The sequence below is a fragment of the Pinus tabuliformis genome, chromosome 6 (genome assembly GCF_031772625.1).
Source record: "Pinus tabuliformis cultivar Carrire ecotype Pingquan chromosome 6, CPIR1, whole genome shotgun sequence".
Taxonomy (NCBI): Eukaryota; Viridiplantae; Streptophyta; class Pinopsida; order Pinales; family Pinaceae; genus Pinus; species Pinus tabuliformis.
This window is the reverse complement of record NC_142292.1, coordinates 1,479,995,606-1,480,283,963: the sequence shown is the minus strand read 5'-3', so window position 1 is coordinate 1,480,283,963 and position 288,358 is coordinate 1,479,995,606. Positions and strand designations below refer to the sequence as shown.

The 288,358-nt window shown below is 38.9% G+C and overlaps 1 protein-coding gene across 2 annotated transcripts; it reads left to right on the top strand.

The window, feature by feature from the left end:
- Positions 1 to 76,311: 76,311 nt before the first annotated feature.
- On the top strand, positions 76,312 to 255,882 carry LOC149264223 (putative serine/threonine-protein kinase At1g54610). 2 transcript variants are annotated; one of them, XM_089427766.1, is made up of 8 exons: positions 76,312 to 76,877; positions 91,414 to 91,698; positions 92,006 to 92,323; positions 190,612 to 190,815; positions 251,698 to 251,798; positions 253,379 to 253,493; positions 253,855 to 254,475; positions 254,578 to 255,882. In XM_089427766.1, exons 1-8 carry the CDS (start codon positions 76,470 to 76,472, stop codon positions 254,893 to 254,895), a joined length of 2,370 nt encoding a protein of 789 aa, XP_089283892.1. In that variant the 5' UTR covers positions 76,312 to 76,469; the 3' UTR covers positions 254,896 to 255,882. The 2 variants fall into 2 exon arrangements, with proteins under 2 accessions (XP_089283892.1, XP_089283891.1); XM_089427765.1 differs by having other exon boundaries at positions 76,314 to 76,877; positions 190,612 to 190,839.
- The last annotated feature ends 32,476 nt before the right edge of the window (positions 255,883 to 288,358 follow it).

Below are 288,358 nucleotides of genomic sequence, written 5' to 3'. Positions count from 1 at the left end.
TCTATTGTCGTAGCTGTCAACAAATAGGTCATCTTCATAGTGCATGCCCACAAGCTAAAAAAGACCCCAAAAGAAATAAGAATCAATCCCAAAAGCCAAAAGGATGACAACGTACTGAGATCAGAGGAGAAACAGCGGATGAAGAAGAGACAACTAAAAACATTACAGACAATAATGCACAGATAGTACAGAACAATCCATTGAAGGACAAGATAGATCATAGCTCGACATTAACACAGAGGCCCAACAACTCTTCACAGCAGTATGAGTAGCACACATCAGGGAAAGAAATAAGTGGCAGTAAACGAATTCATGGACCTGAGGGATCTGATTCTAGCAAATAATGTAAAACTAAAACCAATTAGAATCAAATGTCTATTGTAATATCCACTCCCAACACTGGTGGTTGGCGAAAAGTGGAAAAGAAGAAAGGTAGGAAAGAATAGATAGTCTTTTATGGATTCTAAGAAATCAGAACCTGCTATTATTGCATATTCTCATTAGCATCTACAATATGTTCTAAGAAATCAAAACCTGCTATTATTGCATATGCTCATTAGCATCTACAACATGTAATTTTGATCATTTTTAATGAATAAAATTACGACTTTTCCAAGGGGAAAAAACGAGGTAAAGAAAACCAAACAATAATACAACATCACAAAGAAAGTGGCATGGCCATGCACCAGTCACAGTCAAAACTGTAAATCAAGCACAAACAAATCAAAAACACCAAAAGCATAAAACTTTCAACATACACCATGGCTCAACCCCCATGGTCTCCTAGTGCTTCCAAGGGTTCATGAGTGAAATCTTATCCCTAGCCTTCCTAAATATATATGGAAAACTCTTTTTCCATGCAATTCCCTGCATCATACTACCATAAACACACAAATGTCAATACATTAATAAATATAACAATATACCAGCTACCTTGCCCTGTTGTACCCAACACGTTGCATTGCATGATCCAGATTGGATCATTATATTGTTTTTCATCCATCTCGATGCATTCAGAGTGGAAAAAGTGGAGGAATCATCTCACGGGATCACTTTTACCGGTAGGACCTAGTTTTGTGAAACGAGGTCTAAAACCTTTTGGGAGAATTTTGAGGCATCAAATGACATTTTTTGGGGTAAAAAATCATTTCTTTAGTGCTGCACCTTTTCATGATATTCTACACACAGAGATCTTTCCAACAACGCAAGAATCGTGTCATTCGGAGTCTGTATGCAAAAGTTATGACACTCAAAAGTTTACCTTCCTATTTTCACCACCACGGTTTGAGAGGATGCTACATCACCCCCACTTATTCACGGAAAAGGGGCTAGCCACGTGATTGTGATGTAAAGTACTCTAGAAGAGTCTATATTGTAACTCTAGTTAATATCTGATGTAGTCAAACTTAACTACTAGTAGGCTATCAGGTTGTGTTATAACTGGGCCACTAAGAGGAAGAGGCATTCCATTCTTTCGAGAGCATTTTGTTCCATAGATGAGAAAAGATAGCCAAGATGGATAGGAGGTAGAGCACATAGAGAGGGTTTTTTCATTATAGTAGCACATGGGCCACAGGCCTTACTTATTTGTACCTACAGCCATATTTCCAGACAGAGAAAGAGACCGAAGCGACCTCACCTTCTAGCTGGGTTTTCTCCCGAAAGGGTTTCCCAGAGCATATTTTGTGTCTTAGAGATTATTTTGTCATTCTCTATTTTTCTGCATAATTTCCATTCGCATGCATGCACTGATTACAGTTAAATATACAGATCTTAAAGTTTAATAAAATTGTAATAATGTAGAATTTTCAAAGTTTTAATATAATATTATCATATTTGTTGCGATGAATTGTCCAGTGGAATATTCACGACAGTTTATGGATGACTGCAACTGAACACCTACACATATCATCTCTCAAGGGATTCCAATCCCCTTAACGAATTAAGTTATAACTGGAAACCAACTATCATGCCTGCATCTGATCAACCATCTTCCGTGTAACTTCCTCAGCCCGAAAGTGGTTTGATGCACTTTAACTTGCTCTATTACTCGGTCCCAAAGCATGAGCTTATTCTATTGCGAGATACATTGAGGCCCTTCATGGAACTCTCTCTCTTTGATTTCCATCTCGATGATGGATGCCTGATGATCTACTTGCTTATTATCCACTGCTGCATAGATCCATGAAATGCTCTCACCTACATCCTCATCTCTCTGCGCCTTCTAAGCACTACATATATGAGGCCTATCATGTTTCCACTACGAAAATTTGATTAAAAAGGAAATATTTCATGTGATGATCTCCACCATAGGTTCAACACTGCAATGGTTCTTTTCCATTGCATTTATTCTACTACTCCACAGGATGAGATGCATGTCCTTTCTCATTTGCATTAGGATTCTCATGAGGGGTTTCATTTCCTTCTCCCCCACATCCTGATATATTCCTTGCTTCTTAGGCCATTTTCCTTTAGTCTTCTCATTACCCTTCTAGTCACGCTTAAACTCAAGCTTTCATTTTGACAATTCATAATAATGCTTCAACTTCCTCTAATGACTGAGGCTCATCAAACTCAATCCGATCTTTGAATGATAATGGCAGCTCGTTGATGAACCTTTGGATCTTTGCTTTCTCATCCTGAGCTCATAGAATTCCTTGGCCTTTCCATCATGATATCTCTCATGCACTTCTTCCTGAAGAGTCTTTCAAACCCATCCCATGCATCCATGCTTCTGCATCTTCTGACTTAGTCAAGTCGCCATCAAAATTAGGATGTTTGGCTTTCTTGAACTCTTCTGGAAAATACTCACTCATCCTATGATGTTGATAGTGACAACAATGATGTCTCCCGTAAGTAGAACTAGAATAAAACCCATGAGTGCTAGCCCTCCTCTCAAGTGTATCCAAGAGTCTTACACTCTTCACTGTATCATAACTATCCATCCTATACCTTTTCTAAGACCTACTTCCATCTACACCATTATTCCATTCTTCCCCGTGGCTGATTCCCAGTTGTCCCTACTTCTGCAAATCTGAAAGGCTATGAAGAATAATTGCATTAACCTCAGTTTCTTCTCTTGAGCTTTCAAAAGCCTTTCCTATTCTTCAATCAACCTTTCATTGTTTTTATTACAACTTACGACCTCTGCCTTCAAGCTTCTCAATGTACCTTCTAGATAGGAGATTCTCCTTCTCCCTACTACTCAACTAATCTCTCACATCCCACTAATGTCTCTTCCAGCATGTATGAAGATTCATATGAATTTTACTCAACTATTATACTCTTCATCCTTTGTCTTCTTTTGTCTTGTAAGCATACCATGTTAGATAAACCAAATAGAAGACATGATCAAAATCACACCTAAATGTATCTTAGGGGAGGTTATTACATTTGCACAAGTCAATCTAGATTAGCACAATACATAATAATATCAAGATATCAAAATTCATGCAAGTAACAAAAATGACAATAATTATCATGCATATGACCATAATGCATATAAAAACAAATTAACTAGAATGCATGAATAATTGATGCACGTGCATATGACCACACTAATTAACTAGCATCTACCATGCATGTAAACACAACAATAATTAAATTACTGGCATACATATGAATGCAATGCATTTAACAACAATTAACCTTCATGCATGCCATACCTACAAACCTACATGTCAATCCGCATTTACCCTGAGGTCCAGTGCTACAACCTCTCTTTAATACCACTCTATAACACCCCCACCCCACATTTACCTATTTTCATAAGCTCTTCAGGGTAAACATGAGTTGAGTGTTACTATGACATAACCCAACATCCAAGTTCTAGTTATGGAAGTGGGGTCTACAAACTGGAAACATATTGTAACCTCCCAAGAGCACCACATCACCCAGATGCCAAACAACATTTGTTGATGATCTTGCCCTGGGATGGAATTATCTTTTTCTTAACCCTACATCCTAGTTGCACGCATGCCAATTTTTGCATGCAGTTGGAAAGCTCCAATCGCATGCACATGCCTTCCTCCATGCAGTTGCAGCCAAAATCCTTCAATTTAGAGGGTGCAACTAGCAACCCAGTTTCATATTTTTGGGCTAGTCTTCAAGCCAACTACCCAAATCTACCCAAAACCTTCCAGAACTCTGTCAAAAAGGTTTGTGCGTCTATAAACTTAATTCCAGGTCCTAATCCTACTCCCAACTTGAGAAATAGTTGATAATAATTTAAACAAACGTATTGTAAACATAATACCTATAGGCCATGAATGCACATTTTTCTCATTATTTCCTTAGTTCATCAAATGATCATCAAGAAGTCTCACTGCCCTCTCATATTAGTTGTAACAACACTTTCTATCCCATGCATTCATATACAATTCAATAACTTATCCAACCATTAGTAATATCCATAAAAAGAGCACAGTATACAACAAAATGTATCATGCCTATATTTAACATTTAACCAGAATAAATTCATGACAAACCAGTCATGAAATCAACATAATAACCCATACAAGTGCTCATAGATCTCAATAAGAAATAACACATAATATCATATGAATAAAGACAACCAAGTTAGGGACTTACACGTACCACTCGACCATGGATTGGGCTGAACCAAAACTTTCTTTCAACCAATCACCCACATGCCATATTCCAAGCATGAATGTGGGATCACATGGGATAAACAAAAGCATAACCAACCATGGCTTCCAAAGGCCAAACCACCTCAATCCTCAACCACAGTGATTTCACCTAAACCAGTCCAGAAATCACCAAAACCAAACAAACTTTGATGCCTCAAAATTTCTTCACCATACCTAGAGGAATTTTCTTATCTCCACCCATCCATCAAGAGCTCCAGGAGAAAGTCCATCTCCACTCGGGAATTTTCCTGAGACCACCTCACCAGGATGTGAAATCTACCATCTATCCAAATATTAAACCAAAACAAGGAACCCAATACATCATGGCTATCTAGGAAATGGAAAGGCAAGGCTAAAATCATTGTCAATCCAGGAAAATACCATTACAATGACAACAAACATAAATAATAAAGCAATGCATACACTATCCATTCGAACCACAACATGCTAAATCACACATGCACATTGTTACCTACAAATCCACAACTATTTTCTTCCCTTACTTGTTATTGTCCAAACTTCCTCTTGAGCTCCCTTTCTTTCTTTTGCTTGTTTGCTCCCTTGCTTGTTCTCTATCTCTATCTCTTTCTTGGAGTATGGTTTCCGAAAATTGACCAAAATCTTATCAAAAACTATCAATTTTCTCTTAAGTGCCTTTTTATCATTGATGTATGACGTGTCTACCTTTCTCTTCCCTCTTTTCGTCCATTTTCCTTTATTTTCTCTCTAATTTCCCTTGCATGCATATTCTTGTCTCTTCATCTTCCTTTTCTCCTATTTTCCTTCATTTCTTATATCAAATTGACGATTATTTCCTTTTTGTCTTTTCCAATGCCAATGCCAATTTCCATAGCCATTAATTAACCACAAGTGACCCCCAATGCAATGTTTTTCCCTTCCATTCAAATTGGAATATGTGTCCTACGACCTTGGTTGATTTTTTTCCTTTTTACATGGAAATATAACCTGAGGTTGTTACAATGCATATTGGACAATAAGGTTCAACCGCTTAGGCATCACTTGGTGGACCAAGTTAAGGTCTAATGGGACAAATATAGTGCAATATCTGCTACTTGGGAGGATGCAAAGACTTTACGTCAAGACTACCCCTCACTTTTTGACCACTTGTGATGCCGCATTTTGACCAAGACAACTTCTTATATTGAGGCCCTATTTGTATTTTCATGGTGTACTACTAATGAACATTGTGTAATGTAGTTGCATTTCAAATTGTACAGATGGAGTTATTTATATAAAACACTCTATGAACTATTTTTTGCTAAAAAATAATATTTGATGCGTGATTTACTTCCAGTATGTTGATGTTAATTGAGAAAATTTCGCACATGGATACCAAGCCTAATACATGATGATTAGGATCACATGTCTATAGATATGATTTTGTTGTATGCTTGGATGAGAACTAACCTGCATGCTAGAAGGTGTCTATGCAATAACTAGAGATCCATTATAGAAATTGGTTGATGTTAGGACATCAAGTGAGGAATATTATGATGTACATCATTTTATCATAGTTTATATTCATTTATATTTGTGGGTAAGGCGCAGATTATAGGTAACATGACTGCTTGATTGAATAATTTGATGACAATAATCCAAAACCAACGCCGTAGTGTGGTCCATGTTAGAGTCTTGACCCTCATTCTTTGAGGAGGGTGGAGGCATTTTTCACCTTATAAGATTCAAACCTGGATTTGGGTGTGGTCTATGATGGACATGCTCACCTAGACATGTGATGAAAATTACCAATTTCCTACTACAGAAGTTAGGTCGATATAGTTGATGCTTTCAGTATTTTGGTTTTAACAATGCTTAGATCAGTATGGTCAATGCCATAGTATATTGCAACAAAGGACATATAGGATGGGAGGGGAAGTATGTTATATTGAATTTCTAATGCACTAGAGAATTTAGGTTTGCATCCTACAATCTATGACACAACTGACACCCTCAACAATACTACTTTGCACAACAAAATAAACATATTAGTAAATCAACTACTGCACAATAAACAACTTTGTACAATTTTTCAACCCAAGTTCATTATATTAACAAACTTTAATCCAAATTTCTAGGGCTTCTGTACCACAGATCATGGCCCTCATATAATCAATGGTACAATAATACAACTAGGGCTTGGTGTCACTCCTTTGACAACCAATCTACCTTGAACAAGACAAAACTTGACCTACTTGTTGATGTGGCACTCTGCAACCTTTTCAGTCCACATGTCCTGAACATATTTTCTGGTCTTTTGGCTCCCAATATGCTTCTAACAAGGATCACATGTCCTTCAAGACACTGAAAACGACTCCAAATACTTCTGACCTCTAGTTTCTCCTTAGTCCATCAAGAATGCAACACATAGGGTCTTCTATTAGTTGTTTTTTTTTTTGTGAACAACTCTTTGGCTGCCAACTTCTGCCTTTCTTTGTTGTAATGATGAAGACAAGTCAAGGGCATGGAGGTTGCCCACTTTCATTACAGAATGTCCTTCTTCAATAATAGGCTTGGGCTTATTCACAATCCCCTCTAGCTTCCCTTCTTCGCTTCAAGGATCAACTCCTTTGGCTCAACACATCTTCCCTTCTAGTAGCCTTTGTAGTCCTTCACAAGATGCTTCACTTAGGGCCTCTAATTTTACCCCTCCTACCAAATTTGAATTCCTTCACAAATATGGAGTTAAGGCACATTTTGACTCCTAGTAGTATCTCTCCTTACTGCACTTAATATGCTAAACAAACATTGTCCAACGTGTACCATCTCCCTGCAAAATTCATCAACATCGAATGACATACATACGTCTTGAATACTCCTTCTTGTTGTCTAAAACCCTTAGCTTGTTCTCCTTTCTCTAAAGTCCCAGCCCACTAGTTAGGGCACACATATAACCCACATCATCCCTTCTATTTGGTCCAAAACTCCCTCATGCACCTATGGTTATTCTCCTTCTACAAGCCTTCCATATGCGCCAGTCTTTAAGACTATTATGTCACATGTTTAGGCCTTTTAGCCCCTCCAAACCAGGGGCTACAAGGCTTGGAAATCCTTCCAGAACACATAAAAAAATATTGACCTGTGTTATTGAGAAATCCTCCATAAAACAACTCAGAGATTTTCCCTCTACACTACCTACAATTTTCTCTTAACTTGGCCCTGTCTAGTCATTCAAAATAGACACTTCTTGCTCCTTTTCTCCACCTAAACTAGTTGCTTAAGTGCTTGCATCTACCTCAGACTATATGCCTCTTCACTATTGCAAATCAGCTCTTGGTGATGTGCCAAAATGAGGTCTCACTCAGCTTTATTTATATGATCTTTGGCTGGAAATGTCTAGCCCTCTCTTGGGCCTTCTTAAGGTGAAGTCGACCGTATCTTTTTATCACTTTTCCCATACACATATAAATAAAATTATTTTCCTCCTATTGGCAAGGATTCTCTTGGTTTTCTTTGTAGCCCCTTGATCCACTAAGGGTGGCACACATTCTCCAAGGGTCAAATCAACAAAATTCATCTTGGTTTCGTGCCCATTCCTTTGGGTACAAAACCCCATGTTTGAGTACTTAGCCCACAAATGACTTTTGTGGTGCAAATTCCTCCACAACCTATACCTTAGGGTTTGGAGTACCTCCCAAGCTACCAATTTCAACACTCCCTCTTAGCGACGGAGGTACTTCCAACACTAGGAAGTAACTCATCAGAACCTGAAGATATCAAACTTCCATAAGGTTGCTCCCTCTGATGTTGGACTCCCTCTAAGTCTACATGATCTGCGCTAGCTCAACCTACTAATGATCTTGTGTCCTATAAGGTCAGGTAGAGTTGCGGTCAAACACCAGCCATCATTGCCACAACTCAATCCTACAAGCACTCATACTCCTAGGCCAAACACAACTCATGCACATGGCTCTGTTCTCAGATGTACAACATCACTACCTAAACAAGAAACTAGCTTACCAACATCTTGTCCATCACATCAGGCAATCTCGATAATAGAAATCTCGTCCATGCCAAGGAAATCCTTGATTTGTTCCAACAATCTATGACAAGTCGTGGGAAGTCCATGATCAAAAAACCACCACACAACAAATTGTTTCTCACCAAGTTCTCCACCAATCCACTAGAACTCCCAACCCATCTCACCGTGTAGCCTATCGGTACCACATATCCATGTCCTCAGCTGAACCATTTTCTCAATGATCTAGACAAACTCAACTCCCTCTTAGTTGCTTCACTATGCACACTTTGATTCATTGGCCCTTCAAAGTAGTTCTGATACTAGGTTGAATTTTCACCGTACTAGAGAATATAGTTTGGGGTCTTACAATCTCTGACACAACCAACTTAGGTTCCAAAACAAGACTACTTTGCACAATGGAATAAACACAACAGTGAATCAACTAGTGCACAATAGACAACGTTTTACAATTTTTCAACCCAACTTTGCTATATTAACAAACTTTAATACAATTACCTATGGATTTCATACTAAGGATCATGGCCTTCATACAATCACTTATACAGGAATACAAATAGGGCTTGGTGTCACTCCTTTGACAACCAATCTACCCTGAGCAAGACAACACTTGAACTGCAACCCTTTTAGTCCACGTGTCCTGGACACATTTCTCAGTCCTTTGGCTCCCAATATATAGCAACACAAATCTACCTTTATCAATTATCACACGTCCTCTAGGTCACTGAACACAGTTCAAAATACATATGCCCCCTAGTTGCTCCTTAGTCCATCAAGAATGCAACACATAGGGTCTTTTCTTAGTTGTTCACAACTCCATTTGTGAACAGCTCTTTGGTTGTTCGCTTCTACATTCCTTTGTTGCTATGATGAAGACAATTCAAGGGCACAAAGGCTACCTACTTTCACTATAGAATGTCCTTCTTCAACTGTAGACTGAGGCTTGTTCATTAGCCCTTCTTGCTGCCTTTTTTCCCTATAAGGATCAACTCCTTTGTCTCAACACATCTGCCCTTCTAGTAGCCTTTGTAGTCCTTCACAAGATGCTTCACTCAAGGCTTTTAATTTTGCATCTCCTACCATACTTGAAGTCCTACACAAATATGGACTTAAGGCTCCTTTTGACACCTACTAGAAACCCTCCTTAGTGCATTTAAGATGCCAAACAAACACTATCCAACATGGATCATCACGCTGCAAAATTTATCAACATAGAATGGCATGCATACCTCTTAAAGAATCATTCTTCCTATTGTATGAAACCCTCATCCTGTGCTCCTTTCTCTAAAGTTTTGGTCCACTGGTTATGGCACACAAACAATCCACATCATCCTTTCTATTTGGTCCAAAAATCCCTCAGGAACCTGTGGTCATTCTCCTTCTACAAGCCTTCCATATGCGCTAGTATTTAGGACTATTATGTCACATGTTTAAGCCTTTCATCCCCTCCAAACTAGAGGCTAGAGGGCTTGGCCCTCCTTCAACACACTGAAAAGTCTCAGCCTATGTTATTGTGAAATCCTCCACAAAGCAATGCATAGATTTGTCCTCTACACTGCCTGCAATATGCCCTTAACTCGACCCTGTCTAGACTTCAAAAGAGACACTTCTTGCTCCTTTGATCACCTGAACTAGCTCCTTAAGTGCTTGTGGCTACCTCAGGCCATATGCCTATCCACTGTGACGAATTAGCTCTTGGTGATGTGCCAAATGAGGTTTCTCTCATATTTATTATACGATCTCTGGGTGGAAACATTTAGCTCTCTCTTGGGCCTTCTTAAGGTGAGTTGACCATATCTTTTTTCCACTTTTCCCATACAGATATAAATAAAATTATTTTCCTCATTTTTATAAGGCTTCTCTTGGTTCTCTTTGTAGCCCCTTGCTCCACCAAGAGTGCCACACATTATTCAAGGATCAAATCAACAACTTCATCTTGGTTTCCTGCCCATTCCTTTGCGTACAAAACCCCATGTTTGGGTACTTAGCCCACAAATGACTTTTATGGGGGGAATTCCTCCACAAACCTATACCCTAGGGTTTGGAGTACCTCCCAAGCTACCAATCTCAACATGTTAAAGAGAATGGGAGGATATAGGTTAGTTTGAACTTTGGATGGGAGGTGATCTCTTCTTATGCTTTTACTTAGTTATGATTACTACACCTTCCTAATTTTTCAATTATATCTAATCGTCATTTTACTCCTTTGTTGTTGTATCCTCTTAACTCTAACTTTGGGATGAAGTTTTCTAAATGATGGGTGTATGTAATTCTCACTTCCTTATCTTATTGTGTTATGATAGGTTGTTAACCTACTTAATGTGAGAATTATTTATGTGTTAGACCCTGTTAGTCTTATTAGTATACATATGAGGTATGCATATGCTAGCTACATACCCACACTTCACATGAATACACTAATATTCTATAGCTTATTATGCTAGATGATTAATTAATGGTTAAACTTGATTAATGAAGAGCCCATGATTAACCTTAAGCATGATTAATGATCAAGCTTATGATTATCCTTAATCTTGGTTAATGGTTAAGCATGCCATAGTGATTAATTAATCAATTAACCCTTAATCCTGAGATTTTTTAATTTTTTTTGGGGTTTCATGGAGAAGTGGGGGAGGGAAAGCAGAGGAAACTTGGATGGTGGAATGGAATTTGGAGCTGGAAAGGTGTTGGATTGAGAATTCGAACATATTACGACTATGATTTGGACTTGGGTTCGGAGGGCTAGGGGACCTGTGGAGGTTTTCTAGGCTAGGATGCCCCATAGATTATTCCTAGTTAGCGGATTAGCATACTCGGTCAGGTAGTCCCAAGAGAAGCACCGCAACCGAGCCAACATAACTAGTTATTTTTCTTGTTACTTGTCAAATTATTGAAATTACCCATGAAACAAATTTTACACGTTTTAAATATGATGTTAAATATGTTGTGGAATGAATAGGGAAAGATTAATTAGATAGATATACCAAACATTTATAATTTATACTAAGAAACTTTGTTACAATGTTTAGTACCCCAAGAATGTGGCCTCATAATACCCCCAACACTATATTCACCACTAAACCTTATATTTCAATACCATACTCGAGATTTGAAGAGGGGATTTGTGTTCTGGAGACAAAATTTGTGAGTTGGAGAGGAAATTTGTAAATGGAATTTTTTAGTTTGCTTTACTATTTTTTTATGTGAACATTTTGTTAGGTAAACTTTGACTCAATGAAAGAGTCAACTTGGTTAGGTCAATAGTGGTGGTTTCTGATACTTGGTATTGGTGGCTTGTGGTATTACATATAGTTAAAGCCTTTAAAAGGCTTGGGAATTCTCCATTGTAATGTGTTAGAGATGAGTGGAAGGCTCACTTGGCCAAGAGCTAGGGTGTTGGCTAGCTTGGATGTGTTTAAGTCAAGGATATTGATTGCTTTTAAAGCATATAAGATGATAGCAAATCTATTATGGGTTTTTTGTGTTTTCCATCCATAAATCAAGCAAGCAATTAACTAAAAACACAAATATCTAAAAGCGCAAAAAGCTTCCACATCAATACATTAACCAAAATTTAATTAAATATTTTGTATTTAATATTAATTTAAATTTCTTTTAATTCATTATTAAAATTAAATTTTTTTTCTTTTTAAATTCAAAGTTCATATGCCCAAAACATTTTAAACCTAAAACTTAATTATTTTAAATACCAAAGAGATGAAATATAGCCTACTCTACACCTCTCTCTTATTAGTCCCTGGCGCAGGCACAACAGGGACTATAGTAATCGAAATGCCACTAATTCGCATTAGTTTAGCGCTTGGCTATCACAAACAGTCAAGAATAAGCAAAGTTTCTCTTTTGAATAAGCAACATTTCTCTTTCGCTATCATATTTGGCCTCTTCCCGAGACGGGGAGGCAAAACCATATATTAAATTTATCCATTTGCTTGGCATTTTGAAACTGTTGAAATTAATGTTAGGATTACTCGAAATCAATAAATGCTAATAGCCAGTGAGGTAAATGTTTTCATTTCTTAATAAAACTTGTACTTTATTTCAAAAGTCACCTCGGTGTGCCATGCCACCTATTTGAAAAGTCACCTCAGCGTGCCACCTATATATCCATGCATAAAGCCACGTAAATGTTGGTTATGCAGCCTGCTCTCCTTTGCCTTCTCTTGAGGTAAGATCCTCTACAGTATAATCTGTCAATATGAATCCATGAGATCCCCTCCCGGAGTCACCAACACCTCTCTAACTACTCTAACGTTAGCAGAATTTGTTAGTGTACTCCCCTACATATAGAAATATCAACACGGAGTTCTTGTTCATAAGGAAATGGAGCATCATACAATATCTATTGCAAAAGCATGCATTACAATTGTTCCCAATTCTTGTACCTTTCTGCTTTGATACAAGTTCATTTACGATGCATCTCCAGGCAACACAAGACAATATTGATTTGCAGACAACAATTCTCTCTCGATTTGATGTGATTTTCATTGTAACCATCATATTATCAAACTCCATGAAAATGCAAGCGCCGTGTCTAAAGATTCAGATGCTAGAGATAGAGAAATTGGCTTAAAAGGTGAACACAACATGGTTGTGAAGCTTTCATTTTTATGATCTAATCATATTCTTTCAAGTACTTACATATTACATATAGAAATTTAGAAGTCATATTCTGGTTAAAAAAATAAACCAAACATGTTTTATACTGCTAAAATGTTACAATGTTACAAAATAACTATGTTAGGATTAGACAGGCAATCTCTCTGGGTTTTTTTCCCTAGATAGGAAATAATTTTTTTCCCAAAAAGAATTACTTTTTATCAGTTTTTTATTTTGGAATCATTGGTGTTATGTCTGGAATTTTCAGCAAATGCGCCAACAAGCCCATGAAAGTGGAGATTCTCCTAAGAAACTATAACAGGGAGGCAATTGAAAGCTATAACAGGGAGGAAATTAGAAGCTATTATTCTATTAAAGGAGTCCATTGCAAAGATGCAATTGTGAGTAGCCCCAACATTGTTTTGTAACTTTCAGTGTATGCATTATTTTTAATCAAAGTCATTCAATTTCCTTTGTCAAATTGCATCTGAAAATTTGAAAATATTGTATTTAATGCAGGTTGTCTATAACAACATAGTAACATGTCACAGAATAAGAATATGGCAACTATCTTTGCAACACTACCAAATCTACCAACTGAATAAACTTACCACATAAACAACAAGCAAAACAACCTCAACAAGTTATTATCAAATTATATGGTAAATTTTCTTGTGTGAAGTTGGTGTATGTATCTCACAATTATCCACTCTACAAAGGTGTAGGGGAGGGGAAAGCTTACTCTTATGACTGACGAGCAAAACCTATTCAATTCAGTGAAGCTGTCGTATGAGGCTTTCGATGTTAACCCAGCATAGATACGGCAGATTCTCCTATCTTCCAGCATATGAGATGGGAGATTATACTTTTGCATGGGCTCCATTAGTATTGAAATCAATGATCAAACAAGTGGTGAGTATTCGGTTAATGATCAAACAAGTGGGTTGCATGCACATAAACAAAATTTTAGCTATGCTTTTTACTCTTATTTCTAAGTTTAATCTTATTGTTTTTTAATTTATCACAAATTCATATAAAATATATAGTAATTATAATAATAGAAATATAAGAAGTGCAAGTTGTGAACACAACCTCCTGCATGGAGCCCACATGTCTCGGTCTGTTAAGAAGTGGACTGTGGCATTGGCATTTGAATTCTCGTTCAAATCCATGCATTTGAATTCTCCTTCAAATCCATATCCGTCGAGGTGGTCTCTCCTCTTCAGCAGTCTCACCCATCTACAATTTGTAGATGATACCCTCACATGCTTATGGTGGTCACTCTAAGTATGGCCACATTTGTCTTGTGTTGACTTGATGTCCCAATGGGCCACAAACTGGCCTTTTCTGTAACAGGACTTGAAGTCCCAATGGGCCACAAACCGACCTTTTATGTAACATGATAGGTTGCACCGTTGTAGAAATAATTTAGGGCAACGACATCATAGTGAAGTAGTAATTTCAAGATCACAATACTCCAATGGTGGGCTCCAATTCTTTGAACGATGTATTTGGTTGTTAAAAGGCTTAGTTTTATGAGGTCGCTTTTTTAATAAAGTGTAGGTATAGTGAATTTCAAAAATTTTACCATGATGAGAACCTTTATGGGATGAAACTGAAGAGTATTTCAAAACAAAATTATGGAAGAACACCTTGGATTCAAATAGAATTCTTACCATTTTTACAATAACTAACATAGTAGCAACCTAGTAAAATTTAATCCTTTAAACCCACCAGGACAAATTCAAAAAAATGATTCAAAATACGGCTGAACACTGTAATAGAGAAAGTGCAGCATCTTAATTACAATAAAGGCCATGGAATATAATTCTACCACAACCTACTTGTAATAGTTTGATTGGTTAATGTACACCAATCAGGCAGAGTGCTCCTGCAATTTGCTCAAGAAGACAAGACATGGAGCTTGTTTCAGAATCTACAACTCCATATTTAGCGCTTTCGTAAAACTCATTAATCTTCATTTTCTCGGTCACCATGACTAAACAAACTCAAATCTTCAAGACAATTACTATTCTTTATTGGCAGGGACTACCTGGAGGGTGGCTCCAGGTTGAGGGCTTGAAACAATGCTAAAAAGGGCCATACATGTCTAGGGTCTTCAACTGGATTTGGAACATTGCACCTGTCAATGTGTACGAATATTCATGATGCAAGAATGAGCTTAAGTCAAACATGTGAGAAACAATTAAGTCAAAGAGAAAAAACAGGTGCACAACAAATGGGTTGGAGGGGGAGCATTCCTCTCTTTTCTTGGAATTTCATGGATTGTGAATTTTGTGAGGCATGCCATGCATTCAAAAGTTACTACAAAATAAGAAAAATGAATTACGATACTTAACTACACGTCCCTGTCCTATCCAATATAGAAAATCCCCTAAGTGTTGTCATTTTTTCTTGCATGGATTAGTGTTCAGTAAGCCCCTCCTCTTTTCCTGAGATGATGCCTTCTTGCGTTGATATCTTTCTTAGCTGAAGAGAGAAGATCAGCGATTGTTCAGTAAGCCCCTCCTCTTTTCCTGAGATGATGCCTTCATGTGTTGATATCTTTCTTAGTAGAAGAGAGCAAATCAGCGTACAGGTACCAGCTTGTGGGTTGTCTTTTTCCATCTTTCAATACTAGCATTCAATTCTACTTAAAGCAGTTCAAGGAAAGGAGACGATGGAAAGAGACAATTGGGAGGCCGTGTTTGAAAAAACAGCAAAAATAAATAAATAAATAAATTAGTTGACGACACCCTGTAAAATGTCCTTAAATTACGCTAATGGGCTAGTTTAGGTGAAGGAGTTTACATGTGCAGCATATCCCTTGAAGCAAACATATCCCTTAAAGGATTTTCTTCAGCCTTAGATTCTCTCTCTTCTAATTCTCGGAAAGAAATTGATTTCCGGAATGAATCCATTCTATATGAGCTTTAAGATTTAGAAAACCGACCTTTTAAACCTTGTTTTGGCTCTACTACCAATTTTAAGCAAGGGCTTCTGTCACAAGCTTGCTACTTGTTGCGTCTCTTCGTTTATCCTTGATAACCAACTCCTAGTGAACCAATGGTGAACTCAGCATGAACCTACTCAGAAATTTCACGCTCTTGCAGCCTCAACAACAGCTTCCTCACCTAACAACGGCCTTAGCGTCCCTTTGTTCCTTTGGCGAACCTCTGATGAACTTCCTGTGAACTTCAAATGAAAGCTCAAAGATAACTACTACCATAGTAGACAATATAAATGCTTAAGAGGTATTCAAATATGGAATGGTGTACTCATATCATTTCAGAATGGATTTGAGAACATTTACAGAGAGATTCTTTATCAGAGATTGACTATCTTCGCATTTATCGGACTTTATGTTGTTCGCAAGGAACAAGCAATACCGAAGGCTACCTGGCGAAAGATAGGCTCTGCCTCAAAATATGACTGGACTCAGACTCGAAGACTTATAAATTGATTCGGCCACTTTAGGTTCTCACCAGTGCCGAGCACACTGATGCGCAGGCTCCCAAATCACCTAAAGGCTTGAGTTCTTCTCGTGATGCAAGCAGATCAGACAGAACGTCCGCAATTGCAGAGCAGGAGATGCTCTCGACACAATGACTCTCTAAGACACTCTAAGACTTGAATGCCTCAAAAATGAGCCTTACCCTCATTATATAGGAAATGAGAGGGGACAAGCATTACTGTACGCCATTAGTGGACTGACCGAAAGGTGGATGGAATCATTGCTTTCGAGTAATGCCAAAGCGACATCCGCACAAAGATTCCAGTCCTGGAAAAGTAAAATCCCACGGAAAGAGATTCCAACAGAACAAAGTAGATACTTTTTATCAAAGCCCACGAAAAATCCTGACAAAACAAAGTGGATGCTTATCAAATCCCACGAGAATTATAATGCTTGAACTATTTACACAGTGGAGGCTTTCGTACAGCAAAGCCCATGGGAAATCTGATCACAATTAAGTCCTTGTGACTGGACATCATGAATACACGATGGATGCTTTTTAAGGAAAGCCCATGTGAACCATCAGAATATTTTCAGATTAGGGAATCTATTTCTTTTATACAACATTTCATCCGAGGCTTTTGTGTATATCCTGCGGACAATCATAAGTTTCCCCGAAACAATCTGATATTTTACTTTGGTTAATACTAGCCACTCTAAATGTTCTCTCATGTATTCTTCGAGTGAATAGTTTACATTATGAGATGGTGACCATTCTTTTTCTGTCATTTCCTTGACAGTTTTGTAGGTAGGGTGAAAGCATTCCTCAAGAGCTTGTTCAATACAAATCACAATGGTTTTTGCAATATTGTTCGTGCCATACTGGGTCCATTGCAGTTCTGCTAACACCATAATCACTCCACCAATCTCTGAGCCATTTGCATTGTTGATATCCTTGGTAGTGGCCAACTGTGTTGAATTTCAGCTTTGTATAATGAGTTCCTACTTTGTCATCTACGTTGAGGAAATCCCACCAAAGCTGTTTATATCCTGCAAAATCATACACAGTGTTAGGAAAAATAATCTTTGGGTCATTTCTTGGCCAACGAGCAGTAGGCTGGACTGGCCAATGTCCTTGTTCATTCTAGAGATCTCTTGTCTTATATATATAGATGTATCTCTCGTGTATGCCATTACTAGGTCTGCTATGGTACCATATGGTGGAAATATCGTAAAAATTCTGTTCCAGGGCTTGTTGTGCAATCCCGGCATCTCTTCTCGCTTTTTCATAAACCATATCATGAATCCACTTGCTTCCTTTAGAGTACACCTTCCTTTCTGGTACAAAGTGTTGAATGTCAGTGTGAGGTTGCAAGTTGGCATCCAATACTTTCGTATTTCTGAGCTGCCAAGTGGGTTTCCAATTTCTTTTGTATTCTTCCCAGTCTTGGTTATTTGGGATAGTCCTTAAGACCTCTTTTTTTTTTTTTTATTCTGGTCCCACTCAGTGACTATCATCATGACATGTTCTCGTTCTTCAATATATTCCCCGCTGAGAAAATCAGGGATATTGTTTTCTTCTCCTTTAATATGTTCAACTTGGAAGTCAAAGTTGGCAAAAAGTGCTTGCCACCTGGCAAACTTTGCTTCTCCAGCTTTCTTGATATCCTTTGTCAATACTTTCTGCAAGGCTGATGCATCAGTTCTTAGTAAAATTGGTTTATTGATAAGATATACCTCAAACTTCCTAATACAATTCCAAGTTGCTTTGACCTCTTTTTCTATCGTGGAGTAATTCTGCTCAGCTGGATTCCATACTCCAAATGCAAACTGAACAATTTTTTCATCATCTCCAACTTTCTGCTTTAAAATACCTCCCCATCCAACATTGCTTGCATCTGATTCCACAATCTTAAATGCAAGATCATCAGCAACATATAAAATATGCAAATTTTTTACCTTAGCTTTAATGTTCTGTACTACCTTTGTATGGACATCTGTCCAATCTGGAGGATTTTTCTTCAATCTTTTATTTAGTAACCTTATGTCGCTTGCACAATCTTGATAGAAGTTACTGACATAATTTAGACAGCCTAAGAACCTTTGCAGCTGATTCTTATCTGTTATTGTTGAAAAGTGTGCAACAAGAAATGCTTGTTGAGAATGCAACAAGATGATGGAGCTTAGTGAAAAGAGTCGCCTTCACTAAGTGGGCCCGCAGGCAAATTATGGCGCAAGTTCTATTTTTGATCACAATGTGGGTGATCACAGTGTGGGTGATCACAGTGTGGGTGACCATAGTGTGAGTGATCACAGTGTGAGTGATCAAAGTCTATTTTTAGACTGGCTGTCAAAAATAGAAAAGTCACATATTATTGTCTCATAATAATATTTGGACTATAAACTTGATCTTTTTCTCTTGGAGCACTTCAGGATGAGCTACGGATGTGGTACATGCAGATCCTAGAGGGAAATACGTGGTTACCTATGGGATGACTAATATTTGCATGTAGGACTTCAGTTAGAACTCAAGTGAGTTGAGTTTAGTGGACTGGAGGTGCAGTTGATGGAGTTGTGTTCAGTTTAGCCTTGTTAAATTGGTTGTATTTAGTCTAACTGATCAATAGACTAGAGATGAGTTGGGTGAATTAGTTATTAATTAATTCACAAGTTATTAACTCATAATGCAACTATGGAATACATCAGTTAAATCAGTTGCATGTCAGTGCATGTTCAGTTCAGCAGGGACAAGTGTTAAAGGATCAAATTGCTATCAGTTGTGACTATAGTTGTGCATGATGATTTGCACAATCAGAGGGATTGAGTATGCCAATGAATTGGCCAATATCAAGAATTGTAGCCTGTGCTCACGTCCAACAGAGTGTGAGTGATTATTTGCAGATCAAATACGATTTTGGTAAGCCATTCTCATCAATTCTTGAGCAGGTATTGAGCTGTGGAGGCAGGCAAGCAGCAAGGGAGATTTGGAGATCAGATCTGAGCTGTATTGTGTGTAGCATGTGGAGATAGTACTGAGTACTTGTGAGGAGTATTGTACTATGTATTGTTACATGATTCAATCAATATAATATACAGATAGTTGGGGTTTTTAGCGAGATGCTTTCCCCGGGAAAACACTGTGTTGATATGTGTGATTGATGCTTCTATGTGCTCCAGTGAATGTTTATGCTTCTGTAAATTGATGATCAACGTAGAGGAGGTTATGTATTATGCATGTTCCGCTTATAATTGTATGATCAGGATAATCTCTGTGAATATGTGTTAAATTATTCAAAATTTCTACATGGTATCGGAGCTGCTTGATTTGTAGAAGAGATTTTTACAGGATATCAAGCGAGGATTGATCATCAGATCTACTATTCAGGAAGTGTTTACATTCTATTTCTTCAGGAAGAGTCTGTAATCGGGCCAGGTAGCCTCTAGATTCATCCTTCTTTTGGAAGGTGAAATATCCGGTGAATGCCCATACAGTTGATCTCTGTACAAGAAATACTTTGTTCTCACGAATTCTAGATCAGAAGCGGTTGAGTTTTGTGCCGGTGGAATTCGAATTTAATTCCAAAGCAAGAGATAAAACTCAGAATCATTCAATGTGAGAATGGAAGCAATATGCCCAAGTATCTCACGAAGTTCACTCAGTGTCGAGATGAGCTGGGAAGTGTGGGGGTTACTGTCGATGATGAGGACTTGGTGAGCTTGGCTCTCCTTGGTCTTCCGAAGAGTTGGCATTCCTATCAGGAATCTATCAATGGTCGGGAGAAATTGCCAGGATGGGAAAGACTATGGTCAGATCTTGTGCAAGAGGAGATCAGGCGGAGCACCAGAGACGGTTCTTCATCCATGCAGGATGAGGAGAACTATGCCTTAGCGAGTAAGGCGAAGAAGGGAAAGGGGAAGGTTTCTCTTTCCGAATCCAATTCTTCCAATGATGGGAAGAAGGTTGACAAGGTGAAGGTGAGATGCTTTCGTTGTCATGATTTGGGTCATTATGCTACTAATTGCCCAAAGAAGAAGTCCAAGAAGGGATCCAGGGAAGGATCTGAAGGTGAGGCACTTGCTTCACAGTTTGAGTTGGATTTCACACTCTTCGCATGCATGGTTTCATCCATGATGGGAAGTGGTTGGTTTCTTGACAGTGGAGCTTCTTTCCACATGACCGGTGACAAAAGTTTGTTCAGTACTTTGGAGGAGAAAGATCTCCAGATACTCATAGGGATGGGTAATGATGAAAAGTATAGTGTCTCAGGTGTAGGCACAGTTATTTTTCAGAGGGAGAATGGAGCTTGCCTTACCTTGACCGATGTCAAGTATGTACCAGGACTGAAGAGAAACTTGGTGTCGATCGCGATGTTGGAAGACAGAGGCTATGATGTGGTCTTCAGTAAGGGAAAGGTTTTCCTTAGACACATCATCACCAGACAGGTGAAGCAGATTGGTTCACGGGTCAAGAACCTGTATGCTCTTGAGGTTCAAGATGCATGCAAAGCCTTGAGCAGCAAGGCAACTGATGGAGACTTGGTGGTTGAGAGGGAGCGTATATTACCTCTCAACATGCAGAGTCAAAAGAAGTCTCAGACGATTGTGGAGGAGCCACAATAGGGGAAGCTGAGAGGAGATCGAGTAGAGACATCTACTCATCTAGAGACCTCCAGTAGGGAGAAACTTCGAGCCAGGTGGGTTGAGGGATCGCATGCAGCCATACCTCCAGGTAGGAGGTGGGGTGATGTGGATTGATCGTCCCAAGGAGGAGGGACAAGATCCTTAAGGTACCCAACCTCTTGGATGAGACATTGCTATGGGAGCCCCAGATGTGTAGTAGCAGGAACTGATTGATTGGGTAGAGACAGATGCGGATGGAGCGGCAGAGAGAGTGATAGTGCAGGGAATCCCAGGACAGCGCATAGCTAGCAGGCTGCAGCAATGCGAGAGGCACAAGTGTTTTGCACAGTGCTAGGTGGCACAGAGAGGTGTGCAATGGTGTGAGATGCATGGAGATGTTGCAGTAGCGCAGATGTCAGAGAGGGAGCACTTGTCAGCAGCAGGTAGAGCTTCAGCATTAGAGGGTGTTTCTAGCCCAACAGGGAGGTCAGTTGGGAGGTGAAGTGCGGATGCAATGCTGGGAGATAGAACCAGGAGCAGCACGGATGCAGTCAGAGATCAAAGTGACAGAGGCTAGAGCAGTTAGATACTGAAGAGCACAGAGATGCAGAGTTTCAGTCGACAGAGGCAATAGCAGTCAGAGACTTTGATGACAGAGCAAGTGGACCGGCCAGATGTGTTGCATGGAGAACATTCCAGAGTTTCAGGATCGGGTTTGAGAGGAAGCCTTTCTTGTTGAGAGGGAGTGTTGAAAAGTGTGCAACAAGAAATGCTTGTTGAGAATGCAACAAGATGATGGAGCTTAGTGAAAAGAGTTGCCTTCACTAAGTGGTCCCGCAAGCAAATTATGGCGCAAGTTCTATTTTTGATCACAGTGTGGGTGATCACAGTGTGGGTGACCACAGTGTGAGTGATCACAGTGTGAGTGATCAAAGTCTATTTTTAGACTGGCTGTCAAAAATAGAAAAGTCAAATATTATTGTCTCATAATAATATTTGGACTATAAACTTGATCTTATTCTCTTGGAGCACTTCAGGATGAGCTACGGATGTGGTACATGCAGATCCCAGAGGGAAATATGTGGTTACCTATGGGATGACTAATATTTGCATGCAGGACTTCAGTTAGAACTCAAGTGAGTTGAGTTTAGTGGACTGGAGGTGCAGTTGATGGAGTTGTGTTCAGTTTAGCCTTGTTAAACTGGTTGTATTTAGTCTAACTGATCAATAGACTAGAGATGAGTTGGGTGAATTAGTTATTAATTAATTCACAAGTTATTAACTCATAATGCAACTATAGAATACATCAGTTAACTCAGTTGCATGTCAGTGCATGTTCAGTTCAGCAGGGACAGGTGTTAGAGGATCAGATTGCTATCAGTTGTGACTATAGTTGTGCATGATGATTTGCACAATCAGAGGGATTGAGTATGCCAATGAATTGGCCAATATCAAGAATTGTAGCCTGTGCTCACGTCCAACAGAGTGTGAGTGATTATTTGCAGGTCAAATACGAGTTTGGTAAGCCATTATCATCAATTCTTGAGTAGGTATTGAGCTGTGGAGGCAGGCAAGCAGCGGGGGAGATTTGGAGATCATATCTGAGCTGTATTATGTGTAGCATGTGGAGATAGTATTGAGTACTTGTGAGGAGTATTGTACTATGTATTGTTACATGATTCAATCAATATAATATACAGATAGTTGGGGTTTTTAGTGAGATTCTTTCCCTGTGAAAACACTGTGTTGATATGTGTGATTGATGCTTCTATGTGCTCCTGTGAATGTTTCTGCTTCTGTAAATTGATGATCAACGTAGAGGAGGTTATGTATTATGCATGTTCCGCTTATAATTGTATGATTAGGATAATCTCTGTGAATATGTGTTAAATTATTCAAAATTTCTACAGTTATGACATCAGGAAACTTATCTGCAAACTCCAATGCATGTTTCTACAGTGAGATTTGTCCATTGGAGATGGTGTGTCCCAAAAATTTTATGGTGGTCTAAAAAACTTCAATCTTTTTCTTGTTAAGCACTAGACCATTATGCTTAACTAAATTCTTAAAGATATTTACATGCTTGAGATGATCCTGAGTGTTCTTCGAAAATATCAAAACATCATCTATATATACAATAAGCCAGTCAAAATATGGCTTAAAAATATTGTCCATTACCTTTTGGAATTTTGATGGCGCATTCTTCAATCCAAAAGGCATCACATTCCACTCATAGTGGCCTGCTGGTATGCTGAAAGCAGTCTTGAACTTATCTTTCTCTGTGATGGCAACTTGCCAAAATCCTGCCTTCAAATCAAACTTAGAAAAAATCTTAGCTCTTGCTGTCCTTCTAATCAAATCTCCTTTATGGGGTATGGGATAGGTGTCATCTGCTAAGACTAAATTCAAAGGCTTGTAATTAATTACTAACCTTGGGATACCTCTGATCTGTTCAGCTCTCTTGTTTACGTAGAACCCATAACAGTTCCAAGGACTGTCTGATTCTCTAATCAATTTTCTGTTAAGGAGCTGTTGGATCTCTTTTTCACAGAGATCTTTGTATTCATTATTCATTGGGATTGCTTGGCTCTTACAGGGCTTACCAACATAGCCTTCTTTGTAAGGGAACTCCACTGTATGTTGCTTCCTGTGCTAAAAGGCATTGGGCTCTTCAGAGCAGCATTCTTCTGCAATTTGCTTTTTCAACCCTTTAATCTTGCTTTTCATCTGGGGAAGTTTGAGATGTTCTTCTATTCTGAGAGTAGATTTCAGATCCTTCAAATCTGAAAGTCTTGCTTCGGCCCTGTCCAAATTTTTCACAGTTTGACCATCGTGAGATTCTTGGATTTGAAATATATGGTAGCTCAATCTTCTTTCTTGTCCATTTAGATGTTGGGACTGATATAAAATATCCAGCTTTTCCACCCTTTAACCTTGCTAAACCATGAGGTTCTACAGCTGCTAAAAATACATTTCCAAGGATGCAATCGACTGGAATGTCTGCTACTGCAAATTTTAGATTAATGCAGTTTTGTTCAAAGCACATGGATGCTTTGGATACTTCATAATTAAGCTTTTTATTGCCTAACCCCACAACTCTCCTTTCTGCAGCAACCCAATATTTTGTTGGAATAGTCTTTATATTGAGAATATTAATATCTGCTCCTAAATCAAGAGGAGCAATCATTTCAAACATCTCTCCTCTTATGCAGATATTAACTCTGACATGGTGCTACTGGTAAGAAATAGTCAGTAGTCTCATTTCTCTGAACCCAAAATTTGGATCCTTAATTCCTTCAGCAACTTCAACTGCTTGATTACTTTTGTATTGAGCAATATCCCATGGCTGGTCTTCTTCTGCTTCTTCTTTCTCTCTGTTGGCTATCTGTTTTCCTTTCTTCAATTCTGCAATCTGGGATTTTATTGCAGAAATTTTTGTCTTAATGTTGTGAATCTCGTGACTCACTTCTCCTAAGGTGAGTGATCTTACCCTATCAGGCTTCTGTTGTTGCTTTTGAAAATTTTAGTGTTTCTTTCAAATGATGCATCGATAAATAGAGACTTTTTACCTGAGTTTTTTCAAGCATTGAATTTGAGCTGATCCATTAATGCTTCATTCAGGCGACTCTTCATTTCTCCATCCTCCATGGCTCGTATCTGGGATAGGATCTTCAATTCATCTTCTTCGTTTGCAGCCATGAGAATTTTTTCTTTCTGGGGTTTGAGTTTTTCCCGTTCTTCGCTAGAATCACTATAGAATTCTGAATCAGAATCATAGTGAACTTGACAGACACATTCTTCAGATTCAGAACATAAACACTTTGAAGAATCAGAATCTGAATATTGTTGTATATGAGCTTGTAGTTCTTCTGCAGAAGAAGAACTGAAAGAGTCATAAGACGGTTCTTCAATCTGGTGCTGCTAAGCTAACTCTCTGATTGTTACATTGGGGCAACGTTTGTCTTGTGTGTATGAGAACCACATTTCATGCACTACATTGGTCTTCTGCCTTCTTGCTTAACTTGTTTCCCTTTCTAAACAAAGGCTTCAAATTTCTTGCCTCTGTTTTTCTTTCAGTCTTCACCTTTTGGACACCTGGAGGAAGTATGTCCATTTTTTCCACATAGCCAACAAGTAAGCTTATTCCATTTCTCCTGCTTGGATGTGTGCAGGTGAATATCAGAGGGATTAAAGTAGTGTGTTCTAGGAACAAACCTATAATACCCTTTCTTTTCTCTAAAGATTTGGCCCCGAGCTGGTTTGGAATATTTTCTTTTGCCCTTTGGATACTTTCTTCAATTTTTGTAGAAGATTTCTTTGAATTATCTTTTTGCTTTCTTCTTCGCCTTTCTTCTTTTTACCAAAGAATCATCTGCTGTAAGTCCATATTTGCTGCAAATGGACTTTTTATCTGGTAGTCTGGAAAGTTTTTCCAGAGATTTATTGACTTTTGAGCTGGTACAAAGACTTATCAGTGTCTTTGTAATATGGGCATAGATTTCTCCCCATGTATAGGACTCAATAGGTAATTGGAAGACTTCTTGTAATCTAATGTAATCTACAAACCTGGATGGTAAGGCTGCAAGATAAACTCATTTCCTTTCAAATGATGCATCGATAAATAGAGACTTTTTACCTGAGTTTTTTGAAGCATTGAATTTGAGCTGATCCATGAATGCTTCAGTCAGGCGACTCTTCATTTCTCCATCCTCCATGGCTCGTATCTAGGATAGGATCTTCAATTCATCTTCTTCGGTTGCAACCATGAGAAATTTTTCTTTCTAGGGTTTGAGTTTTTTCCCTTCTTCGCTGGAATCACTATAGAATTCTGAATCAGAATCATAGTGAACTTGACAGGCACATTCTTCAGATTCAGAACATAAACACTCAGGAAGTTCATCAGAGGTTCGCCAAAGAAATGAAGGGATGCCAAGGCCGTTGTTAGGCGAGGAAGTCGTTGTTGAGTCCGCGAGAGCATGAAAGTTCTGAGTAGGTTCACGTTGAGTCACCATTGGTTCACCAAGAGTTGGTTATCAAGGATAAACAAAGAGACGCAGCAAGTAGCAAGCTTGTGACAGAAGCCCCTGTTTAAAATTGGTATCAGAGCCAAAACAAGGTTCAAAAGGTCAGTATTCTAAATCTTAAAGCTCATATAGAATGGTTTCATTCGGGAAATCAATTTCTTTCCGAGAATTAGAAGAGAGAGAATCTAAGGCTGAAGAAAATCCTTTAAGGGATATGTTTGCTTCAAGTTCCAGTTGTGTCTTAAATAGTGCTGAACTTGAGTATGAAGAACTCCAGCCTTCTGCCCGTTGGGAACTACCTGCTATAGCTCCCTCAGAAGTATATAATGATATTTTTGTATTTCATTTAAAAGTTTCCACTAGGATTAGTATCAAACAGTCTGTGAGTCAAATCCAAGAAAACTCTGATAATATCCAGACCATTTCTTTGTTAAATCCAAAAGAGTTACAGGCAGAGGCCAAAAGACTAAAAACAAACTATCTGCATTTAGGATGCATAAGAGTAGGAGTCAACCCTTTGACACATCAAGGGTTAAATACTTATGTGTTAGCCACTATTCGAGATCTGACACACAATAAGTATATTGATTCCTTAATTGGTGGAATTGTTGCTCCATTGTCTCATGGCCCAGTCTATTTTGACTATTTTCCAAATTTCTCTATCTACACATTTGATGAAACCATTGACCAGATCCTACAGCTCCAAATCCAGACCACTGGTTTCGATATGCATAAGAAGAGAAATAACATAGCCATTCAAACCAAAGGTTGTTTTCACCATACTAATACTTTATGGCCAGCCATCTGCCATACACCCTGTCGTGACTCAAAATCAAGTGTTGTTGTTCTGACTGATCCCAAAAATCAGAAGATTGAACATCAAACAATCAGAAAAGGAAAGTTTGACATTCCCTGAACACTGGGTAATAAATAATCCTAAGCCTCTCATGCCAAAGAAAATCACCTCAGCTGATATTACTGAAAATCTATCTTCTGCAATTATATCCTTTGCCAAAAGATCTACTATTGACCGCCAAGGTATTAAAATCGCCTGTAAAAAGTCTAAATATTATAGAGATCCCTCTACTGTAGATACAGCTTGTTCCAGTTCATCTTCGTCTTGTAAACATATTTCCTTATTTGAGTTTGCACAGATTGTTAATTTTGCCTCTTTAGAAGTTAAATGTCCAGAGTGCCATAATAATGTCAATCTGCTTACGCTTGCCAAAACTACAATCCATGCCAACCATAATCCCAGATCTGGCATAGCTCCTCCTTCAACCTCTATTAATCCATGCCCCAATCCCAAGTGCTCAGACATTCCTTTCCCCCATAAACAGGAGTCTGGCCATGTACTTATGATGCATGAGATTGTTACATTAGAAGGAGAAGACCCAAGGCTAACTGAAATGATGTGTCTTATGAGACCTACTAAGCCTAAATATGGTCTAGGATTCCTTGAGCAAGCAAATGGCCTCATACCACCATGTAGATTTGGTCCAGTCCCTGATGACTGCAAAAAGCCTGTTGTAATGGAGATGCACAAATTCTTTTCTCTTATGGATGGATGCCTGAAGTCTGAAATTAGTGCAAAATGGATGAAAGCAATGCTTAATTGGGATTTGTTCACCAATCCCCAGGCAGAAGAATTTGACAGAAATTATACTCCCCAAGAGAAAAAGGAATTAGCTGAAGACTGGAAACATTTTATGGAAGTAAATAATACATGGATATCTTTTTATTCTTGGAAAGATAATGTTTCTCCAGTAAATGTTTTGACTGGTTCATCATCAGCCACTTCAACCAATAAACATGCTTGGACTGCATTAGATGGAAGTAAAGTTGAAACTCCATCAACATTTCCTCCATTCAAAGGAATTGTTATAGGAGAAAACCAGAATGCAGCTAAAGCCATTCCACTTGTGCAGAAAGATGACAATGCTTTAGGCATTGATGGTAGAATACAGAAGGCCAGTGAACAATTGAATTGGACAAATACTGCAATTAAAGGCCTAGAAATAAATACAGCCAAATCAGCAGAAGTCAGAGAACAGATTGATACTGTTCAAGTATCAATTAATGATGTAAATAGATGTTTGAATAATGTACAGTATGATTCTTCAGTTATTCGTTCATATGCTAAAGAATCTTTATCAAAAATAGAAGGAGTAGAAGATAAATTAGTTGATCATCTGGATACAACTAAAAGTCTTATTTCTGGTCTAGCAAGTAAAGTTGAGAAAATGAATATTTCAAAAACAGAAAGACCAGTTCCTAACTCCTTTCTTGTCAAAAGAAATATAAAGATTCAAGATCCTGTGAAGCCCATAAACAGGTTCCCAACATTATTCCCCAAGGAAGTAGCCACATCTTCAGAATTTGAGGCTACAGAAAAAGTAACCATTGCATCCTTATTTAAGGATGATGAAGAAGAAAAGAAAGAGCAGAAAGATCCTGATACACAAATATTTCCTATATATGAACCTCTTGAGCATAGGTTCAATAAGTATCCAACACCTGATATTGAAGGCAATGGTAAGCTTCCTGAAGCACATACCTTTTCTCCAGAATCTCACAAAGAGTGGAACATTGACAGCATGAGTGTTGGTCAAATCAGACAACTTATTGATATGATGTATACTAAATATAAGCTCATGTGTCTGAGAGGAAAAAGTGAGATTGATGCTTGTAGGATGATCATTCAATGTTTTACTGGAACACTGCTCAGGTGGTGGGAGACAAAGTCATCTCCTAAGATTATTGCAAAAATGGAAGAAGAAGTATTGAAGGATGAAAATGGAAATGTCATACACAATCTAGATGGCACCACTATCAGCAATATGATAGGAGCATTGACATCAATGATTCTTGAACATTGGTGTGGTAGTGAAACAGAGATTGCAAATAAAAATGAAGTTATTCTTATGAATTTGAAGTGCCATAAGATGTCACAGTTTGAAGACTTCCATAGATATTGGATGCAGCAGATATATGAAGTCAAAGACTCCAAGAAATTGTTGTGGAAACAAGTTTATCTTGCAACCCTATCATCCAGGTTTGTAGATTACATTAGATTACAAGAAGTCTTCCAATTACCTTTTGAGTCCTATACATGGGGAGAAATCTATGCCCATATTACAAAGACACTGGTAAGTGTTTGTACCAGCTCAAAAGTCAATAAATCTCTGGAAAAACTTTCCAAACTACCAGATAAAAAGTCCATTTGTAGCAAATATGGACTTACAGTAGATGATCCTTTGGTAAAAAGAAGAAAGGCGAAGAAGAAAGCAAAAAGAGAATTCAAAGAAATCTTCTACAAAAATCGAAGAAAGTATCCAAAGGGAAAAGAAAATATTCCAAACTAGCTCGGGGCCAAACCTCTAGAACAAAGAAAGGGTATTATAGGTTTGTTCCTAGAACAAACTACTATAATCTCTCTGATATTCACCTGCACACATCCAAGCAGGAGAAATGGAATAAGCTTACTTGTTGGCTATGTGGAAAAAATGGACTTACTTCCTCCAAGTGTCCAGAAGGTGAAGACTCAAAGAAAAAAAGAGGCAAGAAATCTGAAGCCTTTGTTCAGAAAGGGAAACAAGTTAAGCAAGAAGGTAGAGGACCAATGCAGTGCATGAAATGTGGTTCTCATACACACAAGATAGAATGCTGCCCCAATGTAACAATCAGAGAGTTAGCTCAGCAGCACCAGATTAAAGAATTGTCTTATGACTCTTTCAGTTCTTCTTCTGTAGAAGAACTACAAGCTCATATACAGCAATATTTAGATTCTAATTCTTTAGAGTGTTTATGTTCTGAATCTGAAGAATGTGCCTGTCAAGTTCACTATGATTCTGATTCATAATTCTATAGTGATTCCAGCGAAGAAGGGGAAAAACTCAAACCCCAGAAAGAAAAAGTTCTCATGGCTACAATCGAAGAATATGAATTGAAGATCTTATCCCAGATACGAGCCATGGAGGATGGAGAAATGAAGAGCCGCCTGATTGAAGCATTCATGGATCAGCTCAAATTCAATGCTTCAAAAAACTTAGGTAAAAAGTCTCTGTTTATTGATGCATCATTTGAAAGAAACACTAAATCTTTTCAAAAGTATCAACAGAAACCTGATAGGGTGAGATCACTCACCTTAGGAGAAGTGAGTCGTGAGATTCACAACATTAAGACATAAATTTCTGCAATAAAATCGCAGATTGCAGAATTGAAGAAAGGAAAACAGATAGCCAACAGAGAGAAAGAAGAAGCAGAAGAAGACCAGCCATGGGATACTGCTCAATACAGCAATAATCAAGCAATTGAAGTTGCTGAAGGAATTAAGGATCCAAATTTTGGGTTCAGAGAAATGAAACTACTGACTATTTCTTACCAACAACACCATGTCAGAGTTAATATCTGCATAAGAGGAGAGATGTTTGAAATGATTGCTCTTCTTGATTCAGGAGCAGATATTAATATTCTCAATATAAAGACTATTCCAGCAAAATATTGGGTTACTGCAGAAAGGAAAGTTGTGGGGTTAGGCAATAAAAAGCTTAATTATGAAGTATCCAAAGCATCCATGTGCTTTGAACAAAACTGCATTAATCTAAAATTTGCAGTAGCAGACATTCCAGTCAATTGAATCCTTGGAAATGTAATTCTAGTAGCTGTAGAACCTCATGGTTCAGCAAGGTTAAAGGGTGGAAAAGCTAGATATTTTATATCAATCCCAACATCTAAAGGGACAAGAAAGAAGATTGAGCTACCATATATTTCAAATCCAAGAATCTCCACGATGGTCCAAACTGTGAAAAACTTGGACAGAGCCGAAGCAAGACTTTCAGATTTGAAGGATCTGAAATCTACTCTCAGAATAGAAGAACGGTTCAAACTTCCCCAAATGAAAAGCAAGATTGAAGGGTTGAAAAAGAAAATTGAATAAGAATGCTGCTCTGAAGAGCCCAATGCCTTTTGGAACAGGAAGCAGCATACAGTGGAGCTCCCTTACAAAGAATGCTATGCTAGTAAGCCCTGTAAGAGTCGAGCAATCCCAATGAATAAAGAATACAGAGATCTCTGTGAAAAAGAGATCCAGCAGCTCCTTAACAGAAAATTGATTAGAGAATCAAACAGTCCTTGGAACTGTTATGGGTTCTACGTGAACAAGAGAGTTGAACAGATCAGAGGTATCCCAAGGTTAGTAATTAATTACAAGCCTCTGAATTCAGTCTTAGCAGATGATACCTATCCCATACCCCATAAAGGAGATTTGATTAGAAGGATAGCAGGAGCTAAGATTTTTTCTAAGTTTGATCTGAAGGCAGGATTTTGGCAAGTTGCCATCACAGAGAAAGATAAGTTCAAGACTGCTTTCAGCATACCAGCAGGCCACTATGAGTGGAATGTGATGCCTTTTGGATTGAAGAATGCACCATCAAAATTCCAAAAGGTAATGGATAATATTTTTAAGCCATATTTTGACTAGCTTATTGTATATATAGATGATGTGTTGATATTTTCCAAGAACATTCAGGATCATCTCAAGCATGTAAATATCTTTAAGAATTTAGTTAAGCATAATGGTCTAGTGCTTAGCAAGAAAAAGATTGAATTTTTTTAGACCACCATAAAAATTTTGGGACACAACATCTCCAATGGACAAATCTCACTACAGAAACATGCATTGGAGTTTGCAGATAAGTTTCCTAATGTCATAATAGATAAGAATCAACTGCAAAGGTTCTTAGGCTGTCTAAATTATGTCAGTAACTTCTATCAAAATTGTGCAAGCGATAGAAGGTTACTGAATAAAAGATTGAAGAAAAATCCTCCAGATTGGACAGATGTCCATACAAAGGCAGTGCAGAACATTAAAGCTAGGGTAAAAACTTTGCCTATTTTATATGTTGCTGATGATCTTGCATTTAAGATTGTGGAATCAGATGCAAGCAATGTTGGATGGGGAGGAATTTTAAAGCAGAAAATTGGAGATGATGAACAAATTGTTCAGTTTGCATCCGGAGTATGGAATCCAGCTAAGCAAAATTACTCCACGATAGAAAAAGAGGTCAAAGCAGCTTGGAATTGTTAGAGAGATTTTTTTCGGCGAAAATCACAAGGAATATCATTTGTCGACGCGTTTCGAACCAACTAGTGTGGTTCATTGTCAGGACAAGTTGAAGAAACAGATCCAGCAAAGCAAGTTAAATAATCTGAGCAGAGCACCCAACAGCTAACTTGACCAACGGCTAGTTTGACTCTAGGACCGGGGTCAAAATTATTTTATTAGTTAAATAAGAAAGAATTAGGACCAAAAAGTATAAAACAAATTTTTGAAGGTTATTTAGTTAAAAAATATTATTAAAAATTAAAAGCTAATTATAATATAGAAGGAAATTTAGTTAAATAAGGGACCTTAAAATATAATCATATTTAAAAATCATAAATTAATTAATAATTAAAAGCAAAGGTAGATACAAAAAAGACCTAATAAAGAAAATCAAAAGGAGGTTAGGTTCCATAGAAGATTAGCTAAAAAGTCAAAGTTAAAATAAATAAAAAAGTAATAATAAACCCATAAATAAATAAAAAGTCAATAAACAATTAAATAAATCAATAAATTAAATTAAATAAATTGGTTAAAATAAATTAGTTAATAATATAAATGAATTAAATGAATGAATAAAATAAATAAAATTAACAATAAAGAAAATTAACTAAGTAAATAAATAAATAAATAACCTTAAAATCTACAATTAAAGGCTTAAGAAATATATAAAATAATATTATTAAAACTTATAAAATAATTAATAATTAAAAGGAAAGAAAGTAACATAAAAGACCTAATCATAAAGAATGTCAAAAGGATGTTAGGTTAGTTGGAAAATTAGTTAAAAAGTCTAAGCTAAAAAAGAACAAAAGTACTAAAAAAATAAAATTAACATCAAATAAATAAATAAAAAGTAAATAAACGGCTAAAATAAATTATTTATTAATAAATAAATAAAATAATAATAACACTTAAAATAATAAATAGAATAAAATTAACACACAAATATATATATATATATAATATCAAATAAATAAATAAAAAGTAAATAAATAAATATAAAACAGCGAAAATAAATTAGTTATTAATAAATAAATAAAAATAATAACACCTAAAATAATAAATAGAATAAAACTAACAATAAAAAATATACTAAAAACCCCAAAGAGGAGGGCGGAAAAACAACTAGGAAGAGAGTGCTGGGACCCAACGCCTACTGATTTTCCAGCCATCCTCCCTATTGAGATTGCTTGGCCTTTTTTCAATCTCAAGCGCTTCCCTAAATTTACGATGATGGAAATGCGAAACCTTAGCAATAACACTGGCCTCCTCAGATCTCCTATCTCCTCTTCCGCAGATCTCAGATCTCTTCCGCAGATCGGGCTTTCTCAGATCTCTTTCACAAATCTCCTCTTATATATATATCTGCGATTTATTGGAAAACATATAAACCAACTAGCACGCAGATCTTGCTAGGCTTTCGCTACGTTCTACGAGCAAGTAAAATATGGCTCTGAGCTTCGCAAAAATAACTGGTGGCTCATCCGCCTCTGAAGGGCAATCTCCTGCCCATATCGTGAGTGAAGCCCCAGCTCCCACTATCCAAGTGGTCCAGGACTCACTCGATGAAGCTTTGAAGTTCTCCGAAAGTGCCCTAATTTGCCGGTTCAATGGTTTTTGGCCGCGGCTGATAGCACTCCACAACTGGATCTTGGAGGTATGGAAGCCTATCATTTCTGATGAAATTAATATCTACCCCTGTGCTAGAGGTTTCTTTATAGTAGATTTTGAAAATCCTGAAAGCAGACAATGTATTCTAGATTCCGGCCCTTGGTTTTGGGAAAAATCAGGCCTATTCATGAAGCCATGGAACCCATCATTCGATCCCTCTACAGCAGTGATAACCTCAGCACCAGTTTGGGTGAGATTGCCAAGCCTACCTTTGCATCTCTGGAATCTCTCCTCGCTAAAAGCCATTGGAAATGCAATTGGGAAATTTTACTGCAGGTGCCCAGAAACAGAGGAATATGCCAGAACCACCTATGCTCGCATCTGTGTGGAAATGGATTTCAGCGCCGGATTCCCCGCTGAAATAAACCTAACAAGTAAAGACTATGTGTGGAACCAGAAGCTTGATTATGAAAGTGTCCTCTTCAGATGTCGATCGTGCTTTGAGACGGGGCATCTAGCCAAAAATTGCCCAAAAGCCTCTGAGAAAAATTTTGCTAGAAAAAACCACCACAGATCTACATGGTGGGAAGGAGCACAAAAAGAACACTACACTGTCATCAAAGAAGAAGAATATTCTAGAGAAAATGAGTCACAAGAAATCAAGGAAGAAGGAAACAACTCTCAAAACAAGCAAGGAGAAAGCCCGCCCCAACAAATCAACAGTTATGAGGATTTGAATACCGCAGAAAATAAATCTTCATTTAACAGCAAAGCAGATCTCCTAAACCAAACTTCTTCTCCAACTATTTTCAAAAGAACAAACACAATAGATCGCGAAACTAAGACACCAATGTCCCAAGAACCAGAAGAAATGAAGGAGATGCAAGACAAAGGAAGTTGGAAGACCGTAGAGAAAAGAAAGAACGCTACAACACCAATCTCGCCAAGAAAGACGAGGAGCCAGACAAGTAAAAATTAAGAAAATTGTAGGTCCGATAGACCAATTTGGTCTGAGTGGACGTTAACCATCATCATCATCATCACAAACATGATGATTGGTTTTCTCAGCATGTTCAGCTAAAGCGGAAGGACATTCTTTATGATTAGGTCTTTTATGTTACTTTCTTTCCTTTTAATTATTAATTATTTTATAAGTTTTAATAATATTATTTTATATATTTCTTAAGCCTTTAATTGTAGATTTTAAGGTTATTTATTTATTTATTTACTTAGTTAATTTTATTTATTTTATTCATTCATTTAATTCATTTATATTATTAACTAATTTATTTTAACCAATTTATTTAATTTTATTTATTGATTTATTTAATTGTTTATTGACTTTATATTTATTTATGGGTTTATTATTACTTTTTTATTTATTTTAACTTTGACTTTTTAGCTAATCTTCTATCGAACCTAACCTCCTTTTGATTTTCTTTATTAAGTTTTTTTGTATCTACCTTGCTTTTAATTATTAATTAATTTATGATTTTTAATAATATTTTTAAATATGATTATATTTTACGGTCTCTTATTTAACTAAATTTCCTTCTATATTATGATTAGATTTTAATTTTTAATAATATTTTTTAACTAAATAACCTTCAAAAATTTGTTTTATACTTTTTGGTCCTAATTCTTTCTTATTTAACTAATAAAATAATTTTGACCCCGGTCCTAGAGTCAAACTAGCCGTTGGTCAAGTTAGCTGTTGGGTGCTCTGCTCAGATTATTTAACTTGCTTTGCTGGATCTGTTTCTTCAACTTGTCCTGACAATGAACCACACTAGTTGGTTCGAAACGCGTCGACAAATGATATTCCTTGTGATTTTCGTCGAAAAAAATCTCTCTAACTTGATATGGATCACAGAAGCCTGAACTCTAAGCTTGGAATTGTATCAGTAAGTTTGAGGTATATCTTATCAATAAACCATTTTTACTAAGAACTGATGCATCAGCCTTGCAAAAAGTATTAACAAAGGATATCAAGAAAGCTGGAGAAGCAAAGTTTTCCAGGTGGCAAGAACTTTTTGCCAACTTTGACTTCCAAGTTGAACATATTAAAGGAGAAGAAAACAGTCTCCCTAATTTTCTCAATAGGGAATATATTGAAGAACGAGAACATGTCATGATGATAGTCACTAAGTGGGACCAAAATAAAAAACAAGAGGTCTTAAGGACGATCCCAAATAACCAAGACTGGGAAGAATACAAAAGAAATTGGAAACCCAGTTGGCAGCTTAGAAATACGAAAGTATTGGATGCCAACTTGCAACCTCACACTAACATCCAACACTTCGTACCAGAAAGGAAGGTGTACCCTAAAGGAAGCAAGTGGATTCATGATATGGTTTATGAAAAAGCGAGAAGAGATGCCAGGATTGCACAACAAGCCCTGGAACAGAATTTTCATGATATTGCCACCATATGGTACCATGGCAGACCCAGTACTGGCATACATGAGAGATACATCTGTATCTACAGAACAAGAGATCTCTGGAATGAACAAGGACATTGGCCAGTCCAACCTGCTGCTCGTTGGCCAAGAAATGACCCAAAGATTATTTTTCCTGACACTGTGTATGATTTTGCAGGATATAAACAGCTTTGGTGGGATTTCCTCAACGTAGATGACAAAGTAGGAACTCATTATACAAAGCTGAAATTCAGCACAGTTGGCCACTACCAAGGATATCAGCAATGCAAATGGCTCAGAGATTGGTGGAGTGATTATGGTGTTAGCAGAACTGCAATGGACCCAGTATGGCACGAACAATATTGCAAAAACCATTGTGATTTATGTATTGAACAAGCTCTTGAGGAATTCTTTCACCCTACCTACAAAACTGTCAAGGAAATGACAGAAAAAGAATGGTCACCATCTCATAATGTAAACTATTCACTCGAAGAATACATGAGAGAACATTTAGAGTGGCTAGTATTAACCAAAGTAAAATATCAGATTGTTTTGGGGAAACCTATGATTGTCCGCAGGATATACACAAAAGCCTGGGATGAAATGTTGTATAAAAGAAATAGATTCCCTAATCTGACAATATTCTGACGGTTCACATGGGCTTTCCGTAAAAAGCATCCATTGTGTATTCATGATGTCCAATCACAAGGACTTAATTGTGATCATATTTCCCATTGGCTTTGTTGTACTAAAGCCTCCACTATGTAAATAGTTCAAGCATTATAATTCTCGTGGGATTTGATAAGCATCCACTTTGTTTTGTCGGGATTTTTCGTGGGCTTTGATAAAAAGTATCCACTTTGTTCTGTTGGAATCTCTTTCCGTAGGATTTTACTTTTCCAGGACTGGAATCTTTGTGCGGATGTCGCTTTGGCATTACCCGAAAGCAATGATTCCATCCACCTTTCGGTCAGTCCACTAATGGCCTACAGTAATGCTTGTCCCCTCTCATTTCCTATATAATGAGGGTAAGGCTCATTGTTGAGGCATTCGGAGTGAGATCGAGTCTTAGATGTCTTAGAGAGTCATTGTGTCGAGAGCCTCTCCTACTCTGCAACTGCAGACATTCAGTCTGATCTGCTTGCATCACGAGAAGAACTCAAGTCTTTAGGTGATTTGGGAGCCTGCGCATCAATGTGCTCGGCACTGGTGAGAACCTAAAGTGGCCGAATCAGTTTAGAAGTCTTCGAGTTTGAGTCCAATCATATTCTAAGGCAGAGCCTATCTTTCGCCAGGTAGCCTTCGGTATTGCTTGTTCCTTGCGAACAACATAAAGTCCGATAAATGCGAAGATAGTCAATATCTGATAAAGAATCTCTCTGTAAATGTTCTGAAATCCATTTTGAAATAATATGAGTACACCATTCCGTATTTGAATACCTCTTAAGCATTTATATTGTCTGTTGTGGTAGTAGTTATCTTTGAACTTTCATCTGAAGTTCACAGGAAGTTCATCAGAGGTTCGCTAAAGGAACGAAGGGACGCCAAGGCCGTTGTTGAGGCCGCGAGAGCGTGAAAGTTCTGAGTTGGTTCGCGCTGAGTTCACCACTGGTTCACCAGGAGTTAGTTATCAAGGATAAACGAAGAGACACAGCAAGTAGCAAGCTTGTGACAGAAGTCCCGAGTGACTATGACGACCCACTATTGGCAATTACTCCTGAGAATAACATGTCTTTGGTGGCAGGGACTTGCTGCCTCCGCAACCTTCCTTGTTTCCTTAAGTCTCTTCCTAAATGCCTAAAGAGGTACTAATATATTATTTCATCTCAACCAACTCTTAAATAAAATTAAAGGTATGTTTACTTGCTTGTTGTGGTCCGTGATATATTATAAATGAATAAAAGCCAATTAGAAAATACCTCCACTGCGACACTAATAAAATACGAAGGCTATTGAATTTATCGAGAATTATTTTCAAGGAATATCAACTTTCTCATTTGATTTTGATTGGTTTACGTAAATTAAATAATTTTTTAGAGTAAGTTTAAATTTTCTATGTTTTGTGTTTTTAATCCTAATTTATTTATTTATTTTTAAATAGATTACAATTTTTATTATTTAATTTATATATATATATATATATATATATATATATATATATATATATATATATATATATATATATATATATATATATTTATTTATTTATATATTTATTGTAAATCAACATATTTTATTAATTCATAAAAAGTTTACATTGTGAGGATCATAGCTTCAAAACACTCTTAGTTTCATTCCTATCAAACTTTTTGGTCAAATGGTAATGACAAAAAGGTATTGATATTAACACATCAAAACTTAGAGACCATATACAGATTGCCCAAAGAAACCAAAACTGCCCAAGGATCAAAATACAACCCACTGACATCATTAACTAGCAAGATTACCCGGAATCGGGTCATCCAGACCATTGCCACGTGGCTGACGAAAGACTTCATGAACATAAGCCTCCATATGTGCCATCCTTCCTTCGAAGTTATCAAGCCTCTCTTGGAGTCGCTTATGTCCTCGTTGAAGGGAGACCAACCAATCCATCATGTGCCACTGATTGTGTTGGAGGTAATTCATAAATGCAATGACCCCGTTGCGGTCGTTATGCCAGTCACGTACCAGCTACTCCACCGCTACTAACACCTTGCGCAGTTGTGATTCTAAAACATCATTTTGATGAACTTGCATGTTGCTACTCAATCTCCTCCCCCTCATCCTGTTGCTCCACTTAGTGAACAACCCCTTGACCACATGGAACAACACCTCGTTGAGCTTGTCCTTGTTGCCGCTACATGGTGTCCCAGTTGGCTACTTGGCGCAACCCACACGAAGGATTTAAATCAATGGCAATGTTGCTAAGATGGATAGCTTGCTAAAACCCCCAACACACCTAAAACACCACTCCAACAGAACCATCAACTCCCCACACAAGCAACCAGGTGACAGAACGTTCGCTCACATCCCTACAACCACCATTTGACGTCCAATATGCATTAACCCTACAACCCATTTTTGCATGACCATCCCACCAACAAATACTCCACCAACCCAAACTTTTACAAGCCCTCCATCTCAAGACGGGACGACCCCACCCCACCTGAGAGAATGGAATTCCACAAGCTTCCAACCTGCCTCCACATCCTCCCTCAAAAGAAAAATGGCTAGAGACAAAAAATGCAGGAGACACACTAAATTTCCCACTCCCCATAATGACTGCCCTGGCACAACCCCATGACTCTCTAAACACCACTACACAGACCCTACAAATCAGAGGCCGAATTACAATGGAATATAAACATAAACTTGTTACTTGCATCAATGGGAGAAGGGAATTATCCATGGTTAAATCGAGTGTCACCTTGTTGCTTGTGTGCCCCTCTCGCTCCACTACCTAAAATTTCCCCATAACCAACACCTCCATAAGTGAACTAGGATCCCACATGCTTATGCCCTGGACCACCTTACTAACAAAATTACCACCGTTTGTCCCTGAATCCCTGTTCAACTTCCAACGCACAAAATGGAAGCAAAGGGAGTGTTCAAGCAACTTTAATTAGAGCAAGGACTAATAGGACGGGGCTCCCCACCACCCAACCCATCACACACCATAATGCAAAGGATAGTTAATGACAATTGGCCTTCCAAGGAGGGTGACAGAGGCTCTTGATTATATCATTGTTGTGAGATCGGCTACGTGGGTTGAAGCCTTTGCAATGTTCTTCCTCATTGTCAACATGGTTGTTTTTCTCATACTCCTTCGTCATATTCTCATGTTGCTTCCTTCACTGACCATGAACTTCGAATGTAGCGTATTGGCTTAGGTGTGGGGGTCCTCTCTACCTCCTTTGGCTTTCCCTCTATCTTTGGTGGTTTTTTTCGAAGACGAGGGACTTATCTATAATTCTCTAGATGTGCAACCCTCATACCATGATTTATTGGTTACTTTCCTTCATCAATGCTCTTGTAACTCCCATCCCCACTTCAGTTAGGTATTAGCTTTGTCTTGTTGCCTCCTGCTGCAATGACGTGCCAATGTGCACGTTGTCATAGAGGTGGAGGGGGACAAGGAATGGTGGGTGGCTCCAAAGAAAGGTTTTGGGTAGAGTCTCCGGCTCATAGTTTTCAAGAGCACACCCCTCCCAACATTTAGGAGGAAATTCGGCTGATGGAGGAGGAAATTTGCTTTGAAATGCGGGAAGTTTTAGACTCTAATGTAATGGTAGGCATCACTCATTGGGTACCCAACACAGGCCATTCACATGGAAGGCAAAATCACTACCTCCATACAATGGACCTCTACTGGCATGCCAAGTTGTTGTTAGGCAAGGTTTTGGTTGACATAAGGTAGACTCAGGTGAATCTCATGCACATATTGGACGTGGAAGGGAAGTTGGCAAAGCTGGAGATGGGGTCACGTCCCAGCTCTCCAATTCCTCCACCATGCAAGGTAGAGGAATAACCTGTCAATCTAGACACTTCCCTGTCCTCTTGAAGCTTAGTTTCCCTGTAAATCGTGCTTTTTAATTTTATGGATTTCTATGTTGGTTTCTTGGAGTGTCGTTGTTTCTCTCTTTAAATTTTGTTGTTGGTTTTCCCAACTATGGAGCAACAAATTCCAAGTAAACTCTCAAATCAAATTTTTTAATTTTCAATTTAGTTATATTATTTTAGACTCATGCTCTTTTGTCTCTGTTGTGATTTCCCCGATAACGAAACAAAATAATTAAAATGTAATTATTTGAATAAATTAACTTGATTTTTTTATTAAAAATTATTAAATATATAAAATACAACAATAAATATTATTTTTTTAAATAAGTGTTAAATAAAAAATATTGTAAATAAAATCATATAAACAAACATGTTGGAAATATTTACCTCTTCTATCTTAAATTCACCTTACATATCCAACGTTTAACTCTTCTTTCTTAAATTCACCTTACAGATTTTATCTAATGGAAATCTCGGTTAACTCGTTTTATAAATTCGCCTTATAGATTTCATCTCATGGAAATATCGAATTAACTGGTTTTATAAATTTACCTTACAAATATCATCTCAGGTAAATGTCAAGTTGAGGGGATAAAAACTAATTTTATATATATCAACATAGATCCATCTTAAATATAGATCTAACATGAGCCCAGAGATCAAATTTCTTCATGTACAAACTTCTTTAGAATGTAAAATACAATGTGTTATTTTCATTGTTTAAATTGTATTTTTAAATGTTATATAAAATATATATGAGACCAAATATAAGTTTTAATCATAAAAAACTTAATTTTTTCATGATATATACATTTTTTTTTGAAATGATATATAATATATACATAATTGGCATTAAAATATTTTACATAACATGTATATGGAGACATTTTATTAGTGCAAATTAAAATGGTTTTTTTATTATTAATATATTTTTAGTTATATGTCAATATTAATTCGCATTAAAATATTTTAACTACACCAGAGACAAACTTAAACATTCCCTTATACTGCAGGGTAAATTAAGCCTCTCAGCTCAATAAATGTTGAGTATATGTATATATATATATAATCAAGTCAAGTCAAGTCCATAAAACCTAATTTTATATATATAATTATTTGGGAAGTTTAAACAAACTCTATATTCTTATCAAAATTCACTGGAATTGTGATTGATAGTGAATTGTATTTGAATTTTATGAAAAGTTTTGGAAAAAAAAATTCTAAGATTTTAGGATATAAAGTTATTTTTTGAATTTTATGCTTAAAATTTTATATTGTTATTAAATGTCAATGTACATTTGAATTTTATCCAATGTGATCGGTAATTAAATTTTTTATAATAGTTTATAAATCACATCGAAACATAATTTTTAATTTAAATACAGTTTTATTCTCAATTTAAATACAATTTTATTCATTCAATGTTCTTGGTAATATTTAAAATTATGTTTCTCATTTTTTATTTTTTTTGGGTTTCTTTTCAACATTTTAATAATTATTTATTTATTTAAAATTTGGTTTTATTTTTATAATATCTCAAATTGATAATTTTTTCTCAATTTAATTTTAAAGTATTATATTATTTTATAATTTTTATAGTTTATTATTTAGTAATTTTTATAAAAAAAATTATAAAAATATATTTAATATGATAGAAATTGAATTTAAATAAAAATTATAATAATCATTCTTCCAACCATTTAAAATAAATTCAATTGACTTAATAATATTAATATTTTGTTTGCATATCATTTAAGCATATACGCATCTTTATATAACAAATTTATCGACTTTCCCATTTCCCTTTCCATTTATACTCTTCTATTTTCAATTTTTATATTTCAATTTTCTCTTTTCATTTTTTTTTTTACATATGATTATAATTAATTTTAACAATATTAATATCTTATTTACATACTCCTCCTTAATCATGCACTCATTTTATATAACAAATTTATCAACTTTCCCATCTTTTTCTCCATGTATACTCTATTTTTAATTTCTATATTTCAGTTTTCTCCTTTCATAAAAATATAATTAACATTAACAATATTAATATCTTATTTGCATATTCCTCCTTAATCATGCACTCATTTTATATAACAAATTTATCAACTTTCCGATATTTTTCTCCATATATACTCTATTTTTAATTTCTATATTTCAATTTTCTCCTTTCATGTTTGTTATTTTTTTTAAGTATGATTATAATTCAAAATTTGTTTATTATATTTTTTAATCAATTATTTTATATTTTTTTAAACATATTTTCTTATTAATCCTAAACGCACTTTAATGGAACTATATTTATATGAGTATTTATAAAATAAAATAAATTTCACCATAATAAAATAAATAAAAATAATACATATAAAAGTTTTAACCTTATTTATAACATATATTAAACAAATTTATAATTAATTTCAATGTTGTGTAATCAATTTAATTTATAATATATTTATAAATATTTGAAGTGAATAAATAACTTAATTTATTCTTTCAAATTCCTAATTGAAATTCTCTTCTATATCATTTTATATCCTTTCATTAATATCAATATAGCTGTATACATAACTTAATTTATTCTTTCAAAATCCTTATTGAAAGTCCCTTCCATATATCATTATATATCTATATCCTTTCCTTAATATCAATATATCAATACCCATTGTGGATATATACCAATATGTCAGAGAAAGGGTTCATCCCAACCAAACGAAATGATATTTCTCTGTCAACAAAAGTCATTTTTGAAATTTTAAAAAGTTTTGTTTAGATTAAGGAAAAGCAAGATTCTGGTGACATGGATACTTTTAGATTTATGGATAATTTATAGTCTAAATGTATTGATTTTGTTCCCTCTTAAAAATTGAATGGTTCAAACTTAATTTTCCACCTACCAAAACCAACAAAGGTAGGCATGTAGGGTAAGTCATGCAAGGTTTGTAGGAAAATAATTGATTGACCAAATAAGTAGTAATAATGTTATGTAAAGTTTATATGAAATAATTGAATGGACAAATAAGTAATTTATTGCTGAGTTTGAATGTTGCTCATGATGATGTCATGATGACATGGGTGAGAATCATGGAAGTCACATGGTGTAAGCCCCACCAACATTATTGTTACAATGACATGAATTGACTTTGGTATATTAAACACATATTATAATCACTACGTTTCATATAAGATAAATTCAATTTGAAGAAGGTTAATAAAATCTTATTTCTTTCCAGCATCATTATATGAATCCCTGGGGAATAGTCCCAAAAAAAACGACATACACAAAAAAAAAAATGAATTTCCTTTCGATAGTTACGTAACCGTTTTAAGATAAACTTAAATACTATTTTGACTTTAAACAAAATATTTGTCTTATCTTTATTTTAAAATGAAAAGTTAAAAAAAAAAATTAGAAAAGTTTGAAAAAACCACCTATGCACTTTACTCCTATGAATTTGAGTAAGTTAATTAAAATATATATATTAAAAAATGTACTGAGGTTAATATTTAGGTTACAAATATTCTGGAGCGGCAGGGGTAATAATCAATCTCTAAGAAAATACAGAAGTAAAATATGTTCAAGTTACAACCAAGAATTAGGTTGAGGGAGTGAAAATATGTTTGGATAAAGGTTTCAAAACTTTGAATATAGTGGGTGATTCCAAGTTAATCATCCAAAAATGTATTAAATTTCTCGAGAATGCCACTCACCTAGAAGAAGAAACTTCCTCAATCATGGTAAGGATTACATACATGTTAAATTTTTTTTAGAAAGTTCACTTGTTCCACGTGTTGCGCGCCAACAACCATCTAGCGGACAGTCAACCTAACGCTGGTGTTATATTAGGAATCGATTGAATTTGCATAAACCATCATAATACATCATGTCCCGTCCCCTGATCGAAAGCTTCTAGACGACGTTGTATACTAGGGGTATGGGTCGTCAGAGCATTAAGGAAGCAATTAAGGAGGCCAGCCCTCCAAGGCATCTCAGTGCGATGGTAGTTAAGAAGGATAGTCCCCTGAGGTACCTTCGTTGTATCTTGGATACAGTGTCAATAAGTGGTGAGTTAATTCACAGTCGGACGAAAATTCATGTATGTGGACAGGTGGGTGATGAGGCATTGTTTTCTCGCCGGAATTTGCAATATAACTGATTCCCTTGGGGATGAAGGAATCATCACTGCTCGATTTTGGTTTCAGGCGATGGAAAACATGGAAGGAATAGGAATTGACAAGACTTTGCATTGTTCCACATTTATGAAAGACAGGCTCGGGAGAAATGTCGGGATGGATCAGGTCGTTATATACTTTCATTGGTTCGGTCAGTTAACCACAACATCTTCATCATGCAGAAGAGGAAATGAGGTCACCCAAATACTTGACTTTGAGTTTAATTCTGCATTGGATTTGTAAATTGTGCATGGTCACCTATTGAAGGTTTGGGTCAAAATTCCTTTAAAGAATTGAGAGGTAGGCCCGTGATATATTGCTGTAAAAATCTATGCGGTGTTCTGTAAAAAAAAATCTATAAAATTACAATAGAAATATATTAAAATTAGTTTATTTTATATCAAATGTTAAAAATATATATTAAAAAAAAAATTCTGGAAATTTTTTATGGTAAATATATTCATCATCGGGACTAAGATTTTATTAGCTTATTATTGAGGATAACTTCAAATACATTATTATTTATATATATTCTACAAAAGATACTTAAAACTTTATTAAATATATATAGACAGAGTGAGTTGACTAACTACCGACTCCATGTTTGTTGTTATTTCATCAACCTTTTCCATTATTAATTGCATAATTACTTAGCCTTCCACTTGAGTAGAATAACTTTGAATGTCATTTTGAGACAAAGCCAATCTTGGAGGAGTTGACAATCAATCGTGGGATTTGAATAACACATTATCATTTAAAATGGAATCAATGTATCAGTTGAGGTTGTTAACATGGCTTTGCATAAGGGAATTTATTTTGTTTTTATTTGTAATCACAGTTTTGAAAGCTAAATGTACAAGTCCAGAGTCGGGTCTCCGGGTCAAACACTCGCTTGTAGGACTAGTCAGGTTCAAGGAAGTCGGTCTCGTTGTTTGCGTGAGGACATGGAACTGCCAACCACAACTAGTCAGAAGTCAAGCCTCTGAGTTTTGTTGATCGTGTTTGTGTGAGGACGTAATACCCCGACCTCAACTAGTCTTTGATAATGTACCAGTTAACCATGCCTTTTTTACTTCTTCACTTATTATTTTAAAAAGATGAACATTAACATATCATGTGTATATTTTTTATTATTTTATTTTTATTAATCTATTTCAATAATTTAAAATTATTAAAAAATTAAATTTTAAATTTTATTTAAGTTAATATAAAATTTGATAAAATCAATCATTTAGATGGATTCTAAATTATATAAAATATAATTTTATATAGAAATATAATTGTTTAGTGGATTTTTCTAATTTTATAAAAAAAATTAATCAATTTAAATAATTTTATTTTTGATGTTATTTAGAATTGAATCATGTTGAAAAGGTAATAATCAAATCTTCTTAATTTAAAAAGGTAATAACCAATTCTTCTTAATTTAGCAAAATAATATAAATAAATTTAATATTTTTATTAAATGTCATATATTAACTTCATGTTAAATGTAAAAATAATTACACATCTAACATCTTTGAAAAACTTTTAAATTTCAGTTGTATATATATATATATATATATATATATATATATATATATAATTTATTAATATTTTAGAATATTAAAATTTAATTAAAAAATGTATAATTATTTTATTAAGATTTTTTTAGTCTAAATATTTTAGAATATTAAAATTTAATTATTAAATGGCAAATTAATATTTTTTATTTATATATAATAAAATAAAATATTTTTTTGGATAAGCATGAAATATTGTTAAATAAGTCAAGTACAACAAAATTAATAACTAAAAGTAATGAATGAAATGTTAGTTTTATAACATTATTAGAACTTTTAAGTGATTGATTTGGAGAAGTTGCAAAAAGTAAAGTAAGATGCAATTTTGTTTATTAATTTAAAAGTAAAGGTAATGATATTTTTATGTTAAAGTTTTAGGATATTTGAAAAATAAAATTTTATTAACAAATAATTAAAAAGAAATAAAAAGTCTTTATTAAAAAACTTGAAATAAATAGTTTTATTGAAAACTTTAAAATAATATTATTTTCTTAATAAATATATTGTTAATAAATTTTATTAATAACGAGTCATTTTATTTCAAATAATTCCATTTTCACAGATATTATTCCAACTAAATAAACTAAAATCACACAATTCATATATGTAAATAAACTAAAATCACACATTTCATATATGCAAATAAGCAGTGACATGCCACCACAATTCAAACCCTTAATACTTCTAAAAAACTTTGACTTAAAAAATATGCAAGTCCAAACATGCCAATTCCAGCAACTGTTTGTCTTATTAGAAATTGAAATATCATCTACAATATTCCCGTGATGTGATATCCTCCAAAATGTCTTGCAACAACTAGAACTAAGCTAGGATTTTCAAACCTTTGACTCAAAAGCCATGTTGCAATTCATAAATTGTTGCAAAAGTAGTAAAAAAAATCCAAATTGGATTGGTGGAATTATAAAACATTGTTATAGCATGGGAACATAATATACAATAGCATAACACAACTTCTTTTCTATATATATATATCAATCTAGATGGCCATATATTTATACTTGAGTGTGTAACCAGTCTCCCTTAAACTAAGGTTGATTCAATCAATTTTGATTACCCAAGGTGGCCCAAAGCAATTTGATAATCCGTTCTTCATGTCTTATATGTGCTTAGCCAATTACATTTTACCCAATCGTGACCACGTAGTTAGCCTAATCCATCTAGTTGAAACTTTCAATCGATTTATAGACTATTCAACCAATAACCAATTGACACCTAATTACATTGTTGATTGTCCAAGAATTAAATTGAACCATGGATTCCAACAAGATAATAACACACAATCAATATATATATATATATATATATATATCTTATTATTATTATTATTATTATGTAGTGTATATTTCATATGCAAAGCAATATCTAATTAAACATCAATTTAGGATTTTTTTTTTTTGTCTTTTATAATCAATGTTTTTCTCCCCACTTTTTCACATATTAAAAGACCATAGAGCTATTTCTTGGCTTCATATTATTTTTTGTGACGATTCTTGAGCTTGATCAACAATACCTTATTGTAGGCACTACTATATATTGCAAAGTATGGGAAGCTATAAAAGGACATTGTGAACCTAATATAGGATGTGCATATTTATGAACAAAATAAAAAACAACTAGGACTTTGTATAATACAAGGCATTACTACTCTCAAGAGGAAAAAAAAGTATTGTAAACATCATAGATTTCAAGTTTCAATAGAGGATGAACATGAGCATGTGGTGCAATGAGAAATGAAGAAGACTTCCATCTTGCACATTTGAGTTCAAATCTCATTGATGTTTGTTTTGACAAGGGTTTTTTTTAATCCTATCCAAGATCACATGCAAGGTACCAATAATTTTACTCTCTCTCGAGTGCTTAATGGTGGGATGCAGTCTTGCCACCATTCTTTTTAAATCGAGAGGGACTAGCTCAATTAGTTGTCACCAATGTTGTTGGGCATTGAGTTGTTTCTATGCTAAGAAGTGTCTAATTTGATTCCTCCAAGTGAGGCACACTATTCTACACCGATAGGTTAACTAGTGAAGCCATTCATTATTGTGAGAAAGTATCCCTTAGATTTCCCCACAAGATTTTCCTTGAAATAAAAAAGAAAAAAGGAAAGATAAAAATTCCTATAAATAAATAGAACAATACTAATACATGATATTTAAACTTAATACTTTTAAATACAATAATTTTACAAACATAAACATCTAGATTCATCACTACATAAGTTTCATTTATGCGAGGCTTTCTCACATGCCATGTATAATCATTAAAAACATAATATGCATAAGTAATATTTCTATAATGGCTTCACATATCATACTAATGGAATGTTATAAGTGCATGTGGGCTTTTAAGAGTTGCAATTGTAATACGAAAAAGATTGACTTTTTCATGTCTCTCCCATTTCAGAAGCATATTGTACAAAGGTTTCATTTCCACGCCCTTTCTCACATGCCATCCACACTAGTTACAAGCATAATATGTGGGACTAATTTTTCCATAAAGCAATATCACATCATGCTAATAAAATATCATTATCAACAAAATTTAAACCTGTGAATATCCAAAAAAAAAAAAAAATCATACTAAGGGGAAGATTTACTTCGACATACCTTTGTATTTGAGAAACAACAAACACAACAGAAGAAATGTTTCGTTTCAAAAAGTTGCCTCACATATAGAGAAAGAACAAAATATTACCACTCCATTACAAAGACATATTCAAATAGTCATAATTTCATTAACAAAATGATAAACATTACAACTACACAAGCAAAAATCTCAATAAGAGTAATAAAGCCACATTAAAAAAACATTAATACAACCAAATCCAAGAAACATATAATTAGATAAACATGTTCCACCTCGTATACAGATAGGTGTGACACTTGTAATCATCTTATGTAAACATTTATATTCTTGTAAAGTTCCTTCATATGTGAACTACCACCCAAAGTAGGCATCGACCTGCAAAAAGGAAAATACAAAAATATTCCATACTAAAGCTTGAAAATATGTATAACTATAAATGAAAAAGAACGTGAATAAAAACACTCAGACTCTATAGCACATTAACCTAATTGACCATATGAATTACACCAAAGAAAACTAAACAAAGTATCAAACTACAACGAATGACCAAGCTTCGACATCATCATCATTTTCTCGCAATACAAAATGAAGGCAATTGATAAATAAGATATAACACTTGCAGAAAAAGAATAAAAATGTATGTTGGAAGAGATAATAATACTCACAAAACTCTAAACAAGACATTGTAAAGAATATATATTTCCCACATAATAATGATAAAAAACCATTGGCATTGCAACCACTTTGTTGCTCTCTCGTGCACCGCAGAAACCCTAGGTTGCTTTTGCAAATGAAACCCGAAGGGGCTCCCACCCCCCTCCTCCTCATTTAGACGAGGTCGAAACATTTTAGGCCCTTGTAGCGGCTTTACTGAAAAAAGCCAGAAAGAGATTCGCCCAAGAAAAGTTTGTGAAGAAATCAGAAGCCATCTCATCAGTGGCTCTTCCAATGGGAGTTAGACAAATGACCTTGGATTTTTTTATCATGCCTTGGTCAAAAAATTCATAAGGATGTGGTCGTCCCTCGATATATGGATTCATGGACTGATAAGACCTGGAAGCCAATGATGAAGTGTAATATTGGACTTTATGTGTGTGGAAATGGATTTTTTGCATTCTTGTTTGAGCTCAAGAAGGATAAAGATATCATATTAAAAAATGGACCCTTTTTCTTTAGATCTCGAGTTATGTATTTGAATAAATGGTCATTAGATTCTAATCTGGATAAAGATATTCCGAATGCATTCCCTGTATGGGTCAAACTTCCTCGACTCCTGCTCTCTTGCTGGAGTGACGATTGTTTGTGAGCAATTGGAAACATAGTTGGGAAATATTTGGACAAGGTCCAGCCCAAAAGATCCCAGTTCACATGTGCAAAGATATGTGTGGAAGTTGATCTCGAGAAGGGTTTTCTCTTAGAAATTAAACTTACCTTGGGTGGATGGACTCATTTCCACTCTTGATTATGAGCATATCCCTTTTAAATGTTAATTTTGTCACTAATATGGTCATTTTTCCAAGGACTGCAAGAAGGCTCTTAAGAATAAGAGCATGTAATCCCTTGCAATACAAGAGGAGTAATGATGGACCAAAAAAATGTGGGAATAAAAGCAAATACACAACGACTAAGAACCATAATTCCCAAAATAAATATGTGGCTTCAACATTAGGAAATCAGTTTGACGTCCTATAGTCCTAAGTTGAGAATGATCAAAAGGAACCAAACCCTAGTCCAAAGAAGGGGGCCTCCGATGATGAGGAAATAGATCTGGAACATGAAGAGGGGGAAATAAATGTTATAGAAGAGAGTCCCATTACTGATAATACTTCATAGCAACGCCCCACAAATCTGATCCGTGTAGAGGCTCAAAATGCCCTTGTAAGTAACAAAGGAAGTTCTAAGGCCAAATCTTAGAATGTTAAAGGCGGTCCAACAGTCAAGAGGAAAATAACACAAATATGAATCAAACCCTTAGGTTGGTCGATGAAGGTAGCATCCATGAGACAAAGAGAAACAAGAAAAAAAATGGAAGGCCCTTTAAGAAGCATTCTAGAGAATTGGAGGCAGAAAAAAACAAAAAATTGGGCATTTAGCCAATAATTACCAAGATCCTTAAGTCGATATTGCCAAAAGGGATGGAATCACTAGAAGAAGGAAGAGGTAGCATTCAAAATCCTCCCAAAAAATTACGAAGATCTTGCCTTGGAATATAAGGGGATTGGGAAGCCCTATAAAATCCCAATTTGTTAAGGACATGGAGAAACATGAGAGGCCTTGGATCCTCTTAATTTAGGAAACCAAGCTCGAAGAAGTTGTGGTTATTAATATTTGCTAATCTTTTCTAGAGAGAAGTGTTGGAATCACTCAAGGCTTTAGAGGTGCATCAGGTGGATTAGGTACATTTTGGTCATACCTTCATTTCAATCTAATAGATAATATAAAACTCAATTCTAGGTACTTGTGCTTTTGGAAACAAAGGATACTAGCAAGATCCTCGTCATCAATGTATATGCCCTGGTGTTATACAGGGAAAAAAAATTGGGATTCATTCATCTCTCTCAAAGAGAGGCTCTGGCACATTAACTGCATGATAGATGAGGATTTTAATATTGTTCTCAAGTCCTTGGAGAAGAGAGTGGGATGTCCAGTTCATGATTCAATTAGGGAGAAAATGGAAGATTTATTAAATGAGTGGGATCTTGTGAACATCCCTCCTAAAACAGGAAAATATACATGGTCAAATAGAAGGAGTGGGGATAATCACATAACAACATGATTAGATCGATTTTTAATTCATAGCAATTGGCTTATAAAGGGGTTGGATTTTTTTATTATCTATTATTAAGTCTCAAGGAGAATTAGATCACTACCCAATTTCTTTATCGATGGATTGAATAGAAGACCTTGGCCCTGTCCCGTTTTGATTTAATCCAGTATGGTCGAAGGAAGAAGGAATTTTGGAATTAACTAGACATGCATGGAGACTTCTAGTCATTGGATCACTCACCTATGTGTGGAGATAAAAATTAAAATCAGTGAAACAAGCCTTAAGGAAATTGGTCAAGGAAAATTATCAACCTCCTTGACAAAAATGGACTCATCTAGTCAAGTAATTAGAAATCCATCAAAATTTGATTGAAAACAGTCAAGTGGAGCCAGATCATTTTGAAAAATAAAAGGAGTTGATAAGAAAAATCTATGAACCAAGCAATCAAGATGAAGAAATATTGAGGTTAAAATCTCAGAGTTTGTGGCTCCACGTCGGTGACCATAATACTTCTTTCTTTCATAAGCAGGAAAAATCATGTGAACTTCGAAATAAGGTATAGGAGATAGCCCCTGAAGGAAGGTCGTGATTGACCTCCTTTGAGGATATGAAACAAGAAGCTTTTCTTGACTTCAATGCTCTCTACCATGAAGACAAAGATGTTGACATGGACCAAACTTAGGATTTTCTTCAATGTATTGCTTCAATCACCACACAATCTGAGAATCAACTTCTTATGAAAGAAATTAAGGAAGTCAAAGTTGTGGAAGCAATTTGGGAAATGGATCCAGACAAAGCTCTTGGTTTGGATGGCTTCTCCATAAGCTTTTATAGAGTGTTGTGGTCCATTATTAAAAAAGACATGTTGCGAATGTTGAATGGATCGAGAAAGAAAGACAAGATTGGAGGTAGCAAAAAATCCTCCTTTCTTTCTATAATTCCTAAAGAGTCGAATCTTGTGAATTTCAGTCGACTTCGACCTATATCCTTTTGTAATGTAACTTATAAAATTTCAACTAAGCTCATTGCATCAAGATTAAAAAAAAATTGCTCCTGGAATTATCTCATAGAATCAATGTGGTTTGATGTAGCAAAGACAGATGTTGGATAATATAATCCTTGTCCAGGAAGAAATTCATTCAAGTAAGGAAATCGGCAAGCCTGGTTTGCTAATCAAGTTGGACATGGCCAATGCCTTTGACTAGGTAAGGCACTCTTATAAAAATTGGGGTTTTGCAATGAATTTATTAGATGGATCAAAGCTTGTACCAACTCCTCGTGGATTGCGCCTATGGTGAAAAGTTGAACCACCTTCTTCTTTTTTGCTTCAAGGGGATTGAGGTAGGGTTGCCCCCTATCCCCTCTACTTATATTATTGTTGTAGAAAACTTGAGTAGGAATTTGGAAAAATAAAGATAGGAATGTAAACTTGTTGGATTGAGTATTGTGTGAAATGTAAAAGCGGTAAATCATTCGTAGTTTGTAGATGACACCCTTCTCCTTGGGGGGGGGGGCTCTAAAATAATCGTAAACCATTTTAAAAAATAAATCAAATTCCTATCTCAACTTATCAAGAGGTCTGGTCAATAAAAAGAAGTGTCAGTTATATGGTTGGAACTACACCGAAGCCACATTATTGTAGATCTCAAGGGTTCTCTAATTTCTTTTCGCTCTTGAATGGAAACATTTTCAAAATTTAGGGATTCCAATCTCTTTGGTAGCTTCCGATGTTGATGCGTGGGGGGAGGTATTGAAAAAAATCAGGAAGCAAATCCAATCACGGAGTGTGTAATGGCTAAATATAGAAGGGAAGGTTGTCCTAATCAAATTCGTGTTGTCATCTCTTCCTATGTATATGGGATCTAGATTGCTAGCCCCTAAAGGTATAATAAATCAGCTTGGTGGTCTTATTTGGAAGTTCCTCTAGCAAGGGAGAAAACAATGAAAACATATTTCATTTGGTGAACTAGAACACAATGCGACTTCCTAAAGTCTTAGGAGGATTAGCCATTAAATATCTAGATCTTATAAACATGGACTTGGGAGCAAAGATAGTTTGGCTTCTCCTTTCAGATTCTAAAGAGTGGTGGAAACAAGCCTTTGTGTGAAAATACTTCCATAAGAGTAGGCTCATTAGACCTGAAAGGGTATTATGGACATATTAGGGATAAAAAATATGGAAGTTATGTAAAATGGTGGCCCCTATTATCCTTAATCACCTGGGGTGGCAAGCTGGAAATGGAGCGTGCATTAGTTTGTGGAAGGATCAAATTCCATCAACTTCACTCTTGAATGAGAATGACAAATTCAAGGATCTTTCCAATTGGATGGAATCAAATGGATACTCCAATATCACAAATATTTCTCAATGGGATGTCAATGGCTAGTAGGCTAGATGGTAATGTGATGATCTCCCCCTAAACCTTCAACAACAATGGATTTTTTTGTTTAATTATTTAAAGGGTTTCACACAAATTGTAACCACAAAACTAAATCATATAATTTGAATGGACTGTAAGAAGTCTGTATATTCAGTTCGGGCGGGATATGAAATGTTAGCACAACAATGAAATGATGGCATTTGCTATAAAACAAAGTCGCTCCTTAGTGTTTCGACCTAATTTTGGCTTGGGCTTGTTAAAAACTCTACAAAGAAAAAGGAGAGTTGCTTTAGTGTCTTCATGGAGCATTTGATTGGCACTAAGAAGGAGGAATTTGGTCAACATATGGACTATCTTACAGCCACCATGGGATATATTCTATCATCATTATGCATACAGGGGGAGATGAAGTATATTGAATTCCAAACCAAATTAGCTATGTTGAACCAAAAAATTGGCCTTTTACAACCTAAGATGGAACAACTTCATCTAGAAAATGATCTCCTCGAACTTCATATGGCTTGAATGGAATCTTTGAATGGGCAAGGTGCATCAGCAGTGGATATTAGAGATGATGGGAGAGAGGCAATCAAGGATCAACTGATAATGGATTCTAATCTGCTAATGGAGGGAATTTTGGTGGCGACAGAGGGTGCGACTCCTAGTACTTTGTTGTTAAGGCATAAAAACATGAACACTAAAGAAGTTAACCTGGAACCTGGTTTGAATAATTCAGGCTAGCTCTTTTTAGTTATTATGTATGTTATGCAAATATGTATTTGTGTTAGGTGTCTTTTAGAAAGTTTATAAAGGGTGTCATATTAGAGTAGATATATGTAGACAATGGAGAAAGCACTCGAGTCTTTTTTAGGTAAATTTGAATTTGGTTGGAAAATACCTTGTTTTAGATGTAAAAGGTTTTGGCCTTGAATCCATATTGAAATCAATAGAAAAACCAAATTGTTTCTTTTAACAAAAAAAAAAAAATGCAATGATCAAACATCAATAAACCAACACACTACGACAACAAATATTTAGGACCAAATGGAAATATTTCCCATGTCCTAACCAAAGGAACATTGGCTTGGAAATAAACCTATGTAAGATAACAACACAACAAATGTTGCAAGTACAAAATGAGAAATCACAACTACAAACTAGAGATGGATATATCCCTTTTAATAATTGCCTCCCAACCCATAGAATAAATACCCAACAATTCTTCCACCCTAAAGGGGAATACTTGTTTAATACTATACCCATACATTTCCCTCGATATTGAGCCAACGAATGAAAGACAACAAAAAGGTTCATCACTAAGATGAAAAATATATATACACTAAATCCAATTTTGAAACACATCTAAAAATACACATACAAATCATGTGAAGACTCCTTGTACAAAAAAAGTCAAATATTAAACACCTAAAGATTTATAAAATGAAACTATAAATAAGATTCCAACCAACCCATACCTACAAATGTCAAATATAACTACATAACCATTAAATAATTCCACCATTAATGAAAAAAAAATAGAAGCAACATGTTTAGTAAAAAAAAACCCTCAACTTTTGGCATCACATATTACAAATGCATTAACAACATATATGCATCATCCCATATCATACAAACATGTCACCCACTTGGGTATCCATTAATATATCATCACATGAACATAGAAGCACTACATATCACCATCATTGAATGCCAATACAAATGTGAATTAATGGCTAGGCTAGACAACCTTAAATTTGTTCCCAATTACAATGCCTCGTGCTTAGAGTGGTAGAGACAACAACAACAAAAACATAATATTTATTGTGTCAGATACTTCTTGTCAATAAGTGGTAATTACACCTTCCTCAATATGATAATTTATTGTGATAAAAATATTGTGTCATCTAACTCATGAAAGCAATCCTACAAATAAGATGTTATGACTACGGGGTATCTATTCTACAAAATTCACCTAGAACTTGCACTTAGCCTAACTACATTAAATGCCTCTCTTTCACAAGTGAGAAAACACATGAGGAACAAACATGTCTTTAGGAAGTTTGAAATTTGTTGGGGAAAATATAAATACCTCATCTTACTACCCAACTAAGCCCCCTTTAACCATAATAAAAACATAAATAACATCATATATAATTAGAAATTAAAAAATATAATATAATATTTTTGGGAATAATGGAGCATGAAAAGACCTATAAAAAAATACAATAAATTGGAGTTAATAAGTGTAATGATCCTTAATTATTGTTTTGTGTGGAACTACTATGATTAAAAATTATTTTCAAGTACTCACTAAGAACCCTTCCTATTGTAAAAAAATGGAAATGAAGCTAGAGCTCACCTCCTCTACCTATGGCTAGGGTTTTCCATATCCACGACAAGAGAACCTCCTATGTTTCATTTCAATGCTTCCCATAGAATTGATATATCTAACACAAGCTCCTATCTAGATTGATGACTATCTTTTGAGAAGTACCTTAGAAAAAAGAGAAAAATATAAATGAGAAAATAGGACACAAATAGGAGAAGTACCTTAGAAAAAAAGAGAAAAATATAAATGAGGAAATGATTCAAGAAAAGGCAGAGAATTCATAGACTTTGGAGATGCCAAATGCTTATGCTCGAAAACCTATGTTGACAGAGCCCTCAAATAGACACTTTTCTCCCTACCCATAACCCAAGGGAGGATGGAAACAAAAGAAGCCTAAGAAAGGGAGATTAAGCACAACAAATTAATGGGATCACAATCTTTAATAGTAAAGTTGACTATTCTATACAAGGTTCATCTCAAAGTTAAATTTTCTTTTGATGCTTCTTACTAGGGAATTAATTTGTTAGAGTGTAGTAGTTGTTATGTAAGTCAAAGCAAGAAATTAGGAAATTGAAAAGTATGCATTCTATTAAAACAAAATGTAGCACCCACAAAAGTGTAAATCCCTAATAATTAAAGTGTGAGTTTTGTGCAACTTAGGAAGGCTACCCATTGTCAACTCAATAACTCTCCCCCTCTCCTTTGGTTGGATCTTTTCCAACTCAAGGGGGGATTCCTTAATAATAAGATTATAAAGGCTGCAAAATGGGGGACTCAATGTGAAGTTTGGAGAGTAAGCCTCAATAAAACAAAGTGGTTGTAGTATGTGGAAGTGAAATGGGAATGGGAAAGGGGAAAAGAAGGAAATGAAGTAGGGGAAGAATGAAATGAAATGATGAGGGACCAATGCTTATCAATCTAAGGGATAATAGGGTCATCAAACATTCCAAAATGAATGGACTAATTTATCACCATCAACTATTGAAGGTAGCCTATGAGCAAAAAAGACTACTTTGACACCTTTCACCTACTTAGATGAAAGATCTAAAATTTGATACCTTCATTAATCGATTGTATACCCAAGGTAAAATTGAACTTGTTTAATGCATTAAACCTTACAATGCTTGCTTGAAATTATGGCATGGAAACTAATTTTAGAGGGCTCAATTTTCCACATATCAAATTAACAAAAAAAAGGTGTTATTTACTGACTGAATTATCATCCAATCAACAACTCGTAATTTTAAAAGATTTCAATGAAATAATGCATATATATTCTTCAAAAAAATAGAAAGAATAACAATGGAAAACATATTGCACACAAAGATTTACCCTAGAAAACTCTTGACTAAGAAAACCTAAAAAACTTAGAGTTCTACCTCTTTATTCTTCATTAAATTAACTTGGCTATAAATAATACAATATTTAGGTATCCCACAACATCCAAAGCCATACTTTATTAACCTAAACTAGTTTATAACCCTAATCCTTTAATTGATATTAGATTACCATGGGCTGAAAAACCATTGGCTGAAATAGTCCAAAAGTGGACCAAAAACAACCCTATTTTTTATTTTTTTATTTTTTATTTTTAGGGATTCACTCACCCCCCTCTCCTCATGAATCCATTGACACATATGAGAAATTCATGGGGATAAAGATGTAAATAAAAAACCACATTCCCAACACAAATAGGTATGATAGAAGAAATTAAATAAAGAAAAAATAAGACGAAAAATAAGACAAGAAGGAAAGCCTCCTTACATTGCTTATTCCTAGATGAGTATAACTAGGCATTTATGTTAAAATGAAAACAATAAGTTTTTACAACATATTTACAACAAATGAACCTCATAAAATCACTATAGTCCAATACAACAATACCTCACTGTTGTAGTGGTTACAACCACCCTCCAGAATTTGCTTTAGCCTCTTTTTGGAGCCTCCCTTCCAACCTTCAAAGAAGCGTGCCTTGCTTCATCAAGTTCACAAGCTTCAGTGTCTTTCTTGCACAAAGGCAGCCTGTCGGTCACAACTTGATCCGTTCCCCTCATAGGCTATTCACCCGGACTTGGTCCAGATGCAGGCTGAGCATCTTCCCCTTGACAGTTGCACATTTCTGGAGGGAAACCAGCCTTCCCTCCAGAAATTGCGCAATCTTCTCTGGCAGCCTGCTGGGCTCCAAGATTGCGCAATCCTGCCTGCCAACACTCCCAGCAGGATTTGCGCAAATTTCCCTAGCAAGGCTGCTCTGCCCAAAAATTGCACAAATCTCCTAGGCAGCTAACCCAACTCCCAGCTAGAAATGCGCATTTTTCTCCACCAGTCGAGCAGTCTCTTGCATGTGCAGCTGAGTTGACCGGTTCCCTCCGGGACTGAGAAAAACAGACTTGCATGCATGGGATGCTTCTCCCAAGGCAGCATGCAAAGGTATCCCTTGTTTCAGGGATCTATGTTTAGCAGTTGGAGGTTACATGCAAGGAGAAATTATGAAATATCCCACCAAGTGTCGCTTCCCCTAGATTCGTGTCATGCACGTCACAACCTTGATGTTATCAAAACTCATCAACTGGATGTTGCAGAGCTCATTCCTCACATCAACCTTGCAGCTCTGACATCCCACATCACATCTAGGAGCAGTTAGCACATTCAGCTCAACTGTTTTGGGGTAAGCCCGCTTCCCATGCCTTGTGCTGCGTTTCTGTCACTTTTTGTGATTTGGCTTGTGTGAGTATTGTTTGCTTGATTTCTTTCAACGCTTGCTATCGTTTACCTGTATTCCAACTTGTCCTAGCTCTGTTTTAGTTTTTGTTGCTATCTCACTATTGTTGCATGCATGAAACTGTTGCACAGATGTTCACCCAACCGGCGAACTGCCTCACCCACATGCATGTTGATCTGTTTGCTGAATCTTTCATTCATGTTTTGCATGCACCGTCAATCACTTCTGCTATCACTTAGTGTCACCATGCATTTACTATCTTAGTTGCTTTCAGTTGCCCGTCGGTGAGTCGGGCCAACCTTGGCCTGGACTCTGCCTTCACCAAGGTTGCATTGCGTAATATGGGGAAGGAAGTCTCACCTTCCCCTCCAAATTTGAGCATTCCTTCCCAGCAATGGCCTCCAGGACCGTTTTGTCCATTTCTGGAGGACAATGGCTGCTTGGCCCAAGAAGTTGCAAATCTGTCCCTGGGCCAACAGTCCTTCCCAACTGGAATTGCGCATTGTGCAATCCCAACAGTCACTAGCCAGACTGGACTGTGCATTGCACAGTTCCAGCAGTCAGTCAGTCTCCCAGCAACCCAGACTATGCCTTGTGTAGTCTTGGCAGTTGGTCTCCTGACCTCTTAGCCGAAATTGTGCAACCTTCATGATCATTCACCCAGGTATGTTGTAAGTCAGTTCTCATGTTCATTTTGGTTTTCGACTGATAGATTGTTTGCCACGAGTGTTTCCATGTCTCTAGGTATCGCAGGTGTTCATCTGCCTCTCAGCAGTACAAGTACAATGGTTTCTAGGAGAGCAAAGATGAAGACATTGTTCAGAGCACACTTGGGGATGTAGTCGATCAAGTGTCTATGGACTTGCCTACCCATGAAGAAATCAAGTTGTTTGTAGACAAGGACATTAAGATATGATAGTAGAAACATCACAACGAGCAACATCACAAACAACAGTTGAAGACATCATACCAAATGTAATGAATGCAAGAGGACGGTTGTTAACAAAATGGAGGCAGAACAAGGTTGTAAGCTCAAGTAGATCCATTGATGATGAAAGAAACTTTGGAGACTTCGGCTATGAGGTGACAACGCAACATGAAGATCGTGCAAAGACAGAGAATGGAACAAAGAAGGAGTTGCATGTGCTGAAGTAGCAACTCAAGGAAGAACATGAAGCTGCACAGATAGACGAAGGAGTTGCAGCAAGATCAGGAACAACAATGGGCGCATCGTGCACTCACAGATGAAACTGTGCTTGTATAAGTTAAAGATCCATCCCAACAGCTAACATGGATCAAACATGGTGAGGAGTGTTGGTGATTGCATGCAAGGGATTCAGCAGCATGCATGTCATTGTGTGCACACATGCAATCCAACCCATTCAACACACTCACCAAGGCAAAGACAAGAAGTAAGTCCAACTAGAGCTGAACATGTACTTCGACAAGTTGATGCACATGACCACCAACTTGAAGATCAACACGGACACTATGCATCAGTGTGTTGTCGGTTCAACTACACCCAAGAAGACCATGCGCATGATAGCAAACGAGTTAGATGAAGGGGCCGAACCAATGCACCGGTTGCAATGGAGGCAAGAGTTCGCTTCAGTAAGATGTCGCCATGAAGTGCATACACACCATCACGGACGACCAAGCTTGGCATCAACTCACCTACTTCACCATCACAAGCATGTCAAAGAGTTGGTCTCAGCACAACGGACCGAGTGTCAGTGATGTCTTGCAAGGATTGCTCAAGCCATGTTGTCTCACATGAGTGCATGTGCATTGTAATGTTGAGTCATGTCAAGTGTAAGTCAAGTGTCAACAATTGGATGTAACAGTCATAGAGTAGGTGAAGAGTCATGAAGGTAGTTGAACTGTCACAAAGGGGAATGTCAAGGGTTACCCCACCCTTTGCTATAAATAGTCCCTCATAACTCATTGTATAGGCTTTTGGTCAGCCAAGCTTCTACTAAGACTATCTTGAAGAAGGCTTGGACAGTATTGTAACGCGCCTTTGCTTCTCCACTGCACAAAGCTAGTACATCTCTTTGGAGGAGCAGGTGGATGTGGTTGTAACGTTCCATTATTGGGGCTAGCAGGTTTACATGGATGCATTGTATGATTGTGACTTACACTTCTTTATATAATAAGAGCCAACACATTTTCATGCATATGTTGTTATTATAGTTGGACTGCTCCAGTTGCTTTAATGATATATGTTGTTTAACTTACATACTTGTGTATGAACTGATTCACATGCAATTATATGAATCTTGTTGTTAATGTGTTGCATATGTTGTTAATGTTGTCACCGTTCATGTTGACTGCTTTGTTGGACATCAGACAGACCTTTCACTTGAACCTTGATATAACAACAGTCGCACTTGTCTCAGACTGATCCGTGAGTGTTGTATGTGTTATCTTACCTTGTATTATGTGACTGCCGCATCCGAGTGGACTGCTCCGTCGGAAGCTGTGCATGTCCTTTGTGTTGTGCAATCCTAGCCGAGTTGGGACTAATCCCTTTCAACCTGGAACTCACCTTCACCTCATTCCCCCCTTCGAAGTGTTAGAACCTCTCATACACCTTCCTTGACTCACTGCATCAGTCACACCCTTGCTACTGACAGAGTTATATTACTTGCCTTTGTGCGACATCGCGGTCAAGGCATTACCTTACGACCCATTGCTGGGACTCCTACACTAAACGGTCTGAGGTCTGATTGGGACTTCTGACCGGGGAGATCCCCTTGACATGTTGGCGGGTCCAACAATGTCAACACTCACATATTTATTAGCCTTCAAATTTAGTACAAGGGGATCTCAACACCATCACCTCCAAGCTCCAATCTTTAATCACTACTTTCATTCCACAATCTTTCAATTACCAATTACAAATAAAATGGAGTAAAATTCCAAGTCTATCTTACAATAAACTACATTATCTTCTTAACTAATTCCATGACAAGTTAGAGATATAATAAAAAATAGAGTAGTTAGAGCTTGTTGACCATGTCAAGTGGGTAGTGTGCCACTACTTCCTCCAAGAGAGGTCAAACCATCCCAATATAGCAAACATCATGCAAGATATCCTCGAAATGGAGAGATTTCTCCATCAAAATAATTTCAATATTGTTTCAATATGTTATAGGTCCACATACAATGTGCCCTTTATGGTGTGGATCAATACACTAAATAAGATAATGCTTTCCATGAGAGGATGTATTCAAGATTCACCTAGGAGATACCACTAAGTGCACCCTCCAATAAGCATTCATACAAATAGAATAAAATAACCATCATTAAATAACTACTTCCCAGAATAGCAATATGCTAATCTCCACATGTGCGCCCTCCAAGAAGAAGCTCTAAAAATGTAAAAGAGACTAGGTACATGCATATAGAGGCCACATGTGTAGTTATTTAAGAGAAACATGCCTTATAACCTCCAAATAAAACCAATGTTAATGCCAAGTCAAAAGTGAGGTCTTTCTCTAATAAAGGCGAAATGATGGCAATTATAGCTAAATATCCATGTGATTAGAAAGCACCTAGGAAAGGTGTGTTTATAATATCATGCCATAGAGCCATCTCATCTTACCAATAAATAGTAAATTATCCTCCAAATACAATTTTCCCTACAAGAATGTGCCTAAGGTGGTATACTCCATCAAAACATGTGTCAAAACCTTGTGTTGTTTTGTAAATACATCAACTAGTTCCTCAAATCATGTGTACAAGGGAAAAGTGTGCTAGAGAAGTGTACAAAAATAATGATCAAGAAACAATAAAGTACTCCTCCATAAGAGAGTGTGCCATAGAGAATTGTTCCATGCTCTCCAATAACAATAAAAGATTAATGCATACCTTGAAGTGTATGCGAAAGAGGGAAGCACTCAACCAAAACCCCTAAACCTCATCCAAAGAAACCCTTACAAGTGTGAACGGATGCTAAGTGAAGTTGGATGTACAAACAATTAACCTTGACCCAAATATAATAGATTAAATTAACCATTGAATGATTAAATCATCTTAAACATGTGTGTACAAAGGTTAATGCTCTAATACAACCATAGTCTAACCTCCCATTGCTCACCAACTGATTTAATCAACATGAACATGTGTATTAATAAGGGGATGCACCACAACAAGTGTTGTACCATGTAAAAAAAATATGTATTCCCTAGCAAAAACTTGTCTAGATAACAATGAAACATAAAACTTAACCTAGGGAAAAACAAAGGGGATTATTACATCACAATACATCATCCAAACTTAGGAAATGGCTATATCACCGAAATATAAGCATGACCCTACATTCTAACTAAAACTTAGGAATAAGTACATCAACAAGGGTACTAACCTCATCAAATACATTTCCACCCATGTGATGTCTAGCAAAAAATATAATATTAAGTTATGTCACCTAGGAAAATCCCACAAAGGCAACATGCATCATAGTACTTTCTTATGCCTCCCCATCCAACCATTAAAAATATCTCCATCACACATTCAACATAAGAGGACCATGTAGACCAATCCATTCATAGTGACAAACCAACATTATAACATCAACACACCTGGTTAGTAGGGTGCTTCATGAAGAAGATAACATGTGAAATAAAAAACATCTATGTGTTAAGAGAGTGATCTATTAAGCAAGATATGCAACTAGAACCAATACCATGACCATGCACAATTAATCCATGACCATCCACCATTAATCCATGACCATCCACTGATAAGAGAATTGAAACTCCTCAACCAAATGTTTCTAGTGCCAAGAAGAGAAGAAGTTCAATGACGTTTTTTCTCCCCCAAATCCATCTGAAATCTCTAAGGAATCACTAATAGATTTCCTTCAATGTAATACAAATCATAATGTGGAACCTCATACAATATGAGGCGTAATGTATTCTATCTCATTTTATTAGGAGGTCGGAAAGTTTTGAAGAAAGAGCTTTCTCCTTCATTTTGTGTACCCTCAAGTTGTCCAAATTTTATGTATCTATAAAATTCTTATATATTTCAATTAGTATTTCATATTTCCATTTTAAAACGGGTCTAACAAAATTATACCTTTAAATCATTAAACCATATAACAATTTAATTTTAACTTATTAAAATATAAAAAAATATTAATTTATGTTCTCTCCCAATCATATTTTTAAAATAACATCATAAATTTAACTTGTAATATTTTTTCAATTTCTAATAATAAGTTTTTTTATTTTTATTTAAATACATCTCTAATATAAACATTAAAAACAATAAATATATATATATATATATATTATTTAAACTTTCATTTTTTCCAAAATACTCTTAAAAAAACACAAACATCACCAAAACATGTGAACATATAACATAACACTATATTACAAACATCAATCTAACTTAAACCCATTACATAATACCATATTACAAAGCATTAAGAAGGAACCAAATAAAATGTTGATATCTCAAAGCATTCCACATACACACAATTATGCAAGCAAATTAACATAACATCTTTTATATTTTCCATGTGTAACCTTAAGAGATTTAGAATGTGGGAGAATCTTAATAGGTTCATGGTTTTGGGGTTTATGTACTCCATTCAAGAGAGATAGACTTAATGCCCTGTTTATAAGATTTTAAGTTGAGTATTAGTTAAGTGAAAGTATCTTCCTACCACATTTTTTATGCCAAATTCTTTATGTGGGCATTACTTGTCAATCACCTATTAATATAATTTATTTATATGTTTTCATAGAAATTATAATAGTTTGAATTATGTTATTTATTTTCCATATTTATGTTATACCCTATACTCCAAGCATATTTGAGTATTACCTCTTAACTAAAGTGTAAGATCTCTCCACATAAGTCCTAGGTTCCTGAACTTATTCAATGTTGAGCATCACCTTTATTATCTCAGTATGTGGAGCTTTTGAATTGGGTAATGGGTAATTTTCCACTAGAATTCATTTTTTTCCTTTTATAATGCTACACAGTATAAGCCTTTGCTTACCTTTGTTTTAAGAGGAATTTTTTCCTTTTCTTTGAAGTTGTTAGAATTGTTTTCAAAATCATCATTATAATCTAGTTTTTATTTTGGATTATTGATATCTTATTGTAATTGAAAATGATATTCTTTTAATTTAATTACTTTATTTTTAAAATAAATTTGGAGAGTAGAATTCATAATGTTGCGATTAAGAGTGTTTTTAAAAAACCACAAATATCTAATTACTTATTTATTAAATATGTTTTTTCTTATGCTAAACTCATATAAAAAAGGGAATACTTGATCTAATTAAAATTAAATTGTAAATATATTTAGAAAATTACTATGTAGGAAGGATTGTAATAAGGTTTCTAACTCAAATTGGCATAAGACATAGTGAGGTTCATCAAATGTTTCACACTTTGAAGATTGTATATTGTGATGATTTTTTATGTGACAAGGTTTAGAAAAAAATTCCTTTAGGAAATGAAAATGAAAGCCAAAATAGTTTCCTTACTACTAACAATATTGAGTTACGACTTTTTCCTTACTTGCAACAATGTCATAAACATTATTCACAATGAAATTTATTGTGATGCCCCCCCATGAGAACCACCATTTTTGTTCTCTCTCTTTAAGAGCAACCTGATTTAAATGTGGGGACATTTCCTTCATAGAATGGCTAGCCAATGGGGCATGTATTTTGGGTATTTCCTCCATTTACATATTCAAGAAGGCCTTTCTTTATAAGTGGAAATATCTAACAAGGAGAAAATATTCATGTTAATAGGCCAAATTCTAAGAGATGTTAATTGGGGTTTGACATCAAGGTCAATTTCCTATTATCAAATCTATCAATGGATGAACTTTGTCCATTTTCTAGGGTCCAATGAATGCCTAAGTTAACCAAAGATAAATATTTTAGCATTGTTATGCATATTTGAGAGCTTTCTAATTGAGAAGATATGTAAACAATATTTGCACCTATAATTGTTGTTAGAGTACATTTTCATAATAATTAATTTTCACCATGAGTTCTTATTGCTCATTAAGCCTCCATATATTGTTGTCTCGCATTACCATATTTGATCGGAGCAACTTTTTGATCCTTAATCCTGCAATGGATGGTAGGGATCTAACGTTTTTTTTTCTTCGATTAGACATAAGATCATTTTCTTTTTAAACTCTATTTTCCTTATTTTCATAAAAAAATCCCTATTTAACTTACCCATTTCACTAAGAATTATAATAAGTGTTGAGCCAATAATAAACATGTATAGTGGTTGGGGAGAGATGGTGGATTTTATCAATTTGTCATGCTTGGCAACTTAACCATTTTGTCCTCCATGTTCCTACCACTCTTTTTACTTTCTTTAGAATTAGACCCTAGTCTTCTTATTACTATTGGGATCCATGGATATTTTGGAAATCCACAGTTGAATTGAAATGTGAATGGAGAATGGTTGAAATTTGACAAAGCTTCATATCACCTACATTGATTTAAAATATCGTTTGTGCTTCTTTGCTTTGGTTTCCTCTTAACGTTGTTAGATATGTGTCCAAAACCTTTTTGAACCTTTCATATATATTGGTTTATTCCCCACCCAGTATAAAAGTGTTATTAGCAAACTATGGGTTACAAATGGAATTGGAACCTTAAACAATTTTGATTCCTAATAGTGATCCCTTTACTTTTTAGTTTTTATAGTTATGTATAGTGATTTTGTTCTTAAAATATACAAGAAGAGAGGCATTAAAAACCCTTTTTTTAGGACCATAAACATATAATTTTATTTCATTTTTAAATTTAAGGTTTTTACAAGAGTTTCTACCATGGAGAATTTATACATACTCTAACACTTATTTTGAAATTTTCTTCAAATCTAAAGCTAGTTATCACTTTCATTAGGAAGGTGTGGATTTCCCTATTTAAAGCACTTTACATGTCTTGCTTAGTCACCATGTGTTTTGTTTTGTTTGTTTGTTTGTTTTTTTTTGTAGTTTGGCTAGAGTGCATTACTTCTTGCACCATACTGGTATTTTTCATAAATGGATATGTTCGAAACAAGGATCCCCTACTCCTCAAATATTTGTTCGTTATAATCTCTTGATCCTTCATTTTATGACCTTTGACTATATGTCGTGTGACACATCACATAAAAATATTGGTTTGAATCTTGAAAAGCCACAAGGGTTTGTCTCTTTTGAAATGAGTGCCATGAAAGTGCAATTTATTCCCATGTTCAATTTCCCTTCCCTTATGCATTATTCAACCATCTTGATTATGTATTGTTTAATAAGATCCCAAAACATATGCTAGTATTTTGTTGTGAAACTATATGGTCCAAGGGCCTTGTTAAGGTGGAAAGAGAGGACCACCCACCAACCTTCTTATTCTAAAATGTTGTTTATATAATTCCTCATTTTCCATCCATTTTAAAGATCAGTTTTGATTAATGGAAGATGATTTTTTTGGTTCTTCATCTCTTTCAATAGGAAGTCTTCATAGTAGTTCCTTTAAGAATTCATAGGTGTATTTCCTTTATCTAGAGCAGTTTATATTATTCTAGTTTGGTTCCTTTAATCATTTTCCATTATATGGAAGTACTTTGTCTTTCTATATCTAACTTTAAGCCATAGATTTCAAGATTTTATTCTCCAATATTCTTTTTCTTGAAGATGAGAAAGGAAAAGCCTTTGATTGTCCTTCCTTTCCTCTGATATTAGTGAGTTTGCATAACCTATTGATTTAAGTTTTTCCTAAGTGTCTACTAAGTTGGATTCAACCTCACTTTCTTTTATGATGAGATTCATCTTATGAGATTTTGCTTGGTTTTGAATAATCATATTTATTCATTTCATTTTTTGCTCCAATATATATATGATGAGGGCACATACATCACTCCATTTTGTGCTCTCATATATATGATGAACACATACATGTTTATAGGGAGGTTTCCTGATTCCTTAATAACTTATGTGATATTTTACCTCACATAATGTTGAATCTAAAGGTTATAGGAGCACTACTTTGCAAAGAGGATAGCTCCAAAAGGTATGAGCCTATGGTCCAAGGATGCAAAGGAGTCTATGGTCCAAGGATGCAAAGGAGATGACGGATGAAAATAAAGTAAGTTTCCATCTAGAAATAAATCTTGAAGGAGGGACATGTCCACTCTTTCTAATATAAACCTTAGTCTTATCTTTTGATTATTCCAAGTGTACTTTCCTATTTTTTGTTTGATGTTAAGGAGACTTCACCCTCGCATGGTGTATTCAATAACTTCTTTTCATGGGTCTCTTAATGGGGTTACATATTTTTTCTAACTCAAAAACACATTAAAATCTCTTCCAATTATTTTATTAGTTAGTAGAGTTTTCATTAGAAATGGTTGAAGAGTGATGCAGGGGACCCCCGACATAGAACCTGCAAACAAATGATACCAGGGTTACCTAGCATATACCCACAGTATGCATATTAAAAATGCATCCACACTCTTGTCCCAGGTATTTAACTCTGCATGGAGTCAAATCTTCAGACCATAAATGGTCAAGGCCCTTTTATACATAGTTCCTTTGTATCGGAACCAATCACCCTGCCAAACTCCTATCGAGAGTTTCTAAACAGTCCTCATAAACCTTGGCTACATATATATTCTTCCATTTGCATTAGTTATACGTGTTTAACGTATAACCTTCATATCGGCGCTATTCCCATTTAAACGATCAACTACAAAGGAAACGTATGTAAAACATACCTTTTCCTCCTCGGTACGATCTCCGCACATTCCTCGAGGTGTACCTCATCGCATTCGACCATCCCATCTTCCACAGGTCATACACATATATTCCATAACCCCTTCTCCAATTCCAATATTCAACTATCGAGACATTTTATATATATATGGGATTTCATTAAAACTCCATTCTGAAACCTTATAGCGGATTTCAAATATTATTTAGCCGCATTCATATATTGTTGGGTCCGCTCATTGCCAATCGCCGATATATCGCTATTGGCGATATCGCGACTTCCCAATCACTCCTTTGCACTTCCGACCGCCGATATGCGATTTAATCCTGACTGTTGATCTGGCCATGATCCAACGGTCCATGATTAATCGCTGCTCGCTCTTCGAAAATCTCCAAGGCTCATTCCGATCACTTTAAAAAGGAATTCCACCACTGCGATTTGATCTCAACCGTTGATCTCTGAGATCTAACGGCTGTTGAGCATCTAACGCTTCACTTCTCCGCACGATCCTTTTACTTGGTTTTTCCCTCAATTCTTCAATTTTCCTCTGTGATTCAGGTTTTCTAAAGGTCCTGGTCTTCTGTTCTTTCGCTTCCACTGTTCAGCTTCCTCTGAACTGGACTCCTTAGTGAATTCTTGCTTCGCAACTCCTCTCCAAAGCTAATTCTGGTTTTCACTTGGATTCAATGATTCCTCGTGATTCCTCTGGACCATATTACGCTTCTGCGTACTTCAGAACTCTGCCTGCAATTCATTACAGAACCTACGAGTTCATAACTTACATGTAATTCAATCATTCATTATCCATTCACACATCTATTCAGTTCCAAATGAACCTACGTATATTAACACGAACAATTAATTACAATCAAGACTCCCGGTCTCTCACACACACATAGGCCTGATTCAACTATTAATGGCCTCTCCTATTGAACGACAGGTTCACTATTTATAAGAACACATTGGATTGGATCACTGAAGGATCCGATCACTTCTCTAACAAAAGCCCTAAAGCTCTCTGCATGCATACATATGTGGCAGATAAGTCTCCTTGAGACTTTATCCATTCCATATTTTTCTCTTTTTTAAAACATAAAAGTCTTCTTATCAGCTTCCCATTTAATGCCTAAAAGCTCTCTCTTGTTCCTAGAATCATGGAATTGTTTAAGAGTTGGATTTGACTTCTATCATTCATGTTCTCATTTATTTATTTTGAGAGCATATACATATTCTCCAATTATCTAATTAAATCACACTTAAAGGCCTAAATATTACATTGACTTGGAACTTAGGAAAACTATTTCCTAAAATGCATGACCCCCTATGTCTACTATTTACAACGATTTTCCTTGGGCTGAATGCTCCTGCATCAAAGAATCTTTTAGCATATCTTTTTTTCCTTTGTAACTATTTGAGACATATACATTTGTGATGTAGATGTGTATGTCTATATGATGCACTCTTTCATAAACATTTCTTTAGTGATTTATAATAATGTGGGTTTATATTAAAAAAATTAGGGATCCCAATAAATATTGAGTCCTTCAGAGAAACCTTGAGCTTCCTTCACAACTTTGTGTCAAGTATTTCCACATTAAATTTTTAAGTTTATTGAGACTTGCATAATTTAACTTTGTTTGTGAAAGTAGATCGTTAATATTGGTTTTCCTCTATTTATTAATGTTTTACTACTTTTTTAATTTTGGGTTTCTTAATCTTATGCAATTCCAATATAGGATTTTCATCACATTGAAGGTTTAGAGTTTTTACCTATCAAAATCCTAATTTATTATTGCTTATTATATAAGTGCTTTGTGCTATGTAACTTTTTGCTATTTATATTCTTTATTATGTTAGTGACTTGGATTCCTGGGTTGATTTTCATTCTCTTTTGGGGACATGGGAGCTCATTATTGCTCTAGATCTATGGCGATTGAGAGATATCTCAACTCCTTGGAGGAGGATTTGAATCATCTTCCTTGTGTTGTATATGCTTTTAGAGATTATATTGCTTCATATGGGAATTAATGGTTCTTTATATTGGTTTTGTGGTTGCATAAGGGATTTTCCCTCTTTAGGTTTCTAGTTTTCCATGTTGTTTTCTTTCGAAGAGGTGTGGATTACTTTAGCTTTTGCTTTGCTCCTATTTTCAAGCGTTACATACTTGTTATAGATATCAAAGACTTCCTTCTTTTTGGGGACAATGTTGAAGTTTCTTCTATTTTGAATTTATAACCTTTTAAAATCGTTCTCCTTTCATTGCTTATGGATTCTTTTATCATGCTACACATGCCCTCTTAAGATAGCCTTAGAAAAATGTCTATACTCATGGAAAAAGTGATATTTAAAGGGATTTATTTATAGTTGAGTTATTGGACATGAACCTAATCCCTTAGGTTTCCAGTGAATATCAAGACCTTTTTATAGGTTTACTATGATATATATTTTATATTTGTGTTAAAGGTTTCCTATCTCAACCATGGTGTTATTGTCCCTCAAATTGAGAGGAATAAATGATAGGTGAACCTATTGGATGATGTGTCCTTTATTTAAATATCCATTGATTCCATTTATCCTTATATATATATATATATATATATATATATATCTATTAATTAAAACAAAATTACATGTTGCAGATGCTATGGCGCATTGCATCAGCAGTATAGCTACTGATCAAAGATCATGAAAAGAAACAAGAAATAAATGTACAGATGGGGGAAAAGTCAAGCTTTTCGCCCTTTTTTCTTCTCAACCTTTCTCCACCCCCCTGAGTCTCTATTGGAGATATAAGTGCTAGCGTTGTGTCAGCCACAGGTTGGGGGTTTTCTTTATCAGAATCTGATGTGTCTGATATGTGTTGCCATTTGGATCCACTGATATCCATTGATTCTGGTATCTTTACTGTCTGAGAGTCTATAGGTTCTTGTGGATTTATGTCTTCCACTTCTGGTTCTTTGTTCATCTGATTGGTCTCGCTGGGAATGACATGTTCCACATCTTCTTCCTCCTCATCATCCGAGAGTGGTGGAGGATATTTCCATCCCTTGGCTGGTTTCCCTGTTTTCTTCTTCCTACGAGTGTCTTTTTTGGCTGTTGGACACGTGTTTTGTAGGTGTCCCGTTTGCCGGCAGGTTCTGCATCTGAATGCTGTATTTTCATAATCTAAAACCTGTGTCCAGCGCCTCTGTCTATGCTTCAGTTGTATTTGATCTGGCAAACCTTTGCTGAGGTCTACTTCCACACATATTCGTGCAAAAGTGTAGATTCTTTCCTCCAGTCTTTGGGTGTCCATTTTGATGTAACGCCCAATAGTGTTACCAATTCCTGCAAGTACTTGTTGATTCCAGAGATGTATTGGGAGGTTATGCAGTCGAACCCAAACAGGCATCCTAGAGACAACCATTGTATTTGCATCAAATTCTGGGAACCATGGTGTGATGAAGAGTCCTGTAGACCCCCAAAACCAAGGTCCTTCCTGTATTACTAAATCTCTAGCTGCTGCTGTAGAAAAGTTTACTATGAAGAACCCCTTGGAGCAGAGATGTATTTCACATTGTGTAGTCCAATTTGTGAAAATCCAATGAAATAGATCGACAGGTTTGGGCCAAAAACAGTTGAATCTACATATTAGTGCTTGCCTTTCATATATAGTGCAGTGCTCATCTGTTTCTGGTTCATCTATGCTGAATTCTGGGGTATAATTCAGCTGTTCCACGATATATGGCCTTGGATCCATACTTGTTTGATTTGGTGTTGCTTCGGCTGTATTTTTCCCCTGAAGAATGTTTTTGAAGGATATACCTCCAGTTTTTTTCCCTTGTTGAGTTCCTGCATTTTTTGTTGTGTGATTCCCACTTCCTTCACCTCTATAAGGATTTCTGCTGTTGTCTGCCATGCCACCTCTTATTCTCAGATTTAGAATTATTGTTGACAAAGATGCAATTTTGTAATCCCTGAGGTGCTTGGTGTCCTGGAGTACTCTGCCCTCATGTATCAGATTTTGTGAGTTGGTGGGATATCCCACTTGTTGCAAGATAAGATTCTTCAATTTCTTCACAGAGTCGGTCCCATTTACCCAGAGTAAATGTGTTTTTCCGGCAGGGGTTTTTACAAATACTTGGAAACTGTGAGTACTTACCGGAGATCCAGATTTTGCTGCCAACTGAGGATATCTTGTCCAGGGATCTGCATTCCCTACGGTGTGGCTGCTGCTTCCCTTGGAGTGATCCTCCTTGTTGGTCTCAGTTCCATCCTCTGCGTTCTCGGATTCCCTTTTGTTTCGTATAAACGGCGCCATCGCCATCTCTGCCTCGTACCCTGCTGCTCTTATAACCCAGGAAACATGGTCTCCCCTTCATTGCATTTTTGCTGTCTCTGGAAACAAAGGCCATTGGGAGAAGAACTTGTCAATATGCGCCCAGTAGGGGTTAGGCTTCAAAGACAGCATGTATGCATCCTGCATCTGTAACAGTTCTAGATCCACCGACGCCATGTCGCAGGCTTCAAGGTCACTGGTGCAGAATTCATCATTCCAACCAAGGCAATCGAGAAGGCTCGAGATCCACTGAGATCGCGCCGCAAGCAACCCCATGGCCTTCCCATGGCTGATCGAATGGCCGTCCATGGTCCATCCTTCTACTATTCTTTGTTCACAGGCTGCTACACCCTGGGTGGATTCGTCCTTGGTTGAAAGGGGGCTTTCTTCATCTCTCGCGCCCATCTTCTTCTCCAGGGATCCCTTGGGAACATCTGTGTGTAGGGGGAGCGCTACTCCCCTTCTTTTCCCTGTTTCCGATCTCCTGTTGCCATGAATCCCCACCATTCTATCTGCAAGAAAACCCTTCTATCGAGAAGGTGATACTCTATCCCCAAATATGACATAGGGCACGATCGTGGTTGAAAATCCTACCCCATCTTGCAGATTAATAATGGGTTTCACGCGAAACCAGCCATATGCGCTGCCATGGAGATCGAACCCGGATCTATAGAGAAAACCCTAGCCGCTAAAACCTATATATATATATATATATATATATATATATATGTGAAGAAATGATAAGTAGATCCATAAAGGGTTAATATGGAACTTTCTCTTTTAGATTAAACTTTAGATGTTGCAATCCATATATAACTATCAATTGGCTCACAAGGAGCATGGTCCTCTAAATTTTTGTCCTTCTCTATTTGTAACTAAAATAAAAAGGAGCGAAATCGTTTGATATAATAAAAATCATTGATATTACTTTGCATAAGGATGACCTATTAGATTTGAATATAAGCATTTAGTAATTTAAAGGCCTGGGCACATTCTATCGAACTTGTCAATTGGAGTATTTTCTACAAAATACAATGCTCACTAAAGAGGAATACCTCTTCCTTAGTAACGAATCTTGCTTAGAGACTATTTTGAGAGGATTTAGTTTTCTTTATCACAATGTTAGCTAAATTTTGAATGTAAAGGCTACTTGAACAAACTATTGAGATAGAGAAGGAGAAGGGGAGCCAAAACTCCCCTCTATTATTGCCATGTAGGAGAATCATATTACAAAATCTAAATATACAAATTTCTAATCATGCTATTTGGTTATGATTAAATAACAAAGAAAATGACATTTTATACACCCTAACAGTTGATATTCCTTTAACATAATTGTATTAGTAAATTAGTAATACTAGGTGTTTTAAAGTACATGTTAAGGTAGTTGCTTAATGTGGTGTAGTTATAAATGAAAAAAAGGATTCCAACATAAGGATATGCCACTATGATAAAATATCATGTAACATCACATAAATAACAATCATAAGACTTACATAAACAACAATCATAAGACAAAGACAACCCAAACCCATTAGACATGGATTTGAAATTGCCAATGATATTAATGTCATATTTAAGGAGGATGTTATCACATCAATCCTAGGACTTGAACCACAAAACTAGCTTCCAAATTACCATAGCTTTCAATTGTGGCAATACTATATAAACTGTCTTCATCTAAAAAAATGTTATATATGTAGTATTATGCAAAGCACACACACACCTAATCATACCTAATCATAATGTTAACACACACCACATAAAATTAAACAGGATAAATATTAAATGTGAAATAAAATCATGATATAATAACATGCCACTATAATAAAATACCTTATAATATCACATATATAACAATCATAAACCAACTTATAGGTTAACAAAACTCTTTGTATGGGTGATTCCTTCTCAACCATCTACATCTCATCCTAATAAGTGAAATTATTTACCATATATAACATGTGGCTATAATAAAATAGCTTATAATATCACATATATAACCACCATAAACCAACTTATACATTAACAAAATTCTTTGTGTGGGTGATTCCTTCTCAACCATATACATCATAGTAAGTGGGATTATTTACAATTTACACGACAATGTTACACAATATAATAATACACACATAATTTTCAATCCAATAAAGAAAGTGATGTGATGGTTCTCCAAATTCTGTAAAACATGTTAACCCATTACCATGGGTCATGGACATAGACACAATCATGACATATAAACCTTGCCTTTTGCATTATGTAAGGCTGTAATAACAAGTTGGATTGATGGACATAAATAAGGAAAAAATGTGAAAGCTTATAGTTAAACATGAGAAGAAGTCAGAATTGACGTTGAAAAGTTAGTTATCTTAGGTGATGTGATCATAGAAATAGGAAACGTTGCACATGGTATTGACTCGGTTTGCTAATTCAAGCCCACCAGTCACAAGTCATGCATCAAATTCAGCACAAAGAGAACGGAACAACTTAGTGGAATTCAAATTCCAATGTAGTCAAATCTAACTGTACTTTATGATAAAACTTTCTGTTTGTAACAGTAAACACGTTATACAAATCTGAAAAATTACACCATACAAACCCTGAATTCCAAGTCTACGAGGAAATAAATCTCTTTCCATACTCAATGTTTTTCCATGCTATGGAATTCAATTCTGTTGAAAAATATTGCTAAATACAAAATAGTAATAGTAATAGTAATAATTATTTTAAATTCCGCCTTTATTCGTATTTATAACTATTAGCCAGCAGAGCCGAACGCATGCAGGAGTCTCTCTCCTTTTGCCTTCGAAGGTTTCGCTCAGATGGGCTGCGTCTGTGCCAAACAATCCGACATTCTCGGTGACCCAGAATCTCCCAAGGTCAAGGGTTCGAATCTCGCCTCCAGCAGGTGGTCGGTCTCCTCCGAAACAAAACAACTGCCGCACCATTGTGATTCTGCAATCCTGCATCATCAGCTTTATTACCACCCTCGAGACGAATCCGACGAAGCCAAATTGAAAGAGAGCAACTATGGTGGATCGAAGAGGAGAACAAGGCAGGGAAGGGATCCTGCTGACTTTGATATGGGCATCTTCGTCCGCACTCCTTCCAGCCAATCAGAGGCCGAGCTGGTGGCAGCTGGATGGCCGGCCTGGATGGCAGCTTTTGCAGGGGAGGCCATTCATGGCTGGATCCCTCGCAGGGCGGAGTCCTTCGAGAAATTGTACAAGGTCAGTTCCTGGAGGCTATACAAATTTCAAGCAGGAATTGTTCACTTTGTGTAGAGCTCTGAATCTTTGTTTGTTTTAGATTTTATTTAATTTGTTCATATTAGTTTTGTTCAATGTGATTTTATTGTGTTTTGGAGAAATGCGATATTCAGCGTCCCTTTAGCCCAATTGACATATTAGACCTTATTGGATGGTCTGTGTTGAAACTTTTCTATGATCAGATAGGAGTTTTCTGGGTGAAGTGAATATTCGATCTTATAGGGCCCTAGAGTGATTATATTTAATGTATTAATGGAGCATTCTAATATTGCATGTTGCTTCTTTCCATCTTAAGACAGTGCCCTGGGTCAGGGGGATTGCATGAGCTATCATCGAGAATTGGTAAGCTGTTGATGCGGACCTTCTGAGCCATGGTGAGATTGTGGGTGCCCAATAAGTGTGGAACTACTTTTGAGCCTTGAGCTTTCCTGGTTCATACTCAAGATAAAAACCTATCCAGAGTGGCAACTAAAGATAGTATGTTTCCAGAATAGCTGAAGTTGAAGTGTAAATGTCTCTGAGTGGTCCCAAACAATTCAATCCATATAAGAAATGACACAATTTTCTCATAGGTGGCCCTAGTTTTCCAACCACGTCTTCCAATAGGTCGGCTTCTATGCGTAAAATCATAAGCAGCTGGACTGCAATGATTTACAATTCATAACCTGGTGCCGACCTTCCTAGCCATAGGGAGAACATGATCATAACCTGGTGCAGACCTTCCAAGCCATGGGGAGAACATGGGTGCCGAATAAGCATGAAATCATGGATTTATATTTCAGCCCGGAGCATCTCCAAATCAAACTAAAATACTTTTTCAGTATTGATTGCAAAGTTTTCCCTAATTGTGGGAAAATTTATTTCCCATGGATAGTAGTTTGTTACCATGACAGGAATTTGACCATGTTGACTCAACCACTATGCATGAAATGGAAAAAGAAATGCAAAAATAGAGTCCCAGAACATGCAAGAAGCTCGTGGATTATTTCTAAACTTATCTGAAATTGATACTTGTTCACAAGGCAGCTTCCAAAGATTATCTCAATAACAAGTTTTTGATTTCTGTCAAATATTGCAATGTAAATAAAACAGGTTGTCAGATTATTGTAAGAAAATAATGTTGGGAATTTGAACACTGTGTCATTGTGTGTAGCATTTAAGTTTTCCATCAAGTCTGAACTTCTGTCCTGTGCACAATGCTTGTTAAATTTCACTAATTAGGACAGTCTGGTGGCCATTTTTCAGATAGTTAAACATGCTAATTTTATCTTTTGTTCCGAGTTGATCCTCCTTCTGCATGGTGTATTAAGCAGATTTATCCCAGCCCTTGATCCATGTGCAGATTGATTTGTTGCTGATTAGAAAGGTGCATTAATGTGGACACACTAGGTTAGTAGGCATCCGGTGGTTGAGGTGCAGGCATGTGCTATCTTCAAGGTGCAATTTCCTGTGCATGGTGGCACATGCATTTTTCCAGATTTAGAAGGCATAGATCTCAAGAGGCATAAGGTGCACTGTGTGAGAGGTTTTCTATTTTGGGCAGGGTATAGATCCCCAGGTCAGTTGGGTACAGGCTTGCATGCATTTGCTCATTTCCAGTGGGCATTCTATTCGAGGGGAGTTTATCCATGTAGTTGGGTGCACTCTCCTAGGCAGAACAGGGTTAGGGTTAGCTCTTCAGATGTCATTGGAGGAGGTTGAGTTGATCCTTCATATTGTGGGTAAATTGTTGTAATGGATGTAGGAAGCATTGATTTCTTTGTATTGTAATGTAAATGTCTCTCATAAGATGCTCTTGAGGAACAAGCGCACGAGTACTTGCATGAATGGTATAGACCAACGTTGCACGAAGCAGGGATGCAGAAGTGTCATTTCTCAAAAATCTTGAAAGCGAAGCGTCTGCTATATATATATATATATATATTATTTTTTCAATTTATATTAAAAAAACATCCCAAATACCAAATTAGTTGTAGAAGACATGAAAACATGCATATTTTTACATAAATCAATATAGATATGGCATCCATGATTCCGTTGTTCATCAATGATTAATTATTCGAGCATCAACCATCTAGATTCTAGCAATTACAAACATACATCAAACTTTTATGCATATCATAAAACATAAAACTTTAGAAGATAAAATCATCAAACATTCAAGTAAATTATCTAGCAAGCGAACAATTGCCAACATGAGTCATGTCCAAAATTCAACTAATAATGTTTACAAAATAGGCCACTTGGCCACCACCAAGACTCAAGTACACACTGAACTAGGAAGAGTAAGATAGAAATGTTGAAATTCACAACAAGACTACAAGTCTAATCTATGATAAAAGTAGTAAACTGTGAATATATCTAGTAATCTCTCCTCCTTCTACCATGAATAGGACGTGAGCCTCCACGTGGTGGAAATGAAGAAGATGGTGACTCTAGAAGTTGTGGCAGTGGAATTGATGAAGATGAAGCCCCTACTGTTGGTGTTGAAGCATGGAACCTGAGAACCAAGGGACCGGATGAGGGTAGCATCTCAACTCGATCATCATCATCCTGGATAAGTGCATCCTCCTAATCGCAACACTCCATCCTCCAAATTGGGCTCCTCTGGATTTTGGTCCCAAACCTTAAGGTCTTTATTTGTCTTTGCATCATCACAGTAATGGGACAACAATTGCAAGTTGTAGTGAACAAAAACCAAGCTCTCTGCGTGGTCTAAACTCAACCTACTCCTTTTAACATTATGGATGAAAGAATAAGAGCTTCAACACCTCTCTGTAGAAGAAGTGTTTATCACCTATGATAGCACCCACAATGCCAAAGTTTGTAGAAGTGGAGTAGCACCTCCATGCATGTTCCACCACTCAAGAGAGGAAAAATTCTCTCGATCTCTAATTGCATGCATGCTTCCAAATGGACTAGTGCTAAGCGTATAGTTGCTCAAATGTTTCCGTTGCATTGTATGACTCCTCCTCATCAGGGACTAATTTATCCAATGTTTTGATATAACCATTTAGAACCTCTGGACCTAGGTTCATTTTTCTCCTGCTCCCCCCCAAGTGCTGGTGTTGAAAGCCATGATGGATGATAGTACTTAGGTGTCAAAACATATGCTAAGGCATGCAGTGGAATGTTTAGAATATCCTATCGTTTTTCCACCTCTGCATGAATATAATTGTACAAGGTGATATATCTAGGCTCAACAATGTCTTTAATCTACCCCAACATGCTATCCATTTGCTCATACACCTCCCCAATTATTGGCTGATCCAAATCTGCAAACTTGATCATGTAATAAATTGGTTTGGTGAATTGCAAAACATATTTAATCTGTGACCAAAAGTATCTGTCAAGAATAGTGTCCTTGGCTACATTAGCATCAGCTCTATCAGTGTTAATTTCCTCCCATGATTCAAAGGTCACCATATTAATTAAAGCTTGTCTCACCTTCATCAGCCACCTAAAGGTGAGGTAATAACTTGCAAATTTTGTTTTTGCAAGTTTAAGCAACTGCAACTTGAAGTAAGTGCCATAAAAGTAGTTTACCCTTGTATGCCCTGTGATAAATTTAATGAGTTGCTTCCCTCTCTTGTAAAGCTCATTAATCCATCCACATTTTTTATGCTTCACAATATCAAGCATCAAAAAGGTTTAATGTGTGCACCAAACACCCAGACCAAAAGATGTGTGGATGAGTACGCTCAATAATTTTGCATGCTGCCTTACAATTTGCTGCATTATCAATGATCACTTGAACCACATTATTAGAACCAACATCTTTGATTGATTTCAATAAGAGATCTGCAATGTTTTGGGAAGTTGCATTGGTGGAGGAGGAGTCATGACATGTAATAAGCATTGCACCACTAGCAGAAACACCAAGAACATTTATCAAATGTTGGTTTCTAATATTTGTCCACCCATCTGATACAATGGATACCCCACAATCCACCCACTCATTTGTAAAATGTGTTAAAGCTCTTTGAACCTTTACTTTTTCTTTTTCTAATAACATTGTTCCAACTTTCTCATAGTTGGGGCTCTTGTATCCTTTTGGGGCTTCATTGATGGCCTTAACCATATCATGCCAATACGGAGAGCTGCAAGTACAAAGAAACCAGACTATCTTTCCATCCACATCATCCCTCCCAACAACATTCAAGAAATCCCCTATTGTTCTTCTACTTTCAGAGGCTGCAGAAGTACCATGAGGAGATAAGCTACCAAATCTAGAGGATGCACTTGATTCAGAATTAGTTTTTTGTTTCTTGTATTTCTGTTGTGCAGCCTCCTCTATTTAGATATATTTTCTTCTTTGTTCAACTGGAACCTTTGGGCAAATTGCTATCCCCACGACACCCTTTATGTCATCACTATCCAACGCCCCACAAAGATGCCTCCTCACACAGGTATATGAACCACTCTATGGTTTTCCTCCATGACAACCATGAGGGCACAAAAACTTGTAGCTTCCACCACCTTTTTCCCATTCAAGTTTGGTCACAAAATTCCATAAGGGTGTCAATGCAACTTCCCCTCTAGCATTTCAGTGTTCTCTTCATCCCCTTCCTCTTCAAACCCTTTCTCCTCATCATACATTGGGTCACTCATATGGGAACCACTATCCTCTTGTTCTTTTTCCCTTCTATTCCTACTCCCCCTTGCCATCATGAAAACCAAAAGTGGAATGATACATAGAAGCCAAAAGAACATCATTTTGGAATATGGATATAGATGGACAACCTACAATGAAATGAGCAAGAAGAAAGAATGGGAAATAGTAGGAGAGGGAGGAGAAAAAATACAAATAACGATGACAGAAAAATGAGGGAGTTTGGAGTTTGTAGTTACCGCTTTAGCTCTTGTAGATGGAAGCCCTTCTTTACTCCTCCAAGCTCCTCCTCCTTCACTACTCCTAGCTCCTCCTCCTTCACTCCTCCAAGCTCTCATCAAGCCCCTCTTCTCCTCTCTTTCTCCTCTCTTCTCCTCTCTTTTACTAGCTCTCCAAAAATATAAGAGTGAGGAAAAGAGAGGGGGAAATGAGCTTTATCCCCATATATCATTTCCCTAACTCAACCTAAACCCACCCTCAACTCAAGTTAGACAAAAAATAAATAAAAAAAGGTGTTTTGTTTTGTTTTGTTTTTTTTTGGTCAGCGGCACGGAACAACCCATTGGGCATCGAATCTGCTCGAGATTTGTACGAATCCGTGCCCGATCCGTTGTAGAACCGACGCTGGATCTGCGGTTCGGAAATCTGGAACCGCGAATCGGGCTGACACGGTTATGAAATTCTAAAGAATGTGATTTTTGGCCCGATCCGTGGTTTCAAATTTCCGAACCGCGGATCTGATTGTGGATCCCCCACGGATCCGTATGGGACGCAGATTTATGTCTAGGGGGGGGCGTTTCCTGCAACACTGGTATAGACATAATGGTAAGGTACTTGATTAAGATCACTGTGTTAGTTTTCCACGAAATCCTGCAACTGTGATGATAAGCAATCTGAAACTAAATGTTCTTTCACCAAGGCACAAAATTTATTAGCAATAGATAAACAACGAAATAAAACACAGAGATAAAAACACAACCACACAATTTAACACAATAGTTTTTCTTGGGGAACCCAATTCAGAAAACTCCTTCTTTGCTATAGTATTTTTATTGATAGAGACTGAGCAATTTGATTTCTTACAAGGCAAACAATGACCCAGAGAACACATTTGTCCTCACTATACTAGCTGGACTGTCAATTTTAGATGACAATGGTATGTTCTATGCTGAAGAGCAATTTAATTCAATTTTCTTATTAGCCCAATATCAATTTCTAGATTAGCAATCACATTAACATGACAGTAAATGCAGATAGAACATAAATAAAAACAGTAGAAGACAAGCCAAGACAAGAGGACACAAGATGTGGCGCATGCTAGGGACAAACCCCAATGTGGGGAAACCCTTTGATCAATTCTTCTTATTATTCTTCAAAAGTTCAGCACAGAGAGAGAGTACAATATGCAAAATTCACTTGCCCAATCAAAGTCAAATCTGTCCAGTCAAACAACAGCCATAGGAAGCCCTAACCAGAAAGTCAACGTTGGTCAACAGGGCAGAATTTCTCCTTCAAATCAGCTCGATCAAACCCAATCAACTCGGCCTCCAACAGTCATCTGAATCAGCCCAAAACAGTCTCGAAAATGACAGTCAAACTTGGTCAACACAGAGGTCAAACTTGCGGTCAATTCCTTGCTATCAACTCTAGTCAAATAGCTATGTTTGCCTCGATTTTTGTGCCTAGAAATGCGGCCTACCCAAACAGAAAATTACTCAAGAAAAACGTAGTCAAACTCGGTCAACGCTGGTCAAACCCTTCCTGCAATTTGGTCAACGCCCAAAACACAAAACGCAGTCTGTCCTTCGCACGTGTGGAGAGAGAGAAGGCTGCCTTGAAGTTGTACGACCCAATCAGATGAGGAGAGAGAGATATGTGTGAGAATGAATGATGTCCAAATGAGGTAGATGCACCTTCTATTTATATGCAACGTTGAGGATGAATAGACGTGTCTTTTGGGCTTCTGAGCCTACATTAGATTGTTGGCCGACTTTATCAATTTGTCCATAAACAAAATAAATTCATAATTCCATTTGTACATGTTAGAATGAGATGATCTTCATATCAATCCTACACCTCTCGGAAAGAGGAATCCAATAAAAATATCAGCTGCATCATATGAGCTCTCCAAGGTGGAGTTTGGCCCTAGTTGCCAAATTTAACACTCCCTTTCAACTAGGAAGAACTCAACTTGCCAAACCATCTGACAATCTATACCATCCCTGTCATCCTTGTTCTGCTTTGCTCTGCTGAACCCTGAAGAGATAATGAAGAAGAACTGAAGAAATGATCGAGAATGTATCATACCATTCTCCACTGATTTAAAGTCAGTCTCCAATAATCAAGAGTGTATCATACTACTCTCCATTGACCCGAAGTTAGTCTCCATTGATCCCACATCAATATCAAACATCCTGGCATAGGAAGTATGGTAGTACACGATGCATCCATCAGTAGTACTGTGGTCCCTATCCTCATTTCCCTACACATTGGCCAAATGAGAGTTACTTCCCATGAGTCCCAGACTGCATGGGTTGGATGTGCCGGCAGGAGAAGGTGAATCACTCATCCTACTCATATGCCATAGGAGAAGGTGAACCACTCATCCTATGCATATATCAACATGGGGTATCACAGGGAAGGTGAACCACTCACCCTGTACACAATGCACCACTAGAGGAAGGTGAACCACTCACCCTGGGGTCACTCATCGCTCCAAGAAGTACCCCAAGCCCCCCTGGAGCTCCCATAGCTCAATATCCAAATCAAACGGGACCCTCATAAGAGGGTCTCTCCACGACTCCAAGGCATTCATAGAAGGTTAAGAATTTGACCTTCCCCAAGGGCTTTGTAAGAATATCTACGCCCTATTCATCAGTCCCAATATGATGCAACCTTATTGCTCCCCATTGTATAATATCCTAGATAAAGTGGTACCTGATATCAATATGCTTGGAGTGGTCATGAAAGAAGGGATTCTCAGAAAGACGAATCCCAATTTGGTTGTCACAATAGGTCACGATGGTATCTAGCACATGTCCAAACAACTCACTAAAGAGCTTCCTCAACCAAACAACTTCACAGGAGGTCATACTAGCAGCAATGTATTCAGCCTCAGCGGTGCTCAAAGCAACTGACTTTTGCTTCTTGCTCATCCAGGATATCGAAGCAAAACCTAGAGAGAAGCAACATCCATATGTGCTCTTACAATCCACCACACTGCCAACCCAATCAGCATTAGAATAACCATGAAGACTCACATTCCCGACAATGTATCTCAATGCATAGGTGATTGTGCCTCGGAGATATCTTAAGAGATACTTGGCAGCAATCCAGTGTATGTGATGAGGCTCGACCATAAACAGATTCAATGTATTCACTGCAAAACATATGTCCGGATAAGAGTTCACCAAGAACATTAGGGCCCCCACGAATTGACGATACTCAGAAGGATTTCCCAAATCGAGCCCAATAGCACTTCCGCGTAACCTCTTGAAGTTAAGTTCCATCGGAGTAGTCACAGAATTGTAGTCGACCATCCCAAATCTTGCAAGTAGCTTCACAATGTATTTTCCTCGAGAAAGGAAAATCTCAACTAGCTTTGCCAGACCTCCAACCCTAGGAAATAATACATTGGTCCTAGGTCCTTCATCTCGAATTTAGAAGTCAACTCCCTCTTACATTGATGAATAAGAGGGTTTGCACATGTCAGAAAGAGATCGTCCACATAAAGTACCAAGATGAGAGGTCTATCATTCTCAACCTTAAAGTAAAGGTTCAGATTTGTTGAAGAATCTAGGGCAATGTGATCTAGAGTGATTCTTCGGGGCTATATAACAATTTGTGAAGTCTTTTTACAATTTGTCTTTGTTAGCTTAATCTTCTTCTTCTCTTATCAATGCATGTGTGTGTACTTCATCAAATTGCTATCAAAAACATAAAACAAGAACACAATATGTTGGCTCTCTGCCAGGGCCAAAACCTCTCTTCTCTTGAGAGGAAAACCCTTTGGTAAGTTTTCTCTTATTGAAGCTTCTTTCTTGATCAATGCCAAACCCTAAACCCTTGACTAGAAGGTCCTCCAAGCACAAGTCAAGTCCTTCCTTTTCTCTGCACTATGATTCTCCGGCACTTTGTCCACCTCCTTCCGACACTTCGTTCCCCGACACTTCATCCTTCTTCCGGCACTTTGTTCTTTCTTCCACTGTTAGTAGACCTTTTAGAAGAGATTTATCTTTTATACTTAGTGATATCCTTCACCTAAGGATACTTCTTCCTTCTCTTGATCAATCGTGTCCCTTCTTGATGTATAGTGGTAGGCTTAGTGTGACAGCACTGTAACCCTAATTCTCGGATGTGTGAGAGGTCTTGTTGATGTTATATGGCTTCTCTTTCCTTCGCTTGAGGTCCTTCCTTCTTCCCTTGGATAGGAGGCCTAGTAGGCCTAGTTTGTAGCCCAAACAATGAGGTATGATGGGAGGTGACTTGTTGCTGTCCTAACTGCAGATAACCCTTCCTTCTCTTCGCATGTGTGGCTGGTATTGGCCCTAAAACAGTCCCAAAACCTTCGCTCTTCCTTCTTGCTTCTTCGCTGTACTAGAGGCTCCTTCTTCGTCTCTTTCTCGGCTTCTTTTTCAGTCCTCTAACTTTGCTGAGTTCAGAGTGAGTTTCTTGTCGTTTGAGGGAGTGGACAACCTCTATATATAGAGGAATATCCCTCCTTTACGCTGACTTGTAGGCCGACTTGCTGCCTTGAGGCCGACTTGACTTCCTTTGCTTCGATGGGTGCTTTTAATGGTGCTATTGCTTCTTTTGATGGTGTCTTTGCGAGGAGGAGACTTGACTTTGCTTGGAGGTGTCTTCTTTTACTTTCATACATAAATATACAATGTGTAACATGCCTTTAAGGTCTTCAACATAATTCTTTTGACTCTTTGACTCACATATAACACTTTAACATGTGTTAGACCTACTTCAATGAGCAAGAAACTCATTGACATATATTATAAAAATAATATTTATTTTCTTAAATAAATACAAATATCAAAAGTACATTTGTGAAAACCGAACCTAGTTACATTTCCTTCAACACTCCCTCTTAATTACGGAGGTATTCATACAACATTACAAGGTGTTTGGCTATTATCAATCTTGAAGAATTCACATAAGAGAAATCGGATTGGCAATCCATCTGTTATAGCATCATAGTAACCAACATTGTATCCACAACAAGGCCTTGACTGACAACTCTATCTCTCAATAGATCAGAGCACAATGTTGGCGAGACCAATGACATATAGACACCATATTCATTGTCTCTCAAGGTACATACCCACCCGGGTGTTCACTGAGTATGACCTTCTAGGACTATTCTTATCTTGGGTTCCCAGCCCTCAAAGAATATTGGTCCTCTTGCCTACTCTTGTCTTGGATGCCCTACACATCCTCAAAGAGTATCAGATGCCAGATGATTACCCAATCCTCCCATTCTTTCTTCCCAAGTGAAGACAAGAATGTTGTGTCTATCCCTTCCTCTAGAATGAGGAAGACATGCCCAAGTTTCCTTTGATAGGTAACTTGCCCAAGTTCCTTTGGGAACTTGTCAGAACCCCCTCTTAGATAGGGACTTGACCATTCATCAGCAACTTCTTCTTCATGGGTCCTTCAGCGGCTTGATCTTTTTCTTTCCTTTGATGTCATGAGGTCTTTGTTCGAACTTCCTCTTGGTAGGGCGCCGTCCATTGATCACTTTCCTTCTTGGCTTGACATGTCATTGCTTCCTTCGTGGAAATTGGTCTTTTTGTCATATATCAGGTTCTCTTGTCATATGACTACTTCTTTGTCATCTTGTCCATCCTTCGAAATATTCTTCTCATGGATGCTTTGTTGAACTTGCTTGTTCCCATACTTTGATCTAGTAGCCCTTCATGACTTCATCCTGATATTGCTTCAACACTGTTTTTGTTGGATGGCTTCTTCATCACAGCATCTTAGTAGAATCAGTGATTTGCACCTTTTATATCTCCAAGGCCTTCGTAGGTGTCAAGGGTCCTTTGATCTTTTTCCTTCCTTTGTCAGAGTTGTCATGCCTTCTTTCGGGAGATATCTTTAATGGATCTTGTCAGATAGTGATTCTTTGTGATCATGGTGTTCTTCACATTCTTGATCTCTTTCTTCATTTTGATTCTTCTTGGATAGATTGGTCAACCACCTTCTACTCCTTTGAGGGAGCACTTCTTCATTGCTTGCTTCTTGGACTAGTCAACATTTCTTCTTGCTTCTTAGTCAACAATCTTATACTCCTTATGTGAGTATGTCTTTTTGTTGACCTTCATTGCATTGTTGTACATGCCTTCGAGCATATCATTGGCGAAAGAGATTCTTTCATACTTGATCATGTCATAGAACTATTCCCATGACTTCAACAATACACATATGATAACATGACATAACTTTGATGCATACATACCTCATCTTGATTCTTCTTTGATCATCTTACCTTCATTTGATTGTTCGTGGTGTGGCCCTTCTCGCTTCATCTTAGCTTGCCTGCACATCATCCTTTTCTTGAATCCCATGAATGGGACTTCCCAATGAGACATCTGCTTCTTATTCATGAATCTTCTTTTGAAGATTCCATCTGAGGATCTTGAAGACCCTTATTCTGCACATGTTTCTTTCTCTTGATGATGGAGGCCGTCAAAGATTCTTGCCCATTATCAATTTTCCTTTCATAGTGGATGAGGTCTTATACTAGGTATGTTCCTTCTATATGAATATCTTGAGCTATATCTACCATGCTCCTATATTCTAGAAGATATATTTTTAACCATGCATCCTATTCTATTCCTACATGCTCCTATACTACTCAAAACTTTTAAAGAAGACTTAAGCAACGCGGTTGACTTAGTCATAGTAGAGATCCGAAGGATATTCCTTCTTTTGCTTCTTGTCTTCTTCTTTTATTTCTTGAGTCATATGAGCTTCTTCCCTTTTTATCTTGTTGTTGTTGTCTTTCTTAAGTTTAGGACAATTCCTTTTGTAGTGTCCATATTCTTGGCATCCAAAACATTGGATTTTGGACATGTCTTTGTTATTTGTTCTTCATGGACCAAATTTGCCAAATTTTCCCTTTCTCTTGGCCACGGTAGGAAATGCTTGCTCCTTTGATCCCACATCTTCTTTAGCTTTGAGTTTGGATTCCTCTGTCTTGCATAGAGACCACATTTCACTTAGTGTGGTAGCTTCCTTCTTGGCATATATGATTGATGTGAAGTTACCCCAGTCCTCAGGTAGAGGATTGAGTACTACGGTTATCATTTCTTTGTCGGACATGACTTCCCCTAGCTCTTGAAGTTGATCCCTCATCTCAGAGATTTTCATGAAGTAGGGAGCTTTTCCTTCCTTTGTTATCTTCATCTTGTACAATTCATTCCTTAGGGATATCACTTCTTCGGCTATGGATACCAAGAATAACTCTATTAGCTTATCATAAATTTCTTTTGATGTCTCAAATTTGGAGACATAAGGAATGAGAGAGTTCTTGATAGATTCTATTAGAATCCTTTGAGCTCTTGTCTCATCCTTATTATACTTGGCTAAAGCTTGAGTTTGTTCCTTAGTAGGGATAGTGATATTCCCTTTGATATGTTCTAGAAGTTCATTCTCCTTGAGAAGTAGATCAATCCTCTTCTTCCATGCAAGAAAGTTATTGGTACCTACCAATTTGTTGCTTTCCTTGCAAAAATACATTGATGTATATTTAGAAGGGGACATATACTTACTTGATAGATTTTGAAATATAGTTGATTTATTTTCTCCTTCAATTCTTGATGGCTTGCTTTCCTTGAATCTTGATGTTCCTCACGATGTTTTCTCCAAGTGGGCTTGCTTGATGATTTGTGGCTTGATGTAGGTCCCTCTTTGATCTGCTCTTCTTTGTAGGTGCCTTTATATAAGGCTCTTCTTCTAGCTTTGTAGTCTCCCCTGATGAATGATAGATGATAGACCTTCTTGTCCTTGATGTGATAGAGACTTCTTGGTTTGATGCTTCAACTTTTGTAGATGTCCTTCCTTGATGAGTGTTCTTGAGATGGCCTTTCCTTGATGTGTCACCTTAACTTTGATACCATGTTGAATAATCTAGATTCTACGACAATGATATGTAGAGTGATTCTTCGGGACTAGATAAAGCAAACCATGCTGCAGGACTATAATCAGAAACCAGGGTCATAACAAAGTCAACCGGGAGGCTTATAATGATTAATCTGAGTCCATCACTGGGATCAGGTCAGCTGGATTTGCTGGAGGACAATCAGCTGTTGGGGGAAAATGCCCAGTTCGCATTTGATCTTTGCTAGCCTGTATGTTTATATGATTATTAGCATAAATTAAATTAATAATTTCTATATTATAATTGTTCGAGAAATATAATGTTCTAATTTTGCAAATCTTAATACAATTTAAAATTATATTTATTAATACTATGAAAATAGAATTAATTTATTAATATAGTAAATTATAATATCATATAATATAAATATTATAATCACTGAAATAAAGTGGTTTTAGTGACAAGAAGAATATATATATATATAACGGTTAACCAGCCTAGATCCATCTTAACTCCGGATCTATCAAGCGATGAGAGGGATCAAATCTCTGGACGTGCAAACCTTTCCTCAAGTTTTGCACTCAAAAAAGAGGTTTGCACCTTGAGAGATTTGATCTCTCTTGGCACATGATAGATCCGGGGTTAAGATGGATCTAGTCTGATATATTCCCCTAGATTCCATGCTTTGGGTTATTTCTATTCATCAAGAAATGATCTACATTGATGTCAAGGTATTTGGCATTTTGATGTTCATTTTTGTATGTATTTATTGTATATTGTTGGTCTATGACAGAGAGTAATGGCTCAAATTCACTTTGTCATACACTTATAAACTCAACCATTTTTGGTTCATTTGCCATACACTTATCAAATCAACCATGTCGCAGTTTTATGGCGCATTACTGTAGTCTAATTATTGTTCTTAATAATTTACAAGGGTTAGGACATGACCATAGGTGGCCTTATCTTACTCATGCTTCCTCTGGACTTATTTTAGATATTTTCAGTTCACTGCTTTCCCAAGTTCTAGCTTGCTATTTCTGACATGGTTTACAATTAGGATCCAGTGCTGATTTTTTTTATAGGTGTTCTGTTGTGATAGTTTAGTGCGTGTAATTAGTTTTTGTCATTTGAAAGCTGTAATAGCAAACTGGTGTGACTTAAATAATCTAAAACATTTTCTTCTGCAATGGGCATTAATGACTTTAAATACAGTGCTGCAGCAGGATCATTCATTGTTGTTTTACCAAAGTTTTGTTTCCATGTTGTACACCTGAGCCTCGACAATGGTGCTGTTGTAAACTTTAGCTTCCCGAAGTGATAGAGTTCCAGATTTCTTCCAGAATTTTATAGCTTGACTATGTAATCACTTTAAAGCCAAGCTTTCTAGGGTGATAGAGATCTAAAATTCTTGGCTGTGAAGTGTATTCTTTGGGCTAATAAAGTATTTTTGGTGGTCTGTGGGCAAATGACTTGATCAGATTTAAAAATGAAACCAGAGTTTGCAATTGTAAACTAGTAATAGCTAAACCAAATTTATTCCCACAAATTCAATGTATTAAGATTTTGCTGTTCCATATTTCATGGCTGCAAATTAACAGCAAATGTTTATGCCCTTGGATGTTTACAAACCTCGGAGTCTTGCTTTTGGTTCTGCGGTGTTATTGTTTTTATAATTCGCTGGGATGCCTCCTTTGCCTTGAGTATTACTTCCATGTTGTTAAGATCAAGTCTGCATTAAGAAAAGCTTAAACACAAACTTTGCTGGGCAGATTGGACAAGGGACTTACAGTAATGTGTATAAAGCTCGTGATCTTGATAATGGAAAAATTGTTGCTCTGAAGAAGGTACGTTTTGACAATTTGGATGCTGAAAGTGTGCGATTTATGGCACGAGAAATACTGGTTTTACGCAAACTTGATCATCCAAATATTGTCAAATTGGAAGGACTTGTTACTTCAGAGGTATCCTCTAGTCTGTACCTTGTATTTGAGTACATGGAGCATGACCTTGCTGGACTTGCTGCTTGCCCGGGGATCAAGTTCACTGAACCACAGGTTCGTAAATTCTTCTTAAATGACAAGCATATTCCAATTCTTCCCTTTTATACATTTAGCTCTGCATTAAGAGATGTATAGAGAAACATTTTTTGGCATTCTGTTATTTAAGGTAAAAGATACCTGGGATTCATTATCGTAGTTATCATGCTAATGAATATTGGGCAACAGAAACTGCACCTTGCACTATTTAGCAGAGAGAATTTTAACAACACTAAAAAGTCATGATTGATTATTATCTATATATTTTGTATATCTAAGCTTTGCTCACATGACATGCAAATTGGAATTCACCATCTTATAACAGGTTAAATGTTATATGCAACAATTACTTCAAGGACTTGATCACTGTCACAGACATGGTGTACTCCATCGTGATATCAAGGGTTCAAACCTTTTAATTGACAATGAAGGCATTTTAAAGATAGCTGACTTTGGTCTAGCAACTTTCTTTTATCCTGATCAGAAACAGCTCCTGACAAGTCGTGTTGTAACACTTTGGTACCGGCCTCCAGAACTTTTGCTTGGTGCTACAGATTATGGAGTTGCTGTGGATATATGGAGTGCTGGTTGCATACTTGCTGAACTGCTTGCTGGCAAGCCTATCTTGCCCGGAAGAACAGAGGTACTCTTAGATTAAATGTTTATATGGACAGAAAATGATATTCAAGTGAATATCACCATTGCTATGTAGACTGATGGAAAGATGATCTCATTTCTACTTTTGTTCTTTTTTAAATACTGATCTCCATCTATTTTGACAAGGCTGCAGGAATAACTTGTAATGAATATAATATACATAGTATTTACATAGTAAGAATAATAATATTTGTAATAGTTCTGATTAAATAAACTAAGGGATACAATCTTTAACCTCCATGACTAGTCAATGTTTATAAGTATACTGTCACTAGGCTCATTGTGATCTATCATCGATAATTTTCATATATTCAAATACATTATATTTATCTTTTGTAGATTGCACATTGCTGTCCTGTTTATTTTGGATATTTTGCATATCAACAACTTTAGTTTGTTACATTGGTATCAAACCCCAACTTGGGCTGATATTGTCAGACACTCCTGCCCAACCTTTTGTCAAATTTCATTACCCTTGGCAACAAAACAGCTGGCCTTTGCCATTTTATTTTCAAGAAGCACCATAGAAGAGCATCAAGGGATTGCAGCTCAGCTGCCAGAAAAGAAGCACCGTGGAAGAGCATCAGGCGAATTCTATACTGCTGCACCGTGGAAGAGCATCAGGGGAATACAAAACTGCTGCTGAATGCCTGACTTGAGCATTGGATCAGAGGGTTGCGATTAATAAAAGCCCTATTCTGCACTTCCAATGTCTTGGTGAAATTAGTTTTCTCTCTGTTGAATACGTTAGGCAGTGATTCCTTTGATATTATTATGACTGGCACATCATGAGAGAATCTGCAATTTTATATCATTTGTTGTGTTCTTTGACCGCTGTCTGGTTGATAAATGCTCTTTGCCTATGGAGTTCTCCAAGTCTCCCTTCCCTTTGGAAAGAGAGTATTGTGTTTGCAACTTTGCCAAGATAATTTGCTATATTCTGGTCATAATCAGAAAGAGTTCTACTGCACCCTGGTTTATTAATCTGTGTGTTTATCCCAAGGAAACACTGGCTCCAAAGCCTGCTACGAAGTCACCCACCATAGTCACTTAGGGATAGATATTGATGTTTAGAAACATGCAGTTGACAATCCAATGAGAGACCTGAAAATGGTTGGGCCCTCATCGTATGAAAACCTCTATCTCTGATAAAACAAAGCATGTCACATGGAAACACAGAGTGCTGATAAATCTGCTGTCCAAAACCTGTATTGGGATGAGTGGCATGGTGTCGTACAATTCTGTTCTCAAGGGAATATTTGTTCTTATAACCAATGCCACAAGAGTAGTAACACAGTTCTAAAATACCATCTTCTGTGACAGACAAGGCATGTCTCACACAAATCTCTAGGGTCTCCAACATGGTAGTGGGTTCCCAAAAATGTAGATGAATTGTTTGCATTGCAGAACTGTTGTGATTTATCAAGAACACAATATATTGAAAATGTGTTAGTGTTCTGCATCGGTGGAAAACTTGTACTGGTCAATTTGTCACACAATCCCTTCGTGCAAATTGAAAAGGCTGAGTAACTTCAGGACCAACTGGTTACCATTTTTAAATTGTCGATTGCATCAGACCCGTCGTTGCCTGATTTAGTGGCTGGACCAAACCTATTCTGAGCACCATAAGTTGTATATGTTTCTGGGCCTGTGCCATGCTTCAAGCAGTCTACAAGTCTATAAAAGATCTTGTTATCCGAAGGTTCTATTCGTTGAGACTTTCCAGAATCCGCTCTTGGGTGCCTTGAACATGAATCTGTTTGGTTTTCCACCAACATCTCAGGAAACAACTTTGTGCAAGGGCACCCTTATTAGTTCCGTAGTTACTATAATTGTTGGTTATGGGATTGAACGCCTCAAACAATTACACAGATAATTCCTAAAATTATACCAGACTTTGAAATTTACTCAGTCATTCAATTTAACCAGAATTTAACAATAAAATGTAGAGACATTCAATTTAATCAGAATTTAACAATAAAATGCTATGTTACTAGGATTCAGATACGGATATGGATCCGGATCCGGATCTGCTAGTTTTTTGAAAATCCAGGATCCAGATACGTCACGTACAAAAAAAAATATAATAATATTTTTCAAATTTTAAAAAACACTTTAGAGTTCAAAAATCAAATACTCCATGAAACCATCAAACACTTTTAGAACTGAAACCATTAGATATATTGTAAATATGAACACTGAAACATTGAAATGATGCATCCTCCCTCATACAAAGTAACAAAAAGGATCATAATATTCATAAATGATAATAGTAAATATATTTACATATCCTCAAATGGATCTATATCTTCTGCATATTGCAACTCTACATCATGAATAGATGACGAGAGTCCTGGAATGTAGGAAGTTGCATCAGTAGGCTGGATTGGTGGTGGAACAATATCCTCAAGTACGTTGAGGTGAGTCATCGCATTCAGTGTCAGGTTCAAGTCAGAGATCTCCGGCTCCACATCCCACATCTTGCTCAGACCTTTTTTATACTCTGGTTCAACATGTGATAGAAGATGTAGGTTGGAATGAACATACACAAGATCCTCAGCCTTTGCCGCTCCCAGCCTGTTTCGCTTCACTAAATGGATGAAGCCATATGTACTCCAATTCCTCTCAGCTGATGAGGAACTAGCGACCTGTGATAACAATTTGGTGGCTAGAGTAGAGAGATGAATGCTGTCCCCACCATAGAAGCCCCACCAAGTAATAGGATCAAGATGCCCTCAATCATCCATAGCTACTGGATCTGAAAAGCTACTAGTAGATTGAACAAACCCTCCAATTTCTTGGCGGACTTCCATTGCAACTCCCATATCTCTATAAATTTTCCTCAAAGCTGTCTTGTATCCTTGTATCACTTCAGAATTCTTGTTTGGCGCTGTTCTACCAGGTAAAGACAAAATTTTGGAATGATAGTGTTTAGGGTGCAATGCATATGCCAAAAGGTGTAATGGTGTGGTCATTTTGTTCCACCTTTCTGTAATTATGTCCTTCACTAAATAATAGAATGTTTCATAAGGGTCATTTTCACTTGCCCTAATAATTTCCCTTATCCTCTCCAACATACTATCAATGTTTTCATAAGGTGTATCTGTATCAAATGCCCTGATCAAGGTCAAGATTAGTTTAGTGAACCGTAGAAGGTATTGGACCTTGTCCCACCATGCATCATCAAGAATGATGGACTTGATTTTTTGTCCTCTATCAGAAGTGGAAGTCTTCCATGATTCCCAAAGAGGGTCAATGACCACTGCTTGTAATGCTTGTCTCACCTCTACAAGCCTTTTTATGACAAGAGTGTGGGAGGTGAAACGAGTTTCAGCAACCTACAAGTTTCAAAATGACAAAAAGTCAAATCTCAAATGAGAAATCATATACAAATTTGTAGTTAAAATTAAAAGTTTCCAATACAAATTTGAAATAATATTGATTAAAAAAATAGTACCTTCAATAGCTCCAACTTTGCGAAACCTCGATATATGGTTTGAGACATTGAATGATTGGTTATGAACATTTGGATTTCTTTTGCTGCTACATATATTTCATTAATCCATTCAATCTCACCAATCTTGGCAAGCATAAGGTTCAATGAATGTACTGCATATGGAGTCTAAAAATGTGATCCTATCAATCCTCCACAATCAAACCTGCAGATTCACAAACGTGTGCATTGTCCGTAATGACTTGGACAACATTATGTGGCCCCACACTTTCTATTGCATCAATAAGAATTGTGGATATGAAAGATGCATCTTTCTCTATTCCACTGCAATCAACAGGCTTTAAAAACATTGCCCCTTGGGGGCATATTGCAACAACATTAATTAATGGGCAGTTTCTTTGGTCTCTCCATCCATCAGAAATGATGGGCAGCTCTATTTATGCCCATGTATCCCGGATTGCCTGTAGTTGTCAATCCACGGATGGCCTCTCTGATGCCAACAAATTAGTGCGTACCTTTTCATATCCAGGGCTTTTTTATGCTTTTGGCGCTTCATTAACTGCCTTAATCATTTGTTTCCAATAAGGGGAACGCACCAAATTGAATGCTAGCCCATTTGCATAGATGCAACGAGCTACATGTTCATCAGCTATGTCTCTACCTTGATTATTGAAACACGCTTCAAGAGGGCCTAGAGTGGGCCTTTTATTAGATGCGACAACAGGCCTAAGTGACAATGGAGGCCTAGTTTTAGAGTTTTGCATAGGGTGTTTTCCCTTTGCAAGCTCCCTATCAACGGCTTCTTGCAAAGATGCATAGAATTTGATTTTTCCAAGACTCAAACCTTGGCCAGGTTTGCCATTTGCATTTTTGGCCCGGTGCATACTTGCACCCCTGTGTTAGTTTGACCAGTGAGATGGGTCTTCACTCTAATATATGAGCCATTTTTTATATCTTGGCATTTATTGCACTTCCATTTAAATGAACCACCGCCATGATTTTTTCCAATTATCTCCACATACTGCCATAGAGGAGATTTTGGGTTTGTTTTGATGATTTCCCCTTCACTATGCTCATGCTGTGATGGTTCCATAATGATAATGTTATTGACTCTATTGGTTATTGCATATAAAATTCAAATTATAATATATTATCAATAAACAATTAAAAATTAAAATACAAAATTAAATAGTAAATACATAAAAAAAATTAAAATTTAAATACATTAAAATTTAAATAGAGCTCAAAGATTGTCCACAAAAGCCCAAGTATTAACACAGCTAAGATACTGTGAGTAGGGAGTGTCTTGGATAATTATAATAAGCAATATACCAGTCATATGGGGCTTTGCTGGTTGGTAGAGGAGGGGTGGTGTAGAGTTAAATTACCACTAAAAATTTAAAAATTAGTATTACCACTAGTATTAGCTGCTTATGGGCCATTATGGATAGACAAGCTGGCCAGAAGATTGACATAATATATATACAACACACATAAATGATAATATACATATTTACAACACACATAACATACATACATAACACACATATTACAACACACATAATAGATAACACACATATTTACAACACACATAACAATGAACACACAAATATAAATTAATGAAGGAGGGCCCGTTTTTATAAGATAGTAAATTTTAAAATTTATAACTACAGATAAATGATTATATATCTTATTATTATTAAGGAGGGCCTGTTTTTCAACATTTCAAGAAATTATTATTGTATGAATATCATATATTATATATCATTATAATTTATAACTAAACTAAACCGTCACCATTATAAAATATAACTAAACTAAACACTACAGTAAATATAAAAAATTTAAACCGTTATCATTATAATTTATATAATGTAAAACAGTAAATCACCTTGCTGAAGCCCGATTCCTCGTTGTTGAATGTTAAACTCTTCAAGGCGGCAACCAACTGACCATAAACCTTTCAATTGGGCGGTAGACAACCGACCGTAAATCTTTCAACTGGGCGGCGACAACCTTCCTCGCTGTGTTCCTCAATCGCTGTGTTGCTATGTGTAGCAGGGGGGCCGAGGGTGAATATTAAACACTGTGTGACAGTGTGAGAGTGACTACTATGCGTTGCTGTGTGCAGGGGGCGCCGACGGTGAGCCTGGGCGTGAATGTCGACAAGTTGCTGTGTGCAGTTGGGCTGCCGGTGAGCCTGGGCGTGAATGTCGACAAAGGAAGCAGGGGGGGCGTGTTTGTGATTGTCGAGTGCCGACAAAGGGAAGAGGGACCACACTTTACGAAAAACAAAAACCTAAAAATAAAATCAACTTTTGTGACTTTTCGTTAAACCATTTGGGTGGTTCCGGCAACCAGTCTCAGGATCTGTTTCCTCACAGCGTTGGCCGTTTCCAAAAAGTCAAGATCATTGAATACGTATTTGGTGGGCCCCAGTATTGTAGCAATAATGCTACAACTCCTGGGGCTTCCTATCTCTAATTTTATCAACCCGGTAGTTCGTAACAAACTTGGAAGCGACGGTGCTGTATGCACAAGTACTAGCTCTTGCCGCAGCTGTCACTTGGTCAGCTGGCACAAGTCCGCTAGGAGCTTAAGCCAACTTCTATGAGCTCTTAGAAGAAGCTTTTTAACTGATAGACGAAAGCTAACTCAAAGGAAGCTAATCTACTTGCAGAAAGAAACTGAAAGCCAAAAAGAAACACAAACCCTAGCAAACCCTAATTCTACCAGCTAGTCCTACTGATGCAAAGGAGAGCATGCAAACTACTGAAAGAGATGCCATTACTTCTAAGAAGCTAAAATGCATGTGTCTAAGTTATTACTATCTGAAGAAAACATATTTTTGTATTTTTGCTTAAGTTGTTGAAATTATCATGCATGTGCTTCTAACTAGTTTTCCACTGTGCAGGGATGGATCAAGGGATGAAATGCTTTGGGAAAGGTTGGGATGGTACAGAGAGGGTCTAAGGGATCCCTAACATTCTTTCTGAGAGTTTCACAAAGTCTGGATGACATGCAACCGTGTTTATGAACTTCTACAGGAAGTCTGCAGGGGTTTCTACAGGAAGTTTTGTAAGTCTTCTACAGGATGTTTCAAAATGGGATTTTGGAGCATGGATGGAGGGAAAAAGATGGAGGAATGAGTATGGAGGTGAAATAGGGATGTGAAGAGGTCTAAGGCTCGGTGGATGAGGCTAAGGAGCGATTGGATTTGTTCAAGGGAGAGTGAAGCAATGTTGCACAAAAATTAGGGTTTTGGGAGCGAATGGCAAACGTGAAGCAAGGGTTCTAAGTAGAGGGTGGAGCAGGTAGGTTGGATGGAGTATGTGCAGGTAAGGAAGGGTAATAGGTACTCTGCAAGTGGTTTTCCAAACTGAACAAACAAAGACATGCAAAAAACAAAGATCTAGTTATGCTACCCTAATATGATCTAGCGAACAGTAATAAGAATGGACAACAACTTTATTTGCAAGGAGACCATGTATATTAACTATGAAATGAAGCATTCAAAGCTCTGAACATGTAACCAACTTCTGCAAATGAAAACCAAACACTAATGATTGCATGGTAAAGCAAAGTCAGTGTTTTTGTGGGCAGCAAAGTCATCCTAGTCACAGCTCCTGATCCCACTAAGGGAGAGGTGAAACCACAGATGTTTGTTGGCCCTTTTCTTGAAGCTTTTTTTGTTAACAACCTATCAAATAAATCTGAGCATGAAAATCTATTTTACTCATCAAAAAACAAACTAAATAACAAAACAAGATTTAGATCTAAATAGCAAATTTTATTCTAAGAATGTAGCAAAGACACATAAAGATAATCAAAGGAGGTATTGGGCGCTTGAGATGGGCCCAACCCCAAGAGCTGTAGCCTCCTAAGAGAGATTTAGCGCTGGTGCAAAGCTGGATTCATCTTTATTGATCAAGAAATGAAGAGTTACATCAAAACTGTCCATAAGAAGAACTTGAACATGAGCTGAAAGCAAAGCTAGTCTATTGCATGAAAATCGAACTACAAACTAGCTAACTAATGGCTAAAACAAAATGACTAATTGGCTAACCAAATTGACTAACTAGCTAACCAAAATGAGGCCCCAAGCCTTCTTATTTATACAATTTGAGGACCCAACAGTCCTCCTAAAAGTTAGGGACTTGGCTGCCCAAGACTTGTAGTTAACAGCAGTCATACTTGACTTGCTTGGCTGCCCTTATGCTGATTGATTCGGTGGCCCTTGAACTCCGAGCTGATGGTGGAGAATTCGAGGTAAGGGCCCATAAATGAGGGGGACACCTTCCTACAAATCCTTTAGCTTGTTCTCCCACGAATTTGGCTGCCAAGTGCTCATTAAGACCTTCAATTTTGTCTCCAAGTGGACCAAAAAGGCTACACAAAGCACCCATTAGACTTGTTGGCATAATGACTAACCAAATTCACTCTATTAACATAAAAATAATCAAAAACATGCAATAAACAAATGAGAATGGTGGATTAAGTCAAATTAGGAGGTTGAATGAGCCCAAATAATTGTACATTTTTGGGGCTCATCATCACCCCCCTACTGAAAGTGTTGCTCATCCTCTGAGCAACCAATCTCTCTCCTCGTCTTTGATGGCCCTGGTGGCTTCTTTGGCTAACATCTCGGCCGATTCCTCCTTTGGCTTCCCTCTTTTCAAACTTTCCTGTAGAAACTGTTCGCTGGCTTCCTGTAGAAACAGTCCTCTGTTTTCCTGTAGAAACAGACAGCACCACTGTATCCTGCTTGGCTGTGGGCGATTCTCCTTTCAGCTTGGCTGTGGCAGCCTTCATCTTCTCCCCCTTTCTGCTCTTCTTCCTCTGTTTTGCCCTCTGGCTATGTAACTCCCGTAGCCACTTTACTCCTGTTTTCTGATAATCAAAGAGATTGTCAAAGATTCGAGCAGGAATTTCCAATCCTCCTTCAAGAGTTACAATGTCTTCCTTAATGCTGCCAGCATCATCCATAGCTTCCTCACAACGTTCAATTTTGCAATCATAGTCTGCTAAATCTGAACCTTCCTGCTGTTCATTCCTATCATTCTGTTTTTGCAAGATGTCGTCTTCACAGCTTTCATGGTGATCAGAATCATTCCATGGCTCATCATCACTTAAGGTAGCTTTCCTCCAGTATTGATCAGGTACAGGTCATCTTCTTCGCTTTCTTAAAATGGTTTGTTTGATCCTTTGGAGGTTTCTCAACCTCGTTGGATTCTTGAATATTGACAGGCCTTCTAAGCCTTCGGAATTCATGTGTGGGAGGATTCAGTTTAGGTAAATCTCCTGCATCAAGCAACTTTGCTGAATGTCGAGCTATTGAGAGTGCAGACAATGATCTGGAAGTTTTTGAGACAGAATTTAAAGAAAATTTGTCCCCATCATCCTCTATTGGGCGAGACCTTTGAATACGGCGTTCAAAACCTTTGACTTGGCCAAAAGGTGTCAACACTCCTTTACGGATAAGCTTATCACGTTTAGTTTCAATGAGCCCTGAAGTTGCTGCATCCAATGCTGCATCAAGCTCATCATCTTCCTGCAACGAAACAATCTTCTTTTTCCCTCTTGTTGGCTTATCCAACAGACACCCAACTTGAGAGGCACTAACTGATGATGAAAAGAAACATACAACTCTGCCTCTATTGTTTGATCTGGACCAAGACAACGAATCTCTTGCATAGGAATCACTTTTGGTGGTTCTGATAAGACCACGGGCTGATCATGTATTCTGTTGTTGGTGCTCCAGATTCAACAGGAGACTCGATTGACTTATCAGCTTTGACAACAATGTTAAAAATTGCATCTGCTGAACGATTATAAAAAAACGAACACAGACCATCATTGGCGAATAACATGACTGTTCATTAGAGAATGCATACATGACATTCATACCGTCCCCATTTGTAATGAGCCTTCACTTAACCTGTGATTGATCAATTTCTTGGTCAGATCCACTTTCAGGGCCCTGCAAACTTCCTTCAGCTGTGTGCTGGACAATGTGAGAGAGGGAACCCGGCAAGAAAACCCGAACATTGCTTCCTTGATGCAACAACGTAGCCAGCTTGGGTGAAAAGAACATGCTTTGCAAGTGCAAGTTGAACAACCGTCTTTGAATTCCAGCTGAGCGCTTAGACTTCTGCGTGATTTTTGGTTGAGTGAGGTGGCACATACGTGTGCTGGCTTATGCGACTGTTTTGCAATCATGAACTGCAGTGGTCACTATTTGTTCTCTGCTTGAAATCTCATCGATTCAGTTGCACTGGAGTTAGACTGCCCATACTGTCCGTTTTTTGACTTTCACGTGCATGGCTGACCCATGCATGCTGCATGACTTGCTAGAGAACTGGACATCAAGTGAACCTTCCTAAATTCGTGGCTTAATTCCATCACTCCATTTGTTCATGCAGTTCTTGAATTAGATTCATGCAATAGAGGAATAGGTTTTGTCACGTACCTGAAGCCAAACGGCTGCTTGTGAAGCTTCTTGCTGCTGCATGCTCTGATTCAGCTGCTGTATGCTTGGATCCTTTGATTGCATGAGGCTTGGCTAATGATTTTTGATTGCTTTCCCTTGTGCAGGTGTCCTCTGGCCGGATCTGAGCTGCATGCAATCGTTTCCACGTTCAACTCTGCCCGTTCAAGCTGCTGCTGCTGCATGGTCACAAAACCAGAACTTCTTTTTGCCATTTCTCCCAAACGGTAGATCGGATTGATCTGAAACTCGATGAGCATGTTCCTACCATCATTATGCATCTCCCATAGCAAATTCGCGATCAATGGATGCACGGATTTCGAGAAAAATGGAAAATGGCTGAAGATTTCAGAGATCGATTTCTCGGAAACCGTGCATCGGAACCGGCTGAAACTGCTTGGGTAGGCTACTATCACCCATGTGCATCTACCCATGAAACAGGTTTTGAAACGGATGCACGGTTATGGAGAAAATGCAAAAATGGCTGATGGTGATGGAGACTGATTTCTTGGAAACCGTGCACCGGAATTGGCTAAAACTGCTCAAGCATGTTGCCATCACCCTTGTACAATTCCCCATAAAACGGTTTGTCAAATGGATGCATGGTTTTCAAGTTATGGCAAAAACAAATTTTGTTCTATGTCTTTTTGCTTCAAGGCACTTTGCATGTGTTTGCATGGAAGGGAAAACTGAGCTTGGGCTGTGATGCAGGTATGGAGATGATGGAGGAGGAGTTGGAAGATTGCATGAGGGCTTCTGAACCCTTGAGGAAGCTACCATGTTTGCCAAACCACTTTTTGAAATGCATGTCTAGTTTCCCACAATTTCTACAGGAAGTCCCTGTAGAAGCCCAATGAGAAGCACAAGGAGGTGGAAAAAATAATGGATAAAGGCAAGGGATGGACACACAAGTGCTTGTAGGCCTAATCAACAGATTCCCACCATTAGATTCACTTTTGAAATTGGATTTGGCTCGTCCAAAGGTTCTACAGGATGTTTCCTGTAGAAATACAGAGCTTCCTGTAGAAGGCACAAGAAAAATTCCTTTAACCTTGATTTGAGTGCTCCTCCTGTCATGAAACGTCCTTCTTGCAACCTGCAATTAGCCAATGGAATTAGTTTTATTTTTCCTTTTCTTTTTTCTCTTTTTTTTTGAAAAAACAACTAGGGCGCCTCATGGAGGTTTTCACCCTAATTGCCTGCCTTGGGCGCCTCCAAGGGAGGTTTTCACCCAAAGATCTTATTGCCTTTTTATTTTCTCTTTTTTCCAACCCATTGACCGCCTCATGGAGGTTTTTAATCAATGAGCCAATCTAAGGCGCCTCCAAGGAGGTTTTCACCTTAGATTTTTATTTTTCTCTTATTTTCATTTTTTTCTCTTATTTCTTTTTTTCTACCCTACCCTACTTGAAAAACAAAATCATTTTCAAGTATAAGAATACTTCCAATGGAGCCATGTGCACATCGAGATTAGAGAAAAAATGATGTGAAGGCTCGAAATGCATGCTTGGACAAGTATCCAGATCTCAGAGACCAAATGATCTGGCGTTGAAGGGATCAAACAAAGCTGAGGAAGAAAGTACTGCTGCAACTTAGTGACCTTCTGAAACCATATCTCAATATAGCTTTGATATCCTTGGTTCTTTTGCTGATCTGGATCATTCTTCATGTCACCTTCTATCATGACCTTCTGATCTTCCTCTTTTTGTTGATCTTTCTCTTGAATACATGGAAGATTTGATGGTAACCATGAGGGAACTCTCTCGATCTCTGATTCTGATCTCTTCTCTTCATCAAGTGCAGCCCATGGTTCTTTGATCTCCTCTTTTGAATCTTCTTTTGCTGGATGTGATCCTTCAATGCTTTCAAGATGATCTCTTTTTTGCAATGCTTTTCCTGAGCTATGGTGAAGATCATTGAGCTCAAGAGGAGTCATTTGGATATGTTGTGCCTCAGCTTTGCAATTGGGTTGAGCTGCTCCATTGTATGGTTTTGGAAATGGTGGTACGGGTAGTTGAGTGGAGGTGTGAAATGGAGATGGAGATGGATGGGGTTGTGGTTGGGTAGGCATTTGGGGTTGCCTTGGTGGAGGAGGAGGCGATGGTTGTGGATGAGCAGGTGGTGGAGGAAAATGAGCGGGATGAGAGTTGTACTGGGGCCTCCACTCCTGATAAGGTGCATTCCACTGAGGCTGTGGCTGAGCATAAGAGTGAAATGAATGAGCAGCTGGTTGGGCGTAATATGGATCTGTGAAGGAATAAGGAGGAGGTGTGAACCAGGAAGGATGAGCAGGGGGCCCCCAAGAAGGCATGAAGGTGGCTTGGTAAGGGTCATAATAGGTCTCGGGTGTCCCTTGTAGTTCCTGCTGGTAGGGTATGGGTCCATGTGGCCTCCTTTGGTTCATATAACAGAGTGATTCAGTGGCTCCCTTGGCTCTTTGATATGTAGCTTTGATTCTAGGCAAGGAAGGGCACTGATCTGTAGGATGGTATTCTTCACAGATGAAACACACTTCTAGAGGGTGCATTGGACATTCGTTCCTAGGATGCTTTCTAGTGCACCTAGGACGAAAAGTGGCCAAAGCCCTCTTGGCTTCTTCTTGCTTCTTTTGGATCCGCAAGGTATCCAGTTGCATGGCAAGAAACTGCCTCATATCACTCTTGAAATCTTCGATCTGATTTGCAAATTCATCTTTGGACAAGGGACTGCTCCCCACATTTCTGCTTGTAGCCATTTGCTTCAGAGGAATGTTTCTTCTTCTTCTCCCCTAGAGGTTCTTCAGATATGTCTTGATGTCCACCCAGGGGTTCTTTCATCACAGCCATCGAAGAAGAACGTTGGCTGTGTGAAGCAATGGGGGTGTTGTGCAATCATTTTTCTAACTTATCTCTACTCCTACAAAGCATGAAATGAAATCTTTTTGGTTGATTTTTGCTTTTTCCTACTTCTACTTGCAAAACTGAAATAGACTGAACTGCAACTAACTATCTTGCGAAAATGAAAATGCGGAATTGAAATGAAAGCAGGAAAGGACTAATCTATTTTGCTCAAATGAAATTGCAGGAATGAAATGCTAGGCTACGCTTGCGAAATTGAAAGGCTAATCTACGCTTGCAGAAATGAAATTGCGGAATTGAAATGCTAATCTATGAAAGCAGGAAATGCTAATCTATGAAAGCAGGAAATGTCTATGCTACTTTTGCAGAATGGAAATGAAATAAACTACTTAGCAGAAAGTTGTAGTAGAAAATAGAAGAATAGCAACAATCACCAATACTCTGCCGCTTCCCCGGCAACGACGCCAAAAAGATGGTGGGCCCCAGTATTGTAGCAATAATGCTACAACTCCTGGGGCTTCCTATCTCTAATTTTATCAACCCGGTAGTTCGTAACAAACTTGGAAGCGACGGTGCTGTATGCACAAGTACTAGCTCTTGCTGCAGCTGTCACTTGGTCAGCTGGCACAAGTCCGCTAGGAGCTTAAGCCAACTTCTATGAGCTCTTAGAAGAAGCTTTTTAACTGATGGACGAAAGCTAACTCAAAGGAAGCTAATCTACTTGCAGAAAGAAACTGAAAGCCAAAAAGAAACACAAACCCTAGCAAACCCTAATTCTACCAGCTAGTCCTACTGATGCAAAGGAGAGCATGCAAACTACTGAAAGAGATGCCATTACTTCTAAGAAGCTAAAATGCATGTGTCTAAGTTATTACTATCTGAAGAAAACATATTTTTGTATTTTTGCTTAAGTTGTTGAAATTATCATGCATGTGCTTCTAACTAGTTTTCCACTGTGCAGGGATGGATCAAGGGATGAAATGCTTTGGGAAAGGTTGGGATGGTACAGAGAGGGTCTAAGGGATCCCTAACATTCTTTCTGAGAGTTTCACAAAGTCTGGATGACATGCAACCGTGTTTATGAACTTCTACAGGAAGTCTGCAGGGGTTTCTACAAGAAGTTCTGTAAGTCTTCTACAGGATGTTTCGAAATGGGATTTTGGAGCATGGATGGAGGGAAAAAGATGGAGGAATGAGTATGGAGGTGAAATAGGGATGTGAAGAGGTCTAAGGCTCGGTGGATGAGGCTAAGGAGCGATTGGATTTGTTCAAGGGAGAGTGAAGCAATGTTGCACAAAAATTAGGGTTTTGGGAGTGAATGGCAAACGTGAAGCAAGGGTTCTAAGTAGAGGGTGGAGCAGGGATGTTGGATGGAGTATGTGCAGGTAAGGAAGGGTAATAGGTACTCTGCAAGTGGTTTTCCAAACTGAACAAACAAAGACATGCAAAAAACAAAGATCTAGTTATGCTACCCTAATATGATCTAGCGAACAGTAATAAGAATGGACAACAACTTTATTTGCAAGGAGACCATGTATATTAACTATGAAATGAAGCATTCAAAGCTCTGAACATGTAACCAACTTCTGCAAATGAAAACCAAACACTAATGATTGCATGGTAAAGCAAAGTCAGTGTTTTTGTGGGCAGCAAAGTCATCCTAGTCACAGCTCCTGATCCCACTAAGGGAGAGGTGAAACCACAGATGTTTGTTGGCCCTTTTCTTGAAGCTTTTTCTGTTAACAACCTATCAAATAAATCTGAGCATGAAAATCTATTTTACTCATCAAAAAACAAACTAAATAACAAAACAAGATTTAGATCTAAATAGCAAATTTTATTCTAAGAATGCAGCAAAGACACATAAAGATAATCAAAGGAGGTATTGGGCGCTTGAGATGGGCCCAACCCCAAGAGCTGTAGCCTCCTAAGAGAGATTTAGAGCTGGTGCAAAGCTGGATTCATCTTTATTGATCAAGAAATGAAGAGTTACATCAAAACTGTCCACAAGAAGAACTTGAACATGAGCTGAAAGCAAAGCTAGTCTATTGCATAAAAATCGAACTACAAACTAGCTAACTAATGGCTAAAACAAAATGACTAATTGGCTAACCAAATTGACTAACTAGCTAACCAAAATGAGGCCCCAAGCCTTCTTATTTATACAATTTGAGGACCCAACAGTCCTCCTAAAAGTTAGGGACTTGGCTGCCCAAGACTTGTAGTTAACAGCAATCCTACTTGACTTGCTTGGCTGCCCTTGTGCTGATTGATTCGGTGGCCCTTGAACTCCGAGCTGATGGTGGAGAATTTGAGGTAAGGGCCCATAAATGAGGGGGACACCTTCCTACAAATCCTCTAGCTTGTTCTCCCACGAATTTGGCTGCCAAGTGCTCATTAAGACCTTCAATTTTGTCTCCAAGTGGACCAAAAAGGCTACACAAAGCACCCATTAGACTTGTTGGCATAATGACTAACCAAATTCACTCTATTAACATAAAAATAATCAAAAACATGCAATAAACAAATGAGAATGGTGGATTAAGTCAAATTAGGAGGTTGAATGAGCCCAAATAATTGTACATTTTTGGGGCTCATCAATATTTAACAGGTATTTTGGCGGATCCGGATCTGGCAATACTGCTCCTTCCTCTGCCAGATCTGGCAACATAGATAAAATGTAGAAAAATACTTGGGAACCCATTTGAAGACATTTCTAGTCTGTTGTTGTGCTTGTTACCAAACTAACCGTTTCCTCCCAGCCTATCTGGGATCAACCTAGCCAGTTGCTCGACCCAGAAGACTTCGAAATTGAAGTCTTCCAGCCCCTGTGCCAAAAACTCTAATAACAATTTACGCAATTTCCAAATTTATTTGTTAAGACTCAAGCCTCAGGCTCGTCCCACTGGTTCTAAGAATTCTCCCTTTGTTGTGGCTCTCTCTCTGTTCATTCCCTTCTGCACCCTCTTCCTTTCCTCCAAATTTCCCCACAATTTTCTTCCCCCACTTTTACCTCCTTTGCTTCTTCTTATATATCTAAAACCCACCACTTCAGCATCAAGATTTTTTTATTAAATTATCCTTTTCTTGCCTTGTCGGTCATGAATGGCTTTAATGATATTTGTTTTTGAGGCGGTCCCCAATAATATTTATACTATAATATTAAGCACCATATCCGATTTAATTAAATTGAGTCGGCTCACCAACTCTTTTGAATATATGTTGATTGCAAATTTATTAGACATATCTTTATATCCTATTTCTAGATATCAAAATTTAGGACATGATATGGATATCTACAATTTACAAATGACTAAGTTAAGCACCATATAAAACAATTTTATTTATTTATTTTAAACTAACAGCGGATTATTATTAAATAAAATATTTGGATCACAATTTCAACAGAGGAAGGATAACTGTCATGCTGCCAAAATATATTTTATTGATATTTAATAGATTTATTTAATTAGAGCAATACATGTGCTTATATAATAGTTTTATTTAATTAGTAATTATATTAACTATTCATCTATAATTAAACTGTCATTAATTTAGTCTATAATCTTTTATATCTACTTTATTAAATAATGTATTAATTATATAGTATAATGGTGGTATATATATTAAGTACCCCACTCGACATATTCATCATACTCTGGTGAGTTAGGTATTTACTTCACAAATCAATTCATTACCCTATACTTAAACATTTTCAATATTAGTTAGTATGTATACTAGTGCAGTGCATGCGATGCATGCATATGTAGCTATCATATGCATGCCTCGTATGCATGCTAATATTCCATTTGTACGTAATTCAAGACGGGTCATTACATGGGAAGGCTAATACAATGCGTGATGTATGAATCACATCTTTTTTTCTCAAGTTGCAAGTTAGCATCTTCACCATCTAGGGAGCTGACAAGGTGGGAATATAATTGTTTCTCTTGACTTTTGGCTGCCTGGTATTCATTTCTTATGTTCATTTCATGGCCAAAAACATGGATGCAACAACCCTGTTGCTGGTCTGACTGAGGTTGAATCCTCAATAATTACCTCAAAGGACTGAGAATGGTTGTGCTATATTCGGTAATACCAACATGAATATTTGGAAAGCCAACAAAATATGTCTTGCTATTGTTGTGCCCCAATTAGAGGTCGATGGATTCAAGATGGCCCACATAGTCCGTTTTATCCTCAAGTAGGCATTCACATTTCGTGGCCTTAATCCCAGAGAAATTGTAAAGGTTATGACCTTTGTCTCCATGTGCGTCATGAGGTGGTTGATTTTTTGGGACTTCATTAAATAAATTATCTTATCTTATTACGTGGCAGAGACATAAATTTTTTATCACTTAGCTCGATGGTGTCATGATCTATCCCTCCGGTATGTGTGTCATCTCTATCTTCAAGGGATTTATAATTTCGGATCTCCTATATCTCTGCTCATCATTTTCATTGGCACTCAGGGTTTATTTAACAAATTGAATTGGAACTGTGAACACTTAATTCTTGTGTATATATATCTTCATTATAGACCTAGGTAATAGTGCATCAATCCTAGATCCTTCATTTCAAATTCAGCTGCCAACATCTTCTTGCATTCTTGAATTCTTCGCTCTACACCTGTGATGATTAAATCATCCACATATGGCAGAATAATGACGGGCTCATTATTCACGGCCTTCATATAGAGATTCAAATCAACAAAACTCTTCACGAACCCAATTCTAAGTAGATATGCATCCATCCTTGCATACCATGCCCTTAGTGCTTGCTTCAAACCATAGAAGGCCTTCTTAAGTCTGCAAACATGAGAGTCCTTGCTATTCATTTCAAATTCCTCGAGTTGTTCGATGTACACTTCCTCATCAATGGTCCCATTTAGAAATGCGGTCTTAACATCCATTTGATGGATATTCCAACCCATTGTAGCAACCAATGAAACTAATGATCTAATGGTAGTGTACCTTGCTGTAGGTGCAAAGGTTTCTTCATATTCAATACCTTCCTTTTGAGAGAAACCCCTTGCAATGAACCTTGCTTTGTACTTGCCTATACTTCCATCAACTGCATGTTTGATCTTATAGATCCAGTTTGATGTGACAACCAATTTGTCACTAGGTCTAGGAACTATCTCCCAAACCCCATTCTTCGTGATGAATTGATATTCTTCCTGCATAGCTTTCTTCCAAGCCTCTTCATGCTCAACTTCTTTGAATGTAGATGGTTTGGCTTCAATTAACTTCGTCATATATGCAGCATAGCCATAATATCTCTTTGGTTTCTTACTTTCCCCGGAGGAACCTTTTGCAGCTTCATGTCCTTTAGCATCTTCTAATGTAGCTTTCAACCAATTTGTCCGCTTCCTTGTCGTTGGGACAACCACTGATTGAATAGGCTCACTTGGTCCTTCTCCTTCAACATTTGTAGTAGAGTTCTCATGATGAACTTCTTCTTCTTCAAATACGGGAACTTCTTTGTCATCAGAATCAATAGGAATATCCTTTGATTTCTTGTAAGCTTGATTTTCATCGAATATGACATCCCTACTTACTTCAATGTGTCTTCCTTCCTTTATGTAAATTCTATATGCTTTTGAGGAAAGACTATAACCAACAAATATTCCCTTGATACTTGTCGAGTCCAACTTCTTTCGCTTGTCTTTTAGAACATGGATATATGCTGGACTTCCAAAGATTCGGAGATGATCCACACTCGACTTCTTCCCCATGAATACTTCTTCGAGTGTAGTATTATCAAGACTCTTATGAGGACTTCTATTTTGAATGTATACGACAGTGATCGCCGCTTCACCCCATAAGAACTTTGGTAGATCTTGATCAAGGAGCATAGTTCGAATGCCTTCTTCAATTGACCTATTCTTCATTTTGGCCAATCCATTTTGTTCAGGATAGTAGGGAACAATGAGCTCCCTCTTAATACCTGCATCCTTACAATATGCAATCAACTCTTTAGAAGTGTATTCCCCACCATTGTCAGGCCTTAGAGGCTTTATCTTTCTTTCGGTTTGGGTTTCCACTTCAGCCCTAAAGTCCTTGAACTTATCGAATACTTCATCTTTAGTTTTGAGTAAGTAGAGCCATGTCTTCCTAGAATGGTCATCAATGAATGTTACATAGTAGAGATGACCTCCAAGAGATTTGTCAGACATGGGCCCACACACATTGGAATGGATGAGGTCTAATATTTCTTTAGACCTAGTTTCACTATTATGAAATGGCTTTCTAGTATGTTTCCCCAAAGAGCATCCCTTGCACACACCTTCATGATCTAACTTCATATTAGGAATACCATGAACCAGTTGACTAAGAGTAGGGATGACCTTGTAATGAAGATGACCATACCTCCTATGCCATAGCTCAATGGGACTTATTTCCATATGAACCAAGGCTTGAGGAGATGGTGTAATGACCCAGTAAAGACTTCCTTCACGAACTCCAATAACCCTAGCTTTATCAATGCTAGAGTCTTTTCCCCAAACCAATACTTTTCCATCAACAAAAGAAATTCTTTCCCCTTTATCTTCTAAACAAGAAATAGAAAGTAAATTCTTTTTCAAACATGGAACATAGAGAATGTTGTAGAGATGTAACTTCGATCCATTATCCAGCTTCGATGATGTTGATCCCAGGCGCCTAATAGCATAACCTTTTTTGTCAACCAATTCCACTGCATGAGAGGATGGATCCTTTGATAGTGTATGAAGTTGCTTGCTTTTACCTGTCATGTGTCTTGATGCTCCACTATCAATGATCTATTCATTGTCATTAGTAAGAGAACCTTTAATGGCAACCAAGAATCCTTGACTCTTAACGTTGTTGAACAAGTAGTAGATGACCTTCTTAATCCATCTTCTAGTAGTGTTGTAACCCAATCTTATGTAGTTCACCATAGAGGGAGAATCCATGCCAACAAAGTGATCTTTGACTTCTCTTGACCTTAGCTCTGATACCATGTTGGGAAATCAAAGTAATTATATTAGGGTTTGATTCTCCTTTCTTGATAATTACTTGTGAGTGTGTTGCCTTATTTTATTTCTTTATCATCTTATCTTTCATCAAGCAATTACCATATTATGTCTGTATGAATATCACAAAATAAGAGACACAAGATATAGGCACATGCCAGGGCAAAACCTCCCCCGAGGGGAAAACCTAGTCAAGATAATTCTTCTTTTCAATAGTATTCTTTGAGACTCTTTACCCTAGACCAAGACCAGACTTTCCCTCCACACCATGTCAGCCTCCTAGATCTTTGACCCCTTCTAGAAACTTCGACTAGGCAGCAGCTTCCGACAACAACAAAATCTTAGGAGACTTCAATCTCCCAACCCAGACCACGAAACAGAGAGAGAGGCACCAAAATCTTGATTTTCTTCCTCTCTATAGACTTCCCCAAACTCACACTTCTTTCGACCTCCTGACAATAGACTTTGCACTTCTCCAGCTCTTCTTGAGATATCGAACTTGCTTGAGAGTGAATGCTCCAAATGACTTCAACCTCCTTGTATATATAGGCTTCTTGTGGGTCGAATTAGGGTCCTTAGGCCGACTTGATCTCTCTTAGTCCGACATGATGTGGAGGGTACATAATTCATATTTGACTTGATACAAAACCTTTTTACATGATTCAAAAGCCCAAGAAGGGTCTCTTTGAATGTACAATGACTTTATAAACTCAATATTAATCCTAGGAGTCCACAATGGGGATTTTGACTAATATAATGATGACCCAACCATGAAACACATGCTTTAATAAGTCATTGTTACAATAATAAAAATTCTTTTCTTTATTTTTTTGAGAAGTACATTACATAATGACTCAAGTACATTATTGAAGACTGAACATAGTTACATTTTCTAACAAGTTCCACACCTTCACCAACACGTCCAACTTCAACTAGTGGTTAGACATCAACATAGATAAGTTAAATTAATCACAAGTAACTTAGCCTATGTTACTAATTTACTCAAGGAACTAACCAAGGGGACAACCTTACCTCTGTTACACATGTCTTTGGGCTAAAACACAAAGTATTTCCCGAGTCCTCTAAGTTCAAGTAGGTGGATGACATTATTATTTTTCATGAAGGGGACATAAGGATAACATATGGATTAACTTCTAAAGTTATAGATATTGTTGAGGGTATAAATTTGGTTCAACTAGCCGATTAAACTGTGGCTAGGAGTCTTCTTTATTTGCAAATCTTTGTGAGAGGCAACTTTTACTACTTTGGTCTACACACACTTCTCCTTCCATAATTTTTTAATTATTTTAGATCTGCTAATAGAACTTTTGAAGGGGGGGGGGGGGCATGATGAAGTAGTTTCTTTTCTTGAGTTTATTTTGCTCTTCATCTCTTTAGCCTTTTGTTTGGATTGACTCGACTTTTTGAGGCTTGCATTTTCTTCTTATCTTTCTTAACGACCTTCTTTTAGATGATCTTTGGCACGTTTACCATAGGTTAGGGGAATTTGTTTCTTATGGATGGGATGGAAAGTGAAAAGTGTTAAGTATGGAAAGGATATTTACACGCTACCCAACCTGATTCCCTTGTAGTACCTAGTGGTTTAGTTTAATGACACACTTATCCAAAATAAATTGTGTCTTGGTGGTTAGAAGTAGTAACATGGTAACATTCTTACTAAGTTAAAAGTGATAAAGAATCCATCTAATGCCGACATCTATACAACAAGATGAAACCTTAGCATCATTTTCAGATGAGGAGGTTAAGCAATGAAACCATACCAACCACTAATCAAAGCAACATGAAATATCATCTAGCACATCTGAGATCAGGGGCATGGAGAAATGATACACCAATGTGAATAACTGATGTGCACAGGAATATAACTGATGAATAGAGATTAGTAGGTCCAAACTAATAAGATACTCTCTTCCAAGTAGCAACAAGTCACACCAAGTGTGCCTTTATGGGGGTTGCCCAAAGGGCAACAAATATTTTAAGGGACAGGGCATGGGTTGACCAAACGGTCGAAATAAAGACTCAAGCCAACAATACATAGGTATAGGATGCTTAATATAGGGTCGCACATGGTTTTTACATGGCTTTTGAGTTGTGACCTTCGACTTACAATGGTGGTGAATCCTGCACTAAAAGAATGTACGTACCCATGTTGACAGGAGGGGTAACCGTACCTTTCTATTGGACACAATGGTTGGTGATGCGAGGCCTAATCCTTAACTTTTGGTTGTGACTCATAGTGCCTCTCACAAGCTTATGGCCTCATGTTTGTAAAGGCAGTCTCCTCATGGTGCTTTTGATACAGTTTTCACTTATTGATTGTAGGATTTGTCCCACTCTAATTTATTGATGAATCTATGAATAATTCTCAACTTCTTGTAGTGGATCAACTTAATTGCATGGATCCTCGTCTTTCACACTGTGATGTTTGTCCTTCTTGGACATACATATACATGAACATTCTCTTGGATGTACTTTCAGTGGTTGCATTGACCTCATCAATTGATTGTGCTTGTTGGTGCTCCTTTAGTGACTAGGCTACGTCAGCGGCTTTCTCCTTTAAACTTCATCTAGAAGCCCCATTTTACCTACTTGTGGAAATATGCTAGTATTTGTACTGCAGTGTTTTGGGAAGGTTCTATATGTAAAAGACATCTGTTCAATATCATGGGGTGAAGATGCTATCTAAGGTTTTTTTCTTCTCATAACCTTGTCCATCTTCATGGAGGACATTGTGCATATGGCTGACTCTATGTTGACAAGGGTATTCTTTAACCCTCAAACTTCTTTATTTTAGCTATCATGGACAATCTTTTCAGGTTTGTTATTCACACACCATTTCTCACTTGTATTTCGGTTGCCTATATGCTATATTTTGGTCATCACCACTCCTTGTGAGGAGTTGGGTATTGATAAATTGCTTTTATATTGTACTTAAACTTCATTTAAGTTGCGCTCTCCCAAGTGCATTTGTGTTGGGTATGGACACTCCCACACCCCTGTGGTTTTTGAGCTTTCTCAATTCTGTTCAAGCTCTCAGATTGTATTCGAGCTTCGTTCTTAGCTATGCGCTCTTAGGAGTATCTCTGTTGAGTATTCATACACTCTCACCTATTTTTTATTTGAGCTTTCTCAGTGGTCTTTGAATTCCCTTAGATGTATGAAGTTAGATCATCTTACTCTGTTTTTAGTGATGATAGATCTTATTACTCTTGGGTACCTCCATCCAATGTTGCACGAAGCGGTGACGTTTTTTGGAAGCCATGCGTCATAAGCGTTATTTTCCAAAATTCCTTGGAAGTGAAGCATCCCAGAAGCGTCTATTTTATATATATATATATTAAAAAAAACATCTAGAGTGCCAAATTATTTGTAGAATATATCAAAGTATGCATATTGTACACAAATTAAGATAGAAATGACATCCATAGTACATTAATGATTAATTATTCGAGCATCAACCATCTAGAATCTAGATTCCTCTCCTCTTGTCTAGCCTTTGCCTCTACTTCCATTCTCGAGGGATATTAGTCGACATTGCCCAATTTTTATCAAATTGGCGAATCCAAGCCTTATAATATGGTAGAAAAAGCTTAATGTGCTTGATCAATGATTTTGATTTGAGTGAAGGGTCGATGTTTGCTAAGGCCATGTCAAAGGAGTTTAACAATCAACACCACGAATAATGTGGTACATATAGGGCTTGGTGCTTTTGATTAAATGCCAATCACATACCCTCATACATGATATAATCTAATGAAATGCCACAATCCCATTGATCCTGTAATCATAAAAACTGTTAAGTCTGTTGAATTTTGAATGGGATATGAAATTCTATTTTCTCCATATGAAGTCCGATGATGTTGGAAACACTCTCAAACATTGTGATTCATTTCATGGTAATGTTATTAATTTAAGGAAGGATGAGAATGATAGATAAAGGAGAATGCCACTTTTACTTAAAGAATTTAACATTACCATGAGGGAGGTTCTGGGAAGATCTAGGGAGCATCAAGGGAGCACCTTGGAAGTGTCTAGGAAGCATGGTTCCTTACATAGCGGTTCAAAAAATAAAAATAAAAATAAAAAAAATTCCCTGTGGAACCATGTGAGGAGTTTATGGAATTTTGGCGGAATTGAGATTCAGACTTGCGGAACTGTTGTTTGAAACTTTCACAGTGCTAAAAGTCTAAGAATCATGAATTTTGGGTAGAATCGCGGTTCTGCATGAGGATCCCCTGCGGATCCGTCCAGGACATGAATCTGCCTCCTAAACTAGGGGGTGGAGGACGGTTCTTGCAACATTGCAAGTTCCATCTCTACTCTCTTACAAAATGTTCCTTTCTAGACTTATTCATATAGAAAAATTAGTGGCACTATTCGTCTAGTAGATGTGCAATATGGTTGGGATTTGCAGTGGCACTATTTTTCATTGAATAAGTAAGTTATTCATAGTATTTTCTAGTGGATGCGCAATTTGGCAACAACGTCCCTTTAACAAACGATTAGTTTGGTGATCACTTTCCTTCAGAGGATGACTAGCTTAGGGTTGATTCCCTTATAGGATGTTTCCTTATTTTCCATGTGGGAGGTTTAGTATTTTAGTCTTCCAAATGATGAGAAGTTTGGTGGCAATATTCTTCTAGGATATTTTTGGGTCCACTTTTAGATTAGTTGGTCATTGCAAACCCACCCTTTCCTACTTTATCTATGACTAACTCTTCATTGAGTTGGGTATGCCTACTCGCTCTTACATCTTATCTCTCTTCTATTCATTACTTATACAACATGTATTTATTAGATTGAGAGTTCAAGAGATCATAATCCCTCATATGATGACCATTTTAGTGGTGGCATTTTTTCAGTTGTCAAGCTTTCCTATATTGGTGTTGGTTGGATATTCGTATTGAGTTATCTCAAACCTTCTCTATCGTATTTTAGCTATGATTGTCCTTTTATTGAGTTGGGCATGCCCACTCCTTTTGTGCTTTTATCATCCTCCTTCATGTCCCCATGCTCAAATTATAAGGGGTTGTTCAAATGATGGTAATATTTACTTGCCATTTATGGCTAAGTGTCTTCATTAATAGTATCACTAGGTTATGACATAAGAGCCAACCTACTCAAGGCTTTAACCCTATTTTATATTAATTTAGGTGACCAAGGTTGGCCTAAACATTGATGTGGGTCCTGTTACCGCCCAAACTAGCACAGGTCCTAAGAGGGGTGTTGTTTTTCCACAAACTTGGTGTCTGGGATAAAATCTTAAATCTCTGACGCTACCAAACCAAGAATCACAACGATACTACTTTTCACAGCGAAATATAAACAACAATAAATTTACTAGTGCACAAATGGACAACTTTTTACAATTTTCAACCCAACATCGTTATATTAATCGACATATAATACAACAATCTAGGGCATTCGTACCAGGGATAATGCCCCTCATACATCCCACTGATACAAGAATACAAACTAGGGCTCGGTGTCAATCAATTGGCAACCAATCTACCCTCAACAAGATACTCTGGCCATATGGCTGATGTAGTTGACTCGCTAAGCTCCTCTCGGTCGTACCCTGTACCTTCCCGGTCTTTCGGCTCCCGATCTGCAGCAATGCCTCTATCAATGATCCAAGTCCATCTGGCCACTGAACCTTGGCTATCCAATTTGCTCATTAGTTGTGCCTTAGTCCATCAAGGCCACAACACATCGAGACTCTTGTTGAGTTGTTCACAGCGCCACTTGTGAACAATTCTCAACTTCCCACTGCCACTCCTCAGCTACTCAGGGACTTCAGCCTACCATGGTCTTTCTCGCTGCTCCAATGAAGACCAACATAGGGCACGAAGGGTTGTCACCTGTCACTGTAAGATGTCCATCTCCCACAATGAACATGGGCTAGGAGGACTGCCCATCATCTGCTGTAGAAGTCCTTCTCCGCACACAAGTCTAGGGCTGCTCATCTGCTCCTCCGGTTCATCAACCCTTGAGCTCAACAACTGCCACTATAACAACCATCTAGGTCCATGAAGATGGTGCACACTGGGCTCCAACTTGGGCACTATCACGGTGTTGGAATTTCTAAGTCTGACACGTTAGAAACCCTTCATGCACTTTACTGATTTATTCCTACCTACTTGTTCTGTTTAATTAACAAGTTATTTACCATGTAAATACTGGAAATAAATACAAATGCATGCTCAACATATTACAGATTAACAACTGAAGGTAATAGAAACAAGCACACAAGTGACACCATTGTTTTTTGACTAATGTCCCCGAAAAACCCAATGCGGGAAAACCGGTGCAGCTATCTGAGGGTTTGATTTATTAAGCAGTTTCAGAATACAATTTGAGTGCCAAATCCGGCTCACCCAACAGAGTAAAATCTCGGTAGTAGTACCTCTCTACTCAGAAGCAGATATTCCGACAGTTCCCCGCAATTCCGATAGTTCCTGGCAGTGCTAGCTTTTGCCCTTTGCGTCAGCTTTCTCGGTAGTTCTAGCTATTCTTGGTAGTTTCGGCTTCTGCCTTCTGCGTCAGCTTTCCCGGTAGTTCTGACTGTTCCCGACAGTTCCGGCTTCAGACCTTTGCGTTAGCTTTCCCGGTAGTTTCGACAGTTCCAGCTTTTGCCCTTTGCATCAACTTTCTCGACAGTTCTGGCTGTTCTCGATAGTTCCGGCCTCTGCCCTCTGCGATAGCTTTCCCGACAGTTCCAGCGATTGCGTTGATCCTCCTAGTACTATCTCTGCCTCTATGCTACTGTATTCACTACCCCTCAGCTGCAACTCTGATCACTCTCTCAAGTTTCTTAGCAAACCCAGCCCCAAAAAGTCGAAATCTTGATCTCTTGGTGTGTTCTCCAAGTGACCCTCAAGCCTCCTCTTATACTTTTCTTGTTGACAAATCAACGATCGAGATTAAGTCCCTAATCAATAGATAATATTAGATCTAGCTTGATCCATGACTTTTGGACCATTGTAACACAGTTTTATATTAATTCACATTAATATTTTAATTTCCCTAGGTTTAGACTTAGGGACTCCATTAAAAATATTAATTATTTTAGCCTTAGCCTTTCCACCAAATTTTGTGGCTAGAGCACATCTGATGCTACCCCAAATCAACACTCCCTCTTAGTGAGGACTGTGCTCTAGCAATACTCCTACCTGAGTATTACTTTGATCATCGGGCATCAGTCCCTGATGCTAGGCCTGCTGCCTATCATCTGTACTGCTGCATCTCATACTGCCACCCATGGCTCTGTCACTGCCACTGCTGCATCTGTATTGCAACTCCCTTTACATCCGTGTTGCTGCCCATGGCCCTGCCATTGCCACTGCTGCATCTGCACTGCAACCCCTCTCATCATGCTGCATCGTGTTGCCCATAGCACTACCTCTGCTAATTGCTGCACTGCAACCCAGTTACTTAGAAGTAAGTAACTGATCTCCCAACTCTGACATCTCTGTCAAGCTAGAAACACTCCTGATGCTGAAGCTCCCTCTGTCATTGACAAGTGCTCCCTCTCTGACCTCTGCGCTGCTGCAACAACTCTGTGCATCTCACACTATTGCACACCTCTCTATGCCATCTTTCACTGGTGCAACACTCCCGTGCTTCTTGCACTACTGCCTCACGCTGTCCTGGGAATCCTGCACTGTAGCTCCCTCTGTCGCTCCATCCGCATCTGTCTCTACTGACATCTGCCAGTCCTGCTGCTCCTCTTCGGGGCCCCCGTAGCCAGGTATAATCCAAGAGGTTGGGTACCTCGAGGATCCTGCCTCTCATCTTCTGTAGTTCTCTTGACAATAGCTCGATGTCTCCCTACTTTCGCTCAAGTGGTGTGTGCACTCATGGCACAGTCATCGTTTGTCTCCACTTCCTATCTGGAAGTTCTCTTCTGGACTCCCTCTGAGCCCTGATTTCCCACTTGGAAATCCTTCTGCCAACGTCAAGTTGCCCCTCTCCGATCTTCTGTGCGACAACAACACTGGTTCTGCAACCACCCTCTGATGCCATGTTGGAATTTCTAAGTCTGACACATTAGAAACCCTTCATGCACTTTATTGATTTATTCCTACCTACTTGTTCTGTTTAATTAACAAGTTATTAACCATGTAAATACTGGAAATGAATAGAAATGCATGCTCAACACATTACAAACCAACAACTGAAGGAAATAGAAACAAGCACACAAGTGATCCCGTTGTTTTTGGACTAATGTCCCCAGAAAAACACAATGTAGGAAAATCGGTGCAGCTATCTGAGGGTTTGATTTATTAAGCAGTTTCAGAATACAATCTGGGTGCCAAATTCGGCTCACCCAACATAGTAAAATCTCGGCAGTAGTACCTCTCTACTCGGAAGCAGATATTACGGTAGTTCCGGTTATTCCCGGCAGTTTTTGCCCTCTGCGTCAGCTTTCCCGATAGTTCCAGTTGTTCCCTGTAGTTTCGGCTTCTGCCCTCTGCGTCAACTTTCCTAGCAGTTTCGGCTGTTCCCGACAATTCCGACTTTTGCCCTTTGTGTCAGCTTTCCTGGCAGTTCTGACTTCTGCCCTCTGCGTCATCTTTCCCAGCAGTTTCGGCTTCTGCCCTCTGCGCCAGCGTTCTCGATAGTTTCGACAGTTCCAACTGTTCCCAACAGTTCTGGCTTTTGCCCTTTGTGTCAGCTTTCCTGGCTGTTCCGACAGTTCCTGACAGTTCTGACTGCTGCGCTGATCCTCCTGGTGCTATCTCTGCCTCTTTGCTTCTGTATTCACTGCCCCTCAGCTGCAAATCTGATCACTCTCTCAACTTTCTTAGCAAACCCAACCCTAGAAAGTCGAAATCTTGATCTCTTGGTGTGTTCTCCAAGTGAACCTCAAGCCTCCTCTTATACTTTTCTCGTTGACAAATCAACGGTCGAGATTAAGTCCCGAATCAACGACTAAGATTAGATCTGGCTCAATCCATGACTTTTGGACCATTCTAACACAGTTTTATATTAATTCACATTAATATTTTATTTTCCCTAAGTTTAGACTTAGGGACTCCATTAAAAATATTAACTATTTTAATATCTCCCCAACTGTTTGGAATCTACCCAAACCCTTTTTGGGTATTGGAGATCTCATGTGCCTTAGCCTCTCCACCAAATTTTGTGGCTAGAGCACATCCGATGCTACCCCAAATCAACACACGCTGTCCTCTAGCAGATCATGAATGCCCAATCCATGTTCACACTTGGCCCAGTCTCACATTGCCCCCCAATAGTCCACGAGTGACCAATACTTGTTGTAGCATATGCTCCTAGTTAGGGCATCCAACACTTATGAAGACCCTTTCACATGGTTGCTACAGGGTCCTCAAATCAGTCCTCTCTTAGGACACTCATCCACTTGGCATCCAATCATCACCAAGAGACCATCTGCAATTCCCTGCTACTGCTCTCCTACCTAGGGTTCTGTGCACACTGTTGTAGCTTCCCATCATTGGTTAGGGCATCCAATAACCCTCCAAAATCTGCTACAACAGTCCTCCAATAGCTGTGCATCCTCTCCTACTGGTCTACCCTCACTCGTTGTCCTTTCTAGGTTCCACACACACTGTTCTGGTCCTTGTAAGAACCAATAACAAAACATTGAACTTATCTTATAGCTTAATATAATAGTATAGCTCATAATATATGTTACTATAACTATTAAGTATCATAGTATTATATGGCAAATTCTATAGTATAATACTTATTACTGATATTACAATATTAATATAAGTATAATATCAGTATAATAAATATATCTACTTGTTCTTGTATATATTATTTGAGCCATATAAACTATAAATTGTATGTACCAAGGTATAAATCCTGGAGTAAATATATTATGGTCTAGTGCACCCTCTTCGAGTAAACCATGAACTAACTCAGAGAGTTTACCGCAAAGGATATATCTGGCCTGGTGTTGACCAAATACATAAGAGATCCAACCAACTGCTTGTATAATGTGGGGTCCACATCCTTCTCCTTAGATGTATCTACCTTTGTCTAATTGGTTATCATGGGTGTAGACATGGCTTTGCAATCTTCCATCTCCAATCTATTCCATCCTTTTGAGAGAACCCCTTGGCCACAAACCTTGCCTTGTATTTCTCGATGCTACTATCTGCACCATGCTTGATCTTATAGATCCAATGTGATCCAACCACCACCCTGCCTGTCAGTCTAGGCACTGCCTCCCAAACATCAGTCTGCATGATTGAGGTGTACTCCTCAACCATTGCATCTCGCCACACCTGTTGCTGTGCGGCCTCTTGATAGCTAGAAGGCTAACTATCCACGATCCGACTCACTAATGCCATGTAGCCAATGTACTTGTTTGGTTGTCTCCGCTCTCTTCTGCCCATCCTTGAAGTTCCCACAAACTCCTGAGCATCCCTAAGTGTTTGTTGAAGCTCTTAGTTCCTACTCCCAACTGTAGAGGTTGAATTTGGACTTCCACATCCCCTTGATGCATTTCACGTATCTGTTGTATCTATTGCTCCACACTCTAAGAACTATGTGGAACACTTGTACCTAAGCTTGTGCTCGTACTAGTAACAATACTCATACTATCCCGTCCCTGATTCTGTTGTTCTGCCCTCGAAGCTTCTGCTGGCTAGTCATTATGATCAACTGTTGCTAGCAAATCTCCATACCTCAGATATGCCTTGTCCTTCATGAATCAGGGATCTTTCCTGACAATTATCCTCCTGATCCCTGGAATAAATATCCGGTATGTCTTTGAAGTCTCACTGTACTCGACAAGGTATCCCTTCTATACAATTAGATCGAATTTGGAATGTGTTTCCCTTGGAATGTGACAATAAGCCAAGTTGCAAAATATTCTGAAGTGGCTAACATCTGGCTTCTTCCTTGTAAACACTTCTTTTGGTGTCATCTTTCCTGATGCCTTGTGTGGGACCCTGTTTTGAGTATATACCGCAATACTGCACGCCTCTTTCCATAAGTATCTTGGCATATCCTGGTCATACAACATGGCCCTAACTGCCTCTGATATGGCACTGTTCTTTCTCTTAGCAACCCCATTCTGCTGTGGGTTGTAGAGAACTATCCACTCCTTCTTGATGTCCTCTCTGGTACAAAACTCCTGGAATGATTTCCTTGTGTACTTACCTCCATTATCTAATCGAAGAACCTTCACCTTCTTGCCTGTTGTATTCTCCACAAGAGCTTTGAACACTTGGAAGTGACTGAAGATCTCATCTTTGGTCTTCAAGAAGTAAATCCAAGTCTTCCTATAGAAATCATCAATAAAGGTAACGAAATATTCATACCCTCTGAGAGATTATGTCGACATCGGACCACATATATCGGAATGAATGAAATCAAGAACACCTTTGGATCTGGTGTCACTCCTTGGAAATGCTGCCTTAGAAAATTTCCTCAAAACACATCCCTTACATACATCGTCGTGTTCCATGTTCACTTTTGGAACACCTGTCACTGTCACCCTGAGGAACTTAAGCACCCTGTTGTCGCGCAGATTGGCACGACAACGCTCGGACCGGGGGCTGTCACTCTGATCCCCGATCCCTCCGTTTAAGCCCGTCTCCCGCGGCTAAGGGGGGTAGACCCTGCGAGGTGATGAGATCAACTGTCGACCAGTTGGTTGGGAGACACGAGATACGATGATGAAAGGGCTCGATGGATTTGATTAATTTAGCAGACCAGTGCCTTAAGAGATTGTGGTTAAAACGATTACTTGTTAAATGGTGTAGAAACATGAAACATGAACAGTGATCATCTATCATCAACTAAATCACAATGCTCAAAACGATATCCAGCAACTGAAAGTTTCGAAAAGATAAATGCTTTAAACCACCACGAATAAAAAACCATCAACCAGATATCAATTTCGCATGTCGGCTTTAAAATTCAGCATGAAAGATATAACAGGAAAACAACTGAATCTGACAAAAATAAATTTTCCACGAATTTTTTATAATTTTTCGAACTTTTTTTTTTTTTTTTTAAATATTAAATAAAACAAAAAGGAAATCTAAAAATTGAACTATATTTAGAAACAAAGCTAAAGCTAAAATTTTATTTTTTTATTTTATATATATATATATATATATTTTTTTTTATAAATGAAATTTTTCATATTACAAAAAGAACTTAAATCTAAAATTTAAAAAATCTAAACTAAACTAAAACATAAATCAAAGTCTAATTAAAACATTATAATCTAAAATCTAGCTATAACATAAAACTAAAGCTAACACATTTTTACTTTTTGATCTTTTTAATAATTTACATCTAACAAAATGAAACTATTTTTAAAAAAAGAAAAGAAAAAAGAAAGTAATTAAAATCTAAAAAATAAAATTGAAACTTTAATGAAATCGAATTTTAACTAAAAACACTATTGCTAACCCTATCTACGCACAGAACTAAACAACCAAAAAAAAAAACCAAACGCTTATACGCTTCTACTAACTAACCTAAAAAAGGACGTAACCCAAAAAAATTTCGATTTACCTGTTTACACAAAATTTGATTACCTGTTACCGCGTGTGACTTGATGCAGTGCGTGAATGAATTTTATAAATCGCCACTGTAACCTGAAGAACTCAAAAACGTATCCCTGGCTCAAAGAAAATTACCGAAACTCATCTGCGCGAATAGTAGTATGACGGCGGAAAGCTGCTTTGAGATCGATTTTTATTTTTTATTTTTGCAGACGCGGATGAACCACCACAGTGATACGATGAGCACGAAACGCAAAAAGACCAGCGCCTTCAAACTGATGCCCACGCACAGAAAGCACCCTCATTCTCCTACGCTGGCTTTCATGTTGATTTAGGAGTGATGATGACAATGGGATTAGGGAAATACGCAGACATTATGATCTGAGCGGAGCTGGCATGCCCACGGAACCTCGGCCTGATCGTATTTACTATGAGACCCCAAGAAATTTCTGCGCAGAACAGTCACAGGGACACGCCGTCTGCATAAATGAAAGCTTGTGTATTGACGCCCACGCTGAAACCGTTGATGGGCGAGTTCTAATATCTCAGCAGCTTGCTGTATCTTTATATTTTTATATAGTGTGCCTTGTTTGTACGCAGGTCAAACCGTGAGCAGCGTGGAGACGTGTATTGTTTTTCAACGATTGAAACACACAGAAACGCACAGCTTTTGAAACGCACAGTATTTGAATGCTTTTCCGCACAGCACATACAATGCCCAGTACTTAACCTTGTGTCCACGGATTGGCGTTTATCATTACAGGTGCAGTGGGCGAGAAGATTGACGGCTGCGTTATTTGTGACACTGAATCTCTTGACCAGATCCACGTATATTACCCACGCTGACAGCCTTTGAAAACTGATTTGCAGCTACGCTCTGACAGATTGTTTCTGAAAACCCTGTACAAGAAAACAAAACCCTAATGAAAACTGCATAAAGCAAAAATTTGAAACCCTAGATCAGAAAAAACTAATGTACAGATTTTGGCCCCTTCACAGCCAGATTTAACAATAAGAACGGAAAAACATTTTAAAGAACAGAAACTTCAGATTGTCACTGTGAAAAAGCTTCAGAAATTTTCTCATGCAGATCAGAAAGATAAAACCGAATGATAAACCCAGGATCAAATCCACTGGGCTCAGCAGAAAATGCTTGCGGGAGTTGGCTGGTTCAGCCGAGAACTTCCCCGAACGCCCACAAATTCCTTCAGAAAATGTTATTCTGCACAGCTCAAAACAATCGTCAATAAAGAGGGCAAAATGCTGCTAGATCTCAAACAATAATGGAGATACCTGCCATTACTCCTGAAACCCTAGCAGCACCCAAACCCTAGCAAGTGAGCAAGATACCTGTACCCACAATACTCTAGAAAAGCTATTATTAACAGCTGAAAATAACATATGCAGAAAATGAAATGATCTCACAACATTCCAAGAGAGTAACACCAGCAAGATATGGACCCCAAAGTCTTCCTTTATTAACCAGAAACAGATTTACAAGAGAGCTTCTTTAGCCTTAGACTCACAGATCCAATGATCTGAAATGACCCCCTAAGACCCTATATAAAGGAAATGATCCCAACGGCTAGTTTTGGGTGATCCATGTAGAACTGATCTCGACCGTTGATGAGGATCAAGACATCTCTTGATCTCATCCGTCGATTTATTAACTTAAAATATTATTATTTTATTAGTTAGGGTTTTTGCTTCATTTTTTAATTTTTTATTATTTTATTATTTTTATTCATTTTTTTTTTTTTTCTTTTTTAATTTATTTTAAGATGGATCATCAAACTAAGCCGTTTGGATCATCACCTAGGACCTAGGACTTACGACTCATGAGGGGATTTACAACATTTTCAACCCTCAAGACACAATTCATCATGATTTTTACAATTTACATTTCAAAGGGATGAACCCACTTAATACAGACCCTCATAGAACACCCAGTTCTGCGACACAACTATAATCTAGCAGATTAACATATAAGACTCTCCTAAAGTTCTGATGACGAAATCCATCCCGGCTTTGGGGTCAGGTTTGAAGGAAAACTCTGCCGATCGTAGATCGGTGAGACGAAAAACCTCCCGGGACGCAGATCATCATTAGAAAATTAGGTCCACCTAGGCAACTTTACATACATGACTCTGATCTGCTTAGATTATTTACAACTTATACATGCAGACTGGGTTTACAACAAAAATGATCAAGCTGCTGATGATGGCAGGATGGCACGGACATGCTGATCAGGTGCTGCTTCTTTCTGTCAAAAAAAAAAACGGGATGCACTGCATGGGTAGTTGACCAGTAGTGGTCAACATCTGGCTCTACTTGGGGACACGTTGCTGCTTGCAGGAATGTGAGAATCCAGAATCTGCATCCATACAACAAAAATAAGTAGCGTCCATCCAAAAATCAGCATATACATTAAGCACAGGAAAGAAAAAAGCTCTTCATTTATTAACTATCTAAAGCAGAAATGAAAATGCGGAAAAACAAGGAGTAGGGTTAGAAATACGATACAAAAGGATGCCCTACGGCATCAGATGTGTTCAATATAGTGCATACTGAGCATTTGCCTGCTTTCAGGCAAATCTGTGGGCTGCTTGTCGGATGTGCCATGTCCAATTTTGCATATGGTAGGACTTTTTCCTATCCGAAAATCAAGCTGCTCACGGCCGTCTGATGTATTAAATCTTCGTCTCATCTTCTTTCTCTTACGTTTTTTCTTTCTGGCAGGTGGAATTACTGATGACCTGGAACTTTCTGTTTCAAAACTATCAGATGAAGTATGCATGATATGTCTTTCTTTAGCCCGCATCTGATCTTTATCATTCTTAAGTCTGTCCGGATCACCTTCGATTAACCATCTTTCAATCGAATCAATAACCTCCTCATAATAAGATGGAGCTTGTTGCAACAAATGAGAAGGCTCCTGATCTGTTGATGTTCCCTGGTTTCTCTCATTTTCCAATTGCTGAAACCTTTGAACCTGTATTCTAATGTCATCTATCTGACTAGAGTGTTCAACCTTTATAGCACTGATTTGTCTGGCATGGTGTTCTTGCATGTCTTTTATTACTTTAACATTCTCTTCCTTTATGTCCATCAAGCAATGCTGCATAAAATTTATTTCTTCTCTGTGATTCGCTTGCATGTCAGCCAACTGATTATTATGGTTGAACGTCATGATGGTCATTTCCTCATCCATGGTTAATAGCTTGTTTTGCATAGAGTCAATTTCCCTATCATGATCAGCTTTCATGGTCACCATATTTTCCTCTAAGATCGACAACCTGCTTTGCATGATTCTAATTTCTGTTTCATAATTAGTTTTTATGGCCTCAATTTCCTTAGCATGCTGGTTTTGCGTGACCTCAATCTCTCTATTACGTTTCTCCAGGTGAGTGCATAAAGTTTTCACATCATTGACATAATTAGTTTGATTGATTTCCATATTTCTTACCAGCATCATTAGATCTCGTATAATTTGCTTTTGCTCTTCTTTTTCATTGTCATTTGTCCCTGATTTTTCACTATCATGAACTTGATCTGCAATATTTTCGGTGGATGACACATTTTGACATGAAAAATCGTCCTGGGATCTTTCAGTTGGACCTCCTATCAAATTACTTACATTCTGCTGCACAATTTTGGAGGAAGAAGGCAAGCTGTTTGGATAACCATATCTATCTTCAAAAGCATTGATAATATCAGCCAAAGAAGAGAAAGAATCCTTAGGAAAATTGTTAAACCAATTCAAAGCATCATCTTCTAAAGAAAGGACAAATAGACGCATTTTGATATCACCATGATGAAACTGAGGGGGTCTGCAATATATGATCATGAAGCGGATAAACAAGTCAATATGCCTTTTAGCAGCGATTGGATCACCATCTGAAAAAATAGGCAATTCAGGAAGGGCCTCCTCCGGAAAATCATGGAGACGGTGAGTAAAACGACATGGTTTAAACGAATAATCCATGATGAACAATAAGGGATGATAGAACTAGATCTTTGCTCAAGAAAATCAAAAGATGAAAGAAATGGAGTCGCCACTTGAACAACAAATCTGATTCTAAGATCCGAGAAGCAATCAACAAACAGATATGCGGTATGCTTCTTGTCTGGGAAAAATGAGAAAAGTGGAGTCGCCACCCAAACAAGAAACAAAACCGAAGAGATGCTGCTGATATACGATGAAAAGATGCCAAAATATTGAATCTGCCAGCTCAACCGAGAGATGAGAAAGATGAGAAGATGAATGATTGAAAGTCGTTGAAACACCAAGGATAGAAAAACTCTATCCCCGGCAACGGCGCCAAAAAATGTTGTCGCGCAGATTGGCACGACAACGCTCGGACCGGGGGCTGTCACTCTGATCCCCGATCCCTCCGTTTAAGCCCGTCTCCCGCGGCTAAGGGGGGTAGACCCTGCGAGGTGATGAGATCAACTGTCGACCAGTTGGTTGGGAGACACGAGATACGATGATGAAAGGGCTCGATGGATTTGATTAATTTAGCAGACCAGTGCCTTAAGAGATTGTGGTTAAAACGATTACTTGTTAAATGGTGTAGAAACATGAAACATGAACAGTGATCATCTATCATCAACTAAATCACAATGCTCAAAACGATATCCAGCAACTGAAAGTTTCGAAAAGATAAATGCTTTAAACCACCACGAATAAAAAACCATCAACCAGATATCAATTTCGCATGTCGGCTTTAAAATTCAGCATGAAAGATATAACAGGAAAACAACTGAATCTGACAAAAATAAATTTTCCACGAATTTTTTATAATTTTTCGAACTTTTTTTTTTTTTTTTTTTTTTTAAAATATTAAATAAAACAAAAAGGAAATCTAAAAATTGAACTATATTTAGAAACAAAGCTAAAGCTAAAATTTTATTTTTTTATTTTTTTTATATATATATATATATATTTTTTTTTATAAATGAAATTTTTCATATTACAAAAAGAACTTAAATCTAAAATTTAAAAAATCTAAACTAAACTAAAACATAAATCAAAGTCTAATTAAAACATTATAATCTAAAATCTAGCTATAACATAAAACTAAAGCTAACACATTTTTACTTTTTGATCTTTTTAATAATTTACATCTAACAAAATGAAACTATTTTTAAAAAAAAGAAGAAAAAAGAAAGTAATTAAAATCTAAAAAATAAAATTGAAACTTTAATGAAATCGAATTTTAACTAAAAACACTATTGCTAACCCTATCTACGCACAGAACTAAACAACCAAAAAAAAAAAAACCAAACGCTTATACGCTTCTACTAACTAACCTAAAAAAGGACGTAACCCAAAAAAATTTCGATTTACCTATTTACACAAAATTTGATTACCTGTTACCGCGTGTGACTTGATGCAGTGCGTGAATGAATTTTATAAATCGCCACTGTAACCTGAAGAACTCAAAAACGTATCCCTGGCTCAAAGAAAATTACCGAAACTCATCTGCGCGAATAGTAGTATGACGGCGGAAAGCTGCTTTGAGATCGATTTTTATTTTTTATTTTTGCAGACGCGGATGAACCACCACAGTGATACGATGAGCACGAAACGCAAAAAGACCAGCGCCTTCAAACTGATGCCCACGCACAGAAAGCACCCTCATTCTCCTACGCTGGCTTTCACGTTGATTTAAGAGTGATGATGACAATGGGATTAGGGAAATACGCAGACATTATGATCTGAGCGGAGCTGGCATGCCCACGGAACCTCGGCCTGATCGTATTTACTATGAGACCCCAAGAAATTTCTGCGCAGAACAGTCACAGGGACACGCCGTCTGCGTAAATGAAAGCTTGTGTATTGACGCCCACGCTGAAACTGTTGATGGACGAGTTCTAATATCTCAGCAGCTTGCTGTATCTTTATATTTTTATATAGTGTGCCTTGTTTGTACGCAGGTCAAACCGTGAGCAGCGTGGAGACGTGTATTGTTTTTCAACGATTGAAACACACAGAAACGCACAGCTTTTGAAACGCACAGTATTTGAATGCTTTTCCGCACAGCACATACAATGCCCAGTACTTAACCTTGTGTCCACGGATTGGCGTTTATCATTACAGGTGCAGTGGGCGAGAAGATTGACGGCTGCGTTATTTGTGACACTGAATCTCTTGACCAGATCCACGTATATTACCCACGCTGACAGCCTTTGAAAACTGATTTGCAGCTACGCTCTGACAGATTGTTTCTGAAAACCCTGTACAAGAAAACAAAACCCTAATGAAAACTGCATAAAGCAAAAATTTGAAACCCTAGATCAGAAAAAACTAATGTACAGATTTTGGCCCCTTCACAGCCAGATTTAACAATAAGAACGGAAAAACATTTTAAAGAACAGAAACTTCAGATTGTCACTGTGAAAAAGCTTCAGAAATTTTCTCATGCAGATCAGAAAGATAAAACCGAATGATAAACCCAGGATCAAATCCACTGGGCTCAGCAGAAAATGCTTGCGGGAGTTGGCTGGTTCAGCCGAGAACTTCCCCGAACGCCCACAAATTCCTTCAGAAAATGTTATTCTGCACAGCTCAAAACAATCGTCAATAAAGAGGGCAAAATGCTGCTAGATCTCAAACAATAATGGAGATACCTGCCATTACTCCTGAAACCCTAGCAGCACCCAAACCCTAGCAAGTGAGCAAGATACCTGTACCCACAATACTCTAGAAAAGCTATTATTAACAGCTGAAAATAACATATGCAGAAAATGAAATGATCTCACAGCATTCCAAGAGAGTAACACCAGCAAGATATGGACCCCAAAGTCTTCCTTTATTAACCAGAAACAGATTTACAAGAGAGCTTCTTTAGCCTTAGACTCACAGATCCAATGATCTGAAATGACCCCCTAAGACCCTATATAAAGGAAATGATCCCAACGGCTAGTTTTGGGTGATCCATGTAGAACTGATCTCGACCGTTGATGAGGATCAAGACATCTCTTGATCTCATCCGTCGATTTATTAACTTAAAATATTATTATTTTATTAGTTAGGGTTTTTGCTTCATTTTTTAATTTTTTATTATTTTATTATTTTTATTCATTTTTTTTTTTTTTTTTTTTAATTTATTTTAAGATGGATCATCAAACTAAGCCGTTTGGATCATCACCTAGGACCTAGGACTTAGGACTCATGAGGGGATTTACAACATTTTCAACCCTCAAGACACAATTCATCATGATTTTTACAATTTACATCTCAAAGGGATGAACCCACTTAATACAGACCCTCATAGAACACCCAGTTCTGCGACACAACTATAATCTAGCAGATTAACATATAAGACTCTCCTAAAGTTCTGATGACGAAATCCATCCCGGCTTTGGGGTCAGGTTTGAAGGAAAACTCTGCCGATCGTAGATCGGTGAGACGAAAAACCTCCCGGGACGCAGATCATCATTAGAAAGTTAGGTCCACCTAGGCAACTTTACATACATGACTCTGATCTGCTTAGATTATTTACAACTTATACATGCAGACTGGGTTTACAACAAAAATGATCAAGCTGCTGATGATGGCAGGATGGCACGGACATGCTGATCAGGTGCTGCTTCTTTCTGTCAAAAAAAAAAACGGGATGCACTGCATGGGTAGTTGACCAGTAGTGGTCAACACACCCCATGATGGATATGGTGTTGTTTTTCCACGACCTTGGTGTCTGGGATAAAATCTTAAATCTCTGACGCTACCAAACCAAGAATCACAATGAAGCTACTTTGCACAACGGAATATAAACAACAATAAATCTACTAGTGCACAAAATATAGACAACTTTTTACAATTTTCAAGCCAACTTCGTTATATAAATAAGACTGAATAATACAACAGTGTAGGGGTCCCGTACCAGGGATAATGGCCCTCATACATCCACTAGTACAATAATACAAAACTGGGACTTGGTGTCAATCCATCGACAACCAATCTAACCTCAACAAGATACTTTGACCATCTGGCTGTTGCATGCTCTCTCAACTCCTCTCAGTTGTACCGTGTACCTGCCTGGTCCTTTGGCTCCCGATCTTCAGCACTGCCTCTATCAACGATCCAAGTCCATCTGAACCTCGACTATCCAATCTCCTCACTAGTTGTGCCTTAGTCCATTAAGGGCACAACACATTGAGACTCTTGTTGAGTTGTGCACAACTCTGTTTGTGAACAACTCTCAATGTACCCACTGTTGCTCCTCAGCGACTTCAACCCACTATGGTCTTCCTGTGCTGCTCCAATAAAGACCAACATAGGGCACAAATGGCTGCCACCTATCACTGCAAGATGTCGATCTCCTACAATGAACACAGGCTAGGAGGACTGCCCATCATCTGCTGTAGAAGTCCTCCACACACAAGTCTATGGCTGCTCAACTGCTCCTCTAGCTCATCAACCCTTGAGCTGAACAATTGCCACTCTAGCAACCACTTAAGTCCATGAAGATGGTGCACACTGGGCTCCAACTTGGGCACTATCACGCTGTCCTCCACCAGACCATAAATGCCCGTTCCTTATTCACGCTTGGTCCACTCTCACGCTGCCCTCCAACAAAACACAAGTGACCAATGCTGCGGTAGCATCTGCTCCTAGTTAGGGCATCCAACTATCTAGGAAACCCCTCCTCTTGGCTGCCAACAGACTGCTACAAGTGTCCAATACATCAATGAACAATCACTGTAGAAACCGCCACTAGTTATGGAATCTAACCACCAAGTCTGCCCCTCCTCTTTGGCCACTACAGGCTGTAAACAAATCCCATCCAATCATCAACAAGGTGAAATTTACAAATTACTGCTGCTGCCTCCTTGACCTCGATTTCTGTGCATTCACAAGATTGGTTAGGGCACGCAACAGCCCTAAACCACTGCTCCAAAACTGCTCTTTCCTTGTCCAAACTTCCACCTACTTTGTTGTCCCTTCCTTAATCTTCAAGATACCTTGGACACCTCCACAAGGCTCTGAATTATCTCAGACTGCTGCAATAAACTAGGACTGCCTCCAGGCACAAGGAAAATCATGTTTGAAGCCTCCTTAACCCCTATACAGGCTGTGCTGTTCCTCTAGAGGCTGCAACCTACAGATAACCTTCTCCACAAGGCCTCACGACCCTCAACTCTCCACCAATCACCTGCTGTTTGCTACAACAGTCTGCAGCCCACCTGTAGCAGAGATCCCATACATAAATATGCACAGAAATCACATCAAGCTTACCATGTTTTGCTGCGGCCTGCCTTTCCTTGAGTGCTGCTTCAATACACTAGATTTTGGGCTTATTTCCAGCCCTTTGAACAGACCCACTACCCCTCACAACTGTGATCTAGGGCTGTGGCCTTCAACCCAGATCTGCAGCTCCCTTAAAGGATGATAACCATCCATCAAAGCACCTCAAACGCATGCCAAACAAGTCCAGAAACCACCCTTTCTTACTCGGCCTGATCTTCAATACACTCGGCCTCCAAAACAGTGATGAAGGACGCTAAACATAGCCTCCTTTCCCTTCTCTTGGATTCTGCCCAGGCCTGTGGCCAATACAAAGATCTCCTTCACTTAAAGGGAGCTCTATCTTCTGCCCAAGGATATGTATTATAACCTCACACAACACCTCTTTTTATGTGCATCTCAAGGGCTCAATGAATCTGCCCTTGTGGGTTTACTTTAACACAAGCTGACCTGACTTTTCATGAGCAAACCCAACTGCTACACATAAAAATTAATATCTCCATTTCTACATGTCGTAGTTTGATGATTTTCATTGCGTTGGATTTGTCTCAACGTCTTCTATCATCTCCATCCATCACATGTCCAATTTTCTCCATGGTTTTGGCCCAACAACTTTGGGTGCAAAACCACAGGCTTGGGTTTCAAGCTCACAAGGCCACTTGTGGAGCTCCTTCCTCCAAACCCTCGATCCTCAAGGCTTGGAGTACCTCCCAAGCTACCAAAAATAAACATATGACACATCCTCTCATGCCAAAGCTCTACTTGATCTCTCAAAACGTTATTGCTTACTAGTGCCTTTGGAGTATCCATCTGCAACGTACAAAGTTTGTCGCAACTGACTCCAATTACTATGGGTGACTTACATTCCTGGAGCTTAATCAACACCTTATGTCCTCTAAAAAGTACATTCTACCACTTATCTTGAAGAATAAAAATGGAAATCAAATTCATCCCCATTGTTGGCACATGTAACATATTGTGGATTGGAATAGGCTTGCGAGACTCCGTCTGAAATAGGACTGCCCCCCTCCCAACTAGATTACACTTGGGCTTATTTCTCATCGATCAAGATTACATCTTGCCTGTTGATTGCTAAGATCATTTTGACTCCATCAAGTCACTTTTCTAGAAGTCACTAGAGAGAAATCGATTTGTCTCAATTATCACTGATTAATTAGCCTGTTTTCCGAAGTTAGACTTAGGAAAATATTTAAAAGCTAGCTAATAATCTAAGAAAGACATTTTCCCTTAAAAATAATAAACTGGGCTTGGAGATAATTTATCCTCTTGTGCTCTTAGCCTCATTGATACCTCCTAAGACTAGAACACTTGTCTGAGCTACAAAAACTAACAAGAGCTAATGTAAGATCACCAAGGGGATTGTCATTCACATATCATACAATGAGCAATGCATGCAATAATATGACCTAGCTTCCATAAAATTGATATTAAACAAAATTAGGGCACAACATTTAACTTAGATCTCCGGTTTATTCCATACGATGGACATGAAATCAGAAAATTTTCAATAGAAGGTACATACAAGACAATATGCATGTACAATTCAATCATTGATCCAAGGCAACTTCTCCAAAGACAAGAATATAGCTCCAAGACAAAATATGCCCCATAGATCACATCATTCCAATAGGGACAAGAGGCCAATATTGTCAAGTTGAGAGGTCGAATTCACAAGTGATGATGATGACAAATGAAAAGGTCCTCTCTATTTATATGAGGACAAGTTATAATTTTACATAAAATCCACTAAAAGACAAGTAAAATCATAATGATGCATTGGGTTACAAGCCAACCCATCTAGCTTAGGCTATTAATCAAATGAGAGCCCACATGTGAGCTGTGAGGCCTCAAAAGGCTTACGTCATCCAATAAATGAGCTCCATATGGTGTGTGCTGAGGATTTTGTTGGAATTTCTAAGATTAACCCATTAGAAATTCTTGTACTATCTGATTTATTTCTTCAAACTTGTTCAATTACTTAACAAGTTATTTACAATGTAAATACTGAAAATAGATACATGTAAAGTATCAACACATACAGATCATCCACTGAAAGTAAACAAGCACACAAGTGACACCGCTGTTTTTGGACTAATGTCCCCGAAAAAACCCAATGCGGGAAAACCGGTGCAACTATTACGAGGGTTTTATTATTATGCAGTTTCAGAATACAATGTGGGTGCCAGAAATGGCTCTCCCAACAAAGAATGCCCTCGGCAGTAGTACCTCTCAGTCAGAGCAGATATTCTAACTAAATCACCAGATGAACGATCCCACAACAACAATGTAGCTTCTGATGCTCTGCGTCACTCTGATAGGCACTGCATCACCCTATCCGGCTCTCCAGCTCTCAGTTTGTCCCACGAAATGCTCCCAGTGCTGCCTCTAGGCCTTGCGTCAACCTCTCTGGCCCTGCATCAGTCTCTCTGGCCCAGCATCAACCTCTTTGGGCTCTGCATCAACTTTTGGAGCCTCTGCATCAGCCCCTGGATCCTCTGCGTCTCACACGCTGGCCGTCTCTGGCTTTGCGCTGACCCTTCTAGTACTAACTCTGCCTCTCTGCTATGTATTCACTGCCCCTTAGCTGCAACTCAGATCACTCACTCAATTTCCTCAGCAAACCCTGCCCCAGAAAATTGAGTTCTTGATTTTTCTTGGTGTGTTCTCCAACTGACCCTCGAGCCTCCTCTTACACTTTTATTGTTGGTCCATCAACAGACCGAGATTAAATATCTAATCAATGGTTAGGATTAGATTTGGCTTGATCCACGACTTTTGGACCATTCTAACTGAATTTTATATTAATACGCATTAATATTTTATTTTTCCTAAGTTTAGACTTAGGAATCCCATTGAAAATATTAATTATTTTAATATCTTTCAAATTGGTTAGATTCTGCCCAAACCATTTCTGGGTCTTGGAGATCTCATGTGCTTTAGCCTCTCCACCAATTTTCGTGGCTAGAGCACATCAGATGCCACCCCAAATCAACAGATTTTGAGTGCCAAGTGTGGCGTAGAAGCCTCTAAAAAGTGAGAAAGGTATAGAAGCCTCTAAAAAGTATTAATTGAGAAAGGTGAGAATTATCTAGAAACTCACACGGATTGACTGGGAAACAATCTTAGCCTGTGATTAAGTTTTAATCTTGGCTGTTGGAGGTCCAATAGAAGATTATAAGAAGTTGATGGGTAGATGGAGAAAACACACAAAGATCAATTTCCTTGGGCAATTCGATTTTGCAGAGAGCAACAACCATTGTCAGAAGAGTTCGAGGCAGAGAAGGAAGCGGAGGGGCAGAGATAGTGAGTCCGGAGGAAGATTTTCCAGTTTTGGAAAGTCAGAAGGAAGAGGACAATATTTTCTCCAGGAGGTTGCACAGAGGCAGTGCAGAGCCTTAAGTGAGAAGTTTGATTTCGCTGGAGGGGAAGATGTTTTCAGTTCCAGAGGCAGGGAAGAGTTTAAGAAGGCTAGAGAAGCGTTTTCCCAGTTAGGAGCAGGTAGGATGGCTAGATTGGCAGTTGATTCAGGGAACACGTGTGGCATGCATTGCCACACTGATGCAGAGCCTGCGCAGACCCAGTTGGACAGCTAGCTTTTCAGTGGCAGTCAAGTGTCGGGATTGCTCAGAGAGGGTAATTTTCCTCAGAGAATTTTTGCTAGTATTTCTCTTGGATAGATTTGTTAGTTTGACAATATTTATTGTACTTGGAATTTCACTGCTACTTAATAATAAAAACCCTCAGCTGTTGCACCGATTTTACCAAGTTGGGTTTTTCTGGGGACTTTAGTCCAAAAATAAGTGTGTCAATTTTTATGTGTATGTGCTAGTATATTTCTCAGTTTCTAGCGCTATTATTTTCCGCAGTATTTTTGTGAAGATTGCATTGTGTTTATTTCGTTGTTGCTGTAACAATAAACCTCTAATTTAATTAATAGTTAGAAGAAATGATACAAGTTGTTGCAATAGGATTTCAGCAGTGAAATTTTCACATGGTATAAGAGCAATCTTAATCAGACATGGAAGCTCAGAAGCGGAAGCAAAAATTTGTTGTTTAGAGGGAGCAGCGGGATGAATTTATCGAGACATCGTAGAGCCTAAGCCAAATAGTGCGAATTGCTTGAGCAGTTCGATTTGTCAGTGTAGGTGGGCAAAAAAATTTGGCTTTCCATATTAAGTGATTCTAGCAGGTAGAGGGAGCAACAATCCTGTATTTTCACAGAGAAGATTCCTTCTTTGGGCGTAGAAGGGTTTTGCAGTAGCAGAATCAACGCCGGGTGGAAGAGGAAAGGCACACATAGAGAGAATTTCTCGCAGAGGGTTTCTAGCCTATAAATTTGATTTTCCTAGTTGCAATTGGTAATAGCTGCAAGCAGAGTTTCTCACTCCAGAATGGAGTGCAAGTAGAGGATTCAACAACCAAGCAGAGGAAGAGGGATATTTTTGACCAGTTTCAGAGATGACCACGACTGGGCTTAGAGATTAGGATAGTTTGGAGGGAGCTTCCAACTTTGTCGTCTGAAAGGCTAGGATGTCCTTCCTACTGGATGAACATGGCCTGAAAGCCTATGTAGATAATGTGGTGGCAGTACTCCAGGATGCAAATCAACTGAAGGAGTACAAGAAGGAGATGGTGAAGGGGAAGTGATTGATCTTGGAAGGAGTCCGTGACCATATAGTCTCGCATGTATTTGGCAAGAATGCTGCGAAGGAGATGTGGGACGCTCTCGTCCAGCTATATCAGAACACTTACGAGCAGTGAAAGATGTTCCTGTAGGAGAAGCTGAGAAGCATCAGAATGATGAAGGGTGAAGGCATAGACTCCTTCCTCACCAGGATTCAGGAGGTTTGTGATCATCTTGTAGCTGTTGGGGAGGCACCTCAACCATCAAAGCTTGTACGGTTGGCATTGAACAGTGTCTCAAAGGAGTGGCAGGTATTTGTCCAAAGTATCTTGGACAGAGACACATTGCCTAGATGGGATAGGATGTGGTCTGACTTACAGCAGGAGGAGTTGAGACATGCTCTATTGAAGAGTACCATCAGCGGAACAACAAGAATGGCGTGAAGGGTGAGAAGGAAGAGGAGAATGTGGCCCTAGCATCAAAGGGTCCCTGTCAGGCACAGGGGGAGAAGAAGAAAAAGAAGGACCTATCTAAGGTCAAGTGCTTCAGGTGTGACGAACTTGGTCACTACAGTACCCAATGTCCTCTCAGGAAGAAGGACAAGCAGGAGAAACAAGAGTACGGACGAGAGATAAAGAAGTTGTCCTCCAGGCTGGAGGAAGATTTTGTTATGTTAGCATGTTAAATTATGGTATGTTCTATGATTAGAGCAGTTTACTTATTTTTCTTCTTATTACCCACAGATTAGCAATCACATATACATTAAGTAAAGTGCAGATAGAACATTAAATGATCAACAAAAAACAAGCCAAGACAAGAGACACAAGATGTGGCGGCTAGCCAGGGACAAACCCCATTGCGGGGAAACCCTTTGATCAAATCTTCTTTTATCTTCAATAGTTCAGCAGAGAGAAATAGTACAAAATCTAAATTTTGTAATTTTATATCAGCAGTAGCAAACCCTAGATCAACAAAGACAAACTTGGTCAAACTAATTGAAATTGACCTCTAAAATACTTGGTCAATTTCCAGTCAACTTGTTGTCGAACAACCTGAAGAAACAACCCTTGAACAACCCCAAAAGTACAATGAATTTGCAGATTTCTGAAGGCAACTTGCAGCCCTAAACTAGGGCAGTCAACACTGGTCAAACCAGAGGTCAGATCACCTCGGTTTTAGTGCCAAAAATTGCGGCTTGCCTAGGAGAGGCAACCACACCCAATCTGCACTTCTAGATGGTGAATGCTTGGTCAACACTGGTCAAAGAGATGACCTACTGCCCTAACGTCCTTCTTTTTACGTCTTCCTTGCCCTAGGACATCTTCCTTTCAGCGACACGTGTGAGAGAAAGAGAGGCTCCTTTTACGTGTAGGGGAGAGAGAAAGAGAAGATGAGTGAATGAATTGTCCAAATGAGGAGGAGGCTCCTTGTATTTATATACAAACGTTGAGGATGAATAGACGTGACTGTTGGGCTTCTGAGCCTACATAAGGTTGTTGGCCGACCTTGACAATTTGTCCATAATCAAAATAAATTCATATCTCCATAAACACTTATCGGAATCGGATGATCTTTAGATCAATCCTACACCTCTCGATGAGAGGAATCTAGGAAAAATATCAGAAGCCATAAATAAGGTGATCCACATGGACTTTGGCCCTAGTTGCCAATTTTAACACTCCCTCTCAAGTAGGGAGAACTTCATCTGCAATTTGTCAGACCATCGCTGCTATCCATCCATCAAATGCACTGTCCTGTATAGCTTGACTCCACTTTGCTTTGATCTGCTCTACTCTACTCGAATTATGGAGAAGAAGAAATGATCGAGGATGTATCATACCATCCTCCACTGACCTGAAGCCAGTCTCAGAGTGTGAACCACTCTCACTAATCCCAGATCAGTATCATTGATCCTAGATCAATCGAGGTCATCTTAGCATAGGGAGTACGATAGGTACAACGATGCATCCATCGATAGTACTACTATGGTCCCTATCCTCATTTCCCTGCTCATTGATTAGAGGATGCCTCGACTGCATGGGTAGGATGCCTCGACAAGGGAACTAATCATCCCGTCCACAGGAGAACGAATCATCATGTCCAGTGGATGCCACGCAGAACTAATCATCCTGGCCTATAGGAGAACTAATCACCCTGTTCCACAGTTGCCATGGAGAACGAATTACCTTGGCCCACAGGAGAACAAATCATCCTATTCCACAGTCGCCATGGGGTGTCACAGGGGAAGGTTAAACCTTTACCCTGTACATAGTGCACCACCAAGGGATGGTGAGTCTCCTATTGTCACATGTCGCTCCAAGAAGTACCCCGCGCCCCCTTGGAGGTCCTAGAGCTCAATACATCATACTCGACCCTCATAAGAGGGTCTCTGAACGACACCAAGTCGTTCTCAGAAAGTTAGGAATTTGACCTTTCCTAGGGGCTTTGTCAAAATGTCGGCGACTTGTTCATTTTTACCAATATGTTGGGGCCTTATTGCTCCTCGTTGCACCATATCTCGAGTATAGTAGTACCTGATATCGATATGCTTGGAGCGATCATGAAATACGGGATTCTCTGATAAACGGATCCTGCTTTGGTTGTCACACAGGATCATGGTGGTATCCAATGTAAATCCAAACAGCTCACTGAAGAGCTTTCGCAACCAGACTGCCTCACAGGAGGCCATGCTAACAGCAATGTACTTTGCCTCGGCGGTGCTCAAAGCCACCGACTTTTGCTTCCTGCTCATCTAGGATATTGAGGCAGATCCCAAAGAGAAACAACATCCGGAAGTGCTCTTTCGGTCCACCACACTGCCTGCCTAATCAGCATCAGTGTACCCAAGTAGTCATACATCTCTGACAATGTATCTCAACCCATGAGTGATTGTGCCACGAAAATATCTCAATAGATTCTTGGCACCAATCCAATGTGAGTGGTGAGGCTCAACCATATGTTGACTGCAAAGCATATATACGGACGGGAGTTCACCAAGAACATTAATGCTATGACGAGTTGACGATACTTAGTAGCATTTCATAAAACAGGTCTGGCAGCACTACCGCTTAACTTCTTGAAGTCAAGCTCCATCAGGGTAGTTATGGGCTTGCAGTGCACCATGCTGAATCTCTCCAATATCTTCACCACATATTTTCCTTGAGAAAGGAAAATCTCCTCTGGTTTCTGCCAGACTTCCAGCCCTAGGAAATAATGCATAAGTCCTAGGTCTTTCATCTTGATCTTAGAAGCCAGCTCCCTCTTACATTCGTGAATGAGAGGGTCTACGCTTGTTAGAAAGAGGTCATCAACATATAGCACCAGTATGAGAAGCTTGTCATCTATAACCTTAAAGTAAAGGTTAGGGTCGACTTCACTCCTAGTGAATCCCACCTTCATCAAGTAGCTATCGATCCTCTCATACCATGCTCGGGGTGCTTGCTTTAGCCCATAGAGGGCCTTCTTCAACCTGCACACATGAGATTCTCGATCATAAATCTCAAATCCTTCGGGTTGCTCCACATAGACCTCCTCTTTGATTGAACCATGTAAGAATGCAGTCTTGACATCCATCTGATGTAGGTTCCATCCTTGCGAAGAAGCAAGGGCCATGATCGAGCAGATGGTGGTATATCGGGCAACAGGTGCAAATATCTCGTCATAGTCTATACCTTCCTTCTGGGAGAAGCCAGGAGTGACAAAATGAGCCTTATACTTTTCCGCACTCCATTAACTACATGCTTTATCTTGTAAAGCCATTTTGAAGTGACAATTGCTTTGTCCTGGGGTCTGGGGACCACATCCCAAACGTCGTTTTTCATAATGGACTCATATTCCTCGGTCATAGCATCCTTCCATACTTGATGCTTGACAACATCTGTGAATGACGAAGGCTCATTTTGGATGATTATGCTCATGATGGTCAAGTATCCCTAATACCTGTTCGGCTTCTTACTTTCATGGAAGGTTCCTGTGGGTGCAATGTGTCCTTCAGCATCATCAATTGTCCCCCTAAGCCATGAAGGCCTCTTCCTAGAAGAGGAAGGCTCTTGCGGAGGAGAATCAATAGGATCCATAGGTTCTTCCACATCGGGCATCGTCTCATCTTCCTTTTCCTTCGGTTCCCCGGTGTCAGCTTCTTTAGATCCCCTTAATGTAGGAAGATTGTCTCCTTTGCTAAGAGCCATATCTTCGTCAAAGGTGACATCATGACTAATCTCGACTTCCCTTTGACCAGCTACGTAGATTCTATAGCCCTTAGTATTTTCGCTATAGCCCACGAAGATTCCTTTCTTTCCAGATGCATCCAATTTATTCCTTCTCTCTTTTGGCACATGAAAATATATAGGGCTTCCAAAAATTCTAAAATAAGATACATCAGGGTTCTTACCGATGAACATTTCTTCGAGAGTCTTGGAACCCAATGCTTGATGGGGGCGTCGGTTTTGTACATATACGACGGTATTTGCAGCTTCGCCCATAGAAACTTCGAAAGTCTTTGATCATGGAGCATAGCACAGATAGCTTCCACAATTGTACGATTCTTCCTTTCTGCCACACCATTCTGCTCAGGAGTATATGGTGTAGTAGTCTCCCTCTTAATGCCAGCCTCTTTGCAAAAGTCATGAAACTCATTGGATTCATATTCAGTCCCATTATCAGTCCTTGAGGTCTTGATCTTCTTTTTGGTTTGATTCTCAATCAAGGCTTTGAACTGCCGAAACCAGGAGAACACTTCATCCTTCTTTTTCAAGAAGTATATCCAAGTCTTGCAAGAATAGTCATCTTTAAAAGTGAGGTAATATAAATATCCTCCCAAGGAGTTCACAGGCATCATACCGGATATGTCTGAGTGAACCAACTGTAATATATCGGAGGTCTTGCTTTGGCTTGAGGGGAATGGTCCCCTTTTGAGCTTTCCTTCGGCACATCCTGGACATACACCTTCTTGCTCTAATTTGAACTCGGGCATCCCGATCACCATTTTTCTTACATCGGGTAGAGCTTTATAATGAAGGTGAGCAAACCTCTGATGCCATAGTTCAGACTGAAGAGATGTGTCACAAGGCATAACACCTATCAGACTTCCTCTAACCTGATATAATTGAATCAACTCGAAACCCAAGAGTAAAAGCATATTTAAAGTTCTTTTTCCATACACGTACCTTGCCATCGCTGAAGGCTACCTTGTAGCCTTTGTCTTCCATTGTCGAAATGGACACCAAGTTCTTTTTGAGATCAGGTACATATAATACATCTCGTAAGTGGATGGTATTACCCTGATTCAATTGAAGAGTGACATTTCCTACGCCTTTCACGGGATATTCTGAATTATCTCCAAGAACAATTTCCAGGTTTATTTCCTTCTCTATCAGATTATAGAGAGCTTCTTTGTAACCAGTGAAGTGCCTTGAGGCACCACTATCAATAAACAAATTTCCCAGCGAGTCCGGGGGAGCAGTAGTAGATAAAGCTGCTGGTAGATAATTTTCGTCTTGCTTATTGTTAACAATGCTAGATTCATACCTGGAATTTCTTGCCTTCTTGAATGGTCGTCCTCTTCCTTGATTTCCAGCACTTCTTTTACCTCTGCCGTTTGACCTGCCATTCCTTTGATTGCCTTGAGAGGGATTTTGATCATCGTCCTGGTGTGAGTCCTTTTTATTAGGGCACTCCCTAGCATAGTGACCCGTTTTATTGCAATTGTAACATCGTCCTTTTCTTCCACCCTTTGGTCCAGCATTTCCTTTGAATTTAGCCCCATAATTGTTTCTTCTTTTAGTATGAGAAGAAAAGGCAGAGGGATGACCTTTAAGTATGGGCATTTCTTGCTCTTCCATCCTTGTTTCTTCTTGAATGCATTTGGCCATTAATTCCTCAAATCCAGGAATTATGTTATTGTTGAGAAGAGTAGTCCTGAATATATACCATTCAGATGGCAGTCCTCTAAGAGTTGTGAGTGTCATTTCCCTGTTAGGAATTACTTCCCCAGTAGATAGGAGATCGTTCTTAATCTCGGTCATCCTTAAGAAATATGCTTGCATACTCTCATCTTTGCCCTTCTTAATTTCCTTCAGCTTATTTCTAAGAAACAAGACTTGATTTGCATCATTAACTTTAAATAAACTCACCAGTCTATTGTAGATTTCCTTTGAGGTGTTCAGCTCGGAAACATAGGCCACCAAGCGCTTGTCGATAGAGTCTCGAATGATCTTCCTTGCTTTGACTTCTCCCTTGGTCCATTTGTTCCTAGCAGCTGCGGATGCATTTGATGGTGGCTCAACAATTCCGCCTCTCACATGGTCCAACACTTCCTGTTCTTCTAATGTTAGATCGAGAGACATCTTCCATCCGTGATAGTTAGACTTCTCATGGAGTTTGTCTTCAGCAGGGAAGTGTGTTGAGGACCTCATGATTTCTTTAAGATAGCCTTGCCAACCTTCTCTTCGGTGATTGCTCTTGCTTGGGCTTTGCCTTCACCTCAGCTTTGATACCAGGTTAAATTATGGTATGTTCTATGCTTAGAGCAGTTTATTTATTTTTCTTCTTATTACACACAGATTAGCAATCACATATACATTAAGTAAAGTGCAAATAGAACATTAAATGATCAACAGAAAACATGCCAAAACAAGAGACACAAGATGTGGCGGCTAGCCAGGGACAAACCCCAATGCTGGGAAACCCTTTGACCAAATCTTCTTTTATCTTCAATAGTTCAACAGAGAGAAATAGTACTGTTCGGATTCCAAGAAACTCTCCTAGGTTGTAGCTCGGAGATGCCTGGTAACATATAAATTCAACTTATTGTTGCAAATGGATGAATGGAAGGAATGACGCTTGTCCAAGCCAGATAACCACTTCTACTTTGTTTCACTCCAGACATGCGTGAACACTTCCAGACTACAAGGCTTTAGACCACCAACTACTCACAGTTTAAGGATTGGGTGAATATGGAGAATACTGACCACACCAGCAGATGCACAAGACCATGTGATGGCCGGCTGCAACCAGTAAAGAAGTCTGCAAATCTAATCTACTAATGCACAGACAGGATGACAGCTCTCTGGCACTAGATGAAGAGAAACTTGAGTAACTTATGCAATGATACATACAAGTCTTTAACATAGAGATAGGATGACAACTACTCTAATGCTAAAAATCAAGAGCTCAAGCATACAACATATCAGGCACAGCTTGGAACAAAAGAGAAATGGAAAGTGAGCAATTAACAACAAAAGAAGCTTGTATTAGCTGAAAATGAAGACGAGACGCTGCAAGTGTCAAAATAGTTACAGTCTCCAGAAGTTGAACCTTACATCAAAACATCAACCATCAACCCTGATTACATCTTGTTTTTGGGTATATATAGAGTTTCATTACAAAGGCACTTGACCAATTTAGGTATGGAGGGGTCATAATTGACCACCAACTGCATTTAACTGTCTGATGGAGTCTCTGAGTGCGTTTGCTTGCTTTAGTGGATGAATCTGTTCTTTTCAGGTGCTTTACTGTCCTCTTAGGCAGCGGGAGTGTTCGTGTCAATGAAGTTCCATAACTGTTGAATGCAGTTACATGCTCACGCTCTTTGGTCATATTGTTTGTTAAATGTGGTTGTTGAGGAGCAATTGCAACTGGTACTGGTAGGCCGGCCACCTTCATCCTTCGGGCACACGGAACAGTCAAGGGACGTGGACTGCATAGCGAGTGGACGGGTCAGATGAAGGAGAAAGATTGGCCGTCGGATTGGGAGAATAGACGACGGAGATAGCTTGGCAGAGGATATCGGAAGAAACAAGAGCGGGATGAACGTGGGCCGTTGGATCTGGGAAGGACAGATCCAACGGTGATCAGGCGGCGAAGGCGCGCGACGGTTATCGGGCGGGGACAGAGGATTAAGCGGTAAGCGGTATTGATCGCACCGCCTTTGGGTGTTAGGCGGTAAAAGGGGAAGGACGCGTGATTCCATTTAGCGCGTGACATGTAGCGGCAGAGGAGAGAGAAAAACCGCTCTCCATTGCGCGCTAACGTCCCATCGCTTTGCGGGCGCGAAATGTGTGAAGACCGTCCGATCTTGGTGGGGCTGATTGGACGGTGGAGAGACGATTGGGGCAAATCGCTTTATCGAGTGCGACAGGGCCGTTAGATCGGCGGGCGGAAATCAATGGTGGAGGTTAGGGGCGGTGATTTCATAAGGGCGCAAAGTCATATGAGCGCGGTTTTATGGAGTTTTGGCTTTAGCGCTCGGGGCTGGCAACAAAAGGGGTTTTGCTGGGTTTTAGAAGAAAAATAGAGGAAATGGAGGTAACGGAGGATAAACGGAGTGAGGGAAGGAAGGGAGAATGACCACCATGAGCCACCCTTAAGCATCACCAAGCAGACTAGGCTCATTTCCGACCTTCAAAAATCAAAGATATGTAGCGGAGCTAACAAGTACAAAATCTGAATTCTGTAATTATATATCAGCAGCAGCAAACCCTAGTTCAGCAAAGTCAAACTTGGTCAAACTAATTGAAATTGACCTCTAAAATACTTGGTCAATTTCCGGTCAACTTGTTGTCGAACAGCTTGAAGAAATAGCCCTTGAACAACTCCAAAAGTACAGTCAATTTGCAGATTTCTGAAGTCAACTTGCAGCCCTAAACTAGGGCAATCAACGCCGGTCAAACCAGAGGTCAGATCACCTCGGTTTTAGTGCCAAAAATTGCGGCTTGCCTAGGAGAGGCAACCACACCCAATCCGCACTTCTGGATGGTCAACGTTGGTCAAAGAGATGACCTGTTGCCCTAACGTCTTTCTTTCTGCGTCTTCCTTGCCCTAGGACGTCTTCCTTTTAGCCACGTGTGAGAGAAAGAGGGGCTTCTTTTATGCGTAGGGGAGAGAGAGAGAGAGAAGATGAGTGAATGAATTGTCCAAATGAGGAGGAGGTTCCTTGTATTTATATACAAATGTTGAGGATGAATAGACGTGACTGTTGGGCTTCTGAGCCTACATAATTTTGCTGGCCGACCTTGACAATTTGTCCATAATCAAAATAATTTCATATCTCCATAAATACTTATCGGAATCGGATGATCTTTAGATCAATCCTACACCTCTCGGTGAGAGGAATCTAGGAAAAATATCAGAAGCTATAAATAAGGTGATCCACATGGAGTTTGGCCCTAGTTGCCAATTTCAACATAGCGGCTATACCTCCAGGAGAGAGGTGTGGCGATATGGAGCTATAGTCCCAGAGTTGCAGAAAGTTGGGCAAAATCCTTAAGGTGTCCTCCTCCTAGGTCATTACCTTGCTACAAGGGCCCACAATATTTAGTAGTAGGATGAATCAGTGTTAGTGATGCAGTTAGATTATCCAGAGTGACTATTGTAGAGTAGTGGCAGTCAGGTGTTGAGGAGCGAAGTGCAGTGTTGGCAACAGACCAGAAGGATTAGTAGTAGAGTCAACAACAACGCAGATTCTTTAGTGGATAGTGCAGGTGCTAGTAGCAGTCAGATGCTTAGGAGACAGATGAAGCATGAGTCACAGTTGATTCAGTATTTAGGATGCTTTCAATTGCAGTAGTTTTAGTAGCAGCAACAACAAATGAGAGGGACTTGCAGTGCAGATGCAGAGTTGGCAGCAACATAGCAGTGCCAACAACATCACAGATGCAACATCAGATTTGCGCAGTGGTTGGTGGGTAGTGGTAGTCAGTCACAGTGGCCAGACATCAATAGCGTGACAGAGGGTGATATAGAGACAGGGTGTTGTAGCAGTAGTGCAACACTATAACACCTTCCTCGCTAAGAGGGAGTGTTATTGGTTGTAGCATCAGAGGTGTTCTAGTCTCAAAACTTTGTGGATAGGCTAAAACACAGGGGTTCTCCATAACCCAGAAATCGTTTCTAGAAATTCCACTTAGAAGTGCCTTAATTAGATTATTAACCAATTTTAAACGTGTTATTGTTTGTAGCATTGGAGGTGTTCTAGTCTCAAAACTTTGTGGAGAGGCTAAAACACAGGAGTTCTCCATAACCCATAAATCGTTTCTAGAAATTCCACTTAGAAGTGTCTCAATTAGATTATTAATCAATTTTAAATGTTTCCCAAGTCTAAACGTAGGAAAACTGGTTAATTAATCATATTAATTGAGAAAGGTGAGAATTATCTAGAAACTCAAACGTATCGACTGGGAAATAATTGTAGCCCTTGATTAAGTTTTAATCTTGGCTGTTGGAGGGCCAACAAAAGATTACAAGAAGTTGATGGTTAGATGGAGAACACACACAAAGATCAATTTTTTTGGGTAGTTTGATTTTCCAGAGAGGAGTAGCAATTACCGAAAGAGTTCGAGCCAGAGAAGGAGGCAGAGGGGCAGAGGCAGTGAGTCCGAAGGAAGATTTTCCAATTCCGGAGAGCCAGAAAGAGGAGGCCTTGATTTTATCCAGGAGGTTGCGCAGGGCCTCAAGTGAGCAATTTGATTTTGTTGGAGGGGAAAACATTTTCTGTTCTAGAGGCTGGGAAGAGTTTTCCCAAGTCTAAACGTAGGAAAACTAGTTAATTAATCATATTAATTGAGAAAGGTGAGAATTATCTAGAAACTCACACATATCGACTGGGAAATAATCTTAGCTTTTGATTAAGTTTTAACCTTGGCTATTGGAGGGCCAACAAAAGATTATAAGAAGTTGATGGGTAGATGGAGAACGCACGCAAAGATCAATTTTTTTGGGTAGTTTGATTTTCCGTAGAGCAGCAGCAATTACCGAAAGAGTTCGAGCTAGAGAAGAAGGCAGAGGGGCAGAGACAGTGAGTCCGAAGGAAGATTTTCTAGTTCTAGAGAGTCAGAAAGAGGAGGCCCAAATTTTCTCCAAGAGGTTGCGCAGAGCCTCAAGTGAGTAGTTTGATTTTGTTGGAGGGGAAAACATTTTTTGTTGCAGAGGCTAGGAAGAGTTTCCAGAAGGTTGGAGAAGCATTTGCCCAGTCAATAGCAAACATGATGGCTATATTGGTAGTCGATTCGGGCAACATGTGTGGTAGGCAACGCCAAAATGACGCAGAGCTTGCGTAGGCCCAGTTGGACAACTAGCTTTTCAGTGGCAGCCAAGTGTTGGGATTGCTCAGAGAGAGGGTAATTTCCCTTAGATAATTTTTGTCAGTATTTTTCTTGGATAGATTTTGCCAGTTTGGCGATATTTATTGTACTCAGAATTTCACCATTGCTTAATATTAAAAACCCTCAGCTGTTGCACTGATTTTCCCAAGTTGGGTTTTTTCGGGGACTTTAGTCCAAAAATAAGTGTGTCAATTTTTATGTGTATGAGCTAGCATATTTCTTGGTTTCTAGAGCTATTATTTTCTGCAATATTTTTGTGAAGATTGCAGTGTTTATTTTGTTGTTGCCATAGCAATAAACTGCTAATTTAATTAACAGTTAGAAGAAATAATACAAGTTGTTGCAATAGGATTTTAGTGGTGAAATTTTCACACAAAGGGACCAACATGATGGGGATCCTCATCTTGAGCGTGTAGATATATGGAGGGAGCAATCGTGGATGCATGAGTTACCAACTCAACCTTTGTTTTTCCACCCCTCTTGGTTTTTCTTTGTATTACTGCTCATAACTGAAAGCGTTAGAACTTGCTTTGAATGATGTATAATAGTTGTAATACCCCTTAATGATGAGGCAATTCATTGCTCATCAGGATTGGGACATGCAAGGGTTCTTTTTTGTGATGTAATGGAGCAACATGTGCTCAAGAATTGGGTGGTATCCATAATGTGTGAGGTAGATCTCATGCTAGGCTTTTGCCCATGTGCCAATGTGTATGTCCCGACCATCTTTTGCATTTTGACATTCCATTATTTTCTTTTGTGTTCATAATATGCTTTTTCCATTTCTTTTAGCTGCATCAACCTCCTAGGGCAAAGTTCCACCCCCTACCCAGGGATGTGGATGTATGGGTGCCAAATCCTAGAGAACCATTAGTTAGTTGAACCTGAAGAATGGTGGTGGAATATGGGCTTGTAATGTAGGATGAAAAGTGGTAAGTATGGAATAGAAATAGATGGAATACACTATCTCAATCAAGGCTTCCCGAGTAGTGCTTCTTCTATATCCATTGGGCTATCAAGGGAGGTCCCACTGGACTAGGATCGAAGATTAACCCCCCATTTAAGGTGAGGGAACAAAATCATGGTGGAAACCCCTCTTTCTTCCAAGTCACCCAATAATTCATATCAAAAGCCCAAATACAAAGAGGCATAAACACCTAATTGCAAAATGAATAAAGTACCTTTTGATTGGAAGCCCACCTTCATCCATGTGCTCTTGCTAGATGGGTGAGAAAGTATATGACCGATGAAGGCGGTAGAGATAAAATGGAACGTCATCAACTAGTTGTGGCTGTCAAGGGCTGCATGGCTAGCCCACTGGATGTGAAGAATGGGAGACAATTTTTTTCCTATAGGGTCACCCATTTTGGTGGGTAGCATCTGCCCCAACTGGGACATGAGCTCATCGTAGAGCGCATGATCCATATGCTTGAATGAGGAGTTCATGAGAACTCGAACAATCCCTGGGCTTGCAAAGTTGTAACCTGCACATTGCAATAAACTTGTTTGGGAGCATGTGCACTAGGCATAGGGTATCACCCATGTTTTATATGAAAGTATAAATCCATACAGAAATAAAATCTATTCTAAATGCAATCTAATCTATATGAAACATGATATGAATGGTATTAGAATGCTCACAGAATATGCAATGCAACTACACTACTATGCATGATATGTGAGTGTCATTTTCAATCAAAGAAGGTGAGGCGACTCCCTTTCATCGGGGAACGTAAAGGTTCACTCTCGAGTTTAACAAAGTAGAAGTACCCTACCCCTGCTTTCCCATGGATCTTGACAGGGATAAGATTTTTATCAACCAAGACAAGATCACCTATTTGGTAATCTCTCATTGGTTTTTGTACCGATTTCTTGTTAGGAATGGTTAGCCTCAGATTTGGTTTCTTGATGTGGCAGACCTCTCGAGAAGCAGGAGGCTTTATTGGTTTTGATGGTCCACTAAGTGTTGATTTGGGGTAGCATCAGATGTGCTCCAGCCACGCAATTTGGTGGAGAGGTTGGGGCACATGAGATCTCCAATACCTAGAAAGGGTTTGGGCAGATTCTAAACAGATCAGGAGATATTAAAATAATTAATGTTTTTTAATGGAGTCCCTAGGTCTAAACTTAGGGAAAATAAAATATTAATGTGTATTAATATGAACCTATGTTAGAATGGTCCAAAAGACATGGATCAAGCCAAATCTAATCTTGGCCGTTGATTAGGGACTTAATCTCGGCCGTTGAGATGTCAACAGGAAAAGTATAAGAGGAGGCTTGAGGGTCACTTGGAGAATACACCAGAGTGATCAGTGATTCTATTCTCTAGAGCAGGGTTTGCTAAGAGAGATAGAATCAGTGATCGGGAGAACAGCAGAGGGGCATTGAGTACAGAGAAACAGAGAAGGCAGAAATTGTGCCGGGAGAGCAACGCAACAACCAAGGAGAGTGACTGTAACATAAAAACTGATAGCTTGTTGACTTAATATGTTAAAATACACACAGGTATTTAAAATAATACTTTATTAATATATATAAAATGTATAAGTGATTTAAGATGATTTGAATGTTACAATGAGGCCCTGCTTTTATACCTCATCAGGTGACCTTTCGTGAATGGGCATGTCTTTTAGACATGCCTTTTCACCTAATTTAATGACTATTTAACCTAATTAATATTTAATTATTTAGTATTTATATTTATTTATTTTATTTAATTGTTATGAATTATATTCATAACATAGCCTCTTCCTTCGGAAGCTTTGTCCTCAAAGCTTTAACAGTGGGGGTTTTCTTCACTTAGTGTTTGTCCTCTCGTCATCGATTCGTCATGTAGCTTGTCAGTACTATTTCCCTGTATATATATATATATATATATTTTTTTTTTCTTATTTTTACAAGTTTAATTTTTTCTTTTTACTCTCTTTATTTTTATTTTCAAAACTTTAATTTTTTTTCCCAATTTTTATTTTTTATTAATTAATTAATTTTTTATTTCTTAATTAATTTTTGTTTTAAATCATAATATATATGTTATATAATTATATGATATATAAATAACTGTATATATAAATATAATCATATAATTATGTTATATATAAATAACTATAACGTATATGTATATATAATTATATATATGAACCAAAAGATGCCAACGCAATGGTTTGATTTTGACACGCCTGCTGAGCGAGACGCCTGTTGATCGAGGGGTTATGCCTCTTGCTCTGGTGGGGTAAGCTCATTCTAATGTTGAAACTCTTCGCAACGTTTCTAAGCCCACCAACACCTGTTGCATCACTCCCACCAAAACCCCAAACTTATGGAGCGCCATACACACCCTGCCCTCCATAACCACCGATGCCTGACTGCGGGGCATGCAATATAGGCCCACCAGAAAAGAACATTGGTTGATTCACGCCCTGATGATTATTCCGATGACCATCTAGATAGACACCGCTAGGGCTCAGTGGTGGCAACCCATGATGATTCAAATCGTTGCGCATAGGAGTCCTTCGATCGTAGCGTTCAGCGCGCGGCAGGGAACGGTCAGAACCGTTGGATGCCAAATTGGTGACGGTCATACGACTATCGATCTCCTTGTTTGGCTCCTCCAGGGCTTTGAGGGCATCGTCAATGTGCTTAAAGGTGACGAAGCCGTAGCCCTTGCTCTTCCGAGTTCTCTTGTTAATGATCACAACTCCTTCCTCCAATTCCTCGAACTGCATGAAGAATGCCTTAAGCGATTGTGTATATGTGCTTAAAGGTGATGAAGCCATAGCCCTTGCTCTTTCTAGTTCTCTTGTCAATGGTCACAACTCCTTCCTCCAATTCCCCGAACTGCGAGAATAATGCCTTAAGTGATTGTGTATTCGTATCCCAGTGGAGGCCCTACACGAAGAGCTTTCTCTGTTGGATTTTGTCGGGAAATAGCTTTAGACGACAATAGAGATAGGAGTCGATATGTTGTGCTGATGCCCAGCAGGGTTTAAGGGCCGCCAGTTCTCGAATATCTTCCTTTGATAGAGCAATTGTGATCTCGGCTACTTCATTTCTTCATCGCAAATATGCGACGTCATCTTCTTCGCCTGGAAATTCGTCAAGCAAACTCTCAAACTTTTCTGTTGCCTCTTCGCCGCGCCCCATGAAAGGACTAGGCGGGTTCCCAGCAAGATCTCGAGGACTGCAAATAGCTGAACAATGGCAGAATATATTTTCTCTGCAGAAACTCTTGTACGAAATCCTTTCATCTTCATCGAACAACTGTTCATCGTCATCTTCAGAATATTCATTATCACTCTGTCTAACTTCGTTATCTGCATCTTCATATCGATTAATTAGATCAAAATAATCATCAATCTGTGCAATTTTACTCAGTCGTGTATCATCATTTTCCAAGTATTCACTCTGGAGCTCGTCAAATCGACGTTTCTTAGTTCGAACTTGCTGAGATTCATCGACCTCTGCAACTTCATATTGATCGTCATAAACAGAATTAGTATCCCCGTCATTTCTTTCATCTTTCTTATTATTGATTTCTTTTTGACATGATTTAACTTCTGCACATGATTTTTCTAATCGCTGGAATGTGCCTTGAATACTAAACTGTTCAACATAATCAGGATGTGAACGTAATGGCACATTGTGTGGCGAACTACGTTCAAAGGCCCACATGATTATATCGTGTGCCATGGCTCTGATACCACTGTAAAATAAAAACTGATAGCTTGTTGACTTAATATGTTAAAATACACACAGGTATTTAAAATAATACTTTATTAATATATATAAAATGTATAAGTGATTTAAGATGATTTGAATATTACAAGGAGGCCCTACTTTTATACCTCAGCAGGTGACCTTTGGTGAATGGGCATGTCTGTTAGACATGCCTTTTCACCTAATTTAATGACTATTTAACCTAATTAATATTTAATTATTTAATATTTATATTTATTTTATTGTTATGAATTATATTCATAACAGTGACGTAAAGCCAGCAAGGGCTCACGCAGGGCTACGCAGAAGCAGCCAAGTGCTGCGTAGAGCACCAGAGAGGCTAGCGTGTCTGACGTAGAGGCCCAGAAAGTTGACGCAAGGCCTCTTGGGGCCGACGCAGGGCCAACGTGAGACAGAGAGGGGTTGACGCAGTCCAGATTGGGCAGACGTTGGGGTTGCAGAGCAGTTTTGTGTTGAGGAGCCGCTAGAAGGATTTTCCGAGGTTTCAGCCAGGAGATTTCTCTCAAATTGTGAGGTATAGCTGCTAAGGAAATTCTCTGTTGGGTAGGTCAGTTTCGGCACCCAGATTGTACTTTGTTATTGCTTAATAAGAAAACCCTCAAATAGTTGCATCAGTTTTCCTGCATTGGGTTTTTTTGGGGACATTGGTCCAAAAATAATGGTGTCATGTGGTGTGTTTGTTCTTGTTTCTTTTAGTTGCTGATCTGTAATATGTTGAGCATACACTGGTGTTTATTTTCAGTATTTACTTTGTAAATAACTTGTTAAAGGAAAAATAACTAGGTAGGAATAAATCAGGAAAAGTGCATGAAGGGTTCCTAAACTAAGTAAATATAGAAACTTCAACACTAGGAGGGTTCCGATTCTCCACCCTTGAATTTTTTTTCTTTTTTTTCTTTATTTCTTCTTTTGAGGGCTACTACACACAAGGAATGGGAAGGATTTGATGTCTTCTACATGATTGGGTAGTTGGGGCTCCCTATAGAGGATAAATGGGGTCCCATCAGGCTTAAGAATGGTGATGTATGATAAATCCATTTGCAATTGTCCACCAATTGAAGCACACCATATCCTGGATAACAACATCGCTCATGTATCAGGCATGTCAATGGCAACAATAACCATCAATATAGAAATATCTTTGTTCGCTGCCAAAGACACCTTAAGATCTTTAATATGACCATATATGGGGATGGACCTAGAATCATAACCACACCCATTCTTATATGGTCTAGTGATATCTTTTTCTAATTGGTGCATAACTTTCAATGGCATGACATTGGCGAAAGCCCTTGAATCAAGCATGCAATTGTGAAGTATGAGATCATTGATCACTAGGGACAATAAGAATGGCTCATGACCCCCAATTTTCTTGTCAAAGTACATATTTTGTAATATAACAGGAGGATCATCGGGCTCATCTTCAAAACCTAAAGCCTTTTTGATTTGCCTCCTGTGAGGAGGAAGCTTAGCCATCTCTTTAAGGGGGATCTACACATTAACCTTAGCCAAAACATTATCCATGTCAACATTTAACTCAATCTTATCATTTTTGGTTTTTGACTTTGGTTTATTTTGAGTTTTCCCTCGGGTATTGTCCTTCCCTTGAGATGGGTTCCTAAAACTTGCTTGGGCTTGGTTATTGCTTTTTGTAGAGTATTGAAGACCTTTAAATCTTCCACTATTTTCAATGGCTAGCACAATTTCATTTTGGTCATTATTTGGGACTTCACTAGGCTCTTGGTGGAAGTATGTATCTTCAAGCAAGATATTGAAAGGATGGGTCTCATTGTCCACATTCAAGTGCTTGGGGTCTTCCTTCTCCTCCTCTTGTTCACAAGGACTATCCTCTTGAGGATCCTCAGAAGGTTGATACAAAGTTGATCCTCCTTGCAAAACCATGTTGGTTGGAGCAAGAGTGTTTGGAACATTTTGTTGCACAGTATGATCTTCATTAGTGGTTTTCCTAGGGAAGGATTTGTCCTTGTTAAATTGGTTCTTAGGAGGAAAATTGGACCTAGACCCTCGCTCCATTTCAATCACTGCCATTCTATTTATGAGAGCCTTTTGACCTTGCATAATCTCAGTGGTGAATTTGTCAAACTTTTGGCTAAAGGCTTTTATGATTGGGTCAATTTGAGAACCTGGCTTAGGCTTGGACTCGAGTTTGAACCTAGGGTAGTTGAACATATCAAGGCTAGCAACATTTAGATTTTTCTAAACTTCAACATCAATCTTCTTAGCGTCAGCTAAGATTTGGGGATTCTTATCCTTGAGGGCATAAGTTAGATGTCCATAACAACCCCTGATATACCTGTCAAGGATAATTGAATAGCAAGCTTTAAAATCTATCAGGGACTTCCCTAAGGAGGTTATCAAACCTTTGAGTGAATTCCTTTACAAATTCTTTATCTGTTTTTGTTACAACCAGGAATTTATCAAGGCACATACCTCCATCTAGCTCAATTGCCCATCTCTTCTTGAATGCCTCATGGAATGTATCCCAATCAATGACACTTCCTTGGGGCAAGCTAAAGTACCAATCTCTAGCATCTCCATCAAGTGAGAGGGCAAAAAGCATCATGACAACATCTTCATGATCAATACGCCTAGGTCCCACTTCCCAATAGAAATTGTGAACATGTCTCTCAGTAGTGGTAACATTAGTTTCATTGAATCTAGGTAACCCCTCATGATATTTATCAGCCAAGGGATGAGGGGCATCAGGGTGGCTACTAAAATCCAGTGGCTTGAAAGTAGCAGATTACAAGGCCTATTCATGGCTGCAGTAAGGGAAGATTGTTGGGAAACAGTTGCCTAACCACAAGTGTAGTAGGGTCAATAGGGGAAGTACCTAATTCAGTAGCCTTCTTAGCAACTTCTCTTGTTTGTCGAGCTATGGTTCTTTCAGGAAAATCCTAAGAAGAGCTACTAGGGGATTCAGTATGAATTGATTCAGGAGTTGCTTGAAGGGGATATATCTTGTCGTTTGATATTTTCCTTCTTCAAAAGAATGAAGCTAAGGCTTCACATTACGGGGAGATAGACTCACTTCGTCCTTGGCAATGATGGCAAAAATGTTGCTGCAAAATTATGTAGGCCTTGGAGAAGGGTACCCTACAAGGCTATCACTAGACTGAATGACAACAATGAGATAGTAGCTTATTGTCACCACAACTACTACCCCCTTCTCTTTATGGACTTTCAACAATGGGAGGAGTCCCAGTATAAAGGTCACCTAAAAGGTATTTTAGGCTTTAAAGGTATGAGGTGACTTAAAGTCTTCTAAGGGAAAGACACAATTTAGGTACAAGGTTCCTATTACCGCTCAAACTAGCAGGGGTCCTAGGAAGGGATCCTATGGGGAAGCTACTAGGTCAAGGACAACAAGGGAGCGATAGCCCAATGTCACCTCAGCTAAGGCTCCCTACTTTTTACGGACTTTCACTGATGGGAGGAGACCTGGTATAAGAGGAATCACAATAATGGATGTATCAATGAGAGGATAAAGGGTGGTTCCCAAGGCCTATTCATAAGAGAGACTCAATTGTGTGGCTTTCTTGCGTGGAAAGCAAGGTGATAGGCTCTCTAAGAAGGGCTAATAGGATTCTCAAGGCTAGGGTTTGGGAATATATCTAGCAAAGATGATTCCTAGGCCTGGAAATCCTTATGGAGAATTGGTCTTTGTGTGATCTTTGTGGAATTGGTGTCAATAGGTTGTGGGACCACACGGGACCAAGCAGACCCAAAATTAGGTCAAGGGTATGGAGTTGATCACCCAATGAGGGGCTTGACCTAATTAGGGAGGAGAAGAGGATCAAAGGACAAATTTTCTTTGAGGTTTGAATTCAATGATCTTAGTGAGGACACTAGCCAAGAAAAAACTAGGGCAAGAAATGGTCCTTGAGCTAGGGCTTTCTCTCGAGATCCCATTGTCAGATTTGCTTCAAATTTGGAGGGCTTCTAGAGAAAACCTCAATGCAGTTATGGACCAAAAATCGAAGTGTTTAGATGGCTAGATTGTGAGATAATTGATGCCCTAGGTGACCTGTGTAGGCTAGGCCTAGAAAAAGAGGGAGGTAAAAAGAATAAGCATTGAAAATGATCACCGATGGAGGATTAGTGCCTTGTCCTTTGGGAGAGATGGGGTCAAGGAGAATTTATGGTTTGGGAAGAATTCACCCAATCAAGAGGCCTTCAACAACTTCACATGGCATTTAGAGCATGAGAACAAATACTACAAGGACTTTATACTAATGTTTGCAATAAATGATGACCTATTGAGATGTATTTAACATAAATCATCTCTAGGAACATTAACCGATTCATACATGGCCCATGACATGATGCAACGCTATAAAAGATCAAATTTCCACAATTTCACATAAGAAAACAATAAATTTTAGCCTAGTATAGCGAAAATCCCAGCATCATGCATGTGCCCCAAGTAAATAACAAGAATAACATTAAAAGAGCACTTACATGTAAGAAAGAGTATGTCCAGCATTAACATATGCCAATAGTGAAGCTCCAAGACAAAAAGAAAGAGATCCAAACATCAAAATTCATCCATTCATCCAAACTTGTCCTCCAAAATGGATAGCTAAAATCTCACAAGAGAAAATAACCCAATCCAAGTGATGATGATCAAAATGAATCATCTTGCTTCTATTTATACACTCTCTAATGAATTCAATTTAGCTAAATTGGCCGAATTGAGGTCCTAAAATAAAATAATGTGCATAATAACAATACTTTTGGTGACAAGCCCACCAAATAACTCAATAACATAATAAGAAGACTCTCAAGAGGGTCGAATAATGAACTAAATGAGTTTTTGGGCCTTTGAGGAGGCCTAATGAAGTCCAAGGGGTTCCATGATGAAGAACTGGACTCCAAACATAGTGGACAAGGAGTTGGCCACTTATTTTCCAAGCAAGAAACTGTGGTGCTCCCAAGTGGGTGTGGGGGCACAAGGACATCCTCATGGGTCTCCAAGTGGATTGAAAATGCCTGTAGACCATCTGTAAGGGCTAGGATGATAATATAAGCCCTCCCTCTGCAGTGGGAGACATCCTCTGGACCTTGGAACATCTGCCAAGTGTATGGTGCATGTGTGGAGCCGACTAGGCATGGTGAACCAGGTGCATCATCCTCATCCAAAAGGTGGAACACGAGCAATCAACGAGTGGTGCTGGGTATCCATGAAGTACTCTCTGTTATGGTGGAGGCCCATGGCTTTCAACGCTCACCCTACAGATGCCAATGTGGCCCTTTGGAGGGCTAGGACCTCGTATAGGGAGACCAATCCCCAAATGGAGACCCACCTACAAGTGTGCATAAGATCCAATTCGTACCCTTGCCCTCCAATATAACAAATCATTAGAGTAATCAAGTAAAAAAGCTTACAAGCCATGGGATCAATGGGGCACTTCATGGTGGCATGCCCTTCCATTGTGGGCTTTGGCATGTACAAGTGTCTCGAAGCTCAATAAGGGGTTAACCAAGGACCCTATTAGGTGGTTTCGACTTCTAAAGGGGGTGACATGTCCATGGTACATCCCTCAAATCATAGGTGGTAGATGATAGAATAATGGAACGGAGTGGGGATCAGGGGAATCATCCAAACCACATGTCAAGGTGCAAAGGTAGCCATAATAAGGGAAGCCCAAACCTAGGTATATGAGTGTACGAGGGAGCAAATCGTGGCACGAGTTACCTCGACCTTTGTTTTTCCACTCTTCTTTATATGACTTTTTCCTTCGAATGATTTTTCTTCATAATTGCTTGGGGCTCTAGGCATAGTTTTAAAAACTAGTTGGCATGAACCAAAAACCAGTCAAATCCGCTGATTCATTAGGCAACAGGGTCAAAGCGGGCAAAAAACCCAGTTTAAGGGCTAACTTTGCCAAAAAAAAAAAATCGGACCCCAAACCATTCAGTTTATGACAGAACTGACCGATTTATGGTCAACTGGCCAGTTCCATCATAAACTGACTGGTTCCATCATAAACCCACTGATTTATTGCTAGGCCAGCTACAGACCCCGCAAAATGCTGTTATGTGAGTTTGAATTTGTTTTGAGGGAAATTTGGGGTTGTTTTCCTCCAAAAACAACCCCGCCAAGAAAAGCATGCATACCCTCTCATTTGCCTGACACAGCTCAACCCTAGCAATGTTGGCAATTAATGGTAATGTTAAATTCTTAAAGTAAAAGTGACATTTCCTTTATTTTTCATTTTCATCCTTTTACTTAAATTTTTAACATTACCATGAAGTGACTCAGGATGTTTGAGAGTGGTTTCGACTTTGTTACCGCTCAAACTAGCAGGGAGCTTAAAGGGGATTCCTAAAGGGGACAACTGCTAGGCCAAGGGCAACAATGGAGACCTAGCCCACTGTCACCTCAGTTGAGACTCCCTACTCTTTACGGACTTTCATCGATGGGAGGAGACCCGGTATATGGAAGTCACATGTGAAGGATGAGTCAACAAATGGATGTGAAATGACCCTAATGATCCTTTCCCTAAAAGGGGGGTAAAGAATGGAGCTTTCTTGCTCTTCAAGCAAGGCACAAAGATTTCTAGGATAAGGAGGGGGGATGATTTGAGGGTTAGGTTAGAGGAATATGCCTTGTAAAGGAGTTTCCCAATCCAAAAATCCTTATTGAACTTGACTTCCCGAATGGTTCTTGAAGAATTGATCTTACAAAGGTATGGGACCACACGGGACCAAGTGGACCCTGTTGAAGGAAATGTAACTAGGCTAGGTCTTCATAAATGTAAGTTTGATATTTGTATTTATTCAAGAAAAGAGAAATCATTTTTGTTAATGAATTTCTTGCTTATTGAAAATAGGTCAAGCACATTTTAAAGTGCTTCTAGAAAGTCAAAGTCAAAATGTAATTATGATAAATGATAAGACCCTTTGAGGGCATGTTACATCAAGTATGTCAATGTACAAGGTCATGGGAACACATCCAAGATAAGTCAAATCCTCTCCTAGCATCAACGAAGTCTCCAAGTAGCAAAACAATGGATAAAAGTTGAATTATAGTGCAAACTGTAAGTCAACCTAATGGACAGTCAAGTCGGCCTAAAAGAGGAGGGACATAACTCTATTTATAGAGGTTGTCCACTCATTTGATACAAGAATAAGTTCTGAAATCCGCAGAAAGAAAAGGGACTAGAAGGACGCAAAAAGCTAAGGAAGCAGGTCTACAAGAGCAGCAAGACAAGTGACAAAATAACGAAGGAGAAAAGACAGTTTCTAGGGTTTCTGTAGCAACTCGTGCGAGGTTTAGGAAGGCTTTCCTACGGCCAAAACAATAGAAAAGTAAAAGTCTTCATATATCATTGTTTTGGGTGCAAACTAGGCCTACAAGGCCTCTCTCTCCAACGAAGGAGGAAGGAAAAGAAAGCAAGGAAAAGGAGGACTGTTTTAGGGTTCTGTCCACACGTGCAACAAGGAAATCTTTGCGGATTTGGCAACAATTGAAGATAGCAACATGAGAAGCCTCATTCAGATATGCATCTAGGTCTACAAGGTATCCAAGGAAAGCGAATAAGTCTCTCCCTATAACGAAGTAAAGAAGCCCTAATGTTCTAGGGTTTCTCCTAAGAAGAAAAGAAGCCTAAGCAGCATAAGAAGGACGAAGTGTTGAGGAGCAGAGCGCCGGAAGATAGATTTCCATGTGCCAGAAGTTATAGTGCAGAAAGAGGAAGGATTTCACTGATGCTTGGAGGATGTCCCAGTCAAAGGTCTAGGGTTTGGTAGTTGTTCAAATAAGAAGCTTCAATAAGAGAAAACTTACAAAGGGTTTTTCTTTCAAGAGTGGAGAGGTTTTGTCCCTGGTAGAGAGCTAAACTTTGTGTTCTTGTTATTTTGTTTTGGTAGCAGTTTGATGAAGTACACACATAAGCACTAATAATAATAAGAAGAAGTATAAGCTAACAAGAAAAGTAAAAATACTACACAAACGGAGAATCATCACAACACTATTTTTCCCTAGATTCTTCAACATGGTATTAGAGGGTAGGTGACACATCAAGGAAAGGGCAACTGAAGAACACTCATCAAAAGAAGTATCTACAAAGTTGAAGCATCAAGCATAGAAGTGTCAACCACTTTAAGGACAAGAAGGGTCTACAATCCATCATTCACCAAGGAGGTTTACAATGCTAGAAGAGGAGCCTTACATAAAGGCACCTACAAAGAAGAGCAGATTGGAGCAGAACCTACATTAAGCTACAAGTCATCAAGCAAATCTCATCATGAAGCAAGTCCACTTGAAGAAGGCAACTTGAAGAGCATCAAGATCCTGGGAAGACAAGCCACCAAGCCTTCAAGGAGGAAGCAATTCCATTATATATCTAAATCTATCAAGTAAGTACATGTCCCCTTCTGAATATACATCATTGTCTTTTTGCAAGGAAAGCAATAAATTGGCAGGTACCAATAACTTTCTTGCATGGAAGAAGAGGATTGATCTACTTCTCAAGGAAAATGAACTCCTAGAGCATGTCAAAGGGAATATCGCTATCCCTGCTAAGGAGCAGACTCAAGCCTTAGCCAAGTACAATAAGGATGAGACAAGAGCTCAAAGAATTCTGATAGAATCAATCAAAGACTCTCTCATTCCCTATGTCTCCAAGTTTGAGACATTGAAAGAAATTTATGATAAGCTGGTAGAGCTATTCTCGGTATCCACCACTGGAGAAGTAATATCTTTGAGGAATGAATTATACAAGATGAAGATAACGAAGGGAGGAATAGTTTCATACTTCATGAAAATATCTGAAATGAGAGATCAACTTCAAGAACTTGGGGAAGTCATGTTTGACAGAAAAATGACAACTGTTGTTCTCAATGCTCTACTCAAGGAGTGGGGAATCTTCTCATCAAGCATATATGCCAAGAAGGAAGCAACTAATCTCAGTGAAATGTGGTCTCTATGCAAAACAAAGGAAACTGGAATCAAGGCAAAAGAAGATGTGGGATCAAAGGAGCAAGCATTTGCTACCATGGCCAAAAGAAAGGGTAAATTTGGCAAGTTTGGTCCACGAAATCCAAACAACAAAGACATGTCCAAGATCCAATGTTTTGGATGCCAAGAATATGGACACTACAAAAGGAATTGTCCTAGGCTTAAGAAGGACAACGATAACAAAAGGAAGAGGGAAGAAGCTCTCATAACTCAAGAGATGAATGAAGAAGGAAAGAAGCAAAAGAAGGAAGATCTCCAGATCTCTACTATGACTAGGTCAAACTCTTCTAGACTTCTTTCAATGTTTTGAGTAGAATTATAGCATGTAGGAATAAATTAAATTTCATTGCTAGAAACACCCTCTAGAATCTAGCAGCATGATATATATAGAGTTCTAGACACTCATGTAGATGTAGCATTTATGAGAAGAACACAAATGCATAAGTAGAAATATCTTCTAGAATATAGGAGCATGATAGATATAGCTCAAGATATTCATGTAGAAGAAACATACCTAGTATAGGATCTCATACTCGATGAAAGAAAAATTGATCATGATAAGAATCTTAGAAGACCTACTTCATCAAAACAAAGGAAACATTTGCAAGGCAAGGATCTTTAAGATCCTATGATGGAATCTTCAAAAGAAAGTTCATGAATCAAGGCAGATGTCTCATTGGGAATCCCATTCATGGGATTCAAGAAAAGGGATGATATGCAGGGAAGCTAGGATGAAGCAAGAAAGGCCACACCAAGGTCAATCAAATGAAGCAAGGATTAAAATAGGAATCAACACATGCAAATTGAACTTCAATTCATTAACTCGAATTTAGTGTTCTTAACTGAGTGACAAGAGCCATGTCACCTAAGTTAACTCCTCCAAGTTGTTTGTTGAAGTGGAGTTTCGAATTTCTTCAATTTAATCAAAAGCAAAATCAAATTGAGAATTTCTTGCTGCATTTTTCAACAGACCACAGGCCTGTTTGATTGCAGAGTTGATCTTAGGTTGACCGAGTTTCGCTGTTGTTTGGATGATTGTTTTGGGCTGACTTTGCCCAACAAGAAAGGCTGAGTTCCTCTCCTTTGACCGAGCTGTTGTGGAGAAGTTTGACTAGACTTTGACAGCTGTTGACTGAGAGTAGAATTGCAGATTTGACAGGGTTGTTTTGGACAATGATTTGGCAAATAATTTTGACTTTGACTTTGTATTATTGTACTCTCTGCTAAACATTTGATATTTATAATAAGAAGAATTGATCAAGGGTTTTCCCCATCTTGGGGTTTTTCCCTGGAATTTGCCAAATTCTTGTGTGCTCGTCTTGGCTCGTCTTTTGTAGTTTATTGTTCATGTTCTATCTATAGTTACTGTCAATGTGATTAATGGTTTTTGTGATTACTTTTTCATTGGGCTAACAGAAGGACATTGAAGTAATTGTTGCAAGCATAGAACATACCATTGTTATTTAAAATTAACGTGGAATTATACCCAGGTGAAGACAAAGTCCAAGCAAGAGAGAAGGAATCACTAAGAGATTTGTTGGACAAAGATTATTGGACAAGTCTCCATGGCCTATACATCTTAGTTTAGGTCTGAGGACAAGCTCAATGACAAATGTGACTATCATGCATGGAAAATGACTTTGGACCTGACTTTGGAGGAGCATGAAGTATTGAACTATGTGCAGGGAAAAGACGTGGAGCATCCTTCAAATGCATCGACTGCTGCTAAGACAAAGCATAGAAAATATGAGGTAAAAGCAAAGAAAATTTGATTGACTCCATTCAAAGCATTTGGTTGCCTATATTTCTTATTTGGGAAACTTATAAGGGAATATATGATAAGCTGGTTGGGATGTTCAAAGTGAACAATGGAAGTCAAATTCTCTTTCTCAAGAACAAGTTGAAGGATATCAAGATGGATATAGGGGAGTCTATCCAATCCTACTTCATGAGAATAACTCAAATCAAGAATGACTTGCTATCTATTGGAGAAGTTATTGCTGACATGGAGCTCGACCTCATTGCACTTGGAGGTCTTTCAAGACCATGGGATGTAATTACCACCACCATTCGCGACAACGGCGTGAAACTTGGTTTTGATGAGTTATTGGCTAGATGCACTCAAGAGGAGACAAGGATGATGGAGAGAGATAAGTCCTCCAATGGAAATGAACCTATTGCCTTCTCCGTTCATGCAAAAAGGAAGAATGGTGCTGGTCCAAGGAGACAGGGTCAAGGATCTAAGAAGGAATTCAAAGGAGGAAGAAAAGGAAGGTGTTCCAATTGCAATAGGTTTGGCCACTATGCTAGAGAGTGCCCTCACAAAAGGAATCCTCCAAGGAATGATGAAAACAATAATAACAACAGCAACAACAATTACAAAAGCAATGGCAATCAAAAGAACAATAGGTTCAACAACAAGGGAATTAGAAATACTTTAGTTGCTCGAAATGGAAATGGTTGACCTCCCAAAAGGACAAGAAATGCCAGGTATAATGAAAGTAATGTTGTAGAAAAACAAGATGAGTTTTATCTTATTTCTTCTTTATCTATTGCCTCTCCTCCAGATACTTTGGATCATTGGTTGATTGATAGTGGAGCCTCAAGGAACTTCATTGGATACAAGGAGATCCTCTCAATTTTGGTTGAGAAGAAAACCAATTTAAAGACTATACTTGGCGATAATGCTACCTACCTTGTGGAAGGGTAGGCGCAGTCACTCTTCACTTGAATTATGGTTAAACCATACATCTGCAAGAAGTATTTTATGTGCTTGATTTGAAGAAAAACCTAGTGTCTATTTCTGCGATGGAAGACAAAGGCTTCAAGGTAGCATTCATTGATGGAAAGGTACATATTTGGCATAGAAACCATAAATATGCATTTACTTTTGGATTTACGATTGATGGTCTCTATCAAGTTGGTGGAAGTCCTTTGGGAGCTTTAAAAAGTGATACTTCTCTTCAATGTGAGTTATGTAATCAGAGATTTGCCCACTTAAATTACAAAGCCTTACTTGGGGTAAGGAAGATGGTCATAGGGATGCCTGAGTTTAACATGAAGGAATTCGCAAAGGGACCATTCCCTTCTAGTGAAAGCAAGACAACCGATATTCTTCAATTGGTCCATTCTGACCTATTTGGTGCCCTGCCCATAACCTCATTGGGAGGATACATATATTATGCAATCTTTGTGGATGACTTCTCTTGCAAAACATGGATCTATTTCTTGAAGAGGAAGGATGAAGTGTTCAAACGGTTCCGTTCTTTCAAAGCATTGGTGGAGAATCAAACAAGGAATAAAATTAAGATGTTGAGGACTTGTTACTGCTCAAATTAGCAGGGGGCCTAAAAGGAGATCCTTAAAGGGCAAATGCTAGGCCAAGGGCAATAAATGGAGACTCAACCCACTGTCACCTCAACTAAGGTTCCCTTCTATTTACAGACTTTCACCGATGGGAGGAAGCTTGGTATGTATGGAGTTATGAATAAAGGATAAATGAATGAATGGGTATGAGTGACCCAAATAATCCCTTTTCCAGAAGAGCTTAAAGGTTGGAGCCTGCTTGCTTTCTAAGCAAGGTACTATGTATTCTAGGGAAAGGAAGGGAGGATTTGAGGGTTAGGTTTATGGGATATGACTTGTGAAGGAGTTTCCCAATCCCTAAAATCCTTGTTGCAACTGGTATCCCAGATGGTTCTTGAAGAATTGTCTTTTCAAAGGAATGAGATCACATGGGACCAAGTGGACCCAGTCTAGTGTATGAGGAAAGAATATAGCAACCGATGCTATTCTTACGCTAGACAAGGTGGGGGAAGTATCAAAGAGAGAATTTTCACTTGAAGGTGTTGGTTTGACCCTATGAGGTACTAGCCTTGGAGATGCCAGGGCACAGTTTGATCCCGGAGCTAGGGCTTGGCTTTTCTTTCAACTCCACTGTTAGAATGGATTCAAAATTGGAGGAGAGATTGAGGAAACACTAGCGCAAGAGACCTTAAGAGTTCAAACTTTCTAGAGTGCTAGCTTGCCGGAAGATTGATGCCCTAGGTTGTTGAATTTCCACGACCTTGGGTCTAGGATAGAATCTTAAAATATCTGACGCTACCAATCTAAGAATCTCAACGATACTACTTTGCACAATGGAATATAAACAACAGTAAATCACACATGCACAAAATATAGACAACTTTTTACAGTTTTCAACCCAACTTTGTTATATTAAACGACATATAATACGACAGTCTAGGGCTCCCGTACCAGGGATAATGGCCCTCATGCATCCACTAGTACAAGATACAAAGCTGGGGCTTGGTGTTAGTCCATCGACATCCAATCTGCCCTCAACAAGATACTCTAACCATTTGGCTGATGAAGTCTACTCTCTTAGCTCCCCTTGGTCGTACCCTGTACCTGCCCAATCCTTCAGCTCCTGATCTATAGCTCTTGCCTCTACCAATGCTCCAGGTCCATTTGGTCACTAAATCTCAGCTATCCAATCTGCTCACTAGTTGATCGTTTGTCCATCAACGCATCAACACATCGAGACTCCTGTCGAGTTGTTCACAACTCCATTTGTGAACAACTCTCAATCTACCCACTGCTGCTTCGCAACTACTTAGGGACTTCAGTCCACTATGGTCTTCCAGTGCTACTCCGATCAAGACCAACAGAGGGCACAGAGGGCTGCCACCTATCATTGCAAGATGTCCATCTCCCACAATGAACATGGGCTAGGAGGACTGCCCCACATCTGCTGTAGAAGTCCTTCTCCACACACAAGTCTCGAGCTCCACAACTTCTCCTCTGGTTTGTCAACCCTTGAGCTCAACAACTACCTTTGTCCATCAAGATGTTGCACACCAGGCTCCAACTTGGACACTATCACGCTGTCTTCCAACAGACCGTAAGTGCCCAATCCACGTCCACAGTGCCTAATACATGTCCACACTTGGCCCACTCTCACGCTGCCCTCCAACAGTCCATGAGTGACCAAGTCCATGTTGTAGTATCTGCACCTCATTAGGGCATCCCCACAGTTAGGATACCCTTACACATGGCTGCCCATAAACTCCACCAATTTGCCCTTTGTTCTACAATAGAGGAGCTATTGCAAAAATCTGGGCACATCAATATGTCCTTCACCTAGGACACCATCAACTCATCATCCAAGGGAACATCTGTAACACTCCTTGCTGCTGTCATCTTGCCTTCTAATCTGATGTGCCTACTGTCAGCTTGGCTGCATGGTAGGCCTCCCAACAATCCACGTGGGCTCCTCCAATCAACTCCTAAGGCCTCCTATAAGTAGCCCATCAACTGATTCACTATCTGGTCCACAAATCAAGGACCTAACACCCCTCCAAAACACTGTTGTAATGGTGTTTGCTTCTACGTTTGTGACAGTCTTGGTGAGGGCACGTGTTGCAGCCATAAACCCTTATGACAGTTCACAAACAAGCCCTCAAGGGGTTGTGACATACCTTGCGAAGCCTCTTCCTCACCCACATTGCCTTCTTAAGGGACTAGTCCACCCTTGACACCCCTTGACATGTGTGCTAAGGCCTGCGACCTAGCACAATAACCCTAAACCGTGAGACAATCCTCCTTTTTGGTGCCCAAACACACCAACACACAACGTTTTGACCTTAAGCGTCTTGGCCCACCAACAAGGCTACTCGGCCTCTAGAACAACAGTCTCGGCCCTCTTTTCAACCCAAAGACAGTTCGCTGCTCCTGCAGCTCACTCGACCTCCATCACAGAAATTCAGACCTCCTCCACGTTGTCTAGGGCCTCTCCTCCTTGTTGCAGCTAGGGCCTCACCCTCTGTTTATACGCAAATGAGCGGCTTCTCAAAACGTCATTCTAGGGGTTTCCATAAGTGGTGACGTCAACTTAACACCAAGCCGACCTTAACACGTGTGTGAATCCCATCACTAATCTTCAAAAATTCATAACTGCATTTCTACAACTCGGAGTTGGATGATTCTCGTTGCGTTAGAATCGTCTCACCAAGAGCTATCATCCTCATCCATCACATGTTGAAATGGGCTCATGGATTTGTCCCAAATCTTGATGGGTGCAAAACCCCAGGCTTGGGTTCTAAGCCCACAAGCCTATTTGTGGCGCTTTGACCTCGAACTCTTGAACACTAGGGCTTGGAGTACCTCCCAAGCTACACAAAAATTAACACCCCCTCTTAGCGAGGGAGGTACTTCCAAGACTAGGAAGTAACCATCATCATCTGGTGACGACACTAGCCCATCTGGCATCCATCACTGCAGCTTACCTTGTAGAATGAATTCAACAATCTCGGTAGTCCGTCTGCCTCATCACATCCGAACTTGAAGATTGTGAACCTCCATAGGGTTGCTCCCTCTGAGGCTAGACTTCCTGTGATCCTACACGATCTCCACTGGCTCAATCCTGCAACCACTCATCTCCCTGGATCAAACGGCACTCGTGCAAATCCCACCAATCTCGGATATGCAACATCACGATCTGATGAATACTCTAGCATGCCAACTTGTAGTCCATCACATGAAGCTATCTCGATCAATCTGATCTCGTCCAAGCCAAAGAAACTCTCGAGTTGTCCCAACCATCCATGACAAATCAACGGAAGTCCATGATCAACAATATGCCCTACAATAAACTGTTGTTCACCAGGCTCACCACCAATCCACCAGAACTCCTAGCCAATCTCACTGCCAAGCCAGTCAAGACCACATCTCCATGTCTCCAGCTGAACCCTCTGCTCCATGATCTAGACAATGACAACTCCCTCTGAGTTGCTTTGCTGTGCACACTCTGATTCACTGTCCCTCAAAGTAGCTTAGATACCCTCTGATACCATGTTGAATTTCCATGACCTTGGTTCTAGGATAGAATCTTAAAATATCTGATGCTACCAAACCAAGAATCTCAACGATACTACTTTGCACAACGGAATATAAACAACAATAAATCACACATGCACAAAATATAGACAACTTTTTATAGTTTTCAACCCAACGTCGTTATATTAAACAACAGTTTACCGCTCCCGTACCAGGATAATGGCCCTCATACATCCACTAGCACAAGATACAAAACTGGGGCTTGGTGTCAGTCCATCGACATCCAGTCTGCCCTCAACAAGATACTCTGACCATCTGGCTGATGAAGTCGACTCTCTCAGCTCCCCTCGGTTGTACCCTATACCTGCCCAGTACTTTGGCTCCTGATTTGCAGCTTCTGCCTTTATCAATGCTCCAAGTCCATCTAGCCACTAAATCTCAACTGTCCAATCTGCTCACTAGTTGATCGTTCGTCCATCAACGCATCAACACATTGAAACTCCTGTCAAGTTGTTCACTGCTCCACTTATGAACAACTCTCAATCTGCCCACTGTTGCTCCTCAACTACTTAGGGACTTCAGTCCACTATGGTCTTCCCACGCTGCTCCGATGAAGTCCAAAATAGGGCACGGAGGGCTGCCACCTATCACTGCAAGATGTCCATCTCCCGTAATGAACATGGACTAGGAGGAATGCCCCGCATCTGCTGTAGAAGTCCTTCTCCACACACAAGTCTTGAGCTCCACAACTGCTCCTCTAGTTCGTCAACCCTTGAGCTCAGTAACTGCCACTCTAGCAACTACCTTTGTCCATCAAGGTGTTGCACACTAGGCTCCAACTTGGACACTATTACGTTGTATTCCAACAGACCATAAGTGCCCAATCCACATCCACACTTGGTCCACTCTCACACTGCCCTCCAATTGTCCATGAGCGACCAAGTCCACGATGTAGCATCTGCACCTAGTTAGGGCATCCCCACACTAAGGAGACCCTTACACATGGCTGCCCATAGACTCCACCAATTTTCCCTTTGTTCTACAATAGAGGAGCTATTGCACAAATCTGGACACATCAATATGTCCTTCACCTAGGACACCATGAACTCATCATCCAAGGGAACATCTGCAACACTCCTATCTGGACACATCAATATGTCCTTCACCTAGGACACCATCAACTCATCATCCAAGGGAACATTTGCAACACTCCTTGTTGGTGTCCTCTTGCCTTCCAATCTGATGTGCTTGCTGTCACCTTGGCTGCTTGGTAGGCCTCCCAACAATCCACATGGGCTCCTCCAAACAACTCCTAAGGCCTCCTGCAAGCAGCCCATCAACTGATCCATGCTCTGGTCCACAAATCAAGGACCCAACACCCCTCCAAAACACTATTGTAATGGTTTTCGTTCTGCGTTTGTGATAGTCCTAGTTAGGGCATGTGTTGCAACCCTAAACCCTTATGGTAGTTCACAAACAAGCCTTCAAGGGGCTATGACATACCTTTGGAAGCCTCTTCCTCACCCATGTTGCCTTCTTTAGGGACTAGTCCACCCTTGACACTCCTTTACGGAGCTCAAGTTGTGTGCTAAGGCCTGCGGCCTAGCACAACAACCCTAAACCGTGAGACAATCCTCCTTTTTGGTGCCCAAACACACCAACACACAACGTTTTGACCTTAAGCATCTTGGCCCACCAACAAGGCTACTCGGCCTCTAGAACAATAGTCTCGGCCCTCTTTTCAACCCAAATACAGTCCGCTGCTCCTGTAGATCACTCGACCTCCATCACAGAAATCCAGACCTCTACGCTGTCTAGGACCTGTCCTCCTTGTTGCAGCTAGGGCAATCTCATAGCTCTTCTTGATGTATATGTGTTGCACAAATGGATGAGTCTAAAGTGACTCCCTCACCCTCTATTTATACACAAATGAGGGGTTTCTCAAGGTGTCATTCTAGGGGTTTCCATAACTAGTTAAGTCAACTTAACACCAAGCCGACCTTAACACGTGTGAAATTCCCATCACTAATCTTCAAAAATTCATAACTCCATTTCTACAACTTGGAGTTGGATGATTCTCGTTGAGTTAGAATTGTTTCGCCGAGAGCTATCGTCCTCATCCATCACATATCGAAATGGGCTCATGGATTTGGCCCAAATCCCGATGGGTGCAAAACCCCAGGCTTGGGTTCTAAGCCCACAAGGCTACTTGTGGCGCTTTGACCTCCAACCCTCGAACACTAGGGCTTGGAGTACCTCCCAAGCTACACCAAAAACAAATAGGTACCTTAGCTTGGCTAGACTTGGAAGGAGTTGAAAGAATGTGATTTTTAGTGACCACCCTTGGTAGACTAGTGCCTTAATCTTTGGGAGAAGCTCTAAGAGAAGATAAACCAATATCCACACATCAAAATTCATCCTCCAGAAAAAGTGTGAAATTCTCTAAAGAAGAGAGAGATCTAATCCAAAGTGATATTGAACAAATGAACTCATCTTACTTGTCTTTATACACAACTTAGGAGTTCGAATTAGCCTCCTTGGCCTACATAAGCTCCAAAAATAAAATAATGTTCTAATAATTCAACTTTTGGTGACAAGCCCACAAAAGTAGCTCATAAATGAAAGAACCAACCTCTGAAGTGGTCAAATAATAATCTATGCATGTTGTAGGACCCTCTAAGAGGCCTAATGAGGTCCATGGGTGCCACAATGAAGAGTAGGACCCTCAAAAGAAGTGGACAAGGGGTTGGCCCCTTGTAATGACTTGTGGTGCTCCAAATGAGATGTGGGGGCACACGTGTCCTCATGGGTCTCCAAACAAATTGAAGATGCCTGTAGATCGCCTGCAAGGGGGGTTAGGATGATGGTGCAGGTGGTGCCACATCATCGTGCAAGCCCTAGATCATTTTCCTAGCGTATGGTGCAAATTTGGGGCCAGCTAGGCATGATGGATCAGGTACATCTTCCACTTCCAATAAGTGAACCACGAGAAATCTCTGAATGGCTGTGGGGATGCATGGAGTGCAATCTGCTGCTGTGGAGGCCCGTGGCTCTCAACGCACATCCTACATTTGTCGATGTAGCCCTCTGGAGGGTTAGGACCCCGTATAGGGAGACCAAACCTAAGATGGAAACCATCTGCAATCCTGCATAAGATCTAATGCGTCCCTTAGCGTTCCAGTACAACAAGTCATTAGAGAAATCGAGTAAATAAGCTTACCAGTCAAGGATCACAGGTGGGGTCTTCATAATGGCACCCTTCCATAATGGGCTTCAGGATGTGCCATTGTCTCCTAAACTCCAAATGGGGTTAACCAATAATCCTATTAGGTGGTTTCTACTTCTAAAGGGGATAGTATAGTCAAGGTACATCCTTCAGAAGTTGGTGGCATGTGACAGATAGGTGGATGATGTAGGGGATGAGAAAGGGCAACCCTGGGTCACATGCTGGGGAATAAGAGTAGCTTATAAGAGGGAAGTCCACACTTGGGTTTATAATGTATAGGAGGGAGCAATCGTGGTACATGAGGTGCTTCGACCTTGATTTTTCCACCCTTCTTTATATGCCTTTTGCCTTTTTATGATTTTCTTTGATTATCTGCTCGAGGCTCAAGGGTTAAGAGCATGATGTATAAGCCATAACAGTGAGTACCCCCTTTTAAGGTCGGGCGGTTCATTGCCCACCAGGGGTTGGGATAATCATTGGCTCCTATATGATGAAGAAGGTTTATAGAACGTATAGGAACTAGGGTGATGGCCATGATGATGGGGTAGAGCTCATGTGTTGGCTTTTGCCCACATGCTAAATGTGTTTATCCCGACTAGATTTTGCATTTTGTGGTACATTTTTCTGTTAAATGTGGCCAAATATGCTTTTATCTTTCTTTTTAGCTGCATCAACCTCTAGGCTTCATTCGAGGCCATGACCCAAGGTGTGGGCAAGGGGAAGGGGCAAGCTAACCCTATGTGGACCCAATGGAGGAATGTCGACCTAGGTGGGAGAAATGATGAATGTGACAGTAATGAGTGGAAAGAGGGTAATATGAGTAGATAAGGGAGCGGGACCACACAACCAAAATCGAGATTTCCCATTAAATACTATCCTTAGAGCCAAATGGTCAGTAAAAGAGATGCCACGGGACTAGAACCAAGGTTAATACCTAAAAGGGGTTTGGGGGACACGAGCACAAACCTAGCCCATTCTTTCCACCGAATCCCCCCATTAATCCATGCCCAGAAGTGTCCATGATAAGCAAACTACAATACTCAATTTCCAAATGACAAGGCATACCTTTAGGTTTGGAAGGCCCACCTATAAACATACGATCATGGCAGATGGGCGAGGGACCACATGGCTGGATCAGGTGGCAGAGAAATGGCATAATGAGCTAGCTGGTGGTTGCCAACTAAGGACCATCTTGGAGAATAAAAGCTCTCCTAGGGATATCACCCATAAAATGGTGGGTAACATCTGGCTCCAATTGGGACGTGATCTCTTGAAGAATTGGATGAAGCTACTTGAACAGGAGGTCATGGGAACTCCAACAATCTCTTGGTTATCGTAGACCTGTCACCTACACATTTATAGATAAAAACACGGGGCAACATGTTTTCGCGGCGTCTCATGATCGCACATGCTAAATGTTAAGCCATAAAATCAACAAAAAGTAAAATATGCAAGTATGCATCTATCTACCATGAGAAATATCATATGATGTTAGCTGTAATGAGAAAATGATCATGCAATGCATCCTATCCTAACATGCATATAGTAAGGCTAATACTAAGTTTAATCATAAAGCTAGTGCAACCAATATATTATCACATCAATATACGTGTCCCTGTCAGTATGATTATTCATGTAGTAACTTCCAAATTGAATGTGGACATAGTCACATGGCGGATGAAGCGGGTGGGAGGCGGGAAAATATGATCTCCATCTGAGGTAAAGGGAAGTCCTAGGAGAAAGAAAATAGGTCAATCTAGAGGTCCTGCGCTTTCCTTCTAGGTACACAATGGTGGAATAAATGATCACTCTCAAGAATTCCTTATCATAATCATTGCCTATAATATCATGCTTTGTAGATGCCACAAGGCTATGAGGAGAGGGGAACAAAAGGTTAGGGAGTGAAGGAGTGCAACAAATGGGTCTCTCAAGGTGATGGTCACATTGGAGAGGGGAGGTCGCGGAGCGGTCGCAACCCGAGGATGAGTCAAAGTGGATGAAGTATATTCATTGAGGGGTTCTTCCTTGACACCATATTCAGAAAGGGGAAAGGGGCATTGTCACTCGAGGTCATATCAAAAAGGATGATGGAAGATTGAAGGTGATGAACGAGAGGGACAGGGAAAGGGGAGGGTGAAGTATCATATTCAACGGGTTTTCCTTCCCCACAATCTAAAGGCTCAAGTGATTTGAATGCATAGTCATAAGGTGGGTAGGTGGGAGCCTCATTGCTTTCCTCATTATAAGCATCAAAGATTGGGCTTTCATTAAAAGGAGATCAATCACTTCCAATTGTCCTTCTTCATGTGAGGGAAAATAATAATTCTCCTTCTCAAAGGTATCGATGGATATGTTATCACAAGTAATGTTTGGGATAAAGGGAAAACCAATCTCAATCTCACCTTCCTTGTCAGTATCATAAATGGGAGCATAATCAAATTGGGGCCCAACAATCTCCCATTTTTCCTTTTCAATGCGAAAATAATCTCTTATGTCATTTTCCAAGGAGCTCACGGGATCACCTTCCTCAAGGTTTTCAAAAGGAGAGGTATCAGGAGTGATATCCTTGAGAAAGGTAAGGTCAATCTCAGCCTTGCTTTCCATAATTTCAATCTCCTCGACACATGTGCTCTCAAAATCATCCTATCCATCTTGCAACCCCAACAAGGACTCATCTTCCTGCTCATCACTGAGATCCTCAAGGTCAGCTTCATCTTGGTTGGTTGACAAGCAGGGCCTCTCTTCTTCTCTCTTCTCTTGAAGACCAATGGCTAATGTGTTTGTTACATGATTCTGGTAGTATGCTTCTAGGAGGAGAGTATTAGTAGAGTTCTCTTTATATTCACATTTCATCTTATGAAGCTTCACCTCTTCATCATATAAACAAGAAAAAACTTCATTAGAACTATATTCCCTTACTACCCCCTGCATGACCAACTATATTCATCCATTCTTTCTTGTGTGATTTGGAGGCTCGCAGGTTCCAACTTTTCGTCATCCTCATAGGAGGTATTACCTTTCCCATTGTTATTGATGAGGTTATCTAGAATATTCACAACACAGGTTATGTGAGCAAGGTCAAGGAGACGACTAGGATCCTTTTCATAAGCACACCTTACCATGTCAAGTTGTACTTCTGGTGACCTATAAAACCTAAGCATGAATTCCATATCCATGTCCTCCAACATATTTTGAAAAGATTCTACTTATTCTACCACTTCCTTTTGCAGTCCCTAAATCTCTTAGTTATTGAGTTTTTCAAATATATGACCAAGACTATGTTGTAGGAAACGTGGGGTAGGAGGGCGTTTCCGTACGGAAACGAGTACGAAACGCTGAAACGCGTTTCAGGGCCGTACGACCCACATTTCAGCATTTACTTGTGTTTTTTTTAATTTAATTTTTTTTAATTTGTTTTCTAATCTATTCTTACGTTAGTCTAGTGACTTCTAGTTGCTTCCAGATGCCTGTCTAAAGTTATAAAAGTGAACTTTTGCCTTAGTGTTGATATGCAATTCATGGTAATGTTAAATTCTTAAAGTAAAAGTGATATTCTCCTTTATTTTTCATTTTCATCCTTTTACTTAAATTTTTAACATTACCATGAAATGACTCAGGATGTTTGAGAGTGGTTTCGCCCTCATTGGATTTCATATGGAGAAAGTAGAATTTTAGATCTCACTCAAAATCCAGCAGACTTATCTGTTTTTCAGGATTCCAGGATTGGGGGTATTGCAATGTTTCCATTGGATTTTATCATGTACTAGGGTATGGAACTTGTATTTAATCGAGAGAACAAAGTCCTCTATGCAGGGGAGACTCCCAATAATCAAGAGAATGTAGGGTACTAGGGTATGAAACTTGTATTTAATCAAGAGCACTAAGGCCATTCGACTATGTAGGAGGAGACTCCCAATCAAGCACAAGACAAAAAATAAGAAATTTCTCGTGGCTGATTTTGGATATTTCTATTTTCATTATGTGATTATTCATGAGTAAATGTGATGTAAATTTAGATACTTATAGTTTATGCATTGACAATTGACAATTTTACCATAATGTAATAAATTAGAATGTATCACATATGCTTTATGATTGCACATATTTCGTAAATGTCCTAACATATATATATATATATATATATATATATATATATATATATATATATATTCGCGTTTCCCCGTTTCCAAAATTTGGGGAGGTCGCGTTTCGTATCGCTTCTCGTTTCGGAAACTCGTACTCGTTTCCCCGTTTCGTGCAACCTTGGACCAAGAGAAATCTCCATTTTCTATGATTTTGCATATTAAGATTATTATGGAGTCGCCAGGTTGAATTTAACGTGCCTTGATAGATGCTTGCTTCACCCTACAAGCATTAACTTTAAAGCTCAATGAAGAACTAGGGCTTCGTTCTTCCAATGGAGTTGCCAATAATGATATGTCGATATGTCGTATGGGGAACAAAATACACGTCTTGTGTCCTTGGCAACGACGCCAAAATGTTATTGCTTAAACTAGCAGGGGGCCTAAAAAGGGATGCTTAAAGGGAAAATGCTAGGCCAAGGGCAACAAATGGAGACTTATCCCACTATCACCTCAACTAAGGCTCTCTTCTATTTACAGACTTTCACTGATGGGAGGAGACCCGGTATGTATGGAGTCACGAATGAAGGATAAGTCAATGAATGGATATGAGTGACCCAAATAATCCCTTTCCTAGAAGAGCTTGAAGGATGGAGCTTGCTTGCTTTCTAAGCAAGGTACTATGTATTCTAGGGAAAGGAAGGGAGGATTTGAGGGTTAGGTTTAGGGGATATGACTTGTGAAGGAGTTTCCCAATCCCTTAAATCCTTGTTGCAATTGGTATCCTGAATGGTTCTTGAAGAATTGTCTTTTCAAAGGAACGGGACCACACGGGACCAAGTGGACCCAGTCTAGGGTATGAGGAAAGAATATAGTGACAAATGTTATTATTACCCTAGACAAGGTGGGGGAAAGGATCAAAGAAATAATGTTCACTTGAAGGTGTTGGTTTGACCCTATGAGGTACTAGCCTTGAGGATGCCAGGGCACAGTTTGATCCTAGATCTAGGCCTTGACTTTTCTCTCAACTCCACTGTTGGAATGGCTTAAAAATTGGAGAGCTTGAGGAAACACCAGTGCAAGAGATACTAGGAGATCGAACTTTTTGGGGGGCTAGCTTGTTGGGAAATTGATGCCCTAGGTACCCTAGCTTGGCTAGACCTAGAAGGAGGTGAATGAATATGATTTTTAGTGACCACCCTTGGTAGATCAGTGCCTTAATCTTTGTGAGAATGGAGTCTATGATGAATATGAGTAGGATTTCTTGGTTCCTAGTCAAGGAGGCCTCAAGACCAATTCGCTAGCCTTCTAGGTCAAGGAGAAGCAATCTTGCAGCTTTTATACTTCAATGCGCGAAGGAAATGGCTTATCAGGGTCAAATTCTATGATAGAATTACCCCTAAGAGATTTCGTTCATATTACATGGCCCATACATTGAGAGATGCTATAATAGAGACAAAATTCCACAATTTTAAGCAGTAAATGCATGCAACAATTAGCCCTAGAACAACGAAAATCCCAGTCCAATGTATATGTAAAAGTAAAATAAGAATAACATTAAAAGCATGTACTTACATGTAATAGAATATATCCAACCATTCACAATTGACAAGAGAGAAGCTCTAAGAGAAGATAGCCCAATATCCACCCATCAAAATTCATCCATAAAAGTTTCAATTCATCCTTCAGAAAAAAAGTGCGAATTTCTCTAAAGAATAGAGAGATCCAATCCAAGGTGATGATAAGTAAATGAGCCCATCTCAGTTGTATTTGTACACAACTTAGGAGTTCGAATTAGCCTCCTTGGCCAACATAAGCCCCAAAAATAAAATAATGTTCTAATAATTCAACTTTTGGTGACAAGCCCATCAAACTAGCTCATAAATGAAAGAATCAACCTTTCAAGAGGTCAAATAATAATCTATGCATGTCGTAGGGCCCCCTAAGAGCCCTAATGAGGTCCATGGGTGCCACAATGAAGAGTAGGACCCTCAAAAGCAGTGGACAAGGGGTTGGCCCCTTGTAATAACCTGTGGTGCTCCAAATGAGATGTGAGGGCACACACGTGTCCCTATGGGTCTTCAAACAAATAGATGCCTATAGGTTGCCTACAAGGGCTAGGATGATGGTTTAGGTGGGGTGCCACATCATCGTGCAAGTCCTGGATCACCTGCCAAGTGTATGGTGCAATTTGGGGCCAGCTGGGCATGATGGATCGGGTGCATCTTCCTCGTCCAATAAGTGAACCACGAGCAATATTTGATGGCTGTGGGGATCCATGGAGTGCAATTTGTTGCTGTGGAGGCCCATGACTCCCAACGCACATCCTACATGTGTCAATGTAGCCCCCTAGATGATTAGGATCCCGTATAGGGAGACCAAATCCAAGATGGAAACCATCTGCAATCCTGCATAAGATCCAATGCGTCCCCTAGCCTTCTAGTACAACAAGTCATTAGAGAAATCGAGTAAATAAGCTGACCAGTCATGGACCACAGGTGGGGACTTTATAATGGCCTGCACTTCCATAATGGGCTTTGGGATGTGCCAATGTCTCCTAAACTCCAAATGGGGCTAACCAATAATCCCATAGGTGGTTTATACTTCTAAAGGGGATAATATAGTCAAGGTACATCCTTCAGAAGGTGGTGGCATGCAATAGATAGGTGAATAAAGTAGGGGATGAGAAAGGGCAACCTTGGGTCACATGTTGGGGTACAAGGGTAGGTAATAAGAGGGAAGCCCACACTTGGGTTTATAATGTATAGGAGGGAGCAATCATGGTACTTGAGGTGCCCTGACCTTGATTTTTCCACCTTTTTTATATGCCTTTTGCATTTTTTATGATTTTCTTTGATTCACTACTCGGGGCTCAAGGGGTAAGAGTGTTAGGCCCCTATACTACTAGTGTAACCCCTTATTGTTATTAGTACAACCCACTTATTACATTGATGTATCCATGTAGTGCCCATATTGTTACTATTGTGCCCCATAGAAACCCACTATTGTTATTATTGTGCCCTTACATTATTATTGTTATGTCGGCTCTGATTATGTTATGACCCCTTAGACTCCTATATATAGAAATGAGGTCTTTTCCTTTGTATCATCCAAGAATTGTTCATTTATGTAATGTAAAGGAGGTTTCCCCCTCGAAGAGGCTGAATTTTAAGGCGTTGATCTATCTTTTCTATCTTTTTCTTGAGTTGGTTTCATAACATTTGGTATCAGAGCTTTGGATTCTAGGGTTTCGCTGCTCCAAACAGGGAATCGTGGCATTTTCGCTATAACTTTTTTTTTGCGATGTTTCAGAAGCTAAAAAAAAAAAGCCCATTTGAGAATACATTGCGCTGAAGCTCGGGTCCGAATTTCAGAGTTTTTCACGCTATATTTGCGGAGATATGATCTGAGGAAGTTGGTCTTTTTGCAGACTCCTGAATTACATTCCAAACAGGTGACGTGGGGAAAATCATCATAACTTTCTTTCTGAGCATTGGATTGAAATTTCATAAGAAGGTACAGAAAGAGGACGGATTGTAGTTTCTTGTATATATTTTTTAGAGCCAAAGGTCGAAACAGTGACACGTGACACTTCATACAAGTTCGCTCTTCTAGAAAGGTCTATAATTAGGTCATCTTGGGAGATTGTGCATAACTCTTTCTTGGAGAATCCAATTTGGATCAGATTGGTGGCATTGGAAAGAGGACACAGAGGGCTACCACAGGTCGCAATTTCAGAACTTAAAGATCCGAAAATACAGAGTTACAGTCGTTTCAAGATCGAGTTCCTAAAATCAAGAAAAAGCAAGATGAGGAAGTTTGATGGCAAGGATCCGGTAAATTGGATGCTTCATATGGAGCAATATTTTGATGTACATGGTGTACCACTGTTACAAAAGGTATGTATTGCATCTTCATATTTAGAACCAGATCAATTTTTATGGTATGAAGGGCTTTGTTCTCGTAAACAACTTGTTACGTGGTCAATTTTCACGGAGGAAATAATAACACATTATGAGGATACAAAGAGCAACACCTTCTTTAGAATAACACCACAACAATTGGAAAGAGGAAAAGAGCTTTGTGACATAGTGGAAAGAAAAATGATGGAAACCAGGAAGCATACCCCTCACAACTATAAAGATGGAAGTGTTGTTTTTCCTAGCCTTCCACAACCTACAAGGGTTACACCACAACAATTGGAAGAAAAAAGAGAAAAATGGCTTTGTTACAATTGTGATAGAAAATGCACTAAAGGTCATAAGTGTGTTGAGAAGAAATTATTTTACATAGAATATGAAGAGGAGGAAGAAAAGGATCAAGAAACATCAAAAGAAGAAGATATACGCCAGGACCCCACCCCAGAGAAAGAAGAAATGAATCAGACCATATCTTGTAAAGCATTGGCAAGAATTACCACTCCTCAAACTCTCAAGATAGAAGGACATATCAAGAAGAAAAAGGTGCAAGAAGTGAAAGATCACATCGAGAAAGAAGAAATGAATCCAACCATATCTTGTAATTCATTGGTCGAAATTACCACTCTTCAAACTATCAAGATAGAAGGACATATCAAGAAGAAAAATGTTCAAGAAGTGAAAGATCACATCGAGCATCAAGAAATGAATCCGACCATATCTTGTAAAGGATTGGAAGAAATTACCACTCCTCAAACTCTAGAGATAGAAGGACATATCAAAAAGAAAAAGGTTCAAGCAGTGAAAGATCACATTGAGCATCAACAACAAGTTCTCCAAATTTTAAAGGATAACGCCACTTCAGTGCAAAATCAAACAAAACAACAGGTAGATCAACATCGTAGTGAAAAATGTTTTGATGTAGGTGATTGGGTATTTTTACTGCTACATCTCAAGCAAGCTATTTATGAGAAGGAAATGTTGGCAATACTACATGCACTTAAAAAATGGCGACCTTACCGAATGGGAAGACTCTTCAAGGATGAGGATGTGGAAGCATTGTTTTGTGCTATTTCTATTATCCAACCAGATTAGATAAACGAAGCAAGGGATGAATGGAAGAAGGATGAAGAAGTATGGCCACTTATTCAAAAGTTGTAAAAGATCCCAATTCAAACAATATTGCCAGAAATTGAAGAGGAAGGAAAAATCATATTGGAACCTGGAGCATTCACAGAAACAAGAACCCAACAGCTATGAAATCGATCAATTTCAGAGTATCTCATCAAGTGGAAGAACTTACCCGCTAAAGATTCCACATGGGAGGACAAGAATTTTATACAGAAGCATCAAGAACTACTCAAGCGTTGAGGACAACGCTTTTTGAAGGAGAGGGGCATGTTAGGCCCCTATACTACTAGTGTAACCCCTTATTGTTATTAGTACAACCCACTTATTATATTGATGTACCCATGTAGTGCTCATATTGTTACTATTGTGCCCCATAGAAGCCCACTATTGTTATTATTGTGCCCTTACATTATTATTGTTATGTCGGCTTTGATTATGTTATGACCCCTTAGACTCCTATATATAGAAAGGAGGTCTTTTCATTTGTATCATCCAAGAATTGTTCATTTTTGTAATGTAAAGGAGGTTGCCCCCTCGAAGAGGCTGAATTTTAAGGTGTTGATCTATCTTTTTTATCTTTTTCTTGAGCTGGTTTCATAACAAAGAGCATGATGTATAAGATATAACATTGAGTACCTCCTTTTAAGGTCGGGTGGTTCATTGCCCACTAGGGGTTGGAACAACCATGGGCTCCTATATGATGAAGGATGTTTATAGAACCTATAGGAAACAGGATGATGGCTGTGATGATGGGGTAGAGATCATGTGTTGGCTTTTGCCCAAATGCTAAATGTGTTTCTCCCGACCATCTTTTCCATTTTGTGGTACATTTTCTTGTTAAATGTTGCCAAATATGCTTTGATCTTTCTTTTTAGCTGCATCAACCTCCGGGCTTCATTCGAGGCCATGACCCAAGGTGTGGGCAAGGGGAAGGGGCAAGCTAATGCTATGTGGACCCAATGGAGGAATGTGGACCTAGGTGGGAGAAATGATGAATGGGATGATAATGAGCGGAAAGAGGGTTATATGAGCAGATAAGGGAGCGGGACCACACAACCAAAACCGGGGTTTCCCAAGAAATACCTTCCCTAGAGCCAAATGGTCAGCAATAGAGATCCAACAGGACTAGAATCAAGGTTAATACCTAAAAGGGGTCCGGGGGACATGAACACAAACCTAGCCCATTCTTTCCACTGAATCCCCCCAAGTATCCATGCCCAGAAGTGTCCATGATCAGCAAACTACAATACTCAATTTCCAAATGACAAGGCATACCTTTAGGTTCGAGAGGTCCACCTTTAAACATACGATCATGGCAGATGAGTGAGGGACCACATGGTTGGCTCAGGGGGCAGAGAAATTGCATAATGAGCTAGCTGGTATTTGCAAGGGGCTGCTGGCTGGCGACTGAGGACCATCTTGGAGAAAAAAATTTCTCCTAAGGATATCACCCACAAAATGGTGGTTAACAAGACCAACAATGGAACCGAATATGAATCAAATGAATTCGATGACTTTTGCAAAGAGGCTGACATTAAGAGGGAGACAACTTTTCCATACTCTTGAGCAAAATGGTGTTGCTGAAAGAAAGAATCGAACAATCATGGAAGCCACCTGTGCCATGATCTATGATCAAGGTCTACTGAAATTCTTGTAGGTTGAAGTTGCCAACACTGCTATATATGTTCAAACTAGGTGCCCGCATCAAGTTTTAGATTTCAAGACACCTGATGAAGTTTTCACTGGTAAGAAACTTGATGTTTCTCATTTTTTAATCTTTGGTTGTCTTGTATACTTTCATGTGCCTAAAGAGAAAAGGAATAAGTTGGATGCTTCTGGGAAGAAAAGCATATTTGTCGGCTACAATGAAAATTCAAAGGCATATAGAATCTATGTACCTGGCCAAAGAGATGTGGAAGTAAGCAGAGATGTTACCTTTGATGAAGACACTGCCCTCGGGAAAGCCAAAGATCTCCCCATTTCAAAGAAAGACGATGATGACGTTGCCCACAACAAGATGAACCTCTAAAGAATGAGCCTATGCATGTTGTTAATGGACCAATGGATCCTATTGATCCACCTCTTGGTGATTTCTCTACCTCAAGGAAAAGACCATTATGGCTCAAAGATACTTTTGAAGATGCTGAGAGACATAGTGCTCCAAGAGGGACATTTCACGAAAGTAAGAAGCCGAATAGGTACCAAAGGTACTTGGCTTCCATGAGTACTATTGTTCAAGCTGAACCTTGCACATTCAAAAAAACCAAGTATGGAAAGATGCGATGAATGAGGAATATGAATCAATCATGAAGAATGATGTTTGGGACGTGGTGCCTAGACTTAAGGACAAGTCCGTGGTCACCTCTTAAATGGATTTACAAAATTAAACATGGAGTTGATTGAAGTGCTGAAAAATACAAGGCCAGGTTCGTAGTTTGTGGCTTCTTTCAAAAGGAAGGAGTGGATGATGAAGTATTTGCAACAATTGCTCGATATATACCACTACCCAATCTATTATTGCTCTCGCTGCCAATCAAGGTTGGAACCTACATCAAATGGACGTTAAGACTACTTTCTTGCATGGCTCACTTAAGGAGGAAGTCTACTTGGAACGAACTCAGGGGTTCGAAGTCCAAGATTGAAGGACACATGTCTGTCGGTTGAAGAAAATCCTCTATGGGTTGAAGCAAGCCCTTAGAGCTTAGTACGAAAGGATTGATAGCTTTCTTATGAAGCTGAGATTTACAAAGAGCTACGTTGATCCAAACCTATACTTCAAGGTTGAAAACATGCCTCTTATTTTGGTCCTTTATGTTGATGGTCTCTTTTTGAATGATGCAAACCCTTTCATTTATCAATGTAAGAGGGAGTTGACTTCCGAATTCGAAATGAAGGACCTAGGACTGATGCATTATTTCCTAGGCCTGGAGGTCTGGAAAAAGCCAGGCGAGATTTTCCTTTCTCAAGGAAAATACATTGTGAAGTTGTTAGAAAGATGTGGGATGGTAGAATGCAAGTCTGTGATGGAACTAAACTTCAAGAAGCTATGTGGAAGTGTTGTTGGGCCCGAATTGGCAAATCCTTCTGAATATAAACAACTTGTGGGGGCCTTGATGTTCTTGGTAAACTCTCGACTAGACATATGCTTCACTGTAAATACTTTGAGTCAATTATGGTTGAGCCTCATCACATACATTGGGTCGCTGCAAAAAATCTCTTAAGATATCTTCGTGGTATTATCAACAATGGACTAAGATAAACTGCTGAGAATTTGAGGCTACATGGATATTCTGATGCTGACTGGGATGGCAGTGTGGTGGATAGAAAGAGCTCATCAGGGTGTTGCTTCTCTTTGGGATCTGCTTCAATTTCTTGGATGAGTAGGAAGCAAAAATCAGTTGCTCTAAGAACTGCCGAGGTCAAATATATGCTAGTATGGCTTGTTGTGAAGTTGTTTGGTTGAGGAAGCTCTTTAGTGAGCTATTTGAGCATGTGCTGGATACCACCGTTATCTATTGCGACAATCAGAGTGGGATGTGCCTTTCAGAGAATTTTGTGTTCCACGACCACTCCAAGCACATTGATATCAGGTACCACTTTATCCGAGATATGGTACAGCGGGGATCAATAAGGCTCCATCACATCAAGAATGATGAGCAAGTCGCTGACATTCTCACGAAGACCTTGGGAAATGTCAAGTTTTTAACCTTCCGAGAGAGACTTGGAGTCATGGAAGGACCCTCATTTTGTGTTGGACATTGAGCTCTGGGAGTTCTTGGGGGCTTGGGGTACTTCTTGGAGCTATGTGCGACCATAGGGTGAGTGGTTCACCTTCCCCTATGGGTATGTTGTGTACAGGGTGAGTTCCCCTATGATACCCTATGATATATGAGAGCATAGGGTGAGTGGGTCACCTTCCCTTATGATGGTTGACATGTGTGTAGGGCAATGTGGAAAAAGTCGAAGTCGGGATTAATTCGGAAAGGCTCCAAAAGTTGAAAAACTCGTCAAAGTCGGGAGTTTTTTGAAAAAGTCGGCAAAATTAAAAAAACACAAAATTATTCATTTTTTAAACTTTTTTTAACATCAGAGTATCCACAAAATCAAATAAACGCATTTCCACATAAACATGTAAAGTAAGCTAATATATGATATGTATATGAAGTCTAGTGCTACATCACAGATCAAAATAGTGAATCAACTCCTGAATTTTGAGTCCTGTCTGAGTCTCAGCTCTCAAGAGTCAAAATATCAACAAAAAATATAATAAATGTATATCATGAGTCATCTAAAAGTCATCAAGTAACTAGTCACTGAGATCCTCTTCCCCTTTTAATTTTTGTTTCCTAATTGTATTAAGAAATAAGTCATGCATTTATTCAATAGATTGTAATATGCTTGGGTAATAAGGTGTCAGGTGGTAGGTCCAATGAAAATTAACAGTGAGTATCACAGTAGATGTGAAAATTAACGCTTGGTGACTCCAAGCTGCTTATTTTCTGAGAAAACAGTGGATGTTAGATTACTAACCTAGCCTTGGCATCTATTATTCAAAAACTCTTGGAGGTAAAATCCACCTCTGATACATAACCTTTCCCCACATTTACAAGGAGTTCACCACTAAAGAAGATTCCCTTTCAAAACGTGCTCTCATTGCAGGAAGGATCTTTGCTATCACAAGATTTCACAAGTACTTTGTTCCTGTCTGAGAAATGGGCTTTTTTTAGGCACTGGTTTTGTTTTTTTGGATAGGTTGTTATTTGATCTTCATGACCTCTTTGTTGTTTCTTCTAGAATCATTCAACAACTGTAACAATGTTTTTGATGGTGTGGGGTTCTTTCTACGGAAGACTGTTGTATGCCTGTCCTTTTGGTACTTTTGTAATCTTTTGAAGGGGCAGTGGTTGTTAGAGTCTGGATCACTGAAAGCCTGGAGGCTTAGCCAATGTATACTTTGCTTTCTAACTAGAAATATGAAGTATAAAGATTTGTTTTTCCTTGGAAAACAAAAACATATCTTAACCTCAAAACTAACAGATAACAAATGAGACTACTATGCTCGTAAGAAGTATGACAAACAATACAATGCAATAACTTGAAAATGCATGGATGGAAGCTTCAATTTACAGTTTTTTTCACCTTTGCGGCCTCTTTATCTGCGGCCTGGGAAGGGAGGAAGACTTTTTGGGTCGACTCCCGATTAAGTCGAGAGTGTAAGGAAAAAATCACGAGTTTTTCCTTTGTGAAAAAGTCGCCAAAAAGTCGGGGGATTAAATCGTTTAGTTCAAAAAATCGCGTTTTTAGGATTAAATCGGGATTTTTTGCAGACTTTTTCCACACTGGTGTAGGGTGAGTGGTTCACCTTCCCCTATGATTGATGATACATGTGTGTAGGGTGAGTGGTTAACCTTCCCCTACGATTGTTGCAATATGCATAGGATGAGTGGTTCACCTTATCCTATGGCATATGAACAAAATGAGTGGTTCACCTTGTCCTGCGGATGCCCCAACATACATCCTACCCATGTAGTTCGGGTTCATGTGAAGTACCTCTCATCTGGTCAATGAGTTGGGAAAAGAGAATAGGAACCATAGCACTACAAATGGACACATCGTGTACTACTGTACTCCCTATGAACAGGATGGATGATGTTCAACAACTTGATTGCTCACAATCAAGTCAGATTGGGGTTCTACCCCTCGTTATGTGGACTGACTTTTGTCAGTGGAGAGTGGCAAGGTCTTGTGACTCACTCTTGATCAATTCCTCTTCATTAGCTATATCAGTGTTTAGCAGAGTTGAGACGAGATGTAAAGATGGTTCATGATGAGAACATGGCATGATGATCGATGGTTAGATATTGGCAGGAGGAATTCTCTCTAGTTGAGAGGGAGTGTTAAAATTATCAATTAGGGCCAAATTCCACTTTGGAAACTGACCTAAAGATCACTAAATTTGAACAAGGAGAAATGATTTTTTGAAGTGAAGCCCACACATGCACAAATTATGAAGGTTGGCCACATCATCATGTAGGGTCATGAAGCCCAACAGACATGTCTTTTGACCCTCATCAATTCATATAAATAAGAGAGACCTCCACCCTCATTTGGCATCATCATCACACAACACATTCTTCTCTCTCCTCATCTGATTGGTTCGTACACCTCATTGGGCAGCTGTTCTTTTCACATGTGTGGCAGAAAGGAGGACGAATTTCAGATCTGTTGCAGGGCTTTGACCTGCAGGGACCAAGGGCTATTTGACCTCCTTTGACTGCAATTTTTGTGGGAGATTCTGTTTGGGCAGGCCATACTATTTGGCACAGAAATCGAGAATTTCTGGACACTGACCTACGTTGACCGCAGGCCTGTTTGACCGCAGAGTTGACCAATTTGACTGTTGTTTGGATTACTTTTTTGGGCCGACTTTGACCAGCAAGAGTGGCCAAGTTCCTCTCTCCTTTGACTGAGCTGTTGTGGAGAAGTTTGACCAGACTTTGACTGCTGTTGACTTTCTGGTTAGGGCTGATTTGACTGCTATTGACTGAGAGTAGAATTGCAAATTTTACAGGGCTGTTTTGGACAGTGATTTGGCAATTCAATTTTGACTTTGACTTTGTATTATTGTACTCTTCCCCTTTGCTGAACATTTGGTATTTATAATAATAAGAATTGATCAACGATTTTCCCCATCTTGAGGTTTTTGCCTGGCATTAGCCAAATTCTTGTGTTCTCGTCTTGGCTTGTCTTCTGCAGCTAATTGTTCATGTTCTATCCACAGTTACTGTCAATGTGATTAATGGTTTTTGTGATTGCTATTTCATTGGGCTAATAGAAGGACATTGAATCGTTGCAAGCATAGAACATACCATTGTTATCTAAAATTAATAGTACCTTTTGACCGGAAGCTCACTTTTCAACACGTGCCCTTTTTAGATGGGCGAGGAAACATATGACAGATGCAGGTGGCAGACATAAATGACATATTGTCATTGGCTACTAGTGGCGTTGAAGGGCTGCTGACTGCCAGCTGGAAGAAATGAATAGGAGAAAAGTTTCTCTTAGGGTTCACCCACTTTTGGTGGGTAACAAGTCCACAATAATTAGTTAGTCTAATTATTGTACTTTTCGTAAGGTTAACCTTAGGAAAGAAGTAATAAAGTCACTCACTCCACCAAGCAAGCATCTAAAGAGTAAATCAAACTTCTTCTACATGCTAGACACCAAGCCAGTGTAGAAGACCCTCTGTAGCTATAAAACATCAGCATTCCCCCATTACTGTTGCAGTTTCTTCTACTTTCTAGTTCTTATAGACCTATTCTGGTACTTGTGGACATTAATAATTTTATCCTTACCCTCGTCTACCAATTAAAAAGAGTCCACAATTACTAGCTTGGATGAAAATTTCACAGACATGATAACACCAACAAGTCTTGTCTTTGTTTCTCCATGCAAGTGGTGGTTGACAGTTACACATTGCTTATCTAACTGGTGTTTTTGCTTCATATTAACTTGGGACAATCGCAATTAATGACCTAAAATTGGCATGTACGCTTGAGAGGCTCATGTTGCTGATTGCCACATTACCATGCACATCATACAATGCATGCTTTTTTCTAAATTTAAAAACTAGTGGAAAATGGTCTGGAAGGCATATATAGCTTGTTTCCTCCTAGAAGATACCTTTTCATCATGAAACTGGGTTCAATGCATACACAGGGTATCTATACCTCTATTTGAGAAACCTTAGCATAACAAATATTGAATGAATATATGACATCACATTAGCAAAAGCTTAAAATGAATTCACATGTCTATGCAGCATAAATGAAATTGGGTAAATGATTGATGGTAGTAATCCAACAAAACTCAGAGAGGCTTGGATGAGATTAATCATTAGTGGTTTATTACAGAAAAAATAAATCTTTTTGACTGGTCGAAAGCAAATTCTGGTTTGCATTTTGTACTTCTATAACAATTCTTTTTGCTGTTATTTTTTATTGATTTTTAAACTCTAAAATATGTATTGGCATACAATTTTTGAAATGTTCAGGTGGAACAACTGCACAAAATATTTAAGTTGTGTGGATCACCATCTGAGGACTATTGGAAGGAATCAAAATTACCACATGCAACCATATTCAAGCCACAACACCCTTACAAAAGTTGCATTGCTGAGGCTTTCAAAGATTTCTCTCCATCAGCTTTGGCCTTGTTAGAAACTCTCCTTGCTATAGAACCTGGTCATCGTGGAGAGGCAAGTGGGGCCCTTAAGAGTGAAGTAAGCACCATATTTCGTGCATATGCTCCTAATATATAGTGATGGCCTTGTAGTTAGTTTCTTAACGTTATTTTACACTTTGTAGTGCTAAATATATTTGGCATAGAAAATTAAAAAATAGCCATCTAATGCTTCAATATGAGTACTTTTTCCATCTAATCGTGGTCATACAAAAAATTACATTCAAAGCTAGTGCCATTTTGTTTGTGATACATGTAGAAAAATATTTTATCTGGAAAAATTTAGTTTGGAATGCATTCTATACAATATGATGGACCAGTTGATTCTTGATTGAATTGAGTTTGTTCCTTTTGAAATTTTACTAATATCTGTGCACGCCTAGTATCTAGGGAGAGACTTTAATGTATTTATTATTTAGGCATAAAAAATTAGCTATGAAAAACTTCATAGATAAATTCAACCACGTTTAACTTTTTTTTCACCTTTGATACTATACTATATATGCTGTTTGTGTTACAGTACCACCATCTCCAGCTGAAACACATAAAGGGAAGCAACCTCGTGTTACAAGGTCAGCATGGATGCAGACCTAGTCAAGCTCTGTGGGTGTGTGGTGATTACTTTTGAATTGTATGTGTAGTGGCCAAGTCAGCCTGTATGGAATATTATGTGGCCAACCAAACTTTGACACCACATGGTCGTAGCCCATCCCATGGAAGAAGATTGATTGAATTTGACTCGACCCCTTTATTATATAACAATGGGAAAAGGGCATAGCATTAAAGTCCCTTCCTACACAATGGTAAGAAAATTGGGTTGTCCAGATATGGCACAACGTCTTCCTAAACCTAACAACAAGCTAGTCGGATTTCTGTTACCTTGACCTGTGTCCAACTAGAGCAATGCATTTGTAAAACTATATAGACAAGCCGTAGGCAATTGCCTAGCAGATCATAGTGACAATCAATATTACATTTATTGTTATCGACAATTTATCGCTGGGGTCCAAAATTTTAATTATCGGCAATATTGGGGAAATTATCAAGAAACTTAAAAAATAAAAAAGGATCGTTTTTTTTCAAAATTTTAAACTTCTAATGCAACATCAACATCAAACAAACACATTGTCACATAAATATGAAGATAAAACTACTATATAAAATGTATAAGATGCCAAGTGGTACATCAAGCATCGACACTGAAATATGATATCTGTCCCGACTCTCCTTAGTCACAAGCCTTAATAAGATAAAAGAAAATTGCATCAAAATAAAAAGGTGTATCTCATGAAATGATCATCACGAGGCATCTAGATATTGTTGAGAATAGTACCAAGGAGAGGTGTTACTAGGCTTTCATTCCTTTTAGCCTAGTGAACATATTAATTACTTTTGACTCAATGACTTTTATGAGTTATATTAATGTCATGGGTAAAAAAGGTAAGTGTTGTACCATTTACTTTTTCTAATATTAAAATCATTTGTACTTTTATAAAGTGACTTTATGTGTAAAGTAGTAAGTGTACTTTTCTAATATTAAAGTGAGATGAAAAATCACTTTATGAGAGAAAATAGAAAAGGTACATGTTGTCGCCCAAAGTGTACACCTAAGGCGCAATGCTCAGAGCAGGGGTGTCACCCTAATCTCTATTCACTCCATTCTAGCTCTCTCCTAGACAAGCTAAGCAGGGTAGTCCATAAAGGTAGATGGAAATGGAAAACTTGTTGGAACAAGAAGTTCTAGGAGACAAGGAGGCAAAGCAATCACTTCCCTAAATAACTTGAATTAAGATTCGATGGCCAGTTAGGCTATTAAATTGAACAATCTAAGATAAATATGTTCAATTAGATCCAAACATCACTTTTGATGGAAAATAAGAGACCAGTGCCTTAATAACCCATGCTCAAATAAATTAAGAACTTGCACAATAATACTTCAATCTATAAGGTAAGTAATGCTGCAAGGAAACATTAGAAAGGATCAAGACAATCAGAGATATAAGCAGTTAACAATCTGAGAGCAATTTACAAGTAATTATGATATTCACAATACAATATCTTGCAATTATGAGTTGAGCTCACAATACAATATCTTGCAAGATTAGATGCAAGATGACAATTGCAATTGCTTCACAAGAGACAGTAAATATACTTCAAGAAATTAAATTGCCAATGTGCTAACAAAATGTAATGAAGATGGAAATTACTTAATTAATCTCTTAGGAAATTACCAATATGAGAGATATGACTCAAGAGAACTTAGATGGATCTAATGCTCTTCCAATTGAGCACTGCACAAGAATCATAGAACCAGGAACATTAAAATATTTGCTTGCTTGGATATTTAATCAATGAGATAATTGCAAATACTTTTACCCAACAATTTTAACAATTGTGTTCACTAATCTACAAATGCCAAACGTGGATTAATGATTAACCAAGATCCATAATGCTTTAACCAAATGGCAAAAGAGAGCTAGAGTACCAGCAATTACTCAATCAGAAAATTATTTGCTAATGACAATTATCGCAAAGGAAGCATTAGGTTATTTATTTAACCTCAGTGTTTTAAAGTTATTGGCTTAATGCATAGACAATGAAAAAAATAAGAGGTTTAGAGAACGAAACTTGAGGCCTAAGTGTTGAGAATTCAATAGGGCAATGAATATGTTAATTCTCTCTAACTTGATAACTGTTTGTGTTACCTTTTACCTTATTAGCTTTGTTCCTTATTATTATAGTGTGAGATACATCAAACAACTACCAAAAGAATAAGAACATTGACATAGTATGTTGGCTGCAAGCCAGGGACAAAACCCCTCCTCTTGAGGGGAAAACCCTTAATACTCTTCTCTTCTTATAGATCCTTCAATTGACGAATACCATGACCTAGTGACTCAGACAAATACCCTCTAAGATCAAGATCAACTCGGCCTCCTACTGCAAGATCTTAGGCCTCCTACTTTAGATTTAAAATTCTGTCTCCCAGCAACTGTTGCTGCTCCTCAATAAGACTTCGATCTTCTTCGTATGGCCTCCTTTCCCCTTTGCTTGCCTTTCCTTGAGACTTAGGGCTAGTGAGATACCCTAAGTGACATTCGCTTGACTTCCTTTATCTCTTTCCTCTAAGATTGAACCAAAGATAGCCCCAACGCAGAAACCCTAACTTTGATTTGCACGTGAGAGAGAGAGAACTAGCCCAAGCACTTCAACTTCCTTCGATTTCTTCTTTGTCCTTCTTCTTCGACCTCTTCTTGTCCTCTTCTTCACATAGAAAGAGATGTGAGTGAGTGTGTCTAATGGAGGATGAGTTCCTCTCTATATATAGGCTTCTTTAAGGGTAGACGTGGCTCTTCATGTAGGCTGACTTGACAGCTTCTAGGCCGACTTGACCTTGGAGGGAATTTCGACACTTTAAAGACAGAAACAAAAATTTCTTTACAAGATAAAATGTACCCATGGGGTCTTCAATATATGACAATGACTCTTAAGCCTAGGACAAACCCTAGAAGCACTCAATGGGTTCTTGACCTATAAAATAAAAGAACTTGAGCATGAAACCCATGCTCCAATAATAATTTCTCTTCATTTTATAATTTACAAGAATACATTTCATAAATATGAATACCGAACCTAGTTACGCATTTTTCAACACTCCCTCTTAACTAGGGAGGTATTCATAAGAGGTACATGGTCATTCTCAATCTGAAGAGATCTCATAAAAGAGTTGGATTGGTAACCCATCTGTCTAGCATCATATTTAACCAGCATTGTCACGTAACAAGGCCTTGACTAACAACTCTATCTCTCTACAAGATCAGAGCACAATGCTGGTGAGACCAATGATTTATAGACATCATCATCATTGCCCCTCGAGGTACATACTCCACCATTGTTCACTGAGTATGACCTTCCATTGGACTATGCTTATCTCAGGTAGCTAGTCCTCAAAGAATATTGGTCCACGACTACTTTTGTTTTGAATGCCCTACCACATTCTCTAAGGGTATCGAATGCCAGATGGTTACCCAATCCTCCATTCTTTCTTCCCAAGTGAAGACAAGAATGTAGTGTCTATCTCTCCCTCTCAATTAGGGAGGATACATCAACTAAACCAAGCTTGTCTCTCAAGGACACAAGCTTCTTGTTCGGAAGTGACTTTGTCAATATGTCAACTACCTGCTCATCAGTGGAGATACACTGTATTTGCAACGCACCATTTTGCACTAGCTCTTGAATATAGTGATACTTGTTGTTTATATGCTTTGTCTTCTCATGAAACATTGGATCTCCAGACAAACATATACAACTGGTGTTATCACAAAGTATCACTGTAGGGTTCATCGGACCTTCAAACAGGTCAGATACCAGCTTCCTCAACCATACTGTTTCTTTTCTTATTTCATAGGCTGCAACATATTCAGCCTTAATAGTACTCAAAGCAACTGTGTCTTTCTTTCTGCTCATCCATGAGACCATGGAGGATCCCAAACTGAAACATGCTCCGGTAGTGCTCCTTCCATCTTGCTCATTGCCTCCCCAGTCGGAATCTATATATCCAATCAGTTTGACATCATTCCTTCTATCGTACTTCAGAAATAGTGGATGGTTCCTCTTAGATATCTCAGAATATGTTTCGCTGCTACCCAATGATCATGCTTCGACTCCACTTGGAATTGACTGAGAACATTTATTGCAAAGCATGTGTATGGACGAGTTCATTCACTGAGTACATCAATGAGCCAATATGTTGCCTATTCTTGGAAGGATCCACAGGGCTAGATTCTAAACTTCTTAGTCTCTTCAAGTTTTTGATCATTGGAGTGGTCATAGGTTTGCAATCCATCATGTCAAACCTGTTCAAAATTTTGATCACGTACTTTCCTCGACCCAAATAAATTTCATCAGGTCCTTGCTAGACTTCTAGTCCCAAATAGTAATGCATAAGCCTGTTGTAGCGGCTGCAACACCCTCCAAAATTTTGGCCTGCATCCAATTTCAGAGCCTTCCTTAGGCTTTTCCTTGATGTTTGCAAGCACTCGGGCTCATCCCATGAGCTTGTGTTGAGTCTTTGCACCCTTGCTTGACCATTCACTGGATATCTTTTAGCATGTTGGTCACAATGTCATGCTTGCAGCCATGTTCTAGCTATGTACAAAGTTCGTCTTTATGTGTACACGTTGTATTCACTATGTAAGCATATGTCGCACTCACACACGAAGTTGTATGCAATGTCGCGCAAGTGTTGTCACGGTTGTTCAACGATCTATCTCAAGTGTCACACTTGTCGCTTGCACCTGCCGGTTAGTCACACTGAGTGTATGTTGTCTTGATGGTTCAAGGTGTCTTGTCGTCGAGTCGTGTTGAGTGTGTTCGCAAGGGCGTGTATGCACAAGTTCACTCACTCACACACTTAGTCATTTTGTTGAAACTTTGTTGACTGGACCACCAACAGCTGGACCTCCACTGAGCTACACTGCGCAGTCTCAACACTCAGTGATCATGTACTGCTGCCTAGAATTTCGTAGAGCTTGAGGCTACCTCCTAGGTAATCTGCACTGCGCAATCCTGGAGTTGACCCTACTAACTGACACCCAGAACAATGCAAAAGTTTCTCAGCAAGCCATCTCAATCTACGCTGCCTGCAAGCAAAGCTATCAAGCCTCCAGCTGGTCAACCAAAGAGGTTGACCAGGCAGTGCCCCAGGCTTCACTCAAAAAAATTGCACAAAAGTTGCAAGCATGCCCACCTCCTTTAACTGAAGAAATTGCGTAGACATGAAGGATAGGTACCTGCTGCCTGTCACTGCGTTGTCCTCGAAATTTGCATAGTTCTGTCAGCCAGTCACCCTGTCAGTCGACTCGCCGCTCATCTTGAAAATTGCACAGTTTTCGTGGGTTGTCTCCCAGCTGCCCAACATCCTTCTTAGCCCAGAAACTGCGTAGAGATGTCCTGTAGGCCAGCCTCCCAACTCTGTGTAGTTTTTCCCAGCAAGCTCTCACAACCCGTTGCCAACCTTCTCGGAGAATCTGCGCAATTTTCACTGCCAGTGTCCTCCCTGCTGCCTGCACTCTCTCCTTGGAAAAATTGCGCAGATCTGCCCTTCAGCTGAGCCAGATCCTGCAGACAGTCACTACTGATCCGGATTGCCCATCCCAGCCTCCTAGTGACCTCTGTGCAATTTTCCTTGACAGTGCCTGGAGCCCGCATCCCGGCCTGAAATGTGCTCTGCGCAGTTTCATAGCCTTGTCCTCTCTGCCGATCACCTGCACCCAAAAGCGAAAGATAATGCATCATGGTAGACTAGGAGAATTTTGGATTTGATGTCATCTCGTCATGAGTGATTGCAGATACAAGTACATGGACGAGACATGGCGCGATGACGAATGGATGAACACATGGAGCATGCCAAGTACAATTGAAGGAGAGACATGCATGTGCAACATCAAGCGAACACTAAGACCGTTGAAGACCCCGCACACCTTGCCATGCAGAGGTGAAGCTATGATACACCAAGAGCAAATTCATCACTCAACAACTCGACATGGACACCACCAGCAGCATGAACATATCAGGTCTGTCGTGTGGAGTCATGTCATGAGTCATCTCGGCCACATAAGTATTGTGGGCCAAACTGTTGTAATCAATGTAATGTAACGTGGAAGTCCAAGAGACCCACATGTAATGTTGAAGAGTCATGTAAGTCAAATAGTCATGAGGGAAATCGAACAGTCACAAGGGTTGGTTTCACCCTTGGCTATATATACTGCTCATTTGTACATGCAAAAGACTTTTCACCTTGGCTCCTCCCACATAGCCTTGAGAGTTTGTAGTCTTTTTTTGAGGAGCGAGCAGTGGCTCCAATGCCCCCCTATCAGGGTTGGTGATGTAATGGTGTATTGATGTGTCTTGGAACTTTCTCTTAATTCAGAAGCCTGATAACAGGACAACATGTATTGTATTCGTTTGTAAGACTATTCTTTGGACGTTTGTAATGCATGTTGCTTTAACCTGTATTAAGACAATTGAACTATTTCGGTTGTTCTAATACATATGCTTTCGAAAATGTGTTGTATAAGTTGTTAACGCTGTCTCGCTCGTGTGGACTATTCCGTTGGACACTCGATAGAACCATTCTCATAAACTTGTTATAACGATCGTCGCACTCGTGTGGACTATTCCGCTGGGTGTTGTACGTGCTATCCGTTCACTGTGTGTTTGTCACTGCTGCATCCGTGTGGACTACTTCGCCAGAAGCTACTTATGTCCTGCTGTGTTGTGTGTCTCTAACAGAGTTGGGACTATTCCCTTTTGACTTGAGACTCAGACTCACTCCCACCCTCTCTCTTTGCGGTGAAAGAACCTTGACATAAGTAACACTAAGCACTCACCAGGCACACTAACCTCGCTGTTCGAAGACAAAGCAAACCACTCATGTGCTGACAAGCAAGAGCTAAGGAAAACCTTTAAGACAATGGCAACTGGGCCGTCATACTGGATGGGACTCCTACACCAAATGGTGTGAGGTCTAGTTGGGACTTCACAATGGGGAGATCCCCTGAATGTTGGCGGGTCCAACATCGTCAACAATTCCGGCGCTAGAAGGAGGGCCTCCAGTTGTTTATAGTTGAATGTCCTCTCACCCCGACTCATCAATCATCTGGTCAATGCAATAACTCTCACTCCCTCTCACCTACGCGCAACTTTGAAGTTGGTTACTCCTCATCTCCCAGACGTGAACACGAAATTTCATATCAGCACCTCCACTTTGTCCTCCCATCACCCGTCACTTTGCTAAAGCAGTCGGACTGATGTCAGGAATACAAGATCTTCCATATGCATCAAGGAAACCAAATACCACTCCCATAGGAGTTGTTGTATCATTGGTGGAAGAAGCAGTTCTTGCCACACTTGAAGGTCTGGCAGAAGCTGTTGAGAACAGAGAGGAACCTCTAGCCTTCCGACAGGGAGAACGAGACACTCTCGTGATCTTGGGCTTAGAATCCAATACAGGAGGCGGAGGGGAAGGCAGTGGAGGAGGTAGAGGCGGAGACGAACCAACAGACTCAGAGCCAAAACCGTCATATTATGAAGAAGAGGAGGAGGGCGAAGAAGAAGAAGACATGGCTGACCAAAACTTGGAATGGATGACTCAAGGACCATTGGCTCTCCCGAGTGCTTTGCACAGGATGCCAAAGCGTTCGGAGAGAATGCTCACAAAGTATGACCCTGACAGAATAGTGAAGGTAGAAGATCACTTGGACAACTTCTACCTACAGCTGTAGACACTCGAGGTACGGTACAACGATGTTGCATGTAGATTGTTTCCGTGTACCTTGGATGTCCGTGCAATAGTATGGTATCACAACCTTCTTGTCAACTCCATCCATAACTGGGGTATGTTCAAACAAATGTTTTTGGAAAAAATTGCTGATGACAAGACCCCGACTATGTTGCTCAAAGAGTTGGGCAGTTTGAAGATGGAGTCAAAAGAAAAGGTAAAAGATTTCAATCAAAGGATTTTCACATATTGAACAAGTTTGCAGCAGACACGAAACCTCATGACTCCATCACTGTCAACTACTATATGTCTGCACTGCCAACCAATATTGCGCAGTTCGTCAAGCGAGCTGTGAAACCAACATTATTAGAGAACTATGATGAGGCAATTGTTGTGGAGAAAGACCTGCGCACAATTGGAGACATCAAGGATGATGAACCAACAAAGGACTCTAGATATGCGAGCAGGAAGCCCCAGGCTGCGGCGAGCAAGGGTAAAGACAAGGAAGCAAGTGACATTGAAACCCTTACTCATCTTGTCAAGAACTTGACAACAGAGGTGTCTGAGCTGAAACAATGAATGATCGACACATCTGCGAGCAACCGGCCTCCCAGACAACAGAAAGGAAGCATGTCATCAGGCAACAATCGTTTCCCGACTAAAACTGTGCAGAGCTCCAACCTAGTGTTCCACTTGGAACTGTGCGTGAACATTGATTTTTCTCATTCCATGAAGACGATCACTTGAAAGGGACTTGTTCGGAATGGAAACGAGTTGCAGACTCAATATGTAGCCGTGCACTTAATGTAGTAAGTAGTACGTAGTGCCAGCCGAGAGACACAAATGATGATGAAGATGTTGCACCTGATGAGACACCAAGCATTGGGCAGGTGATCAACATGTGCTTACAAGCAACGCAAAAAACGAACACCGAGAAGTAGCCCCAAAAGCAAAATGGTCGATACAATCTCAGAAGTCAAGGGGCTCCCCCTACATTTGGGGAAATGCGAGAAAATCTTGAACTGTTGAGGAAGGTTGATCCACCAACCGTCCAAAAGCAGAAAGCACAAAGCAAGCCCAGGAAGACAACAACGAACACTTCGCCGGACAATACAAACACGAGTCTGACCTCGGACATCTCGGTGAGTCTACCCGCTCTTGACTACAACATTGTGGAAGATATGAAGAAAACTCGTGCAAACATCTCTTTGTTCAAGTTAGCTAAGATTCAAAGTCAGCGGGATATTCTGCTGCGTGCACTGGGGAAAACATCTGTAGACAACGCAACCTCTACTAGCAAGGGAGCAAGCACATCTCCCGGTTCACTCACAACTGTGCTCAACACACTCTAGATGGAAGAAGCAAACTCTGTTTGCCCTCCATTCTTTCTCTCATTCGAAATCTTTAACTGCAATGTTCACAACTGTTTGGCTGATTTTGGCACATCAGCCAACGTCATGCCACTGTCCATCGCCAAGAATATCAATGCGTAATGGAGCAAGACATCTACGCAGATCATCCAACTTGATCAGACATGCGTACCAGCCATTGGTGAACTTTGGGATGTGATCATCTGATTATCTCATGATGATTGAGTTCATCAGTGCATCAACATTGTCATTGTGGACATACCGGAAGCATATGGCTTATTGCTCAAAAGATACTGGTCCAACAAGTTGAATGGGTACTTTGCTACAGACTGATCACACTTGTGGCTTACGTACCAGGGCATAAGCAATCAGATCCGGGTGTTATCCGAGAGATACATGAGACACAATATTACTCCCTTCAATGGTGAGAACGAATCGTTGGATTTCGTAGAGTTCATGTTCGACAACTGCCTCTTGGAAACAACGCTAGGGTGTTATCTCGTGTTGAAGTTTCTAAGTTTACTTAGCTTAGAAACCCTACATGCACTTTTTCTGATTTATTCCTACCTACTTGTTATTTTTCTTTAACAAGTTATTTACAAAGTAAATACTGAAAATAAACACCAGTGCATGCTCAACATGTCACAGATCAACAACTAAAAGAAACAAGAACAAACACACCACATGACACCATTATTTTTGGACCAATGTCCCCAGAAAAACCCAATGCAGGAAAACTTGTGCAGCTATCTGAGGGTTTTCTTATTAAGCAATATTAGAGTACAATCTGGGTGTCGAAACTGGCCTACCCAACAGAGAATTTCCTTAGCATCTATACCTCACAGTTTGAGAGAAATCTCCTGGCTGAAACCCCGGAAAATCCTTCCGGCAGCTCCTCAGCACAAAACTGCTCTACAACCCCAGCATCTGCCCAAACTGCACTGCGTCAGCCCCTCTCTATCTCACGTTGGCCCTGCATTAGCCAAAGGAGGCCCTGCGTCAGCTCCTGGGAGCCTCTGCTTCAGTTGCGCTGGCACCTCTACTGCGCCTCCTGTGTCAACTCCTGGGAGCCTCTGCGTCAGTTGCGCTGGCCCCTCTGGTGCTCTGCGCAGCACTTGGCTGCCTCTGCGTGGCCCTACGTGAGCCCTTGCTGGCTCTGCGTCAGCCTCCTTGGCTGCTGCATTGCTCTCCCGGCACAATCTCTGCCTTCTCTATTTCTCTGTACCCAATGCCCCTCAGCTGCTCTCCTGATCATTGTTTCTATCTCTCTTAGCAAACCCTGCTCTAGAGAATAGAATGACTGATCATCTGGTATGCTCTCCAAGTGACCCTCAAGCCTCCTCTTATACTTTTCTCGTTGACATATCAACGACCGAGATTAAGTCCCTAATCAATGGCTAAGATTAGATTTGGCTTGATCCATGTCTTTTGGACCATTCTAACACAATTTTATATTAATCCACATTAATATTTTGATTTCCCTAAGTTTAGAATTAGGGACTCCATTAAAAATATTAATTATTTTAATATCTCCTGAACTGTTTAGAATCTGCCCAAACCCTTTCTAGGTATTGGAGATCTCATGTGTGCCCCAACCTCTCCACCAAATTTCGTGGCTAGAGCACATCCAATGCTACCGCAAATCAACACTCCCTCTTAACGAGGAGTGTGCTCTAGTAATACTCCTCATTGAGTATCACCCTGATTATCCTGCGTCGGTCCCTGTGCTGATGCTAGGCCTTCCTGCCCAACATCCTCTGCACCGCTGCCTCCTGTACTGCTACCCATGGTTCTGCCACTGCTACTGCTGCATCTATACGATAGCTCCCTCCGCATCCGTGCTGCTACTGGTCCTTTCTCCTGGCACTACATCCGCACTGCACCTCCTCTCATCATGTTGCATCGTGCCGCCCATTGCTACACTGCAACTTAGTTATTGAGAAGTAAGTAACTGATCTCCCAATTGACCTCCCTGTTGGGCTAAAAACACCCACTGATGCTGAAGCTCCCTCTGCCGCTGACAAGTGCTCCCTCTCTGATCTCTGCGCTGCTGCAACAACTCCCTGCATCTTGCACCATTGCAGAACTCTCTGTGCTGTCCTACACTGGTGCAACACTCCTGTGCCTCTCACACTGATGCAGCCTGCCAATTCTATGCTGTCTTGGGACTCCTGCACTGTAGCTGTCTCTGTCGCCCCATCTGCATCCGTCTCTACCCACTCAGCCAGTCCTGCTACTTCTCGTCGTGGTTCCCGTAGCAAGGTTTAATTCAAGAGGTTGGGTACCTCAAGGATCCTGCCCCTCATCGCCTGTAGTCTATCTGACTACAACTCGATGTCTCCCCACTTCCGCTCAAGTGGCGCGTGTGCACTCATGGCACAGTCATCGTTTGTCAAAACTTCCTTCTCTGCCCATGCTGGAACTGCCTTAGTCTCAGAAGACTCTCCCCTACTCTTCTTCCTTGGGCACTGGGTCCCATAATGACCCATCTCCCCACAGTGGAAGCACTTGATCTTGGGTAGATCTTTCTTCTTCCGCTTCTCCTGCTTTCCCTCAGATGCTAGGGCCACATCCTCCTCCTCCTCCTCCTTGACCTTGATCCCTTTGCTGCTGCTACCTGTCTTCGACTGTTGTCTAATCTCTTCCTGGCGAAACGCTGCCCACATCATGTCCCAAGGTAGGAGAGTCCCTCTGCCCAGGATACTCTGGACAAACACTTCCCAATCTTCTGAGACAGCATTCAGGGTTGTCCTCACCATAAGCTCCTGATTCGGTGTCACTCCTATAGCAGTCAACTGGTCTCGGATCTCATTTAGTTCTCCGAGGAAGGTGTCAATCGATTGACCCTTCTTCATTTGATATGACCTCATTTGGTTCTCGAACAACATTCTTCTCTGCAAAGAAGTATGTTGGTACAGGTTCTTGAGAGCCTCCCACATCTCAACTGCCGTTTCCTTCTTGGCTATATGTGGTACCACATGATCCTTGACCTCGTGAAGGATAATGCACTTAGCCCTCGCCATCGCCTCTTCGTACTTGTCGTTATCATTAAGGTCGACTGGATAGCTATAACCTTCAAGGCGAAGTTCTTGACACGATTCCTGTCAAGCACTGATAAGATTCTGGCCTTCCAGACTGCGAAGTTCGATGCTCCGTCCAGTTTATCCTGGTCTCTTACCCCGTGTAGTGCCATGACGCTCCTTTACTTCCCTCCTGGAAGTTTTCTGTTCGACTCCTCTGAGTCTCTACTTCTCGTCTGGAAGTTCTCTTCTGGACTCCCTCTGAGTCTTGATTTCCCTACTGGAAATCCTTCTGCTGCTTGTCGAGATGCCCCCTACTTTGATCGTCTTGCGCAATTGCACTGATGATCCAGGTTTGTCGGCTACAAACCCTTGGTAACAACTCCTCTGGTCTTGCTCTGTCAGGTACTGTTCTGACTACAGTACCTCACCAGCTCCACTCTGGAATATTTTTGCAGCGTTCTAGACTCCAGCAACTGCCTCTCTGTGAATTGCGTCAGCCCCTCTCTGCCTCATGCTGGCTCTGCATCACCCCAGATGGGTCTACGTCAGCCCTGTGATGCCTTGCGTCAGCCCTCTGGCCCTCTGCATCAGCAACGTTGGCCTCTCTGAGGCTCTACGCAACTCCCGACTTCTTCTGCGTGGCTCTGGCTAGCTTTGCGTCACACTTCTTGGCCTCTGTGCTGCTAGAAACAACTTCTGTCACCTCAGGACAACTGTTTTCTGCTGCTATTGCTCCGCTCAACTGATGTCTCTTAGTCCTCTTGTGATTTGCAATCACGCTCTGATACCATGTTGAAGTTTCTAAGTTTGCTTAGCTTAGAAACCCTTCGTGCACTTTTTCTGATTTATTCCTACCTACTTGTTATTTTTCTTTAACAAGTTATTTACAAAGTAAATACTGAAAATAAACACCAGTGCATGTTCAACATATTACAGATCAGCAACTAAAAGAAACAAGAACAAACACACCACATGACACCATTATTTTTGGACCAATGTCCCCAGAAAAACCCAATTCGGGAAAACCGGTGTAGCTATCTGAGGGTTTTCTCATTAAGCAATATCAGAGTACAATCTGGGTGCCAAAATTGGCCTACCCAACAGAGAATTTCCTTAGCAGCTATACCTCATAGTTTGAGAGAAATCTCTTGGCTGAAACCCCGGAAAATCCTTCTGGCAGCTCCTCAGCAAAAAACTACTCTGCAACCCCGACGTCTGCCCAAACTGGACTGCGTCAGCTCTTCTCTGTCTCACGCTAGCCCTGCATCAGCCTTTCTAGTCTTGCGTCAGCGCCAGGAGGCCCTGCGTCAGTCCCTGGGAGTCTCTGCATCAGGGAGCCTCTGGTGCTCTGCACAACACTTCGCTACCTCTTCGTGACCCTACGTGAGCCCTTGCTGGTTCTACGTCACCCTCCTTGGTTGCTGCACTGCTCTCCTGACACAATCTTTGCCTTCTCTGTTTCTCTGTATTCAATGCCCCTCATCTGCTCTCCTGATCACTGATTCTATCTCTCTTAGTAAACCCCGCTCTAGAGAATAGAATTACTGATCATCTGGTGTGCTCTCCAAGTGACCCTCAAGCCTCCTTTTATACTTTTCTCGTTGACATATCAACAGCCGAGATTAACTCCCTAATCAACGGTTAAGATTATATCTGGCTTGATCCTTATCTTTTGGACCATTCTAACACAGTTTTATATTAATCCACATTAATATTTTAATTTCCTTAAGTTTAGACTTAGGGGCTCCATTAAAAATATTAATTATTTTAATATCTCCTAAACTGTTTAGAAACTGCCCAAACCCTTTTTGGGTATTGGAGATCTCATGTGCCCCAACCTCTCCACCAAATTTCATGGCTAGAGCACATCCGATGCTATCGCAAATCAACATCTCGCACAGCCAACTCCAACCCCACCGGACACGCAGTTGGGTCTCCTTCCTTGACCAATTGATGGAAATGAAACTTGTACAGTATATTGTATCACTAGTAGCAGTAGCAGCAGTACAAGTGCGTCAAACGGTCCGTGTACAGATGAGTTATGGACCATGTATTTTGATGGATCAAAGACACAGGATGGCTCTGGAGCCGGGTGTGTCTTGATTGACCCAAAGCACATGAAACATTTGATCTCGAGCCGCTTGGAGTTCGAGTGCACGAACAACATTGCTGAATATGAAGCACTCGTGTTGGGCTTGCAAAAGGCCATCAGCCTTAATGTTGTTGCGCTCAAAGTGGTAGGTGATTCAAAAATCGTGGTACGACAGGTATGTAACACCATACATTGTTTATCACCTCATCTCAAAAGTTACCAGCAAGAGGTATGGCGACTAATCTCTAACTTCCAAGCATTCAATATCACTGTTGTGCCAAGAATGCGTAATGCAGTTGCCAATGCTTTAGCAAACGCAGCTTCTAGGATGTCACCACTTAGGGATAGATTTACTATTGAAATTTTGTACAAGCCTTCTATCCCTGATAACATAACTAATCTACGTGTTTTTGACGATGATCAACAAATACTGCACATCATGGCCAATGTTGACGTCTTCAAAGATGCAGCGATTAACGAAGATGAGCACGAACAATCTCTGCAAACTGGGGCGCATGACAAGAAAGGCAACCTCATCCCCAAGAGTGTGGTATCTCTAGAGAAGCTCTATGACTTGCATAACCGCTTTCAGGGGCCAAGGAACAACAGAGCCCACAGTTCCACCATGATGCACGAACAAATAAACTTGGGAACAGAACAAGATCCGAAGTTCGTCAATCTCGGTACGTGTTGCACATAGCAGGAGCAACAAGCCTTTGTCCATTTGTTCAAACAGTACCGTGATGTGTTCGCGTGGACATATGATGATCTGAAGATGTACGACACGCGAATGATGCAACATGTGATTCTGATGAAAGAAGGGGTCAATCCATTTCAGCAGAAGCTAAGAAAAGTACATTCATCACTTGAGGATTTTTCATCCTACTACATGTGCATCCGTGGTGGAAGACATCCATAGATCTTCCCTTGGCAGCCTTGCATAAACCCATCTAGATTTTTGTTCAGAAATAAAGGAATGAATATTAAAATCAACAATACCTTTGTGATAGTCTTTCATCATGACAACTTCTAGTTTGCATCAACATCCTGCATACATATCGACACATCTCCCAAAGATATATATATTGTTAAGGGTCTCTTTCTTTTTCAGACTCCATCAAAATCTTCATATCTTATATGGAGATATCCTAGTCAAATCTTCTTGCTCTTTGGATGTTGATTGTCTTCTTCCATGGTTGCATATCCCATGATCTCTTCCTTCCTTTCTTCACGCATTTCATTCCCAAGAGCTTCCAATCAGAGTTCCTCAATTGTAGTCATTCTCCTCGTACTTCATATGAGGACATATTATGTTGATTTCATCTAGTGAATGTGTGACCCATGCATTTCTGCATTCCTTCGAAGGAGGAGATCTTTCCTTTGATTATGCTCTCAAGATAGAGCATTGATCCATGATACCTGCAACCGTATGACATGACTTCTACAATATCAAATGTAAGCACACATGCCTCAATTTTCCTTTGGGTCATCTAGACTTCCTGCAGAAGCTTCCTTGATTGAAAAAGCTTCAATCCCTTGATCTGCTTCACTTTTATGTCATCATACCATCATCCCATGAATTCCACAAGTTTGGAATCCTTAATGAAACACTTGCTTCCCCTCATGATTGATGAACCTTTTAATGAAGATTCCATCAGAGAATCTTCAGGATCTAAAGTATCCCCACTAACAGATGTTTCCTTTTGACAAATGTATGATGAACCTTGAACTAGATGACTTTGCCACTTATGTTTCCAATGAGATTCCCAAGAGCTATATCCTTGACTTCCATAGATTCTAACCATCTTTCATGCTCCTCTATGATGATGTCCCAAGCTCTTGCTTCCAATGCTTCTATGATGCCTTGATGCATCCATTTAGTGAATCATGATAGCCATATCTTACAACAAAAGACTTAGGAACTTGAAAAGAACTTACGTGAGGAAGACTATCGCAGTGATAGTAGAGATCTCTTACTTCCTGTATCTTGGACTTCTTCTTTTCAACTTCCTCCATTTCTCCAGTGATATGAGCTTCTTCTCTTCCTCTTTTGTTATTGTCCTTCTTAATCTTAGGACAATCTCTTTTGTAGTGTCCATATTCTTGACACCCATAGCATTGGATCTTAGCCATGTTCCTTTTCTTTTTCCGAGAATTAGACTTCCCAAATTTTCCTTTTCTTCTTGTCATTGTAGCATAAGCTTGATTTTGCTCACTTGCTCCCACATCAGATTTGGCCTTTAGTCTAGATTCTTCAATCTTGCACAGTGACCATAGATCCTGGAATGGAGTAGCTTCTTTCTTCCCATAAATACTTGAAGTAAAGTTACCCCACTCCTTCGGTAGTGCATTTAATACAACTGTAGTCATTTTTCTATCACTCATAAAGGATCAGTGACATTAAAAAATATTTTTTGCTATCTTTGAGGCATAATTCTTCCATAAGACCTACACCATTCCTCTTGTTTTTGGATAAGGATTTCGGTGATATGGGCATAACAGTGATCTCAATTTAGGATTGCAGACCTCTTTGAAGAGTTGTTTAAGAAGCTCAGATCTGCTACAAATAGCTCGGACCTACTTTGCTAAAAGCTCATAATTGCTCCTTACACCTGAACTCGGATCAACAATTAAAAAACATGGACAATCACCTGAAGTTGGACAAAGCTATAGCACAGTATGAATTGCAGCAGCTGGAGGTGTTCAAGAGTTGCGTTAGGAAGGAAAAAACCTTACAAGGCAATGTGGCATGAGAAGTGCCTCTCTAAGGTGGACTGCAACACTTGAGGGCTTAATTTGTTGACTGTGTGAATCTATGGTGGAGGCCTTATTCTAGACCTTTGGACCAGTGAACAAATTGCAGACCTTTGGAACCCTTTTCGAAGGTTGTGGTGGCTCCTCCTTTATGTAAGGATCTATGGTGACAATATAGAAGAAACTTGTATTTCTTCTAAAGACTTGTAGCGACACCTTTTTGGATTAATACTTTTCTTAGACCTACATTAAGAGCTTTGTTAAAATCATTGTTTTAGACTATTTGCAGACCTGTGATAGCAACTTAAAGACTATATCTTGATTTGAAGATGCAACATTTTGGAACAAAATACACACAGTCTTGAAGGCATCCTTTAGACTTGATTATTGATACCTTGAGGCAATTTTGGAGACATCTTGGAGGTAGCCTTGAAGACCTTAATACGTGATTGAAACCCTCATGGATTAACTTTGAAGAATATTGATTCACCATGAAGGACAGTGGAGACACCTTCTATGGGACAAGGTTGTCATTGATGATGTGACATGATGATTAAGTGAAGGGAAGCTGAAGATTGACAGGGCTCGGTAAAGAAGACCTTGGGAGCCATGAATTTTCTATCAAACATATCTAGACAAAGTACAACAGTGGGTTGAGGGTTGGTGCCAAGAAGGTTGGAGCCTTGAACAAACAAGGTTGGTGCCTTGAAGGATAGGGTTGGAGCCCTAGAGGATCAAAGTCCTCAAGAATCCAGGTCGGTGCCTGAAGAAGAAGATATAGGATTGGAGTCCTTGGGGTCGGTGCCTCAGAATTGACAAGGTTGGTGCCTTGGAAAGTCCAAGTAGGTGCTTGGCACATCCCAGGTTGGAGCCTGGGTGTCTTCATCTAGGGTTGGAGCCCTATCTATATTGTACTTGATTCATTGTAAAGATTATATTAATAAAAGCATTTATTCCTATTGTTCATTTTGTGTTCTAAATATAAGTGATCTAACTGGTAAAAGTAACAATTGAAAAGAAATACTGATTTACCCCCCCTTAGTATTTCCAACATAGGATGCAAGGTTAACCACCAAGTTGGACAACGGGACAAGAGTACAGACCAAGCCCATTCTTTCCGTCGAATCCCCCCACTAATCCATGCCCAAAAGTGTCCATAATAAGTAAGCAAAAATACCCAACTACATAATGAAAGCCATACCTTCAAGGTTGGAAGGCCCACCTTCAAACATATGATCATGACAGATGGGCGAGGTTGCGTAATGGCTGGCGTAGGTGGCGGAGATGGTGGCACATTGAGCTATTTGGGGGTTGCAAGGGGCAACTGGTTGTTGACTGAAGACAATCTAAGAGAACAAATTCTCCTATGGGTGTCACCCACAATCGGTGGGTAACAAGACTCACTCACTAATTTTACTCAAGAAAGCAAGAACAAGAAGCAAGAAGGAAACCGAAGGTCTAGACGAAAGAAGAAAGACAAGAATTTCCATTTTTTTTTCTCTATCTCTTACACGTGCAAAAGAGGCTAGGGTTTTTGCAACTACAAGGTCGAAGTTTCTAAAGCAGCAAAGAAGGGACGGAATCCAAGGAACGAAAGTCAATTTCATCACATACTAGCCTTTGAAGAAGAAACAACCCAAGCGAAGGAAGAAGCCTAAAAAGCCCTAATTCATCCACACGTGCGAAGTTGCAGGGGGTCGAAAATTGTAGGTCTGTAGTAAGGGCCGAAATTTGTTTCTGGGGATCGAAGTTGTGCATTTGGAGTTGATTTGACTTGGTAAGAAGAAGCATATTCTCAAGAAGGTTTGACTTGGTCTAGAAGTCTTGGAAATTATCATTTGAAGAATCTATAAGGATAGGAGATTTTTGTTGGTTTTCCTCTCTAGGTGAGGTTTTGGCCCTGGCTAGCAACCTACATCTTGTGTCGTTGTGTACTATTGATCTTCATGTTTTGGTAGTTGTTTGATGATAAGAACAACACAATAATAAGAGAAGAATAAGCTAACTATAAAGAAAAGTAAAAGTAGATCACAAGCAGTTATCAAGTTAAAGAGAAATCACTCAAATCTAAGCCCTATTCATTTCTCAACACAAAAACATCAAAAGTCAATATCGAAGATGCAAAAAGAATTTAATAAAAGTATTACGAATAAAATTGAATAAATTTCTTGCTTAAAAGATATCAGCCATAAATTACTTGCAAAACTCAAGAAGTCCAAGTCTATGAAACAAAGTTATCAAAGATTAGAACAAGAAAAGGAAGATATCAAGAAAGAATTTCAGAAGACCCTATCAACAAAAGATCAAGAAAATTCTCACATGAAGAGCCTTAATCAAATGTTGCTGGAAGAAATTAGAATGTTAGAAATTAAAATTAATGAATCAGAAGTTGAAGAACTTTCATGTCTCAGGAACCATAATCAAAATCTGCTTACACAAATTAAGAAACTTAAGAATGATAAAAATGTTGAAGAAAGTGTAACTAGGTTCGGTCTTCATAAATGCAATTTTGATCTTTGTATTTATAAAAGAAAAGAAATATTATTTTTGTTAAACTTAAGAATGATAAAAATGTTGAAGAAAGTGTAACTAGGTTCGGTCTTCATAAATGCAATTTTGATCTTTGTATTTATAAAAGAAAAGAAATATTATTTTTGTTATTTATATCAATGAGTTTCTTGCTCATTGCATATGTCTAGCACATGTCAAAATGCTATAGGGAAGTCAAAGAGTCAAAAGAAATGTTGAAGACCCTTAAGGACATGTTACACCATGTATATTTATGTATGAGAGTCCAAGAAATACCTCCAAGCCAAGTCACAAGCCTCCTCCATGCAACAACATCACAAAAGGAACCAATCCGAAGCTTAGAAGTCAAGCCGGCCTCAATTCATCAAGTCAGCCTCAAGTCGACCTAAAGAAGGAGCATACCTCTATATATAAGGGTCATTCCACCTGTCCAAAGCAATGCAATTCAACTCTGAAATCAGCAAAGGAATAGGACAAGTATAGGGTACAAAAAAGGACGAAGAAGGAGCCTCTATTGCAGCGAAGAAGGAAAGAAGAAAACCATAGTTAATAGTGTTGTCTTAGGGCCTCTTACAGTCACACGTGCGAAGAAAATGAGGCTCTCTCTGCTGTCATAACAGCTCTCCTATTACAGTTATAAAAGTCCGTTGGTTGTGTTAAAATTGGCAACCAGGGCAAAACTTCATGTGGGTCATCTTATTCATGGCTGATAATATTTTTATTAGATTCATCTCGTCGAGAGGTGTAGGATTGATATAAAGATCATCCAATTTCGATAAGTATTCATGGAGATATGAATTTATTTTGATTATGGAATTATTATCAAGCCGACCTACAACTCATGTAGGCTCAGAAGCCCAATAGTCGCATCTATTCACCCACCAACGTTGTGTATAAATATAAGAGGACTTTTCCTCATTTGGACTCACTCATCTCATCACATCTCTCTCTCTCTACTGCGCAGATATGAGTCTCTTCTCTACTGTGCTGAAATGGGTCTCTCTCTCTCACACATGTGAAGCTGGAAGCTGTTGAATTTGAAGCTGCAACTGCAGAAGCAAAGATTGACTTGCGTGGCCTAGAAGATCTCCTCTTTGGAACTGCGCTGTAGGTTCATCTGAACCTCCTCTGAAAGCCGCAACTTTTGGTGGTGGAATGAAGTCAATCCGACGAACGGTTTGCAAGATATCGACTGCCCTAGTTTGAAGCCAGAAACTGCTGAAACTGAAGCTGCAACTGCAGAAGTAAAGATTGACTTGTGTGGTCTAGAAGATCTCCTCATCTGAACTGCACTGTAGGTTCATCTGAACCTCCTCTGGAAGCCGAAACTTTTGGTGGTGGAATGAAGTCAATCGGACTGTCGGTTTGTGAGATATGGTCTGCCCTAGTTTGATAATGAAGCCGCTAATGCTGATGCTACTGATCTAGGGTTTGCTACTGCTGATATGAATCAGATTTATTGTACTATTTCTCTCTGCTGAATTATTGAAGATAAAAGAAGATTTGATCAAAGGGTTTCCCCACACATTGTGGGGTTTGTCCCTGGCTAGCCGCCACATCTTGTGTCTCTTGTCTTGGCTTGTTTTCTGTCGATCGTTTAATGTTCTATCCGCACTTTACTTTATGTACATGTGATTGCTAATCGGTGGAATATAATAAGAAAAAGAAGTAAACTGTTATAAGCATAGAACATACCATAACTTAACATGGTATCAGAGCCGAGGTGAAGACAAAGCTCGAGCAAGAGCAAGAGCAATCATTGAAGAGAAGATTGGCAAGAACTATGGGGTCCTCAACACTCTTTCCTGCCGAAGACAAGCTCCGTGAGAACGCTGACTATCACGGATGGAAGATGTCTATCGATCTAACCCTTGAAGATCAAGGAGTGCTGGACCATGTAAGAGGCAATATTGTTGAGCCTTCATCAAATGCATCTGCTGCTGCCTGGAACAAATGGAAAAATGGAGAAGTCAAAACAAAAAAGATCATCCGGGACTCTATCGACAAGCGCTTGGTGGCCTACATCTCTGATCTAGACACCTCCAAGGAAATCTAAGACAGACTGGTGAGTTTATTTAAAGTTAATGATGCAAATCAAGTTTTGTTTCTTAGAAATAAGTTGAGGGAAATCAAGAAGGGTAAAGATGAAAGTATGCAAGCATACTTCTTAAGAATCACCGAGATCAAGAACGATCTCCTATCTATTGGGGAAACCATTACTGACAGAGAAATGGCACTCACAACTCTTGGAGGATTTCCATTTGAATGGTATGTGTCCAGGACTACTCTTCTGAACAATAATGTAATTCCTAGTTTCGAGGAATTAATGGCTAGATGCATTCAAGAACAAACAAGGGTAGAAGAGCAGGAAATGCCCTTGCCTAAAGGTCCTCCTGTTGCTTTTTCTTCTCATGCAAAGAAAAGAAATAATTCCGTGACTAAATCAAAAGGAAAGGCTGGACCTAAGGCTAGAAAAAATTGATGATGTTACATTTGCGATAAAGCAAGTCACTATGTATGAGGTCATGAGCATCATGGTAAATGAGATCATGGACATAAAGGGCAACATGAGATCATGGACATATAGGATAGCATGATGATGATGCACACTAGTTTGAGCAGCATTATGATGGATAAAATCATGGACATGGGCAGCATGATGATTAGAGAAGCATGGTACAGTATGCAGTGGTGCAACTCGAAATCCCTCTGATGGCAATCAAAGGAATGACAAATTCAATAGCAAAGGTAAGAGGAGAGCTGGGAATCAAGGAAGAGGACAAGCATTCAAGAAGGCTAGAAATTCCAGGATGTATGAAATGCACGTAACCTCAAAAAGAACCTAGTGTCCATCTCGGCAACGGAAGACAAAGGCTACAAGGTAACCTTCAGCGATGGCAAGGTACGTATATGGAAAAATAATGTTAAATATGCCTTTACTCTTGGCTTTAGTATATCAAGTCGGTGGAAGTCCGCTAGGTGTCATGTCTTGTGACACAACGCTTCAGTCCGAACTTTGGCATCGGAGGTTTGCCCACCTTCATTACAAAGCTCTACCCGATGTAAGATAGATGGTAACAGGGATGCCTGAATTCCAAGTAGAGAAAGAAGGTGTATGTCTGGGATGTGCCGAAGGAAAGCTCAAAAGGGGACCATTCCCTTCAAGTCAAAGCAAGACCTCCGATATATTACAACTAGTTCACTCAGACATATCAGGTATGATGCCTGTGAACTCCTTGGGAGGATACTCATATTATCTCACTTTTACAGATGAACATTCTCGAAAAACCTGGATATACTTCTTGAAAAAGAAGGATGAAGTGTTCCCTTGGTTCCGACACTTCAAAGCCCTAATCGAGAATCAAACCGAAAAGAAAATCAAGATCTTAAGAACTGACAATGGGACTGAATATGAATCTAATGAGTTCCATGATTTTTGTAAAGAGGCTGGCATCAAGAGGGAGACTACTACACCATATACTCCTGAACAAAATGATGTGGCAGAAAGGAAGAACTGCACAATTATGGAAGCTGTCCGGGCCATGCTACATGATCAAAGTCTTCCTAAGTTTCTATGGGCTGAAGCTGCAAACACTGCCGTATATGTACAAAATCGATGCCCTCATCAAGCATTGGGGTTCCAAGACTCCTGAAGAAAAAAATTCACCGGTAAGAAACCTGATGTTTCTCATTTTAAAATTTTTGGAAGCCCTGTATACTTTCATGTGCCGAAAGAGAAAAGAAATAAATTGGGAGCATCTGGAAAGAAGGGAATTTTCGTGGGCTATGGTGAAAATACTAAAGGCTATAGAATCTATGTAGCCGGTCAAAGGGAAGTCATAATTAGTCATGATGTCACCTTTGTCGAAGATATGGCTCTCAGCAAGGTGAACAATCTTCCAACTTTGAGGAGCTCTCAAGAAGCCGACACCAGGGAACTGAAAGAAAAGGATGATGAATGAATGCTTGATGTAGAAGAACCCATGGATCCGATTGATCCTCCTCCACATGAGCCTTCCTCTTCTAAGAAGACGCCTTCATGGCTTAGGGGATACTTGATGATGCTGAAGGACATGCTGCACCACGAGGAACTTTCCGTGAAAGTAAGAAACCTAATAGGTATTAGGGATACCTGACCATCATGAACACGATCATACAAAATGAGCCTCCATCATTCTCAGATGCCGTCAAGCATCAAGTATGGAAGGATGCTATGACCAAAGAATATGAGTCTATCATGAAGAATGATGTCTGGGAAGTAGTTGCCAGACCCTAGGACAAGACAATTGTTATTTCAAAATGGCTTTACAAGATAAAGCATGCAGCGAATGGAAGTATGGAAAAGTATAAGGTTCATTTTGTTGCTTGTGGTTTATCCCAGAAGGGAGGTATAGACTATGATATTTGCACCTGTTGCCAGATATACGACCATCCGCTCGATCATATCTCTTGCCACTTCACAAGGATGGAACCTACATCAGATGGATGTCAAGACTGCGTTCTTGCATGGCTCGATCAAAGAAGAGGTCTATGTGGAGCAACCTGAAGGATTTGAGATTTATGATTGAAAATCTCATGTATGCAGGTTGAAGAAGGCTCTCTATGGGCTGAAGCAAGCACCCCGAGCATGGTATGAGTAGATCAATAGCTACTTGATGAAGCTGGGATTCACTAGGAGTGAAGCTGGTCCTAACCTTTACTTTAAGGTTGAAGATGACAAGCCTCTCATACTAGTGTTGTATGTGGATGACCTCTTTCTAACAGGTGCAAACCCTCTCATTCACAAATGTAAGAGGGAGATGGCTTCTGAATTTGAAATGAAGGACCAAGGACTTGAAGTGTGGCAGAAGCCAAGGGAAATTTTCCTATCTCAAGGAAAATATGTGGTAAATATATTGGAAAGATTCGGTATGATGGACTGCAAGCCTGTGACTACCTCGAGGATCTTAACTTTTAGAAGTTATATGGTAGTGATGTCGGACCAGACTTGGGAAATGCCTCTGAGTTTCAAAAACTCATTCGCATTAATGTTCTTGGTGAACCTCCGTCCGAACATATGTTTTGTTGTTAGCATTGTGAGCTCATATTTGGTTGAGCCTCACTGGATTGATGCCAGGAATCTTCTGAGATGTCTTCAGGACACAATCTCTCATGGATTAAGATACACTGCCGGAGATGTGAGACTACTTGGATATACTGATGTTGATTGGGCAGGCAGTGTGGTGGACCGTAAGAGCACTTCCGGGTACTGTTTCACCTTGGGATCTTCTTCGATATCCTGGATGAGCAGGAAGCAGAAGTCGGTAGCTTTGAGCACCGCCGAAGCAGGATATATTGTTGCTAGCATAACCTCGTGTGAGGCAGTCTGGTTGCGAAAGCTCTTCAGTGAGCTGTTTGGATTTACATTGGATACCACTGTGATTCTCTGTAACAACCAGAGGTGGTATTCGATTATTGAGGAATCCCGTATTCGTCAATTGCTCTGGCAGATAGACATCATCTGGGATACGGTAAGTTGATGAGCAAGGAAGCTCCATCACATTAAGATGATGTACAGGTTGATACACCTTGTCAAAGCCTCGAGGAAAGATCTAATCTGTGATTTTCCAAAACGACTTGGAGTCGGCAAGAAACCTTTGTACAAGGGTCCTGCATGTTGCATACATTGAGCTCTGGGAGCTCTAAGGGCTTGCGGTTCCTACTGGAGCAACATATGACCACAGGGTGACTCACCCTCCCCTGGTGGTGCACACTGGAACAAGATGATTCGCTCTCTTGTGGGACAAGATGATTCGCTCTCTTGTGGAACAGGATGATTCGCTCTCCTGTGTAGCAGGATGATTAGTTCTCCTGTGAGGCCTGGATTGATGTGTTCTCCATGGCAGCCTGGATTGATGTGTTCTCCACGACGATTGTAGCAGGATTGATGTGTTCTCCTGTGAGGCCTGGATTGATGTGTTCTCCATGGCAATTGTAGCAGGATTGATGTGTTCTCTTGTGAGGCCTGGATTGATGTGTTCTCCATGGAAATTGTAGCAGGATTGATGTGTTCTCCTGTGAGGACAAGATTGATTAGTTCTCCTGTCGAGGCATCCTACCCATGCAGTCTGGGACTCATGGGAAGTACCTCTCATCTGATCAATGAGCAGGGAAATGAAGTTAGGGACCATAGTAGTACCGATGGACGCATCGTTGTAACTACCGTACTCCCTACGCTAGGATGACCTCCATTGATCTGGGATCAATGATACTGGTCTGGGACTAGTGGTAGGAGTTGTACCATACTATGACGCTGACTTCGGGTCGGTTGAGACTGGTCTGGGATCAGTGGTACATACTCTGAGACTGACTTTGAGTCAGTGGAGGATGATATTGGTCTGGGACCATTGGAGTTGTACTCACTATGACGCTGACTTTGGGTTGGTTGAGACTGGTCTGGGACCAGTGGTACATACTCTGAGACTGACTTTGAGTCAGTATGATACATTCTCGATCATTTCTTCTTTTTCATAATTTGGACAAAAGCAGAGCAGAACAGAACAATGCAAGAGCAGAGCAGAACAGAGCAAAACAGTACAGATCAGTGCAGGCAGAACAGGCAGAATAGAGCAGAGCAGGGCAAGGGTCAGGCTGTACAGGGCAGTGCATTTGATGGATGAATAGTAACGACCGATAGACAGATTGCAGATGAAGTTCTCCATGGTTGAGAGGGAGTGTTAAAATTGGCAACCAGGGCAAAACTTCATGTGGGTCATCTTATTCATGGCTGATAATATTTTTATTAGATTCCTCTCGTCAAGAGGTGTAGGATTGATATAAAGATCATCCAATTCCGATAAGTATTCATGGAGATATGAATTTATTTTGATTATGGAATTATTATCAAGCCGACCTACAACTCATGTAGGCTTAGAAGCCCAACAGTCGCATCTATTCACCCACCAACGTTGTGTATAAATATAAGAGGACTTTTCCTCATTTGGACTCACTCATCTCATCACATCTCTCTCTCTCTACTGCGCAGATATGAGTCTCTTCTCTACTGCACTGAAATGGGTCTCTCTCTCTCACACATGTGAAGCCGGAAGCTGTTGAATTTGAAGCTGCAACTGCAGAAGCAAAGATTGACTTGCGTGGCCTAGAAGATCTCCTCTTTCGAACTGCGCTGTAGGTTCATCTGAACCTCCTCTGAAAGCCGCAACTTTTGGTGGTGGAATGAAGTCAATCCGACGAACGGTTTGCAAGATATCGACTGCCCTAGTTTGAAGCCGGAAACTGCTGAAACTGAAGCTGCAACTGCAGAAGTAAAGATTGACTTGCGTGGCCTAGAAGATCTCCTCATCTGAACTGCGCTGTAGGTTCATCTGAACCTCCTCTGGAAGCCGAAACTTTTGGTGGTGGAATGAAGTCAATCCGACTGTCGGTCTTTGAGATATGGTCTGCCCTAGTTTGATAATGAAGCCGCTAATGCTGATGCTACTGATCTAGGGTTTGCTACTGCTGATATGAATCAGATTTATTGTACTATTTTTCTCTGCTGAATTATTGAAGATAAAAGAAGATTTGATCAAAGGGTTTCCCCACACATTGTGGGGTTTGTCCCTGGCTAGCCGCCACATCTTGTGTCTCTTGTCTTGGCTTGTTTTCTGTCGATCGTTTAATGTTCTATCTGCACTTTACTTTATGTACATGTGATTGCTAATCGGTGGAATATAATAAGAAAAAGAAGTAAACTGTTATAAGCATAGAACATACCATAACTTAACAGGTTGGGCTTAAGAAAGGAGTTCCTATTAGGCCTCTCACTCGAGCGAATAAGAAGACCACACAAGCAAAGGAAAGAGAGCAATCTAGCATCAGTTTCTTGAAGGAATCCCCTCACACGTGCGAAGAAATAGGGCCACACTGCTGTTACATTAGACCTTCAACATCTCAAGGAAGACCTCAATTGTAAGAGGAATAAGGTATTCTGCATAAGGGAAGGAGTCTACTAAGGAACAAAGAAAAATATCTCTTCTAGTGCAAGCATAACTAGGGCTGCTATTAGTTGCTGGAAGAAGAATGAAGTGCCGGAAGAAGGAGGACGAAGTGCTGGAAGAAGAAGGACAAAGGCTTGACTTGTGCTTGGAGGATCTTCTTGTCAAGGGTCTAGGGTTTGGCATTTATCAATAGAAGCTTCAATAAGAGAAATTTCAAGAAGGGTTTTCCTCTCTAAGAGAGAGAGGTTTTGCCCTAGCTGAGAGCCAACATCTTGTGTTCTTGTCTCTTGTATTTTGGTAACTATTTGATGAAGTAAGAGAACATACACTAATAATAATAAGAAGAAGATTGTGTTAGCAAGAAAAGTAAAAGTACTTCACAAATTGTTATCATTGCTAGAAGAATCTCATTATAACTCAGGTGCCCTAGATTCTTCAACATGGTATCAAAGGTAAGGTGACACATCAAGGAAGGGCATCTCAAGAACACATACAAGGTTGAAGCATCAACTCTACAAGCTAAGGGTTTCAAATCCATCAAGGACAAGGAGGTCTATCATCTACTCTTCTAGATCCATCAAGGAAGACTACAAAGCAAGAAGAAGAGCCTTTCATATAAAGGCACCTACAAGAAGATCCATTAAAAGAAGAATCTACATCAAGTTACATCATCTTCAAGAAAAGAAAAGCACTCCAATTCAAAGAAGTCTTCATCACCAAGCAATCTCTTTGAAGGAAGCAATTTGAAGATCACCAAGATCCAAGAAGGCAAATCATCAAATCTTCAAGGAAGGAGCAAGACTTCTTCATCATCAACACTATCAAGTAAGTACTTGTATGTCCTCTTTTGAACATATCACAATGTCTTTTTGCAAGGAAAGCAACAAATTGGTTGGGACTGCTAATTTCCTTGCATGGAAAAAGAGGACTGATTTACTTCTCAAGGAGAATGAACTTCTAGAACACATCAAAGGGAGTATCACTGTCCCTGCTAAGGAACAAACTCAAGCCCTAGCAAAATATAATAAGGATGAAACAAGGGCTCAAAGGATTCTAATAGAATCCATCAAGGACTCTCTCATTCCTTATGTTTCCAAACTTGAAACATCGAAAGAAATCTATGATAAATTGATAGAGCTATTCTCAGTTAGCACAACTGGAGAAGTGATATCATTATGCAATGAATTGTACAAGATGAAGATATCCAAGGAAGGAATAGCTCCCTACTTCATGAAAATCTCTGAGATGAGAGATCAACTACAAGAGCTAGGAGAAGTCATGTCTGACAGAGAAATGACAACTGTAGTACTCAATGCTCTACCTAAGGATTGGGGCAACTTCACATCAAGTATATATGCCAAGAAGGAAGCTACCCCACTAAATGAACTTTGGTCTCTATGCAAAATTGAGGAGACTAGACTCAAAACCAAAGATGATGTGGGATCAAAGGAGAAAGCATTTGTTGTCATGGCCAAGAGAAAAGGAAAGTTTGGCAAGTTTGGTCCATGAAGGATAGGTAACAGAGATATGTCCAAAGTCCAATGCTTTGGCTGCCAAGAATATGGACACTACAAAAGGGATTGTCCCAAGTTTAAGAAGGACAACAATAAGAGGAAAAGAGAAGAATCTCACATTACTCAAGAAGTGAAAGAAGAAGAGAAGAAGCAGAAAAAGGAGGACCCTCCAGATCTATACTATGACTAAGTCAACTTCTTTACATAAGTCTTCTTTCAAAGTTTTGGGTATCATAGGGACATGTAGAAGTAGGATAGAATGCATGGTTTAGGAAAAATGGCATCTTCAGGAATATAGGAGCATAATGTAGAGATAGCTTAGATAAAGATATTCATGTAGAAAGGATGTAGCTATTGAATGACCTCATCAATGCAGAAAGGAAATGATCATGATAAAATCTTAGAAAGCCACTATCATCAACAAAGAAGAAGCATTTGCAGGATGAGGACTACTAAGATCCTCCAGTGGAATCTTCAATAGAAGATTCATAACTTTCAGAAAAAGCAGATGTCTCGATAGGAATTCCACTCATGGGATTCAAGAAAGGATGATATGTAGGCAAGAAAAAATGAAGCAAAACAAAGAGGCAATCTCAAAAAGCTATCAAAGGAAGCAAAGATGATCAAGGAAATAGTCAAGATGAGGTATGTATGCATCTATGTTTTCAGTTTAAAAGTCATGTCATCATATGTATTAATGAGCATGAGGGATGGCTCTAAAAACATGGTCAAGAATAGGGAAGATCTCTTTCATTAATAACATGCTCGAAGGCATGATTTACACACCAATAAAGGTCAACATGAGAAATGCCCTCATAAGAAGTATGAGGTGGTTGACTAAACAACCTATGAAGAAGCATATGAGAAAAGAGATCAAAGATGAAAGAACACCATGGTCACTAGGAATCATCATCTGACAAATTCATTGAAGACATCTCCCGAAAGAAGGCTCAAGAACTCTGACAAAGGAAGAAAAAGATCAAAGGACCCTTGACACTTAGAAAGGCCTTGGAGATATGAAGATACATGATACTGATTCAAGTCAACAAGATGTCATGATGGAAAGCCATCTAGCAAAGTAGTATTTCATTTAATTTTTGAGTAATATCGGGATGAAGTCATGCAGGGCTACTAGAACAAACTATTGAAAATGCAAGTACAACTAAGCATTCATATGATGAATATTTCGGACAGAAGCATGATGAAAAAAGAAGTAGCTATATGACGGAAGATCCAGACATGTATCAAGAAGACCACTTTCCATAAAGGAATGACATGACTAACTAAGAAGGAAAGTGATCGATGGCTGATGCCCTACAAAGAAGAAGCTCAACTCAATTTCATGACATCAAGGAGAGAAGTTGATCAAGTAGCTAAAGGACACACGAAGAAGAAGTTGCTAATTTGTAGAAGAGTCCCTAGCTAAAAGATAGCTCTGACAAGTTCTTAATTAAAATGAAGCTTGGGTACATTCCTTCAAGGAATGGGCATATCTTCCCCAGTTGATGTGAAAATTTCTAACTAGAATCCTACTGTAGTGATTAATATTATTTCTTCTACTTATTATCTCAGAAATAAGTTATCCACGGTATTCTTACGACAAATATCGAAATATATTCTACTGCAACCTTCACAATTAAAACATTGCAGAAAGTAAATGTAAGGAAAAATACTGGCACAAATACAATCACAATGACACAGTTATTTTTAGATAATCGTCCTCGGAAAAACCCAATGTATGAGGGTTTTATTATTCTTCAGCAAATTCTCATGTACAAATTACATCGAACAAAATAGGAATGAGAAATTTTACAGACACTTGATCAAGTTCTACCTTAGGTGAAGCACTTCTTCTTCCCAGGAATCCTTCTGATCCTCTTTGCATCAAACTGCTCCCCCTAGCTCAGCATCAAGCTGCCTACGCAGGCTCTCTGCGTCAAACTACCTTTGCGCTGCTTCTTTTTACGTCACCCTGTTCCTACTCTGCATCTCGCTGCTTTGCACACTCTGAATACGTTGATGCCCTCTCTTCCTTTTGCACCTACAACTCTCCCTCTGATTCGATTTTCTCTTGCCGAACTTCGACCAGTGAGAAAATCGATCTTACTCGGGTAACTGAGTATGTGCCTTTGGTGTGTTCTCTAAGTGCCCATCAAGTCTCCTCTTATAATCCTCTCGTTGATCAATCAATGGTCCAAATTAGATTATAATCAATGGTTAGGATCATTTGACTTGATCTCTGCCTTCTTCTAGAAGTTCCATCCACAGTTTAGATTAATACTTATTAATTATTTTAATTTCCTAAGTTTAGACTTAGGGTACCATTAAAAATAATTAATTATTTTAATAAAATTGTTTCCGAGTGGAATTTCCCAAAACGATTTCTGGGTATTGGAGAATGCATGTGTCTAAGTCTTCATGCAAGTTTTCAGGCCTAGAACACATTTGATGCTGCCCCAAATCAACACTGCCTCTTAGCGAGGAATGTACTCTAGCAATATACTGCTACTACATATTGCTTTGACTCTGAAGCATCGTCCTCTGCGCTATTGATGACTAACGTACTGTCCACCAACTATTGCGTTGTTGCTGTAACTGTACTGCTGCTGACACTGTCACTACCAACACTGCATACATACTACAACTCCCTTTGAATGTCTGCATCTGGGCTGCTGTTGGCATTGCCATTGCCAATTGTCCCTGCACTACAAGCTGCTGCTGCTACTGAAACGAATTTTCAACCATATCCATTTGCTCTCTGAACTGAGTGAACTTAGCTCTTATGAGAGTCTTTGTGAGTATATCAGCCACCTACTCTCTTGTGGGGACATACTGTAGCTGTACTTCCCCATGCTGAACACAGTCTATGATAAAGTGACAATGGATTTCTATATGTTTCGACCGATCATGAAACACTGGATTCTTAGAGAATTTGATATAATTCTGATTGTCACAGTAAACCTTGGTTGCTTCCATCCTTTTTCTGAATAAGCTCACAAGCAAATTTCTAAGCCATATGGCTTCGCACGTAGCTATGTTGGTTGCCATATATTTTGCTTACTAAGCTCAGTGCTATCGATTTATGCTTCCTATTGCACCAAGATATGATCCCTGATCCAACATTGAAGCAGTACCCCAAGGTTCTTTTCCGGTCTACTGAATTACCTGCGCAATCTGCATCAGTGAACCCATTCAAATTAACGTCGTCCTCTCGGGAGTACTTCAACCCATATCTGACTGTTCCGCATACATACCTAAGAATGTGTCTTGCTACTACCCAATGCACCCTTTTTGGTTCCACCATGAACTGACTAAGAGTGTTGACAACAAAACAAATGTTTGGCCTAGTGTTGACCAGATACATAAGCGACCCAATGAGCTGCCTATACAAGGTGGGATCTACTTCCTTGTCTTCTGATGCATCTATTTTCTTCCAGTTGGTGATCATGGGAGTAGCCATGGGTCGACAATCCTGCATTCTAAATCTCTTCAGAATTTCTATAGCGTACCTTCCTTGTCTAAGGAAGATCTCCCCATTCTTTTGCCAAACTTCCAACCCCAGAAAATAATGCATCAATCCCAAGTCCTTCATGTCGAATTCGGCTTCAAGATTCTTCTTGCAATCCTGGATGACCCAGTTAGGAACAGGTCATCTACATACAATACCAAAATAAGTGGTTCATTCTCTACCAACAAATAGTAGAGATTGGGATCAACATCACTCTTGACAAATCCCAACTGCTGCAAGTAACTATCAATCTGACCATACCATGCTCTGGGTGCCTGCTTGAGTCCATACAAGGATTTCTTTAACTTGAACATGAGTTTTCTTCTCATGAGTTTCGAAGCTTTCGGGCTGTTCTATATACACCTCCTCTTCTATCACTCTGTTGAAGAATGTTGTCTTGGCATCCATCTAGTGAATCTCCCATCCCATTTGAGTTGCTAGGGATATAACATATCTGATAGAGTTGTATCGAGCAACTGGGGCGAAGGTCTCTTCATAGTCTATTCCTTCTTTTTGAGCATACCCCTTTGCCACGAACCTTGCCTTGTACTTCTCTATACTGCCGTCTGCAGCATACTTGATCTTGTAGATCCATCATGATCCTACAACTGATCTATCTTTTGGTTGAGGTACTACTTCCCAGACATCATTTGTCATGATGGAGTTTTATTCTTCCACCATGGCATCCACCCATACTTGGTGTTGAACAACTTCCTGAAATCTAGAGGGTTATTCAACCTGAGCTACCAATGCCTGGTATCTATCTGGTTGTCTACGCTGCCTCTTCTCAGCTCTAGGAGCTCCAACAAACTCCTCTGCGTCCCTTAGTGTCTGTCGTACTTCTTTGCTGGTTCTATCATTGGTGGTGGCAGGCTCAACCAACTCTTCCTCTTGATCCTGTCGTTTCGTCTATTGAGAGTCATCTGCATTTCCTCCTTTGAGGAGATACTGGTGCTGGGAACTGTACTCGATCTTGGTGTATGCCCTCCTGCCTATCCTCCTTGCTGTACCTGCTGCTCTTGGACTAACGGAACATCTCCTGACTGATCTTCAGCAGGTATCTCACGAGATTTTGGGAAAGCTCTATCCTCCATGAACCAATGTTGCATGAAGCGGGAGCGAAGCAGAAGCGTTTTTTGGAAGCGGAAGCGCGGAAGCGTCATTTTCCAAAAATCTAGGAAGCGAAGCGTCCGCGGAAGCGTCTGCTATATATATATATATTTTATATTTTTTTGCATTTATACTCAAAACAAACATCCCAAATAGCAAATTAATTGTAGAAGACATGAAAACATGCATATTTTTGCATAAATCAAGATAGATATGGCATCCATTGTACATTAATGATTAATTATTCGAGCATCAACCATTTAGAATCTAGATTTTTCTCCTCTTGTCTAGCCTTTGCCTCTACCTCGATTGTCTAGGGATATTAGTCAACATTGCCCAATTTTGATCAAACTACCTAACTCAAGACTTAAAATATGGTAGAAAAAGCTTAAGATGCTTGATCAATGATTTTGACTTGATTGAAAGGTAATTTTTTGCTAAGGGCGTGCCACGTGACAAAGGAGTTCAACAATTAACACCACCAACACTAGGTACATATAGGGCTTGGTGCTCTTGATTAAATGCTAATCGCATACCTTCATACTTGATATAATCTAATGAAATGCCACAATCCCATTGATCCTGAATTCCTGAAAACTATTAAGTCTGCTGAATTTTGAATAGGATATGAAATTCTATTTTCTCCATATGAAGTCCAATGAGGCTGGAACCACTCTCAAACATCCTGAGTCATTTCATGGTAATGTTAAAAATTTAAGTAAAAGGATGAAAATGAAAAATAAAGGAAAATGTCACTTTTACTTTAAGAATTTAACATTACCATGAGGGAGCATCTGCTATATTTTTTGCCTTCATTTGTCACCCTAACCCAAGGTGGACCCGCCCCCAACAAGCAAACTCACCAAAAATAAAAATAAAAATTGAAAAAAAAAACGATTTTCTAAACGCTTTTCCGGAAGCTTTTCCAGAAGCGTACGGAAAGCGTACGCTTCCCCCTCCGAAGCGCCACGCTTCCGACGCCCGAAGCGCCGTACGAAGCGCGCTTCGGCACTTCGGAAGCACCACGCTTCCGAAAAGTCCAGGAAGCGGCAAAAAATGCCGAAGCGGCGCTTCCAAATTCGGAAGCGCCGCTTCCGGCCAAGCTTCCTAGGCGCTTCCGTACGGGACGCGCTTCGGGGCTTGGAACCGTGGGGGGGGGGGGGGGGCGCGCTTCGTGCAACACTGCCATGAACTTTGCATCCCGGTCGTACTACAATCTTCCTGTTGCCGAGAATGTAGATTCTATATGCCTTTGAGGTCTCATTGTATCCTATGAGATACCCCATTTTTATAGTATGATCCAGTTTACTGCACTTCTCATCTGGAATGTGTGATAATAAGCCACGCTTCCGAATATCCTGAGATGATTGACTTCCGGCTTCTTCCCTGTGAAAACTCCTTCGGGCGTTCTCTTCCCCAATGCTCTATGAGGAGTTCTATTTTGGATATATATTGCTGTGTTGCAAGCTTCTGCCCGTAGATACCTAGGTAGATCCTGATCATGCAACATAGTTTTGGCTACTCCAACAATAGTTCTGTTTTTTCGTTCTGCTACTCCATTCTGCTCCAGATTATATGGAGTTGTCCACTCTCTTTTGATGCCCTCCTTTGCGTAGAAATCTGTGAAGTCTTTGTCTGTATATTCTCCACCATTATCTGAACGCAATACCTTTATCTTTTTCCCTGTCATATTTTCAATAGGAGCTTTAAACTCTCAGAAACGATCAAAGACCTCATCCTTGGTCTTTAAGAAATAGATCTAGGTTTTTCTGGAGTGATCATCGATAAAGGTGACAAAGTATTCGCCACCACTAAGAGCTCTTGTGGACATAGGACCACAGATATCCGGGTGTACTAATCCTAATACACATTCTGCTCTATTGTTATTTCTGGAAAAAGCTGCTTTAGCGTACTTCCTAGCACACATCCTCTGCATAAGTCATCATGTTCACTACTAAGGATTGGTAGCCCTGTAACAGTCTCTCTGAGCATCCTCAGTGCTCAATGGTGTAAGTGCCCCATTCGCCTGTGCCATAATTCATTTCGCTCCTTCTCACCATTACAGTTGTTGCCTATCAGTGCCATTGGTGATTCAAGCTACAACCTATACAACTTGTTGCTTTGAACCCCAATTTGCTTTTTCTTCTTCCAGATTGGATGCTTGACATATACTTTCTTTCCCATGAAGTATACATCATATTCCTTGTCCTGTAACTGGGACACTGAAATCAAGTTCATTCCTAATCCTGGCACATGCAGAACATTGGTGGCTTGGATGTTGGTCCTTGCTTCCATCTGAAATGCTATGGTGCCTCTACCTACTGGAGTACATTTCGTTATGTTTCCCATAGTTATATGGAAGTGCATTTATTCTTCTTGATAGCTCGAGAAATGTTCTCGTACTCCAGTCATATGAGTTGAAGCCCCACTATCAATTTACCAAACATCTGCTGATGCTGAATTTGCTAGGCATGCAAATTATTCATCTAATCTGGTAGATAAATCTGAGACACGTCGAGTATCCATATTGTGCCAATTTCTGATGCTAACTTGTCCCAACAACTTTTGCAGGAAAAACTGCATCCCACCTGAAACAACCCTCCTCGCTGAATCTTCTGTTGTGTTGTTCCTTCTACCACTGACAAATTTCAATTTGGGAAGACTTACCTTTCTGTTAACTCACTCGGAGAGAGTTTTCCCACGAAATCCAATCTTCTTGGCTTGAACTGTGTAATCCTCTGGGAGATTCGAATTTCTGCCCCTACAGGAATTTCAAATTCCCTTCTCCTTTCAACGCTGGGTCCTTTGACTTCTTTCTTCTGCTTCCCTTTAGCTCTGATACCATGTGAAAATTTCTAAATAGAAATCCTACTGCTGTGATTAATATTATTTCTTCTACTTATTATCTTAGAAATAAGTTATCCACAGTTTTCTTACGACAAATATCGAAATATATTCCACTGCAGCCTTCACAATTAAAACATTGCAGAAAGTAAATGTAAGGAAAAATACTGGCACAAATACAATCACTATGACACAACTATTTTTGGACAATCGTCCCTGGAAAAACCCAATGTGGAAAATCGGTGCTGCAGATGAGGGTTTTATTATTCTTCAACAAATTCTCATGTAGACATTACAAGCAACAAAATAGGAATGAGAAATTTTATAGACACTTCTTGACCAAGTTCTACCCCAGGGGAAGCACTTCTTCTTCCCCGGAATCCTTCTGATCCTCTCTGCCTCAAACTGCTCTCCCTGGCTCAGTGTCAAGTTGCCCACGCAGGCTTTTTTGCCTCAAACTGCCTTTGCGCTGCCTCTTTCTGCATTACCTTGTTTTGGCTCTACGTCTTGCTGCCTTGCAATCTCTAAACATGTTGATGCCCTCTCTTCCTTTCTCACATGCAACTCTCCCTCTGATTCGATTTTCTCTTGCTGAACTTCGACCAATGAGAAAATCGATCTTACTCGGGTAATTGAGTATCTGCCTTTGGTGTGTTCTCCAAGTGCCCATCAAGTCTCCTTTTATAATCTTCTCGTTGATCAATCAACGACCCAGATTAGATTCTAATCAATGGTTAGGATCATTCGACTTGATCTCTACCTTCTTCTAGAAGTTCCACCCACAGTTTAGATTAATACCCATTAATTATTTTAATTTCCTAAGTTTAGACTTAGGGTCCCATTAAAAATAATTGATTATTGTAATAGAACTGTTTCCAGGTGGAATTTCCCAAAACGATTTCTGGGTATTGGAGAATGCATGTGTCTAAGCCTTCCTGCAAATTTTGAGGCCTAGAACACATCCGATGCTACCCCAAATCAACAGTTGAGAGAGAGAGATAGACACAACATTCTTGTCTTTGCTTTGGAAGAAAGAATGGAGGATTGGGTAATCATCTAGCATCCGATGCGCTTTGAGGATGTGTAGGGCATCCAAGACAAGAGTAGGCAAGAGGACCAATATTCTTTGAGGGTTGGGAACCCAAGATGAGAATAGTCCTAGAAGGCCATACTCAGTGAACACTTGGGTGGGTATGTACCTTGAGAAACAATGATGAAGGTGTCTATAGTCATTGGTCTCGCCAACATTGTGCCCTGATCTAATGAGAGACATATCTATTAGTCAAAGCCTTGCTGTGGAAACAATGTTGGTTACTATGATGCTATCACAGATGGGTTGCCAATTCGATTTCTCTTATGTGAATTCTTCAGATTGAAAATAGGTAAACACCTTGTAATGATTTATGAATACCTCCCTAGTTAAGAGGGAGTGTTGAAGAAAGTGTAACTAGGTTCGGTCTTCTTAAATGTAATTTTGATCTTTGTATTCATAAAACAAAAGAAATATTATTTTTGTTATTTATATCAATGAGTTTCTTGCTCATTACATAGGTCTAGCACATGTCAAAGTGCTATAGGGAAGTCAAAGAGTCAAAATAAATGTTGAAGACCCTTAAGGGCATGTTACACCATGTATATTTATGTATGAGAGTCCAAGAAATACCTCCAAGCCAAGTCACAATGTTGTGAATATAATTCATAACAAGTGAGATAATTAAAATTAATGTAAATATTAAATAATCAAATATTGATTATGTTAAATAGTCATTAAGTTAAGTGAAAAGGCATGTCTAAAAGACATGCCTAGTCACGAAAGGACACCTGCTTAGGTATATAAATGCGGGTCTTCATTGTAACATTCATCACTTATACATTTTTATATATAATAAATTATTATTATTAAATATCTCGTGTATTTTTACATTCAAGCCTACAAGTTATCAGTTTTTATGTTTCAGTGGTATCAGAGCCATGGCGCACAATATAATCATGCGGGTCTTTGAACGTTGTTCGCTGTACAATGTGCCATTACGTTCACATCTTGAATGCGTTGAGCAGTTTAGTAAAATTCAAGAAGCATTTAAGCGTTTAGAAAAATCATGTGCAAAAGCTACAACACAGAGTTGCGGGAGAGCGCCCCTCCCCCGAACCTGCTCCCGAATTGCGCTCCAGGCGGGAGCGGCTCCGGAGCGCCTCGGGAGCGCGATTCCGAAATCGCTCCCAAAAAAAAGTTTCCGCTCCCTGCCATTTTCGGGATCACTGTAGGGAGCGATCGCTCCGTCGCTCCCGGAGTGAAATTTTAAGCCCGGGAGTGATTGGGGAGCGATTGCTCCCGATCGCTCCCGAACATTAAAAAATCGCTCCGGGAGCGTTTTGGGCAACGCCGGGAGCGATCCGGCGGAAAAAAATTCCGCGGACCCGAAAAAAATTAAATTTTAAATTTTTTTTGTTTTGTTTTAAAAGCCCAATGGGCCTAAAGAAAATTCATTATCACATCATTGAGTTGAGTTTCTTGGAGAGCAAGAGCAAAGGAGCAAGGAGAAGCGAGGAGCAAGCCTGCAAAGAGGTAAGTAACTTAGTAATTTAGTTAGTTTAATTTAGGTAGGTAGTAATTTAGTTAATTTAATTTAGTTTATTTAGTTTAAAAATCATGAATTTAAATTAAATTAATTAATCCCAATAAATTAAATTAATTTGCAGATTCAAAACCCTACAAACATCAAACACCATGGACCTGGCTATATTTTTTGGCATTTTCCTCTTCTTGGTCCTTTTTATGGTTATTATGGTGCTGGAGAGTAGGAAACGTAGGAGCCAAACTGAAGAGGGGGATGAAGAAGCTGGAGAAAGTCGAATTGATGAAAACCCCGGTGAGGAGGAGCTAGAGGAGGGTGAACATGACCCTCAAAAAACTAAACAAGACCAAACCCCATTGTGGAAATATGTTAACAGGGCTGAAACAGGGAGAGGGGGTGGAACCACTAAATTTTATTGACCCCATTGCAACAATGTTTACACAGGTTCATACACCCGTGCTAGAAGACACCTCTGCGGGAAAAGGCCATGGGATGGAGACAAACAAATAGGAATCAAAACTTGTCCAGTGGTTTCAACAGCGGATAGAGCCAAATACATAAGGGAAGAGGAGGAAGCCCAATACAAATAAAAAAAATCAAGGGGTTTCTTTGAATCAAGCTCACAATCACAAAGAACTCCTTCAGCATCCTCCCAAGGCAGTGGATATGGAGGCACAGGGTCATCATCTTTAAGGCGTAGAACCATATCAGATTTCCTTGATGAGGGGTGTAGGAATGATGTGGATTCAAAGGTTTACAGGTTTCTCTATGCATGTGGGATACCATTCAATGTTCTTTGCTCACCTTATTGGCACGAAATGGTTTCTGCCATAAATGATGCCCTTAAAGGATACAAGAGCCCTGGGTATGACAAGGCAAGAACTGTTGGCCTTGATCATGAAAAAGCAAAAATATTACATACTTTGAATAGAATGACAAGTTCTTGGACTGACCATGGGGTGTCCGTTGTATCTAATGGATGGACAAATGTAAAAGGCAAGCCATTGATAAGTGTTCTTGCTGTGTCTGTTAGTGGTCCCATCTTTCTAATTGCACATGATTACTCAGACAAGTTTAGGACCGCCATCAACATTGCAGAAGCATTACTTGAAACAATTGACCGTATTGGGCCATACAATGTCATCCAAGTCATCACTGATAATGCTCCTAATTGTAAGGCAGCAGGAGCAATTATTGAGGATAAATACCCCAACATATTTTGGTCTGCATGTTTGGTTCACACATTGAACCTTCTGATGCATGATGTTGTCAAAAACAAAAATGCACAATACCAATGGATTGGTGATTTGTACAAGAAAGACAAACAAATGATAAAATTTATTACAAATCATACCAATACCCATGGCCTTTTCTGCAGTCACTCGAGATTGGAGTTGTTGAAGATTGCAAAGACCAGATTTGGTAGCTATTACCTCACCTTCAGGCACCTTTTGAAGGTAAGAGAGTCATTGGCTAGCATGGTATCAAGTCCACATTGGCAGGTATTAAAGGAAAGGGCTACAAATGCAACTAACAGACGAGGTAATGAACTGGTGGAGGAGGCCGCTCTTGATGGCTAGTTTTGGACAAGTGTGAGGCAAGTATTGGATTTCACCAAGCCCATTTATCACATGATTCGGTTTGCAGATACAGACAAACCAGTGATTGGCGAGGTGTATGAGCAGATGGATACCATGTTGGGGGAAATAAAAGATATTGTTCATAACAAAGATCCCAACTTGTACAATCTGATTCACGATTGTGTGTGTGAACGGTGGAATAGACTTAATCTTCCACTACATTGCTTGGCGTATATCCTTACGCCAAAATACTACTCTACATCTTGGTTGGGCCAACGTGCACCAGGGGGTGGGGTTAGGACCAAACCCCATTTAGATGCAGAGGTAACTAGAGGATATTTGGAAGCATTAGAAAAGTTGGTACTTGACAGGGAGGAATGTGCCGCTGTGCGCCTTGAAATAGGCAGATACTTCAGTGGCACTGGTTTGTATGGTAACTTCCATGCAATGGACAACAGAGATAGATTTGATACTCTCACATGGTGGGAAACATATGGCGGCTAGGGACTTTTGCCAAAATTGGCAAAAAAGGTTCTTTCATAGGTTGTAAATACTTCTTCTGTAGAGAGGTGTTGGAGCATCTACAGCTACATACATAATGTGAAAAGAAACAGACTCAATGAAAACCGAGTAGAAAGCTTGGTTTATGTGCACTACAACTTGAGGTTGTTGAGTCATCATTGTGATTGGGCTTATGAGGATCCCACATATAAAATTTGGGACAATCACCAGAGGATGACAATTTGGAGGATGGCATTGCACATCTTGAAGAACTGGAAGAGGAACTTGTAAGGGATGAAGATGAAGCAGCTGCAACAGCCATGCCACCTCCACCTCCACCATCCAGTAGCAGTGCTCGAGGTCCGAGTCTTGTTCCTTTGCGGTCGCCAGCTCCATCTACACCCTCACGTGGAGGTTCTAGTTCTAGTCATCGGTTTGTGCGGGAGACTCCTAGAGGACCACCACGACCTGCTCATACTCTTGGAGACTCTCGTGGCAAGGGCCACATGTAGATTTACAGTTTACTTGTCTTTTTTAGTTTCTATTAGACTTTAGTTTTCATAACTGTTGAGTTTTGAGTCCTTGACTCTTGACTCTTGACTCTTTCATATCATAATGATATTTTTTGTAAACAATATATCACTGTGACAATGAAAATTTGAAGTTTGAAGTTGGGCCTTGGCAATTATAACTCATTGGTAATGATTGTGAATTATGAATATGATGCTTCGTGAAAGACTAAAGTTGTTTCATTTCATTTCATTATTCATGTTTCATTTTATAAATCTATAACATTTCATATCATGTTAACAGTTAGAAGTTAGGACTTAGAAATATCTAAGATATTACTTCTTGTAATGGTTAAATTTAGTTACTTAGCTTACAAGTACAACTTTGGTGATCAATGATGATAAATGTTATTGAATTTTCAATTTTGAAAGCTTGAAGTTGAAACTTTAAGATTGAATTTGATGAATCATGATTCACGAGACTCAATATGTTGCAGTTGTAATATGTATTTTACTAACTTGTGGACATGTTGATGATGATTATAATTTCTAGATGATTGATGTGATGTGGTTCAATGATCAATCTATGTTTTTTAATGTTTTTTATGTCTAATTCATCATTCTACATGTTTTTGTTGACATATATGTATCAAAAATGAAAATATATATATATATATATATATATATATTTAAAAAATCGCTCCTGGATTCGCTCCCAAACCGGGAGCTTCTGAAAATGGTCGCTCCCGCTCCCGTTTTCGCTCCCGCTCCCCGCTCTTGCTCCCGCTCCCAAGCAACATTTGCTACAACATGTTTTAAGAAAAGCTATGCAGAAATCGATAATAAGGAAGATGATAGCGACAATAAAGAAACAAAACAAGGTGAAGCATTTGATGATTATAATATTGAAGATGAAGATGTTGCAGAAAATGATAAAGATGATCCAGATGAAGTTTATCTTGATGTGGATGGGAATGATACAGATCAAGATGATGATACAGTTGTTGATGATGAAGATGCGGAGATTACTTATTCTGACGATGAAAAGGAAGTGAATTCTGATAATAGAGAGAAGGATATGAATTCACACAGTAAAAGTGGTTATGAGAAAAATGAGGAGTCTTTTCACATGTCTTGTTGTAATCCCAAAGTAATGTCAATACCTACGAAAGATAATTGGTACTATACAACATGTAGGAAAAAGAAGAACCCAAGCCATAATTACAACAATGTTTGTTTGCTACATTTGAGAAAATTAAGCTCAATGCTTGTATCACAATGGGAAAGGTTAGAAAGAGCCCTTGCATCTTCAAATGCGTGCCCAACTAGTAGTACAAGGACAACAAACTCTCTTGAATCAAGACATACATGCCAGCAGCAAGAACTTGCAGCAATTGAGAGGAAAGAAAACAATCTTGTTACAACAAACACAGATTTACAAATCGAATTAGATCTCGTAGAATTACAAACAGAGCTCAATCCATCGCCATCTGATACAGGAACAATAATTGAGGACAATAAACTGGATTGGGACAAGATCATTGTTGATCCAACGTTTAATTTCGATGGCAATCCTGAAATTGAAACTGCTAGTCCTTGGGATCTGTTCTCTGTGGATTCTCATGATGGAGCTCATGTCATTGATAATCCTAACAATCCTAATTCCTCAAGGATTGGGCCCCAAAACCAGGCATCTGAGGAATTGGAAACATTGGCCCTAATTAAGACACCAACTTCAAAAAGGAAATCTTCAGTTCAATCACCTTCTACTCATTTGCCAGGGGAGAATCATCGCTACTCACATGCTTCATCTGAAGGGTCAGTAGATAAACAGGGTTGGCTGAACAATAAAGATCAGAGACAAGTAGTTCATTAAGTAGTGAAGGAGGCACCATGCTTGAAATTCAGGATCTTAGAAGGACTGATTACATGTCTGAAGACTCTTCAGCTGTACAAATGTATAACACTAAAAAGATTCTAAAGGGATATATTGCATTGTGGTCCCAAAGGATGAAATGTAACTCAGAAACTACAGATGAAGCATTTGTCAACATCCAACAAGCAAGAACTTGGCTCTTGGGAACTGTTTATTTTGGTGCTCCATCAGTTCGTTGCTCGCTGTGTATATCCCAAATTGCTGCTGCATCGACCCTCCTCGCGGTCTCCTCTAGCAAACAGTCCGTTGACAATACGTTGACTACACTAACTGTTCCACCGATCCCTCATGCTCGACAACCAGACTACAATGGAACACACCCATAAACTATCTGTGTATGCTATCACTCCCCGCCTTTCACACGAATTCGCTGTTAATTAAAAAACAAAAAAAAATTGTTGCCACTGTCATAGGGTATGTCCGCAGTCAAATGCTGGGTCATACGTACGTGATCCCCGGTGATACGTCGGATCAGTTTAAATACGGTCGAGACATAAATAATGGTGGTATATATAAATGTGGTGATATATCAAATTGTGCAATCCTCTTAAGCACAAGTCTTTCCAGATTTCCGGCATTTATTCCATCGTGGTTCGAACCGAGCCTGTGCAGACAAAAAATACTCGTGGATAATTAACGGTGAACATGCTGTGGAACAAAAGAAAAGGGTTTGCATTATGAGAATAAATAGCCACCATCACGATTCAAACGCCACAGTATTTTGGCTCTTTACAGTTCGTCGATGCTTTGCCCCGACTCACCATGTCGACACACCTCAACCGTAACCAATCGCAGACAAGTGCAAAGCACGCACAATGGGTCAGGGAGGAACAATTCCATAGTGGCATGTCACCCTTTCTGCTACTGTTGGCTGCCACTGCACTTGTACCTGCCTTTCCCTGTGGTCAAGCGACGTGTTCGAGTGATGTGTTCCCCCGGTCAAACGACCATCCCCGTAGTTAAGTGACGTCCATTCCTGTGGTCAAGCGATGTGTTCCCCTGGTCAAACGTCAATACCATTGGGCAATGTTGCAGTGATCGTTATCAGGATATTATCGACGAGGGGAAAAAACGTAAAAATCAGGAAAAAATCAGTAAAAATTGGGAAAAAATCGTAAAATACAAAAATATTCATTTTTTTTTTCAATTTTTTTAATATCTAAAGCATCTACAACATAAAATAAATACATTGACACATAAATATGATAAAAGAACTAATATATAAGATGTGTAATATCATTTCTAGTGCTACATCACACATAACAGTGAATCATGTCCTGAATAGTAAGTCCCGACTCCTGAGTCCCAACTCAGCCTCAAAATACCAACAAAAAATATAATAATGAATCTCATATCATGAGTCATAATGTCATATACAATGAAATGAACCAAAAACTAAAGTCTAATACTACTGATTTCCTCTGCCCCTTTAGATGTAGATTCGGGTGGACTTGGCAGTGCACTCTGCTGTGCTCTAGAAGCTAAAGAACTAGGACCTACAAAAGGTAGACCACGTCCTCTACTAGTGACAAGGGTACCTTGGGTAGGTTGTGTCACCTCCTCCTCCTGTTGCTCCTCCTCTTCATCAAAAAATCGAAAAAAAAATACATACATACATACATACATATATATATATTCCAAGATTTTTTCAAGTTATCGCGATTTTCCGATTTTATCGCGATAATACGCAATTTTCGCAACACTGCTATTGGGACTATATGCAATCAATTTTCATACGTCGGTTTAACTATATAATAAACAATCTATATAATTAAATTAATTAAAAAAAACTTATAATAAATTCCAATATATATATATATATATATATTTATAAAAAAATTATTATTATTATTATTACAATGTAAAAATAAAAATAAAAAATTCCTAGGGAATATTATTGATGAGCTACATGATGAAATGATGACCAGATTGTATACATCAAGACGACAGACACTAAGTGAAGAAAAGCGACAGCATTAAAGCTTTGAGGACAAAGCTTCGGAAGGAAAGGGCTATGTTATGAATATAATTCATAACAAGTGAGATAATTAAAATTAATCTAAATATTAAATAATCAAATATTGATTATGTTAAATATTCATTAAGTTAAGTGAAAAGGCATGTCCAAAAGACATGCCTAGTCACGAAAGGACACCTGCTTAGGTATATAAATGCGGGTCCTCATTGTAACATTCATCACTTGTACATTTTTATATATAATAAATTATTATTATTAAATACCTCGTGTATTTTTACATTCAAGCCTACAAGCTATCAGTTTTTATGTTTCACACAAGCCTCCTCCATGCAATGACATCACAAAAGGAAGCAATCCGAAGCATAGAAGTCAAGTCGGCCTAAAGAAGGAGCATACCTCTATATATAAGGGTCATTCCACCCCTCCAAAGCAACACAATTCACCTCTGAAATCAGTGAAGGAAAAGGACAAGTATAGGGCACAAAAAAGGACGAAGAAGGAGCCTCTAGTGCAGCGAAGAAGCAAGGAAGAAAACTAAAGTTATTAGTGTTGTCTTAGGGCCTATCACTGTCACACGTGTGAAGAAAAGGAGGCTCTCTCTATTGTCATAACAATCATCCTATTACAATCATAAAAGTTCATTGGTTGGGCTAAGAAAGGAGTGCCTATTAGGCTTCTCGCTCAAACGAAGAAGAACACACAAGTGAAGGAAGGAGAGAAATCTAGCATCATTTTCTTGAAGAAATCCCCTCACACGTGCGAAGAAATAGGGCCACATTGCTGTTACATTAGACCTACAACTATATCTCAAGGAAGAGCTTGATTGTAAGAGGGATAAGGTACTCTTCATAAGGGAAGGAGTCTACTAAGGAACAAAGAAAAATTTCTCTTCTAGTGCAAGCATAGCTAGGGCTACTATCAGTTGCCGCAAGAAGAACGAAGTGCCAAAAGTAGAAGGACAAAGGCTTGACTTGTGCCTGGAGGATCTTCTTGTCAAGGGTCTAGGGTTTGACATTTATCAATAGAAGCTTCAATAAGAGAAATTTCAAGAAGGGTTTTCCTCTTTAAGAGACAGAGGTTTTGCCGTGGCTGAGAGCCAACATCTTGTGTTCTTGTCTCTTGTATTTTGGTAACTATTTGATGAAGTATGAGAACATACACTAATAATAATATGAAGAAGATTGTGTTAGTAAGAAAAGTAAAAGTACTTCACAAATTGTTATCATTGGTAGAAGAATCTCATTATAACTTAGTTGCCCTAGATTCTTCAACAAAAAAGTCATTGGAAAACAGAGTAGAACAACTTATTTGAAAGGAAGCATCAAAATATTCAAGTAAAAAAGCCCAAGTTGAAGAAATTGAAACAAGCACAAATCCAATTAATATCATGACTTAGAAGGATCCCAGACCAATTGAAGTCAAAACATACTTGGATTTTGTAGCACAAATAATGAAAATTCCAGGGGAAGATCAAGTGCATGAAGAAAATCATCTACTTGAAGTAAGCCAAGAAAACTTTACAAGCATGATAAGTGAAAATCATATTACAAGAACTCCTTATTGACATCCACATCATAAGAGAAAGTACATTAAACTGTCAATGTATCAACATCGCTTAGAAGAAAAACAATTAACCCATCTTTCAAAGGATGGTGATACTAGGACCATCAAGTTTTATAATAACAATTCATCTTGGGAAGCCTATAAGCACAACATTCAACAAAATGTCAAATTAAGATTGTCAAAGCCTGTTTTAGTTTGAAAATTCTGCACAATCCTTAGAAATTTGTACAATCTAGTGTCATCAATCTAGTGGGAACATCAAAAAACAAGAATCAAGTGAAGTAATTACAAACTATGTCACAGGGTTCGGCGAACCTGAAAAAAATTTGAAATTCGTTAAGTTCGCCGAACCTGAAATTCGAACCTAAAGTCGAACCTGAATGAACTCGACCCTGAACGAACTTCAACGAACCTGAACACGAATTTAAACGAATTTGTTAAGGCTCGATTCAGGGTTTGCAAGTTTTTTTTATTAGGCACGTGATTATCTTTGCACACAGTTAATTATATGTTCACAACATTCTGATTTGTGTTCCATATGTTTTTAGATCAGTGCTAAAATGTATTATGTAACTTGTAAGTCCACCGTTAGGTCCGGGTTAATATTTGTTAAAATGTAGTTTTTCCTTTTACACGTGTCTTGGGATACCATTGGTTGATGGGATGAGTCTGAATCATGTGGTTGGAGTTGACTTGGGAACAAGGTTTGTTTTAGGGTTGTTACAGGCTACAACCTATTCTGAAAACGGATGGCTACAGCCTATTCTAAAAATGGATTTCATAAGTATGTCAGCGTTTATGATAGCACTAGGGTACAGTCGTGTAGCAGTCAGAAAGGCATAGCTTCTGGTAGTTTCTAATCCTATTTTGGGCAGTATCTTAATAGAATTATATGACAGTCTGACACCTGATTTGAAAATCTATTTGAGGTGTTGATTTTAGCAGGTTGTGGCAGCCTGGAGGGTGTCAGTATGATAGCAGTCTAGCAGTAATTTCTTTCAAGTTTTCATGTAGTCTTCATGCCTTCATGATGACAGTTAAATGCTTTATGCCTGACTAGAGTGGAGGGTGCATTCCTCCAGAGTTATATTCACCCTTCACTTACCTATTTTAGGCATTGGCATCCTGTCGGATTTGGCAGAAATATGGCAACCAGCTGACAGAGTTGATCTGCAATTATTATGACAACATTCTACTAGTTAGTGAGTCATTAGACAAGTTACTCTACCTTTTCTGGGCAGCAATAAAGGGTCACCTTTCGTCCTTTTGTGGGCAGCACTTTCACCTACTACAGTGGCATATCCTATGTTTGCTCCCGGGTTTATGCAATAGCATCTTCCCTCACTTCTGTAATAATATTGCTGATAGTGTTTTTGTCATACCTTGTGTGTCAATTTGGCCTGTGGTTGATATCTATGTAATGTTGCAAGCCATCTGGTTTTGAATTTTCTATTATTTTGTCATATATAGATATATATATTGAAAAATATGTATAGTCAAACCTAATGCCGAACCTCATTCGAACTTGATCGGAAAATTCGAATTCGAATCGAACTTAATTGTTGTCGAACTCGAATTCGAACTCGAACCATGTGACATAGATTACAAACAAAAGTCAAAGACATAAAACCTTTTAATTAATATCCTTTGAGGAAAAAACATTTGTAAGGAGAAGACAATCTTATGAGCATAGATACATTTAAAATAATATAAATAATCACTCATATTTAAATAATAACTTATAGTTAATGTAGAGACACATGAAAGGACATGTCCCAACTAAAACACATGACTTCTTATGTAAGGTAAATCCCTCCTAATATATATTCGAGGCACATATTGTTGTTTGGAATGGATGGCCTCTATATGATTCTACTTTTTTTCCTTCTATCAATTCCTGACATCGTTGTAAAGTAGTTGCTAATACTACGAATGCATTTGCTTTCTCATTTGTCGATCTTGGTTATGCCTCTAAAAGCAAAGCCTTAAATGCTTCCATGGCATCCAATATTGCTTGCTTGTACCTTTTTAACTTTTCATGTTTACAAGCATATAGTCCCTTTACTTGGAAAATAATTACACCAAAATCACCTATAATTTTCAAAATTTTAAGACCAAATTCATTTGTTAATTTTAAACCAAGAGCTTCATATTCAACTATGTTGTTAGTAGCTTCAAATTGGAAGAAAAAAGAATAATAAGAGAGCTTACCTTTAGGTAAAGTAGATACAATGCCTACACCATTACTTGTTTTGAAGCTTGATCCATTGAAGTTTATCTTCCATATGTGGTCAATGTCCTTTTGAGGCGACTCATCTTAAGCTAGTACTGTGTATGAATGACAATTGTCGTTGAAACTTGAAACATATCAATTGTTTTCCCATATTCCTCAGGTCTTCTATATGGTTCCTTCTCAATTGTTCTCAGTGTAGAGTCACAAATTCTCCCTCATTAATGGAAATAGTGGCGTAAGATAAGTCTATTAGATTGCTACTGCCCAAATTAGCTACCTATTTTCTTGATAGAAACATACTAAGCATATATCCAAATGTGCGGCCAAATGAACTTGTAAATCCTTGATAAGACCACACACTGGAACTAATCAAGAATCCATGGCACAAATATTCTATATGGCTTTGAAGTCCTCAAATGCATTTTCTTAATGACTTCAAGGTTATCACATTCATGGCGGCTCCAAAATCTAACATATAATTGTGTAATATCCAATTTGTGACTATTAGCGAGGTGAAAAATGGCTGATCATCAAATTCTTGGCCCCTTTTCTAGTCTTTGTTTGTAAGATAATAAGGGTATCTTCCTCTTCTTTGACCTTATCCCTAGCAATGATGCCAAAAAATGTTAGCTGTGTAAGGAGGAAATATATTGCTTTAAAGATGATGTTGAAATGTCAGATTATTTGTCCTTATCCTTGACAATGACACCAAAAAATGATAGCCAAGTAGGGGAAAGATTTGCACCTTGAAATAATGTCACTTTCAATAAACAGGGAAATTGACATATTCCTAGTCAACAATGCCAAAAAATGTCACCCCCTGGATTAGCAGCCCCAACAAGGTCTAGTCAATGCTCTAAATGGTAAACACACAAGAGATGCATCCATTGTCACCAGAACACAATCTCCTCTCACTTTAGGCCAACGGGGTCATCCCAATCTACACACACTTCAACAAGCCTAAGAGACCAATGCCTAGAAACACTAGATATGAATTTATTTGTGTTATGTGACAATTCGTCAAGGTTGGCCAGCAACCAAATTACCCCCACTTGTGCTCAATGTTTTATTATAAATAGAGGTGCCCTTCATGTCATTTGGTCAATCTTCTCTTGAGATCTCTCTCTCCACTCATTTGGGTTTTAGTGGAAAAAGAGGCCTAGAAGAGAAGGCATATACGCTGCCCTAGTGGAGATGCCCTATCTCTAGATGCAATTATGGAAGAAATGTATTTGTACTATCTCTCTCTGCTGAACTATTGAAGAATATACGAAGAATTGATCAAGGGTTTCCCCACATTGGGGTTTGTCCCTGGTTGGTGCCACATCTTGTGCTGGCTTGTCTTCTGATGTTTATGTTTATGTTCTATCTGCACTTTACTATCATGCTGATGTGATTGCTAATTTGAATATTGTCATTGGGCTAATATGAAAAATTGAAGTAAATTGCGCTAAGCATAGAACATACCAAAAATTAACATGGTATCAGAGGTGAGGTGAAGACAAAGCCCAAGCAAGAGTGAAAGAGCAGTCACCAAAGTCAGTTGGAAAGGACAAAAGGCTCAATGGGTTCCTCATCCCACTTTCTGAGAGCAAGAAGTGCTGGATTACATGAAGGGTAAAATCCCTAAGCCTGCATCAAATGCACCAGCTGCTCCAAAGATCAAATTCACCAAGGGTAAAGTCGAAGCAAAGAAGATTATCAGAGATTTCATTGACAAGCGTCTGGTGGCCTACCTAAAGGTCACCTCAATGGAAAGTCTGGATCTAAGGGTGGAAGGAAGGGCAGATGCCTTGCTTGTAATAAGTTTGGCCATTTTGCGAGGGAGTGTCCAAATAGAAGGGACACATCACATGATGATGATCACAATCATTCCAGGGGCATCTTCAATAATCGAAGGAATGACAGGTACAATGGCAAAGGAAAAAGGAATGCAGGGCATCATGAAAATGGCTGACTCTTCAAGAAAGTAAGGAACTCCAGGTATGAAATCAAATGTTGTTTCTGAGTATTATCTTATGTCGGCCCTCTCCACCGAACTCGTTGGGAAATTGGCTTCACCAGATACAAGGAAGCGCTCGCTAATATGATAGAGAAGGAAACAATCTTGGAGATTATTCTTGGAGACGATGCCACCTATCCCGTAAAGGGTGTAGGAAATGTTACTCGTCAATTGAACGAGGGTAACACAATTCTCTTACAAGTTCTTTTTGTACCTGATCTCAAGAAGAACCTGGTGTCCATTTCGTCAATGGAAGTCAAAGGTTACAAGGTGGCATTCATCAATGGAAAGGTACGTGTTTGGAAAAGGAATTTTAAAGATGTTTTTACTCTTGGGTTCAGGGTTGGCAATTTGTATCAAGTTGCAGGAAGTCCAATGGGTTCCATGTCGTGTGACACATCTCTTCTATGGCACTAGAGGTTTGTCGATCTTCATTATGGGGCCCTATTCAATGTGGGACAGATGGTGATAGGGATGCCTGGATTCAAAGAAGAGCATGAAGGTACATGTCCGAGATGTACCAAAGGAAATCTTACAAAGGTGACCATTCCCCTAATGTAATAGCAAGACCTCAAATCTAAAACAACTCGAGGGATTTGAGATTCATGATGGGAATCTCATGTATGCGGGTAGAAGAAAGCTCTTTATGGCTTGAAGCAAGCACCCCGGGCTTGGTTTGAGAGGATTGATAGCTATTTGATGAAGCTGAGATTCACTAAGAGTGAAGCCGATCCAAACCTTTGCCTTAAGGTTGTGGATGATAGACCTCTCATACTGGTACCTTATGAGGACGACCTCTTTCTGACAGGTATAGACCCTCTCATTTGCAAAAGTAACAGGGAGCTGGATTCCAAATTTGGAATAGTGAACTGCAAGCCAGTGACTACCTCGATGGAGCTTAACTTTAAGAAGTTATGTGGTAGTACTGCCGAACCTAATTTGGGAAATGCCTCTAAGTTTCGTCAACTCATAATAGCATTGATGTTCTTGGTGAACTCTCATTCGGATATATGTTTTGCAGTTAGGATGTTGAGCTCATATATAGTTGAGCCTTATTGGATTGGTGCCAAGAATCTTTTGAGATATCTTCGAGGCACAATCTCTCATGGATTGAGATACATTGCCAGAAATGTGAAGCTGCATGATTATTCTGATTCTGATTGGGCAGGCAGTGTGGAGGATCACAAGAGCACTTCTAGGTGTTGGTTCTCTTTGGGTTCTGCTTTGATATGCTGGATGAGTAGGAAGCAGAAGTCGGTTGCTTTGAGCACCGATGAGGCCGGATACATAGCTGTGAGTATGGCCTGCTGTGAAACTGTTTGGTTGAGGAAGCTCTTTAGTGAGCTGTTTGGACACGTGATGGATACCACCATGATCTCTTGTGACAACTAGAGTGGGATTTGATTGTTGAGGTATCCCGTGTTCTATGATCTCTCCAAGCATATAGACATCGGGTACCACATTATTTGGGATATGGTACAACGGGGAGCAAGAAAGCTCCATCACTCTGAGACTGATGTGTAGGTCGTCGATATTTAGATGAAGCCCCTGGGAAAGGTAAAATTCTTGACTTTTTGAGAATGACTGGGAGTCGTGGAGAGACTCTCTCCTGAAGGTCCAGTATAATATGGAAATTGAGCTCTAGGAGCTCTGGGGGGCTTGGGGTTACTTCTTGGAGCGATGAGCAACCATAGGGTGAGTGGTTCAGCCTTCCCCTAGTGGTTTGCTATGTAGGCAGGATGAGTGGTTCATCCTTCTCCTGCTGAGACACAATCATAGGGTGAGTGGTTCAGCCTTCCCCTAGTGATTTGTTGTGTACAGGTTGAGTGGTTCAGCCTTCCCCTGGGATACCCCATGGCGACATGTAGGCAGGATGAGTGGTTCATCCTTCTCCTGCTGAGACATCCTACCCATGCAGTTTGGGATCCATGGGAAGTACCTCTCATCTGGCCAATGAGCAGGGAAATGAGGATAGGAACCATAGTACCACTGATGGACGCATCATGTAGTACCGTACTCCCTATGCTAGGATGATATTGATCTAGGATCAATTGGAACTGATTTCAGATTAGTAAGAGTGGTAGGATACAGCGATACACTCTCTTTATTTGGAACTAATTTTGGATCAGTAAGAGTGGTATGCGACACTCTCTTTATTTGGAATTGATTTCAAATCAGTAAGAGTGGTATGAGACACTCTCTTTATATGGGACTGACTTTGGGTAAGTAGAGAATGGTATGATACATTCTTGATCTCTTCTTCTTCTTCATAGTTCAACAGAGCATAGCAATGCAGGGCATTGCATTGATGGCAGAGATAGTACGGACTGGTAGATGGAGTTCTCCCTAGTTGAGAGGGAGTGTTAAAATTGGAAACTAGGGCCAAAGTCCATGTGGGTCTTCTTATTTATGGCAACTAATATTTTTCGTGGATTCCTCTCATCGAGAGGTGTAGGATTGATCTAAAGATCATCCGATTCTGACATGTATTCACAGAGATATGAATTTATTTGTGTTATGTGACAATTCGTCAAGGTCGGCCAGCAACCAAATTACCCCCACTTGTCCTCAATGTTTTATTATCAATAGAGGTGGCCTTCATGTCATTTTGTCAATCATCTCTTGAGATCTCTCTCTCCACTCGTTTGGGTTTTAGTGGAAAGAGAGGCCTAGAAGAGAAGGCATATACGCTGCCCTAGTGGAGATGCCCTAGCCCTAGACACAGTTATGGAAGAAAGGCTTTAACGCAGGTCTAGAAGAGACCCTATGCTGCTGTTCTAGAGTGCCCTAACGCAGTCATGAAGAATCCTCTACGCTGCCCTAATGAAGATCAAATCACAGTCATGAAGGAGACCTATTTTCTGTCCTAAAGGAAGCTCTTCTTCACAGCAAGGAGAGGATTCAATTCAGTCTTAGGGAGCTTATATATGCTGGCAAAGGAGGCTCTAATAGAACCCTAGCCGCAGTCAAGAGGAAGGTTTCTACCCTCAGCCTAATCCGCAGTCTCAAGAGGCATCTAACTGCCCTAGCCGCAGTGAAAGGAGAAGATTCCAGCCACCGGAAATGGAGGTCTCTAGCAGCTGTCAATTTGTGCCTTAAACTACAGTCCAAACAAGGAGTTTAATCTACTGTTTAGTGATGCCCTAATCCGCAGTTATGAAGAAGCCTTATCCGCAGCAATGGAGGGCTGAAACATAAGTCCTATACACAGTAATAAAGAAACCCTAAATGCAGTCCATAAAGGATGCCCTAGCCGCAGTAGGAGGAGAGCCCTAGCAGCCGTTAAGGGAGAGATATAGCTGTTGTGGAAGGGAGTTCTGGCCGCATTCAAAGGAGGCCTATATCAGCAGCCAAAAGAGCCTAAACCGCAGCAAGAAGAAGACTGATCAGCGTGGATATTTAAGGGTTGTTTCAGGGGTCCAATTAGAGGGCTGAACTGCTAGTTGGTAGGCCAAGGCTAGGAGGTTTGATTGAGCACTTGCTGGAGGGTTATCAGTCACTCTAATAGGTTGTCATAAGGTTGTTCTAAGGGCTGCTGTATGCCACTTGGATGTCACTGTAATAAGAAGAGGGCATAGCCATTGTTCAGTCATTGTTAAGGGCTTGAAGGCTACTCTGAATAGTAAAGGGGGCAGCCTTTCCTTGGAGGACAATTGCAGACAAATCTGGGCAGATTTTGGGATTGTTAGGAGACAATACTTTGGACCTTATTCAGGCTTAGTCTTGCTGAGCTAGGCCGCAGGCCATAGCCAGCAACATGATGTTGGAAGGACTGCGTTGAGGTTGATTCACCCAGCAAGGTGCAGCATGGTGATGGAATCACCTTGGAGAATTAGTTGAAGAATGTCTGCCTTTGCCCGAGTTCAGAACTGCAGTCCTTGTCATCAGATCTGCAACCTCATTGGGTCATCTTCATGGTGAAGATCTCTGATATCCAAAGTCACCTGACATGGGGATTTGGGATTTTGTAGGATTTGGGATTCGTAGTGTCGGATTCGGACACGTTCACCCCTTGGAACAGGACACGTAGGATTTGTTATATATTATTTTATTAAATATATATATATTAAAAATTAGATATTTCTTGCACAAATTTTAAATAATGATACAAATTTATTGATTTCAAACATAGATCTTCATCTATAGCATGCATAGTACATACAAAAGACAAAGATACTTATATGAAATGGAAAATGGTTACAGGGAAATATAATCTAAGGCATATTATGATATTAGCAACATAAATGCCTATTACTAGAGGATGAACAAAATTTTGGGCAATATGGACTTTTATTTCAAAATTCAAATATCTACATCTTAGGGCTAATTTTTGCTGATAAATTATCTGAAATCTAGGGTCATGTCTCTTCCAACAATGCCAGTGACTTATTAAACATCCGCTTCTCTAAAAGTCTTAAAAATTAAAAGTATTTTGCCAACTAAAGAACAAACATATCATGGATAAATAACAGTCAAACAAATCAAATGTATGAGCAGTGAAGTTTAAGTCTTTTCAAATCTCAGATCACTTCTTGAATCTTGTCAAGTTCGTTGTTATTTCATAGAAAACATGATATTGATGATTCTCCATTATTAGAGGAACACACATCTACAGTACAAAATTTGCTTGGAGATTGGCCGCTGAGGATGAGAATAAGCCTCTAACAAAAGAAATCTAACCCTAGAAATTCTGTTCTAGAAACTACATAGGCAAAGTTTTGTCCACCGAACTTAAAACATACGTTCTTCTCCAGAAATACTGAAAAATTGGTCACTGAGACAATTGTTTCTAGTTATTTTCTGGGATACGAACCCTAAAATCGAGATTCGCTGGCCATGCACGGGATTCGAACAGGATTCGTACAAATCCTAATAGGACACGTCGAATCCGATTTTAGGATACGATTTTCAAGAGAATTGTATCGGACACACAGGATTCGGGTTCGCCAGGCTATATGAACGAATCCGGTTACTTAGCTGATATCTGATCTCTTATCTTGACAAGTCAAAGTGTTGACTTCAAATGTATTTGTACTATCTCTCTCTGTTGAACTATTGAAGAATATAAGAAGAATTGATCAAGGGTTTCCCCACATTGGGGTTTGTCCTTGGTTGGTGCCACATCTTGTGTCCTCTTGTGTTGTGTTGTCTTTTGATGTTTATGTTTATGTTCTATCTGCACTTTACCATCATGCTGATGTGATTGCTAATCTTAATATTGTCATTGGGCTAATATGAAAAATTGAAGTAAATTGCGCTAAGCATAGAACATACCAAAAATTAACATAAAATCACTCAAAATACCCAATAAATGATTACCTTTGTTGCTTAAGGGTGAGGGAAAGGTACGTACATCAAGTGAGATGACTTATCTTTGATTGCCACTTGATTTGTAACCCAATTTGGACAAGCTTTCTACTGTTCTACACTTCCACATCTGCAAAATAACTAGAAAACAAAAAATACTAGATTTGGAGTCTTTGAAGCAACCCAAAAGTGTAGAAACACACTAGGATGATGGATCCTTGGGCGCTAAAATAAAAATGAAAATACAACCCAACAATAGTAAAAATGCAAGTAAATAGTAAGCTACAACAATCTAATCCAAACTTTTACATGACAGAGAGATTCTAATACCCCTAGGGTAAAAAATTGAAAATGCCCTAATGAAGATGAAACCTTTTGCAGTACTTAGGGAAGCATAAAACACTTCCAAATATTGATAATATGCAGTTAAAACATTTAGAAATGAAACTAGGGTTTTAGGATGTTTGAAACAACCTCTTTCACAAAACCCTATGTAAGGAACCTTACCAATCCTTGAGAAGATATTGCTTTGATGGAACTTCAAAATTGTGAAGAAACCTTCAAACCCCTCAAAATTATGTTAGATAAACCTTTAAAGCATAAAACAAGAGTTATCTTTCCTTGGGGCTCAAGATTTTTAGTATGGCATAAATCCTAAGAATATTGTCTAGATCAAAAATATAATCCATGAATTTTCTTTTCTTCTAGAAAATATATGGAATATTTTCAATGTTTAATTTTTATTTTTGATGATTAGATTTTTTTTCTTCTATTTCTTTTATGGTTTTTTCAGTAATAGAAATAAAAGACAAGAACTTGAATTTTGGAAAAAAATGGTTGATTTTTGGATTAGGGCTAGGTGCCTTATCTTCACTAGGGCTATTGGGGTCAAGAGATAGAACCCTAGAAGTTAAACTTACCTCTTTGTCTAATCAAGACAAGTTATGAAACCAAGTCCGACTAGAAGGGATCCCTCCAAAGGGGAAGCCTTCAACCATAAGATCAACTATAGAATGAAATAAAATCAAACCTTTGTTGAGGAACCTTAGGGCATGGGTCCAGAAGGAGTTTTGATTCTTACCTCACACCAACAAAGAACAAGTGAGAGATTTAAATTTTACCTTAGGCTTCTCCCTTGAAGTGATAAAGTTTCCCTTCAAATGGATTGATCTTGAGAGCCTTGTAGTATTCTTGAATTAACACAAATTTTCCTTTGAAAAAAGTTAGTATAGCCAACAGAAAAGAGACTTCAAAAAGTTGACACAAAAACATCATGAAAATATTTACATTATGGCAAAAATGATCTCAACTATTCACAACATTTTGGGTGGAGAGTTAGCTCTCTATTTATAGACGAGGCTCTCAACATCTCCCCCCTTTTGCTTCTTAGAAAATGTCTAAGAAACCTTAAGGGAAGGCTGACTTGTCATCCACAATAGACTTGGAGACTAAGTCATTACAAGATTTAACTATACAAAGCTTGAAACCCTCACAAGAGGTTGATGTCCCACTTGGAGAGGCTCAACTTGCTTTAAAGAGGGGCCAATTTTCCTTTGAGGTCCAATATTCCCTTGAGAGATGACTTGAATTGATTTAGAGGAAAATTAGGATGCCCAACGACTTACCTTTCTTGCTCAACATTTTCTTGGAATGGACTTTATGACCTCCAACAGCTAGGAAAAGTTAGATGGCTCCTTCATTTGGTCCAAACTTTGCTTGCTTTCATGATTTAAGGCTTGAATTTGTTTGTTTTTACTTTGATCTTGGTCCATGGGAGTGATATTCACTTGAGGTGGCTTTTGCTTTGCTCATAAGATGTGCCATGTTGTCTTATTTACCCTTCATGGTTGCCCCAAAAGAAGTCGGCCCTTCTTTTAGTGAAGAAACAATGCTTGAAATGACATTTTGAGGATATTTTGAGTGTTTCGACTTGGAGATGACTCAGCATCCCTTGGAGAGTGCAATAGACCTCATCCTTTCCTTGGAGAATGAGGGAGATTGCCTTGGGGAGCACAAATGCATTGTAAATTGTAAGACTGCCATGAAGAGTGATGGCCATGGCCAAAGAGGTGTGGATACATAAGAGAAATGGTCCATGCAGGGAATAAAAATAGGTGCACTAGTACAACAATAAGATGAGCGTTTTCACCCTTAAATAGTGCGATCACCTTTACAAGGCTAATACAAGTAGTGTTCCTTTAAACCTTTTGTCCAAATAAATCCACCTTCATGATATCTGAATGCCAACTTAGGACATAAGCGTGCCCAAGGCAGGGAGTTACAGTCCACCAGGTGGCTGTCAGGAAAGCCATAAAACCAGGCACTATGAAGATGAACTAAGAAGACTGGTCATGACCGTCCACCCAAGGGGAACTAGGACAAACTTTTACACTTCATCCCACGTGGTCATATAGGGCCATAGATTGCACACAGTTGGGCTTACAAATGGTGTGGTCCAAAGAGTTTTGGGGTGTCCCTTCTGAACGAGCGTTAACAGGACTCAACTGGATTAGAACTGGAGATCTCGTGGCAAACTCTGCCTTGGAACAACCTATTTGAACTAACTGAGCTAATCCACTAGGCTCCATCATTAAGTCACTTGTGTGCTGGTATCAAACGATATAAAATTATTTCAATGTATCATGCCCTTGAATTTTTTTCTACTCTATATCATTTGAAAGGCTCTGATCAGTGATAAGTCATGCATGAGTTGGTTGACAATTCTGAATTCTGTCTCATTTTTCTTTTGGTATATATATATATATATATATCCCCTCCGTATTGTATCTGGCTATTTCTGAAAATTTGCTTCTGATCCCCTTTGTTTATGTGTCCATTTCCATATCTGTTTTAGTGCAACTTAGCTAAGCATTAATCTTTCCTAGGCATGCCAATCACAAATACTACCAGATTATGGGGTCCAATCCCTTGATATAAAAGTTTCACTTGAGAGCATAACATAACAAAAGTACCAAAATTGCCAAAATTTTTTATGAGTAACAATGACAATAAGCACAAATTTTGTTGGTTAGAGAATTTATTTACTGCACCTCATTATCATTGACTATAATTAACTGCTCCCGAAATTTGAACATGGTTAACTGTGGTTAAAATTTGACCAAGACTAATCATAGCTCATGGTTAAAAGTTGACTATAATTTACCATATAACATCCATTAAGATATATTCTATTTCACCTGTTATTTTGGTATTCAAGTTGATAAATCAAAGTTCATAACAATTACTAGGAGCAGGTTAGAATTTGTATGTGCAATCTAGTACCTTCCTGCACATATATGTCAAGTGAATAAGTTAATACATTATGAACATGTTTAAAACTAAAATGTTCATTGAATGAGTCACAATTTGTAAAAAATTGTTAAAACATAAACTGGTATTGAATAATATCCTTCAACCATTATTACGGCAGTTAGTTGTGACAGGCATATACTAGTGTGCCTGCATACACAAACACACAAACACAAACAAGTGAGTTTGACTTTCTAAAAGTAAACATTGGAATTATAGGTTAGATGCATTGAAGGTTCAAATCCTCGTAGTTCTAAAATTGTGGAAATGTCTTGTTTTGTTGCCTCATTTATGTTGATTGAAACATTTTAAAGTTTTAAAATTCATATTTACAATTTATTACTCTTATGGATTGAGCACTTACCTTTATTTTTCTTAATGTTGCTTATTGTATTCTTAGTTCTTTACAACGGAGCCACTTTCTTGTGATCCATCAAGCTTACCTAAATACCCGCCAAGCAAAGAGTTTGATGCAAAATTGCGTGCTCAAGAAACAAGAAGGTATGAAAATGTAGACTGTTTATTGTGTCTTTCATATAGATTGCACTTCAGGCCAAGTGTGTCTTTCATTCACATTATGTTAGAACTTCCATCTTTTATAGTATAATTTCAGAAGTGTGGATAATAATCACCTGCAGCTATTCAGTAACGTGCAGTTAACAAAGGTCATTTAAACTGAGGCCGCCTTATATTTCTATCTCAAGGGACTGAACTAGTTCTACAAGGGGCAAGATTTTACAATTGATTGCTACTCTATAGTTTCTTGACAAGAAGCATTTTTTTTGGAAGGCATTATAAGAAAATTTCAACAGCTGCCATTATTTCTTCCTGTTGTTTCCAGAGAGTTGGCTTCTGCCCTTTAGATAATCTATCCTGAATCATGTTAACTGTCTCAAGTACTTGTACACGAAACATATGATCTGTGGTAATTTTGATCCATTTCTTATGTTCATGAAAATTTCTTTTTGTGTGAGTTGGATTTATGTTTATGACAATTGACACTAAGGAGGTTTTAAATAGTATCACTGATCTGATGTGCTACTATTTACAAACAAATATGCAACACTGAAAAACTAGATACAAACTCACTGTTAGGTTTTGACATCAGGATGGGTTTCCTGTCTTCTTGGATCTTAATGGGTTGCATTTCAACAAGAATGTTATTATGTTCCAATTCCTGTAGCCAAAGTTTTTAATTTCTATGTTTTCCTTTTTTCATCTTGACATGATGCTAGGTTTTACAGTGTATTTACTTGAGCTTCCTACAAGACAATCTGATCTACATGTCCAAATATGTTCTACTGCCATAAAGCTCCTTGGTGAAGTGTTTCTATAACATATTGACATTACTTTGGTAATCAGGGATAGCATAACGAGAAGACATAACTCCATAGCAATATTTCACTGCCATTTCTTGCCCGTCAAGAAAAGTTTACACCATGTTCTGTTCCATCTTTAGTTACTATTGCAATACATTCCAGACCCCCTATTACGAGTTCCCTAAATGACAATCTGATCTACATGGCCAATTATCTTCTACTGTCATGCAGCCCCTTACTTGGTGAAGTGTATCTATAACACATTGACCTTATTTTGGTAAGTAGGGATATCATAAGGAGAAGACATAATTCCATAACAATATTTCACTACTATTTAGTATTTTTAGTCCCCCAAGAAAAGTTTACGTGGTCTTGTGTTCCATCATTATTCTTTCTCTAGTTATTACCATTATAGTACACTCCAGACCCGCATTAACTGTAACTGTAATATTTCCTTGCTTTGCTGTGTTCTTCCATATCTTCCTTTGGCTTGTAGCCATCTGCATTCGTATGAATTCATTGGTTTTCATGATTAGTTGTCACCTAAAATTTGTGCACAAATCAAATTTAAGTTTTTGCCCTTACCAGAGAATTCAAAGCATGAATCGAGTTCTGTTGATTACCAATTGTTGAAAGCATAAAGTTTTAAGCAAATATGATTATACAGTAACGTTGAAGTTCTCAGGTGTTTATTTCTTTGTAGACATATATATCAATGTGATGTATTCTTGATGGAGAACTCACAGTTGTCATTTTGACCAGGCAAAGAGATGCGGGTGTGAGAGGTCATGGATCTGAGGCAGCAAGGAGAACGTCCCGACTATCTAGAGCAGGTCCAACACCAAATGAAGGTGCTGAATTAACAGCATTAACTCAGGTACAATTTCTCTACTATTTCAACTTTGGAATCGACAGTGCAATATTAGAGGATATCGGGTAAAAGGAATGACATCGATATGTACTAAGAAAAAATTACAATGTTGTGGAGTGGAGGTGAATGAAATTCAACACAAAATGAATTATAATATGGTGTTATGATTACAACTTTTAGTTTTCTGGATTTTAACTGGTATACTAACCCGGCAGTAACCATCCAAGGTGCGCAAATCAACAACTTGTTTATGTCCATCATAATGGATTTTCCTGATGGATTTACATGGTTGTAACTCCTATATTTTGTAATCTCTGCATAAAATGTACCTAGAGCAGCTTCTCAAAATTGGTCATTTTATATGCAGAAGCAGCATTCGACTTCTCATGCAACTTCAAACATTGGAAGTGAAAAACCAAGCACTAAGAAGGAAGATTACACTGCTGGATTGCATATCGATCCTCCAAGGCCTGTCAATCATTCTTATGAAACAACTAGTGTTTCACGTGCATATGATGCAATTCGTGGGGTTGCTTATTCTGGCCCATTGTCACAGACACATGTAAGTGGTTCAACATCAGGAAAGAAGCCAAAAAGGGATCATTTACAGGGACTTTCAGGTCGATCATCTTTGCAACCATCGAAACCTTTTATAGTTTCTGACTCAAGATCAGAGAGAATCTATGAAAAAAGTCATGTAACTGATTTGTCAAATCATTCAAGACTAGCAGTAGGAAGAAACCATGATGCTACAGACCCACACAAAAGTTTGAGTACTCTGATGCAACAAATCCAGGATGGTACATTAGATGGAATAGATATTGGCACACATGAATATGCAAGGGCTCCAGTTTCTTCAACAAAGCAAAAATCAGCTCAATTGCAAAGACCGTCAGCATTGAAATATGTAGATAATGTTCAACTTCAGGATACACGTGTAGGAAGTCGCCAAAATGATGAAAGACCTGCCAATAAAGAATCTGTTATGGTGAGGAGTTTTTTTACTTGGTCTGAGAGGTTGATCTTTAAGATTTGATTGTGTTTGTGGATTTCTGTATTTTAAGTTTAAATTTGGTGTTAAATCTGGCAGGTATCTCATCGTCAGGGGCAGAGAATTCACTGCTCGGGACCTCTGCTGCACCCATCTGCCAACATTGAAGACCTTTTACAAAAGCATGAGCAACAAATCCAACAGGCTGTACGCAGAGCACACCATGGTAAACGTGAAGCTCTAAGTAACAAATCATCTCTCCCTGGAAAGAAACCAGTGGACCATAGAGCTTGGGTTTCTTCTGAAAAAGGAAACAAAGAATCGCCATATTTTAAAGGAAAAGGGAACAAAGAATTGTCAGATCTTAAAGGGGGACCAACTGCCAAAGTAACAAACTTTAGGCAGAAGGTAATGTAAAGTATAGCTAAGGAACTTGCAGATGAAGGGATTCAGAAAGAGAACCCCTCTAGTCAGGCACAAAAAGATATGAACAAAGAAAAAAACTTGCTACATGTCTTCTAGGGTCATATTCTGGTCTCTCTAGTTGCTGACGTCAATTTACGCATGGATTGGTTGATTTGGGATGGGAGTTTTTTATTTTCTAAGCACTGGGGATGCTTCAGCGGGAAAATCAATAATCAAGTACCTTATAAAATAGGGTATCCTCAAATTCTTTTCTTTATTTATAACTGCGAGGGTTTATGGGATCTTTTAACTCTGCAGAAAACTTATACAGGGAGTTTCAAACCATCAGATAAGTCTTTTGCACTTAAGATTATTGATCACCTTCTAAAGAAGTCACAATTGTCTTGCAACTGCCCGTTAAAACGTTGGAGGACTATTTGGTTTTATCTCGAGTTCTCTGTGATGCAACAACTGACTATATGGTCACTCTTAACTTGCAGCGAATGCGAATGGCTCTAGCCACATTGTAATGATCTGTTTCAGTATTTTCTGTACAGTGGAAGAATAAAGTTATGCCAAAGTTCTTTCAAGAACTTCCATTAGACTTTTGTATTTGTTCATACATGATTCGATAGAATAAGAAATCATGCATAAGAGACTTTCTTTTAAGGGAAACATCTATGCCTGGAAGATTGAGATGAAGGGTTCTATTTTAATAGATATGGGATTGGTTGCAAATGTAAAGAGCCAGGTTCTTCCATTGGCTTGGAGGATTTTCTATGGGACCCTTGGATGCTGCTGATGAAGACCTATCACTTGGCTATGCTTGGCATTAAAACGAACTGAAAAGAGAGGCGTCACTGAGGAGTCAAGCCACATCTGAGAGACGACTTTAAATTCAGCATGCACTCATTGTGAAGATTGTTATTATGGGCGAGTCCTAAATGGTTATGAATGTTGTATTTGTCTGCAAGCATAGCGTTCTTGACAAGGGCCAAATCTTTCCATGTTTGGTTTACAGAAGTTTGTATTTTAATTTTGTTCATTGCATTCTGTTGCAGTGTTTCAATTGAATCCGTGTCATAGGAAGCAGCACAATATGTAGGTTTTGTGGAGTTAATCTCTTAGTTTTAGGAAGCAAATTTTTCTACATTTCAGAGTAGGGCTTCCCCTCTACAGTTTTGAGTGTAGTGTGTTTCTTTTATATCTTGCAATCAAAGAAATCATAGCTAATGATTCCATGCCATCGATGGTATCTACTTCACGATAATAAAGGTCTTAGTCCACAAGTTTGATGTGGTATACAATGGAGCAAGAGAATTGCACAATGAATATCAAATGACCTTGATTATTTCTAATGAACAATAAATGATATGGTGGTTTTCATTATGAAAACTTCAATAACATATTTAAATGAGCAATAAATGATATGCTTCAAAACTTTTATATGGAGGTATCTTCATAACACCTAAAATATGGCACACTTCTGATGAGTGAAATTTCATGATACAATATGAAATAAGTTGAACTTTAGTACTTCACACAAGTAAGAAAATAAGAAAATATTACCAAGAATTCTAGAAAAGGATTTGACGTAAATATAGAGCACCGACCAAATAATATTATAAAGAAAAAATATTTGTACCTTTATAGTAGTGAGACATTTCTAGTAGTAACACTAAAAACCCGTCATGAATTTACATAATAGAGATATAATCAAAACTATTATGTAAATTTTAAATGATATCTTAGCAAAATAATTATAATGTAATTTGAGTAAAAACCTCAAACAAAATGAGAAACCAAAGGAAGTCAAAACTCTTGAAGCAAAACTTGAGATGCAATAAATATGGGCTAATCTAAAATATGCCTTGTGTATGAGTAACAAAACAATCAATTGACAAAAGAGAAAATGTGGAGGCAATTACTTGGAGGATGAGAACCTAAAAAGAAACAAATTACAAATTTGACCAAAAACAAGACACTTTCATTTAGAATTTGAATTAAAAATATTAAATCACGATGATGATAAAAAAATGAATGCAATAAATAATTTGTCTTTTCTGCTTTTTTTATTATTCTAAAAGCCTTCAAAGTGAAGCCAAAAAGAATCAACATCTCATATACTCATATACTGAAAAATGCAATAAAAACTTATTTTGAATCTAAAAAGGTCTATAAAACTTTTAATATTGATCACATTCAAATTTAATCAATGATTTAATTAGCTAATTGTGGAAAGAAAAATAATTCAACATGGAAACCAAAGGCTCATATATTAAAAAAAATAACTTGCCCATTTAATCTACTTACATCAATAACATGCAATGATTGAAGAAAAGTTAGATTAGCACTAAAGAACATAAATAGGATGCATAGGCTACTTTGTAAGATTTCATACATTCTTAACAATTCATATTGAGTGCGTTATTTAGTAAGTGAAAGCATAATCATATTAATCTTTAACCTTAATAGATCAGCTCTAATGGTGGAGTGTGTTGAGCTTCATGTTGTGGAACTTGGGGTCGATCCTCTAGGCTCATTGTCTTTGTTTTGTGCTTAATCCAATGTTTCTAGTGTTAGATGTGGTAATTGACATCAATAATTTTATAGTGGAAACTATTCATGAAATGGATGAAGTGCCATGGGGTTTTCCCATGAAGCCTTCCCTAGAAGAAAAACATTAATATTTGCCTAGAAAGGAATAATTTTATTGACATGAGTAATGAAGATCGTGGCCAACACATAGTAGTATTGTGTTGAAAAAAGTGCATCTGATGTGGCTTCAAGCTAAATTTGAAGCTTTGTTGATGGTCATTGTTGAGGAGTTTGGTCAATCTTGTTCTTTATGTATTTCTATTAGCTTGTTTCAAGGAGCTTGGAATAGGGCCAATTAATGAATTGGAATTGTTGGACACTGAGTTGTCATGGCAATAAGATGACACGTGTGATCAACAATAAAATCTCATTTGTCAACGAGCGTATGGAGTTGTATATCTATTTGTATTGATGTTACTAGGATTGAACCTTAGAGATCCAAAATGAGATGAAGCATGTGATTAACAATAAAATCTCATTTTTCAACGATTGTATAGAGTTCTTTATATATTTTTATTAATGTTACTTGCTTATCACATGCAAAGTCCTATGGCTAATGAGTATATATTTTTATATAAAACTTGCAAATGGTCATGGAACGATAGCAACACAACTAACTCACAAATGACATGATATTATGTTGTAGAACCCTCCAAAGGGGAACATTTACAACACAAAAGGGGAAGCTTAATTATTTATCAATTCAATCAACCATCGACAATGAGGGCTCGAGTCATTTATAGGAAAGAAGTTTGCATACTACTTGTTTTCTTATTTGTAAGTCACTAATGTATAATTCAACTAGTTATGCTTAAAATAGAGGAATACTCCAAAATGAAGAGTTTTGCAACTTGGTATCCATTAATGCAATGGTAAGATCAAGATAAGGTAAGTGGAGTAACTTATCCTTATCTTGATAAATTTAGTGATTTGTTTTTAATAATTACAAAGATATACATTGTAAATATATTAATATTAACATGCACAAATAAATTAAACAATGTGCATACATCACTATGCACCAACATCCCCTCGTAAGATTGACTTGGAGTTGAGGAGAAGGAAGGGTGGAATCACTTGCTATTGTGTTAGAAAGATACATTTATTCACTCCTAGCATGGATGGAGGATGAAGGGGGTTTCCTTTAATGAGTGGCTTGGTAAAAATATCCATGACCCGATCCTTTAAGTGACATAATTGCAAATCAAGAACTAGATCATGATGAGGCTGCTGTATGCAATGCATACAAACCTTAATGTGTTTGGTGCATTGGTGTTCAACTAGATTGTTCACAATGTGGATGACATTCTCATTGTGAAAACAAGGAGTTGTATGTTAGCCTTGGGGAAAAATAAACTTTGTGATCCATTGTTGAATTTGGAAAACTTCTCAATTGATATTAACAACATCTCAGTGCTATGCATTAACAAAAGAAATAGAAACATGTTTCATTTCGTTGGAGCAAGTGATAGGACTTGAAAAATGGTTGATAGTGTAATCAAAACTAAACTTTTAAACATCAACATCATATGCCCAATCTAAATTTGTAAATTCCACCTAGGAAGAGGAACTCCCTCTAGTATTTTTGATGCCAAATTGATAGGTACCTTGAATATGGTGAATGATGCATTTTTCTCCTTTCCAGTGAGTCTCATGAGGATTTACATGAAGTGAGGGACCAAACCAACAAGTGAGATTTTTGGCTACGTATGGGTCAAGTGCATACGATTTCCTACCATTTGACTACATATAGTTGGATCAAGCTTGTGAGTTAAATATTTGGCATGAAGTTTGACACCTAACTGAAAAGGAGGAATGGGCTTATAGTTGTCCATGAGAATATTATGAATAAATTTGAGAGCATACTTAGGTTAGGAAATAAATATCCCCTTTCTGAATTGTTGATTTGAAAACCAAGAAATTAATGAAGGTGGCCTAACATCTCAAACTAGATCATAAGACTAAACTTCACATGGGTGATTACTCCCAATGATAAGTAGGTCATTGACATAGAAGGATAAGGATGCCACCATTCACAATTTTTAGTGTAGACAATGGTCTTGGGTTGACACTTTAGGACAGCTATGCATCTTCTCTTACCAAGTTTGGGGAGCTTGCTTGAGACCACAAAGTGTCTTCTTGAGATAGGAAACAAGAAATGATTCATCTTGAGGAAAAAAATGAGAAGTTCCATGTAGATTTTGTTATTTAGATCCCCATGCAGAAATGAAATTTTGATGTCAATATGATATGCCTCCCAACCTTGAGATGGAATCACTGAAAGAACAGGCAAATTAAATCCATATTTTCAACTTGACAATTTTTTTTAGTAATCAATACCTTCAAGGTGAAAGAAACCATTGGCAACATGGTGAGGCTTGAATTTGTCCATGCTTCCATGTATTGAAAACTTATTTCTATAGACCCCACTTGCAATGAACACGTTCACAAACTTCAAGGAGAGGAATTAGAACCCGAGTGTCATACTTCATAAGGAATACATTTCTTCTTCCATAGCATTTTCCAATTTAAGTAGACCACTTATTTGGAACTTTGAGGATCTTTGGTCCTTGATATGATTTTCCATTAGTGTTGATGTAACTAGATGGAACTAGGATCAAATCCTATGAGAATCAATAGAATCGCCAACTAGGTACCCATTGTTTTCATTATTTTCTATGCCCATTTGAGAATGGGAGCTTGGAGGTGTAAGATCATTAAACTAAACTTGGAGAAAATATAGTTGGGGCTCCATTGCATGCTCATCATCTAAAAAGAAGGGTCAACATCCAAAAAAGATAAACAAAAGAGAGAAAAGTTTCACAAAAGAAGATGTATGCATGCATACCAAGGAGTGTCCATCAAATCGAACATCCCTCCAAAAGATAATTGAAGTTTGAGGTACACATAACCTATATGCTTTAGCATCTTCAGAATAGCCAACAAATGTGCATTTTTCACTTTTAGGCTCCATTGCTTTATATTTTTTCATATGGAATATGGGCCCAATCTTCATAGCCATCACTTTGGAATGACTTGCATCATGATTGACTTCAGATCAATCTTATTTTGGAGTTACATCCATTACTATTTTAGTAGAAGTATGTTTCAAAAATAATGGGTACAATTGATTGCTTCAACCCAAAACCAAGGGGTTGTGATTTTTATGTTTATTTATAACATTATGATGTAATAAGTAGGGTAAAATATGTTGCATTTAAATGGCATGTGTTGAGCGAAGATTAATGAACTATTTATTGGGATATTTCCCACCATTATCGATCTGAATTCTCTTTATTAAATGGTTGTAATGATCTTTAATCAGTTACTTAAAAATGACACAAAATATGAAAGAATCATTTTTTTTAATTTAATGAAATAAACCCATGTGCATTAAGTTTAATAATCAATAAATTGTGAAAATGTACTTTGCACCTAAAATGATGTAGTGGGGAATGGTGCACTTATGTTGTTGTGAACTAATTCAAGTAGTGTTGTTGTTCACCAAGATTGGTTGGATGGTAATGGATATTTGTGAAACTGACGTAGGAAAAACTGCCTAAAGGTAATTTCCCTGGTTTCCACAATCACCTTACGTAAACCTGTGGGTTATGGGCCACCTATACAAATTGGAAGTGTTTCTATTGGTGGGTTCTAACAAAAACTCGACCAATCACCAAACAACATTTCTACACATAATCCGCCAACGAATGTCAGTCCCACCTGCATGCACACAAGACCGAACCTCAAATCGCATTTGAACACCAACCGGGAATTGAATAGCAATCGCAATTGAACAACAATAGCAATTGAACATCAATCGTGATTGAACATCAATCACGATTGAACAACAACCGCGATTGAACATCAATCACAATTGAACATCAATCGTGATTGAACAACAATCATGATTGAACAACAATCGCAATTGAACAACAATCGAAATTAACGCTAGATCACTTTATGGCCGATATCCGTTGGATAACATGCGGTCATCAAATCTACGGCCTACGGGTCTTCAACTAGCACGCGGGTTAATTACAGGCCTAATCTCGTAGTTGACTGTGACGTAAGCATTGACTAATGAGATTGATGGCTATGATTTAGTGCGGGCCTTCAACCACAATCAGGGCATCCCATACTCTCCTACCCCTGCTGCGGTTGCTGAACAGACTTCCTCTTGGTTTCGAACAGAGAATTAGCATCTTGATTTCATTCCTGGAATGGTCGAATTCAGGTGTTAACACAGATCTTCCTTCGTAGTTCCACTGAGTTGTCTCTGAAAAAGAAATGCACAGATTCCATTCTAGTTCGAATTTCCCCAATTACGTATTGTGTGAAGCAGAGTTCTCCTAGCTCAATCAGATCCAAATCTTTGATCCTCCCGATCCAAAGATCACTATAACAAATGGATTTAATGACTTAATATACACATAACTACTTTAACTTCGATCAAATCATCATGATTATCATGATTTCTCTCTCTCGTACCACTGGATTCCTGTATGGAGCTCTCGGCTAATGATTCACACTAAACTTCACACAGACCGATTCATCTACCAACCTTACCCAATCAAAGAATTGACATGTCATACATATATGACACTTTATTTGATTTTCAAACTCCTAACTTGATTTCACTTGATTATAAAACAAAGTTCTCCTTCATGGATGTGACTCGATCTCCATGGACAGACAAGATACCTCCTTCAATGTTGTAAAGAAATTACCCATACGCACTCCAAATTCTTGAAACACTTTACACTGCTCCAATTACTAAGAGATCTCGTTATAGCTGGTCAAATTTCATGACCTCTGCAAATACCTTCTGCGTTGATAACTTAAGCTCTGCATCACATGCTTCTTCAATGCATATTTTCAGATCTAAAGATTCGACTTATTACAATGGTCTTTTAAAATGATAGAATTGCTTCAAAACAGAATATTAAAAGAGCTAATCTTTTATCCAAGACTTCAACGGGAATTCAATCAATCAACAATCATCCAAGACAAAATAACATAATGAAAACTTTCTTTCATTAATCAAACTATATACATAAAATGCTTGGCCCGATTTCTACATTTGAAATGGCCCTCACACATTTCCTCACACCCATCTTTGTCATTTCCTCTAACGCTACTTCTCCCCTATCCTCTATATCCTCATATGCAGGCTTACATTCAAAAAATTAATTACATAGTTATGGATTATTCTAAATCCATGATTTCCTCCATAGGTCATTCAACTAAATCCCTAAAATATCTTATCCCTCTTTTGACTCAACTAATTTCTATTCAAGGAGCTCATAATCCAAAAGAAATCTATACAACCCAACTCCTCTCATAATCAATTATAAGAGAATATTTACAATAAACCACACACTCATATTTTTTCTTCTTCTTAAAATGTACATAATTTATAAAATAATTAAGAAAAACATCACCCCCTAATTCAACCAAATAAGCAACGTCATTTGCGCAGGATGCTCCTACAGCAGACTCCCCATGTAGAAAAGTTTCCATAGACTCCTATCTATGAGGTTTGTCAATTTTCTGTAATAATGCGACAGCCACAAGTCTCAGTGACTTGCTACCTCCAGGATTCCAAACTTCGTTTTGCCAACGGTCCTTTAAAGTATCAACTTCATTCTGTAATTTTGTACAGAATTCCCATATTAGTATTTTCAGAGAAGTATTGAACATGATTCTCGACTTTCCACGCCACACCGTCTTTACCTCTGGAAATATAGACTTGTGAACCGCAAGTGGAAACTCGAATGCCCACTTTTCTGGTCTCTGAATTTCAAATGGGCTTCGAAATGGCTCTACATCAGCACTTATAGTTTTATCAGCTAACTCGGTAGTGTTGAAATTAATAAGAGTTAAATCTGAAAGCTCACCATCACCAGCATCACTCACTCTATCAACCGGATTTCATCGGTTTTTACAGCAATTACTTCTGCCAATTCCTCGGAGTAATTCCTCTTTGTCAATTACATCAATATGATTGATGTTTTATGTAGTGTCTTCTCCTCCTTCCGTTGCAATTTCTCTGGTCTTATCTTCTTCGACCTTTGGCTCTTTGTCTGCTGCTTCCTTCTCCAGTTGTGCTGGACACTCTACTTTCTGTAATGAAGAATAATCAAGAACTTCTTCTTGATCATAGCTATAGTCATTGATTGTCCCTATAGTAACAAATTTCTCATCCGATACTGTACTTGCATTCATCAACAAATTATTAGTTTTAAAAATACAAGACCTTTCGCCCTCTTTTGATGCTTCAAGCACCAATCTCCCATCATAGACCTTCTGGATTTCAACAGATCCTCTTTGCTGTGACTCCATTCCCTTGAGTCTCTCCTTCTCTAACAAATCAATATGAATTTGTTCAAGTTCTCTGAACTCATTTATCAGCTTGCCATTCCACTTCTGTTGCAATAGCTTCCACTTGACCCGTTTCTTCATTCTCCATTTGTATCTTCGGTCTTCATTTGTCTTTATTTGTAGCCACTCTGTTAATATATCTACTTCTACTCTCATTATTGCCAGACTAACCTCACGCTCTTCATTTTGCTGCCAATTGTTATACTCCTGCAATCTAATGCCTTCCTCAAATTTACTCTTATGTTGCTGATCATCTCTTTTAAATTGTTGGTTTCTTCCATCTTTATCCTGCTGGATTACTAATTCTGTTTCCTTCATGTCTCTAAGGACATAACTTTCTTACTGCTCCTGATCTTTCATCTCATCTTCAAATAATTTTTGTTCAATTTATTTGATTTCAACATCATATTTATTAATGTTGTCTCTCGTACCTACAGCCACATTATTAATTGAAGAGACAAAACATTCACTTAACTCTATAAACGTTAGAGACATTCCATCCTTATCATGCATGGGAACCGCAATCTCTTCTTTATTAGGTTCTGAAAGCTTCATTTCTCCTTCAGGTTCCTTGAGCAATCTTTCCAAGAACTCTATTTCCATGTGAAATCTTTCTAGCATTTCATCACAACTTTCATTCTCAGCTTCATTCTTCTTCTGGCAATCCTCTTGAGTTATCCTATTTTCTGTACCATCACATTGCAAAATTCTTTCATCAATTTCATTAAACAATTTCATTTGTTTACCTCCCTGGAATACCACTACGACATTTTCATCATGCTTCTGATCCATAACAACTTCAAGTGATTGTCTTACACCAAACATAAATTCATCTATGAATTATTTCTATTGCAATAAATCAACACCTTCCTCCTGTAAAAGGCATTCTCCATCATATTTCACCTCAAGAGCTTTATTCATCTTTGTGACAGTTTCACCAGACTGTCCATCATCTTCTGCACGTTCCCATTATTCTCTTAACCCAAAATTTCACCCTGTTCTGGTCCACAAATGGAAACTTCCATTTCTGACTCTGCTTCTCTGAGTTTTTCCACTAGCCACTTTACTTGCCTCTGCTATAGCCTTTTCTGTAACTTATGCCACTTCACTGGCTTCTTCTTTAATACCCAACCTAGTCTTTGGTTTTCCTTGAGCAGCATTGTTAACACATTGAATTCTTCTCTTATCTCAGCCATCTCCTTGTCAAGCTCCGCTTGACTCATTCGTTTCCTACGGATTGTTTTAGCACCCTTGTTGGAGAGGTAAATCCCCTCTGTGGACAGAGGTGATCCCACTAGCCCAAAATGGGTCTAGCAACAATCAAACAATGCTATCACGCAAGTTCCTAATTGCAAATTAAAGGTGGATTATGAGAACCTACTTGGATTCCAACGCTAGTGTTGTAGAAGAGTTGACACTCCCGTTCCTTTGCTCCGGCCGGTCACGATCCTCACGATCTCCGTGAATGGACACCTGCACATGCAAAGAACGACACGAATACAAGCATAAAATCCAATAGATGCAATTATATATCGGTCATAAAAGATATAATCCAAACATCATCATAATGAACAGCAAGAATGGAACCATAATGATAGTCATCTATTATTGATAATCAACAAAGGAGTATACAACCGAAGTTCTGACGTCAAATCCTCCTTTGGCTGGGTGATCAGCTACATATGTCTTGCAAAGCTTGCCGGGATCAGGAACAAGCCTCTCCCTCTCTTTGATTATGAAGGCAAAGAAGACTCAACAATCTCTCAGACTTCTGACAGTGTCATTCTCCCTATGCTCCAAAACTAGCTTGTAAAATGCAACAGAACAAGCTTTTATAGATGGAGGAGAAGGAGATACAATGAATCAAGACATCCATGGGATTGGCATTATCCTCAAAAGCTATTATGGATAGAGGAGAGGGAGATACGCTGAATCTTGACATTCATGAGATTGGCATTATCCTCAAAAGCTATTATGGATAGAGGAGAGGGAGATACGATGAATCTCGACATTCATGAGATTGGCATTATCCTTAAAAAGCTTCATGAGTCGAAAGGAAAAAACCTTCGGGCGTGCGTTTGTTAAAAAGCTTTTCCAAACTCGGTTGGCGCGGGTATAACTCTGAGACAGAGCGCCAACTGGCACGCCCTCTTTGGAGGATTTCCCCCATTGGCGCGAGTAATACACTGTGGATCCGCGCTAATGGAAAAAGGGGACTTTTTAAGGATATTCTGCAGGAGATGTCTTCAGGGCATATGAAGTCCATACTTAGGGGAACATAATGCAAGTGTTTTCAAGTTATGTCACTTCTCACAGGTCCCGGAATGAGTCCTCCAAAGTGCGGGAAAGGGGTAACAGGGATGGTGACAAATTACTGTATAATAGATGCCCCCTAAAGCATGAGGCCCGAGAGAGAGAGGGGTGAAATGATTTACAAGAACACATGCAGCTGCCGCCGGAGAATCTGCATAGAGAGATACAACTGATAGCTCAAGTACATGATATATGTGGTATGGGTGCAGCCATCCATAACAGAGTACATAATAATCTAGATCCATGGTATGGGCGCAACCATCCGGTGAGGATCGATGAATAGACTCAGGCATGGTCGCAGCCATCCAGTGAATGAGTTATGTAACAATAATCCACAAAATCGCAGCCTGGATTCCAACAGATAAAATCCAGGGTCTTGCGCTCCATCTCGACCCGAACAAAAGTACAAGTTCAAGCATGTGAATATATGAGTTGAAGTCGAACATGCATGAACATCGTTTGATTACCAGTCAATAATGAAAACTGTTAACAGACGCGAGAGGTACCACCAATAATGACAATGGCCCTCAAGGTACTATAGGTACAATCTACGGCGTGTGAATCAGTGAGCTGGCGTCGAACACCCGTAGAATCATTCGATTGGAGGCCAATGATGAAAACCTCACGTCGAACACGAAGAACCTGCCATTGAGGCATGCAGGCTCCAAGGCACCGGAAGGGAGTCTCTAGATCAGCTTCCTGGATAATGAGCTGAAGTCGATAGGAAGTGACCTTGATCGAAGGTGGGCCATAGTGTTTCCCACATCATCGACACGAGACAGAGAAAGAATGTTGTGGTGGATCAGAATTATGTGAGCTATCAGAAGGAGGTTGTTATTCTGCAGAAGTCAACTTCTCTTGAACATATTGGCGGCACGACAGTGGAATTGGTAGTATTTGACATCAATGAATCAAAGGTCATGGTGACGAGGCAATGAGCAGATGAGAGGTCAAACAGGATTACCCAAATCCACGGAGGCAAGTGAAAAACGAGATGAGATGTCCCCTCCTAGACACGAATGCAAATAAAGTGCCATGTTCAAGAGCGAAATACTACCGACATGACAATAATTATGGTTCTATTTTCCCCCACCATTTCTGGCGAGTACCCCAGTTATTTTTATTAACAAGCTTGACGGGGATAGCATACGCTTGTAACGTCATCTCGACGGACTCCAATGTCATCAAGTTTTAACGAGTTTGACAAAGGAAGAACTCGACATCTTTTCATGTTTAGAGAGTTTGAAAAGACAGTAGAAAAGAAAACTCCAAGGGTGTCCTTTTTCGTAAAGTTGTGTCTCTCGAGCCCGAAAAAGTATAAAACAATGCTCGAAAGAACCCCCCGACCATTACGATCGAGGAGTACTTTTCATGAGTAGTGATTTCGACCTGAAAAAGTAAAAAGCGATCAAAATCACGTCGCTTCGTGACCGTTAACGAACCTGAAACGACAAGGGTCTGACGATCTTTTCGTTTTTACACGGTCGTAAAAGAGTTTAAAGACGACCGCCTCTTATTTACGTTTAACGAGTCAAGAGGGGTAACTCGGCGATCTTTTCACATTTAAACGGTCGGAAAAGAGTTGAAAGTAGACCTCCATTTTTATTCTCTTTAACGAGTCAAAAAAGGAAAAATACTCGACTATCTTTTCATCTTTTACGAGTTAGAAAAGAGTTTAAAAGGAGATTCGTCCTGGAGGAATGAGTGGTATAAAAGGTAGCAACTGGTTCCAGTAATGGTGGAACTTCTCAAAACATATAATGGTTAAGAGGCTAGCTAATAAAACCACTCATCGCTGCAGTTCCTCAGGAAAGGATAAACAACCAAGTGAAAGCATATGATCAGCCAAAGAGATGGTAGCAATGGAATGAAACAACCAAGGCTCATCTAATAGAATTTAGCGAAATAACGGCAATCACGAGATGTAAAATGGGTATGGGTTCATTTTTACACAAGCTTGAACCATGGAGAACTTTGCTTGGATTCAGTTTCATCTTTACAGAAGCTTGAAACGAAAAACTATGCTTGTTATCAGTTCGCATGCCCCCAGCATAATAACGCAAATCGAGGTACATGCCCCCCAAGCTTCATTGCATTCAACAAAGTGGAGGGAATGAAGGTTCACTCTCGAGATCTAGGAAAGACTTGACTTGTATTTTACGAGATCTTAATCAAAAGACTCGATTTGGAAAGGAGGAGATGTTTCATTTTTTAATGAGGTTAACCTAGGAAAAGAACTATCCTCATAACCCTTATTTCATTTTTTAATGAGCTTGACACAAGATCAGGAACTATGCTCGGCTAGACCTAGTTTCATTTTTTAAGGAGCTTGACATAGGAAAACGAACTATGCTCCGCCAGACCTAGTTTCATTTTTTAAGGAGCTTGACATAGGAAAACGAACTATGCTCCGCCCGAACTTCATCATAATGAACAGGAAGTTGGGGCTTCCAAGAGTGCCACTCCGGGTGGAAGGGTAATATCTCGAAAGTCAGGACCCAATGCCCCCAGGACACTATGCACGATGGCGGCATCACTGGATCCAGGCACAGGATAAGTGGCCACGTAGTTGATCTGTGGTGGGGCAGATGCAACTGGTGGATGAAAACCAGGAGGGGATGACGACTGCGCAGGAGGGACCCGTGGATGAACGAACGATAATTGATCGATAGTCACAATTCTTCCATCGTGTGGAAAGCAAACCACACAGAACAATGAAGAGACCAGGGCCCCATTATGGTCGCCAAATTGTTGGAGAGGTAAATCCCCTCTGTGGACAGAGGCGATCCCACTAGCCCAAAATGGGTCTAGCAACAATCAAACAATGCTATCACGCAAGTTCCTAATTGCAAATTAAAGGTGGATTATGAGAACCTACTTGGATTCCAACGCTAGTGTTGTAGAAGAGTTGACACTCCCGTTCCTTTGCTCCGGCCGGTCACGATCCTCATGATCTCCGTGAATGGACACCTGTACATGCAAAGAACGACACGAATACAAGCATAAAATCCAATAGATGCAATTATCTATCGGTCAGAAAAGATATAATCCAAACATCATCATAATGAACAGCAAGAATGGAACCATAATGATAGTCATCTATTATTGATAATCAACAAAGGAGTATACAACCGAAGTTCTGACATCAAATCCTCCTTTGGCTGGGTGATCAGCTACATATGTCTTGCAAAGCTTGCGGGGATCAGGAACAAGCCTCTCTCTCTCTTTGATTATGAAGGCAAAGAAGACTCAACAATCTCTCAGACTTCTGACAGTGTCATTCTCCCTATGCTCCAAAACTAGCTTGTAAAATGCAACAGAACAAGCTTTTATAGATGGAGGAGAAGGAGATACAATGAATCAAGACATCCATGGGATTGGCATTATCCTCAAAAGCTATTATGGATAGAGGAGAGGGAGATACGATGAATCTCGACATTCATGAGATTGGCATTATCCTCAAAAGCTATTATGGATAGAGGAGAGGGAGATACGATGAATCTCGACATTCATGAGATTGGCATTATCCTTAAAAAGCTTCATGAGTCGAAAGGAAAAAACCTTCGGGTGTGCGTTTGTTAAAAATCTTTTCCAAACTCGGTTGGCGCGGGTATAACTTTGAGACAGAGCGCCAACTGGCATGCCCTCTTTGGAGGATTTCCCCCATTGGCGCAAGTAATACACTGGATCCGCGCTAATGGAAAAAGGGGACTTTTTAAGGGTATTCTGCAGGAGATGTCTTCAGGGCATATGAAGTCCATACTTAGGGGAACATAATGCAAATGTTTTCAAGTTATGTCACTTCTCACAGGTCCCGGAATGAGTCCTCCAAAGTGCAGGAAAGGGGTAACAGGGACGGTGACAAATGGTGACAAATTACTGTGTAACAACCCTTTTCCTTCATCTTGTAGCCTTCTTCTGAACCTTCCATATGAATTTCCATAGCCATCTTCTCTTCTATGTGAGCTTCCACACCTGCAACCAATCAACTTCCTTTTGAGTTGATCTTCTCACCAAGCTTCTCCTTTGCCTGGTTTCCAAGTCCTCTTCTCCTTAGAATTTGCATTGAGAAATCTTGCTCTCTCTCTGGTTGCTACACTCACTTCTCTTAAGGACTTCTCTATCCTTGTCTATTCCAAGCCTCAGCTGGAATGAGGTTCTGCTACAATCTCTAAGAACTTCCAAAAGTTCTTCCTACAGTCTTACTGTTGTAGTCTTGTGCCAAACTTTGCCATTCATTCAACTGCTGCGAACTTTCATACCTTTGTAATCATAAATCTCCATAAGCAAGAACATCCTTGCTCTGACACCACTTTGGCGTAGGAAAAACCGCCTAAAGGCAATTTCCCTAGTTTCCACAATCACCTTATGTAAACCTGTGGGTTATGGGCCACCTCTACAAATTGGAAGTGTTTCTATTGGTGGGTTCTAACAAAAACCCGACCAATCACCTAACAACATTTCTACACATAATCCGCTAACGAAGGTCGGTCCCACCTGATTGCACACAAGACCGGACCTCAAATCGCATTTAAACACCAACTGGGAATTGAATAGCAATCACAATTGAACAACAATCACAATTGAATAGCAATCGCAATTGAACAACAATCACAATTGAACAGCAATCGCAATTGACGCTAGATCACTTTATGTTCGATATCCGTTGGATAACACGCAGTCATCAAATCTATGGCTTACGGGTCTTCAACTAGCACGCGGGTTAATTATAGGCCTAATCCTGTAGTTGACTGTGACGTAAGCGTTGACTAATGAGATCGATGGCTATGATTTAGTGCGGGCCTTCAACCACAATCAAGGCATCCCATACTTTCCTACCCCCGTTGCGTTTGCTAAACAAACTTCCTCTTGGTTTCGAATATAGAATTAGCATCTTTATTTCATTCCTGGAATGGTCGAATTCAGGTGTTAATGCAAATCTTCCTTCGTAGTTCCACTAAGTTGTATTTGAAAAAGAAATGCACAGATTCCATTCTAGTTTGAATTTCCCCAATTATGTATTGTGTGAAGCAGAGTTCTCCTAGCTCAATCAAATCCAAATCTTTGATCCTCCCGATCCAAAGATCACTATAACAAATGGATTTAATGACTTAATATACACATAACTACTTTAACTTTGATCAGATCATCATGATGATCACGATTACTCTCTCTCGTTCCACTAGATTCCTATACGGAGCTCTCGGATAATGACTCACACTAAACTTCACACAGACACAGATTCATCTACCAACCTTACCCAATCAGAGAATTGACATGTCATACATATATGACACTTTATTTGATTGTCAAACTCCTAACTTGATTTCACCTTCTTACTCTGCATAAAACAAAGTTCTCCTTCATGGATGTGACTCGATCTCCGTGGAAAAACAAGATACCTCCTTCAATGTTGTAAAGAAATTACCCATACGCACTCCAAATTCTTGAAACACTTTACACTACTCCAATTACTAAGAGATCTCATTATAGCTGGTCAAATTTCATGACCTCAACAAATACCTTCTGCGTTGATAACTTCAGCTCGGCATCATAGGCTTCTTCACTGCATATTTTCAGATCTAAAGATTCGACTTATTACAATGGTCTTTTAAAATGATAGAATTTCTTCAAAACATAATATTAAAGGAGCTAATCTCTTATCCAAGACTTCAATGGGAATTCAATCAATCAACAATCATCCAAGACGAAATAACATAATGAAAACTTTCTTTCATTAATCAAACTATATACATAAAATGTTTGGCCCTTTTTCTACATTTGAAATGGCCCTCACACATTTCCTCACACCCATCTTTGTCTTTTCCTCTAACGCTACTTCTCCCCTATCCTCTCTATCCTCATATGCAGGCTTACGTTTATAAAATTAATTACATAGTTATGGATTATTCTAAATCCATGATTTCCTCCATAGGTCACTCAACTAAATCCCTAAAATATCTTATCCCTGTTTTGATTCAACTAATTTCTATTCAAGGAGCTCATAATCCCTAACATATCTATACAACCCAACTCCTCTCATATTCTCAATTATAAGAGAATATTTACAATAAACCACACACTTAATTTTTTTTTCTTAAAATGTACATAATTTATAAAATAATTAAGAAAAACATCACCCCCTAATTCAACCAAATAAGCAACGTCATTTGAGCAGGATGCTCCTCCATCAGAAACTTAGTACATAATTGTGACACACACCATTATTGCAAGAGATGAGCCGAGTTAGGCCACACATCGTCGGCGATCTAAGAGTTGATGCAAGAGTTGTAGTTCAAATGACAAAACCACTCATGCTATAGTATGTTCATAGTCATCAATGTGAGCAATGAAGACAATGGTAGGCAATGAGGGTTCAAAGGTATCAAATTTGTATAGCCTTGAAGATTCATTAGCTCATCTAGAAGCAATTACATGTTTTGGATCTTTTAGATCTCAAACTACAACATCATGGCAAAAAAAAGAATAGTTTTGTTTCCATCTAAACAAGTGATTTGGTAAATTGAAAGTAAATTTTTTGATAGAACATGAACATACAAATGCATTATTAATCTTCTAATTATTTAGGTTTATATTCCCTATTCCTAGAATATCTAAAGGATAAATATCATTGGCAAAGGACTATAAGTTGTACAATCATTGAGACTCGAAAATTAGTTCATGTTTTTGACCATATGATGAGAGGCCCTTGAGTCTAAAATCATTTGATTGTTAGTAGTGCATGCCATAGAGGAAAGAACATGAGGTTTAAAAGGATAAGAAGATGATAAATAATCTATTGAATTTTGAATTTCTTCATGGCCACTTCCAATGTTTGCATCTTCTAGATAAGAGGGGTTCAATAACCAAAGGTCATCTTTCTGAATAAAAGTCCATGCAACAAACTCAAATGAAGACAATACTATAGCGTTAGAAAACTTGACTACCAATAGTCCTGGGGTAGATCACATTTTGGGTAGTAGGGAAATAGGTGACATTCATAGTGGGTATTAAGATGCCTATTCTTGCTACAAAGAGAACAAGTGTTGGTTGGATTGTCTTTCTTGGAATTGGATCCCTTTTTGCACCATGGGGGAGGAGTCACTTAAGGAGACTTGTTGATCTTGGGTAGTTTGAATCCTTTAGACTACTTGAAAGGTTTGGTGCCCTTGTTGCTATGAACAAACCCTATATCAAGCACCCCCCATGTGGAATAGGTTATTTTATTTTCATGTTAATTGCTCAAAAAAAGCTCAAATGAAGGCATGGGATAATTTACACCTAATGTATTTTCAATTCTAAAAAAATGGACACAACCCTCCAATAATTTGTTAAAGCAAGATTCAAACTATTGAAAAAAACTAGTGAAATATGGGATTGGAACCATTGAAAAAGAACTAGGGCAATGGCCCAAAAGGATTTGATTTTTAAATGAAGTTTCAATTTTTTTTTTTCTAAACCTTTAGTTGTAAAGGAATGATTTTTGTAGAGTTGGCACATTCAAACATTGATTCATTGAAAGGAGAAGCATTCCTAGCAAATTTGGTCATTTTAGACTCAAATATCTTGGGAGATTTGCTCCAAAAATCACCAAAATGTATGGATTTGAAAATTTCCCATGTAATTGGTTTGTAGATTAGCCAAGAATCGATCCCTTTAATAATCAAAGTTCAATCTAAAGTACTTTGATACAATTTTTGAAATTGCTCATCATCCTGGAATCATAGCAACACAAAAAACTCACTAATAATACACAATATTGTGGTAAAACCCTCAATGGGAATGTTCATAGAGAAAAAGTGGAAAGTTCAATTATTTCTCAACGCGATCAACTATATACGATGAGGACCTAGGCCCTTAAAGAATATATTTACATGCTAATAGCTTTCTTATTTGTAATTCACTAATCCATAATTCAACTAGCGATACTTAAAATAGAAGAATACTCCAAATTGAGCTTCAACGTGGGATCCATCCATGTATGATAAATTCAAGACAAGTTAATTGAAATGAGTATAGATAATACATATTAATATTAAACATGCACAAATAATTAAATAATGTGTATAGATAATTATGAACCAACAAATTTGAGGAGGATGGAAAAAGGAAAACAACATGGTGAGGCAAATGACTATAAATGTGATTAGCTTATTTTATATAAATTCCTAGGGTCCGATTAGGAGTAGAGATTTTGAGGAGTGTGGGAGAATTTACACAATAATGGTGATGTGGAGAATTATAACCACTGTATCATAATTGTAACTCTCACTATTTGAATCTATTAGCAATCATTGGTGTTTAATCTGCAATTTTGGATTTAATTCTGATTTAACTTAAGCAAGACTTCTAAATTTTTTCTTAAATTAATGTTGTTTATGAAACTCATCAAACATGGCCAAATTTACAATCTAGGGTTCTATGTGTATTGGAGTTGAACTTGGTCATTAACGTGGAAACTCATTGCCTCAACCACTTGAACACAACCTAACAAATTAGGGATTTATAACTTTATAATGATTGTATATTTTTATGTGATAAAATTTTATCTTTTGTAGGAATATAAGTTCACAACAACGACATGGGTGTTCACTAAGGTGCATGATAATGATATATGTATCTCCCAACTTATTGGGAATTCTCATCATGCATATATTTAATTGTTTAGTTAGACATAATTATGGCATTTCATTGACATTTATCTCCTTATAGATTGTAGAAATCTCCTAATATTTTATTGGTTGTGTTACATGATTGAAGCGATGACCACTAATGAATCATTTATCATATCCATGGCTCTAGGCATCACCTCTACTCCAAAAGCATCAAATGCATCCATTACACCCATGACTGCTAGTCTATATCGTATAAGCATTTCATTCATCCAATATAGTCCCTTCACTTTGTAAACTATTAAATATGAATCCCTAACAACTCTCAAGCATCTAATCCCCAAATCCCTCCAACTATCTCTAACAATAAAGCTTCACACTCCATACAATGTAAACTTCTTTGTTGGATTTCCATTAGATAATGTCATATCATGAAAGATCTACAAATAATAAATGCGTCGGTTGTGGATAATCAAGACCTACCTAATATTATTGGATAACCTCCCAGACTGGTTTTTGGTGTAAGTACCATAAAATCAACTACTTATTCACAAGAATCTAAGTATACGAGAATATCTTCTAGTACACCTTATGGTTTTATCCTATATCTATATGCTAATTGTAGAACAATTGGTGTATATAGAAGATTTTTTAATTGTAGTTCATCCATAATACTATATATATATATATATATATATATATATATATATATATATATATATATATATATATATATATATATATCTAATTATACGAGAATATCTTCTAGTACACCTTCTAGTTTTATCCTATATCTATATGCTAATTGTAGCACAGTTGGTGTATATAGAAGATTGTTTAATTGTATTTCATCCATACTACTTGTTTTCATATATATATATATATATATATATATATAAACTGGAGCAGCTATGAACAAAGTTCATTGTTATCTGCACAACAATAAAGGATGTACATGTCAACCATAACTGCATATATGTTCATCAATGCGACCTGCTCAAAGCAATAAATGTCAACACCAACATAAGATTCAGGAATTAAACACAAGAAAACACAAAGGAAAGCACACAGATCAACCATAAAAGTTTATTAGCCATTGGATGACATCCAAATCAATCCACAACACAAATTTGAATTTGGAAAAAAAAATCCATGTTAATCCTCCCTTCCAATCAAATTCAACAACAAAAATCTATAAAACCACCTCATAATTGCTTCATAAACTTTCATTCTACTCATCTGCAGCTAGATTCACTCCATCAGAGATTGTGCACATTGTAATCAAGTTTGAATAATTCAAGTATTTTCTTTCTATTTTTTTAAATCTTCCAATGATTTGAAATTGTAGTGGGGTGCACCAGGAGATGGTAGGTGGGACGCTCATCATCACTAGAATCCTAATTTCAAAAAATATTGAACATTAGTACATCAATGCTATTAGTAAGCACAATGCTATTGGTTTGTTGAAATGACATTATACAAAACAATTATTACCATCACCGACCCAAGATTGTGGCTGGAAGATTTCATGTTACAATTGGCAGGGTAAAGCGGCTGTCCATTTTCATTTACCAATTGCTTGCAGTATGCTGCTCCAAATAAGAGCTTTCAACGTTTTTGAACTGGTGGAATATTTTTTGCATCTGAACTGATTTTGAATCAGGATCCTGCAAATTTGGATACTTTTTATTCAAGTTGACATGGATAAAAAAATAAATATCAATTAGATAATCAAAATATCAATAAAACTTGAGCTTACTAGAGATGGAAACGCAGAACTCTGCGAAGGATTTTGAGCAATATGGAACAAGCTGGAATTTGAAGAATTGTTCATTTCATATTATGATATTTTCTCCTTGCATTTGAGAAAAATCAACAATAAATTTTTGTGTACATACTTTAAATTAATTTTGAGAACCATATAACCACAATTTGAATTTCATATAATTTTCAAACCATTTTTCAAGAATAAGACGACTTTAAGTGGAAAATATATATTGTGAACTATTGTAAATCATGTGGATGCATCTTAAAGGATAATTTGAGATGAATATGACATTTTATGTGAAAATAAAAATTTAGATAACTTTTAAGGCATATCAGTGCTCTTGTAAAACTAACTGCACCAATGCATTTAAATAATAACTACACTAATGTGTTAAAATAATAATCTCACCAGTTTTGGGATTTCGAAAATAAAAAGGGAATTCTATCATATTGGTGTGTTAAAAAAATTATGTGCATCGATAAGTTACCTTAATCGATGCGTGTTACTCTTAAATGTGTCAGTGATTTTTACTATGAAACTCGTCGTTGTTGCGAAAAACTAGAAAAAAAAAAAGGTGCGATTTTATTTTTTTCAAATTGAAAAATGAGCATTAATTTATTTTTCAAAATCTAATTTCACAAAGTCTTATAAATAGTAAGGAGTTCATTATTTCATTATTTTTCCTAAAATTTCAAGGGAGATATTTGCAAGAGAGACATACTGGGAGCACTGTGGAGCAACAAAGTATTTTGGAAATGGTTATAGATGAATAACTTACTTAACGCAGTTGAATCCCAAAAATGATATCTAATATAATGCATTGTGAAAACCCCCAATACTTACTTCAAAAGAGTGAAGGGAACTCTACTTGAATGGTTCATGAGGCACAATACTTGCTAAGGTTTTGCAAATGGGGTAGCAAGCTAAGTGGGCTTGATCGTGGGGAAAACTCCACACTTAAGCGTGCTTGAGCCAGAGGTGATCTGGGATGGGTGACCTCCATGGAAGTCCTGGTTACCAGGTGCAAGCCTCGGAAGTGATGATTGACGCTATGTGATTTATTTCACTAGTTTCAATCCCACTTCTTCACCCCTGTGAGCATCACCTGATGCAATGAGTGCTAAGTGGACTATTCAAAAATCATGAGAAATTAGTCAGTTACGACTACCTCTCATGGAAATGGTCATAGATGAATGAATTACTTAACGCAGTTGAATCCCGAAAATGATATCTAATATAATGCACTACGAAAAACCCCAATACTTAATTCAAAAGAGTGAAGGGAACTCTACTTGAATGGTTCATGAGGCACAATACTTGCTAAGGTTTTGCAAATGGGGTAGCAAGCTAAGTGGGCTTGATTGTGGGGAAAAATCCACAGTTAAGTGTGCTTGAGCCAGAGGCGATCTAGGATGGGTGACCTCCCGGGAAGTCCTGGTTACCGGATGCAAGCCCCAGAAGTGATGATTGACGCTATGTGATTTATTTCACTAGTTTCAATCCCACTTCTTCACCCTTATGAGCATCACCTAATGCAATGAGTGCTAAGTAGACTATTAAAAAATCATGAGAAATTAGTCAATTATGACTACCTCTCATGGAAATGGTCATAGATGAATAACTTACTTAATGCAGTTGAATCCTGAAAATGATATCTAATATTTTGGAATAGTAGAACTATTCAGAAGATCAGAATTTGAAGGGTATGGTGATTCACTAAAAAATTTGCATGGTAAAAATTTTAAATTTTACTATTGATTTTACTAATAATTTTTTTTTTAGATTTAATTAAAATTCATAGAACCACGATGGGGGTGACCCTCCAGGATACCACTTGTCATTTGAGTTCCCATCAAGGCTCATCCCACCTCCATGCGCACATTCAATTCGTAATCATGTGTCGCTCCAACATTAACTTCAAGCGAGTGACGAGTTTGCTCGCACACTTAGTAGTTAAATACATGGGCATCCATGTAAGATTTTTAATTTGGTTGTTTGGACGATGAATTTTGGCAGAGAGGAGAGCAGAGGTGCACGTGTCGGGTTCCATGGCGACTTGCTGGGGTCATGGCCTTGGTTAAGTAGTGGTGTGGATGCATGTGCTAGATTGGTTTGGGTCAATGCTTGTTTGTTGGCTTGCCCCTGGTATTAGAGAACACGAGAGGTCAGGGTGGTGTTTTGTCTTCATGCCTTCAGAACTCCTCCAAGGAACTTCAAGCTTTAGGAGCTCATGCCTGCAGTTTGGGGTAAGGTTTATGTGCATGTAATCTTCGTTGCTCATCACAAGAGGGGGGTTCCATCTGAGTATAGTTGGGCTCGCCCTGTTGTTTGCTATCTATTGGTAATTACCTTTGGTTATTGTCTATGGGAGGGTGTTATCCCGAGTTTTAATACATACCACTGGTGATCCAGGTCTGGGTGTGACAAAGGACCCTTCCAAGACCTTTTACTTTCGTGATGTGTTAGATTGCATTTTTAAAAGAAAATAAATGAATACATGTGCATGCTTAAAGAAGAGGAACATGTCAATCATCAACAATATAAAAACAGAAGCCATTGACAATGGAGTTCGTCCAGGAGGGACTACGTCTCTGGGCCCCAGTGTCAAGATGGTGTAGGTCGCTGTATTAAGTGCTATCAATAGTGGTGATGTACATAAGAGGTGATGTCGCTAGCATACAAGGAAACTACCCTCATGTAGGAGTGGCTCCAAGAGATATTCCACTACAGGAACTCTCAATCAAAAGACTCTTATCCATATGACACAAACTCATGCATGATGATAATGGGCATCCTGCCAACATGGCATAAAAGGGATATCAATGCAAACATACATGGCGACAACATGAGTATCCCATCAACATACAACAAAGGGATCTCGAAACACAAAATGACGAATCATGACAACAAGTACATAACACAGATGATTACGCATAACATCAAGCAGGAATCATGAAAATGAGTAAGAAAAAAGATCCCACATCAAGCATCAAACAGGGATCTGTGCAGCACAATGCACAGAAAAATAAGTACATGAACATACTGCATATACCTCACATCCAAGGGCCATCTAAAGAAGCGGATGTCAAACTACTGAAGATGTTCGGAACATCGATCTCACAACATCGAATCACATGGAAATGATTGTTCGCACATGAATGCTAACACTTGCATTCCACTTAGAAAAGTGGCCGAAAAATGAAATGAGCAAATGGAAAATCTGAACACACCATCATATTTGTGGTGTCAAATAGTGCAAAATCGATTGTCAAATTTTTGAATTCTGAGAAAGTGGAAATCTGCAGCTTAAGGAATCTTTTAGATTCCCCCTAGATTCTTTAAAGATTCCCTCCTCTGGGTCCTCTGAAAATTTGCTGCTCAGATCAAAATTCCGACCATGCCATCAGGTTCCTTGCAGAATTCTGAAAAAAATGAGTATGAAGTTGGCTGCATTCTGACTCTGGCGAATTTCAATGTCTAAGGAATCTAGAAGATTCCCTCAAAGATTCTTGAAGATTCTCCTCCACTGGAAACCTATAATTCTACTACTCAAAAGGCGAATCTGACCTCGCCATGGCGTTCCCTGTAAAAATCTGAGAAAATTGATTGTAAACTCGGTTATATTTTGGTAAAAAGAATTTTTACCTCCCTGGAGAATCTTTCGGCATCAAAGAATATTTTGCCTCGAAATGTGTGTCAAGTTTCTTCCTCCCCTATTTTGAAATTCGTTCCGCACTTCTGCTCTTCCATGCTTCGGTGCACTGGCCAAATGCTGGGTTTATATTAAATTTCCTGGCGGAGTTTACAAAAAGACCGTTTGGAAGATTGGTATGACGTTCAAATAATAAGGAGAAGGTTGGGTGGTCAAACCCAGACCTCTCCATTTTAATACACTTATTGTTTTTTGTTTTTTTTTTTAAACTGGCACATTTAATCGTTTGTGGGGGTCGGGTCTGCCTTGGGCGGCTTGTCCCTTAACCTCCGCCATTTGCATGCATTGGAGCACTATATATGGGGGTGCGTTGTTTGTTGGTTTTATGTGTGACATGGTTGGTTGGGCCACCCATGGTGCGGGCCGGCCACGTGGCCGGGCGGGTTCGATTCCTGCTGGCCCAAATATATGGTATTACATATATAGTGGTGGGTTGTTGGGAGGGTGGCGGGGTTGGTGGCCCACCACCCAAAAACATTTATATTATATATATATATTTTTTTAATTTTTATTTTTTAATAATATAATGGGCATTTTGAAACCTCAGGAATTTTGTCAAATTATCCATTCGACAATTTCGCCCGAAATCTAGCGGGAGTTGGCTGGATTCCATCCGCCGGAAAACTTCCAAATCGTGTCTCCATTAAGCCTGCCTAGTGATCAAAAGTCAACCAAAACTTTGACTACCTCTATCTTCCTCATTCGGACTTGTATCGACGAACCATTCGCACCGCTGTTGCGATCAGGACGACGAGATCTACGCTCTGGTCCTGGTTCAAAACCATTCTGATCACTTTGATTTTTGAGCTTCCATAAGCCCTTTTGTCCTATGTGTGTCTCTGGAGCCACCTGAATCAACTAGTGGGTTGGATGCTCGTTAGGGCTGATGGTTACTATTGTTTTTTCTCTGTCTTCTCGATGTTGTGGTGCTATAATATGTGGGTCGAGTAGGTGGTGGAAGTTTTATGCCCTACCCAGCCCTGGTATTGGGTCATCATGGGCTCTCCCTGTGCCATCGCTTGTGTCTTATGGTTGTTGGTTTGTTCTCATCTAGAGTAGAGGATTTGTGGTTTCAGTTGTTTTTCTTGCTATTACAGGTGCAGTGAGATCTCTCCTCATGCCCTCTCCTTAGTTAGTGGCTCTGTGGTGTCCTATACAACATGCCCCACCAATGGGGCCGGCGTTGTCGAGGATGGGGGCACCCTTTTCGTGTTGAGCGGCCCGAGCCAGGCCACAACTCGTCCTTGGATAATTCGGTCAGTCAGGAGACTGAAGAAGTTGTCGCTATATCACCAGCTCACTCTCCAGGCCACATTGTGGCTCCTGCCACTATGGAGTCCATCGCTGAGCAACTTCAGAATATCCAGATCAACATGGACATTCTCAAGGATCACAATGAGCTTGTAGCATATATGAACAACATCCAATATAGTCAAAATGAAATTATGGAGTAATTGGACAGCCTTCGTCGCAACCATCGTAGCACCAATGACCACCTATGCACCCTAAAAGCGTTGGTGGAACACATAGATTTTCATATGCATGATCGTGTCCGCTACTTTGCAACTCCCCCTGTAATGCCCCCCAATCCCCCTCCTTGATATGATGCTATCAACTTTGGTTATATTTTTGTTTTCTCCTAATATGCTAAGGCTACAATGCCTCTTAGAAATAATTGATGTCAAATGCTTTCTATGGTTTCCTCCAGGCCCCAATCTCAACAAGTCTAGTCAGAATGAGGGAGAGGGGCATGTTGAGATGATTTTTGTAAACAATGCTTTCTTGAAAATTTAATGAAAATATTTTGAAGGACAAAAAAGGAAAAAATAAAATAAAAATCATAAAAATTAAAAACCCCACATAGTAAAAAATTTACTATTGATTTTACTAATAATTTTTTTTACAATCTTTGTTCCTATTTAGATTTATTAAAATTCAAACAAGCAAAAAAAATCAATACTTACCTTAAACCCTTGCTTCTTCTTGTTTATGTTACTTCAAAATTTCACTATCAGGTTTAACTCCCTCTACCACTTCACAATTAGGGCTTTTCGTTTTAGGAATTTTAGATTTAATGAGTTTGTGTTACTATATATAAGGCGTTTGACATGTAAAGCAAGGAGGGCGAGGGGGGCGAAGAAGGGGGGGGGGGGGGGGGGGGGGGGAAGGTGGGGCGGCGTACTTATTGAATCAGATCCAAACCTTGTCGGCCCTGTCAGTTAAAAAAAACAGCTTATATGTATCGATATGCCCTGTGTAATATAACACATTAGTGTACCTATGCTACATAACACAGTTAAGTCCAAAAAAAATTGCTTAATTTTCTATCATTTCATTTTTTTTGTGATAGCGGTGCTTTTATCGTTACATATTGCACTATCATAATTCAAAGTCATTTAAAAAAAATATTTTTGGTTGTCGGTGCTCAACAATTAAACATTGGTTACTAGACCTCTTTTTGGCTGAAAATTATGTGATATATTTACAAAATATATTTAATAGGTTCTATATTGAATGGTACAAGTTGTATATTGATAAAAAAATGTCTAAGAAGTTGTCAAGTAACAAAAATATTGATCACCACAATGATAGCACATCCAAAAAAGTAGAAACAAGTTCTTTGTAAATTCTTTACAAAATTAATATGTTTGAACTATATGTAAGTTTAACTAATATGTATTGGTTAGTGTGTGTCTTGTAGAGCCACAAAATGAGGAAGGTCGATAAGTTTACTTTTTATCTAAGTGCAGAAGAGTGTAAAAGCTTGATAGAAAAATTACAGAAGGATGAATCAGGTGAATATTCAATATGAGTTTTCTTTTTTCATTAATAATATACTTAAGAATATTAGATAACATTTTCAAACAATCTATTAATTCGAGGGGGGGGTACTTATTGAATCAGATCCAAACTTTGTCGGCTCTATCAGTTAAAAAAAAAATAGCTTATATTTATCGATGTGCCCTGTGTAATATAACACATCGGTGCACCTATGCTACATAGCACAGTTAAGTCCAAATTTTTTTTCTTAATTTTCTATGTTTTCATTTTTTATTGCGATAGCGGTGCTTTTATCGTTACATATTGCACTGTCATAATTCAAAGTCATTAAAAAAAATATTTTTTGTTGTCGGTGCTCAACAATTAAACATCGGTTACCAGACCTCTTTTTGGCTGAAAATTATGTGATATATTTATAAAATATATTTAATAGGTTCTATATTGAATGGCACATGTTATATATTGATAAAAAAATATCTAAGAAGTTGTCAAGTAACAAAAATATTGATTGGCACAATGATAACACATCCAAAAAAGTAGAAAAGACAAGTTTTTTGTAAATTCTTTACAAAATTAATATCTTTGAACTATATGTAAGTTTAACTATTATGTATTGGTTAGTGTGTGTCTTGTAGAGCCACAAAATGAGGAAGCTCGATAAGATTATTTTTTATCTAAGTGTAGAAGAGTGTAAAAGCTTGATAGAAAAATTACAGAAGGATGAATAAGGTGAATATTTAATATGAGTTTTCTTTTTTCATTAATAATATACTTAAGAATATGAGATAACATTTTCAAACAATCTATTAATTCGAGGGGGGGGGGGGGTGGGGTTACTTATTGAATCAGATCCAAACCTTGTCGCCCTGTCATTTTGTGTGCGCTGTGTAATATAACACATCGATGCACCTATGCTACATAGCACAGTTAAGTCCACAAAAAATTGTTTATTTTTCTATGTTTTCATTTTTTATTGTGATAGCGGTGCTTTTATCATTACATATTGCACCGTCATAATTCAAAGTCATTTAAAAAAACATTTTTTGTTGTCGGTGCTCAACAATTAAACATCGGTTACCAGACTTCTTTTTGGCTGAATATTATGTGATGTATTTATAAAATATATTTAATAGGTTCTATATTGAATGGTATAGGTTATATATTGATAAAAAAATGTCTAAGAAGTTGTCAAGTAACAAAAATATTGATAGGCACAATGATAGCATATTCAAAAAAGTAGAAAAGACAAGTTCTTTGTAAATTCTTTACAAAATTAATATGTTTGAACTATATGTAAGTTTAACTAATATGTACTGGTTAGTGTGCATCTTGTAAAGCCACAAAATGAGGAAGCTCGATAAGATTATTTTTTTATCTAAGTACAGAAGAGTTTAAAAGCTTGATAGAAAAATTATAGAAGGATGAATCAGGTGAATATTCAATATGAGTTTTCTTTTTTTCATTAATAATATACTTAAGAATATTAGATAACATTTTCAAACAATTTATTAATTTGAGGGTGGTGGGCAGAGAGGGGTCGGGGGTGGCCGCAACGTGGGGGTACTTATTGAATCAGATCCAAACCTTGTCAGCCCTGTTACACAGTAATTTGTCACCATTGGTCACCGTCCCTGTTACCCCTTTCCCGCACTTTGGAGGACTCATTCTGGGACCTGTGAGAAGTGACATGGCTTGAAAACACTTGCATTATGTTCCCCTAAGTATGGACTTCATATGCCTTGAAGACATCTCCTGCAGATTATCCTTAAAAAGTCCCCTTTTTCCATTAGTGCGGGTCCACAGTGTATCACCCGCGCCAATGGGGGAAATTCTCCAAAGAGGGCGCGCCCATTGGCGCTCTTTCTCAGAATCTTACCCGCGCAAACCAATTTTGGAAAAGTTTTTTAACAAACGCACGCCCGAGAGTTTTTTCCTTTTGACTCATGAGGCTTTTCAAGGATAATGCCAATCTCATGGATGTCGAGATTCATCGTATCTCTATCCATAATAGCTTTTTGAGGATAATGCTTATCCCATGGATGTCTGGATTCATTGTATCTCTTCCTCCTTCTCCATCTATAAAAGCTTGTTCTAGTGCATTTGACAAGGTAGTTTTGGAGCATAGGGAGAATGACACTGTTAGAAGTCTGAGAGATTGTTGAGTCTTCTTTGCCTTCATAATCAAAGAGAGAGAGAGGCTTGTTCCTGATCCTGGCAAGCTTTGCAAGACATATGTAGCTGATCACCCAACCAAAGGAGGATTTGACGTCAGAACTTCGGTTGTATACTCCTTTGTTGATTATCAATAATAGATGACTATCATTATGGTTCCATTCTTGCTGTTCATTATGATGATGTTTGGATTATATCTTTTCTGACCGATATATAATTGCATCTATTGGATTTTATGCTTGTATTCATGTCGTTCTTTGCATGTGCAGGTGTCCATTCACGGAGATCGTGAGGATCGTGACCGGCCGGAGCAAAGGAACACGAGTGTCAACTCTTCTACAACACTAGCGTTGGAATCCAAGTAGGTTCTCATAATCCACCTTTAATTTGCAATTAGGAACTTGCGTGATAGCATTGTTTGATTGTTGCTAGACCCATTTTGGGCTAGTGGGATCGCCTCTGTCCGCAGAGGGGATTTACCTCTCCAACAATTTGGCGACCATACTGCGGAAGCTATTTGTTGTTTGATTCGTAAACTTTGGACGGAGCCTGAAGTACGGTCAGGTAGCCTTCGAAACGCTATTGCTCTGCATTAGCGAAGTAGATCAACGCCACTTCAGTCAATCTCCGGTTTGGTTTACGAACCGAACAGCTTGGAGTTTGTCTTGCACTTTGGTTTTCTCTTGTTTGCTTGCTTAAATAAGCTTTCTGGGTTGGATTTTTTAAGTTGTTTCTTGCTGCCTAGTCTGTCTGGATACTGTTGATCAGGCCTTGGACTGCTTGTTTTTATTTTTAAGCTAGCAAACTTGATTAGCGTGACTTTTTCCCTAACAGTCGCGCCAGTGGGCGCATGTTGCACAAAAGCAACTCGCGCTAATCCCTTAATAGCGCGAGTTACAGCCTGACAGTCGCGCTAGGCCTGTGAACTTTTCCAGTTTGCTTGTTTGGAAGCCTTCTGAGCTTGGTTTTCTGTCTTTTCACATCTTTTTCAACTACTAGAGTGTGTCAGAGCTTTGTTTCACTGGTTTTTGACCTTCATCCTTCGGGTGTTTGCCTCTTTCTATCGATTTCATATCTCAGCCCTAGAGCATCTAGTGGCTTTGTACATCGAGCCTTCCGTGGGAGTTTTTGGTTCTTTGATTGTCCAGTCGACTTCTTGGCTATTTTTTGCACTCGTCTAGTGGTTGTCAAAAATTTTTATTGTGTGCTTCGAGCAATCTACCTCTTTTTCGTTTGGATTTTGCTTGGCTTCATTTGGGCTTAGATCACATAGCTCATTGAGGTTTCTGTGATTTTTCTTGGTTTGAAAGATTGTCTTGGTGTTTCAGACTTGATTCTATTTTCATTGAGTGAAATTTGTATTTTTACTCTTTGTTATTTTTTCTCAAAAATTTGTTTAGTGCATTTTGCCATCAAAAAGAAAACAAACAATCTCTTTTGCTTTGCATTAGTTAATGGAAATTAGAGCTTTTCATTGTTATTAGCAATTAGTGATTTTAAAGAAAAGTTTTGTTAATTGCCATTAGCTACATTAGAGTTGTTGTTGATTGTTTTATGGTCATTTTTGTTTGTGTGAAAGCTCTCAACCCTCTCGTAGTTAGCATTCATCGAATGAAATGATATATTTTGGCATATAGTTTGCATTGAGGAAATTGTGAGAAATTACATACGGTAAGGCCTGAAAATCGAAACCTAATTCAAGATCAACCGTAAAATGAACTGAATGAATCTAACAACGCATTGGAACATAACGCACACATTTAGAGGTCTAGGCTAGAGACGTGCTCCAACGTCGTTAAACCTAGTCACTTTTGTTTCACTCAAGGTTGGGTGATTCCTCCTTTCGTGACGCAATAGTGGTCTAGCACGGATTTGAGCTCTCACGTACTGTCGAGTATATGGGGAGACCCCACTAGGTTATCATCCTTTATCCATAGGAAGCCGTGTCTGCCGCCTTACAAGCCGTAACGCACCGAACACAGCATTCGGGAAGATTGACTGCCATACGGAAAGTCCTTGGTTTTCATACGATTGCCAAGGTGTATAAGCAGTTTTACGATTGTCTGGTAAACCTTTTGCCTAGTTTCTCCAGAGTAGTCACTTTCGTTCCTTTTCGGACTCCCTAAAAGAAAAGGTCCATCTGAGCACTTGTCACTTCAGGCTCATTAAACATTCGAAGGCGACTAGAGTCATCTTTTTGTCCTTTTCTCGACTCTTAAAAAATGAAAAGGTCAAGTTATGTCCTCGCGTCTTAAAATTTATTCGGCCACGATTCACATTTACTCGGTTAGATCTTGTTTGCGTTAGCTTGAGTAGGGTTCTTTCTCGTTTTCAATGGCAACCTTCCCCGAGTCTACTGGCCAAGGTGTTCCCCTGGATGGAAACCCTAGTCCATTTCCTTCTTTTGGAAATGTCGGTGCTCCGTATATGGCAACTTTGTCTTTGCCTGGGTTAACCATCGGTTTGCCCGTATGGTTGTTTTCAACCTCGGTGATCCCGAGTGTGATGACTCCTATTCCACCGTCTCCTCCACCCGAACAACTTCATGTTGATTCCAAGGTGGACCTCTCCCCTTCTTCGCCTGTTTCTGCGTCCTCATCTTCTACTTCGCCTGGCGAAAGTCTAGATTCAAGTAACCAGGTGACTAAGAAGAAGAAGAAGTCTCCTAAGGGAGAGGCTAAAACTGCAGCTAGTCCCTTGAGTACACCTCCAACCGGGCCACCTTCTGCTCCTCTGCGGAAGGTCAAATTTCCTTGTAGATTATGCAAGGAGGACCATCTTCTTCGCGATTGTCCTGGCATTCCCAGGGTCTTAGAAGTATGGTCTCACGATACGGCCCACCCCTCATCGTCCTCTAAAGCTCACGATGATGCTACTCTATCAGCTAGAAATGGTAAGGGAAAAGGGAAGATTCGAATCCCTTGTAGACTTTGTGAAGGCAATCATCCCCTTCACCTTTGTCCGCTCATGGATAAAGCCTCTGTTGTCTTGGAAAGTCTCACAGCTCCTTCACCCCAACTACCCATTGGCTATCAACGTCTCTCTGCAGCCGCAGATCGTTCCCCTACTGACAAAGAGATCGACCAAGATTCCTCTCTTGTCCAGCCTCCTCTTCCTGAACCTGGCTCTGCCAAG

What these genes read in the sequence shown, in the direction of transcription:
- LOC149264223 (XM_089427765.1), top strand. Translation starts at nt 76,470, where the DNA reads ATGGGCTGCGTCTGTGCCAAACAATCCGACATTCTCGGTGACCCAGAA. An exon ending in TCTTGCCCGGAAGAACAGAG is followed by an intron (nt 92,324 to 190,611) that starts GTACTCTTAGAT and finishes TGAAATGTTCAG; the next exon opens with GTGGAACAACTGCACAAAAT. An exon ending in CGTGCTCAAGAAACAAGAAG is followed by an intron (nt 251,799 to 253,378) that starts GTATGAAAATGT and finishes CATTTTGACCAG; the next exon opens with GCAAAGAGATGCGGGTGTGA.